The 288,358-nt window shown below is 44.5% G+C and overlaps 1 protein-coding gene, 1 non-coding gene and 1 pseudogene across 2 annotated transcripts; 2 read left to right on the forward strand and 1 right to left on the reverse strand.

The window, feature by feature from the left end:
- Positions 1-35,003: 35,003 nt before the first annotated feature.
- LOC126473918 (uncharacterized) lies at positions 35,004-157,967 on the forward strand. Its single transcript, XM_050101273.1, has 2 exons — positions 35,004-37,151; positions 157,947-157,967. Exon 1 carries the CDS (start codon positions 35,671-35,673, stop codon positions 37,138-37,140), a length of 1,470 nt encoding a protein of 489 aa, XP_049957230.1. The 5' UTR covers positions 35,004-35,670; the 3' UTR covers positions 37,141-37,151; positions 157,947-157,967.
- On the forward strand, positions 87,514-87,631 carry LOC126475904 (5S ribosomal RNA; annotated as a pseudogene).
- Trnat-ugu (transfer RNA threonine (anticodon UGU)) lies at positions 109,639-109,713 on the reverse strand. Its single transcript has one exon. It is a non-coding gene; the product is annotated as a tRNA-Thr (tRNA).
- Positions 157,968-288,358: the final 130,391 nt, after the last annotated feature.

The following is a 288,358-nucleotide window of genomic DNA, read 5'->3' on the forward strand; positions in this document are numbered from 1 at the left end:
ATTAAGTGCAGTTTAGAAAAGGGGAAATGTTGAACTTCGGCTGGTCATTTTATATTAAATCAGGACTGTGAGCCTGATGATTGTTATTTTCAGGGGCATCTAACAGACTGAGATTTTGGCCTTAGTTTGCTAATTGGAGGACAGGGGACTGTTGCTGGTAGCTTTGGCCCTCAGTACATACTCAGCAAACGCAGAGTCAGAATTCTCTAACCCCCAGCCAAACTAGTTGCTATGTCACCGTCTGATTGACTGATCTAAGCTGATCACTATTAGGAAAGTAAGTCTGTACATCCAACTGTTGGCTATCAATTGGGTCTTACCTTTGCTACTGAAAAAATACTGGCCTTTGATATTCCTCACATAGTATGAAATCCGATAGTTGCAGGATTCAGTATTTTTGCTACACTCTGTGATACCTGCCGTGGGTATGGGATTGTGCATCAGCATCTGCAGACACTGGGAGGAGCAGCAAAGGGAACATAGGCGAGTTGGATAATTTTCAGTGTGCTCAATCAGAACTGGTTCTACCAGGATTGGTTCTATTGAAAGGAGGAACCGTATTATAATCGTCCGCTGTGAAGCAATTTCGGAATACCGAATTCGCTATTTCTGACTTCTCTCTGTCATCTTCCGTTTCGGTGCCACAACGGTCACCGAGCGACCGGACAGATGACTTTTCTCCGCGTACTGATTTTACTGACTGCGTGCAGTCCTAACTGCGGCTAACAAATTAGACGCCGAGAGGAACTTCTTTCCTGTTTCTTTGTCTCATTCTTCGTCGTGAAAGGTAACCCGGAGGTTGTTACAAAAACCGAAAACGTCTTAATAGGTCTTTTTCGAGGCAGTGTCTGTTACTATCCTTCAACATGTAAACTATTACGAATATCTCGAATCAGATGCACTGAAGTTAAAGAGTGAAACGTGGAATCTGAACCACGTAACGTTGAATACATCTTACATTGGTCACATTGTATTACCGAAAGTGAACAACTCTTTGGCCCTAGTGAAAAAAGACACACAAAGACCAATCAGACTCGACAACAACGAATTTTCCGATTTTCTGCCGGCAATGTGCCAGCCAAACGTCCAAGTATCGTGTCTTAACCACTGCATTCCTTCCCTCGTTTGTGGTGTAAATTTCGCAAACAGTGGTTTTCAAAGAAGAAAAGCAGATGATGCTAACGAACAGCGTGGTCGTCTACCGTTCACCAACATTGATTGAGTGCCAAACAAAAATCTAAATCGCATTCGCGCTAGCCTATCTCTGTGATACTAGACACAACCGAAGCATTGGTTCCCAGCAAGTCAAGGAGCATCCCTGACATACAGGAAGAGTCGATCATTCAGCATGCTCAGCCGTGCCTATCAGCCAATTACCCACAGCAAAACGTTTACTGCCTAACGCCCGTCACGTTCCAGCGCAAGCGAGCGAGTGAGAATGTTGGCATTCTGCGTGAAGCAGCATACGAGTATGATCCGTCAACCGTGTACTGCAATGGTCTCAGCTCCAGTTTTTTAGTTTTAGCTCTATTGCGTGTTTCACAGACTTCAAGAGGCTTCACGTATTCACCAGTACAGTCACGTCAGTTCGTGATTTACTTCAACGATTTCACAAAGAAGTAGAAAACAGTGCCCCGCGTCACGTAAAAATTTGTAACTGTTAGAGCTCTTGAATATTATGCTGGTTCTTTACGTCGTGTCCCGACTTCATAAAATTTCAATTGGATTTCTCTTCCCATTGTAACTTTTATGGTTCTTCTTATCAAGACACATACATATTGATAAACCTCTTATTTATGTCTTTCTATTCTTCAAAAATTATGTCATGTCCTATATGCTGGAAATGGGACACCTATTATTATGTTACTGATAATTATCTTAGTGATTATTGGGTATGTTCCTAAAAAGGCTATTGTTTCTGTTTTTCTGTTGATATATTTAGGTTTTAAAGGCTTATATTGTTTACTGTAATCTATATCCGCTAATTGTAATTCCCCTTCACTGTCCTGCATGATTACTATGTCGGCAAAAAGCATAGTATTTCCAAGTTTTCGAGCCCAGTTTTTATTCCCTTAGGTATTCCGACCTTGATCCATTCCGTGACCAGGTCGTCGACGTAGATGTTGAACGGTATTGGTGACACACCATCACGTCGTCTTACTCTCTGGGTTATCTGTTTGTGGTTTCAACCATTTGCCAGTATCTATTCTTATTTTGGTATTATAAACTTCAGCATACTTTTGTCAGGTGTCTGAGGAAACCTCTTTCCTCCATTATTGACAAAAGCTTTTTTTATATGGACGCGGTCAAATTACTTCCCAAAGTCAATAAATACTAGTTGTGTCTCCAAAATTAAATCTCGTCTTTTCTGCATAGTTCGTTTGGTGTGAAAATATCGTCGGCTCTAGATCTTCCTTTACGGAATCGAATCTGATATACTAGCAAACCTTCCATTAACTGTTTTGATGTATCTTTTGTAAGAAGAATTCATAAGACTGATTCCCTGTATTTGGTTGCGTTATTTCTGTCCCCCTTTTTAAACAGAGAAATAACTTAAGCACATCTCCATTTTTCTAGTGTTTCATCTGTACGCCAACTCACGTTACATGGATGGAGCAGTCTGAATTCTAGATATAATTCACCCTATATTATCAGCTCTCAGTTGATTCCATCCAATCCAGGTGATTTTTCTGTTTTTCGTTTCCCTTAATACCTGTTTTAATACTGTCAAATTTATTAGGTCTGTCCCTTCGTCTGCTTCTCTTCCGTTGGCTCCTCTGCATTCGGATTGTACCATAATTTCACGTAGTAATTTGCCCAGTCTCCTGAAGGAACGTATTTGTGATGTAAAACCTCTGTTTGTTTCTTTTACCAGTCCGATCAGTTTATATGATTTTTCTGTTTGTCTTGTATGTCATACTAAAAATCTGCTCATAACGGTATCCCATGAAGAGACATGTACCTGTATTGCTATATTTTTGATTTAATTATATTTTTCTTTAACTTCTTCAGTCTATTTCTGTAAGAACTCTCTATATGCTTTATTTTTATTTTCTGTGACTTCTTCCATCTCTCGAAGTCCCCTTTTACGATTCGTTTTGGGTTTTCCTCCTAGTACTTCTCTAGCTACTTGAATTATGAAATTTTTTAACATTTTTTCCATTCTTCAGTTAGATCTCCGCTAGAAGTCAATTTTGGAGTAGATTAGTTACCCTGGACTGATCTAGATTCCTTAACCCCTCCTCTTGATGCAGATGCCCCTTTACTCTCACTGTGGTGAATCTCTTATTTACTAATGCATCACACCAGTTTCTATCTGCCAATTCTGCCACTCAGCAACATACTCTCTGCTTAGATGCTACTCCACTGTATGAAATAAGATAATCTTCTAGATATTTGATGTCTTTCAATCTCTGTTTGGTTTCTGTAATGACTGTTATACTGATATATCTTTGCATATCTTTGAGTACTTTGTTAAACTTGGTCTCATGTGTCCCCATACCTTGTACATTCCTTATGGCAACACTGAGTATGTCTTTTATTCCGTAAATGTGAAACTTTTCCTTGCCAGGTCGTAGTCCATGATTTCCACTTTTTATCCCAGGCATATACTGAGGTTTCCGAGTATGAAGATTTTTACGTGGTTACCATCTTTATCGCAAAACCCCCAGCTTGAAGGAACAGATTTTGCCTTTAAGCTTTGCTCCCCTATGGAGAATGATTTCACCATACCTGCACAGGCCTTCCTCCTCCCTTGGAAGATAATATCAGAGAACAAAACTGAAAGGCACCATGGTGCCTCACAACGTAATACCGTCGGAGTCGAAAATAAAGAAGTTTTGGCCAAGAGAGGCTGACTTCTTAGGGAGCTAGACTAGTTACATTCAAGGGAATGACCTTAACTCCATACCGGTCACATGGTATTCTGTGAAACAAAATTGGCTGGTAGCACCTGGAATTGGACCAACATGAGGCATAAAAATGGCTGCAAATCATCCTTGACCAACAAGAGTCAAGCTACCTCTCTCTCTTACCATACTTTATAACTAGTTCAAGGTTTGAGTGTCATGGGCAGAAAATATATATATATATATATATATATATATATATATATATATATATATAAATTCAGGAAGCCCTCAAATTAGGAAAACCTCCTCGCAACAGGAAACATCGCTGGTGGAATGCAACCTGGGATGAGGCAGTCGACAACCGAATAACTGCATGGAAAAAATTTAGCAGTCACAAAACTGAAGAAAACTGGGAGAACTTTCTTAAAACTCAAAGACAGACCTCAAAAATAATTAGAAAAGAATAACGGGGATATGACAACAACAGACTCTCTGAAATCCAGCAGGATTTCATCAAAAATAATACAAGAAATTTTTATAAGACTTTCAGAGAAAACTTTCAGGGATACCAAGCGCCTAGCATGTGCTTCAAGAAACCCGATGGCTCTTTGGAAACCAACACGAAAAATAACTGCAAAATCTTAGCCCAATATTTCAGTTCCCTTCTCAACTGCGAACCACCCCAAGAAAAACTTGTCTTCTCTTCTCCAGTATTCACACACCCAGACTCACATGCCCCGGATCTTGAAGAAATTATGGAGATAGTCAAGGTTGAAAAATAACAAAGCACCAGGAGAAGATGGGATCATTGCTGAGTTCTGGAAACTAAACGATCCTATACTTACGGAGAAATTACACCATATAATGTCAGACATATGGATAACGGAGCTGATACCAGAGGACTGGAAATGCGCTCTAATTCATCCGCTACACAAAAAGGGCGACAAGACAGACATGAACAATTACAGAGGAATTTCCCTGCTCCCAGTCGCTTACAAAATCCTTTCCAAAGCGCTTTTAAACAGGATAGAATCCCAAGCAGATACCCTAATTGGTGAATACCAGGCCGGATTCAGAAAAAGACGGTCATGTGCGGAACAGATCTGGTGCTTAAAGACAATATTACAAATGAGGAAATGCAAAAACACAGTAGTTACATTCATCGGCTTCAGGAAAGCATATGATTCAGTGGAACCTGTTTAAAATCATGGAAGAATTTGGGATCGACCGAAAGACACGAAAAATCACAGAACAGACACTTACAGGAACAACGGCCAAAGTGAAATTCATGGGCGAAGTATCAGAACCCTTCGAAATCATATCTGGAGTCCGACAGGGGGACGGACTATCCCCAATCCTTTTCAATATTGTTCTATAAAAGATAAACAGGGAATGGGAACCTCACGTAAAGGGTATCCAAATTGGTATAAAGAAAGAGAACCGAATTAAAGTCAAGTGCCTTGTTTTCGCTGACGATATTGCAATTATCACCAGTAACAGTACAGAAGCGATTCACGCAGTGGAAAAACTAGATGAAATTTCACAAAAAACGGACTACAGATATGAAAAAACCCAATATATGGTAAGGCAGCCAGAAAATAAATCCCCTTTAATAACAAGATATGGTAAAATTGCACAAGTCTGCCATTTTAAATACCTCGGTGAAACTATACAGTCCTCAGGATTAAACCGAATTGCCAATGAACAAAGAATCACCAAGCTCCAGAAGGCCTACAAGCTAACATGGACGCATTACAACAAGAAGTGCATTTCGACAGACGTAAAATTAAGGCACTATGCGACAGTGATTCTTCCAGAAGCAATCTATGCAGCTGAAACAGTGGTGATTGATGGTCATTCAAAAATTAAGGAAATAGAAAAGCAGGAAAGAAAAATTCTCAGGAAGATTTACGGTCCAATCAACAAAAATGGCATTTGGATGAAGAGACCACAAAACGAACTCTATAGAAAGATCAACATAGTAACAGATGAAATCAGAAAGCGCCGAGCCAAATTTTATACACACATCTACAGGATGGAAGACTCCAGAACAGCAAAGAAATTATTCAATATTATAACAAGGAGTAAATGTGGTACAGAATGGCTGAAAGAAGTCCAGAGGGATCTACAGCATATCAACATAAAAAATCTCGAAGATCGCACCGAGTGCCGGCATAAAATCACAAGTGTGAAGTTTGGGGAAAGAACATCGCGTCAGCCTGGTAAAAAATGAACAGAAGAACGGAAGAAGGTGCATTCTGAGAGGATGAGGAGGTTTTGGGAAGCAAAGAAGAAAACCATCCGAAGATGAAATTATGAATTCAAGTTCAATCGCTCTCCTGAAGGGGAACAATCGTTATAATAATAATAATATATACATATTATTTTTTAAAACTGATGCATATATACTTTCAAAATAAGTGGCATCTGAAGAAGTCTACTAGTCGTTGTGTTGCCATGATGTCTTGACGACTTGTAATATCTTATCCTCCTGATCAACAACCATCATAACGTTATCATCGAGTGCACGTATGAACGAAGATCCATAATGACTACGACAAAGTCCAGGATGGAGAGAACATGGCCGTATTGGCTGGTGACATCAGCGTACACCAAGTTGATGGTGACGGCCTGGGCTGTGATGGTGTTTTGCATGTGCAGTTTTTATATCTTCAGGGGACTGCACTGGGGAGGCAAACCGATCATCATCGTGTCAGGTAATGGAGATGTTATTACAAGCGCAACGCTGACTCATAGACAACTACCTCATATGCAGCAGAGGAAGATGAGGAGAAGAAATTATTCATCAGACTGCAGCTATAACGAACAGACATGGAAAAGGAAACCATCTTAAATACATACCTGTAGGATCACTACAGTTAAATAAGAGACAGTTATTAACCCCTGATGAGTCGTCATCACAATCATTTTTATTATGGCGTTTCATCTGTACGCCACCGTAACTGAGTGGACAGCGCGCCGGCTTCTCATGCCGTGGGCGGGGGGAGGGGGGGGGGGAGGAGGTGTGGGTTCGATTCCCGGATGGGTTGGAGATTTTCTCCATTCAGGGACTGGGTGTTTGTGTCTTCGTCCTCATCATCAGTTCATCGACATCGACGCGCAAATCACCGAAGTGGCGCCACCTCGAAAGACTTGCACCAGGCGATCGGGTCTAACCACCGGGAGGCCCTCGCCATACGACATTTCATTTCATCTCTGCTGATTTTAACAGCGCGACTCTTGTTACTGCTAACAGGTCTCAGAATGGAATGACTTTACACGCTGATACGACTCGTGTTTAAAGACGATAACCACATTCCTTTGTTTATTTCAACTAATAGGAGTCGTGTATGTTTATCTCCAGTCGCTTAAATTTAGGCAGGATGGAGTCTGCTCACGGCTGTGCGTAGGTTTCACTAAGTTACATCGCTCTGCCGTTTTCTTATATATATTACTACATTTCAGTGCATTTAAGCGTGTTGGTCCATTATGTGGACGGTGACAGAAAACAACATAACCAGTAATGACCGAGAAGAATAATTTAATGATGATTCGTGACTTGCTGTGCGCTGCGACTGCTACTCACTCCTCGGACATCGCTACCAGCTCTGTTCAAAGAATTTGAAATTTGAAATGGCTCAAATGGTTCAAATGGCCGTGAGCACTATGGGACTTAACTGCTGAGGTCATCAGTCCCCTAGAACTTAGAACTACTTAAACCTAACTAACCTAAGGACATCACACACATCCATGCCCGTGACAGAATTCGAACCTGCGACCGTAGCGGTCGCGTGGTTCCGGACTGAAGCGCCTAGAACCGCTCGGCCACCATGGCCGGCTTGAAATTTGAAGTTTGTGGTAAGGTCCTATGGGACCAAACTGCTGAGGTCATCAGTTCCTAAGCTTACGCACTACTTAATCTAACTTAAACTAACTTACACTAAGGACAACACAAACACCCATGCAATACGGAGGACTCGAACCTCCAACGGAAGGGGCCGCGCGGACGGGACAAGTCACCGCACACCGAGCGGCTACTCCGTGCGGCTGTTCAAAGAATACCAAACGTATTATAGTAAGGCACTTTTCCATGTGTCCGCTAGCTTGGATACTACACAGGTGTGCATTGATGTCCAGAATATAGATGGAAGGATGAATATTGCTTTGCACGGTCTCTTCTGGCTAGCGACAGAAATTAACCAAAATATGCCCAGCGTGCAAGTAAATAAGAAACATCTGATGTCTGCAAGTATGTCTCAACTATTTAACCCCGAGTGAGAATCGTGAAAGGCATCTGACTTATGGCTCGAACCAGAAATCGGTTCATATGACATATCTACCGTGGATAAAAAGTTCTTCATGTTTAAGAATGCCCTCCATCAGAAGCAATGTCCCTTCATAGTGTACGCAAACTCCGAACGCTCCCTAGCTCATGTAGCGCATTTTGAAAGTGACTCAATGCCTCTCACACTACCTTAAAGAAAAAAAAAAAAATAAAGAAAAAAAAAATGCACATATCGTATGAAAAGAGTATCAAGTTTGTGCTTCTGACAGTCGTCACAACAATTTCAACTATCTGCCAAGGGATTCCCCTGCGAGGTGGTTGGCCCACTAAGCCGAAACACTAGTGTGGGATATTGACGGGATTTATCACAGCAGTGTCCCAATGACCGACTCACGAGAGAGTGATGTATTGTGTAAATTGGCAGTTAATTGTCTTGTTTGTGGGCTATGGTAGGACAGAAAAGCGGGAATTCCTTGTAGATACCATAATCATCTAACTCGGATCCACGATGCATGCAACACGAGGTACCAACGCCACATACCTATCATAATCCTTCCTTGTTGAGTGCTTCCGTGATTCCGATTTGGAGAGTGATAAGATCAGTGTCATTCCTGACACCGTTGAAAGGTACGATTCATTTTCCAAGAGAATAACGCCAAAAACAACAATCCGTTTCCCGGATTCGCTACATTTCATGCACGCGTCTTTTCAGAAACTTGCTGAGAGTCCATCCCAACGGCGTAAAGTTTCAGCTTATAATGAAGAAGGGGTCTTTCCTTGCGAAAACCTGGGTTTCTCGACATAACTGCATTCTCTAGTAAACTGACAGGCGGTGCCCTAACGGATTCAGAGTACGAGCACATAGTGAATGTTTGGCAGAGGTTTGGCATCCCTGGTTTCTGAGGATACGCTAGATTACACACGTACATCTATGTACACCCGCTAGCGGACACCTTTGAGAAGTGCCAGACTGTATGCCTGGGCACATACTTTCTGGAGCCTCCCTTCTATTTCATCACACTACGAGTTTAATTTGACGCGATGTTACGAAAGAGACATGTTGGCGTTGGACTGTTGATTGATGTTGATATGTTAATATACTGATGATGAGCGGAGGCTTTAACGGTGTGTGCACAGGTAAGCCAAGACGAATAACACGCGAATGAGCGACGAGGAGTATAGGCAATTTGACAATTTATGTTACAACCTTTAATTTGAAGTAAACAACCTCTACACAGAGGCCATGTAACAATCTCTGTTGATTGGAGGGTTCCGATGAATGCCCAAACGGGAAACTGTACTGAAGAAAACACATCCTAATTGTGGCTGGGGATTCTTGTGAGGGATGTGTGCTGGAGGCAGACCTGGAATATCCCACCAATTTACATGACATGCATAGTGACTTGTCACTGGGTCAAGAACACCTAGTTCTGCACATAGATTCCGTCCTCAAGCTGATGACAATATTGCGGAGCAAGGCGAGATACATTGTACACTGCAGAAGTCTCGAACCACAGGTCCGAGTTGAAACTTGTTAGAAGCAGCAAACTGGTAGAAGTAGAGGGTACTCGCGATGTATGACTTTGAAAAAGATTTTTACAAATTATTAAACAATTCAGTTTTCGGAGAAACAGTGGAAAATGTTAGGGAATAGCGTGAAATTCATTTAGTTTACAGCTGGGATGGGCGTTATGGCGCTACAGATTACATAATCCTGCCATATATCAACGAAACCACCATCTTCAATCAAGTCGCTGCGGAGATGGCCAAGGTTTCAAAGCAGTACACAAAGCCTGTGTATGTCCGTATGTGTATTCTTGATCTCTCAAAATTCCAGATGTGCCACTTTCGCTATGAGTTAATGAGGCCAAACTTTGGTGGTCGAAATTTACTTTACATTGACACAGAGGGTTTCATCCATTAGCTGAAATATGTATGTAAAATCCTGCAACATTCGTCACATCTGAATGAGTGTCTGATGATCCTTGTGGAATAGCACTGCAAAACGAGTAGGTTATCTTTGTGGTGGAAGACGTGCAATTGGTTCGCAGATTGTTGAGTTTGTGGGGCTCACGTCTAAAATGTGTGCATGCTGCACAAATGTAGGTACCACCCAAAGGTGAATTTCTGCATACGGTGAACCAAATAATCTTTCTGTGAAGAGGTCATGAGGTACACACTGCTCTGCAACTGAAAGTCGTGCATGGAGATAAATGGTTCATCTGTGAGGACGTATTAGTGTATATACAGGGTGTTACAAAAAGGTACGGCCAAACTTTCAGGAAACATTCCTCACACACAAATAAAGAAAATATGTTATGTGGACATGTGTCTGGAAACGCTTAATTTCCATGTTAGAGCTCATTTTAGTTTGTTCTTCCACCTACGCTCAGATGGCTCTGAGCACTATGGGACTTAACATCTATGGTCATCAGTCCCCTAGAACTTAGAACTACTTAAACCTAACTAACCTAAGGACATCACACAACACCCAGACATCACGAGGCAGAGAAAATCCCTGACCCCGCCGGGAATCGAACCCGGGAACCCGGGCGTGAGAAGCGAGAACGCTACCGCACGACCACGAGATGCGGGCCCACCTACGCTCAATGGAGCACGGTATCATGATTTCATACGGGATACTCTACCTGTGGTGCTAGAACATGTGCCTTTACAAGTACGACACAACATGTGGTTCATGCACGATGGAGCTCCTGCACATTTCAGTAGAAGTGTTCGTACGCTTCTCAACAACATATTCGGTTGTCGATGGATTGGTAGAGGCGGACCAATTCCATGGCCTCCACGCTCAGCCCTCTTGTCTACGCAACCCCGGTACCAAATGTAGAGACTCTTCGTGCTCGTATTGTGGACGGCTGTGATACAATACGCCATTCTCCAGGGCTGCATCAGCGCATCAGGGATTCCATGCGACGAAGGGTGGATGCATGTATCCTCGCTAACGGAGGACATTTTGAACATTTCCTGTAACAAAAGTCACGCTGGTAAGTTCTGTTGCTGTGTGTTTCCATTCCATGATTAAAGAAGATAAGTAATAAAATGATCTCTAAGATGGAAAGTAAGCGTTTCCGGACACATGTCAACATAACATATTTTCTTTCTTTGTGTGTGAGGAATGTTTCCTGAAAGTTTGGCCGTACCTTTTTGTAACACCCTGTACAGAATGGGCAAACCATTCAGAAAGAAACTGATTAAAATGTAAATATTGTATAAAAGAGTATCAAGTGTAGATAGAAACTGCAGACACAAAATGAGAAACGTAGTATTTAAGTTGTTCTTCTCTCTACTAGTTTTATAGTCCTCCTCATCGGAGGAAAACAGTAAAAATAGCTTCGTAAATTGTTGCAAATAAACCGTAGTACGTAAGTAAAATAATAAAATATGTATGATATACTACATTTCTAAATATACCCACGAAAAAGGCTGTCAAAAATTGCTGAAATGAAATGTCGTGTGGCCACAGCCTCCCATCGGGTAGACCGGTCGCCTGGTGCAAGTCTTTTTAATTAACGTTACTTTGGCGACTTTCATGTCGATGAGGATGATATGATGATTAAGACAACGCAACACCCAACCACCGAGTGAAGAAAATCTCTGACTCAGCCGGGAATCTAACGCAGACCCTTGCGTGGCATTCTGCCTCGCTGAGCACTCGTCTATTGATGCGTACGCAAAAATTGTTAGTAAACAGGAGTAAATTATTGTAAAAAAAGTATTTGTTGGAAAAGAAACTGATAACAAATCGTTAGTTAATTTTTTATATCATAGTTATTATTTCCACAACATTTCAGTATCATTATTGTTAATGACAGTTTGTTTACAATAAATCTGAACCCCTGCCCATGATGCACAGACCTCAAATGAAGAGGCCTTGGCAACTGAACTAGTTATAAGTCATCGATAATACAGAGCGTGCTGCCCTTCTTTGAACTTTCTCGATGTATTCCGTTAAACCTATCTGGTAGGCATCCCACACCGCGCAGCAGTATTCGAAAAGAGGATGGACAAGCGTAGTCTCTTTCGTAGATCTGTTGCGTTTTCTAAGTGCTCTGCCAATAAAATGCTGTCTTTGGTTCGCCTTCCCCACAACATTTTCTGTATGTTCTTTCCCATAAGTCTTTCGTAATTGTAATTCCTAGGTATTAGTTGAATTTACAGCTTTTAGATTTGATTGATTTATCGTGTAGTTGGAAATTTTTGGTAAGGTCTTATGGGACCAAAATGCTGAGGTCAGCATTTTGGTCATCGGTTCCTAAGGTCCCTAAGCTGACACACTACTTAATCTAACTTACGCTATGGACATCACACACACCTATGCCCGAGGTAGGTCTCAAACCTTCGACGGGGGGAGCCGAACGGACCGTGACATAGCGCCATAGACCACGCGGCTATCCCGCGTGGCATGTATCATGTAAACAAAGTTTAAGGGATGGCTTTCAGCACTCACGTGGATGTTCTCACACTTTTCATTATTTAGGGTCAGCTGCAAATTTTCGCACATACAGATATTGTTGTTGATTGCCACGCATGAACCTTGGAAAGTGGTCATTGTGTTAGATTCAGCAAAGTTTGTCATTGCGTTTGTAGTGGGTACAGCTCGCGCTAAGTTCTGACAGCTAATCATTGTGTTCAATGTAACAGTACCGCTTCAGGTGTGTCACATCTCCCAACACATACCCTGTTCTACCGCTAAAGCACACCACCCCGTGGAGGAGGCTTTCTTCCATGTCGTAGCGTCTCAAACGAAAGGCCATTTACCTTTGTTATGGACTTGTGATCATCATCTTTTGTCATTAACATTCTAGAAATTAAGAAATAAGGACCTAGAAGCTACAACTAGGAGATCTATAAATAGTACAGCGACTGTTGCTGTTTGTGTGGGGGGGGGGGGATTTTTTTTTTTTTTTTTTTTAGTAATAGCATGATCTGTCGATTGGTGCCTCAGATTGGCAGCACCGATGTTGTGGCAGTGGAACGAGTGGTGGATCCGCCATCATAGGGAAGGTCTCATGTTGACACCGGCTATTTAAGGGCTGCCGCCGGCCGCGGTGGTCTAGCGGTTCCAGGCGCTCAGTCCGGAACCGCGCGATTGCTACGGTCGCAGGTTCGAATCCTGCCTCGGGCATGGATGTGTGTGATGTCCTTAGGTTAGTTAGGTTTAAGTAGTTCTAAGTTCTAGGGGACTGATGACCACAGATGTTAAGTCTCATAGCGCTCAGAACCATTTGAACCATTTTAAGGGCTGCCGTGGTGGGCGGCGGTCTCATTTTTTTCCCGGCAGGCAATTATCTATGGTCAAAGGCAGTGTCTTCGTGGCCAGAGGTAGGCTTCAGTTGCAGCTATGCTTCATACGCTAGTCGGTGTTGTTCCGGGGTTCCAATTGTTGCTGTTTGGCTAGTTCAAATGTGTGTGAAATCTTACGGGACTTAACTGCTAAGGTTATCAGTCCCTAAGCTTGAAACACGTATGTATTCAGTGTATTCATTAGCAGCGATGGCGAGGCATGACAGAATCTCTGACCAGAGAGTTATTTATCGTTGCTAGTCTGCGCTTGACCGCGCACTAGTGTAACCTCCCCACAGAAATTAAAGAAAATAATTAAATGTTAATGGTCATCGTGCTAAACGTAACCTCCCAGCGTAAATAAAAGAAAAGTCTATGATAATAAAAACGTGCCAAAAGTTAGTTCCCCACAAGATTACTGAATAATAATGACCCAAATGTTGTTGAGCTCCCACAAAACACCGTTAAATTGAAATAAAAGCGACTGTACCTTCGCTACAAAAATATTGAAAAATAATGGCCCAATGTAAACTAGACACAAAAGTTGAGAAATGAAATTTAATCATTAAACCCACAATAATAGGGCAGCATCCCTGACCTCAGGCCCTGTGCAATAATTAACCTGATAAATTGATTCTGGGTGGAAAAACATAGGAAATATTGTTTCAATTGGAATGATTCTTTTCTTAAAAACGATTGCTTTGAAAACAAAATTATTATTGGCGCATTTCTTGAACAAATTAATTACAATTAACATACATTACATTATCAGATGTGCGCAATGCTGCTTCATTACCTTATTTAACAATATACCTCGTCCCGAACCTTGACCAGAGACCCATGTCGACGCCCGCCGACTCCTCACACACAACTCCGACTGAGTACAACTCGCAACTGACTACTCGCTCTGCCGGCTCGCATCTCAACTCTCGCGCGGTCAAGCGCAGACTAGCAACGATAAATAACTCTCTGGCCAGAGATTCTGTCATGCCTCGCCATCGCTGCTAATGAATACACTGAATACATACGTGTTTCAAGCTTACACACTACTTAATCTAAATTATCCTAAGGACAAATACACACACACATGCCCGAGGGAGGACTCGAACCTCCGCCGGGACCAGCCGCACAGTGCATGACTGCAGCGGTTTGGCTAGTGAATATCGTCCGGTAGGAAACACGTTCCGACTTGGCGGCTAAATCTTTACTTGTGCTTCGAGTCTGGAGATCTGAAGGCACCCTGTGTCAGCTGTGGTGGCGGGTTTGCTACCTATCAGTCTAATCCGATCATTAGTCGTAAGAGCCGCCTGTGGATTACGGCCTTTTGAGTCCTGAATGGCAGCTGTGTGGTGAAAGCACCCATTTGCTAGCAGTCTCGGTTACCTGGACGCTGTTGCTGGTTTACTCATCGATTCTCGGAAATGACGGTGAGCATTTTGTTTTATGACACTTACGTGATCGGGCCGTCTCTGAGGTCGCCATCCTGGTTTCTCAAAAGCTTGTCACAAGCACAGTAGACCGAGTGAACTATGTCAGGTTGGCTCTAAGTGATTTCCTACCTACAGTTTGTTATTAGACTTACACTATGCGTGGAGCTTCTTGGTTAAGTCGCGTCGTGTTAAGTGTGTGCCCTTTTCAAATGGTAAACCGGTACGCAGCTTAAATCACTCCTGTAACGTGGTAGTTAAACCTACAATTTATTGTGCCTTATTGGACCTTGTATATACAAGTGGTTCCGTAATCTCAAGGCGATCAGTTCTGTGTATTTACAGACCGTAAAAATTTTTGACTGTTCGTCTATGCTTCGTGTGTTACAGAAAGAGGGCTCTTGCAGTTTTGTCTGCACATTTTGTGTAGTGATGGACCCCAGTACGGGGGCCAGTGTTCTGTAGGTTATGTTTAATTCAGTTCATCACTTTTGTCAAATTCTGCCACCTGTTGCTATCTGTAAGTTGTAACAGAAAATTTGGTGGGCAATTGCTCTTCAATTCACTGGACTATTTTATTAAATTCTGCTACTAGCTGATTTCTGTAAGTTCTGTAAATATGGTGGGCGGTTGCTGTTAAATTCATTGGATCATTTTACACGGATTAAATTCTGGCAGCAGTTGCTTTCAGTAAGTTGCAACATTAAATCCGCCCGACAGTTGCCGTTTAACTCATTGAATCTTTTTCTAGATCCTACCAGCTGCAGCTTCTCTTGAATAGTAACTGCAAGTCTCATTGAGAGCTGCTGTTTTAATGCTCATTTTATCTAAATTCTGTAAACAGTTACTTTATTTAAATTCGGATAGTAAATCTTGATCAAAGCGTTACTTAGTATAGATACCATTAAATTGCTGTATTGAGGTTTTTTAATAAATTGCCCCATCAGTATTCCTTGCTAAAGTAATATTCACGAATGTTAGAGCTACGAACGGTTCTCTGCCGGTATATTTTACACTTCTGTAATTTTCTGCTTGTTTAAATAAATTGGTTTGTTTAAATTCGAATAAAATTATTCTAATACACCACCTCACCACTAAACACCAGCTCCTTACACTGAAAGCTGGTTTAGTAGAACTCTCCACGTTACTCTATCCACCACAAGCCTGTTTACCTCCGAATAACTACTACAACCTACATCCATTTCAACCTGTTTGCTGTAGTGAAGCCTAGGTTTACCTCTACAGTTTTTACACACCACACTTTATCACCAAACTGACAGTTCCTTTGTGCCTCTTGATGTATCCTATCAACCAATTCCTTCTTTTAGTTAAGTTGTGTAATCCATTTCTCATCTCCCCATTTCGATTCAGAATGTCCTCATTAGTTACTTGATCTACCCACTTAATCTTCAGCAATCCCACGTAGCAACACAAAGCTTCTATTCTCTTCTTGTCTGATATGCTCATCTTCCACGTTTCACTTCTGTACAAGACTACACTCCAGACAAGTACACAGATTGTATACCAGCCAGATTCCTTTTAGAGTATGCTGATACAATAGCTCGATATTTAGCAATTATATGCAATCGCTCGCTCACAGAAAGATCCACACCTAAAGACTGGAAAATTGCTCAAGTAACACCAGTACCCAAAAAGGTAAATAGGGGTAATTTACATCTGCATCTAGGTGATTACTCTGTTATTCACAATAAAGTTCCTGGCAGAGGGTTCAATGAACCACCTTCAAGCTGTCTCTCCACCGTTCCACTCTCGAACGGCATGCGGGAAAAACGAGCACTTAATTTTTTCTGTGCGAGCCCTCATTTCTCTTATTTTATCGTGATGATCATTTATCCCTATGTGGGTCAGTCCCATCTGATGCGGAACGCACACCGCACGGCAATACTCCAGAATAGGACGGACAAGCGTGGTCTAAGCAGTCTCTTTAGGAGACCTGTTGCACCTTCTAAGTGTTCTGCCAATGAATCGCAGTCTTTGGTTTGCTCTACGCACAACATTATCTATGTGATCGTTCCAATTCAGGTTATTTGTAATTTTAATCCCTAAATATTTAGTTGAATTTACAGCCTTAAGATTTGTGTTACTCATCGCGTAATCGAAATTTAGCTGATTTCTTTTGGTACTCATGTGAGTAACTTCATACATTTCTTTATTCGTGGTCAATTACCACTTTTCGCACCACACAGATATCTTATCTAAATCATTTTTTAGTTCGTTTTGGTCATCTTATGACTTTATAAGACGATAAATGACAGCATCATCTGCAAACAATATAAGAGGGCTACTCAGATTGTCTTCTATGTCGATAATATAGATCCGGAACAATGGAGGGCCTATAACACTTCCTTGGGGAAAGCCGAATATTGCTTCTGTTTTACTCGATGACTTTCCGTCTATTACTAGAACAGTGACCTTTCTGACAGGAAATCATGAATCCAGTCGCGCAACTGAGTCGAAATTACATAGGGGCGCAGTTTGGTTAGAAGATGCTTGTGAGGAACGGTATCGAAAGTCTTCTGGCAATCTAAAAATATAGAATCAATCTGACATCCCCTGTCGATAGCACTTCTTACTTCATGAGTATAAAGAGCTAGTTGTGTCTTACAAGAACGATGTTTTCTGAATCCGTGCTGACTTTGTGTCAAGAAATCGTTTTCTTCGGGGTATTCCATAATGTTAGAACACAGTATATATTCCAAAACCCTACTGCAATTCGACGATTTCGAAAACATTCTGTTGGCAACCACCTACATAGGGAGAAATGATTATCACGATAAAATAAGAGAAATGAGGGCTCGCACAGGAAAATTTAAGTGGTCGTTTTTCCCGCGTGCCGTTCGATAGTGGAACGGTAGAGAGACAGCTTGAAGGTGGTTCACTGAACCCTCTTCCAGGCACTTTGTTGTGAATACCAGAGTAATCACGTAGATGTAGATGTAAATGTACACCCAGAAAAAACTTGCTAAGACTTCAATTTATATTATATATTAACAAAATCCTCTTTATCAAAAGTGGTTTTCCTGATACTGCCAGTCCTGCGTTATATATAGTATGTAAAATGGCCATCACCAGTTATTTCGATTCCCTAATAGTAAAACTCATCTACTACTCTTAATGCCTCATTTCCTAATCTAATTCCCTCACCTTCACCTAATTTAATTTGACTAATTCAAGTATCCTTCTTTTACTTTTGTTGATGTTCTTCGTATATCCTACTTTCAATACACTGTCCATTCCGTTAAACTGCTCTTCCATGTCCTTTACTGTCTCTAACAGAGTTACAATGCCATCGGCAAACCTCCAAGTTTTGTTTCTTCTCCTTGGACTTCAGTTCCTATCCCAAATTTTTCTTTGGTTTCCTTTCCTGCTTACTCAGTGTACAGATTGAATGAGATGGGGGACAGGCTACAACCCTTCTAAGCCACTGCTTCCCTTTCATGCCCTCGACTCTTAGAACTGAAATCTAGTGGCTGTACAAGTTGTAAATAGCCTTTCGCTCCCTGTTTTTTTAACCCTGCTATCATCAGAATTTCAAAGAGAGTATTCCAATGAACATTGTCAAACGCTTCCTCTAAGTCTACAAATGTTGCCTTTCTTTAACCTACCTTTAAGATAAGTCGTAGGGTGAGTATCGCCTCGTGTGTCCCTACATTTCTCCGGAATCCAAAGTGATCTTCCCCGACGTCGGCTTCTACAAGCTTTTCCGTTCGTCTGTAAAGAATTAGTGTTAGTATTTTGCAACCATGTCTTATTAACCTGATAGCTCATCTGCACTCACACCTGTCAACATCTGCTTTCTTTGGAACAGAAATAATTAGATTCTTCTTAAAGTAAATTTTGAGTATACCAATGGGATGTTCGTCATCAGAGAGTCCTTAATATGCCACCCGAATTGTTACTTAATAATTTCTAGTTGCCTCATCCTTTCTTTTCGTCCGTAGTCGGCCGCCCACGCTCGCGGCAGGACACGGGGCGCTCACGGTTGAAAAACCAAGCACTTTTTTTCCCATATGACCATTGTTTGTAGCTGTTCTGAATAACTAAGGAATTAAACCACCGATTTCTATTACCTTATCTTCTACGCAGTTCTTTCATTTCACATTACATCGAATGTGTCTTGATGATACCTATTAGTTTGTATCTTCTCTATCCTTCGACGTTTCGCCCAGTCAATGTTCCTTCAAGACCATCCTTTATTACGCACAAACACGTTTTCCAGGGACCGATAACAGTCACAATTCTTTGTTAACTTCCTTAACATATTTAATATTACTCCATGATTCATAATTCCAGCGTCCGGCAAAATACCCAGTACTGTTACGTTACAAAATCCGTAATCATCAGTAGCGTATATGTTCAATAACCATACTTCGAGATGTTTAAAGAAAGTTTAGTTGTTACTGATAATATCTGGTAATTTATATTCTCTCTCATCGTACCCTATTTCGTCTACTGACATCAAAGATGCTTCGCTCAACAGTGAAGAAGGCATTACGAAGTGATAGGTAGCAGCAAGCTCACCACATATATAGTGAAGTCGAACAATCTTTGTTTTGACCACCATCTTCTTTCTGCTGTACAGTTGTCTGTTGTAACAAAAAACGTGTTGTAAGTGTTCTTCATAAATTTATAAACAGTGGGCAGCATAATCCAGAAAGCCGCAGTAATGAACGAAAGGGAATAGGACAAATGGTGACAGCCAATTCAGATGAATTGCCTGATTATTTACATTATTGTGTGACAGAAACTGACCAACAAGCCAACGGACTTGCCGCAGATCACCGAAGTTAAGCGTCGTCGGGCTGGGCTAACGCTCGGATAGGTGACCGTCCGGTCTGCCGAGCGCTGTTGGCAAGCGGGGTGCACTCACCCCTTGTGAGGCAAACTGAGGAGCTACTTGGTTGAGAACTAGCGGCTCGGGTCTCGTAAAACTGACATACGGCCTGGAGAGCGATGTGCTGACCACATGACCCACCTTATCTGTGTCCAGTGACGCCTTTGGGCAGAGGATGACACGGCGGCCGGTCGCTACCGTTGGACCTTCATGGCGTCTTTGGGCGGAGTTAACTTACCAGCAAACGAAGTAAACGCTGTCAAATATACTTCTCTTTCGTCATAGGCAAGACAGAAAATCGTTGCTTTAAGACATAATATGTGTATTCATGTTTTGCATCGCCTTTTTTGCCTAATGATAAGATTATATTCTGAAATATTTTGCAATATTAACTAATTTAAACAAGGTTAAGAAGGGGCTGTGAGGAGCTGAATAAAAGGCATTGTGGCTTTAAATTGTTTTGTTATGTAACATTTTCTCGTTGAATGCACAAGCAAATTTCCATTTCTTTGAGTGTTAATGCTACCAGGCACAAATAAATTTTTAACTACTTCGGGAGTGTCTAGAACTAGAAACAGAGCCACGAAACTTAATATCAAAACAACTGTTTGTGTAGTATGAAAAATTTATGTCAGTTCGCGTGTATGGTAACAGAGGAGCATCGTATGCCACACGCATCAAATGGAAACAACCAGTAAGACAGTAGGGCAGTCTTATTACAGTCAAGGTGCCTGTAACAAGTGTCAATACAACGAAGGGTGCGCGTATTTCAGCTGCCTGTTAAGCCTACCCATGCTTATGACGGGTTTGCGCCCATTTAAAACCTGTGACCTCGATAATAATCGTCATGGGAATCAAATACTAGTGACTGTAACATAGCCAGTGCAAATCTTGCTTTCAGGAATGATGACAGTGTTAATTCAGTAGAACGTGATTCATCTGGTGTTCATCAACCCTCACCTGGGATTCATCCGAATCTCATTTTTTCTTTCAGTAGAGTCGCCGTACAGAATTTGACACTCCGGACGTAATACCGGCAGTCTATGGTGAGAAACATAAAATTTGAATTCAACCAGCTGCTATACACAGAGCTTGGCAAAATTTCAGATTTCTAATTTAACATTAAACTGTACACTGCTGTATTTTTTCCGTTTGCTGTGAGTGAAAAATGATGTCAGGGAGAAAGAAGATACTAGTGTCCACGCTTGGGATGAATAACAGAGAATTATTGAAGGACACTGCAGCTGAATTTGATTTTGGTATTCCAACCGTACAAAATCGGACGTACAACATGACCGGACGCTCGGTCAGATGCTAATGACGTAAATGGCTGCAGAAGAACAGTGACGCTGATTATGGTATGTTGCCTGATGCCGAAATTATTTCTGTTTGTTCGTCTGCTGACATTGAAAATAGTGAAGTGGTATTAGGGGACGAAAACAGCAATAAATTTGGAGACATTATGACCCATGTAGAGGCCACAACGCGAATGGACAAAACAGTGATTTTTTTGTAAAACCAGGGGGAAACAACTTGGTCCAATTATTAATGTTAAAATGCCTATGTGTTCGGGCTGAACGTAAGAAACATAATAAACTGGCTTAAAAGGAACTTACTGATCGTTTCAGTAAGATTCAATGCGTTTTTCTATATCTGGTCAATATTTGTATGAAAATACTATATAATTCGTGTCTTTACATGAAATTAAATATTATATCCCGTGTGCTTAATGATGGATAGTATAGCTAGGCCGGTTCGAACACAGGCTGCATTGCTGCCAGGTTGTCCCACTCCCCACTGTGACTTCACATGCTGTTGCCAGATTTCCCCTCTCCCCCTTCCGGTCCAGTTGTGTGTGTGTTGTTTGTGTGAGATGGCTGGAAATTCAAAAATCGGCGAGAAATTTTTTTAAAAAGTAAAAACAGTAGCTCAATTGTCCTATATATAATATTGCAGTCCAAAATGGTGGACCTAATCCAGTTCTCTTAAGTGTAAAATGGTGGCAAAACCAAGATGGGAAGTTACACTACTGATGAAAATTCGACATCGTGAAAGTAGATCACCGTAATATAGAATTTGGTGGACCTAGGAAAACGAGAATGGGCTCTATGACGTCACTATTCAAGACAGCTCACCAGGGAATGAGAGCACAGGCTCTGTGATGTCAGAAAGCAAGATGGCGATCCAAGTTGGTGGACTTTCCTTGACTTTCGACAAACATAAGATGTCACAATCAAAAATGTCTGGCCTGAAGATACGAGCAAATGCTGAGTGGTTGCCAGGCAGTTTGTGCTATGTTTAAAATGGCGAGAAATCCACTTAGCCTAAGCTTAAAATGTCGGGAAGCCCTTCGGTTGTAAGAGCTAGACGACTTATCGTTATTTGAAAACTACACTCCTGGAAATGGAAAAAAGAACACATTGACACCGGTGTGTCAGACCCACCATACTTGCTCCGGACACTGCGAGAGGGCTGTACAAGCAATGATCACACGCACGGCACAGCGGACACACCAGGAACCGCGGTGTTGGCCGTCGAATGGCGCTAGCTGCGCAGCATTTGTGCACCGCCGCCGTCAGTGTCAGCCAGTTTGCCGTAGCATACGGAGCTCCATCGCAGTCTTTAACACTGGTAGCATGCCGCGACAGCGTGGACGTGAACCGTATGTGCAGTTGACGGACTTTGAGCGAGGGCGTATAGTGGGCATGCGGGAGGCCGGGTGGACGTACCGCCGAATTGCTCAACACGTGGGGCGTGGGGTCTCCACAGTACATCGATGTTGTCGCCAGTGGTCGGCGGAAGGTGCACGTGCCCGTCGACCTGGGACCGGACCGCAGCGACGCACGGATGCACGCCAAGACCGTAGGATCCTACGCAGTGCCGTAGGGGACCGCACCGCCACTTCCCAGCAAATTAGGGACACTGTTGCTCCTGGGGTATCGGCGAGGACCATTCGCAACCGTCTCCATGAAGCTGGGCTACGGTCCCGGACACCGTTAGGCCGTCTTCCGCTCACGCCCCAACATCGTGCAGCCTGCCTCCAGTGGTGTCGCGACCGAGGCATACAGGGCCAACACCCGGCATCATGGTGTGGAGAGCGGTCTCCTACACTGGCCGTACACCACTGGTGATCGTCGAGGGGACACTGAATAGTGCACGGTACATCCAAACCGTCATCGTACCCATCGTTCTACCATTCCTAGACCGGCAAGGGAACTTGCTGTTCCAACAGGACAATGCACGTCCGCATGTATCCCGTGCCACCCAACGTGCTCTAGAAGGTGTAAGTCAACTACCCTGACCAGCAAGATCTCCGGATCTGTCCCCCATTGAGCATGTTTGGGACTGGATGAAGCGTCGTCTTACGCGGTCTGCACGTCCAGCACGAACGCTGGTCCAACTGAGGCGCCAGGTGGAAATGGCATGGCAAGCCGTTCCACAGGACTACATCCAGCATCTCTACGATCGTCTCCATGGGAGAATAGCAGCCTGCATTGCTGCGAAAGGTGGATATACACTGTACTAGTGCCGACATTGTGCATGCTCTGTTGCCTGTGTCTATGTGCCTGTGGTTCTGTCAGTGTGATCATGTGATGTATCTGACCCCAGGAATGTGTCAATAAAGTTTCCCCTTCCTGGGACAATGAATTCACGGTGTTCTTATTTCAATTTCCAGGAGCGTACCTAGTGCAGTCAGTATGGTTGTGAAACATTTGTCGCTGTTGTGTGTGGTAGGATAGGAACAGGAGAGGTCTTCACTTGCGTCCATATTGTCCATATTTACACAAACACCGCGCCATAAGGGTCTTTTGAGTGCCAGACATCCATAGATGAGGCTTCCTACGTCCAGGCGCCACCACTCCATGAGACACCCGTTCTGCGCAGAGCTATGCCGCCACCACCACCGTCACTGACAGATGTCATGCCTTATTCTGTCACTCTCTTCTGTCCTCCACGATTACCATCAAATTGCTGAATGACCTTGTTGCCCAGTGGCACGGAGCACCCAGCATGGTGCTACAGAGAGGATGCTTTCACCTGCAATCAGTCAGGAAATGGTCAGTAGTTTATCACCTACTGAACGCTACAGATAGTGTGCCCGCCACCACAGCTGACTCCATTCTTTTACACTTAGCCCTACTTCAATTTTAGAAATGTCTGGTATTCCATTGTTCTGAGCGGCAAGAACTGATGCCTCTGTCGTTGCCCCAGAGGTCGAGTGTCACAAATCTGGTATGATATTTCGTATTTCATTCTTGCGTGGACAGCGTGGAACTGTGCCCAACGCTGATCAAAGTGGAAGGAACATGGTATCAACATAGACACCTGGTTCCACTCATCAACTGCGGACATGAATAGGACCACTACAACACAGTTCGCCGATGGAGACTTCATTCAAATCATTTCAGTTCATGGACAAAGTACTGGACGTCGATCCTTTTACCATAGTAAAAAATGTGTTTGTGCTCCAAATGCAACAAAAGAGCTCTCAGTCACACTCATACGTTAAAAATAATCGAATAACCCTTATAACAGCTAGTTTCAACATAGTCAGTTGCAACTACCACCAACCGGGGTAGTGAAAGAAAAGAGTGAGTTTACTCACCGTTAAGAACAACGTGCTAGTTTTTAGGAACTCCCCAAAACATCCATAAATCCGGTGAGATATCCATATTTTGATCATGTTCTAACGTAGCTAAACTATCAGACACTAACTAGAAGTCAGGAAACACAGTATCTACTGGTTTGTACGTCTCGTGAAGGAACAGAATGTGATCACATGATCATAGTTTATGGAATGAGGAAATGCGTGCTCCCCCCCCCCCCCCCCCCCCGGCCACCGCTTTCCATAGAAAGCTCATAATATGTGAGCATAAGATGTACTCAAAAATTCCACAGGCTACCGATATTAGCGATATAGCTTTTTAGTTGCATGTGGCAACTCGATGAGAGCTCATGAAAAATGAGAATAACTGTTTACCATCTTCTTCTGTACAATAAAGTGTCGATTCTTTGTTACGTGAACTGGACATTCCTTTATATATCTTTCAAGGATACTTACCGAAATTCAGTTCTCAAGAATACTGGATCCCATAAGAAGAAAACGGTCTAGGGCCCAGGGTGGCATTGTATTTTTAAATGATCCCCACATAAATTGCAAAGAACTCGATCACCAGATGCTTCTACTGGATTTCTACATCATTTCTAACGAATACCGGAGTGAGCCCTTCAACAACGTCTCTGTCGAGAGGTGTGTACCTCACGGAAAGATAAGAGCGATCAACAGTGTGTGACGTTAAAAGAAAAAGTCGCGTTCCATGTAGATGTTTCTGGAAGTACAAATCCAAATTTTAGCAGCTAAATATCGTAATATGTTACTACTGTAGACACGACAGAACTTGTTTGAATCAGTGATACACCCTTTAGTTGCATGTATCAGCTCAAATGACATTTTATAAATAGGAGAATTACACTTTTATAGCATTTAGACCGCCTCCATTTCATGCACTACACAACTCCGATTCTGGGGTAAAAGGATCGGACAAGCCTTTGCTAGGCAGAAAGGGAATGAAATAAGCGATTTTTTAACCGTGATATCCAGATGAAAATTTTTACTGCTGAATCCGACGTATACAGAAGACGAGAACGAGGCTCTCACAACATGCGTGTTTTATGATGATCTAGTGCCATCAAAAATACCTTGGGTTTGTATTTTAAAGTAAAATCTGCACAGCAGTACTACACTGGTTCGTTGGAGGCACATTTACAAGCACTGTATAGTCATCAGAGATTTACGTTTCAATTTACTGTAACACTGTATAAGAATGTTGACACTCGGAATATGAAGTTTCTGAATGTTATTGCTACAGTAATTTACCATCAACGCAAGTTTGCTTTGTGATACAAAATGCAGAGTTCCTAACTTAACGACCGGGTTTATGTGCAAACTGTTTACAAGTATATAAAATGTGACGGAGAAGATTCTTCTAGAAGTCTGATACAGCATTCCGCAGCAGTGCATTCATTACAGTTTATCTATACATAACTGCAGCACCACCACCCCCAACAGCACACCGTTCACATCGTGTTTAGCAGAAGTGTCATGACTGCATTAATTAGACCGCCATTACGGTGAACTATATACACACTCAGATGATTTGTACCTTGTATCATCTTACAGGAATTAAGAGGTAAACGTAAAGTGAACTTTATTATTGTTCCAATGTAGCTGCAGCAGTATTGTAGAGCTCTGTGTAGAGAACTCTGAAAAACAGGCCATTATCAATACACAGGGCGTCATATTCTTAGTTCTGAACTTGGCATTATGATCATAACATTGTACATAAGTCATGAACAGAGAAAAACACTAACTCACCCTCATCTCTTTCTCACAGTAAATGTCAGGAAATTGTAAGAGAAATGTACGTATAGTTCTGACAGAATCTTTCCAGTCATGTCACTGACAAAGAACAGCTAAAGTTATGAAACTGAACAACTCAGTTTGTCAAAATCGCGTACAAGTATATCAGATGTGGTGGAAAAGATTATTTTAGGAGTTTGATGCAGCTTTTATAGTAGGATATTCCCTGAAATTCATCTATGTGTAACAGCAAATCTCTACACCCAACAGCACACAATATTGTGTCCCAGGAATGTTATGACTAAAGACTACCAATACAGTGAAATATACACAAAATCAAACCAACGTAGGATGATTGGACCCTTTTACCACAGATATCCATGCTGCTCGAAGACAGAACACAATTTTTGATACCGGACCATGAATGTCCTACATGTCAGTATACATAAAAAATTGGTGTAGGCATCAAACATTTCCACAGTATTTCTAAATCAGTTTTGTAGCATTGATCTTCTGGGTTCACATATATACTTTTGCTCACATCACACACCAGCTCCCAGTGAGATCTCACTTGTGACTGCTTATTTCATCAGTCCACAGGAAAAGCTCATTGTGAGACACAGAAATACGTATGTTCCACTGTGGTTAGACCCTGAAACATTTCAGTTGAAGTTCTGAAATATTTTATATGAAGTGAGGATACGGCAGGAAACTTGTCAGTGGAGAATACATTACATTTCTTTTGATACATCTCCATCTTACAGAAAAAACTGGAACAGTCAAACTGTAACAAAGTAAAGAAAACTGTAACAAGTTGCCCTAAAACTGCAACAAATTACCCCAAAGCTGTAACAAACTGCTCCCAAACTGTTAAAAATTTCCCCCAAACAGCAACAAATTTCTCACAGTAACAAGTTACCTTGAAACTATAACAGTTTACCATGAAACTAAAAAAATTGGTAAAAAACTATAAGATATTGCCTCACACTGCAATTTTGTCTCCCATTGCTGTAACAACTTACCCCCAAATTGTAACGACATGCCCAAAAACTGCAACAACTTTCCCCAAAACTGTAACAGCTTGCCTCAAAGCTTCAAACAAGATGACTGATGTTAGTGCAGTCTGCATGTTGAGCAGTCCAAGATGATGTTCCCGAGTATGACACAGTCTGCATGGTACTAAGTTTAGAATTTAAGAAGTCGATCCAAAATGGACGGCCATGATGTCACATTGCCGTCAGAATCAATATGGTGGAGGTGGGAATATTGGTGCAGCCTGTAGTGTTGACAGTCTAAAATACACTCCTGGAAATGGAAAAAAGAACACATTGACACCGGTGTGTCAGACCCACCATACTTGCTCCGGACACTGCGAGAGGGCTGTACAAGCAATGATCACACGCACGGCACAGCGAACACACCAGGAACCGCGGTGTTGGCCGTCGAATGGCGCTAGCTGCGCAGCATTTGTGCACCGCCGACGTCAGTGTCAGCCAGTTTGCCGTGGCATACGGAGCTCCATCGCAGTCTTTCACACTGGTAGCATGCCGCGACAGCGTGGACGTGAACCGTATGTGCAGTTGACGGACTTTGAGCGAGGGCGTATAGTGGGCATGCGGGAGGCCGGGTGGACGTACCGCCGAATTGCTCAACACGTGGGGCGTGAGGTCTCCACAGTACATCGATGTTGTCGCCAGTGGTCGGCGGAAGGTGCACGTGCCCGTCGACCTGGGACCGGACCGCAGCGACGCACGGATGCACGCCAAGACCGTAGGATCCTACGCAGTGCCGTAGGGGACCGCACCGCCACTTCCCAGCAAATTAGGGACACTGTTGCTCCTGGGGTATCGGCGAGGACCATTCGCAACCGTCTCCATGAAGCTGGGCTACGGTCCCGCACACCGTTAGGCCGTCTTCCGCTCACGCCCCAACATGGTGCAGCCCGCCTCCAGTGGTGTCGCGACAGGCGTGAATGGAGGGACGAATGGAGACGTGTCGTCTTCAGCGATGAGAGTCGCTTCTGCCTTGGTGCCAATGATGGTCGTATGCGTGTTTGGCGCCGTGCAGGTGAGCGCCACAATCAGGACTGCATACGACCGAGGCACACAGGGCCAACATCCGGCATCATGGTGTGGAGAGCGATCTCCTACACTGGCCGTACACCACTGGTGATCGTCGAGGGGACACTGAATAGTGCACGGTACATCCAAACCGTCATCGAACACATCGTTCTATCATTCCTAGACCGGCAAGGGAACTTGCTGTTCCAACAGGACAATGCACGTCCGCATGCATCCCGTGCCACCCAACGTGCTCTAGAAGGTGTAAGTAACCACCCTGGCCAGCAAGATCTCCGGATCTGTCCCCCATTGAGCATGTTTGGGACTGGATGAAGCGTCGTCTCACGCGGTCTGCACGTCCAGCACGAACGCTGGTCCAACTGAGGCGCCAGGTGGAAATGGCATGGCAAGCCGTTCCACAGGACTACATCCAGCATCTCTACGATCGTCTCCATGGGAGAATAGCAGCCTGCATTGCTGCGAAAGGTGGATATACACTGTACTAGTGCCGACATTGTGCGTGCTCTGTTGCCTGTGTCTATGTGCCTGTGGTTCTGTCAGTGTGATCATGTGATGTATTTAACCCCAGGAATGTGTCAATAAAGTTTCCCCTTCCTGGGACAATGAATTCACGGTGTTCTTATTTCAATTTCCAGGAGTGTAGTTGTCCCGGTTTCTTGTTATCTACCACTGCCACTCATCTACAGTGTCAAATTCACTAGCCATAAAGTGAAGCTTCCACTCCTGTACACAATAGTGAAAGGTTGATCATCAACTTGAAGTGCCATCGGAGATCTACCATCACCTGGCAAAACAAGGTGCGAGTCGCACATTTGAACGTAAGAGACAACCCATTCCTCTCTATAAGTTCTTTTTACTATTCATTCTGTGTGTTTATGTCTGTGTGTTTTTCGTGGTTTTATTTAATTTATTTCTCAGCACAACAGTTCCCTGATGGAGATGATGCAATGCCTGATACACATGAGCAGCAGCAGAAATCAAGCCAACATGCAGACACACAGCCTGACGCAGCTTTTAATATGTTGGAATGGAAATCGTGTCAGCATGCGAAACTGTTTCTAGACTGAGCTTTACTGTATCCATTACTTGTACCAATAGGTCAGCAAGCAGACAAGCTGTCTGATGCAGCACCTGATATATCAGAGCACGACAGAAAATTATTTCCAAACTTTGAGTTTCCGGGACACCCAGTTCCTTCATCTCTCATCGAGCTTAGCTAAATCATTTCAGAATCCTGTTGTTTAACACTACTTATCGAATGACATCCAATGTATTGAAGCATGTTAATGTTGTCTAGCAACTCACATAGACTTCGAAGTTATAAAGGTTTCTTGAAATTGCTGCAACCAGGCGCCTTTTGTTTTGTTCTTCAAATGATTTTTTTTATTATTATTATTCCATTGCTGGTTTCTAGCAGCCTAGCCAGTCATCATCAGATGGTACGTATATTAATTGTTCGCATCATTGTTGGAGTCACGTAGAGTGATTAGTAGCCGTTGGTTGGATGTATATACTAATCACTCTACATAACTGCCATGCTGCTGCAGACAGTTAATATATGTACCAACTGATGATGAATCGCTAGGCGCTTCGAAACCGGTAATGGAATAATAAAAAGGAAAAGAACTTGACAAAAGGTGACTGGCTGCAGTAATTTCAAGAAACCTTTATTTATGTCTCAAATGGCTCTGAGCATTATGGGACTTAACATCCATGGTCATCAGTCCCCTAGATTCAATATCCCATTTCGGAGTCTCTGCCTGAGCATGATGTAATGTAACTGAAATCTAAGTAAGTTTTATCCGCAGTGGATGCTGTTGAACTCCGTGACTGTTCCTTTATAGGATGTAGAAAAACCGGTTTCGGGTTTGTGCCCATCGTCAAGTGTTTATACATTCATGTACATGTTTCTATTGCTGAAGAGCAATAAAGATTACTTTTTCCACTCAGTTGTATATTTGTTACCATTTTCACGTTCTCGTTTCGGTTTTTTAAAATTTAGCTGCATATTTCATTACTGTGTTGTGAACTCGTGATATACACTGTGTTTACATTAAATCATGTTTGAATGTTAACACAGTGTATATCATCACGAGTTCACAACACAGTAGCGAAATTTACAGCTAAATTTTTAAAAAACCGAAACGCGAACGTGAAAATGGTAACAAATGTACAACTGAGTGGAAAAACTGTCATCACAGCAAAATTATAACAAGGATACTTCATCTTTATTCAACTTCAGCAATAGAAACATGTACATGAACGTATAAACACCTGAGGATGGGCTCAGGCCCGAAACCGGTCGTGTGACGAATAAATAATCTTTTATTCTGACTGGTAGCGGAAATTTTTCTACAAGCTATAACTGTAATCTTCCCGTATCTCCCGGCCTTTTCCGAGTATACCTCGTCCTCTTGTGATTACTGAATAGATTATTCACTATTACTATGTGAAATTTGTAACAGATCTCAATTAGTCTTTCTGCTTTCTCATTTCTACTACCGAGCCCATCTCTTCCCGTAAACCCTTCCACTACTCCTTTCCCTACAACCCCATTGCAACCCCCATGAACATTTCATTTTCGTCTTCTTTTACAAACTGATTTACCTGTTCAGTATCTTCTGCTTGCTACGGTATGTCTACATGAGCTATTGTTGTCGTTGTTAGCTTGCTGTCCATTCTGATGGGAATTGAAATTCACTCTCTGCCCTACCCTTCCTTTTCATAACGAATTCTACTCCCGTTATGCCATTTTCTGCTGCTTTTGATATTGCCCTATAGTCATCTAACCAAAAATCCTTGTCCTCTTTACATTTCACTTCGTTGACTCCCACTGTATCTAGACTGAGCATTAACATTTATCTTTTAAGATTTTCTAGCTTTCCTACCATGTTCGAACTTCTGACATTCGCGCCCCGCCTTGTAGAACATTGTCGTTTCGTTGGTTAGTCGAACTTTTTCTCGTGGTCACCTACCCCTCGGCAGTCCCCTCCCGGAGATTAGAATGGGGGAATAGTTCGGATTCTTTTTGCCAATGGAGAAATCATGATGGCAATTTTTCATTTACAGGTCACGTGTCCCGCGGATACATATTATGTGTCTTTAACACATTGCTTCCCTTTGCCTTCTTCATCCTCTTGTCGCTGATCGTCACTGATTCTTCCGACTTTTTTAGTGACAGTTTTGCACCCCAAGGGCAAGAGAGTACCCTAAACCTCTGTTCTCTCCTCCTCCCTCTTTGGCAAGGCTTTTGACAGAATGAGGGTGACTTCCTAGCAGGAAGTCTTCGGCCGCCGTCGCTGATGTTTGTTATTAAAAATTTAACCTGGAACCTTTTGACTACTAATCAAAGACGCTACCCCTAGACCAAGGGTTGAACTGAATGCGCTAGATACATTTTATTTATGTGCTCAGCTTGCTACGTACACAACCGTTGTTCTTTCCAGGCGTGATATCATTGCACAAAGTCCTGTCGTATCCGCCAAAAAAGCACCTGTGTTGTCCGAATAAGCCACAGGCAGCGATACTGTTTGCTGCGGATATCCTATTCAGGTAGACTGGCGTCTCGTACACAAAAGTTTTCACCTGATCTCACAGGAAGAAAACAAGTCTTCTGACATCAGAAGAAAGAGCTGGTTACAAACCGAAGCTACTCTTAGAACCCTCTCTTAGGTGAACACAAACGTTCCCATGTTTGCAACTAAGCACGTAGCAAATCATGTATAACATACTACAAGCAACGATTTGCAGGTTTATATATTGCACTGACAAAGTTATCCCCAGCATGTTTGGCTTCGAAACTTTCGGCTCGATTGTTTCAGGATCGGAGTTCCTTATCTTGAACAGACTTATTGATAATCCGTTGTGTGAACATCTAACCAGTCTGTATGGCATAATGGCGCAAGCGGGGAAGAAACTGAAAATTTCTAGCTTCGATAAATTTCTAAACATCTCAAATTTTGATACGTTTGCAATATAGAGGAACAACGTCTTGTAACCTGTTTTTAGGAAATATAAGAAGACAAAGTGTCGAAATAACTGCCTTGCAGTGTTTGTTGATCAGAGATACAGCTCGCCTAAAGTCCTTTGCAGCTCGAAGATTTATCGCTTTTCTTGTTTCACATTCCTGTGTCAAACCGGTTAAGAAAGTCTGTGCTTATCGATAACGAAAAACTATTGCATGTCTGTTACGTACACCGGTTATAGCATTCGTCTTGAATATCTGATAGTCAACGGTGATTCTCACTGGAGGTCTAAGCACTGAAGAACTGTAACTTACAGTTTGACGTTCTATCAACAACTTTATCTTTAGTGGCAGAACGCTATATCAGTTAAGTAAGGGGAAAAGCAGTAGCCGTGTACGTTTATTTACTTTTCTACTTTCATTCCATCATAAAGTTGTGTCAAGGACAACATCATATGCATCACGAAATATATCTTGGGATACGCAAAAATCGTTTTAAAAAAAGGCGGTATATGAATACTTGGAATTCTGAACTTCCAGAATGAAAATAAGTCTTTAGGCAAACATAATAAAAATAAACAAAAAAATGGTTGAAATGGCTCTAAGCAGTATGGGACTTAACATCTGAGGTCATCAGTTCCCTAGACTTAGAACTACTTAAACCTAACCAACCTAACGACAACACACACATCCATACCCGAGGCAGGATTCGAATTTACGACTGTAGCGGCAGCGCGGTTGCAGACTGAAGCGCCTAGAACCGCTCGGCCACGGTGGCCGGCAAAAATAAACATAGATGGTGTAATATTATTACGTTTTACGATCGCTAATAGTGGGCAAAGAAACTAAAAGATGTCGATTATATCCCGTTAGTAGCCAACGCCTCGGCCCTCGTCTGTAATGACACAGGAACTCAAATGAGGATGGAAAGATACAGTAAACGAGTATGAATCGTCTTTACATGAAATACTGTCGTAGCTTCAGTTTTTTTAGCTAATTACAAAAATAATAACAGAATCAAGCAGACTTCAATTACTTTCTCTTCCACCCCATTTCAGTGAAATTCAAACTCATAATGCAATTAAGCCGACCAAAATTATTCCAGTGGAAAATAAAAGGAATTTATTACGTAAAGAATATTCAAGTTGAGTTTCGTAACAGTCTTTGACTCTTATGGAAGACTGTATAAAAGTGCATTCCAGAGTGTTTCACATGTTTCTGAATAATACCAGGGATGTGCTTGCAACAGAAATGTGGCACATTCTCTCTTTGAAAATCTAATGATATGCTGGACATTTACAGAACTGAATTAATATTAAATCTACAACAAAATTTCATAAAAGTAACTGAACTAAAAGCACGCTATGTGCTCAAAAATAATTTGGCGATAGATGGTATAGTCAAGCAGAAGTAATTTTCAAAACTTTTATTATCTGCCAATACCTTCAATTCTTAAAAAAGATGGTGAAATATTGTTATGATGCTTCCTTTGCTCCTTACTGTACACGAGTAAGGTTAAGTTGTGGATAATAGGAGCTGTGCTCGTTCCTAGTGCTACATTAATGTTTACTAGTGTTATTTTCATTTTGTGCCTGATTTTCTACAACAAACTTCATAGAGAGCAAATTTAATGCGAAGCTGTTGTTAATATGCCTAATTTTGTGAACAGCTGGCTACGCTTACAATACGCCCTGCGCAATGAGTGCTTTATGACTCTCTGTGGAATTGCACGAGAAAATTATTTCAAATGGCATCAGTGAATAGAAGTATGCAAAGTAAGTTACTCTTTTAATGCTTTCCTAAACGAAAATCAGTTATTATATTCCTGTATCCATCTCAGGAGATGCACAGTAGGCACAGAAACTGGGATATCCAGTCGCGAGTCTGAATCCTGCATCTCAAAAATACGTGTGATATCAGGAGCCGGGTCCCTGGCTGCGAGACGATCAAACTAAAAATTAATACTCTCCTTTGCATAGTGATCTACCTTTTCTCAACAGGCTGTATTGAAGCTAATACGTCTTTCACGATGGAATTAAAGAAGCCTGCTGTGCGAAGGATAGGGTTGGGGTGATTACTCCCCTTGCATGAAGCTAGGTGCTGCACACGTGCTCGCAGCGATTGTGTATTTTATGGTTTTCGTGAACGTGTACGAAAGGTGTAATTCGCCGGTAGTTTCCGTAACAAAAGAGGCCGACTTGAGAAAAAAAGGGTACAGCTACGAGCAAAACATAATTACTGTAATCATGTGCAAGCCCCGGGGGCGCTGGCTGCTATCAGGGCAAACCCTTGCTTTACCGCGCTCCCCTTCCCTCGCCCTCTACACCTCCCCCACCTCCCCCTCTCCCCTTCAATATCGTAGGCCGCATGCGGCGGCAGTGCAGTCGCAGCCCTCCCCATCCCATGGGCGAATAATTTTTTTTTTCCTATATATTTTCTTTCACTTCCCTCCATCTCTACCCCCCCCCCCCCTCTGACTGTATACCCCTGCAGCGAATGAACAAAAACGGTTCCCTTTTGCCTTTCCGGAGGTCCCCCCTTATTCCGGAGGCCCTTCTCCTCTCTCAATTCCAGCACACATCCACACAATACGGGCCAACAGACCTTCTGTTGTGCCTCCCCTCCCCGCATCAAGCCAGTGCCCCACTGCCGTCCCCCTACCGGCCCTCTGGCAGGGCCAACTGCCATGCGACAATCCAACGCACACAGACGCACACGCACACGCGCGCGCGTTCACACACACACACACACACACTCACAGCGCGCCGTCCGTTCCTTTGCTCGCTCACGTGCGGAAGCGCGCAGCCGGTCGCTCGCGCGTGCTAGTTCCTATCGCTCGCGGCAGCGCCAGTGCAGTGGGCTACCAGCACCGCGTACGCACGTCCTCGGCTTCCCAGAAATCTCCGACACTGTGTCGCGTACACCGACAGGAGCAGAACCGTCGTAAAGTGGTGTTCTCGTCGGTAGCCGCCGGAGCAGAAAATGAGGAAGTTTACTGTGTGACATAGTGCGGGCCAGTGTTGTCAGTAGACGCGTCGCGCGCGCGGCCGTCGGCCTCTCACTGGACAGAACGGGACAGCGCGCGGCTTCCAGCCGGGCCGCCACTTAGCGAGAAATAACCAGACTTAACGAGCGCTGCGCCGCACAAACTGTGAAGTAAACATAAAAGTGACCGAGTGGGCCGTAATTGGACCAGTACTGTCAGGGCAATTGACAGTGTCGGACAGAGAGAGGAGCCGGCGTGAATGAGCCAGAAGAGAGTGTCTGCGCTTCTCCCGTGTTTTGTTTCCTCCGCCGCGAGTGTCCGGCCGCGTAAGGCGGCGGGAAAACCTAGTGCGAAGTGGCTTCTGCTGTTGTCGACCTGACTCCGCCCGCATGAGCGCGGCTCGCTTCCCGCCAACGCCAGTTGCCAGGAAACGGTTGCCATTCGAGTTCCCGGTCACGGTTCAGCGAGCGACAGAGCGCGCCAAACCGTTGGCGTGACTGCACAGCACAGGCCGATCGCGAGTGGAAGGCACTTTCGTTGTGTACGAGCACACTGGATGCAAATTAACCAGCCGTCCGTGGCGCTGCACCAGAAGCCGTCAGCTGGCGTCGAGACATCTAACAGTGGCAGCTCTTTTTCGAAGATGACGACTATCGGCATGAGTCCGTTCTCGCGACTGGAGGTGGTACGCCAGGGCGTTCCCAGGCCAGAACGCCGAGAGATCATCATTTTGCGGAAGGGTCCGAAACCGCAGTCCCCTCCGCTCGTGTCGATGGTGCCAGTGGCCTCAGCAGTACCGGTGAAAGAGGAGCCCAGCGACGGCGCTACTCCAGTCGCGCCCCCGACTTCTGGAGGACGCAGGAAGAGGACGATGGCCTCGAGCAGCCGCAGAGACGGACAACAGCCTCCTCCGCTGGCCGTAGCGCGGCGGAACGCGCGAGAGCGCAATCGCGTCAAGCAGGTCAACAACGGCTTTGCCAATCTGCGCCAGCACATCCCGGCCGCTATAACGGCGGCGTACGCTGCCGCCTCTGGCGCCGACCTGCGCGCCGGTGGGATGAACGGAGGCGGTGGCGCTGCTCGGAAGCTGAGCAAAGTGGAGACGCTGCGGATGGCCGTCGACTATATACGCCGACTGCAGCAGCTTCTGGCCGAGGCCGACGGCGTCGAAATGCCGACGATGGGACCGGCGTCGGGCGCCGGGAACAACGGCGGCGCCGACTCGCCCCCGGTGCTCATCGAAGACGACGACGACGAGTCGATCGCGGGATTCGACGCCAGCTCCCCGGAGCCGCAGCACAGCGTAGAAGCCGGTTTCCCCAACACGCCGGAAGGCGCCAGCAGCTCGTCTCTGCTCAACTTCGTGGGTGCGACGTCTCCCCAGCGCCAGAACGAGCACTACTTCGCATCGTTGACGTCGCCGTCGAAGCATCCCTTCCCACCCCAAACGACTTCACCGACTAGGCAACAACACGTCTCGGAAAGCTGCATAGTGCCGTCTGTCTTGTCTGTAGAAGAACTCGCCACCAGTTCGCATTTTAAGCAACATGACCTGTCTTCACGACTGCCTACTGTGGAGCGGACGCTACTCCTGTCGCCAGACGAGACCGCCGGCCTGTCGCAGGAGAAGGCGGAGGCGCCGCACTCGGGACTCGCCTACGACGTCGCGACGCTGGTCTCCGCGGGCGGCGGCGCCACTTCCGGTTTGCTGAGGCCGCAGCTGCCGCTGGCTCTGTCCAGATCGCACCTGCAGCAGCTGTCCGCTTACGAAGCGGCCGCCGCCTCACCACTGTGCGACGACGCCCTGGACGGCTGTGCGCCGGCGTCGGCCACGTCCACCTTCCTGAGGGCACACCAGCTGGCCGCCAGCCTCGTCGCCCAGGGCTACCACTACACCCTCCAGGTGCCGCCTGCACCGCATCCAGTGGTCCTCAAGAAAGAACCCTCTGACAGCTCCGACGTCATGGACGTCATTGGCTCTTGGTGGGACCACGAGCAGAAGATGAGGCAGCAGACGGCCACATAACCGATCGAATGGTAAGAACAAATCCATCTTGTATTCCGGCCATCTGCTACCTTCCCCTAATACATCTCAAAAAAAAAAAAAAAAAAAAAAAAAAAATCCATGATGAGATCATGATATCTCACGGAACCGTGGCTACGTGCAATTACAGTGAAGAACGTTAGCGTCTGGGTCAGTTGGCATGTTTCAATAGGATAACTGGTTTAGATCTTCCACACAGTTCTTTACAGGTCTTTTCCAGATCAATACATTTAACTGTTACATAGCGCAGCTAGTCAGCATGGCAAAGATTGAAGTTTAGTTCAGTTTTCGCCCTTCTAACAAGGTGACGTTCGCAGTAATTAGAAATACATCAGAGGTCGAAATCAGCAGTCCTAACAAAACAAAACAAGTGCCCCACATAGTGTTTTCCTCGATCACCACAAAATAGTTGCCCATAACCAGCCCCCCCTTGGAGGTTCGAGAGTCCTCCCTCAGGGGCATGGGTGAGTATGTTGTCCTTTGCGTAAGTTAGTTTAAGTTAGCTTAATTTGTGTGTAAGCCTAGGGACCGATGACCTTAGAAGTTTGGTCCCATAGTCCTTACCACAAATTTCCAATGATTTTTATTCGTTTTGCTCATTAAAAGAGCTCTTCGTACCTTCTTGTCCTGGTGTTTCTTGTTTTCTTATCATCCAAGAATCGCAATATTCTGCCCTGTTTTATTTTTACGTTTCTCTACGCATCTGGCTTTAGGCACTAGCCTCTCAAAAGCTCCGCTATAGGCCGGCCGGTGTGGCCCTGCGGTTCTAGGCGCTTCAGTCTGGAACCGCGTCACTGCTACGGTCGCAGGTTCGAATCCTGCCTCGGGCATGGATATGTGTGATGTCCTTAGGTTAGTTAGGTTTAAGTAGTTCCAAGTTCTAGGCGACTGATGACTTCAGATGTTAAGTCCCATAGTGCTCAGAGCCAGCTCCGCTATATTGATATCTTCCGTGAAATTCATATACTGTAAAGTTTTACTTCCGTTGCTTGTTACCACTTAATGCTGACCTTTTTTGAACTGATCTTTTTAAAATACCGGTATTATAATGAGGCTCCTTTGTCATCTCTGTGAATACGTCTACAGAGTCAAGCAACTCTTGCGCGTGGTAGCAACAATATCACGATGTAGACCTCCTCTTGATTCAATTATCAAATGTAGATCAAAATATTGTCACGAGAATTTTCCATTCTGACTTCAGATTTCTACGGATTTATAGCAACATCCAGTAAATCTGATTCCAGGTTCATTCAGGCCTTCTACTGAAGCAACTGTCAGTATTGTTGCGTTACCTCTAATTATCTTTATTGTAGTAGTAATCCCACGCGACACTTTCCGAATTCAGTGGTTCATTCGAAGTGATTTCGCTGTCTACTTCTATTGGCTTTGTATTATTTTGATATTTTAAGAAAGATATCTGTGAAATTATTCCATGTTACATATGTAACGGAAATCTGATAAAATATTGGTTTATGTTTTCCATGCAAAAACTATTTTATTTTTGACAATGTGCAGCTTTATAGTCGATTTCAACATTTAACTTGTCATCAAATGCAAAGAACTTAACAGTAACAATGAATATTATTTGCTTGAAACATCGAAATTCATCCTACATTTTCCAGTGGGTGAAAATTATCTAAGTGAATCATTGCTGTCTTTTAGTTAGTAGTCCTTGTTTCTTAGCCGTAGTTATTGACTTGGAACTGAATTGTTTTGTTAGGATAGCCGATTTCAACCTATAATGTATTTCTTCAGTCTTCGGATGGGTTGTATTTGGTGAACGAAATGTTCATTACATGGGTTGTGAGTTTGACAACGAACGTAAAAATCGTTTTGTTTACCAAATGCCACCCATAGTCACTTGCATCTGAAGATGGCCACGGCAGGCCAAAATCAGTTATGATTGAGTCGTAGAATATTATTGCACCTTAAATAAAAAGAAGTTCACTATAGAAACTTCTCATAAAATTCAGGTTTAGAATACAGTAAGCAAGAGAACGGTAGTATACTGCGCTTTTTTATTTTATTTCTTTTTTCATGATCACGTTTCAACAAATCTGAAGATGTTTCGTTTCTATAATACGCGTCCTCGATTTATAAGGGTCACCAATAAAGGGAAAAAGGATAATTTTGAAATGAGATCTTTCCATCTGTTTCCTTGGCCTGTAAACAAATTAACGTTGAAAATAGTATAATAATGTTATGCAACTTCCTGCTATAGCGTTTCTTTATTCGGCATTCTTCGTGGTGCGAGCAGCACTTGCTGCTTCTTTACCGAATGGGACACGCGTGTCAGTTCCAATGAAGTTGAGCTATACATCGGCTTCCTTTCCTAGAAAATAGGGCTCCAGTCGGATCAGATACTGTATACGTGTAAATCCGTTGGTTCTCGTAATCATTACAGACCCTGGTCGAAATATCGTACCGTTGTACTTCAGGACGCACATGAATGACTGAAAACGCAATGCTTTTGTCTTCAAATACTCGTCATTCGTCATATTATCGTACCCTTATGAGACGCTATGAGGCGTGATACATTTCCAGCAGATCGTAAGATTACATGTCAAACAATGCAGCTCTGGTTGCGGAACAAAGCTTCTACAATGCACCAGAATACAAGTCAACAATTAATCTTCTTTAGGGATCATATTTGTGTGCTGATGCGGGAATCGAACTCTATTCCGCATAAGCCCTACCATTTAAGCCATTAGAACGTAGCCGACGCCTCTTCCTTAGGTTCATTTCAGTTCAGCACACAACAGCAGTAAAACAGTCTGCGACTGTTTTCAGATGATTGGGTAGAGTACGGTCAGAATTTGTATCGTTGTGATGAATTGTAGCTTACTCTAAAATCAGAAAAATGTAAGTTAATACGGATGAGTAGGAAAACAATCCTTTAATTTTCGAACATAGCATTAACGGTGTGATGCTTCATATAGTCACATCGACTAAATACTGGGCATAACGCTACAATGCTACATGAAATAAAAAAGAACACCTAAAGTTGGTTGTGTGGAACGCAGAGTTTGGAAAATTGTGGAACAGCTGTAAAGGAGACCACGTAAAGAAGTCTAGCGCAACCCACTCTTCAGCATTTCTCATGTGCTTGGGATCGTGTTAGAGGAAGGCACAGAAGTAATGCACGAGCGGACTATTAAAATTGTTACCGATAGGTTCAATCAACAAACAAGTCTTACAGAGATACTTCGTGAACTGAGAAGGGGATACCAGGTGGAAGAAGTCGCTCTTTTCACGAAACACTGTTGAGTAATTTTAGAGAACTGACGTATTTGACTGACTGCTGCACGATCCTGTTGCCACCCATGTACTTCTCGCGTAAAGACGGCAAGGACAAGAGAAATCAGGGCTCTTACTGAAGTATATAGCCAGTCGTTTCTTCCATTGCTCAACTTGCTAGTGGAAAGAGGGTGGCTATGCAGCAAGAGGTACAAGGTACCCAGTCATCTTCCTTCAAGGTTGACATATGCGAAGACTAAAGTCACAAAGTATCATTTTTGTAAAGTTTGAATACGTCCTGTATGCAAGATGGCCTTGTCTGACGTTGTGCGCCCCATAAAATGTAAAACTACAGCGGCACTTGACAGTGCACGACTAATGAATCCAACTTAGGATTAATTGCATCACACACTAACATGAGAGCAGCAATATGTCAAAATGGACCAACAATGCAAACTCAGTAGTAAGACAGCAAAACAGACTGTGGCGTTACTTACAAACACCACGCCGTAATCTCGCTCGAGTGAGTGGTGTCCGTATTAACTTGGACGAACGGAAGCAAAAAGAAGGGTGGTACGAATGGTCACAAGCTGTACTACAGGCGATAGCGTGATAAATATGGTGAAAACGTAAGACTTGACAAAAGGCGCGGCACACACACATGCACACACCCACACCCACGCCCACCCACCCACCCACCCACCCACACACACACACCCACACACACACACACACATATATATATATATATATATATATATATATATATATATATATATATATATCAAGGTCATTTACGAAAACTTGCTTGAAAATCTAGAAAGATCACTTGAAAACGAATTTAACCACTCGGTCCGGCACAAAGTTTAATATGCCAGGAAGTTTCAAATCAAATCCTGCTCAGGTGATCAGGGGTATACGAGCAGTCATTCTCGCCAGGCTCCGTCAGTGATCGGAACAGGAACAAACCCTTGCAACCCCTACATGTTAGAGCAGAAAGTTCCGTCTACCACACACTTTACAGTGATTCGTAGCGTGTAGATTTCGACTTAGATGAACTTCATACAAGGCGTTTCTATGAGCTGTATCTTCTGAATTGTTCACCAGCTGTCTCATGTTGTATCGCATCCTAATGAAACAATTTCACCAAATCTTTGAATTTCGGGATCCATTCAGTTTTTTTGGAATTCCTTATGACTCATTCTGATCGAGGCTCAGTAAGTATCCCTTCTTCGCGGTAGATACCTAAGTTCTACTTCCCCAACATTTCATTTAAAATCGACAATCCACTTGATCGCCTAGCTGATATTTTTTGTGAAGATAAGGAAGTCATAATATACTAGAGAGCTTAGTTTAGATTCAAACTGTAATCATCGTTGGTTGCCATCTTGCGAGCTAACAAGTCAAAATATTTAGATAGTAGCTGCGTTGTTTTTAATCACGTTAATCTCCTGTGTTGCTAGCAGCGCTTTATGGACTTAGTACAGTGGACGTTCATAGGTTCTCTGCGCCTCCGCACCTTCAAGATGGCTCCAAATCCTCCCCCTTCCCCTCTCGCACCCTTCCCTTTCGATGGAGGCAGGTGGAAGCTGACCTCTCCTCTCCCTCTGCGCGCATTTCATTTGCATTACCAGCGTCCATAATTACTGCCGTCAGGTGCTCCTCAGCGGCAATAAATAGTACTTCGTAGGCGCTCCCCCTCGGGTGTGCCACTTTCTTTTTCGAATAAAAATGGGCCAATAGATGTCATTTCTAGCTGACTGTCGTTTAATGGGCGATCTGCGACAGATGTTATGTCACTGTAGTCATTGAAATTGGATACCTGACGACCGTATGCCCTAATTTTACCATCAAATTATTTTCGACGACATCAGGAATAATTTTTTCACATTAACTGTGATTATAAAAATGGAAGAAGCCCGTAGAGGATAATGACACAAGCAAATTATACAAACCAACCTAACTCCGGAAACGAATGGTTTCCTCAGTGCGACGTATTGCGACTGACTACGTGAACACCTTGTAACACAATCACTGAGGATCCAAACTACAAATATGTACTTCAGGATAAACACACGACAAAAGGTGTTTAACATGACAACCGTCCACTTGAAAGCAGTCTTCAGAACGACTCCTCTTCGATGCCCGTTCATGTTCAAAAATCCCATGGGGTGTTGCGAAATCACTGACAACAAAACTCAGTGCATTGTCGGAATTCGTCGATACTGTCAAGAGCACTGGGATACATCTAAACTTTTAAATGTTCCACACAAAAGAATCCAACGCGTTAAAGTCGGGGGATCTTGGAGGCTATGGTATTGGAGACCCACAACCGATAGTTTTTTTAATTTAATTTAATTTTTTTTTATCGAAGACTCAGACTACAAAATTTTGAACTGCGACGTGAAAGTGTACCGGTGCACCTATCATGCGTGTACCACCCACGTATCCTTTCACCAAGAAGACCATCAACCCAACAGTCTATTTTACTTCTACTTCTATATGATAAGTCTGCAGTTCAGAATTAAGCGCCTGGCAAAGGTTCATCGAACCACTTTCAAGCTATTTCTCTAACGTTTCATTCACGAAGACCCCGCGTAAAAATCTAACAGTTAAATCTTCCCGTGCCACCTCCGATTTCTCTCTGAGAAAGATGACAATTCCAATTTCACGAGAATATTCTGCCGCAACGAATAACAAATTTGTTTTAATGATTGCCATCCCAATCGCGTATCATATCAGTGGCACTATCTCCTCTATTTCATGGTATTCTTTGAACTTTCTCGATGTCCTCCGTCAGTTATATGTAATGCGGATCCCACACTGCGCAGCAACACTCCAGAAGGGGTCGGATAAGCGTAGTGTAAGCAGTTTCCTTAGCTGACCTGTTGCACATTATCCGCATGATCGTTCGAATGTATGTTATTCGTAGTTGTAATATCTAGAGATGAGTTAAATTCACAGCCTTTCGGTTTGTATAACTTAAACGAAATTTAGTGGATTCATTTTAATATGCATATGTGCACACTTTTCAATAGAGGCAGCTGCCACTGTTCGCACCATATAGATATCATGTCTAAATCATTCTGCGATTGGTTTTGATCATCTGATGACTTTTTAAGACACTAAATGACAGCATCATCTGCAAACAATCTAAGAGAGTTGCTCATACTGACTCCTAAACCCATTACATGGATCAGGAACAGCAGAGGATCTATGACCTTCCTGAGAGGAAATCACGGATCCAGTCTCACAACTGTGCCGAAACTCTGTAGGCAATTTAATTCAGGTTCGCTCATGAGGAACAGTGTCTAAAGCCTTCATAAAATCTAAGTCAATTTGACATCCTTAGTGGGAAGCATTTATTACTTCGCGGGAATAAAAACCTAGTTGTGTTTCACAAAGACGATATTTTCTCAATCCGTGTTGGATATTTGTCAATTAATCGTTTCATTCGAGGTATTTCATAATGTTCAAACGCTTTATATGTTCCAAAATCGTACTGCACATCAACATTAGAGATATGGATCTGCAATTCAGTCGATTACCTTTGTTTCCTTTCGTGAATATAAGTGTGTCCAATACAACTTTCCAGTCTTTAGGTACTTTCGATGAGAGAGTAGTTGTATATGAATGCTAAGCCTGGCGCTACTGTATCGGCATACTCTGAAAGGAACCTAAGTGGTACACAATCTGGAACGGAGGCCTTGGTTTTGTTAAGTGATTTAAGCTGGTTCGTAAACCGAAAATATCTACGTCTAAGTTAGACATGTTAGAAATTGCTCTTGATACGAATTCTGGAATGTTTTGTTCTTCTTTTCTTTGGTGAAGGATTTGCAGAAAACATTGTCTAGTAACTCTGCTATAATGGCACTGTCATCACTAACATTACGATAACAATCGCTCCGCGAAGCTACTGACTGCGTCTTGCTACTGGTGTGCTTTACACACGGCATATTTGCACGAAATTTATTCGCAGTTACGAATATAGACAACCATCAGCTGTATAATAGAATGACGTGAAAATTTTTGCCTGACCAGAAGTCGAACCCGGATTGTCCGCTAATCGCGAGCGGTCGCCTTACCATTTGGCTATCCGAGTCCGACTCACACTCGTACCCAAACTTCCATACATCGTCAATCATATGGCTACAACTTGTACACGTACATCCATTGTGTGTATATCCGAACAGGGGAGACATTTTTATTGAAAGTCGTTTTCCCGCTGTTGGCGGATAAATATGATATTACAGTGCCTGTGTTACTCCGAATTACGATGCAAAGTTCCTTCGGGCATGCGTGCATGTCGAGACACTTTGCCAATCTTGTGGATTTTGTGTTCAAATGTGTGTGAAATCTTATGGGACTTAACTGCCAAGGTCATCAGTCCCTAAGCTTACACACTACCTGACATTAATTATCCTAAGGACAAACACACACACCCATGCCCCAGGGAGGAGTCGAACTTCCACCGGTACCAGACGCACAGTCCTTGTTTGCAGCGCCCAAGACCGCTCGGGTAATCCTGCGCGGCGATTTTGTGTTCTTTTAAATTTGTCATGTTTTTTTCGTTGCTTCTGCAACAGTTTTCTGTTTTGTCTACCATGGGGGATTAGTACCATCCCACAATTAATTTATTTGGTGTATATCTCTCAATTTCTTTTAATTTAAACCACTTACGTAGTCTGAATGGAAGGAGTGGAGACTGTCTCTTAGGAAGGCTCAAGCGAATTTTCATCCGAATAGTAAGCTGGACCTGTAGGAAATGTGACCCATCAGCCTGTCACCCAAACCTTAGGTGAATACCTCCGCTGGTGGCCATCTCGATGGTAGCATGTAGCTTCTCCAAAGCCGAACAGCGTGTGCTGTGGATTTTCATAACACCGTCTCGGGTAAAGCAAGTTTCTTCTTTGAATAACACGTGCATTATCAACTGTGGATCAATCCCATGTTGTGTAAGGGCCCACTGGCAGAAGGCAACATCGACTGAAAGTCAGGTGCGACCAGGCCTTGCACATTCTGCACATTATGTGGGTATTGCTGTGCCTCACGTAATACCGGCCATATGATCAAGGGCGAAACACCTTCTGCTGCTGCAGTCCTTTTGGTCTTTGGGATTGGCACTGCGTAACACCGGCCGTATGATCAAGGGCGAAACACCCTTCTGTTGCTGCAGTCCTTTCGGTCTTTGGAACTAGCACTGCGCCCATTCGTTGCAAAACCCGCTTATCGATTCGTTGTGTCGACACTGTACTCGGTCTGCCTGTATGTTGCATGTTGGGTTCAAATGAACCGGTCTCCCGCAGGCTCTTTTGGAAGCTATTGAACACACTGCTGTCCGGCTATCTTTTATGAGGATACGCTTCGTGGTACAGTCGTGCTGCCTCATATGCACTGCCATTACCACGACCGTACATGAAGGGACGTCAACCATTTCTTCACATAAAAATGTGTGTTGAGCTATGGCAACCACTTCAGATGTTACATTTGCACAGTATATTTCCTATTCATTTTTGGAACTGGCACCTGTAATACTGCACATTAGCATACGTCGTATCGGGGGAAACCAATGATTTCCGGACCTCTGTGTTTTGTCCTGTCTCATTGTTCTCCACCCGCCGCTTCAATTTGCAACTGTATTGCTCATTGCACTGACATCAAAGTTCAAATCTACACCCAACAGTTATCGTACTAGTTGTGGAGTGAGAACGATCTGTTTCTATCACGTTTTTTTTTTTTTTTTTTTTTTTTTTTTTTTTTTTTTTTTTTTTTTTTTTTTGGAATGTAATATTGATGTTAATATATGCTAATATTTGTCTCATCACCAATAAATTATGAAGCGGTAGAAAATAATTGGATTCTGACGTTAAGTGGCTACGATATTTAACACTTCGGAGACCATGCACTTGGAGGAATATTGGGCCTAGGAAACCGCCCACTTCTGCCGTTACTTAAACCGTTACTGGCACCTATCTAATTAATGGATCTTAAAGAGTAATACTTACTAAAAAGGGGCCAAGTTTCAAGATTTATTTTTAATATTTACTTTGGTTCTTCGATAGATCACAAATTTTAAAATAATTACAGAAAGTAGAATTATCTTCCCAAGAAAAAATGCGAGGTGAGCTATTGAGCAAAATTCTTCCTCTTGAGCCTCCAAAATTACTTGGTCATCCAACAAACGTGACGTGTTTGAAGCAGAATCACAAAAACTGCGGAACGTATCGAGTACACGCAAAGAATTATGTCAGTGATCATATTGGCTCAGACATAAACGCCAGTAGCTATTACGTTCACTGTTTCTTTAGAAGTAATTCTACAAATGAACAAAACAAGGCAGCACCAGTCAAGAGGCGGGTTGTGAGACTTCCGTACATTGTTGTTATATGAAATGAGTGCAGGTTTAAAGCGACTGGTGGTTCGCGCGTCAGTAAAATCGCTGCCCGACGTCTACGCGGGCGCGTCTTCGTAACACAGTCGCGGGCCGAGCTGTGTTCGGGCTTGGTCTCCAAAGTGTTGCAAACGGATTACAAAATGTGGTTAGCCTTTTGAGAGAATAATCTATCTTAGAGAATCAAATGTACACTTCCTAAATTATTTGATACATTGCCGATGTGTAGTCTGTCTCTACCTGTGGCATGTACGACACAGGTATCTATTCTTTTTTTTTTTTTTTTTTATTTTTTTTTTTTTTTGTCCGAGAGTTCGTCTCATATTCGTTAATTTCAACAAGAGCCACCGTCTATGCTCGAGCTCATGGAGTCAACGGTAACTGACAGCAGATTTCGACATTTTATGTCGAACAACTCATTGATTCTAATTCCGAGTCGAACACACAAACATATACTCATGCTAAATTTTGTGCACGTGGTGCCCTGAAGTTGGTAAATGTTAAAAGAATGTCAAATTTCAGGACCACCGAGAGCTGCTGATGAAATAACCCTTCAAGAGTGTGCTTCCTGGAATTCTGCCGAGCTGTGGTTTCTACTTTCTGCACAATGTTTCGACTGCCGACCCAACCATTTTCTTCAGGTGCTGCGGGGACTCCAATCAAATTGACATATTGTTGTTCTGGCGCAACCACGCCCCCTGATGCTCTTTTGTTGTTCAGAGCCCGCAAGGATATTTTTCCATGAGACGTAAATTCTCGTGGCGTTTTCTAGCTCTGGTGGATATTATGGCACGTTAGATATTAATAAATTGTTCAAACTGAAATTTATTTTTAATGATTCCTTAATTTCGCTGTCTCGGAAACGTGGCATTTGCACTACGATACTGGCCTCATCGTATTTCATTTTGTTGCTGGGTCGGTCATCGAAATATTGCGCATAAAACGGAAACAACAGCTCAGCAGAACACACGGAAGAACGCTATTAATCAATGAAACCAAGGAAACTTAAGCGATCAAAAATAAACCTTCATTCTGTAACAGTTTTGATCCGTTGCTGTACAGACTACCTGACGTCGATCGGTAGGTCTAATCTGTTATTGAATGAAGAGAGGTTCATTTCCTCAGCAGCTCCCGATGGTTTTCAAATTCGATTTCCTTCAAATATACCCGTAAGCCGTACTCCTATTACTTACGCATTCATGAGTGCGACACTGTTGTCCCATTAATAAAATAAAAACAGATTTACTCAGCGAAGGCCAAGTTATAGGACTGAAAATTCTCTCAAAAGTATTCACTGTTTCCTTGAACTGCTGTCACAGTCGCACCAGCGGAATCCTTGTTGTGCTTGATGATGTGATGCAGCTGGACAGAATCGAGAGTTTCACAACAGCTCGACGCCCCTACGTGGAACTCTGAACAACTCGAGTTTGTCTGTTATGAGGATCTCTGCGAGATGCTGAGACATGGTGAATTTAGCCATTCATGCCGGAGGCAGTTACATCCAGTGGGTACTGCATCGTTAAATGTTGGCATGAACGTCATAGCGTTTTACTAGGCATTGCACTATTGGAGATACCCTATTATTCTACCACCTGCATCCGAGGTTTGAACAGACTTACTTAGCCGGTTATTGCCGGACGCACTGTTAAATGTGAACTCCATGCCACGATACAAAATGACATTTTTCACTTTCACAAGTCCCTCCCCAAAAGTTGAAACACAAGATAAGAAATAGAAATACACTCCTGGAAATTGAAATAAGAACACCGTGAATTCATTGTCCCAGGAAGGGGAAACTTTATTGACACATTCCTGGGGTCAGATACATCACATTATCACACTGACAGAACCACAGGCACATAGACACAGGCAACAGAGCATGCACAATGTCGGAACTAGTACAGTGTATATCCACCTTTCGCAGCAATGCAGGCTGCTATTCTCCCATGGAGACGATCGTAGAGATGCTGGATGTAGTCCTGTGGAACGGCTTGCCATGCCATTTCCACCTGGCGCCTCAGTTGGACCAACGTTCGTGCTGGACGTGCAGACCGCGTGAGACGACGCTTCATCCAGTCCCAAACATGCTCAATGGGGGACAGATCCGGAGATCTTGCTGGCCAGGGTAGTTGACTTACACCTTCTAGAGCACGTTGGGTGGCACGGGATACATGCGGACGTGCATTGTCCTGTTGGAACAGCAAGTTCCCTTGCCGGTGTAGGAATGGTAGAACGATGGGTTCAATGACGGTTTGGATGTACCGTGCACTATTCAGTGTCCCCTCGACGATCACCAGTGGTGTACGGCCAGTGTAGGAGATCGCTCCCCACACCATGATGCCGGGTGTTGGCCCTGTGTGCCTCGGTCGTATTCAGTCCTGATTGTGGCGCTCACCTGCACGGCGCCAAACACGCATACAACCATCATTGGCACCAAGGCAGAAGCGACTCTCATCGCTGAAGACGACACGTCTCCATTCGTCCCTCCATTCACGCCTGTCGCGACACCAGTGGAGGCGGGCTGCACGATGTTGGGGCGTGAGCGAAAGACGGCCTAACGGTGTGCGGGACCGTAGCCCAGCTTCATGGAGACGGTTGCGAATGGTCCTCGCCGATAACCCAGGAGCAACAGTGTCCCTAATTTGCTGGGAAGTGGCGGTGCGGTCCCCTACGGCACTGCGTAGGATCCTACGGTCTTGGCGTGCATCCGTGCGTCGCTGCGGTCCGGTCCCAGGTCGAGGGGCACGTGCACCTTCCGCCGACCACTGGCGGCAACATCGATGTACTGTGGAGACCTCACGCCCCACGTGTTGAGCAATTCGGCGGTACGTCCACCCGGCCTCCCGCATGCCCACTATACGCCCTCGCTCAAAGTCCGTCAACTGCACATACGGTTCACGTCCACGCTGTCGCGGCATGCTACCAGTGTTAAAGACTGCGATGGAGCTCCGTATGCCACGGCAAACTGGCTGACACTGACGGCGGCGGTGCACAAATGCTGCGCAGCTAGCGCCATTCGACGGCCAACACCGCGGTTCCTGGTGTGTCCGCTGTGCCGTGCGTGTGATCATTGCTTGTACAGCCCTCTCGCAGTGTCAGGAGCAAGTGTGGTGGGTCTGACACACCGGTGTCAATGTGTTCTTTTTTCCATTTCCAGGAGTGTAGTATTGAAATCGACGGAGGGTCAAACCTGGCTCTTTGGATTTCCTGTCCAGCACTTACCCACTGAGCTAATCAAAGTCAAAACATTGTTAGACTGCATAAAATAATTCTAGAGTCTGTTGGAGGTCGAATCGCTCACCTGCAGAGACTTATCAATCATACTTTAAATTAAATAGAAGCGTATTTTACGTAAGATTTTCATCCTCGGTGTCCCAAAATAAAATAAGATTCAAGATTTCGTCTTCTGTAGGAGCAAACCTTCATTATTAGTCATCACCATTTCCTACGGTTTCCAGCCCCTGGCTGGGCCCGTTTGCAACATATGCCTCGTTCCGTGTCTTCCCTCCACGTTTCCTGCCCCACTGCGTCCTAGTCTTCTTCTTCCGTCTTACCATACTCCTTCATCCTAGCGATGCAACTGTACCTCGATATTCATCTAGTTCTCTCGTCTCCTATCGACATTTCATGGCCCTGACTTTGATATCTTGCCAACTCCCATTCTTCCAACATGACCATATCATCTTAATCTTGTCTTTAGTATGGAATTTTGCACGGAATTCCCTTTCGCTGTATCCCTCATCTTACGATTCCTTACTCTTTTTCGCTCTATTTAGCCCTATCTCGCTTTTCCGAAATTTCGCCTTACAAGGTTCCATCCTACTCGCCTCCTACCTTCTCTTCATTACCCACTTTTCCGATGCGCCCAAGAGTATTGGAGCGTAATATGCTTGGTATAACATTTGTTTGCCGTTTGGTCGTAAAGGTTTCTGACAGCAAGAATCCCTGTCGATACGTTCCCCTTTCAGTAATCTCCATATCATTCCTCACACTGCCATCTATTACGCTTCCCATTCATCTGAAACTTTCCACTTTCCTGAGTACTTGCGGTCTAATACTTATATCCGTTTCTACTCTCATTTTATTCCTCACCGTCGCTATTAGTTCACACTGCATAAAATTTCAATCCAAAGTGTCCCACCACTTCCTCCCACACATTTAGCTGTTGTTATCCCTCTCCTTTTCTATTTCTCCACACCATTAAGCCGGTCGAAGTGGCCGTGCGGTTAAAGGCGCTGCAGTCTGGAACCGCAAGACCGCTACGGTCGCAGGTTCGAATCCTGCCTCGGGCATGGATGTTTGTGATGTCCTTAGGTTAGTTAGGTTTAACTAGTTCTAAGTTCTAGGGGACTGATGACCTCAGCAGTTGAGTCCGATAGTGCTCAGAGCCATTTTTTCGTCCACACCATTAAATCATCTGACAACACGACTGCTTTCTAATTTTCATCTTCTATTCGCGCTGCCTGTATTTCATCCATAATGGCGACGAAAAGTAAGGGAGATAGTGGACTCCCTTGCTTCAGCCCATTTTTCTGTTCTAACCAGTGTTTCTTTATACATAAGACAGTAAAATACAGTTATTTTTCACCGTAAGATTTTTTGTACGTGTTATCAGATTCTCTCGTAGATTGTAGGGTCAGTGGAACTTTTACAGCTTGTGTGAAATTTCTTGTTTACTGTTGATAGTAGAACTGGTTTACAAAAATGTCTATTCTTTTATTGCGTTGTTCAGCCGAGCCTAGTGCTGCAGAAACATTTTTTTTTTCTTTTGCAACACCTTAAAACCTTTAGAATAATGAAACAACTTTACTTCCCCACTTACCACGACTTACAAGAACAGAGCCACTGGATTGAAAAGAAAATTTCATTTACTACATCTACGTCTACGTCTACATACGTACTCCGCAAGCCACAGTGCGGTGCATGACGGAGGGCACCGCGTACCACTACCATTCACTTCCTTTGCTGTGCCACTAGCAAATAAAGCAATGGAAAATCGTGTCCATGAGTCTCTGTACGCGTACTAATTTCTTCACCATATTTGCGTGTTTCTTCGAGGAAAGTATATTGGAGGCAGTATAATCGAACTGCAGTCGGCTTCAAATGCCAGTTTTCTAAATTTCTGCAATAGTGCCTCGCGAAAAGAGCGTCTACTTCCCTCCAGGGATTGCCATTTAGTTCACAAAGCATTTGCGCAATACTTGAATGCTAATCGAACCTACCATTATCAAATGTAGCAGCACGCCTCTGTATTACTTCGATGTCCTTCTATAACTCTACCTGGTCGGGATCCCAAACTTTCCACCAGTGCTCAAGAAACCGAGCGAGGTGGCGCAGTGGTCAGACACTGGACTCGCATTCGGAAGGACGACGGTTCAATCCCGCGTCCGGCCATCCTGATTTAGGTTTTCCGTGATTTCCCTAAATCGCTCCAGGCAAATGTCGGGATGGTTCCTTTCAAAGGGCACAGCCGACTTCCTTCCCCGTCCTTCCCTAATCCGATGAGACCGATGACCTCGCTGTCTGGTCTCCTTCCCCCAAAACAACTAACCAACCAACCAACCAGTACTCAAGAATAGCTCGCACTAGCGTTCCATGCACCATCTCCTTTACTCATTTTACTAAGGTTTGAAGCTCCTCTTTCCTTTCTTCCGTATTTGCAATTTAAAAACTTGGTGGTTTTGGAAATCAGCCTTATGCAAACGCAATTAGAAATGTTTCGACACCAATGTGTCATCTTCTGTGGGTCATATTTTATTACTTAAAATTACATCGCTAACTAAACTGTATTATTATACATCGATTTAAGTGCTCGTTTTCGCCGATTTTTTGATAGCATGTCATCTGCTAAATTTTCCGTCCTGTTTCGTCTCCCTGGCTGGTGTCTCAATCAGATGCTTATAGAAGAGCTACACTTTCCTCAAATTCTCCCAATAAAACAAAGTCGAACATTCGCCTTCCCGACTACCTACCTGACTTGCTTATTCCATTTCTTATCGCTGCGTATGTCTAGATATTCAGTCAATGTGACTGTATCAATCAGCAGATTCCTGATGCTGCATTCGAACGTTACAGGACTGTTTTTCCTACTCATACGCAATAACTTACGTGTTTGTACATTTAGAGCAAGCTACCATTCATCGCACCAACTAGAAGCTCTTGTGTCACTCGAGGAGGACACCTTGAATATAAATCAGTCTTCGTAGCTACCTGGCTGAGCGTGCAATCAGAGAGGAGGCTGGAACCCGCAGAGGGGAGCGAAGGCTTTCTTTTTGTGCCGGAGACACGAGACCTGGTGTTCGGCACATGCCGGCAATTACAGCCCCGGCGACGGACGACCGCGCAGGAGGGGTTCCCGCTTGCACGCATCCACAAGCAGGATGCTTATCGCTGCGCACTGGCAGCTTTACCGCTCGCCGAGGCCGTGTAGTCGCGGTTAGCGCGAATATTTAACTCTGCCTGCACTAATCAGCTGTGTCTTACGTACAGTACTAGCGGGCTCTTTACGGGAACTTGTCTTAAACTTAGATAGCTTCATGGCATTGCATTCCTGTTTATTTTAACCTAGACGATCATGAGAAAGTATACTATAAGACAAAAAAAGGATAGAAAGCGATACACCGAATTATTTGAATGGGAATGAAATCGGTAAATGAGATGTACATGTACATACAAACAAGTGATTAAAATTTCAGAAAAATTAGATGATTTATTGAAAAGAAACGACAGAGCATAGGGGAACAATGCGGGAGACCCGCACCGCCGTATTAGGCAAGGTCCTAATGGTGGTGGTTTGCCGCTGCCTTCCTGCGTCCGTAATGGGGATGGATAATGATGATGAAGACGACACAACAACACCCAATCATCTCGGGGCAGGTAAAAAATCCCTAACCCTGCCGGGAACCGAAACCGAGACCCCCTGCTCGGGAAGCAAGAAGGCCACCATGAGACAACAAGCGGCAGACTAGTCAAGAGCTTCAAAAACTGAGCAAGTCAATAACGTGTTATCCACCTCTGGCCCTTACGCAAGCAGTTATTCGGCTTGGCTTTGAGTGGTAGAATTGTTTGTTGTACTCCTCAGGGATATCGTGCCAAACTGGGTCTAACTGGCGTGTCAGATCATCTAAATCCTGAGCGAGTTTGAGAGCTGTGGTCATAATGCACAAAACGTTGTCAACTTGGGAGAGATCCGGCGACCTTGCTGGCCGGGGTAGGGCTTGGCAAGCACGAAGATAAGCATTATAAACTATCTAAAAAATGGTTCAAATGGCTCTTAGCACTATGGGACTTAACTGTTGTGGTCATCAGTACCCTAAAACTTATAACTACTTAAACCTAACTAACCTAAGGACATCACACACATCCATGCCCGAGGCAGGATTCGAACCTGCGACCGTAGCGGTCGCGTGGTTCCAGACTGTAGCGCCTAGAACCGCTCGGCCACACCGGCCGACTATAAACTATCTCCATGTGCGGGCGGGCATTATCTTGCTGAAATGTAAGCCCGGAGTGGCTTGCCGTGAAGGGCAACAAACCGGGCGTAGATATTGTCGTCCTACCGCTGTGCTGCAAGGGTGCAGCGGATGACAACCGAGTGGCCCTGCTACGCAATGAAAGGGCACCCCAGACCATCACTTCCAGTTGTCGAATTGTGTGGTGGGTGACAACCACGTCGCTCTCCGGGGCGTTTCCAGCACTTTTTCGCTGGTCATCAGCTCTAAGATCTAAGCGGGACTCTTTGCTGGAAAGTCTACTCCAGACAATGAGATTCCAAGCGAGTGAGCCGCCTATGAATGGTCCTTGTGGCCACTGAAGCACCAGTAGCACGTCGAATCGATGATAATGATGAAACCTGGGTTCTTAGTGCCTCTCAGACTATTCCTTCATTCCTCAAGTTCCGTCTTCTGCCTAGGTCGACCGCTGCCTTCTTGACGCTGTGTTCATCCATGGTTCAACCATTCGTGCCAACATCGTCGCGTAGTGGCATCGCTCCTTTTCAGATGTTGAGCAATTCTCCGATTTCTCCAGCTGGCTTCTCCATGCCCAACTACACGTCCCCTCTCAAATGCTGACATCTAGTACATTGTCCGCGCATCTGTCTCTGAGGCACAGTTAGTGTTCAACTGTCCTTGCGAGTTGCGCTCTGAAACTGCGCTTCAGCATCACGTATTCATCCACTGGCCGCCAAAGTTTACAATTGTGCATTTTCCTTCGATACGTGTGTGAGTATCAATTTGTATATGTAACTAAATGCAGTCTCACTGGCATTATTCAAGTTCCAGAATGACGAGAACTTTCGCAATGCTCAACGCAAAAACGGAAGACAATCAGAGTTAACCACGACAAAACGTAAGTTAGAATCCTCACAGTAAACATTATGCATTTACTAACGATGTATATAAAGAAATTTCATCGTATAGATACCACGTGTGCACTGTAAACGTTTTTGTGTCTGTATCTTACATCACCTAATAACCTGAAAATCTCGAGTTAACGTGGTAGCAGCGACTTTCTTCATGTCCCCAGCTCCACATGCGCTTGTCTCGAAGTTCAATAGCGACGTACACTTACCTTTAACCTAAAATTTGTATTTAATAAACCTGCAATCTCTGCTTAAGGAAGGCTGTTTCATCGGAACTGACAATACAGTTAAAATGGATGGGGTATGTTTCCAGAATGCGGCTCTTGAGTGAACAGATGTGATGGTGTGGAATATGTGGAAAAATATTTTAAAAAAGACCAAGGGGAGAGGATAATAAATTTGTGAATATTGCAACTATGCTTGAACGTATTGTAATGATCTATATGTGAATAAAGGACAACATACTTTATGAATAAATACAGCGTAACGGACCAAGTGTCTTGCATTCCCATCGGGTAGAGTAGTCAAAATAAATCACAAAATATTCTGATTGGTTCTTGAAACACTGCTTTAAGAGTGGAAAAGCGTTGAGTTAAATCGCTTGAAACCTCGAATGAGTGAGTAAATATGGATATCGATCCCCACGTTCTCTAAAGAAATTGAAAGTGCAAAGAAAGACCTCACATTCCACACTCGAAATTTGACTGCAAAATGTATCGCGGACAGATATTTAACTGTACCTGACCTGAAAAGTCACGTAATTTACGAATTACTATAGGAAGTGGACATAAATATGGAGACATCAAATGCACGACTCACTACTATGTCTAATACGATGTAGGAAAACAGTTGGCATTCAAAACAGTTTCTAGTCGTTTCCGAAAGAATATATGAATTCTGTTTGGCTTTCAAAGGAATTTTACTTTATTCTTCCTAAAAATGTCCATCCACCTGGTGTCTTCAAATGATATTCTTGCCCCTGCACAATAGTAGCATGTAGGTCCTAAGTCCGCTGTTTTTGCTGTGGTGTTGTATCGGAATTACTGATCAACTGGCTAAGGCTTACCACACTATTTCTTTAAATGAAAACCCAGAACTCTTTTGGGATGTCAGCGCTTTTCAAAAACAATTTCGTCGGAGAAAACAGTGAGCTAATCACAAAGTAGTACTGTAACAAACGTACGCCTGTAAAAATCACATGCGACATAAGTAATCATACATAAAATTCACAAAGCATTCTTATGGACTATTAGCTGTTCTCGGCCACGCTTTACTGTGGCTCACTCTGCTTGAATGTGAAAGAAAGAAAAAAGAGGGCACACGTTTCTAATGTGTGAATTGCATATATGTACTAATCTCCTTGTCTTCCCTGTCTCTGTCTGTCTGCCCTCCCCCTTAGTTTGTGCATCTTCTCCCCCTTTCGCCTGTCTCTATCCATGACCTCCTTCCCATCTCTCTGTCCAACTCCTCCCATCTCTCGCTCCATCTCCTCCAGCTTCTCTCCTCTCTCTCAGTTCATCAACACCTCACCCGTTTTTCTGTCCATCTTCATCTCCCTCTTTCTCTGTCCATCTCCTCGTTCCCGTTTTCTATGTCCATTTCTTCCCATCCCTCTGTCCATCTCCTCTTCCCCTCTCTCTGACCTGGAGCCCTGTTTATTGTTATTGCAAATTCAGACTCTGGAACAGTGCTTCAATCATCAACCAATAAGCGATAAACACAATTTTGCTTTTTGCTAACAACGTTTCGCTATTGTATTTTTTTATATTAAAAATATATAGTCTGTATGTGTCTAAACGTCTATTACGGTAATGGGTAAACATTTGAAGTAAATCGGAAAGGTATGTTTTGAGACTTTTGCTAACAATATTTACCCTCTATATATTACATATACACACCTATATATTTTATGTATTAAAAATAATCGTACATAAAAGAATTAGGTACCTAAAAATCCGTCGGTATTAGAATTCAATGTACTGCCAAGCTTTCAAAGCAAGCGGTCAAGAACTTTCAGAGATTAATGATTTTGAACATACATTTACACTTTTATAACGTTTCCCTTTTTATTACATATATACCATATAGCATTCCAATAGGTACATAAAAGCAATTGTGTACTGAAATACAACGTTGTGTCAAAGATTCAAAGCAATCCATGAAGAACTTTCGTAGATTTGAGATTTTGAGGAAACTAATATCTACGTTTGTACTTACATAAAAATATAAATGTTCCTAATCGCAAATCCCCGAAAGTTTTCGACCTACGTTGCATTAGAATACGCATGTGTTTTATGTACCTATTTTTAATATATGTAATATATCATTTTTATAAATACAAATGTAAAATATATTAAACAAATATATATATCTAAAACCACTCTTGTATTAGAATTCAAAGTTGTGTCAAATTTTCAAAACAATCGGTCAAGAACTTTCGGTGATCGACGATATTGAACAAACTAACATTAGCATCTTTGTTTATGTAGATTTAACATTGTAGAAATTTTTATAAATGTGCCACCATATAAAATTACTCGTCCTAGTTCAATTAGTCTGATTTGGTTGCGGAGTCTCTATCTTTCTGTTCGGGCCCTCGAGTAGATACTGAATGGGGAGCACGAATCACTTCCTCGACGATGATTTAGAGGGAAGCCGATGATACACGAAGAGATTCGACGAATTTTCGGTACTGAAATCTTCCCTAAAAATTAGTTCCAAAATAAAGTTTTGGATGTGCAATATTTGAGAGTATTTTCCTATTTCCTATGAAATCTGAACTATCCTTTATTAATAATGAATTAATGAAACTGTGAGTTTTGCCAGCCAATCAGATTAAGGTTAGGTTAGGTTAGGTTGGTGTTTAACGTCCCGTCGACAACGAGGTCATTAGAGACGGAGCGCAAGTTCGGGTTAGGGAAGGATGGGCAAGGAAATCGGCCGTGCCCTTTCAAAGGAACCATCCCGGCATTTGCCTGAAACGATTTAGGGAAATCACGGAAAACCTAAATCAGGATGGCTGGAGACGGGATTGAACCGTCGTCCTTCCGAATGCGAGTCCAGTGTTCAGATTAAGAGACCATTAGGTTAGCCCAGTTTCTCAAGGAAGGTGTGCTCGTCGTACCATGTGTGTCCGCACGTCAATTCACTTTCTGACGTCAGCTAATGCATTGTCTGTCAACTGCCATGTGAAGTGTGCAATTTCAGTTTTATGGCTCCCAGGACAAGAAATGCTGCAGTACGTAGAATGTTGGGTAAGATGTAAGAAAAGGCCTGATGGCCCTAGTTTCGTCTGGTTAAATATGTAAACTATCATCATAATCGATGCTTTTTAAAGCCTGGAACTTTGTCAGTAATTATTTGAATAATAAGACACTGCACCAGTTATGTTTTGTCATGTATACCACGAAGCGTTTCAGGAACTTACTCCAACTTTCAAGTGCATATATTTACATTGTTATTGCATGTGATGTTTGCGTGTTCGCTGCTGTTACCCTGCAGTCGTCTTTTTTCATGGATTTACTGCAATTGAAAAATCGGACAATATAATATTTTATGAGTAACTTGTACAAAAATCAAAAGATTTATTGTGATCAGCCAGAACATTATGACCACCTACCTTATAGCCGGTATGTCCACCTTTGGCGAGGATAACAGCGGCGATGCGTCGTTACACGGAAGCACTGAGGCCTTCGTAGGTCGCTCGAGGAAGTTGGCACCACATCTGGGCACACATGTCACTTAATTCCCGTATATTCCGGGGAGGGGCCGATGACCTCTGACGCCACGTTCATTCATGTATATATGTAATTATCGAAGCATATTCCCAGTTCAGGTGGCATACAAATTTCTATCAACTCGTCTTCTTCGAAGAGCATTTCAGCAACTGGAAAACAAAACTGGTGACTACCAAGGTGCCTTTCGCCCAATACATCCCGCACAGAACAAATTTTCAATCTAAAGACAGTGCTAAAATACAAAGAAGTCAGAAACGGCACAATAATTTGCACGTTTGTTGACTTAAAAATGGCATGCGACTCAGTTGACCGACAAGCACTTTTTGATATCGTTCAAGAACAAAGGTTAGATCCAAAAAACCTTAATCTCATCAAAGAACCATTGACCGATAGTACATCCAAGGTGAAATTTATGGCTGAAATATCCGAGCCCTTCCTGATCAAAAGTGGCGTCAGAGAAGGTGATGGTCTGCGTCCTCTCCTATTCATCCTTGCGCTGGAGAAAGCCATCCACGAATGGGGAAAGGAATTGAACAAAAACTGCTGGAAACCTATGCAGATGGGGCGAGTCAAGGATGACATAAGAATTTCACGTTTGCTTTTTGATGATGACTTACCTCTACTAGCAGATGATAACAGCAATCGAACAGATAGAAACCCTTAAATAATGTGCAAAGAAAGTTGGTCTGCAAATAGCTTTCCTAAAGTCTGAGTTCATCGCCACAAAAACTGACACCCAAAAGTTGGCTACAAATACTGTCATATCAATATAGTCCCATATTTTAAATACTTAGCTGAAGTCCTTGAACCTACAGGGCGAGAGAAAACAGCAGAAAACATTCGCCTCCAAAAACTAAAGAGAGCCTGTGGAAGAACCTACAAGGTGCTCAATAAGAAATGCTTGTCCAAAAACACTAAAATTAGGCACTATGACACAATCCTGTATGCCAGTGAAACCCTGACAGTCCACATAAAAGGTGACCCAGAAAACTTATTAAAGGAAGAACGTAAAATCATCAAAAAGATACTAGGGCAAAAGAAAACAGAAGAGGGCTATAGACTACATCTCGTCAAACAACTGAGAAATTGTCCAACCTTGCAGCAGTCATTAGGAAAAGGCGATTAAAATTTTATATGCTCCTCTCTAGGCTTCCCAAAACAGGAATTACCCACAAAATTATTAAAAACATAGGACTTAGAACTATACCCTCGATACAAGAAGTCAAAAAGGACCTACAAAAAGCTCAGACAAATTATTTACAAATTATTGACAGTTGGGAAGTTAAGTCTGAGAACGAAGCTCCGAAGAAAGCGGGAACAAAATGGACAGAGGAAAGGGAGAGAGTCCGTCCAGAAAAAATAAGAGCAGTGTGGAGAAGAAAAGGAAAACGAATCAAGAAGCTTGCGTGATCCAACAGGGTCTAATTGCATGCACATAATAATGTGTGTGTGTGTGTGTGTGTGTGTGTGTGTGTGTGTGAAAAATACTCGATTTCATCCTGAGATGTCGTCTCGTGGAAGGCCTACAGCACGCAGCACTTTGTAGCGAATGTTAGGTAAGCTGGAGCCATGGGCCTGTTGCGCAACTGAGGGCCACATCCCCCGGCAGCCGGTTCGGGGTTTCGCCGTAGGCGGGGTGCCTGTCCGCGCTGAATAGCTCTCGCGAGGGAGAGCCCAAGGTCACGGGAATACCGTTGCAGGGGTCCAGCAGGCGCTGCTGCCGCTGCCGCGATGAAAAGGGAGGCTGGCGGCGGCTCCTCCGGGTAATTGGCCAGCAGAGCACGCGGCACGCTCCTCCACCATTACCGCACGCGCCGTAACGGCCGAGTCTCGTGCCGCGCCGCGCCGCTGCTTTGTCTAGCGCTACTGCACTGTAACCCCCCCTCCCACATCGCCCCAGAGGAGGATCGCGAGGGCATCGCGCTGTCGGGATGTCCGCTCGCCGCTGGGTGCCAGCCAGTCGCATTAGTGCCATTACGCTGCGACGAGATACGGAGACTTATTGTTCCAGCGCGACCTCCAAGTCCGCACGTAGGTGTATCGCTCTGGAGGCACGCCGTCGCACTGCAGCTGACGACGTGCTAATGGCGCCATTCCGGATACGATATAAGCATGTAAGATAGCTGGAGGTTCCCGCCGAGCATCTGGCGTTACCTTGATGAACAGAAGCGTGGCTAGCGGCTTAAGCCGTCGGCACACGGACCGTGCATCCGAGAGTCAACGTTGAAGAGCCAAGTTCCTTACGTCATAACGTGAAAAAAGCACGTTGGGGGGTCTTTGACCGTGTAGAGCAATATGTAGCCGGTCAGGCATTCTGGACGTGCATGTGCACGTAGACCTGCGACGTGTAAGAACGCTATCTACGCCACATGACGCCATCTCTGTCTATTACGGAGTCGCTGGGGGCCATAAACTGAGGTGACAGAAGTCACGGGACAGAGAAGCCACATGTACAGGCGACAGTAGTATCGCGTAACCAAGTATAAGAGGGCAGTGCATTGGCGGAGCTGTCGTTTGTACTCAGGTGATTCGTGTGAGTAGTCTCTGACGCGATTATGGCCACACGACGGGAATTCAAATGGTTCAAATGGCTCTGAGCACAATGGGATTTAACATCTGTGGTCATCAGTCCCATACAACTTAGAACTACTTAAACCTAACTAACCTAAGGACATCACACACATCCATGCCCGAGGCAGGATTCGAACCTGTGACCGTAGCAGTCGCGCGGTCCCGGACTGAAGCGCCTAGAACCGTTCGGCCACATCGGCTGGCAAATGAAGTTGCTGTTCCCTGTCAACATAACGTTGAAGCTCAATAGTTCTGTAGTCTGTTTCTGTTTGGCATACGAACTGTTCTGACTTTATGTTTCAGAAAGAAAAATGATTCGACACTTTTTTGTCCTCAGGATAACGTTTACTAAATTTTGGTTCATATTGAGCAAGTGACGGTGTTCCAGTCATGAGTGAATTCGGTTGAAGGGTCACGTAGTATTTGTTAACTAGTTTGTACGTTACTGGCGTTTATAAATAGGAATGGTTTTATTATTATTACTAAATAACCGTCATTTGTAACCCCACAGTTATCAGATTACACACTTTCTAAGTGAAGGGAAGCCAATACCAGATGTTACATACAAATCCACTTAAAGAGCAGTTAAATAACACACAATACAGCCTTGAACGGACAAGGTAATTTCCCTCTACAACACTGACAGATCATTAGAGTTACCAGCTGGCAAATTGTTTATTAGTGAGATCAGGCACTGTCATTGCAGCCTCAGTAGGTCAGGCTTGAAAATGAACATGTAAGGTTCCAAACTGGTCGCCTGATATAAATACTGCAACTGTTGACAGACCTTTAAGAAACGCGTTAAGGAATGATTATAGAACTGCTTGTTACTTTTAAGATGCACAGGCATTATTTTGTCAACGAAAATCTTCTCATTGTAAGTCACAGAGTCTTGACATAAAATGTTCCAACTTTTCATTCACTTCTGTAGTCTTCATAAGGGCGACGGTGAATGCGTATATCATAACAGCAGCGTGAGATTAATGTTTGTAAGGGGACATGATAGGGAAATTAAATGCCTTTGGTAACTGCGATATGTTTTATGAAAATAGTTCAATGTTTTGCCATCATAGTCATACATATTCGGATAAAATTCTGCATCATCTAAGGACATCATTCGTCATTGTCTTCTGTTACGGAAGATTTCTTCCAGTTTGGGCGCATCAAATTGAAGAGTGAAAATATCGAATAGTGTTAAGTGCCATTTTTTTTCACGAAACTGGCGTTCGGTTCTGTTGTGTTCTCGGTATTCTAGACTTGTACTATACTTGTTCCAAGAGCCAAATCCTGTTAACAGCATTCATTACAAGGTGGTGCATGGCCCTAGTGGCAAGCAGTGCTTCCCAATGGAATTTGAAGCACCATGCGTCAAAGTCTCCTCCAGATAGTTGATGCACAGTCTGTGCTGTACTTACGTATGGTAAGCAGAGTGCATGTAAGCTTTTGTTTATGACAGTAAAACATCTGTGCAGTACAAGGAAATAATTTGTGTTTCAAAAATTGCAAAAAGGAAACAGTTGTAAAAGTGAATATACATAACAATGCGTCTCTGGAAAATTTCATGAAAAGCCATTTCATGCTCAACATCACATGCGCAGTAAACACTAAAGTATCTGATTACAAACATGGAGGTGTGAGAGAAGCAGAAGTCAATACTGAATGATGTTTTTCTTTAATTTACTTTTGTTATTCTCTTGTAATAAATTTAAAAGAAATGAGAAATGGGTGTTGTTGATCGCACTTCTACTGGATAATACATTACAGTCGTATTTCTGCACTTGAATTATCAAAAATAAACCGCAGTGCCCCAGTATTAGTAGCACCTGAAACAAAAACGTTTTTATTGGCATTTAGAGTCAGTCAGGTGCCTGTCATGGCAATTGAAACGTTCTTAATAAATTAATTATTTTCTGGTTTGCCTAATTTTTATGTTGATGAGTTGAGCAGCACAATCGTGAGCAGTATAGTTCTGTGGCATGAGAATAGCTTCTCAATTTTTTGGATACATATAGGTTATATACAAAAAGTGGTACATTGCTTTTTCGATTCTCATGACAAATGTGAGATTTGGTACTTAGAACATTTGACATTTCCACTCCTAATATGTGAAAAATATCAAATCTCACTAGTTTCGATACGAACACAAGTTGTATTTACCTTCACACTTATCAGCCACTGTGTGATAGACCGGTTGGAGTCGTAGAAGGTAACACTAATGAAAGCAGGACTACCTGTTTCGTATTAAAATGTGTTTCTGGTGAACTGAATGTCTCCTATATTATTCTGTTGTTCCTAAGGTTCATACTGAGAATTTAGCAAAACATTGATAGGCTATTGGACATCTGATTTCGTTAAGTTTTGTCGTTCGCGAATGCTGAGAAGCCTGCGAAAAGCTATCAGCTGCTATCGTTCTTCCCCTGTTTTAAGCAAAGTTCAAGTCCACCAAGAACGAACAGCGTGTCATGAGATCGCCCACGTCGTTTTGGGATACTCGTGGCACCACGAAAGACCAGCGGGTTGCTTATTCTGGCACTGTGGATGGAAGCTTGTCAGTCGTAAAATGTCCACTTAACGGCATGGCAGACGAGTCTCCGGGACGTCCAAGTTGGCTTGTGAGGAAGTATAATATTCACTTACCGCGCTTTCGCGGCAGTTCACTGCCCGCGTTATTGCTCTTCTCAAAAGCGCCGGTTTTTAAAATTAGGGTCAACGGTGAGACCAGCAGATATTTATACCGTGTTTCACTCCCTCGTCCGGAAGAGTCCTCTTCTTCGTCTGGTCTTCATTCTTTACGGTCAGCATTATATGTATTGCTGTTACGACCTCCACTCATATTTGTGGAAGGTGTAGTTGAGGCAAGGCCCCCAATTAATATGCGGACTGCACGGCTCTGTTTCTCAGTTGTTTTTTTGGCCTACACCAAGTGGTGGAAGAGTTACAACCACATCGGTAACACCGGCATTGTTTCAAAAATTAAAATTTATGCTTCAAGAATTTTAGATGTCACAAGACTTCGCCATAAAATAGTCTATCATTTTATGGAGTCATTCATAGGTGCTCGTTTCGTGAAATTGTTGGAACACGCCGGTCAGTTCCGCGTCTGTAAACTACGTCTGACGTTTAGAACAATAGTCACGTTCAACTCTCCACTGGCTACAACAGCAGAAAGTATCTTACCAAGAGGCTTGCAGGTCGTCAGAGGGCTATGATGACGCACTGCATCATTCTGCTACGAATGGTGCATGACAGAAGGGGATTGATCTCTGAACACTGATTTCACAATAGCTCAAGTCTAAGAAAAGTCATACAAATTTGTAGGGATATGGAATGGAACGATTACATAGATTCAGACGTTGGCAAAGCAGTAGTGGCAAACTTCCGTTCATTGGCAGAAAAGAAAATGTAATCAACGTACAAAGGAGAATGCCTACAAAACACTCATCCGATCTGTGCTAGAATATTGTCTAGAACGTCCTCAAACTCGAATTTCTGATGTCAGGATACCAATTGAATATTATAAGATGCCCCCGAAACGTTTGAATCTACATCCATTCTTAGTAAACCAAGTGTAGGAGACCTGTACCAAAGGAAAGCAACAGGGGATGCTGAATGCGTGCTAAGAGGTGCAGCACGAATAAACACAGGTTTGTTTGATTCATCAGAGACTGTCACGACGATGCTGTAAAAATTGAGTTGGTACACGCCAGAAGATAGATACAAAGTATCCCATGAAAGCATCCTTACAAATCAGCAAAACCCAGCTTTAAGTGGTGACTCTACGTATCGCTCCCATATGGATCGCGAGGACAAGGTTAGACAAATTACAGTGAGCACAGAGGCGTTTACGCAATCAGTCTTCCCGCGGTCCATGTGTGAATAGAACGGGAAGAATGGCTAACAAATGGTACAGCAGGATGTACCCTCTTCAGTGCACCTCACATTAGCCTGCACAGCATGAATGCAGGCATGGACGTTTCGATGGCATCTTGTAATAGTCAGTATCCTGATACCAGGAATTCGAGTCTTAGGACGTTCTAGACAAGCTATCGATAAAGCAGTCAAGGTGTGTCGCTAAGCCACGGTTTCATTGGGCAGGGCAGCTTAGATGATACTCCGCAGTGATCTGACATCTGCAGCCCCAAGTCTAGCATCTTGCCATACTAGAGGCGATTCGACAGTTACTCACTTTAGACTTGTCTCCTGAGGCATGATTAATTAGTACTGACCCTGTTAACAAGTTACTATTTTACGCATTGTACTTACCTCATAGAAGTTGAGGAATGTGATTTGCTATTTTTCCGTGTCGGATTTCAGATGTAACAAGGTTATCTGTAAACGACTTCCAACAAGCTAATGAAAAATTGTAAAAGTAACGATAATAACCCAGGGACTGAAATTTGAGAAACGTAAAGTATAGAAAACGTGATAATTTAATAAATACAACTCAGATCATCGCTCCACTCAAAAGCTTTGTGTCGAAATTGGAACAGCTTGCAACGAACAACATATGTGTCGTTTTGGTACACTGGACGCCACATAATAAATTAAACAGTGTGATTACACTTATTACAAGGCCCGCATCTCGTGGTCGTGCGGTAGCGTTCTCGCTTCCCACGCCCGGGTTCCCGGGTTCGATTCCCGGCGGGGTCAGGGATTTTCTCTGCCTCGTGATGGCTGGGTGTTGTGTGCTGTCCTTAGGTTAGTTAGGTTTAAGTAGTTCCAAGTTCTAGGGGACTTATGACCACAGCAGTTGAGTCCCATAGTGCTCAGAGCCATTTGAACCATTTGAACTTATTGCAACAAATACGACGTTTTGCGACAGTATACACGCGCCTTTTGCAAAGCCTTCTCAGCCAGACATTAATATGGAGATGCCCGCGAGTAGCTAAGTCCCACTAACATCATACTCGTAAATAAGCGCCGATTTCCAATGGTACTCCATAGAGTACATGTTAATCCACGACAATAGACAAAATTTGCTGTTAAGTTGCCTTCTCTCTCTCTCTCCTTCTTTCTCTGTGTCTGGCACATGCACACGCACGCACACACGCACACACACACACACCCACACACACACACACACACACACACACACACACACACACACACACACACACACACACACACACAAAGCGCAAACTGTAGTGCTTCTTTCAATTGGTCTGTGGACAGCTGATACAGTTGTAATCCTGTGCCCTAGATTTGTATATATGACATTTATCCAGCGGTAATGAAATAATGACGACACATTCATCTTTACTGTCAAATCTTTCATCTTTTCCTTAGTTATTGATTTTTTTCGTATTGTTTTTCTAAGTATGAAAACCGTGCAGCTTCTGCAGAAATACTGCTGTAATAAAAGCAACTGCAGCAGATGTTGGCTTACAATTAATTTTTTTAGTTTAAGATACGCTGCGTTTTGAGGATAATATACTGAAAAGCTATGGACTGTACTAAAACAGGAAATACAGAATAAGATGCATTCAGTGTACGATTTTTCTAAGCATATTAAAAATCAAGTATTTAGGAAAGGCCAAATTAGAATTAGTTTGTACATTAGGAGGAACAAACGTAGTGAGACAGGAACTGAGACAGCTACTAGTATTTACATGATAATGGAAGACGAAGCCAATGTTGCAAGACAACAAGGGCGTAGTGTACACAGACTTGACGAGGTCGATGCAGTGCTGAAACAAATTAAAGAACGCATCAAAATACTTCAAAAGACTAGAGATTAAATCTAGAAGAAAATACAAAATAAAAGGAAAGTAGAAAAATTAAGTGAAAAGAAAGAAAGATTTCAGCAACGAGAGAGATGTATTCAAGATAAACCAATAACAGCAAGGAGAGAAATAATAAGAAGAGCACAGATTTAAGAAAAGAAAGTAAATAAAAGAATAGGACAGAAGAGAATGGAAAAGGAAAGGAAAAAAACAAAAGAAAAACTGAAGAAAGGAAGCAGCAGTAAAAAAGAAAAGCAAATAAACACATACAAGAAAGTAATAAGAAAAAGAAAACCACAGTAGAAGAAAAGAATCAGGGAAAAACATCGCAAAAGAGCAAATACCTCTACTAGGTTTGATTAATAGGAAAAAAATGGTTCAGATGGCTCTGAGCACTATGGGACTTAACATCTGAGGTCATCAGTTCCCTAGAACTTAGAACTACTTAAACCTAACCAACCTAAGGACATCACACACATCCATGCCCGAGGCCGGATTCGAACCTGCGACCGTAGCGGTCACGCGGTTCCAGACTGAAGCGCCTAGAACCACTCGGCCACACCGATTAATAGGAGAGACGGAGATAAAGATGGAGAGGGAGAGAGAGAGGGGGAGAGAGAGAGAGAGATAGAGAAGATCCAACAAACAGCACCGCGTTTGTCATAGAATCGATTAATCGGTGTGAAAGTGTTACAGAGATGCTAAACAATCTCCAGTGGCAGACGCTGCAAGAGAGGTATTCTGCACCACAGCGTTGTTTACCATAAAAATTCGTAGAGCGCACATTTCTGGAAGCACTGGAAGCATGTTACTTCCTGCCACATACGTCTAAGAAAATGAGCACGACGTGGAAATCGAAGAAATTATAGCCTAATACTGAGGTTTTCAGACAACCGTTCTTGCCATGCACTTATCGAGATTCGATCAGGGAAGGGGGGGAAGTGTCCGGCACTACACAACGTAAGGTGGCTTGTGGAGTGTATATGTAGAGGTACAGGGATAAGATGAGAGAAAACGTATGGATATTGAAAAATTATACACTGAGGTGCCAAAAGTCATGGGACAGCGATATGCACATCTATGGATGGCGGTAGTATCGCGTACGCAAAGTATAAAAGGGCAGTGCATTGAGGCAAAAGTCGTGTGTACTTAGGTGACTCATGTGATAACGTTTCCGCCGTGATTACGGCAGCGGGAAGGTAATTAACAGACTCTCAATGCGGAGTAGTTGTTGGAGATAGACGCGTGGGATATTCCATTTCGGAAAGCATATGGGGATTCAATATCCCGAAATCCACAGCGTGAAGACTGTGGAAAGATTGCCAAATTTCAGGCATTATATCTCATCACGGTCAATGCAGTGGCTGACAGCATTTTAAAGACAGAGAGCAGCGGCGCTTGCGTAGAGTTGTCAGTGCTAACAGACAAACAGGACTGCGTGGTATAACCGCAGAAATCAGTGAGGGACGTACCGAAATTTGGCGTTAATGGTCTATGGTAGCAGACGACCGATGCGAGTGCATTTGTCAACAGCACAAAATCGCCTTCAGCGCCGCTCCTGGGCTCGTGACCATATCGGTTGGACCCTAGACGACTGGAACACGGTGGCCTGGTCGGATGAGTCCCGATTGCTGTTGGTAAGAGTTGATGGTAGGTTTCGAGTGTGGCACAGACCCCACGAAGCCGTGGACCAAAGTTCTGAACAAGGCACTGTGCAAGTTGGTAGTGGCTTCGTAATGGCTTGGGCTGTATTTGCATGTAATAGACTGGGTTCTGGTTGTGTTCGGCTACTTGGAAACCATTTGGAGCCATTCATGAACTTCATGTTCCCAAACATTGATGGAATTTCTGTGGATGTCACTGCGCCATGTCATCGGACCACAATCGTACGCGAATGGTTTGCGGAACATTTTGGACATTTCGGATGACTGATATGGCCACCTAGATGGCCCGACGTGAACCCCATTGAACATTTATCGAACATTATGGAGCGGTCAGTTCGTGCACAAAATCATGCACCGGCAGCACTTTCACAGTTATGGACAGCTATAGAGGCAGTTTGGCTAAATATTTCTGCAGGGGATTTCCAACGACCTGTTGGCACGTCGAGTTGCTGAACTACGCACGGGAAATGGAGATCCGACACCCATTACCTTTGTTATCTCACTGTAATACTAATGGATTACAATTATATACCAGGTGATCAAAAAGTAAGTATACATTTGAAAACTTAATAAACCACGGAATAATGTAGATAGAGAGGTAAAAATTGACACACATGCTTGGAATGAGTTGGGGTTTTATTACAACAAAAAAAAACGAAGTTCACAAAATGTCCGACAGATGGCGCTGGACAGCAATACTGCTACTGGACGGGTGAGAGGTACGCCGATAAGTTACAGAATCGCATCATCCCCAGCGTGGCTGACAAACACCTGCTGGAACGTACGATGTTTATGCAGGATGGTGCTCCACCCCATATTGCTAGACGCGTGAAAGATCTCTTCCGCGCGTCGTTTGGTGATGATCGTGTGCTCAGCCACCACTTTCGTCATGCTTGGCCTCCCAGATCCCTAGACCTCAGTCCGTGCGATTATTGGCTTTGGGGTTACCTGAAGTCGCAAGTGTATCGTGATCGACCGACATCTCTAGGGACGCTGAAAGACAACATCCGACGCCAATGCTTCACCATAACTCCGGACATGTTTTACAGTGCTGTTCACAACATTATCCTCGACTACAGCTGTTGTTGAGGAATGATGGTGGACTATTGAGTATTTCCTTGAAAGAACATCATCTTTGCTTTGTCTTACTTTGTTAAGCTAATTATTGCTCTTCCGATCAGATGAAGCGCCATCTGCCAGACATTTTTTGAACTTTTGTAATTTTTTGATTCTAATAAAACCCCATGTCATTCCAAGCATGTGTGTCAATTTGTACCTATCTACATTATTCGGTGATTTATTCAGTTTTCTAATTTATATTGACCTTTTGATCACCCTGTACGTAACGATATAGTCAAAAGAGTGGAAGAACTTTGTAGTGGTACTAGACAGATAGTTGATTAGGAAGATGCAGCTATTAGGTTAGAACTTTGAGAAAGTGGAGCGTTAAGACGCGGCGGGAGTAGGAGGAGCACCTTGGGAGCGATGGGGTCGGCGCAGGACGGAGTAGCGCCGGGTGCCCCGCGGTAACGGGCAGGCGGAGCAGCGCCCACGCGGTCCCTCTTAATTTTACGAGCCGCGCCGTCCGGCGGCCGGCCCAGCACTCAGCCAGATAAGCTGACACGTAAATTATTGGCTGCCTCTGGAGCCGGCAGCGGCCGGGCCTCAGAGCCAGCGCCTGCCTCCGCTGTTTACTCGCGGACCGCGGGGCTGCCCGGCCGGGCCTGCCCCATTGTGTTTGTCTCTGACGCGCGCATTTCTCACCCGCCCTCTGCATCGCCCGCATTCGTTATCAGCTGCCCGCGCGTCTGACAGCGATAAATCGCGGCGCGCAGGCGCTCGAAATTATCACGCGTCCGCGGCGCGGCAGGACTGCACACAATGGCGCTGACAAAATATTTCTCCGGGTCGTAATTGTTGCCGAAACGAACGATTTCCTCCCGGCCTCCAGCAGTCGCAGGGCCGTTCATCGGCGTTTCCTCGGCAGATGGGTCCACCGCCTCTCTTTGTACCGGCCCTGCCGCAATATGAACCTGATTGGCTGAGAATGAAATACGGCATACAGTGAGGTGACAACAATCATGAAACATCTCCTTTCTCACGACGTAGTGTAGCAACTCGATGTGGCACGGACTCAACAAGTCTTTGGAAGTGCCGTACAGACATACTGACCTGTGCTGCCTCCATAGCCTCCCATAACTACAGAAGTGTTGCGGGTGTAGGAATTTGTGCACGAACACTCCTCTCAATTACGTAACATAAATATTTGATGGGATTCTTGTCGGGCCGGCCGCTATGGCCGAGCGGTTCTAGGCGCTTCAGTCCGGAACCACGCTGCTGCTAAAGCTGCAGGTTCGAATCCTGGCTCGGGCACGGATGTGTTTGATGTCCTTAGGATAGTTAGGTTTAAGTAGTTCTAAGTCTAGGGGACTGATGGCCTCAGATGTCAAATCCCATAGTGCTTAGAGCCATTTGAACCATTTTTGGTTCATGTTGGGCGATCTGGTTGGCCAAACAATTCGCTCAAATTTCCCAGAATGTTCTTCGAACCAATCGTGAGCAATAGTGGCACGGTGACACGGCCCATTATCATCCATAATAAGTCTATTGTTGTTTGGGGACATGAAGTTCATGAATAGTTGCAAATGGTCTCAGGCTAACCAAACATGACAATTTCCAGTCAATTATGAGTTCTGGTGGATCAGAGCATCCAGTTCATTCCAAGTAAACAAAGCCAACACTATTATGGACCTGCAGTGCCTTGTGGACAACTTGGGTCTTTGGCTTCTTGTGATCTGCGCCAAACTCGAAGCATACCATCAGGTCTTACCAGCTGACTCATCTGACCACTCCACGTTTTTCCAGTTGTCTAGGATCCATCCGAAATGGCCACGAGCCCATGAAAGGCGCTGCAGGTAATGTTGTGCTGTTAGCAAAGGCCTTCCTGTCGATCGTCTGCTGACACAGCCCATTAACGTCAAATTTCACCGCGGTGCGCTAACGGATACGTTCATCGCACGGCAATTTTTTTCTGCTGTTATTACATGCATTGTTGCTTGTCTGTTAGCACTTACAACTCTACTCAAGCACCGCTGTTCTCGAGTGTTTAAGGGAAGGCCGCTGGCCACTGCGTTGTCCATGGTAAGAGGTAGTGCCAGAAATTTGGTATTCTCTGCATTTCCTAATGATTTCCGAAGTGGAAGGTCCCATGCCTCTAGCTCCAACTATCGTAACAATTTCAGAGTCTGTTAATTCCTATTGAGCGACCATAACAGCGTCGGAAATCTTCTGACATGAATCAGCTGAGTACAAATGACAGCTCCGCCTGTGTGCTGCCCTTTATACTCTGTGTAGGCTATGCTACCTGCCATCTGTATATGTGCATACAGCTATGCAATGACTTTGTTACCTCAGTGTACACCGAGTGGGGGAAAAGTATAATACTGTGACGGAATCACCAGCAGGGAAAATGAGCTAACACACCGTTAAATCACGAGTTACGGGTTATGGAATCGTTGTAAGTACCACTATCCCCGCTAACAGAAGCGCCCAGTGGAAATACGGGTCTCAGGATCGAGTTACATCTACGGACGGTACGAGAGTAGGTGTGTGAAAATGAGGAGTAATATCTCGTTCCCACAACAGAAGCGAAGCTTTTACTGACTGTCGTAACTCTCGCACGCAGCCTCATACAAGAAACTCAATTACATTGTGGGAAATATAGGAAGAGCGTTGCGGTAGTCATAAAGCAAGTGGAGGAGGTGTCCCGCGCTTCCGGAGGAGGACTATGCCTGAATATATGCTCGGAAACAATTTGAATCACGTCATAAACCAGAAGGTGTTCCTCTGTCTCGTTTCTTTTGCCCGTCTCCCCTCTACTGTCCCTCTCAAGCTTACATCTCTGGCCTCCAGGCCAACCAGATTATTGTAGCACCCATCTGAGTAACAAATGTGATACGTTACAGAAGAAATTTATAAATGTAGATGTACTAAAAAACAATTAAGAAATCGCTTTGTTTTGGCAGAAGAGCCGACTATAGTTAGTTTCTTGTTGTTCTAGGATCGCGACGCCTCGAACATGGTGACAAATGCAGTTTGCTCTTGTCAATCTAGAACTACAAAAAGAAAATGGAGAACAGTTAGAATATAAAATGCCATCGACATCGAAGTCATAAGGGGCGGTGAAATTTTACTCTTAGAGAAGGACATGAATCAATTTGTCTGTACCCCTCTATAACGATCCATACACTCAGCTATCCATTGAGCTCACACTTCTTGTTGGGCGCGTGGTATTAAAATGGTTCGAAATAAGATGTCAAGCATTTTTGCGAGTGGAATTGCCGGGCACTTCTATAGTGTTCGTCGACTACGCGGGATACAATTACCGGTAGCGGGAAGTAGTCAGCCGTGCTCGAATAGGCTAGAGCATAAGCGCCGAGAGGTAGAGATTGGTGTTAGATCTCAGGGCCGTCACGAAGGTTTCATCTGTCATCTACCTACTTTCACAGCGTTCAAAATCTTCCCTTGAACAGTTCATTGCCGTCGTCTTCCTAGTCCAGGAGGAGTGCGACGTAATCTACTCCTCTTTGTGTCATAATTATACGGGAGTGGGTAGAGGAAGCCTTCATTATCACACTCGGAAAACTCCCTACATTCGTATTAAAAAAATTAAAGTAACAGAGCGATTAGCAGAGCGATCGACAAGCACTTCTTGACACTGAAGACAAGGTCACAATTCACACACCCTTGGTAGAAACCATGTAGATCCTTGAATTTATTCATAATAAACTTAAGAAGTCCGCCACTGTTCCGGGAATCATACAACGGGAAGAGTCTCACTATAAGCTCTCCAAGTTCCTTACAATAAAATCTCAGGTAAAAAAAGTCTCTGGGTAAGAAACTAAAAGCGCGAGATTCAAGCAGCTACTTAAAGATAGATACTGGACTCCTCGGAAGCAATTGGACTTTCTTCCAGTTAACAAATATTGCCGTGTCTGTTCCTTCGACCACATATTTATTCAGTTTGCTACTAGTTTTATAACAGCACGGGGCTCACGCGGGCAAAATAGCCTCGCGCCTGCACTGCATCACAACACTTGTTTTTGAAAATCGCAGCTGCCACATGGAAGCGTACTGTCTGAGCATCACTCGTCTTTTTCAGTAGCCTGACACACACACACACACGTATATACATACATACACACACATATACATACACACACTCTTGAAACGTTACTGTGCTAATCTCTATAGACAACAACTTTACTTGTCAGGAAATTATTATCCTCTGTTTTGTAGGGTGGGGGTGATAAAGAGATGAGGGACGGGGGAGGAGGGAATAGGTAGACAGAGAAGAGGAGGGAGGAGATGGAAGGAAAGAGAGAAGAGGAGAAGATAGACAGGTAGAGGGGTGAGGAGGTGATGGGCAGGGTGAGGGGGGGGGGGGAGGAAGATGGATAGATGGACAGAGAAAGTGGTAAAGAGCAGGTGGACAGAGACGGTGATCAGTGGAGTGTACAGAGAGAGGGAGGAGGATATGGGCAAGAGAAGGGACAGGAGTAGATTGTAAGAGAATTGGGGGGGGGGGGGGGAATTGGAAGACATAGACTGAGAATGGTGGTTGTGAAGGTGGACAGAGATTGGCGGGTGGTGGAGGTGGACAAAGATGGGAGGGAGAGAGACGGAGATGGACTTACGTAAGAATGGAAAAATTAACTACCCAGACATTTTTTTAATAAATAACTGTTTAACCGCCGGTAATCCAAAATATTTTAGAATTGCCATCGCTGTTTCAAACATTCTTTCTTCTCAGTTTTTTTAATTTTACTCTGATGACGAGGTCCTCCTTGAAGACAACGACGCTAGCCCACAGTTTTCATGGATCAATTCTTCAAGTCAGTCTTAAACCAAAACCGAGACAAAGTCAACAAACCGATAATGATATTTAAGAAAAAGTATCATCTCCATTGAAAGAATTCGATGGACACTAACACAACTGAACAGTTTCGCAAATTTAATCACCAACATCATCAGCTTTCTATGATGAAAATGGAGATATTTCCAGAATGAGATTTTCACTCTGCAGCGGAGTGTGCGCTGGTATGAAACCTCCTGGAAGATTAAAACTGTGTGCCGAACCGAGTCTCGAACTGAGGACCTTTGCCTTTCGCGGGCAAGTGCTCTACCATCTCTCCTAGCAGGAGGGCTTCTGTAAAATTTGGAAGGTAGGAGACGAGGTACTGGCAGAAGTAAAGCTGTGAGGACAGGGCATGCGTCGTGCTTGGGTAGCTCAGATGGTAGAGCACTTGCCAGCGAAAGGCAAAGGTCCCGAGTTCGAGTCTCGGTCCGGCACACAGTTTTAATCTTCCAGGAAGTTTCAAAATGGAGATAAGTTGAATGAATTTCAGCTGAAATGTAGAGTTATAAATAGAAAGATTACCAACAAGGTAAAAGCAACACAAGTGAAATTTTAAGAAGGAATTACGTAGCCGGTTCTATTGTAATTGAATTGAGAATCGAGAATAACGCTATTGAAACGAGATAACTAAAAACAATAGCTGGATATAGAGAGGAAATAAGAAATGAAGAGATGAGATACGAACTAAAGTATTTTATACACATGAAAAGACAGAACACAAGTGCAACTGGTACGAGTCTGTCTTGAGAATGGAAGACAAGAGACATTAAAAAAAAGAAAAAAAGAGCTCCACTTTGGAAGACAGAGACCTGTAAAAAAAATGGCTTTACTTTATTGACCGACAGTTGGGGGCAGCAAGACTGGTGCGTAGTTTGCTTTCATCTTTGCGTTGAGGCATTTAACGTGAGCGTTTTTAGGCTGGTGTTTATTTAATTTTTGATACTGAGCTAGTTTACCATAATTGTTTGTTTTGTTTGAGATTTATGATTTTGATAATGCTATTTATTTGCTTTCATGGTTTGATCCTGAACGGAGAGGACGCCCGTGAAACAATTGGCACGATGACTTTGAATTTCTATTAGAACTGAATACAATGCGTGATCCTTCATGAAAATGATTATCATGCTTGCTTAATGGACAAATAAATGTGTGATTCGTCTTCTTCTTCTATATCTTCTTATTCTATTCGTTTTGGCTACTTGAGCATCCCGTTGATTCAGATTAGTTTAGTTTCTTCTGGTCTTTATCCTTATCTAGTAGTCTTTAATTTTCATACTTCGTAACTTACTTCACACTTCTGTCCACTACACTTTTGTGCTGACTCTAAATCTCTCCTGGAAACTTATTACAGCATGAAATATTTATTTCAGAATCACTGTATTGAGAAAGAAATTAGCGTATTCTAATTTATTTCTGATTCCTCTATACCTCTTGGATCCAGCGAACTTTGGTGCTCTTATTCACAAGAAAGTATAGTATCTGATGTCTCGATCACCCTTAGTCCATTCTCAGAGAGCGTCCGCAGAACATGGTCCTTCTCTTCCTCAAGTTGTCCAAGGTTCTCTCTTACTGTCTACGCAGTTCTTAGTACGCTCATCTTCTATACTGGCAGTCTCCAGTTTTTGGAGGACCTCGATATCCTCCCGAAAATCTTTCGTTCCACAAGTTCTAGCCTCTAAAGTAATTCTGTTCTTACGAGGCTCAGGTTTTCTGCGGCTTATAAGGTTCCAGGGTGGATCATATCTAGTAGTGTCTCAACTGCGCATTGATTGAAAGATTCTTCTTATTGCCGATGCTCATATTTTGTTTGTATGCTAATTTCATCTTGTCGCCTCAGTATGGCCTGAGAAGCGGAACGCCGATTCATGACTGTACGATATACGTTTGCAAAACATTAGGAAGGTTTTTCCTTTTTAATATTAAAGTAATTTTGTTTATACGTGCTCCCATTTCTGCTCCTTTTGTCACACCAGTTTCTGTCCGTTGTACTAGGTATTTAAATCAATTTAATTTCTGAATTTTTCGCCTTCTGTTGTCACGCGCCTAATAGTTTTATTTATGTTGACTGGAAATGCCGGCCGTTGTGGCCAAGCGGTTCTAGGCTCTTCAGTCTGGAACCGCGCGACCACTACAGTCGCAGGTTCGAATCCTGCCTCGGGCATGGATGTGTGTGATGTCCTTAGGTTAGTTAGGTTTAAGTAGTTCTAAGTTCTCGGGGACAGATGATCTCATATGTTAAGTCCGCTAGTGCTCCGAGCCATTTGAACCATTTTTTACTGGAATAACTGTTGTGGAAACAGAAGGGTTTTTATAGTCTTGAAGGTATTCAAAGTGAACAGCCGACTCTGAGGATACACGCCTCCACTTTTTACTGCTCCATTTGCTCTCCATGAGCCACCGCACGTTGGTCTGTAACTGAAGAATGACTGCAGCTTGCCGGCAACCGACGCTACAGCAGCGCCGAGAAACGGCTCTCGTGCTGGATTCGGCCACACCAGGAGGAGCGTGTTAATGCTGACAACCGCCGTGTTTTTCTTACCTTTCCAAAGGAACGCTCCTTGACTTAGATACGGAGGACCGAAATCTCCACAGTCATTCTCCGGCACCGTCTGTTGCTGCAGCCCGACTTCCACCTCAAATGTATTCATTATGTCGGCATATTTATTTTTCCTGATTATCTTAGATTGTCCAACATTTACTCTTTCTTAAGCAGATCACAGAATTTTTGTTTTCATTTATTTATTCATTTTGTTATATCACAGACTGGTGACTCCTACACTATTATTAACTCTTCACAATTTTTTCGGATGAGAGATATTTAATCGTCTCAAGGTAAAACGCACACCCTGGATAATAATAATAATGATGATAATAATAATAATAATAATCTGTGTGGTAGTGAATATCTGCAATTTAAGAAATGTCAGTCTTATTCAAACTAGACAGTTTCCTCATTACGTCCGTGTAGTAGGTGAGTACTGACATCTAAGAGAAATGTATGACGACAGTAATGGGAGGTCAATGTGGACACAAAGTTAACTGGTGGGAAGGAAGAAAACAGAAGGAGAAAAACATAGACAATTTACAGAGTGTCAGAGATGCTGATTCTCTGCTGGACGAAAAGAAAATTGCAGGGATACACAGAGCGAGAAGCTACACACAAGATCACAGATAAAGCTTTAATTTCTTCTTGAACGCAGATTTGTTTTCGATAAGACGGATGTTGGAGTGTAATTTGATCCAGTGTAATTTGTTCCACTGATGTATGGCCTAAATGGAGCAGGGAATAGAGAAAGATTTAGTATTATGCAGAGGTGCAGCCAGAATGCTGGAAGTGTCTCATCTGGTTTGGCAGTTACGGAATAATGACTTGTTAGAAGACAAAATATGAGTTGTAGTGCAGAAAATTTTTCGGCGTCATCCTAGTATAAAGCACTCTTGGCGTTCAAGACGCGTGACGTTTGATAAAAAAACTGGAGCCTTGAAAGAATGCATCTTAATCATATACAGGGTGGTCAGAAACGCTCTGGAAAGATTGTAAGGGTGTTTCAGGGTAGGTTGCGCTGAAAAATGGCTCTGTGCAAAAAAAATGGTTCAAATGGCTCTGAGCACTATGGGACTTAACATCTACGGTCATCAGTGCCCTAGAACTTAGAACTATTTAAACCTAACTAACCTAAGGACATCACACACATCCCTGCCCGAGGCAGGATTCGAATCTGCGACCGTAGCAGTAGCGCGGTACCGGACCGTAGCGCCTAGAACCGCTCGGCCACCCCTGCCGGCTGCGCTGAAAAATAATTGCGCCTTTTCCTAATTAATTAGTATATCAGTTAGCCAACCACGCCGCTGCGGACGCAGATTCAAGCGGCCCGTCAGAAACGGTGTCGCCAAACGTGTTCTTCGTTTGGTTCCTAAAACCGAACAAGAGAACGATGCAAAAATGGGATATGGGACGGTAGTAAGGATCGATTTCGAACCACAGGCTGACACTAAATTGTATCTGGCGGGACGCTTGAATTTGCGCATGTATGGGCCTGATTGGCTAACTTCTGTACTAATTAATATGGAAACGAAGCAATTTATCGAATAATTATTTCTGAGAACAGCCTGCTGTGCGACACCCTTACAAGCTTTTCAGACTGTGTCTGACCATCCTGTGTTTTGAGTGGCGCCACCTTGTGCTCGCTAAGGTGTGGAGTGAGGCGTAAAGCCTTTTGGAAGTCGGAAGACGACTTATTGGTGTTCTGAAGAGCGCAGAATGTGGTGTTCTTTCTCTACAGCTTTTAACTGTCTTAAGACACAAGTAGTGAGTCATAGGGATAAATTGCATTTCATGAGCGGAGAGACATCGTAAAATTTCAACTACATTTGATGTCGCAGGCACATGCATATATCCGCGTATCCCTTTTAAAGACTAGAATGTTGTAATTTGTTAGATCACATGAGTGTCATTATTCGGCAGCAATCTTAGTTTATGGAAATGATAGCTGGAGACGATGTTAGCCGAAGACATGTTATCAGCTAAAACTTGTTGGAGTACAAACGAACTGCATTGTTTCCATAGAAAGTGAAGTGTCTTGTTTTGTGTGATATATCTATTTGCTGCCTTTGTACATGTAACTCGCTTCGGGTGACGTCACTCGACCAATAGCGGGGCAAACGAGATACACGGGCACTGCAACGAGCTTGTGACGTCACAATACTCGGATTGTCCACCACGTTTCGGGAACACTCGGCCCCGTGAAGGGCCCACGGCAAATAAATACACAATTGGAAAGATACGAACTAGAGGCCTTAAATTTCTCATGTGCTATCGACAGCTTACATGCATTTAAACAAGCAGTCAAGAATTATTAGACTCGTCTGAAACAGGTACTCGCTCCCCACCGGAGACGGCTCCTGGGACTCGTAAGACGTGCAGTGTCAAGTGCTGTGACGTACTCGCCACAACCTGTCTCTCTTGTGGGCGTTGAACGACAGTAAGCCACACCATTACCTGAAACTTGCGCTATTTGAATATCGCCAACTCTTCGAAATATCGAGACAAGGTTTTCACCACTTGATAGTACGCAGCGGGCACGTAATTTTATTGCATATTTAATCCAGTTGAGTGTTATTTCAATGGAAATGTGAAGCACGTACTTTTTAATGCCATTCGAAAGGTCGTGTGAAGACTTATTACTGATATGACGCTTGTTAATGTTGACATTGGAACTTTTCGCCGAAGCATCCTAGAAATTAGCTAAAATAGAGTGGTAAGGCCGTTGAAATTTGCGGTACCGACGGCGTCTTCGTCGACGCGCCCCGCTCAAATCTCTGTGGAAGACGCGTTTAAGCCGGCCGCTGAGAGCTGCAGCTACAGAGAGCTCACAATATGCTGCCATGTGGTGCTAAGTACGCCATCAGAGGACGTCGAATTCGCAGCGTCTCACTGCCTGCAACAATTGTGATAGGTCCACGCGTCTTCTTAAAAGCCGCAAATGTTCAAATATGTGTGAATTGCTAAGGGGCCAAACTGCTAAGGTCATTGGTCCGTAGACTTACACATGACTTAAACTAACTTATGGTAAGAACAACACTCACACAAACACACCCATGCCCGAGGGAGGACTCGAACTTCCGTGGGCAATCGGCGACATGGCGGCCCAAACCGCGCGGACACTCCGGGCGGCGACGCATTCAGAGTTCTGCCTTAGATTATCCTACCCAGGTCACAGAAGAATATTTAGTGTGACCTTACGAAGCGGGATGGCATTGCCACTGTGACTAGTACTAAGTATTGTTAATCCAGTACTAATGGAACAAACAGAGTCTCCTGAGAGAGCCGGCCGTTGTGACTGAGAGGTTCTAGGCGCTACAGTCTGGAACCGTTCGACCACTACGGTCGCAGGTTGGAATCCTGCCTCGGCCATGGATGTGTGTGATGTGCTTAGGTTAGTTAGGTTTAAGTATTTCTAAGTTCTAGGAGACTGATGACCTCAAGCAAAAAAAAATGGCTCTGAGCACTATGGGACTTAACTACTGAGAGCCTAGAACCGCTCGGCCACCCCGGCCGGCTGACCTCAAGCAGTTAAATCTCATAGTACTCAGAGCCATTTGAACCATTTGAACACCTGAGAGACTCAGGGGCACAAATCTATTTATCATTCTACCCTCTTTCTGCTTAAATAGTGAGAGGTAGTAAACAAACTGCTGCGAAGCATTGTATTACCAGCCACAGGCTAGTAGCCGCAAATGTGGCGGAATGTGGCTCAGGATAACAAACACGTAGGGCACTGCAAGATGAGGCAGTCAACTGAAAAGTGTAGCCCACAGCCGTAAGGTTTCTAGCAGGCTGGTGGATGTCAGCACACCAGGATAAGTCTATTGCTGAGGGTGACGTGACTAGAGCCAGGTTTTAGCGAAACAAACGCTCCTCGGATGCGCCCTGGATTGTGAGGAAGAAGGCACTCACGTCCAGCAGCACCACCATGTTGGCAAGGGCCATTCTGAGCAGCGAGAGGAGTGGGCTTCACCAGCAGCAGCCGTGAGTCAGAGACCAGGCTACGTCTGCCCCCGTCAGCACCAAGTTCCTTATGGGACTTAGTGCCACAGCCCCGCCAACCCACTGCAGCCACCACCACTGAGGTGCCTCAGCGCCAACTGTCATTCGACTCCTGTCAGAGGGCAGCTGTCCCCTCCCGTCACCTTGGCAAACGTGTGAGGAGCCAAGAGGTGTCCAGCGATATACGCCGCTGAGGGAAATAGAACGCCGCTCACGTCACGGCCGTGGCTAGAGCTCGTATACGGCGGGCTGAATCCTCCACCGTGTTTTCCCCAACTCTCAGAATTCAGCAATGTTTACCTTGTGCGTGGTTACTATATACACGCAGCTTTTTACAATATTTCTTATAAGATACCTGATATTTCTTGTATGGAGTGTACCGAACAGTAGTTACAGTTTATAGAAATATTTAGACTGTTCTTTTTATATCAAAAGAACTCCGTCCAAACAGGCCTTGGAAGGCCAAACGGTACCGACCTACTGCCGTGTCATCCTCAGCCCGCAGGCGCCACTGGATGCAGATATGGAGGGGCATGTGGTCAGCACACCGCTCTTCAGGTCGTATCTCACTTTACGAGACCGGAGCCACTACTTCTCAATCAGTTACCTCCTCAGTTTGCGTCACAAGGGCTAAGTGCATCCCGCTTGCCGACAGCGCTCAGAATACCGGATGGTCACCCATACAAGTGCTAGCCAAGCCCGACAGCGCTTAACTTCGGTGATCCGACGGGAACTTGTGTTACCACTGCGGCAAGGCCACTGGCGCTCTTTTCATATAAGAGAGAAAGGTAAATGTCATATTACAGTGCTATAGAAACGTAGGCTTGGAACTTGGATTGTAGTCTGTAAATATTGTAAATATTAAATGCAATGGCCGGCCGGGGTGGCCGAGCGGTTCTAGGCGCTACAGTCTGGAACCGCGCGACCGCGACTGCCTCGGGTATGGATGTGTGTGATGTCCTTAGGCTAGTTAGGTTTAAGTAGTTCTAAGTTCTAGGGGACTGATGACCTCAGAAGTTAAGTTCCATAGTGCTCAGAGCCATTTGAACCAATTAAGTGCAATCAGTTACGATATCGGTACAAAAGTCTTCAAATATGGGTGTTGAAGAGTAACAACCTGAGCCTATTTACGAGCTATTGCTCCTGTATAGGCATTTATAAATGCGGTGTTTATTTGTCATTCATAAGTCGGTACTCTTATTACAGAGAGGGAGGGGGGTGGGGGTTGGAAGTGTAATTTCATGTTAGAGTGAAGTGAATATTTATTAATAGTTTCACCTACCATTTAGCCAGTATTCATTTCGTGTACTTCACGATTTTTTTTTTTTTTGCGCATGCAGCAGATAATAGTACAGCAACAACTATGATTCGATGTACGACACCGTTTTGGTTTGAAATGTTACAAGTATTTTCATATAGATTAAAAATTCGCAACCACAAATTTGCAGTGCCCAGTCCAAGTAATTAATAAGCAGAGTCTTTTATGAAGATTTGAGAGGAGCGAAGATTACAATAAACTTTCAAGTTTACTTAGCTTGTCGTGTTGGGATGGCTCTAGTCCTTTTTGTCTAGAGGTCTGACTCTTGAAGGTGAAAATCTCACGTCAGGTGCTCATGGCTGATTTGAACTGAATAAATTTGAAGATAGTTGTTGCAGAATTTTTTACGTAGATGTGTTTTCCACAGATTTTCTCACATTTTTGTATATCATGCCGTATTTTGATTTTTCACGTTAACAAAGCCGAAATACGAAAAACCATCAGATCACACCAGAGGCAAGTTTACGACTCTCACACTCTGCGAAAACAACAATATTCCAATGGGCTTACAATGTTTCTTAGCAAATGAATTCTTACTAGTTTTCGCTACATTATTAATTCCGATTATTATTTCATAAATGAAACCAGATATAAACCTAGTAAACAGTACAGGATTGCGTAATTAATAATAGCCGGCCGTGGTGGCCGAGCAGTTCTAGGCACTTCAGTCTGGAACCACGCAACTGCTACGGTCGTAGGTTCGAATCCTGCCTCGGGCATGGATGTGTGTGATGTCTTAGGTTAGTTAGGTTTAAGTAGTTCTAAGTTGTAGGGGGCTGATGACCTCAGACGTTAAGTCCCATAGTGCTCAGAGCCATTTGAACCATTTGAATTAATAATATAAATTTTAAGTGTGCAAATAAATCGTAATTTCCAATGTTTCTAAAAAATGGTTTTTAATTATACATTCAGAACTAGTACTTATCGATTACAACATTGAAAGTAAAATATTTTATAAAGTAATTCGTTTTCATAAATTTTAGCTGTGTACAAAATTTATCTGAACGTTTTCAGAGGAGCAACTGAGATAATACTGTTCTGTCCAAAATTCGAAAAATATTACTGGTTTCGACAACTACTGTTGAGGAAAAGTAATGCTAGAGGAGAATGTCCGGTTTTAATGGTTCAAACACGACAAAAGTATGTGCCCCTCTATGTTCTATCATATGCCCTAAACCTCGTTTCGATATCTTGAACCGTTCACATAATGAGCAGGATGCAAGTTTGTGATGATACACCCAGAATAAGAGACACAGGTCGGTCCCGGCAGTCAAAGACCTCTAACGAAGAGTGTAGTGAATTTATTGGAAAGATCGAGTTTTAACTCAGATATGATCTGACTCCAATACCGGGAGAATTTTGTACACGAACCAGTCGAGATGTCTGACATGTACGTCCGTTGCCGTGCCTTGAAGTGTAGCCCGTGTGACTACACTTCAGTGCAGAACGGAAGTGCTGCAGGCAGCCACTGCGCGAGCACAGTGTTTTGTTGATTAGGTCCCAAGCGGTGGCGGGGTGTGTCTGGACTGTGAGGCGCCACTCGGAGCAGCCACACCGCGACGAACGGCTCACGCGCCGCCGCCACGCCTGACCGCCACTTCGCTGAGCCCCATGACACGCCAGCAACAGTCCGCACCGGCGTCCCACTCTGGGCTGCACTCTCTCTCCCGTCACGCGCCACCACCATCTTCTACAGAGCTGCACCTCCAAGGCATTTCCAGCAGTGTCGTACAGTCACGTGTGTCGCATCATCTCGAACCCTTAGGGGAAGACGTTCGTCAGAGAGCGAATTGGCTGCTATCGCTTTCGAACTAACAAGGCCCAGTCTCCTGGTAGATGGATGCGGAGGTCAATGTACCGAGAATAGGCTGGGACGTCTTTGGGTTCACTGCAAGTGGTACAGTTTTGCGAAGCAGTTCTAAACCTTTCTCTGACAACTGTCTTGGCCAATTACACTGCTGTGCTGAACTTACAGACGAAAGACCCTTTGACATAATACGTTAATGCCAAGTAAACATAACTATATAAAACTTGGATCGTAGGCAGAAGGAACTGCTACAGAATATAAATACCTAATGAAACGAACAGAAGTGAAACTTTTATTCAAAGACAATAAAAAATGGCTCTGAGCACTATGGGACTTAACATCTGAGGTCATCAGTCCCCTAGAACTTAGAACTACTTAAACCTAACTAACCTAAGGACATCACACACATCCATGCCCGAAGCAGGATTCGAACCTGTGACTCTAGCGGTCGCTTGGTTCCTGACTGAAGCGCCTAGAACCGCTCGGCCACACCGGCCGGCGACACAGAATCAATGATGTATTTCGTTACAAAGACGTACAAACAAGCGATCAAGCAAGTGGGCATAATGTTTTGGTTCATCAGTGCATATGTAAGATTGCTGAGCCAATATAGATATTAAAATTTTAAAGTCCGATAATTCAATAAATTTCGTCACTGGAATTCCCGTCTTAGGTACAGCAATATCTCTCTCTTATTCTCCATCTGTTGCACTGGTTTGGCCAACTTGAGTTTCTGAGGAAGACTTGTCACCAGGTACTGCCGAACATAATGAAAAATTTATCTGCTGTGATCAGTTACAAAACAATATCCAAATGAAGTAAATTAGTCGCAGAAAAAGTTGTGACGAAACTTTGTACACAAATGTAGCCTGTTCTGTGAAGTTTGCTTGGATGTCACTAAATGTTGAAATTGTAAGAAATGTCGTAGTTATACTTGTTTTGTAAATAAAACCACCTTTTCTTGCTGCAACTCAAATTATTTTTCCCAGACGCGTTTCGCCTTTTTCTTGGTCTAAGGTATCATCAGTGATATCTATAACGATACAGTTTTGTTATTTTTCGATTATCAAAGATCCAACGTCGCGATTTTTATGTAAATAAGTAATTATTTACGGTTTGCTGTGATCTGCGTTTCCTCTCATCTGGTCTGGATATAGCACTACCAGTGTAAACACAATTTTGTATTCGGAATTTTTTCACTGTTCACCATGCGACCTTCAGACCAGATGAGAGGAAACGCACATCGCAGCAAACCGTAAGTAATTACCTATTTACATAAAAAATTGTGACGTAAACTGTTTGATAATGTAAAATTAACAAAACTGTGTCGTTATATATCCCACAGATGATGCCTTAGAGCAAGAAAAAGGCGAAACACGTCTGGGAAAAATAAATTAAGTTGCAACAGGAAAAGGCTGTTTTATTTACAAAACAACTATTTCTGTGCTTGCTGCGGAGGATGGCCACGCAAACAAATTTGTCGTTCTTTCAGTTTTGTGACTCATCGCGATGTTCCACGGGTAGGAAAGAACTTCGACGCAAACAGCCGTAGAACAGTGTTAATCAAGCTAGTAATAAATGCATGAAAGCAATCTCACTGCATCAGTGAGCTATTTCTGGCGCGGGAGCTAAACACCCTTCGTCTTGCCATCCACCCTTTCCCTCTGCACCTCTTAAGAACAGCTGATCACGAAATGATTGTGCCCGACATGAACATTTATAAAGAAATGTTGTACTCTTCCTTCATCGAAAGGGCTCGTGGCTGCAGGCGTGATTAATCAGCAGAGGCCAGCGTGAGCAGATGCCTCAGCTTTCACTTCCGCTGGGCGTCTTCTACAAAAGGAACACGCGGCAACGCCGTCATCTGCCGGAAGTTCCGGCCACCGGCAGCCGAAATGACGCTACAAGTAATTAGCAACAGACAGTGTCGGGAACTACGCAGCACTTAAACACATTGTCGATACTTTCAGTTCACAAATTCAGCACTAACTGTTTTGCGATATCTCGAGAATCCGCCTCCGTTCAGGAAACTTGCTTATTCCTATTTACAGAACCACTGATACAAAAATAGTTCAAATGGCTCTAAGCGCTATGGGATTTAACATCTGAGGTCATCTGTCCCCTAGGCTTAGAACTACTTAAACCTAACTAACCTAAGGATATCACACACATTCATGCCCGAGGCAGGATTCGAACTTGCAACCGTAGCAGCAGCCCCGCTCGGGATTCAAGCGCCTAGAACCGCTCGGTCACAGCGGCCGGCACTGATCATACGAAGGGTTTCGAGAGTAAAGGTGTTTTCCATAATGTGCAGATTTCGCTACTTAATGTGGTTAAGACTCGGGCAATAGAGGAACACCTCACTGGTAAACTAGTCTTATAACTGTCTTACACTCCTTTGTTGACGAAATTGTTTGAATAGGAGTTTACCATTTTTGGTTTCTTTTTCATTTTCTTTTATTAGCCTCTAAGTGCACCAGTAGTACTCGTCCACGATATTATTGCGCTTGGTCGTTATGGAAAACATGAAATGACGTTACAGTAAACAGATACAGCGGTACAACGAAAAATCAGTCCGCAGTTGCAAATTTTACTTTTTTTATTCACTCGATGACTAGTTTCGGGCTAAGACCCATTTTCAGATCATCGTAACATATTAAAAAATGTATCCGAAGATATGAAAACCATGTCAAGAATGTGCAACGAACAGTTACAGCACATACAAACTAGTCATCGAGTAAATAAAAAAAAGTAATATTTGCAAATTTGGCTGGTTTTTCGTTGTGCTCATCAACAGAAGCTGCTAACCCACAGCCACTTCAGCACGGTGGAAGTTCGTAAATAGAGTTGTGACTAAGGAAAACGCATCACTGTCAATATGTGCAGGTCAGTTGTGCATATGCTATCAACCCCGATTGCGTGACAACTCACAGTAATCAGACCGAAGCACCCTCATTCCCAGGTGTAATAATAATGAGGTCGACTAATACAGCCAGTTCAGACTTTCAGGGTTGCCTTTACTTCATTTGCTAAATAATTTAAAGTATGAATTTCATTCATGTGAATAATAAACAAACACAAGCCAACGGCCTTGCCGCAGTGATAACACCGGTTTCCGTCAGATCACCGAAGTTAAGCGCTGTCGGGCTGGACTAGCACTTGAATGGGTGACCAATCGGTCTGCCAAGTGCTGTTGGCAAGCGGGGTGTACTCCGCCCTTGTGAGGCAAACTGAGGAGCTACTTAATTAAGAAGTAGCGGCTCCGGTCTCGTAAACTGACATACGGCCGAGAGAGCGGTGTGCTGACCACATGCCCCTCCATATCCGCATCCAGTGACGCCTGTGAGCTGAGAATGACGCGGCGGCTGGTCGGTACCGTTGGACCTTCCAAGGCCTGTTCGGATGGAGTTAAACACACACACACACACACACACACACACACACACACACACTAACTGATCCATTATACTCCACTCTAATGCCAACTTTTAACATCCACGACCAGTTTATAAATGGATACAAGATTATCAACGAGAGACAATGTTGATTACTTTCAAAACTCCTGCATGAAAGGCTTTAACGCATTGTCTGACATCTGGCCACGGAACTCGAAATCACCACGTGACATCCCAAGTCATTAGTTCCAACGTCATAAGAAGCTAAGAAAAAACAATCTTGGTACAATACCAAGACCGCCCTAATACTGTAGTAGTGCTGGAACTGATTTGAGTTTGCCCATATACGTTTCATTAACTAATAAGTGGTGCAATACATCATGTAATTTGAGACTTAGTGCTGTAGCCAGCGTCTCAGTCAGTGCTCCCACAGCCAGTTGCACTACAGACTCGCAGCAGGTTCAAATGGCTCTGAACACTATGGGACTTAACTTCTGAGATCGTCAGTCCCCTAGAACTTAGAACTACTTAAACCTAACTAACCTAAGGACATCACACACATCCATGCCACAGGCAGGATTCGAACCTGCGACCGTAGCGGTCGCGCGGTTCCGGACTGTAGCGCCTAGAACCGCTCGGCCAATCCGGCCGGCCTCGCAGCAGGCAGCGGGTACATAGCAGCGAGTTGGAGACTCGCCTACCTTCTCCAAGTCATGTCACGTTGTGTAGCGTGGTATCCGGAGAAGGAAAACCTGTCCGCACAGCGACAATAGCTCAGTCTCGTAATCATTCCTGCATGCTTACAGGGCACGCGACAGCTATTGTTCTGTACACGAACTACGTTCCGTATTTGGACTATGTTTGGTGTTTTCCACGGGCTGGAACTCTCACTTTTACAAAACTAGTAACTAGACTTTGTTTTCAAATAAAGGCAACGGAATCACTGACCCAACATTTACGTCGCACGTAGAAAGGAAGGATGATGAAGGTTTAATGTCCCGTCAATGATGAAGAGCACAAGCCTGACTGGAGAAGGAAAACGGTTGCTTCTTTTTTTAATAGAACCATTCAGTATTTGCCTTGAGTGATTTATTGAAACCATCATAAAATCCAAACCTGGATATCCCAACAGGGATTTGAACCGCTGATCCACCGACCGCGATACCAGGGTCGCTCTTCGCACCTCTTCGCTCGGTCGCTGGTGATCCCTTCATTCGGCGTCACGATACCGTGAAAGACAACAGGAAAATAGCCACACATCATTCCCGCACACAGTGACTTTCAGTATATCCTCCTTTCATACAGTGCAGAATGTTATGCTTAGCAGTGGAATGGCACAAGCATTGTATGGGAATATGGCAAAGTTTATCAGTGGTTTGTTGGGGTTGGGTTGTTTGGGGGAAGATACCAAACTGCGAGGTCAGCGATCTCATCGGATTAGGGAAGGACTGGGAAGGAAGCCGGCCGTGCCCTTTCAAAGGAACCATCCCGGCATTAGCCTGGAGCGATTTAGGGAAATCACGGAAAACCTAAATCAGGATAGCCGGACGCGGGATTGAACCGTCGTCCTCCCGAATGCAAGTCCAGTGTGCTAACTATTGCGCCACCTCGCTCGGTAAGTTTATCAATAATGTTGGTTACTTGTTGCATCCAAGCAGTGCAACTGTGCTGAAACAGAGAACTTCCATTAGCACACCACAGACACTATCACTAGGAGGGGCCGCAGTACTGTGTAGACACACAACTATGCACCACGTACTTGAGGTAAGGTAAAAAGAATATTTACTTACTTAAGTAAACTTAAAGGTGTTTCTTTCTCTGTGGAGCTGTGAGTCATTTCTCATGATTTACAATTACAAACTACAATTTCTCAAACGAATACTATATTTTTTATCTTGTTACTGATGTTTTTAAACCAATTATGTAAAAATCAATGTAAATCAAGCAAACAAAGGAAAGCCGCGAGCTCTGACCCAGACGGGCAGATCGGGATCTACTGACCGCCATGTCATCCTCTGCCAATGGCATGATCATGTAAGGAGGGGGGATGGGCTTAGCACACCACTCTCCGGACAGTTGTCGGCCTTTTTGACCTTCGAGCCGCTAAATGTTACCCAAGTAGCTCATCAGCTGGCATCCTGCACCCTGTTCTAGAGCTCCCACCGAGGATAACTCCCTCGCAATATAGGGAATCGAACCAGAGTCTTCGTATTATAGCCCGGCTCACTGATCTCTGGGCGACGGAGGCAGCACAACGCCTCGCGCAGAATGTGTTTTATGACCATTGTGCTGCGTCCACATACGGCACTTGACGTTCTGAGGAAGGACACGTGAATTTCTGCTAATAAAAGCTCGATACGAGACTGAACTGCTAGAGTGTCTGTGGAGTAGTGTGAACCCATGCTTTCAGCTCCAGGGATTCCACATCAGTCATTAATGCGCCTCTTTCTTTGATGATCGACATGGTTAAGCCACCTATGCTTTTCTCTGGCCCAGTAATGGGTATGCATGTGACAGCCTTTGCTAACTAATATGTTGCAAATGCCGCGCATAAAAGCCGTGATTTTTGCCTTGTTCATATCTCGTGTGCTAGTGGTGATAGAAAGGTAAGGTCAAATGCTTTATGTAGCCCTTGGTCTAGGAACCATTTGCATACCCAAAAGAAAGAACACCTTCCTCTAACTATCCTACAAACAGTGTCATATTCTGAATATTACACACACTTACTGCAGCTTAGGGGCTTACGGAGGCGCCACTTGGGTCCATGGTGGTCCGTGGGAAAACCTGAAAAACATCGTTTTTGTGTACCAAAACCGAGCCTCGGATTCAGAGACGACTATGCACAGCAAATTCCGTAATTTATATGATATATTCCTAAGACCCGATCTAGAATAACATTGAATTTTTTAATTTCTTTATCCTCTTCCAAGATACCGAGGTTTAAAGTAAAATCCGGTGTGGGGCGAAACGTAGTTTATAAAGGGACGTAGCATGGAGAAACATGCTGTACAGTGTTCCGCTCTCACGAGAAGTGTTCTGGGCGTATGTAATACTGAAGCGCATACGAAATTGTTGTGCAAATAAAAACCGGTCTGAGGTGTAAAATTAGTTTTATGTTATTTCCGTTTCACATAAGTAATTTTCATACACATGCACAAAATTCGAAAGACTTAATGGAAAGTCGGGTACCAGCTGCCCCATTCCACCGTTCTTAGCACCTTTGAAAATTTTCCCAAAAAGTATGGCTTGCCAACACTTTCACGCTTTTTATTTCTGAGAGAGAAGCAGACAGTGGCAGTGTCAAAGAGACGAAAAAGTAACAAACAGACAGTGATTATATTGTAGAAAGAGCGAAGGAGTCAATGACAGAGTCACAGGAAGAGCGGGACAGAGTGACAGTTGAACGTGAAACGTAGTTGACAGTGACACAACGGTGCTACGAAAACAGCGAAGGAGACAGTGCCAGGGGACGGAGAGGGGGGCAAGGGGAATAAAGAGAAAGACGAAGTGGAAGTGGAAGTGTATTAGACACAATAAATGATAATGACACTATATATGACAGTGACAGGAAGAGGGAAATAGTGACAGTGAGAGGAGACTGTACTGGTAGGACAGAACAAAGGGGACTCTGGCTGTGACACAAGAGACAATGACAGAGATTCATAAAGAGATAATGACAGTGAGTTGGGCTGAGTGAGTCAGAAAGGGCAGCTGGGAGTGGATGGGTATGAGCGACTCACAACGATGGACTTAAAGGTGTGAGTCCATTATTGTTAGTCGAGCTTGTGGGAGTTAAGAGGTGCGTTGAGTGTTAAAAAAGAAAGGAATATGATGAAATGCCAATATTTTTGGAAAAATTTTTGAATGTGCTGAGGAAGCTAGAATGAGGCACCTGATACCCCACTTTTCAGTCAAAGTCTTCTAAATAAACAGGGATATATTCGCATTTTGTCCACTGGCTTTACAAATTACAGAGAAATTGACGTCATCTGATACGCCATATATAAAAATGTAAGTACAGAAAACTGCAGTCATAGTTTCACAAAACCATACACATGAAGAAAATTTTTATTTTTACCTAGGACAAAATACAACATTGGCCCAGAGATAGGTTAAAGTTGTTCCGATCTCGCTGTTCGACCAAGACTTTCGGGACGGTTCCCCCGATGATGAGGTGAAATCCTGAACTAGATATCTCTCCTCAAACATTCCCAATTGAGATTCCCTTTGCCCCATTCCCATTATCTTCAAATATTTCACTGAAAAGACGTAGTCCTACAACAGTCCACCCAGACATAACAAGTTGGGAATGAAAGGCAAAATAAATCTTTTCTTGAAATATTCGTCTATTCCTATAAATCAATTTACTATCCTCTTCAGGCTCATTTCCACATGGTGCATATGAAAATCACATATTTATTTGTGTAGTGCGATGGCGGGTACTTTTCACAGAGTAGCTTGTTGATATTTGATCCTGTATTATAAGACAGCTACAGTAAGACGATCTTTCTCGTAGGTAAGGAAATGACCCCTAGCCCAAAAGCTATCCAAAACTCTTGACTCAACGTTTGTATAACCAAAATAACCCAAGGCAAGAGCCTATGATAAACCTCATTTTAAGTGTGGTGTTTTTAGAACATACACTGACTGGAAAAAATCGGAGCACCAAGAAGGAGTTTTGTAACATAAACGAAAGTTGGTAGAGTTGTTTCTACACTCCTGGAAATGGAAAAAAGAACACATTGACGCCGGTGTGTCAGACCCACCATACTTGCTCCGGACACTGCGAGAGGGCTGTACAAGCAATGATCACACGCACGGCACAGCGGACACACCAGGAACCGCGGTGTTGGCCGTCGAATGGCGCTAGCTGCGCAGCATTTGTGCACCGCCGCCGTCAGTGTCAGCCAGTTTGCCGTGGCATACGGAGCTCCATCGCAGTCTTTAACACTGGTAGCATGCCGCGACAGCGTGGACGTGAACCGTATGTGCAGTTGACGGACTTTGAGCGAGGGCGTATAGTGGGCATGCGGGAGGCCGGGTGGACGTACCGCCGAATTGCTCAACACGTGGGGCATGAGGTCTCCACAGTACATCGATGTTGTCGCCAGTGGTCGGCGGAAGGTGCACGTGCCCGTCGACCTGGGACCGGACCGCAGTGACGCACGGATGCACGCCAAGACCGTAGGATCCTACGCAGTGCCGTAGGGGACCGCACCGCCACTTCCCAGCATATTAGGGACACTGTTGCTCCTGGGGTATCGGCGAGGACCATTCGCAACCGTCTCCATGAAGCTGGGCTACGGTCCCGCACACCGTTAGGCCGTCTTCCGCTCACGCCCCAACATCGTGCAGCCCGCCTCCAGTGGTGTCGCGACAGGCGTGAATGAAGGGACGAATGGAGACGTGTCGTCTTCAGCGATGAGAGTCGCTTCTGCCTTGGTGCCAATGATGGTCGTATGCGTGTTTGGCGCCGTGCAGGTGAGCGCCACAATCACGACTGCATACGGCCGAGGCACACAGGGCCAACACCCGGCATCATGGTGTGGGGAGCGATCTCCTACACTGGCCGTACACCACTGGTGATCGTCGAGGGGACACTGAATAGTGCACGGTACATCCAAACCGTCATCGAACCCATCGTTCTACCATTCCTAGACCGGCAAGGGAACTTGCTGTTCCAACAGGACAATGCACGTCCGCATGTATCCCGTGCCACCCAACGTGCTCTAGAAGGTGTAAGTCAACTATGGGAGAATAGCAGCCTGCATTGCTGCGAAAGGTGGATATACACTGTACTAGTGCCGACATTGTGCATGCTCTGTTGCCTGTGTCTATGTGCCTGTGGTTCTGTCAGTGTGATCATGTGATGTATCTGACCCCAGGAATGTGTAAATAAAGTTTCCCCTTCCTGGGACAATGAATTCACGGTGTTCTTATTTCAATTTCCAGGAGTTTATTTCTGAAAAATGTTGTCTATTCAGATTTCACGCCAGTCGCATAGAAGTGGCGCTAGTAGTGCACCTATGAGAATACAAATTAGGTTTGCTTGAAATACACGCTGTAACGGTTGTCAGCATTAGTTATCTTTGAGATTGGACGTGGTGAGTCGATGTTAGTCAAGAAAGCCTTTAAGGCAACAAGGACACAACGCCCCACTGAGCTTGAAAGAGGTCGTATACTAGGGATGCTCCTTCTGCGATAATGTAGAAAGATTTTATAGGAATCTGGCCACGGGACATGACTGTGTCCGGACGGCCACCAAACACTGCGGGAAGGGAAGGCCGTAGCATTCGGTTTATGGCTCTGGGCTATGGTACTGAATCTGCTGCAGCAATATGAGCAGCAGTTAGCACCACAGTGACACAACGAACTGCTACAAATCGGTCACTTCGAGGACAGTTCTGAGCCAGATGCCGTGTATGGTGTATTCCACTGTCCCCAAACCACCACCATTTGCGACTTGAGTGGTGAAAAGCGAAAGCTCTTTGGAAGGCAGGGTGGAGGTCTATTGTGTTTTCTTATGAAAGCTCGTTCTATCTCGGTGCCAGTGATGGTCTTAAACAGGTCAATTGGACCTGGGAGTGCGATTCCGAGTGACAGCAGGAGCACTCTCGTGGTTGTCACCACGCACTCTGACTGCAAATCTGTACGTCAATCTGATGATTCGACCTATTGTGCTGTCATTCATGAAAAGCATTCCAAGGGGGTTTTTTCCAACAGGATAACGCTCATCCACATTCTCTACAGAGTGTCGACATGTTTTCGGCCTGCTCGATCACCAGATCTGTCTTCAGTCGAGAGTATATGGGACATCGTCGGACTACAGCTCCAGCCCCTTGCAGAAACAACATTAACCGTCCCTGGACTAAGTGCCACAGCCATGGAACCCCATCCCGCAAACTGACATCTCGCACCTGTACAACACAATACATGCACGTTTGCATGCTTGCATTCAACATTCTGACAATTACACCGCTTATTAAACTACCAGCATTTCACACTTGCAACGGCTTATCTCGTGCTTACGTTAGCCTGTGGTTTTGCAATATTAATTACACTTAAATATGTTACCTAGACAAATATATTCCAGAAACTGCGTCACTCTACATTAATTATTTTTTGGTGCACAGTTTTTTCCCGTCAATTTGTTGTCTAGCACATATTGTCCCATACGTACCGTAGTTGTGAACTGGAATGGTGACACATCGTTAGGACACACCCGAAGTGCGAAGACTTCTCTCCGTTCAACGACGTGCTGTATTCTGTTTGCCGTACGCAGTTGCTTCTTCGAAAAGAAAGCGTCAAGGAAATTTGGAGTGTGGCAGCCGCTAGAATAGGCACAGCTGGTGCTCCGCGGTGTTTGCCGGTCCGCTGAACCGGAATAGCGACTAGGGGCGGAGAGGCAGTGAGGGCCGGAACCCGGGCGCTGCTCGGCCGTTGGCGACGCGTGCCTCTGCCTGGCCGGGCCCTGCCGGCGGGCGGCCGTTGGTAACGAATGCGGGCGCTCTGCGGCGACAGGTGGCGGCGCCGTTACAGCCGCGCAGGGCCGCGGGGCGGCAGCGGCGGAGGCGCGCCGACAGGTAGGCGGGCTACCCGCAACACACCTGTCACATCGCCTGTCAGCGACCCGTCTGCGAGTCTTCCCACTACACCGTTCACGGGAAAAAGGAAAGAACAATGCTGCTACGAAAACTGAATCCCTCCGTCAGCGTGTCTTCGCTTCTCTGTCTTCCTATTTCCCCCCATAGTCATCTGAATTTTGAAAGCTGATTGCAGCTCAACTCTGTGTACACTGCCAGGTGAAAAATATCTGGACACCTATTCATCTTTCATCGTCATCAGCGATTTCGATCACTTGGTAATGTGGTCTCTTTGAGTCGGCGTGCAACAAAGGATCCCAGTGTAAGTAGGCTGTTTAGGTTTTCTTATTGGTAACGCCACGTAGCGCTCTGTGTGAGAATCACTGGCTGTGCTGTGTGCAGTCTGTGTCTAGTTTGCATTGTTGTCTGCCATTTCGGATTCCTGAGGCGAGCTGTTGCCGAGCGATCGATCGATAATGCTTTCCTGTTCACTAATTGTTTCACTGCCTACGCCATTGTTTGCCGCCCGCTCCATTTCCCTATGCACAATTACCAAATTACTACTTTGAACATCTGTTAATTCATTACACAGTGGTGCTGATAAGCTACGCTCGTCGTCACTATTATTTCTCAGTTTACTTTGGAGCCTAGTGTTACGTTTTTCACACGCCATTATTGTCACAATATTTCACACGAAAACACAGAAAAGCACAATTTGAAGAGCAAAATAAGAAAACAGTGAAAATAATATCTAGTTAATTGCAAGCGCAACTGCGAAATACTTGGTGCAAATCTACATGCATGCCACAACTATTTTACTGTACAACAATGAAAAACTACAACTACCAAGGAGATTTTCTCTACAATTACGCGCTAGCAATAAACAAAATCTACACTAATTACACAAACTACAAGAAAAAAAATCAGGAGATTCCAGTGAGGTATCCTTGACTATGGGTCGACATATGAAACGTCCCCTTTGAACAATTATACACGACTGTCCTTAAACTGACATACAATACTTTTAGCGCAACGCAATCTGACTATCAAAGATCCCTGCAAAAGAATGTCCCTGAGTAACATTAAACTATACCTTTCAGAAATCACTTACCTCACAAAAATCATCATTACTCGAACTACTGCAATACAGCAAGCGCCACTACTGCCAGCTAAATAAAAGATTCAAACTATGGAAGGCACTAACTACTGATAGGGATAGTTAGCAAATGAAAGATATTAATAGAGAACAAACAATGTATTAACCTTAATATCATCATATATCTAGCAGTTCATGACAAATTACAAAACTCCGCCATCTCTCTCCCCACATCCACCACTGCTGGCGGCTCACCTCCAACTGCGCAATGCTACGCGCTGTTCACATCCAGCAGCCGCTGCCCAACACAACAATGGCAGACAACAATGCAAACTAGACACAGATTGCACACAGCACAGCCAGTGATTCTCACACAGAGCGCTACGTGGCGTTACCAATAAGAAAACCTAAACAGCCTACTTACACCTGTTGGTTCTGCCATTTCTAACAATACTGAGCTTCCCGTTGCCAGTTCAATACGAAAAGAGTCCTTTTTAATAAAACAAAGAATCCTAAATTGTCACAAATTATCGGGATAATACAATGTTTCAGCTTCGAAACAGTCTATGTCTCCCTTCTGTTCATAGTCATACTCAGATAGCATTACAAGACTATCAAATGGATCTAAGCACTATGGGACTCAACTTCTGAGGTCATCAGTCCCCTAGAACTTAGAACTACTTAAACCTAACTAACCTAAGGACATCACACACATCCATGCCCGATGCAGGATTCGAACCTGCGACCGTAGCGGTCGCGCGGTTCCAGACTGTAGCGCCTAGAACCGCTCGGTCACACCGGTCGGCCCGAGCAACATGACCAGCCCATTCCCATGTTAATGTATTTACCCGTTCCATTATGTCACTGTCCGCTGCCGTTTGACGGATATCAACTGCTTTCTTTCTGTAGCCCAACACTGATCTTTCCATTCCTCTTTGGGCTAACATTAGTTTTCTGACAATGAACTCATTCATTGTCCATGTCTCACAGGCTTATTACTGACACTACACATCGGTCAAAAATTCTTCAGCTCAGGCAACATCTTCGATTGCAAAACTTAGGAGTATCTCCCATACGCTTGCCAGCACAATTTAATACGTCGAAATATTTCTGGTTTTATGTCTCCTTTCATATTTAGCAGCACAGTGAGATAGACGTATTCTGTGACCCTTTGAAGTTGCGTACTTGCAACAGATCCTTTCTCCTTTGGTGGCCATTGGCCATTAATTCATCACGATCTTGGTTTTACCATAGCTCATTTTCAGGCCTTCTTCAGAGCAGGCTGGTGAAAATTATCTAGCCAGTATTCCAAGTTCTTCTGTACTATTTGTGTATAGGGCAATATTTTCAGCGAATCTCAGGTTATTTAATATCTTCCCCAGATTTTGGATTCCCCTTCTTTTCCAATCTAATTTAACACTTGGTTTTTTCTTTTTTTTTAGGACTGCTGAAAATAGTTTTAGAGATATAGCGTCACCTTGTTTTACGCCCTTTTCGATGGAAAACTACGTTGACAAACGCTGTGGAGGTTTTGTATATGTTGTATAAAACCTTAATATGAGCTTGTTCTATTCCTTGCTCTATTAGAGCCTCGAACACAGCTGGTTGACTCATCAGATCGAATGCATCTTCAAAATTTATGAAGACAAGGAGAAGACGTAACTCATTTGTTCTACTGACTGTTTCACGTAGAGAGAGGGTAAGATCAGTTGTAGTAAACTTCCTATGGAATCCATCCTGCTCAATGGACTGGGTCAGGTCACCTATTGGTGGATATTACGACTGCTTGAACTCTGTTGGGGACAATGAGATGTCTCAATGTGCGTGGAGGAATTGCACCTCATGCTTCCTGAAGAGTCAAAACCAGGGGAGGTAGTGATGTGAGATGTTCTGACTCATACCAAAGGTGTTCCCTTTGATTCGCGCCGGGACTCTGGGAAGACCAGTTCACTTCATAAATGTTAAGGTTGACGGACCTTTGCTTCGAAGATGCGGTTTCATGGCAAGTTACACTCCGCCGCAGTAAACAATCCTCAAACATGTGTTCATACCCTTCCGCATTTAACGTTTCCTTAAGCGCAATAATGAGACCACATCCTTCCCACTAAAAGAGGGTTCAAATGGCTCTAAGCAATAGGGGACTTAACATGTGAGGTCATCAGTCCCGTAGACTTAGAACTACTTTAACCTAACTAACCTAAGGACATCACACACATCCATGCGTGGGGCAGGATTCGAACCTGCAACCGTAGCAGCAACGCGATTCCGGACTGAAGCGCCTAGAACCGCTTGGCCACAGCGGCCGGCCCACGAAAAGAGGGTAGGAAGGAAGATAGCGTTTAACGTCCCTTCTACATCGAGCTCATTAGAGACGGAGCAATAACTCGGATTATGGCAAGGAAAGGGAAGGAAATCGGCGGTGCCCTTTCAAGGTAACCATTCTGGCATTTTCCTGGAGCGATTTAGGGAAATCAGGGGAAACCTAAATCTGGATGGACGGACAAGGATTTGAACTGTCGTCCCCCAGAATGCGAGCCACCTACAATAAACACTCCCCTACCGTAACACCGCCTCCTCCGACCTTCACTGCTGGCACTACACGTGGTGGCAGGTGACGCTCTCTAGGCATTCGTCAAACGCAAACAGCTTCATCGGACTGCCACGGAAGCTTGATTCATCATCCCAAATCACTCGTTTCTAGTTATCTACAGTGCAACGGCGTCGCTCTTTACCCCACCAAAATGGTCGCTTAGAACTGACTATAGAAATTTGTGGTTTATGAGAAGCTGGTCGAGCATTGTGTCCATACGCATATCTATTGTGCTAGATGGAGGGCTGGTACTACCCTGCAACTCTCGAGTTATTCCTCCTGCTAATTTCATGCTATTTTTTTTACAAACAACCACCGCGATGCTCGACGGTCCCTGTCCGCAAGTACATGAAGTCTGTCTGATTGCTTTAGCTGTGGTTATTCCTTCGCGTATCCACTTCACTGTCACATCACCAACAGTCGACTCAAAATGTTCCTGATGGATCTGTTTCTGAGGCGACATTCAGTAACTAGTCCACGTTCGAAGTCAGTGTGCTCCAATGATCTCTTGTGACATCTAGTGGTAAATTCTGTATTACATAATAATGCCTGCACACTTCTGATCATAAACTGGTGTACTGAAGGTCATTTTTGACACGTAAGTTGCGACAAAAGGTGCTTGGGTCATTTTTTTCTTGCTTTCTTATTTTATTCAGTGTTTTATTGCTGTGCCAGTTTCAGGTACTATAGCCTACAATCCGGGGCTAGAGAACGAGTAGTAAGTTGAAATTACAAGACTACTGTTACGATGTTAACACGTCAGCGGCCTGACCTCTGCGGGACTTTGTGTACGCCAAGGATTGGCTCCAGCACGCCGCTGGTTACGTAGCGACCCGGATGACTTACGAAAAGAACTTTTTCAGACAGCAGTTTGTAAATCAGAATAATAACTGCACAGCATTTCGTACGTATTATTAAGGCGTCTATAACGCTGCTGACGCTGGATGGGGCTGCGTAAATTTTCTACAGTGCATTACACGGCATGTAATGTTAACGCTCGGTGCTGAAGGGCGACTTGCAACAAACGCAAATATGAAGATCACACGAGGCCGAGCCACATGCAGTACTGCAGTGGTATAGCATCTTTGATCGCTACAGGTAAGTCATCCGCGTCACTAGATAACCAACAGTATCCTACAGTCCATTTTTGGTAGACACGGAGTTCCGCAGAGGGCAATTACTGATGGCTCTGGTTAGTCAGTCATACTCTTTCACGCTATATTGTGTAAAATTTTAACTGTATAACATATAAATTGTTATTTAAATGTGACTAACGATAATACCCAGCATTGCATTAAAGTTTATACTCATGCTATCTGATCTGTATTGGATACGTTGGATCCTAATGGCTCAAGATGACGTAGCGCGAAAGCCAAGGAGCTATTTAACTCCGTGACACCGCCACAGTTTGCATCAGGGGGTCGTATCCACAGCACATGATCTGTGCCATCGCCTCCACTCGCCATCACTGTTTGTAACATCGTATAGTTTATTTTTAATGTGATGTTTATAATATTACACGTTTCCCTATATTCTGTTGTACTCTAAATTACAAAGTAAGAAGATAATCCTATCGGGTCGGAACTGGTTACAGCATATGGAGGAAAACTGCTTTTTTTTTCCTCGCGATCAAGACTGTTCTAAATAATATTTTATTGGCTCTGATGGTTCAAATGGTTCAAATGGCTCTGAACACTATGGGACTCAACTGCTGAGGTCATAAGTCCCCTAGAACTTAGAACTACTTAAACCTAACTAACCTAAGGACAACACACAAATCCATGCCCGAGGCAGGATTCGAACCTGCGACCGTAGCGGTCGCGCGGTTCCAGACTGTAGCGCCAGAACCGCTCGGCCACCAGCGGCCGGCAATATTTTATTACTGTGCGTTGTGCAGTGCTATTCCCGATGTGTTAAAAAGATTATCTGGCAAGAATAATCGACAGAATGATATCACATGCATTCAGATGTCACTGACAAACGTCCCTGGTTCAAGAGAGAGCTGTAGTCGGTAAAACTGTAGGGAAGGCAGATTGAAACACACACCGAACAAATAATTGAGAAGAAGACAGATTTGGCACAGGATTCGTTGCGGGATGCGTGAGACGAGCCAGAAGAGTGATGAAGAAAAGGTAGTAATCGGCTCTGTTCACGTGACATCTGCAAATGGGGCAGAAATATAAGAAGGCGGCCAGTCTACGGCATTGGCACAGGCCACCGCGTCTCGGCTTCCCGACATCTGCAGCGCGTCGCTGTAGACACGGAGCCCGCGACGACAGCTCAAGTTGACAAACCCGGCCGCCTGGACACACGAACCCCGACAGATGTCCGCCTCGCAAGTCGCCGTGGCGCGCCGCGGCCGCCAGTGTCCTCTTGTCCAGCTCGCGGCGCGGGGCAGGATGGCACCATCCGGTATTAGCACGACCGTTCGCCCGAGCGACCGTGGACCGAGTCCAACGGCGGAGAAAAGCCCGCGGCAAAAAAAGCGGCGTTGCGTCGGCCGGCAGGGACGGCCACGGGCCCGGGCGCACGTCGACAAAGCCTGCGACTACCTGCCGCCTCTTCTCAAAAGGAGCCACGCCACTATCTACATATAAAACGGCCACTGGCCGCCTGGACATAAGCCGACTCCGGCAGGGCTGAATTACCTGTATTCCGTATCTGCCGGACCCTCCCGGGAGCATAAAGCGCCCCCTGACGGCCTGCAACGGTACCTCCCTCCGCCGGCAGCCGCTGACATTTTCGTGGAACCTATTGATGCCGCTTTTTCAAACACCTCCTCTCCCCAGTCCAGCGTCCCTTGCCCTCACGCCACAGTTATCGGAATCTCAGTTGAACCCCGAGACAGATTTATTTACTGGCTGCTCTACCTGGAAATCTCAGATCGGAGGGGGGAACCAGGGACAGACGGCAAATTTGTTCTTGCATACGACGCACGTGTGTTTGCCAGTGTTTTCAATATTGCACGGGAGGGGTGAGTGGAGACACTGGTTTCCGATTGTGTACTAGACTTAAACATCTGTAGAAAATCAAACATTTACTTCAGTTTTACAATAATGACGAACTACGATCTGCTGATACTTGCGTACGGCAACAAAGGGATCTCTGTCGTAGATTGTTCGTAAGTCACACCCACTAGATGTCGCTATCTGAAATGAAATTAATGAAATTGAATTACACGCATTGTTTCTGTATAGGACCCGTGAAAATCCAGTGGCGGGGCTGCCTATGGGCTTTACGCGATTCAGCAGCGCTTGGTAATCGAGATGACTGCTCTGTAGTGTGCATCACAGCATATTTGAAGAATGTACCATAACGGCAACACTTAATACGGGTGAAACTATGGACGAAGAAAACAGAATGTACATCTGTATTTACGTAAATACTCGGCAAGCCACCGTAGGTCTACTGTGCGTGGTGCAGGGGGCCCTATAACGCTACAAGTCAGTTTCTTTCGTGTTTCACTCACAAGAGAAGGAAAAAATGACTGTCTGTATGCATTTATACGAGCCCTAATATCTCTATCTTCGTGGTCTGTCCGTAAAATGTATATTAGCTGCAGCATAATAGTTTTGAAGTCAGTTCCAAACGCCTGTTTTTCTAAATTTTCTCAATAGTGTTCCTCGAAAAGAACGTCTCCTTCCCTTCAGGAATTCCCATTTGAGTTTCTGTTGCATTTTTGTAATACTTGCAGGAACATCTCTAGCAGCTCGCCCTGAATTCCTTCGATATCTTCTTTAATCTTACCTGTTGCGGATTCCAAACACTAGAGCAGTACTCAAGAATGGGTCGCACTGAGAGTCCTATCTGCTGTCTCCTTTACAGATGAACCACACTTTCTCAAAAATTCTCCCGATCAAAATAAGTCGACCACTCGCCTGCCCGTTCCATTTTACATCGCTTTGCCAACGTTACACTCAGATATTTAAAAGAGGTGACTGAGTCAAGCAGGAAACTCCTAATGCTGTATCCAAACATTGCCGGTTCCTTATTCTCACTTGTCCACATTAACTTACATTTTTCTACGTTTAGAGCTAGCTGCCATTCATCACACCAAATATAAATTTTGCCTGACTCATCTTCTGTCCTCCTACGGTCATTCAACTTCGACATCTCCCACTATACCACAGTGTCTTCAGCAAACAGTCACAGACTGCTCCACACCTTATTCTCCAAATTATTTATATTTATAGAAAATAATAGCGGTCCTATCACGCATCTTTGGGGCGCTCCTGACGATACACTTGTCTCTGATGAACAGTTGCCGTCGAGGATAACGTACGGGGTTCTTTTACTTAAGATATTTTCGAGCCCCTCACAGGTATGGAAACCTATACCGTATTCTCGTGCCTTCTTTAAGAGCCTGCAGTGGCGTAACGTGTCAAATGCCTTTCTGAAATCTAGAAACTTGCAGCCTGCTTTCTATCCTTCAACCGCGGTTCGCAGTCTTTCATGAGAGGAAATGGCAAGCTGAGTTTCGCAAGAGCGATGTTTTCTAAAACCAAACTGATCGTGGACAGACGCTTTTACGTCTCAAGGAAATTTAGTGTATTCGAACTCAATATGTGTTCAATAATTCTGCAGCAAAGCGATGTTAAGAGTAATGGTTTGTAATTTGTGGATCCATTCTTTTAACCTTCTTATATACAGTAGTCACCTGCACTTTTTCCCGTCGCTTTGTACTTTGCTCTGGTCAAGAGATTCGTGAGAAACGCAAGCTAAATAAGGAGCCAACGCCGTAGAGTATCCTTTGTAAAACCGAAATGGCATTTCATGAGGACCTGGTGACTTAATTGTTTTCAACTCTTCCAGTCCTTTCTCCTGTAACTACGTCGTCCACACGGGAGTCTGCGCGTTGGTCAAATGCCGGTACGTTTGTACGATTTTCGTGCACGAGTGATTTCTTTAAAACAAAATTTAAAAATTCGACGTTACTTTTGCTATCTTCCACTGCCACACCAGGCTGGGCAACGAGTGACTGGATAAAAGTCTTAGACCCGCATGACAAGAATGAACATTGAAACATTAAATAACTGTGCACTGTACGTAGCTCTAATTTTTATAAATTTTTATTTTTATTGCTTGCTGGGACTTGGTTAGCTAAGACGAAGTGAATTATCAAAGAGGATTTTTTTATTTTATTTTTCATTCGTTACCCTGAAGGATAGACCGGATAGTTTGAGATACGTTTCGCTGCAAAGCCGTCAGTTATTTCAGCCAAATACCAGCGAACTGAAAGCGGGGCAAAGGCATCCCTATTTGGGAATATCTTGGAGGCAAATTACCAGCTCCGGGATTTGTGTTGCGAACAAAGGAATCATACACGAAACCGTGTTCGAAATGGGACAACTAGAACCTTCTTACTCTAAATTTGATGACTTGCTCAGCATGTATTTTAGTTCACCTGAAACTTCCTTACAGATTGGAACTGTATGCCACACCGGACTCGAAGCTGAAACCCTGATCCTCGCAGGCAGTGTTGTTAGAGAATGAACTACTGAAGAACGTTCCACGACCCGCCCTCAGAATGTCAAACCAGTGCACACTACCCTGCAGTGCTTCATTATGAAAACAACTCTTAAACTGTGAGTGTGCTCATTCTCAGTAATATCCTGTCTTCCAACAGTAGTATTCCAGCAAGGTAGGCAGGAGGAGTGCTGTGATGTTTGAGCGGTAGTTGGGAGTAATGGTAGACCTAACGCCGCGAGGACGGACCGAGAGTCACGGCTGGGTTGCACAGTTCGGTGATAGAATTTCCCGCGAAAGGCTAGGTCCTGGAGTGCTGGTAGGCTATGTCACGCAGTTTCAATCTACCACGAAGTTTCGAATCAGCGCACAGTGAACGACTTATTCTTCAGTGTGCTACATCGCCGTATCCCGAATGAATTAGCCGGTGACCTATTTTCTTCGTGTAGAGAGATAGTCGTTGCAACGAGATTATTGTCAAGGAATTGAGAACAGATCCACTGAAAGATTCTGTAGAAATTAAGATAAATTGTTGACAACATGTTCGACGCAGAAACGCAGTAGAGCAGCGAAAACCGTGTCTCAATAGCTGGTGTGCCACTCTTCACTTGGGACAGACCGACAGGCCCAATTGTTGACTTGGATGGTGGTGTCTGGTGACGCACGGCATTCGGAACATGGGTCTGTGCTGAGACGTAACTTCTGCCTAACGTTTCATATTCGGAAACTCAGGAAATCGTCAGAGGTTACGAAGATAGTTGTTCAGTTTCTATGAAGTCACTGTTCGATTCTTATTACTTACTTACTTTCACCTTGCCCGCGTCAAGTAGCGTCCTCCACAGCGCTCTGTCCTTGCCATGCATAGTACAAGAAAAAAACTTTACTGCTGGAAATACGAGTAGCGAGAATGTTAAGACTATTTATACAAATCCGCTCTTCGGCCTCTGCTTCATGACGTCATCGGAATGTTGTCAAACATCGCGAGGTCGCGCCGAACTGGTTCCGGTGGCTCGTTTGGCAGAAGAATTTGACCTGTTTTGCTCAACACCCTGGCCCACAGTCTGATTCTGACCACTTTCGTATTGTACGGATACGAATAAAGAGTTCTCGTCATTTTTTACCATCATTTTTACAGCAATAAACCAAATCATCAAGGAGGTTGCAAGGAGGAACATCCAAAGCAGGATACATCTACGCTAAACAGAAGTTCAAAAGAGAAGAAAATGGTTCAAATGGCTCTGAGTACTATGGGAATTAACATCTGTGGTCATCAGTCCCTTAGAACTTAGAACTACTTAAACTTAACTAACCTAAGGACATCACACACATCCATGCCCAAGGCAGGATTCGAACCTGCGACCGTAGCGGTCACGCGGTTCCAGACTGAAATGCCTAGAACTGCACGGCCACACCGGCCGGCTCAAAAGAGAAGATATGTTTTTTTCATTTTCAGGAGACTTTTTCAATTTCTTCTAGAACGCAAAAGTATGACAGTATTTCAGAGAATACTACCACTGTGCTCAGTAATGTTATCATGAAGGACAAATGAAAACAATTATCTAAGTCAGTCGCTTTAATTTTTTTTGCTCGACGCATTTTAAAGGCCAGATGTATCAGTGGTTTATATGAGTACTTCTTTCTCTGGATGTATCCATTGTCTATCTTACGCTTTATTTCGCTGCAAATTAGTTGTTATGTGGCTCGGTGGTGCCACAATAACGCTGTAATAATAAGCTATACATTTTAAATTGTAAGAAAGCCATTAGGGGAGACCAAGAAGTTTTCGTTTGAGGGTGTTGCTGCAGCGTATATGCACCGTAGCACGATGCTAATGCTAGCATACAAGGACTGACTTGTAGCCAACGAATTAGTGTGGGACTCGTCCCTTTCCGACGCGCGTACGTTAAATGTGGAAACGTGAACTGTGTGGCGACTGAGACGCCCGCTAAACGCGCTGAGCAGAACACATGATTATGATTGTGGAAATGGCCAAATAAGGTTGGGGTCAGTTTCACCGTAAAATTGTAATTTATTATAATTTAATAACACATTTACAACCAAAGTGGCACATAGCCGAACTTTTACAACTACGAGTTTCAAAATGCAGTTCTCTCGCGGCTGAATGCTTCCAAACAAGAAATATTAAAAATAAAAAAGATAAAAATGCAGTTAAAACAGCAAATAAAACAATTAAAATATATATTAAACATAACTACTCTGAGAGCCTCAAGGCAAAAGTGGATAGACAAACATAAACAAGATGCAACACAAACGGCTGAAGGCCCACAATAAAATTATCAACATTTTAAAATAAGTTACCATAACCTTTCAGAGGCAGAATGCCACAATGTTTAAGCTTGGAAGGTTATTTTGAGAGTAAGGGTTCAAGGCTGAAGGCCAACAATTAATTTTCCAAAATTTAAAAAAAAACCATAAGCCTTCAGTTTTAAGCAGCTGAAACCGGAGTAAAGAAAAACAACACAGTGGGAATAACCTTTCAGCAAATATCCACTTGCCGGACTTCAAACTTACTTACATAGAACGCAATGAAACCAAGAATATTATTTTTAATCATTGGCTATGATAGATCATAAACAGACAATTAAACGCCGGTGAGAAAGACAGTAAAGACAACAGCACTCTGAAGCCTCCAGGGCGTCAGTCTGCCCTCGTTCACTTGATCCACCGGAACCCAACCAAGGGACAGCCATGGACCGACGGAATACGACTCGCTTTCCTCCAATCGGTACATGAGAATTCAAACACAAAATGTTACGGGCGTGATTGTCCACAATCAAATATGTTGGACAGCGACAACAGGTGAGGAAAGGACACTGCCTGAAATTACGTTAATGGCCAGCGCAGGTAACCGGAACACTAACGACCACAAGGCAGAAAATTGCGCTCGTGCACTTGAATTGTAGTCAACCAATATAGTTAATTGCACCGCACGGCGGCTAAATTTCAGCTATACAATCACTCGGTGTTGCTCACAGGAAGACCTCCCCAACAGCGAACCACCGAAACGAACCACACAACATGAATGGACGTGGCTTGGGTACTTGAAACCACTACACAACTCTGACGTCCTGGGTCGGTGAACCACGAAGTTCGTAGCGATCGGGCAGCCCTACACACACTCCGAACAGCCTGGAACCGCGCGACCTATACGGTCGCAGGTTCGAATCCTGCCTCGGGCATGGATGTGTGTGATGTCCTAAGGTTAGTTAGGTTTAAGTAGTTCTAAGTTCTAGGGGACTTATGACCTCAGCAGTTGAGTCCCATAGTGCTCAGGGCCATTTTTTGAACACACTCCGACACTGCGCAGGGACCGCCAGCGAACCCAGCCGACTGCACCACAGCAACCGACCTACTCCTCTCAGAATGCCGACAACAACTAAAATGGTCGTCAGTGGAAACAACGCGAACTACACACACAACCTGAAAAACACTTGCACGAAAACCTGAACGATACCGAACAGTAACTTAGCACGCACGAAGGCAAATCGAAAGTCGATGCACACACACACACACACACACACACACACACACACACACACACACACAGCCGGCACATGAAAGATCAGCGAGCCAAAACTCGTCCGTTAGGACGACCGACCGAAGATCCTCCAAGACCGTGGCACGGCTCAAGTGATGCGTGGCGGCAATGGTCGGGTGAGCCATGTCGACGCAGACTTCACTGCTGCTCCAACCCGACTGCACTAGTGCCGCATTGTGCAGCTCCCCGACTGGCAGGTCCAGACAGCGCTCCAGACGCGTTCCAACCGAATGGCAGGTCAGGACTGCGCTCCAGACGCGTTCCAACTGACTGGCAGCCCAAACTCGCGACCCGAACTGTCTTAAGACAGACAATGAGCAGGAAGTAATAGCAGTCGAACAAAGATACTACGAGAGGGAATATACCGATATGCGCTGCTAACGCCGCTCACGGTCAAGCAAAGCAGCAACTCAGTGACACCAGAAATTTAAATTAATGCAGTGAGGTGGAAGTACGTTAAAAACAGGGTGCAAAATACATGACGGTGGGAACGTGAGCTACGCACTGCTCGGTGACTTTACCAGCGAATGCGTCCAAACAGGACCGAAGTGCTGTTATTATTTTCTTGGCTGCCGAAGAATAAACACCGGTAGATATCCATAGAAAATGAATACGTATGGGGCAGTATTTCTGTCGTAAAGCACCGCTGTGGGAGTGAGCGCGACAAGGAGTGCTGCTGCTTCATGATGACGCACGTCCCCATATCGCAAATGTCGTAACGCCGACTTATGTGGGAGACACTCGATCGCCCGCTGTGTAGTCCTGATCTCCCCCCGCGCGACTGTCACGCCTTCGGTCCCTTAAGAAAGGTCTTGAAGACCCTTCTGGACGACGATGTGCAGCAGGCAGTTACGGACTTCATCGCACAGCATGACAAGGTGTTTTACCAAACGGATATCCTCAACCTGGTGCGTCGGTGATATGATTGCCTCTGTGCTCGCAGCTAGATTGGCTGATTGATATACCGACTTTAGATTGTACGGCCTTCGAAGTGAAACTTTTTGATCGCCTCCTTATACTTACAAGAAGTTCCAGCAAAAGTTATTGTGTATCGTCTAGCATCCTTGAGAAGCTTTCTAAAACTTCATTGCCACTGTCTCAACTTTGTCGCTGTTTTTACTGTTGCGAAGAAAACTTCCCAATTCTTCATCTTTTGGTCTTCGTTTAGTTATTATGAGAGAAAAGTCTATATTGCCAAAACCATAAGCTGTGTCATTAATGATGCTGATTTCGGCTGTTGTGCCTAATACATTAATATTCTCCTTAAATCTTAAACGGAAGCTTCGTCATGTGCATATTGTACTGCGCACTCGTATCACTTTATCTTGCAGATGTCCGATTTAGAAAATTTTTGTGGTTAAGTGTTTGTCTTACTATTAGATTCTTCTTCCAACATGTCCGAAAGAACAGATACCATCGGTGACCGTGTAGCTCGTTAGAATGAATTTCGAATTAAATTAATATCCTTAGCTGCATACAGGCGTTGATATACGTCAAAGGGGACAGTTGGAAATGTGTGCCCCGACCGGGACTCGAACCCGGGATCTTCTGCTTACATGGCAGACGCTCTATCCACCTGAGCCACCAAAGACACAGAGGATAGTGCGACTGCAGGGACTTATCTCTGGCACGCCTCCCGTGAGACCCACATTCTCAACTTATTGTCATGCACTGTATTCGTAGTGCCTCTGCCCATTACACTCATTACTTGCGGCTTTAACGATTCCCGTAAGACTTCGGGCACTGTTTGTGGATCCGCAAAGTTCGTAGCGTGTCAGCATAGGAACAGGGACGTTTCGATACATTTATATTTCCCTAACGCCGAGTTGCTCCGTGGTTCGGAGTCCATGCCCAACTCTAGGTACATCCTATAACTGGCTGTGGCGGAGGAAGGCAACGGCATACTTTCTCCAACAGGACCAAGCCTACTAAAGCACTGTCGTACTCAAAACCATTTTCGGACTGGTGACTGCTTTCCCTTTAATAGGTAATGTGGCACGTAAGGATATAAAAACTGTCGACAACGAAGCTGTAAGGACGGGTGCAAAATATCTGCAACATTAGATTTATCTTTGCTGGACGGTAACTGTGTGAGGTAAGAACTGAAAGCGCACATTTGCTCTCCGCAAACTCTGGAGTGCCGTGCGAGTCCACTGCGGTTAGTCTTGAATATGTCGTATGTCGCTGCATTGTAGAAAGGAGGCCGTTACTCCGGGGCGAGGCATTCGCAAACACAGCGTACACGCTTTATGGCGTTTCCCAGTGTCGTGTAAAGAGGACGTGTAGCCCAGTAAATTATAACAGGGTGCGTGCCATGAATAAACCATGAGACGGCAATCGGCGACGTAACGAGTTTTGGGTCTCCCGTCGCTGTCCCCCGCGTCCCCTCGGATGGCTACTGCCCTCGTTGGGTCCTCGCTACTCCCTACAAGAACGGACAACCATAAATCCGGCTTATCAAAAGACATCGAGGTACAGTACCTAGTCTTGAGGCAGCGGCAGAGGACTTTCCCTCGCTTCACCCCCCCTCCCTGCAGTAGCCACCTCAATGAATAAACAAAGTGTGCCCAGCGGGCAGGCATTATATTCAGCACATTCTTCGATTACTTCGCGGGCGAATCTCGCGCATAACTTCGCCTTCCAGAGAGGATGAATGGAACGCGGGGCACCCCTCGTGCCCGAAAGACCGGACAACGCCGGGCCGTGCTGTTCAATATTCAATGGCGGGAGCGCCTGTCGGAAGGGTAGTCACGCATCCAGATGATTCTATCTTACCTTGTAACACTAGTGGAGGGCTGAGCAACGGTCGTATAATTTCAGACTGCTTACAAGGAGGTATTTTATCGGGCAGTCTGTCACGGTCAACGGTTGGCGTGGAATATTAATATCCATTAATGACGCATAGAAACCTAGCACTCAGCAGAATATTTGAAAATGGTGGATACGAAAGGTGCCTGGTCAGACGCCTGTTTCAGAAGCACATACAGTAAATACGAAACATTTTATCTTCAGAAACAGAAGGAGAGAAGGAAATGGAAGGAAGGAAGGAAGGGTGGGATATTAAAGAAGAAAGGGATTAGGAGTAAGGCTTTCTGCGTGTGTGTGTGTGTGTGTGTGTGTGTGTGTGTGTGTGTGTGTGTGTGTTGTTTGACGACATAAGGCCAGAGCTAGGTGGTCAACGTTCGCAATGGCGACGGCAGAGATTTCAGTTTCCCGTCTGATCATTCTGAGAAGGTTTTTTCTTGATTTCCTAGCCCGTTTGATGTTATTGCTGAAATGGTTCCTCTGAAAAGCGGACGGCGTTTTCTTGCCCTATTTTGTCCAATCCATGACTGTTCCCTATCTCAAATGACCTCGTCATCGACAGGATATTAATTTCCTAGCTTCCTGCCGACTTGAACCAACACCTGTAACCAAGCAATGTGCATCAAACCAGTCGGTTTAAGCAGGCAACGTTAATTGGTTTACGTGCTGCTGTAGTGTGTCAACATTCTTGTGTCACACTTCGCAATGGTGCAACATCTCTAAATCAGGTGTTCAAGACATTCTCCAGAATGTTTTGGAAAAGAGTAAAGTGTGTGCAAAGTTTGTTCCGCATACCTTGACTCCTGAACGAAAAAATGAGGCGTTGACACCTGCTGCCACTTGTCTGCAATTCAAAACGCTTACAGTTCTCTTCTGGAAAGGATCATCACAGTTGACGAGACTGGTGTTATCAGTACGAACCTTCGACAAAGAGCAGAACTTCAGGTAGAGGGTCACAATGCTCTGACAACATAACAGACACCCAAGCCAATGCCATGCGCGAGGTGGCTAACATCCAAAGAAGGATTTTTCGAACGGTTCCACATGGTACTGAAATGGGGAGAGTGTGTGAAGAATACCTGAAGCACATAATCCACTATCGTAGCGGTTATATATTTTTTTTAATCCAGTCTCGAAACTTTTTGGATTGACAAGTACATTAGCATTTGAAAAGATTCAGGGATGAAAAAGGCTCTTTTTAATGCAGAATACACGTTGAACCTGGAGTTCAACTTGATTCAATACATCAAAGAGCCTGCGATGATTAAAACATTTTTCGCTATTATCTTAACATTGAAGAATCTTCCGATATAAAATTTATACAGTCCAATATTTTAGATGAAAATTCATGCATTTCTACACCGTTTATTATCAAGATGCCCGGCGAGGTATTTAAGAATTGCCGCACAATTCAGTGTAGCGGTTTTTGACACGCGTTGCTGTTTTCCAACAAAGCAAAGAGATGAGACTACTCGGTTCAAAGGCGATATTTATCGTACTGGCTACATTTAGAACCATTGGCGCTTTTCTATTACTAGATGGTTATTGCACTGATACCTAGGATAACAGATTGATGTTTTTCTTCCCAAAACACATGGATCAATGTGAAAAGACAACGATCAAAACACTGCACATATAATATATATCATTCCCAATTTATTGATTTGAAGATTATTAGTTAAGGTCTTCAGTGATCGTGGCAGTAGGCTTGAGAAGCTGGAATATTTTCGTTAAGGGTGCAAATACTTGCCGGCCGGTGTGGCCGAGCGGTTCTAGGCGCTTCAGATTGGAACTGCGCGACCGCTACAGTCGCAGGTTCGAATCCTGCCTCGGGCATGGACGTGTGTGATGTCCTTAGGTTAGTTAGGTTTAAGTAGTTCTAGGGAACTGATGACCTCAGAAGTTAAGTCTCATAGTGCTCAGAGCCATTTGAATCAAGTTGCAGTACTGGCGTACAAATTGAGCCTTAGTCTCCTTTGAACAGCAGTCAGCGTAGGTGTATGTATCGGGCGCGTGCCACGGAGGACCATACACAGCAACGTTAACTGAACGGTCGTTGAGGGCCCCCTTGGTTCACTTATCCGGTCAGCTGCTCAACAATTGCGCGTCTACTCGCCCCGTACACTCCTCCGTACCCGTGATTCACTCCTGTCATCTCTGGCCCACGGTCCAGCACAGGTACCTCGGCGCCGTTTTTGATAGCGCCATTTTGCCATGCACGGTATACATTAACCACGGCGGCATGTGAACATTTTATTAGATACTTACACGTTTCGGAAACTCTTCCAGACTTGCACTGAAAGTGAGTGATCATGCCCTTTTGGATGTCAGATAAATCCCTCCACTTTACGGCAACGACCGCACTGTTTTTCACGCACACTCCCTACCACTACAAGCTTTATATACCCTCCACTTCTAGTGCTGCCCGCATTGATGACACTGCTCTTTTTTTTATTTTGACGTGACGACTCAACATCGTTCGCGTTCGGTTTTTTGTCACAGTTTGACGGTGCATTTTTCTTTTCCCTTTTGTTCATTTGCCGTAAATAAGTTGATATGTCAAACCATTGCGCAATTTTTCAGTCAGTTACGATACCACAGGGCGTCATGCACTGCCTTAGGAAATTGGATGATGAGTCAGACCTGGATCGATACCGCTTGTGATTTTGCATACTGCATCGTGTGGGAGAGGTGTAAACCGTTCAGGTTTTTCTCTCACTGCGATGAGTGGAGAGAAGAGTTAGCGTTTCCTTCCTATAAATAAACGAGAAAAGCAATCCGCTTTCCCTGTCACTTTAGTTTAAAGTGACTGTGGGATTATACACGAATAAGAACAGCTTTGCGTAAACTACCTAACATTGGGAAATTTTGTAGTATCACAGCGCTAATATCAATTATAGTACAATATAAAAATTGTTTTTCAGAATTTCTGTAAAGATACTCGTCAAAAGAATTGGAGAATTTGCCGAACGGAAAGTTCTTTAATTGTCCTTAAACTCCGAAACGTTACCCACAGGTCATTTAATACACTCTGGATCGTTTTGAATACGTAATTACCCACGTATTTAACTCCAATATTAAGCGTGTTTTACATGTTGTTTTTGGTCTTAAAAATAAGTTCACGCTCATTCTGTTTGTGGAGAAAAGAGCAATATTTTCAGTAACAAAGGACATCCACGAATATATGCAGTGCGAAACAGTTGTGAAAATACCATGCATTTTGGTGAAATCTCTGAAAGATGTTCTAGAACGTACACCACGTATGTTTTAAGATCCTTCTGTCTTCTGATAGTACTGTTGCCTAACTTCTCATAACTCTTTGCTGAACAATACTGGGCAGAGCGAATATCTTTCCTCGCTTTTGAATCGCCTATAGCATTCTGTTTATGCAGCTGAACTAAGGCGCTTCGTTAATTACAGAGTATGGATCTCCCAGCTAAGGTAATGATATGCCTGAGTGCGAAAAACTTAACATTTCTACTTCTTGTATTTCATTGTTTGTGTGGACTATTTTTATAACTTGCGGTGTGAAGTTATTAATATTACTGAATATTCAACATTTAATGACAAACTATTAGTTCGAACGATATGCTGATGCTGCCTTTTCAGTGACAGGAATATCATTCTTATTACTTAACTTGCATCATAAACTGAACTTTCATTCGGGAGGACGAGGTTCAAATGGCTCTAAGCACTATGGGACTTAAGATCTGAGGTCATCAGCCCCCTAGACTTAGAACTACTTAAACCTAACTAACCTAAGGGCATCCCACACATGCATGCCCGAGGCAGAATTCGAACCTGCGTCCGTAGCAGCAGCGCGGTTCTGGACTGAAGCGCCTAGAACCCCTCGGCCACAGCGGCCGGCTTTTCAAATTATGAAAGTTTGTTGCTACGTAACGTGATATGGAGATGATAATTGGTTTGTTTCGCGCAGCTGAGATTAAAACAATAAATAACAAGTGCACTGTTTTTGTTGTACGAATTTTTGTTTATTTCAAACTAACAACTGACAAACGTCTGAAAGTGACACTAGTTCTCAGGTAACCAAACATTATAAACAAAGGTTCAATTACTTGCGTAGTGTTGTGCTTCAAACTTGTTTCTTAACGTTGATATTATTCTCCATACAATTGATAAATAAAACGATAAACTTACTGCACCTACTCTTCCGTGATAGATTTACTTTGGCATGATGTTATCACGGTTCATAATCCACAAATTTCTGACACGGTAAATATAGTCGGTTTACACACCGCGCTGCACCAAGTGGGAAAGCTTTTGCTTGAGACGCACGCATACAACGTTGGCGTAAAACGATAACCTCAGAAACTAAATTCAGTGTAAAACGTTCAGCGTATCGTTTTCTAGCACTTGGGCAACGAATAGCGTGCAGCAGACCTCCTAAAGTTTGATGGTACTTTAAGAAAACTCGTACAGAGGGACGTTTGCAGCTTGAGCTACATTGTGGAGTCGTTGATAATCCGAACAGTTTCTAGCTTTCCACATAGACCTCAACGTATGGGAATATTGCGACGGAATAGATAGGACGGCAGTCTCCAACAGCAGAAAGGCTGCCCCAGATCTGCGTCACTTGCCTCCAGCCCTGTGCCACTTGTTCAGTCTGTGTTCGCAGTAATCCAAAACGAAGTAGTTTGAAAAATGAGTCCGCCGTCTCGCCAAAGAATGTCGGCGTGAAAATACGAAGAGTTCAGCATAAATGCGCGCCACTTTACGAGCACGGTAGACCACTGACAAGATTTAAACTGCTAGAACAAGTTTTATTAAATGCAGCAGTAAATTACAAGGGGAAAGGCTGTACGGTAAGAGTAAGAGCTTTTGGTAACCTTAATTCCTTGCCTTATTACCTTTGTTAGGCAAAGAATAAGGATCCCGGATTAAGACTGGGGGCCTGAAAAAGAAACAGCTAAGTGCTTAACTTCGTGTAATGTGGCGTACACAACATATGCCCAAGTTATTTGGGTACTCCGTCAGAAATGCATATGGCCGTGGACGTTGCAAAGAAAAGAAGAAGAATTAAGGTTCAGTGTCCCGTCGACGACGATGTCATTAGAGACAGTACCCGAGTTTGGATAATAATACCGACGGAGGGAAACCATAAGAAATGTAAATACGGTTAGCCAGATGAGGATATGTACTTCGACATTGCGCGTGAAGTGTCTTACCATGACGCCACTTCATTCACTCAAAGCATGGCATCAAAATGGGTGTACTATTCTCTCTCTTTGCGTGTGACACTTATACAAACCCATTTAAGCCATTTCGACAATCGTATGCAAAACAAGTTAACAGCCGGGTTCTTTTTATCTGCAGATTAGCGTATCAATCACCATTACCCTACCCATAACAAATGCGTTTCTCACAGTCACTGAAAGAAAATCTACATCACTCCGCAGATGAAGTTGTGGTGCGCTAAGGTGGGTACCTTATGTACCATCGTGACTTCCTCCTTTTCTGTTCCAGTCGCAAATGCTGTACAAGAGAATAATTAGGACTCCGTGAGAGTTCGAATCTCTCTGCTTCTACTTTCACGTCCTTTTCGTGAAATACATGCGGTAGGAATCAACATACAACCTGACTCTTCTAGGCTCTGAGCACTGTTGGACTTAACAGCTGAGGTCATCAGTCCCCTACAACTTAGAATTACTTAAACCTAACTAACCTAAGGACATCACACACATCCATGCCTGAGGCAGAATTCGAACCTGCGACCTTATCAGCAGCGCGGTTCCGGACTGAAGCGCCTAGAACCGCTCGACAACACCGGCCGGCTGACTCTTCTAGGAAAGCACGCTCTAGGAAAAACAGTGAACCATAATGTGATGCACTACGGACTTGTAATAGCGTTTGCAACTGTAGTTGAGTGTTCATCTAAGCAAAGATTTCGGCTTACTAGACGAAATTATGACGAAACACGCTGCTATTCTCGGATTTTCTCTATTTCGTCTTCATTTTGATATCTGTTACGGTTTTCTAATTGACAACAAGTATCAAACGAAGGATTTGGAAGCTACTTGCGTCGGGATGGTGTACGCCTTCTGACGCTGTTTCCAATGTACTCGTATCTATGCTACCCCTGTCTTTCCGATTTAAATCACTCTGTACGCTTACTCCCAGGTACTTGATAGATGTTTCCGTTCCCAGTGATAGTTCAGGAAAAGTGTAATCTTAGGGTAAGGATGATTTAAGACTGTGCATGAGCAATATGCTACATTTGTTAATCTACAGGGTCACATGAAATTCCTACACCAAAGACCGAGCCTAAGGAGATATTCCTGCATTTCACTACAGTTTCCCAAAGTTACGATTTCTCCATATAAAACAGCACTATCTGCGAACAGCCTCATGAAGCTTCTTTTCAGCCGCGCGGGGTTGCCGCGTGGTGTAAGGCGTCTTGTCACGGTTCGCGTGGCTCCCCCCGTAGGAGGTTCCAGTCCTCTCTCGGGCACGGATGTGTGTGCGTGTGTGTTGTCCATAGCATAAGTTAGATTAAGTAGTGTGTAAACTTAGGGACCGATGATCTAAGCCAGGCTCGTCCAAACTGTGCCCCTGGGGCGCTAGCGCCCGCGATCGCCCGCGGCCAGCGCCCCGGGCGAATCCGTGTGTTGCTGCAGTGGCCGAGCCGTGCCGCTTAGTTGGCCATGCGGACCGCCCGAACGCCAGCCGATAGATATACTTGTTCGCCCGTTTTCCCTTCGGGCAGAGGACGTCTCACAAGTGCTGATTGACCTACAGTGCCATATCCGCCTGAAGGACCGTTTTCTTATGCGTAAAACTTTGGATGACTTTTACAGCTGTCTTCCACGAGAGAAATATCCTCTTTTGCACAAGCACGCGGCCAAAGTTCTCTCAATGTTTGGTTCCACATATATTTGAGAGCGCTTTTTCTCTCTTGTAAAGCTCGCGAAGACTAAGAACTGTTCATTCCTTGGCGATAAAAATTTGACCAATTCTTTGAGGTTAGCAGTCTCACGGAATAATGTACCAAGCCTAGACAAAATCGTTTCCTCGAAAAAGAAAAACGTGTAAAATGTTAATTGTCGTCTTTAACAATGTTGACTGTAAGAATTTAAAAGCTTTATAACCTTAATTCTATTTTAATAAGTTTTCAAACTTGGTCAGTTAAAATTATTACGTACAAAACAGCAAACTAAGGATCCGATTTCTAAACTCTGAAAAGGGATACAAAAAATTGTAGCACGAAGTATAACAAAAAATACTTACTTATAACTACTAACAGTTAGAATGAGGCTCTATATCCCTTACATAAAATTAATTCTAAAATAGAATATTTTGTTTACATTAGATCTGATTGCTGGACAGTCCAGCGCAGAGCAGTGCTGTGCGGTCTCACTCGCTCTGCAGCTCTCTCTCTCTCTCTCTCTCTCTCTCTCTCTCGCTCCTATGGCGACACTAGCGACACACGGTCGCGGACGGGGCGCTGAAGTACACTGCCTTGCGCCCGCGAGGCGCGGCGCAATTCTTGGATGAGCCTGATCTAAGTAGTTTCGTCCCATAAGATCTTACCACAAATTTACGAATTTCTTACGAAATTTCTTTTCTTACTTATTAGATTTCTTATATGTAAGTACAGTGACGGGCCAAAATGTTATAATCACCTGCTCAGTACCATGTTGGTCCACCTTTAATGCGCAGTGAAATAATGATTGTGGGTGCCAGAGATTCTACAAGTGTTTGGTAGGATTCCGGAGGTATGTGGCATCAGACACCTACGCACAGGTAACACAATTACCGTAAATCACAAGCCGGTGGACTATAGGTATGCAGATGGCACCCGAAAGCATACCAGGTGTGTTGTATGGGGTTCAGACCAAGCGAATTTGCTGCGCAAGGCATCAGCGTGAGTCCACTATCATGTTCATTAAACCAGTGTAGCACGATTTTGTCCTTATGACACGGATAGTTATCCTGCTGGAATATACGACCGCCGTCAGCGAAGACAACAAATATCAAGCATGAAGGGATGCAGGTGATCCGTATATCGTTCAAGTTGTTCACAGTTGTGATGGTGCCCTCGATTACTACCAGACGTCCCATGGAGGCCAGGGTGAATATCTCCGATAGCATAAACTGCAGCACGGATGTGTTTGATGTCCTTAGGATAGTTAGATTTAAGCAGTTCTAAGTCTAGGGGACTGATGACATCAGATGTTAAGTCCCATAGTGCTTAGAGCCATTTGAATCATTTTTTTTCGGACGGCCATGTGGCACTACTGATAGGGAAAACCATCGTTTTCGGCGTATGGCTCTGGCGCATCGTAATGCATCTTCAGCAGCAAAATGAGTAGCAGTTGTCACCACAGTGACAGAACGAACTGTTGCAAATCATTTACTTCTGAGACAGCTCCGACCCACACACCCTGAAGCGTGAATTCCATTGTCCACAAACCACCTCCATTTGCGACTTCAGTGGTGTCAAGGAGAGCTATTTGGAGATCAGGCGAAGGTCTGTTATGTCTTCTGATGAAAGCTGTTTCTGCATCGGTGCCGGCGACGGCCGTGTTTTGGTTAGGACGAGGCACACTGGACGTACAGGTGGAGTTATGGTCTGGGGTGCGATTTCGTATAACAGCAGGAGCAGTCTAGTTCTTGTCCCACGCTCCCGTACAAATTTGCAGTCAGGGTGCAAATTTGTGCGTCAATCTGGAGATACGGCCTGTTGTTCTGCCGTTCTTAAACAACGTTCCAAGGGTTTTTTTTCGAACAGGACAATGCTTGCCCATATACTGCTGGTGTAACCCAACATACCCTGCAGAGTGTCGACTCGTTGCCTTGGTCTGATCGATCACCAGATGTGGCTCCAGTCGAGCACATGTGGTACATCATCGTCGTCCTCAAACAGCATTAATCGCACCTTTATTGACCGACCAAGTGCAACAGGTGTGGAGCTCCCACAAACTGACATCCGATACCTGTACAACAGAATGTGTGCACGTTTGTACTCTTGCATTCCACATTTTAGTGGTTTCACCCGTTATTAATGTATCAGCATTTCACATTTGCAATTACTTATCTCACGCTTACATTAACCCGTGACCTTGCAGTCTCGATCATTGACATATTTTACCTAGAAAATGTATTCCCGAAATTTTGTTACTCTACTTTAATTTTTTTTTCGTCAGTGTACTTTCCTTAGAGCATCGTATGCCCGCAACGCCAAGAGACGGCAGGTAATTTCATGTTTTGGCTCGTACTTCTATGTTGTGTAACACTTACTTGGATATATCCTAACTTACCTATGTGACTAAGGACTTCCCTGTCTCAGGAAGACATGCTGTATTCTGTTTGCTGGGAACTCCTCAATGCAGTCACAAATTTAGTCTGATATTCCATATATTCGTATTTTGTTCACTAGAAGACAACGTGGAATTCTGTGGAAGGTCTTCCAAATGTCAAGTAACAAGGCATCTAGACGGGTGCAGTTATCTACTACCCTCTGGATCTCGAGGACAAAACAGAGCGAGGTGAGTATCACACGATCGTCGTTTGCAGAATCTACCTTTATTCCCACAGAAGAGATTTTCGAACGACGCGTTCCAAATTTATGCAGCAGACTGGTTTACCCTCTTACATTATTAAAATGTGGAAACGAAGATCTTATCCTTTCTTAGCTACAATGGCGTTCTGAAACTCACCGGAATTTGAGTGTGCTTCGGAATTCAGTAGTTCAAATTTGAATGTTAGTCACAGTACACACTTTACCTCTAAAATGTTCCAAGTAGGACGAGCTATTTTGTTATAAACTCCCTAGAAACTCCATGAAATGCTGGAAACAATGGAACAGAAGAGATATGATCAGGTGAAACTCTCTTCTGCTTCGAGTACCTGAACGCCGAGCAAGCCGTTGAGCCCTTAGCCTGTGGATAAAAGTGTTTTCCCGTACAAAGGCAGCAGACGGGATATCGTCCTGCTGGACTCAGGACTATGTAGGAGCGTGGAGAAATGAGGTAGCTGATAAGGCAGACGATGAGGGATGCGGAGCAATTCTGAGACACACCTTTCCGACCCTACACGTTGTTGCCGTCACAGTTGAGCTAAGAGAGAATGAGTATTCCGGGAGATGAATGGGTGTAAGTGAGCTGCGATAAGCTGTGGTGGGTGAAACCAGCCACGCGCCCCACTGTACCTGCTTCCGCCCTTTGCGACGGTGACTCTAGTAGGAAATTCAGCACTGTGTTCTGATACACCACGTTTCAGTACTGTGTTTTTCTTGTTGGTAACAGAGGAGCGATTTATAATGGGCAGTCAGATGAAAAACAGACAGATGGAATTACTCCATCATTTTTAGAGGACGCATCCGTGATATTTTTAACCCATGTTCCAGTATTTCTGCTGGCAACATTTCAGCCATTCTCAAAGTTATCGCTTGCAAGTTTTTAAATCACTTTGCATAGTGGTGTAAACGCACATACGTCAGAGATAACACTTGGTATTGAGTGCGTCAGTCACAGATTAAACTTGACGCGTCTACGAGTAAAACAAGTCAAGAGCAGAAACAGCGAATCCACAGTGCTTACGAAGTGTGTTGTTGATAATTATGGATTATATGGAAACTTGAAATATTTCCTTTGAGGCCGCAGATGTGAAATGCGGCGTTTCCATGTATAATTCCGAGTATAAATCGGTATGAGCAGGCTTACGGTAAACGCTGTCCCCTAAAAACCCATCTCCCTTACGCTGAACTAATACATACATAAGCGGTAGACGGTCATTCATTTTTCGTTCTATTACAGATGTCTTCCTGCCGCCATCCTTATCAAACTATGAGTGTACTTAAAACTTTAGTACATAGGGCTCGTGTAGTGTGCGACGCTGACGGCGTACAAAGTGAACTAATACTCTTGGAGAAATATTCAGTACGAATGGATGTACAAAACATCAGAATAAAGAAAAAGAAACGATGACATCGAGATGCCTGCAAGCGCATACGCGAGACCAACCGAAAGACGAGCGATAAGAAAGCGATGTAAAGTCTACGGCCTTTCAACCATATGTGCGTAATACGTCTTTCAAAAACTGCAAGAATAATGAAGAAGCATAAAGTGGATGTCATCTTTCTTCCACCGGCGAAGACGACAGCTCTTCTGGAATCTGTGAAGCCTGATCTGCTGTTACGAAAGGTGGGTATAAACTCCAAGTGAGTGCGCTAAAAGATACGTAGGAGAAACAGCACGCACTGTAAAAGAAACTTGCATTCAGCACCATCGATACAGCCACTTTCCAAAGCGTAATAAATCAGCAGTGGCCGAACGTTGTATTTCCAATGGCCATTCCACGGATTACGGGAAAGCGTCATCCTACTGGGATTCAGTGATCAAGGAAGCTACGGAAATACAATTATCAGACAACCTGCTCAACAGAGATGAGAGTTTCCAGGTTGATAATTCACGCAGACCCCTAATTTTACGTCTGCGCTGTCAAACGAAATATTCTAATTCTTCATGCCATCCAGAATTATAAGCATTGTGAGTTCGCCGATTCTGCGCTTACTTTGTTTTACTCATAGACGCATCAAGCTAAATGTGTGACCGACGGTGTTGTTAGCAACAGTGTTATCTCTAATGCATGTGGCTTGACTCCACAGTACGCAAAGTAATTTAAGCAACTCACGTTGAGAATGGCTGGATGATTGTCAGCCCAAGTATTTGAACATGAATTAAAAATGATGGCATATTCGATTCACTGGGGAAATTTAAGGAAATACAAGTAAACGTTTTGTTATTTCAAAAGTAATCGTCATAACTGTCAATAAATTTATCCCACTCTGAGACAAGACGGTCGTCACCTTTGTGGATTATTTGTGGTTGCCTGCAGAAACATGATTGTACCCAGACGTGCAGTTCCCCGTCCGAAACAAATAGACGACCGAGTATGTGTTTCTTCAGGGCTCCAAAATTGTGGAAATTGCATGGGGATACATCAGGACTGTAGGGAGGATGTGAAAGGACTTCTCAGTCACCTTCTGCAGCGTAGCCGAAACAACAGGCAGGCCAGCTCCGGAAAAGTCATGATCACCCTTTTCTTTGACTACAAGGTCCGCTGCTCATTGACTTTCTGGAACACTGTGCCATAATTAACCCACAGCGGCACGCGGACGCTTGGCAAACATTGAAGCGCACCATGAAGTCCAAACACACAAGAACGTTGACGGACGGCATGACTCTGTCACAGGACAATGGCCGCCCGTATGTTGCCAATATTGTTTCGAATACGCTCCAGAATTTTCGCTGGGAAGCTCTTACTCATGGTTGCCAATGATCAAATTTGAACACCTCAGAGGACGTAGGCAGCAAAAGTTGGTTGGCATATAGTATACAACGTGCTTGGCTATGCAAATGGCTATAGATTACTACGAAAGTCCACAAAGCATAAGGGACGATCAAGAAATTTCCTTTCGGTGGCGACACTAACCCCTGCCCTATATGTCGGTGATTATACGGGGTGAGCATTAAATAATACCAACAAACTGCAGGTGCAGATTGCTGACTAGTAGCGTAGAAAAAAAGGCTCTGTGAACACGTGTCCGAAAATGCATCATGGTCGCTGTAGATGGCGGAGACGAATGAACATTCCTCTGACCATAGTATGAAAGCTTTCACCACCGGATGACATATCTTCTGGTAAGCCTTCCGGGATGTAAGGTCGTGGTCCATGAAACTCTGCAGCTCCTAACGTTTCGTCTAGAGCTGCGCTGGACATCTTCAGAGGGGTGTTTCTCGTCCGGTGAGTCTTGCCGGCAAGACTCACCGGAGGAGAAACACCCCTCTGAAGATGTCCAGCGCAGCTCTGGACGAAACGTTAGGAGCTGAAGAGTTTCATGGACCACGACCTTACATCCCGGAAGGTTTACCAGAAGATATTCCTCTGACCGCCTGCCGTGTGTCCCTTGTGTGTTACAGGGTGTGTGATAGACGCAGCGTACTGTAATCAGCTGAGTGGTTCGATGTTCAAGTCGGAAACAAGCTGAAATGGTGTTCGTGTACGCCCAAACAGACGATAACGTTCGAGACGCAGCACGGCTGTACCAAAACAAGTACCCTCACAGACACCAACCTCATCAAGCAATATTTCAAGCCCTCTTTGGGCGTTTGTGTGATCATGGGTTGTTTCAGACAGAGGAACATGCAGGGGGGCGATGGGCTGTGCGTACATCCGATATGGAGGACTGGCTTCTACAGAATAATGAGAAGAACCCTAGTACATGCTCCAGGCAAGTGGTTCGCCAACTTGGTGTAAGCCGAACTACAATTATGTGTATCCTGCATGACAACCGCTACTGTCTCCATCACTGAAGGACACTTTGAACATCTGTTGTGGCGTGGATACGATGCTTCTCTGTACTGCGTTCCAGGACGATTTGTTGTCGCTGCAAGCACACCGTCCACTACGGAAAACATGTTCATAGGACCTTTTTCCCTCCGTTGCCAGTGAGGAATCCGTCGGTTTTACTAATGTTCACCCTGTATACCCGCATGGGAGTCACGCTGGGTTGCATGTAGCTCCATCGACGCCCTCAAACGGAAACTTTATCGCCCCTGATAAGAATTATTTACATAATCTATGTTCTGAATATATCGCAAAATTATGCAGAAGATTTATCATTTATAAAAAATGTTCAAATGTGTGTGAAATCTTATGAGACTTAACTGCTAATGTCATCACTCCCTAAGCTTACACACTACTGAACCTAAATTATCCTAAGGAAAAACATACACGCCCATGCCCGAGGGAGAACTCGAACCTCTGCCGGGATCAGCTGCACAGTCCACGACTGCAGCGCCCTAGACCGCTCGGCTAATCCCGCGCGGCTGTCATTTATAAGTCGCACTTAGATGTAGCTCGTTGGAAGAACGTGTCTTGCCTCGTATAAGAAAGAAGAACGATTACCAGCATCTGTAGAGACCGCGGTTTGCCTTTCAGAAATGTTGCTGTACGCGTTGGTCGGGATCGCACGATTGTCATGCGGGTATGGAATCGACGTACTCAGTGCCGTGCAGAATGTCAGTGATCCCGCCCGAGAGGGCGTTAAGCCATGCTTGATCAGCCACGTCACGTACCTAGACTGCTTAAGCCTGATTGTAGCGAGACAAGTGTTTACCCCGATAGTTCTAAGATGTCTGGAGCACCGCGCACTGTCAGCACGGCGCCCATTGTTGCCGAATGGACAACGGAGCGGCACCACGTAGCCTTTTCAGGCTAGTCCCATTTCTCCGTAAGTAACGTTACCAGTTGCATTCGCCAACGTCATACGGACCCAGCACCTGACGTGATTGCACATTATGCCACTCAGTACGCTAAACGATCATCTCTGGTTCCCAACAGCCGGTAACTTAGATAACAAATGTTACATTTTTTATATATTAAGGCGGGTCGCTGACCCTTGTCTTCAGGGTTTCCTTGGTGGGTTCTTTTTACAGTGTAGCGCAGAAGCGCAACTGGTCCGTGCTGTCTCGATCTACCTCACCACGAAGGTTGTTCATTTGCTCTGACAAGCCCACTGTCAGGACTTCTCAGCCACTGGAAACATCTAGTATTGAGTTCCCGACAGGCTGGCCCGGCACCACTCCTCAGCCACTATGACTAACACACTGGCGTCGAGTTGAAACAGCATGGAATGACGCCCCTTAACCATCAATGAAGCTCAGTCCGTCTCGATGACAAACCAGCTTAGAAGCGTTGTTGATGCCAGAGGTGAGTTCTAAATTTAGGGTCCGGCATACGTCCAAACACCTACAAATTTACTTATGTGTTCTTCTTACCATTCTGTATACATTTACATCTACGTTTAGACTCCACAATCCACTCTGCGGTGTTTGGTGGAGGGTAGGGAGAACGGGACACGTTTACGCACAGGGCATGTTTACGCTGAGTATTTCTCTCGGGAACCATTCTTGCTAAAGCGCTACCGTCAATGGAAGATTAATTGTGCCATCTGCTGAGGGCTCTCACAAACTTTAGGGCGCCAGCTGACTGAACGTCTTAGCACAAAGCCGGCCGGTGTGGCCGAGTGGTTCTAGGCGCTTCAGTCTGGAACCGCGCGACTGCTACGGTCGCAGGTTCGAATCCTGCCTCAGGCATGGATGTGTGTGATGTCCTTAGGTTAGTTAGGTTTAAGTAGTTCTAAGTTCTAGGGGACTGATGACCTCAGATGTTAAGTCCCATAGTGCTCAGAGCCATTTTCTTAGCACAAAGAACATGTTTGTTTTTTGTGCAAAGTGAGCAAATTTTGTTAGATATCTAAGATCCTAGGGAACATACATTTTAGGACTGATAAAGAAAAATATACGCTCGTTTACAGGACCATATTCTACTTTAGTAGATACATTCGCATAATTTGAAATCCTGTTAGTTACTACTGTAGTTTCTAAACCAATTCAGACATGCCGACGGGGCACATTTATGCTCTATTTTGCATTGCCATCCTTACTATTATCCAAGTCAAGGAAACTTTAAGAACACAGCAGCTGGAAGCTCGATCTAAAAAAAAAAAAGTGAAGGCACATGGGAATAAAAGGAAGAAACTACCAGAAAGCTAGCCAATGAATCTCAAGCAGAAAGAAATAGTTCTATGAGAGCAATGACTGATAAGGGCAATTAATTTCCGAAAGCAAGAACAAGGAAAAACGTGGATAGTGCTACTTCTGATATCACCATTAGTATTCTGTCCAAAGCAAGGTTTCTACATGGCAGCTCTCCATGCGTCAGAGCTCGTCCCCTCCTTCCCCGGAATTTATGGGAATTAGGTGACTTGTGCGTGCAGATGTCGTGCCCACTTCCTCCAAGGACATACCAAGGGCTCATTGCTTCCATGCCATGACGCGACTCCGCTGTTATCCGTGCCAGAGGTGGACATACAGGCTATTACATGTGTGATCTCGCTTTTCAGTCTAGATATCATCGATGCATTACCAGCAATCATATAGGCATAACCATGTCAGAGCATAAAGAAGTGACAATTGAAGTTAGCATTTACATGGTAGAAACGAAACAGTTTTGTTTATGCCTTGTAAGTTTATGCACTGACGTGGGTCTGCCGATATGATTCTTCAGGTAATGCACCGATGATGACTGTCGTTGTCGAGATCAAGACGTGCAATTAATTACGGATATTGCGACTGGCAACTGTGCGTCTTTATATTAGCATATTCAACGGTCGCTGTGCGCCACTGGTATCCAATGGATTCCACTTTAGTTATCAGAAATGCGTGTAATGTGAACCGAATCAAATTCACGGAAGTGAAATGAATAGATCGATAAAGAATAAATCAGTGAAGATGCAGTTATATGAAAAGATGTAACCGAGAACTAATCAAAAATGCTGCACCGTCGATAAACGAAAATTTGTGTCAGACCCGTATTCTAACATACATCTTGGGAAATGCTGGTTATTTAATCGATAGTAGTTATACCATCGTAATTAACACCAAAATTTATATTTCAGTCTTCAAAATAATCTATTTATTTCTCCTAGTAATCGCTTGTGACAAAATCACGAATTTTACCCCTCATTAAGTCTTAAAACTACATCTAACATGACAGATCTGTAGCATCACTGCCTGCGTACATCCCGCGGTGAACGACATCCGAGAACGGCCCCGTGGAGGGTCCCGGCTACCTGTGCGCCTCGCAGAAGCGATCGGAAGCCGGCGCATGCGCAGTTGGTTCCGGCGGCGGCCGCGGCATTTGCATGACACTCTCCGCGCTGCGGCCTGAATAACCAGGAAGCTACCTGGGCCAGGCCCGGGCGCCTGGAGTTGCCCGCTTTATGCTGCGGAATTATGCTAATGCGCCACCACAATAGCTGCTGCAAGATCCGACTGGCTTTGTGAGCCCCCCGCGGTGCTCCTCCAGTTCGCGCTGACGAATCGATGCGCCGCCGGCGTTCGCGGAAGGATGGAATAATTCTGAAAGGGAAAGGGAACCGCCAAATACACTTCCTGCGGGAAGTCCCCTCTCGCTGGAACGGGATCTCAACAACTACTCCGTTGTGACCCTTCGTGTCACAATGGTGTCATATTCTGAATCTCTGCGATTCTCAGCCGACGGCCTGAATCTCCTCTACGAAAATCCGGTGCTTTAACCTTTCGTGTTATAAGTTTAGTTTGAAACCATTCGTTGCCCGATGCTTCCTTATAGCTTCTGTTTTTAGAAATTGAAATGTGGGATGGTAAGAACTGTAGGTGTTTATGGCTCATTTTGAGATATTGAACGTTTTGTGAAACGCTGTACAGAAAAATCAGGAAAACCTAACAGAAGTACGTATACGCATATCGAGTCTAATAAAAGGTAGTATTAATAATGGAGCATAAGTAAAGTGTAGTAATATTAATGCTATCACCATAATTATTATAAATTCCAAGAATGTCATTTTGATTTAACAATACTTGAGCATAATAATAATAAACGGAAACGTCCCAGTAGTGGAAAAGCAGATCTAACTTTGTTCACGATATTTTGGTGCAGGCCAGACTTACTTCACTATTTCATAACATGTATCATAGCCGGCCGCGGTGGCCGTGCGGTTCTGGCGCTGCAGTCCGGAACCGCGGGACTGCTACGGTCGCAGGTTCGAATCCTGCCTCGGGCAATGGTGTGTGTGATGTCCTTAGGTTAGTTAGGTTTAAGTAGTTCTAAGTTCTAGGGGACTTATGACCTAAGATGTTGAGTCCCATAGTGCTCAGAGCCATTTTTGAACATGTATCATACTAACCATTTCACTCTAGACCTTAGTGATGCAGCTGCATTGAAAGATATACATCACTGTGTCACCCAAAAGAATTCAGTTTCTATTACATAACATAGCACATTTTCTTCAAAAGCTGGCTTACTCATTGTGCATACAAAATGCATACCTCGTAGTAGGGACAACAACACTGTATGGTAGTTCGTGGACGATACTGGTGCCTGCAGGGAGGTTCCATCATTGGACGATCGTAAGAAATGGCAGAAAGACTTTGACAAAATTTCCACCTGACACTAGAACAGCAGCCCTCTTGAAACGTGTATGAATGTAACATAATGCTTATAACGAAGAGAAAAAACGCGGTGGTATCTAATTACGAGACCAGTGGTGAAAATCTTGAGCACCTCCTACTGTAAAAATATTTGGGAATGTCAAATGAGAGGTTCACGTAAAATCAGAATTTGCGAAAACTAATGGTAGATTTGTTGCAAGGCTGAAACACGGCCCACATTTTGTCTTAAGTGATTTTTTTGAAGCTACAGGAAAGCGAAATCTAAGTGGCTGTACAATGACTGATCCCAGCTCTTTACCAATACGAGTCCTGTCTTGGCAGCGCACTGCCCCACCACAGGGAAACTCTTCTGGAGAGAAATGATTGAGGGGTGCATGCTGAAAGCGAGGTCGAGGAAAGTGGGGGGGGGGGGGGGGAAGTCTGGAGGAATAGGTCTAGCCTTATGGAAGGAACCACCACGACATTCTCCTTAAGTGGTATCATGTAATCGTGGAAAATTTAAATCTTGTTGACTGTGCAAGGATCTGAAGCATGTTACGTAACACGAGCCCCGTGCCTTAAAAATTGCGATGCTTCGGTGAGACAAGAAACCTGGCTCTTATAATTCACTTAGCCTTCGACTTCGAAGCCCTACAGGACCCCTAAGAGTTACAGTCTTTTTGGTTAGCTTTTTACCATTTTTGTCTGCATTTCATCAAACACGCATGACTAACGACGTGTTTGTACCGTCATACACTCAACAGTCGTGCACAACGAATTTTCTCTCGGTACAAAATGCGACTGCTTGCATTAAAAAAAGTCATGTGTAATAGTCTAAAATACATTAGAGTGTGACATCAGTAGTAAATTGCCAGCTGCTAATCACTTGGCTTTAACTATTGCTGAAGTACCAAGGAACCGTAAGTACATCTACATCTACATTTATACTCCGCAAGCCACCCAACGGTGTGTGGCGGAGGGCACTTTACGTGCCACTGTCATTACCTCCCTTTTCTGTTCCAGTTGCGTATGGTTCGCGGGAAGAACGACTGTCTGAAAGCCTCCGTGCGCGCTCGAACATCTCTAATTTTACATTCGTGATCTCCTCGGGAGGTATAAGTAGGGGGAAGCAATATATTCGATACCTCATCCAGAAACGCACCCTCTCAAAACCTGGCAAGCAAGCTACACCGCGATGCAGAGCGACTCTCTTGCAGAGTCTGCCACTTGAGTTTACTAAACATCTCCGTAACGCTATCACGGTTACCAAATAACCCTGTGACGAAACGCGCCGCTCTTCTTTGGATCTTCTCTATCTCCTCCGTCAACCCGATCTGGTACGGATCCCACTCTGATGAGCAATACTCAAGTATAGGTCGAACGAGTGTTTTGTAAGCCACCTCCTTTGTTGATGGACTACATTTTCTAAGCACTCTCCCAATGAATCTCAACCTGGTACCCGCCTTACCAACAATTAATTTTATATGATCATTCCACTTCAAATCGTTCCGCACGCATACTCCCAGATATTTTACAGAAGTAACTGCTACCAGTATTTGTTCCGCTATCATATAATCATACAATAAAGGATCCTTCTTTCTATGTATTCGCAATATATTACATTTATCTATGTTAAGGGTCAGTTGCCACTCCCTGCACCAAGTGCCTATCCGCTGCAGATCTTCCTGCATTTCGCTACAATTTTCTAATGCTGTAACTTCTCTGTATACTACAGCATCATCCGCGAAAAGCCGCATGGAACTTCCGACTAGTACTGTACTATTAACATTAAGATATTTATACAGAAAGAAAACAATATGTATATTAACTACAGCATCAGGTTTTAGAAACAAATGGTTTAATTATATGATCGGTATCTCTTGGTTATTTACGCTGCTGTAGAAGGTAAGTGATTTTATTGCAAGCAAACGAAAGGAAATATATACAGTTCCATATGGACATGCGGAGTCGCAGTGGTTGTTTAGGGTGTTGAGCGAAGCCTACCATTCAAGGAGTGTCCTCTTGTCCAGCACACCTCTGTCTCACACAGGAAGGCTACAGCTAACGGGTGGTTTCGCCAGATCGTAACGAATGTTGCTCCAGTACGATGCGTTTCTCAAACTTTATCGAGAAATCGAGGTTAGAAGAAATGACAAGACGCGAACCCTGTACAGGCCAAATTTTAGTCTGCCAACTTGGACGGCTGCTCAAAAGCAGTTCCTCTCAAGCTCGTAAAACTTTGAAGCTCAGTTTCTTCAGTTTCTCGGAAACGCTTTTACAGCGCATCGTACTAGAACAGCATTTGTTGCGTCTAAGTGTGTTCAAGCGGGGGGGGGGGGGGGGGGGGGAGATGTTTCCTATCGACTTACCCTTTATTCTTTCCCAACACTCAAGGTTGGCGATGCATCTCATCATTATAGTTGCAAGTATGTAGTTCTTCGTTTTATCTGTAGGCAGCAGGACACCCACTGGAAGTGTAATCCCCGCACAGAACAGCGCAATTTCCTAACTGCTGTCATTACGTGAAAGATATGAACATGGTGTGGATAATCAAGTACAACGCTGAATGACGTGGTTTCTTTGGAAGAAGAGCGTAAACACTGCGGAGATTGGCAGGCGATTAGTAGCAAGTTGTCGAGAATGAACACTGTTGGCGCGCGGGGTAGCCGCGCGGTCTCAGGCGTGTTGTCGCGTTTCGAGCGGCTTCCCCCGTAGGAGGTTCTATTTCTCCCTCGGGAAAAGGTGTGTGTATTGTCCTTAGAGTAAGTTAGTTTAAATTAGATTAAGTACTGTGTAAACTTAGGGACCGATGACCTCAGCAGTTTGGTCCCATAGAACTTACCACAAATTTAAACAAAACAAAAAAAATTGAACACTGAAGAGTGCTTTTGCAATGTTACAACGCCCGTCGCCATACGAGTCGGAAACCCTCGGGTGCCATCTCTGAAATGCGGTTCCAGGTACCGCCATAGCGGCCGTGTTCTGCTAACTTATCCCCTTCAACTTCTGCAGCCCCTCCTCCAACTACTTTTCTGGAGACTGTTACACTCACCAAAGGACCGCTGCTCTCAGTTTCTGAAAGTCTGCAAAATGATGTCCAACCAAAGGTTCCTTCATAGCATAGAGTAGATGGCAATCAGACGTCAGGAGAGTACGATGAGTGTGGCAGTGCCGGGAACCCCATGCCCACGATGGTTGCTGTGAGTTTTCGACTTGTATGTGGACGAGCGTTGTAGTGTTGCAAGACCACTTTTCGTGACGGTGTACAATCTTGACACAATGCCACTAATCGCCAGTCAACATCCACAGTGTTTACACCATCTTTCCACAGAAACCATGCCGTCTTGCATTGTCCCTGATAGTTACACTCCATGTTGTCCGCTCACATGAGAACCGTTGGGAAATTGGGCTCTACTCCGCAGGGATTACACTTCTAGTGATAGTCCTGTCACCTACAGTTAGAATGAAGTACTACATACCTGCAACTGTAATGATGCAATCAATGTGAAATGTTCTTCATACTTCAGTCTCGTGACAGATATGCAAAATAGGTGACACGATGACAGTATTCTTCCTTTCCAGAACTACACATATTCCTCATTTGCAGTCTGGAACTTAAGGTGGGTATAACACTGAAATTAAAAGCATGCCGCGTGTACACTCGAAGACGCTGCTTGGAGTGTCTGAAGGTAGCTGAGAAAATTTCATCGTCGTTTCTCAGAAGTTACAACCGCTGTTTCCATGTGCTGTTACAAAAAATTAAAATGAAATTATGGACCAGCCAGAGGTCGTATACCACTTCTCTTTATTGTGTTGTACTCGTTAGACGCGAGCATTTAGTAGCTAACGGCCACGGCTAATAAAGTAGTGAAGATACTGAGATCTGACGTGTGAAACATGTTAACAAAGGAAATTTGTATGCAACTTCGGTGCTACTCAATTTTATGAATAATTTCTAAAGATCGCTGTTCCCCCCTGAAGGCGATGCGCGCCCTTGTTATACTTACAAAAAAATTTGCCGCGTGAATACGTTTTAAGTACTGTGGGCCGAAAAATACAGGTTCCGCTTACACACACACACACACACACACACACACACACACACACACGCACAAGGAAAAAAGACGCATGAGGTGGATTTTCCGTAGTAGGCCGTTACTCGACAGCGACGGGCTCTAGCACCCTCGCTCAAACGACAATTAGTTTAATTAAGAAGTGGCTTTATCTTGTCGCTCTAAGTGATTTATTGTATCTGACAAGGGGAGAGGGAACAACGTTGACTACAGCTGACATTTCACTTAGTTAGTAGTCGGGTTTCCCTCTTCTAGGCACGCTCTCACAGCCTCGAGAAGAGTACATGGATTTGGAAAGAAGTAGCCCAGGAGTCATCAAATTCGAATAAAAGGAAAGGTCGCCACAGTTCTTGTGTGCTGAAATGTAGTGCGCCAGAGATATCCAATTTCCTTTACCTTTGAGGGAGGAGCGCCTAGAAACTTTCAAGGCAAACTCTTCGTCAATGAGAATTCCAGCAGCTTCTACAGTTCATAAACTAAAGAAGAAAACATATACTCAATACACGGTTATTAAGAAAGATGCACCCACTGTAATTAATTTGATTTTCGTGACATATTAATGAAAGATGATCTGTCTACATACCGAAGGAAAGGGGAAGGTCCACAGTTTTGTTTTGTTAGCCACAGTTACGTAAACGACCGCTAAGGTACTCGCGCCATAGCAGTGCGGTTTTTGCGTTCTTGAGTTTGCAAGAAGTGAGGCGGCAGCGGGCGTTTCGTCTCCGATTCAGCATTGAATGGCCAACTAGGGAAAGCATAGCAAATGAGAGAGTCGTCGAAACGAACCGTATTCTGTGCCTTTTCACGGACAAAAGTTTATGGACCATTTTATATTGCTTGAAGTACTGTAAGTTCTAACAACCCTACCACAACAAAGGTCAAATTTAATAATGATTGTGATGTTGCTCACGCTGCTAAATACTGCATTTTCGGGCAACAACAAAGTTATTATGTGGCAGGTGTCATTAGAGCACAGTTAATAAAGTCATTTCATGTAATAATGAATAAACTAGGCACTCATCTTTTCGTGTTTCCCACGCTGGTCTCGTTGTAAAATCATAGCTCAATCGTCGAAACTCTAGGTGGTGATGATTCTAAGCTCGGATGCAAAGAGGCCTAGGTTTTATTCCGCTATATTCAAAAGTTTTATAGATGTGTTTCACAAACCATTCTTGAAGATTACACTTTTGTAGGACAATGGTGATGTAAAAAAGTAATCAGCACTCCGAATTTAAGCTACAGTTCCTTTTTATTGCTTTTGCTGCAATATCACGTAACACACAAAACATCACTTCACAATACAAAACATACTTGAAAACATCTTCCTCACTGTTCACATTTTATAAGCTGCCTTCAATACGCGTCTTTCCAACATGACGTCCAAGACTTGACTTTCTCAAGGTCCGACTCTAACTAATAATCGCTTGCACGCCCAAAAATCAGAGTTACAAGTACGACAAAGATCATAGTGACAAAAGAAAGAATACACATAAGAATAATATCATTGCAACATAAACATATCGATGTATCAAAGTACCTCTACATTAATGAAAACAAATCTGAATGTTGTCTCAGAAACATGTTAACTACTTTACAGAAACACAGTAGAATATTGCTGGTATCGATAGGTTCAGGTGAAGTACCGTAATTTTTACGTAATTCAAGTACCATTACAAAGTGGAATGACGTAATTGTACATGTTTTTCTCAACTTATCAAAGGTTCACAAGACTTCGTGATGCCTGATAGACGTTAACAAATTCGGTCCGTTACTGAAGGTCCGATGCACGAAGACGATGATCCACAGGTCCAGCACGAATGTGTTGCAAGAGCCTCCGATAATTAATGGCACTGGCACATTCATGTCCGAAGGTTTTTAAATAAATCCCTTCCTCAGTGACAGATACGTTGCATATGAAATCAAGACCTGACTCTACACTCGCAGCTATCGATATCTGCTCATCTCAAACACTGTCACTTTTTTTCACTGCTGCCGTGAACTCGTAACTCAAGACATGCTTCTTCACGTGTAGGAACATTGAATATTTTGACCGTACTGAAAAAAGAAGACTTTGAAACAACTTGCTTTTCAATGGTTTGTAGACTGTTCATGTACATTTTTTACTTCATGAGGCGAAAATCAGACTGGACCCATATTTTTGAATAACCCAGTCTAATGCTTCATCAGTGCAAGTTCATAATAATTACTTAGACCCAGATGTTGGCCACTGGCACTTGCATAAGGGATGCATTGTCTCAGATTTTCACTTGTTCTGAGGCTCGGGAAGAGGTTCGAATCCTGCCTCGGGCACGGATGTGTATGTTGTCCTTAGGTTAGTTAGGTTTAATTAGGTCTAAGTTCTATCACACTGATGACCTCAGATGTTAAATCCTGTAGTGCTCAGAGCCATTACAACAATTTGTTCTGTAACTTAATTTCATTATTATTTTCAAAGTGAAGCAGTGGTTGGGAAGGGAGTGAGACAGGGTTGTAGCGTCTCCTCGATGTTATTCAATCTGTATACTGAGCAAGCAGTAAAGGAAACAAAAGAAAAATTCGGAGTAGGTATTAAAATCCATGGAGCAGAAATAAAAACTTAAAGGTTCGCCGACGACATTGTAATTCTGTCAGAGACAGCAAAGGACTTGGAAAAGCAGTTGAACGGAATGGACAGTGTCTTGAAAGGAGGATATAAGATGAACATTAACAAAAGCAAAACGAGGATAATGGATTGTAGTCGAGTTAACTCGGGTGATGCTGAGGGAATTAGATTAGGAAATGAGACAAAGTAGTAAAAGAGTTTTGCTATTTGGGGAGCAAAATAAGTGATGATGGTCGAAGTAGAGAGGATTTAAAATGTAGACTGGCTAGAAAAGCGTTTCTGAAGAAGAGATATTTGTTAACATGGAGTATAGTTTTAAGTGTCAGGAAGTCGTTTCTAGAAGAATTTGTATGGAGTGTAGCCATTTATGGAAGTGAAACATGGACGATAAATAGTTTGGACAAGAAGAGAATAGAAGCTTTCGAAATTTGGTTCAACAGAATAATGCTGAAGATTAGATGGGTAGATCACATAACTAATGAGGAGGAATTGAATAGAATTGGGGAGAAGATGAGTTTGTGGCACAACTTGACTAAAAGAAGGGATCGGTTGGTAGGACATGTTCTGAGGCATCAAGGGATCACCAATTTAGAATTGGAGGGCAGCGTGGAGGGTAAAAATTGTAGAGGAAGACCAAGAGATGAATACACCAGGCAGATTCAGAAGGATGTAGGCTGCAGTAGGTACTGGGAGATGAGGATGCTTGTACAGGATAGAGTAGCATGGAGAACTGCATCAAACCAGTCTCAGGACTGAAGACCACAATATCAACAACAACAATATTTTCAGAGTAATTCTATAAGAAGGTCTCAATACTTTCATTCTAATATGCAGTGAGATGTTAAATGTATTATGGATTAATTTCCAATAAAGCCGTATGTAATAACCACAGAGTAGCTCTCCGGTTCTCAAATACGCCTTTTTTTCGAACTGTATAATTTATGCGAAAGTATAGAACATATTATAGCAATATTCTCCTCTGATGTTAAAGATTTTGGAACAAACTGCAGCAAGAAGAAATAATCACAGCAAAATGTTACTCCCTTGCAACGTCAAAGTATATACAGGGAGATATTTATTCTTCATGTCTACATACTTATTTCTCAGCATAATAACTTTGGTAACGAACACTATTCTCCCAACGAGAGACTGACTTGTTGACATCGTCACGGTAGAATATTTTACTTAGTTGACGAAGCCATACCCTCACCTCTGCTTGCACCTCTTCATCACTATCAAAGTGAAGTCCTCGAAGACGTTCTGTAAGTTTTGAAAACAGCCGAAAATCGGATGGGACAATGCTGGGACTGCATAGAAAATGACGGATGACAGCGAATGCAAGGCGTCCGATTGTTGGACATGCCACAGCGCTCGTGTGCGATCTGGAAAATTCATGACGAAGGAGAGGGTGATCCATGTGTGGGCGAACTATTCGAATTCGAGCTTTCTGTTTTCTGAAGTGTTTCTCACTCACCGACATAGTTGCGTTGCACACCGCCATGTTTCACGCTACAATTCGGAGCCCTCTACCGGCATGGTATTGCAACTTGCGTCAGCGAAGCGTAAAAGTCGACTGAGCAAATTGCATAACATGTAATACCTCAACCGATATTGAGAACAGAATAAAAAGTTTGGAGGCATTACTTTTCAGCATGACCTCGGATATCCAGTATTAATAAATACATCGAGATGCGGTTTTCGCCATGTTATAGCAGACAATATGGCGAATTTCCTGATGTTGGCAAGTAATTTTTATCGTTTATGGTCGCCGAATCACGACACTGAAATTGGTTTTCTCTATACTCGTTTCTGTGGCATTTGAAAGAAGCTTCTGGTGGGAGAATTTCCACGACATAACATGTATGGGATTTGATTAAGTAGCATCAAGATAACAACGTCACAAAGCGCTGTCCTGCCACCAGAAGAAGACGTTGCACAAACGCCTGCCCTGTTATCCCAAATGTAAGCAAGCGCGTAACTCAGGTACGGTTCGTGTGTTTATTATCAAGGCTATCATTCCAAGTGCTCAAAATGTTGACCTTGATCATTTATACGTACTATAATGTATTTCTAGAGAAACAATAAGGAATGCTGAATTTCACCTGGGGTTAACGGCAGCACAGGTCCGTGTTTTATGGTATTTCATGCCTTCGGAGGTCGTTGGTGTTTCTTAACAGACCTCTTGTTTTAATTTTCGCCACAACTAAAAGTTCAGAAGTGTTAAGTTTTGTGAGCTTGCAGACGGTTTCCTTGACGAGTGTTGTAATGCTCTCCAAATGTTTCCTTGAGAGAGTCTGTTACTGTATGTGCGGAACGGGAGAGACATCCATCATGTACGTACCACATTGATTGCCTTTGCCCAGTGGGATGTCTTCCAATAAATGTGGCAGCAGCGTATCTAAGGAACCCGAGACACTTGAGTGTATTTAGATTCCCATCAATAAACCATGGACCACTGATGTGGGTCTCGAAAAACACACACTAAACAATGATAAACCAAGCGCGTTATTTTCATCCACTTCTTCTAGTCAGCGTGGATTTTCAAATGACTGTTAGTGAATATGGCGAAGATTGACGTGCCCATTGTTTGTAAAGGATGCTTTTTCCTTTAAAAATTTTTTACATTAATATACTGCACCACTTTGCCCTTTTCGAAGATAACTTTCGGAGAACTGTAACCAATTTAGGAAGCTACTGTCATGAAGGTGCAGATGCAGTGAAATACAGTATGTGATCAAAAGTATCCGGACACCCCAAAAACATACGATTTTCATATTAATTGCATTGTGCTGCCGTATACTGCCAGGTACTCCATATCAGCGACATGGTAGTCTTTAGACATCGTGAGAGAGCAGAATGGGGCACTCCACGGAACTCACGGATTTCGAATGAGGTCAGGTGATTGGGTGTCACTTGTGTCATACGTCTATACGTGAGATTTTCAGACCCGTAAACATCCCTATGTCCACTGTTTCCGATGTAATAGTGAAGCGGAAACGTGAAGGGACACGTACAGCACAAAAGCGTACAGGCCGACCTCGTCCGTTGGCTGACAGAGACCGCCGACCGTTGAAGAGGGTCGTAATGTGTAATAGGCAGACATCTATCCAGACCATCTCACAGAAATTTCAAACTGCATGAGGATCCACTGCAAGTACTATGACAGTTAGGCGGGAGGTGAGAAAACTTTGATTTCATGGTCGAGCGGCTGCTCATAAGCCACACATCACGCTGTAAATGCCAAACGACGCCGCGCTTGGTGTAAGGAGCGTAAACATTGGACGATGGAACAGTGGAAAAACAAAGTGTGGAGTGACGAATCACGGTACACAATGTGGCAGTCCGATGGCAGGGTGTGGGTATGGCGAATGCCCGGTGAATGTCATCTGCCAGCGTGTGTAGTGCCGACAGTAAAATACGAAGGCGGTGGTGTGGTCGTGTTTTTCATGGAGGGGGGCTTGCACCCCTTGTTGTTTTGCTTGGCACTATCACAGCACAGGCCTACATTGATGTTTTAATCACCTTCTTGCTTCCCACTGTTGAAGAGCGATTCGGCGATGGTGATAGCATCTTTCAACACGAAGCTGTTCATAATGCAAGAGTTGTGGCGGACTGGTTAGACGACATATCGTCCCAGTAATGGACTGTCCTGCACAGAGTCGTGACCTGAATCCTATAAAACACCTTTGGGATGTTTTGGAACGTCGAATTTGTGCCAGGACTCACCGACCGACATCGATATCTCTCCTCAGTGCAGCACTCCGTAAAGAATGGGCTGCCATCCCCCAAGAAACTTTCCAGCACCTGACTGAACGTATGCCAACGAGAGTGGAAGCTGTTGTAAGTAGGCTGTTTATGTTTTCTCTATGTAAGTAGGCTGTTTATGTTTTCTTATTGGCAACGTTACGTAGCGCTCAATATGAAAATCACTGGCTGTGCTGTGTGCAGTCCGTCGCTAGTTTGCATTGTTGTCTGCCATTGTAGTGTTGGGCAGCGGCAGCTGGAGGTGAACAGCGCGTAGCGTTGCGCAGTTGGAGGTGAGCCGCCAGCAGTGGTGGATGTGGGGAGAGAGATGGCGGAGTTTTGTAATTTTTCATGAACTGATATATTTACATATGATGATATCAAGGTAAATACATTGTTTGTTCTCTATTAATATCTTTCACTTGCTAACTATCCCTATCAGTAGTTAGTGCCTTCAGTAGTTTGAATCTTTTATTTAGCTGGCAGTAGTGGCGCTCGCTGTATTGCAGTAGCTTGAGCAGCGAAGATTTTTGTGAGGTAAGTGATTTGTGAAAGGTATAGTTTAATGTTTGTCAGGGCCATTCTTTAGTAGGAAATTTTGAAAGTCAGATTGCGTTGCGCTAAAAATATTGTGTGTCAGGTTAAGCACAGTCGTGTAGAATTGTTCAAAGGGGACGTTTCATATATCCCACTATATGTTTGTGTACCCTTGTGTATTTGTTTTCTTCCTGTCTCTGTGTAATTTCATAGAATTTTTTTCTTCTTTTAATTTTAAGCTACATTCACTATGATGAGGAATACTTTTATCCTCAAATACAATTGGCATTAATAATATGTTATTTACCTTATAAATATGCTTACACATTATTTATTCTGTTTAATGCTCATGTGTGAAGTTGATGTTTCAAAAATTATTGTGATCTTTTATGTATGTACTCATGTCATAATTCCACTGATGTATATGTTAGTTCGATTCTTTTGTAAAGCCTGTACTACAGATGTTATCTGTATTATTATGTTTTTAATGATGTATTTTGTACCTTTGTTATTGTATTTTTATGTTATCAAATTGTAATTGTTACCAGTTCTTCCAATTAAGTTACATTTCACTGCACACGTTTCTGTTGGTCATAGTATATGGACAATATGTGAGAAGTAGGGACTGATAGTGTTTGCATGTGTGTTAATGATTCAGCAAGGGACTGGATAACAGCATTGCTCGTTCTAAGGACAATTCCAAAAACTTTGTGAGTGCACAAGTGGTGGTTTATAGACTTGCTATATTCTCCGCAAGACTCTTCGATGGTGAATGTGCAGCTGCACAATCGCAACAGATGGCTGCTGGTCATCTCTACAAGGACTACAGTGGGTCTGCACCTCTGGTGGCCCACCAATACCATTATCTCTGCAAGGACTACAGTGGGTCTGCATCTATGATGACCCACCAACGCCATTATTTCTACAAGGACTGCAGTGGGTCTGCACCTCTGGTGGCCCACCAATACCACAATCTCTACCAGGACTCCAGTGGGTCTGCTCTGTGATGACCTACCTACCAATATTCTTCCAAACTTCGAATGACTCTGCTGTGGGTTTGCTCTGTTGTGGCCCATTACCTGTCTGCATGTCGAGAGTCAGCACTGTCTTTCCGTTGGAAGGTCAACACTACTTCTTCAAGACTGCATGGAAATCCACTACTTCTATGTGCATTTTCTTTCACTGCTTGGACTTTGAGAAAAACTCTGCATTTTTACTGTGATGAACAATGTGGACTGTCTTTATGGACTGTGAGAAATTTTGATCTTTTGACCAACATAATATTAATAAGTGTGTGCATTTTATATCTTTGTTACTGTAATTGTGAAAAATTTTTGTCAAATCTGTATTGGCCAGTGCCCAACACCATTTGTAAAAATTTTTTGTGGGGAGCATGGGGGCTATGTAAGTAGGCTGTTTATGTTTTCTCTATGTAAGTAGGCTGTTTATGTTTTCTTATTGGCAACGTTACGTAGCGCTCAATATGAAAATCACTGGCTGTGCTGTGTGCAGTCCGTCGCTAGTTTGCATTGTTGTCTGCCATTGTAGTGTTGGGCAGCGGCAGCTGGAGGTGAACAGCGCGTAGCGTTGCGCAGTTGGAGGTGAGCCGCCAGCAGTGGTGGATGTGGGGAGAGAGATGGCGGAGTTTTGTAATTTTTCATGAACTGATATATTTACATATGATGATATCAAGGTAAATACATTGTTTGTTCTCTATTAATATCTTTCACTTGCTAACTATCCCTATCAGTAGTTAGTGCCTTCAGTAGTTTGAATCTTTTATTTAGCTGGCAGTAGTGGCGCTCGCTGTATTGCAGTAGCTTGAGCAGCGAAGATTTTTGTGAGGTAAGTGATTTGTGAAAGGTGTAGTTTAATGTTTGTCAGGGCCATTCTTTAGTAGGAAATTTTGAAAGTCAGATTGCGTTGCGCTAAAAATATTGTGTGTCAGGTTAAGCACAGTCGTGTAGAATTGTTCAAAGGGGACGTTTCACTGTCATCAAGGGTAAGTAAAATGGTTCAAATGGCTCTGAGCACTATGGGACGTAACAGCTGTGGTCATCAGTCCCCTAGAACTTAGAACTACTTAAACCTAACTAACCTAAGGACACCACACACATCCATGCCCGAGGCAGGATTCGAACCTGCGACCGTAGCAGTCGCGCGGTTCCGGACTGCGCGCCTAGAACCGCGAGACCACCGCGGCCGGCAAGGGTAAGTAAGGGTGGGCCAACGCCATACTGAATTACAACATTACCGATGGAGGGTGCCACGAACTTGAAAGTCATTTTCTGCCAGATGTCCGGATACTTTTGATCATATAGTGCATGAAGTGGATGAAATGCATTGGAACGTAGTGCTGGCGGAACACTCGTTTGGATGATCCCCCTCGTACTTCTGAGATGCCTCTTACTGACATTTGCATTGTGTGTTACTGCTGCTAAAATGTCGGCTACATTTCTTTCCTGAATTTCTGTCCTTTTCCTCGGCCTATTCTACTCTCCATACCTCCAGATTCTAGAACATTTTTATAATGTTTGCGAAGGGAGATTTTGAGTGCCTGACGCGATCGGGATAATCTTCAGCATAGATTTAAAAGTTTGTCAACATTCACCATAAACGATATTCACTTTTTCGACTGTTATATAAATTATTAACGTCTCAATATCTGTACGAGGAAGTTATCTGGCTGCTACAGCAGCATAACACTGACTGATGGGCTTCAAGAGCAGAGACAAAAGCAAGAACCATACCTAAGTTACGTGTTTGCTAACGTTTGGTATAATGGTAAACTTCTTCTCCTGACGGCGGGACGGTGGTTTGCGGCGCTATTATCTGGATAATATTTGATCAACCCGCATACATGTTATCTCGTTGAAGTTCTCTAATGAGCTTCTTTCAGATGCCACAGGAAAAGTATATGGCTTCATTAGAAAAGCCAGCCGCTGTGGCAGAGTGGTTCTAGGCGCTTCAGTCCGGAACCGCGCTGCTGCTACGCTCGCAGGTTCGAATGCTGCCTCGGGCATGGATGTGTGTCATGTCTTTAGGTTAGTTAGGTTTAAGTAGTTCTAAGTCTAGGGGACTGATGGCCAGATGTTAAGTCCTATAGTGTTTAGAGCCATTTGAACCATATTTCATTAGAAAAAAAAAAACAAAGTCGGTGTCGTAATTCGATGACCATAAACGACAAACATTACTTGCACAAGTCAGGAAATTCGGCATATTGTCCGCTATAATTTGGCGAAAGCCGCATCCTGATACATGTATTCACTCTGGATATATTTACGGTGGCCTGTCTGAGCTGCCTAGCCCTTCATACGGGCAACTACATTCCAAACATCGTCGACAGAACTAGAAGCGCGGAATGAAGTTGTCTCTATATGAGAAAAACTGTTCTGCCGTAACAGATACTAATCGGATTGCGGTTACGTGACAGCAGATAATCTTAAGTGGTCGTACTTTGGTTCAAGATGTGAGCTGTATATAAAGATGTGAGACAGTGAAAGAAAACAAAGTATCGCTATCGTGAGAGGTATTTTCACGTCAAATTGGCAGCCACGAACGAAGAAGTCCAGTATGTTTTCGGTCACGTCAGAGATAACTTCACACAGCATTCCCGCACGATGCGGTTTGTTTTGATACTTGTTCTCGGCAGGTTGCCCACCTGACGTCTGCCGAAATGGAATGTGGAACTAAAGCGCAAGCCAGAAGCGATCGCTGTGCTTTTCGCGTTCCAGGCGAGGGAACCGGTGGCCATAAAGTGAGCTGAGTTTATAGCCTCCGTACGCCGCACCAATCTCCAGGCTCACTTTTGTTCTTTCGGAGACGGCAGAAGAACGAGTTCCCTCTGAGGCATCAGCCCAACGACGCTTTGGTAAGGCCGTCGTCAGTGTATTTGTATTTCGTGACTTACTTCACAATGTGCACTGGGTGATCCCGACATCCAACGACGAACTTTCAGAGGCTGTTCAGGTGTATCTGATTATTTTGGTATAAGGGACCAGTGATCTACGGTGCTTCGGTACACTGTAACAATGGAATTGAGAGCTGTTCGGTTCGTTTCCCCAATTACCCATGTTTCCGTGAAAATATATTCTCAGAAGTCGGAACTGTAACATGCCATGTCTAAAACGTACAACACAAAGCACAGAGTTTCGCAACAACCCTCAGATGAAAAAACTACTGAGCTGTGCTTACCGTCACAGTGGAAACAGCTCAACAAAGTGGTATTTTCCGTTTCGTCCACTGCATTCAGTGAACCTATACTTTCAGGAGGTGCAAATCCGCCAACTTTTCATCAGTAAAACTATCCCTTCTCCTGTGTATCACAGTTAACCTGCAAACAACGCCGCTGGTAAAACAGTACCGAGCACTGAAACTTCCTGGCAGATTTAAACAGTGTGCCGGACCGGGACTCGAACTAGGGACCTTTGCCTTTCGCGGGCATGTGCTCTACCATCCTTTTTTTAAAATCTCATTTTGTTCGTTCTTTTTCGTTGCGTACGTCCCATGACACCCGGTTGAGTTCATTGTTGATCCATACACTCAGTTCTTTTATTACAGAGGGCAGCTAACCCTCTGACCGAACACGTGCCGGCACCATCTGAGCTACCCAGGCACGACTCACGACCCGTCCTCACAACTCCAAGTACCGAGAACTACTGAGTGCAAGTTTGGAGACGAAAAGTGAAGTCTGTATTACTGTTGTCGACAGCAAGTACCGCGAGTGAAGGAGAAAAGTTTGTCTCCAAACAAGACACTCAAGGAACATCTAAACAACACACCGTGAGCCACCTAACGGTGTGTGAAGGAGGGTACTTCTGGTATTACTAACTCCTTCCCTGTTCCACTCGACCGGCCGCGGTGGTCTAGCGGTTCTAGGCGCTCAGTTCGAAACCGCGTGACTGCTACGGTCGCAGGTTCGAATCCTGCCTCGGGCATGGATGTGTGTGATGTCCTTAGGTTAGTTAGGTTTAAGTAGTTCTAAGTTCTAGAGGACTGATGACCACAGATGTTAAGTCCCATAGTGCTCAGAGCCATTTGATTTGTTCCACTCGCGAACGGCGCGAGGGAAGGACAGTCAGTGAGCCTCTGCATTAGCTCTTAGTTCTCGAAATTTCTCATCGTGGTCGTTTCGTGAAATGAGTGTGGGAAAAACTACCATGCTATCTGACTCTTCCCGAAAGTACTCTCTCGAAATGTCAATAGTGTACTTTCCAGTGATGCACAACGCCTCTCTTGTTACGTCTGCCACTGTAGTTTTTTTGGTATCTGTATAATGCTCTAGTGCCGACTAAATGAATCCGTGACGAAATGCGCCACTGTTCGTTAAATCTTCTCTATCTCTTCTATCACCCCTACCTTGTAAGAATCCCAGATTGATGAACAATACTCAAGAATCGGTCGACGGTCGAACAAGAGCCTTGTAAGCCACTTCATTCGTGGATGTATTGCTTTTGCATAAGATTCTTCCTATGAATCACAGTCTGGCATCTTCTTTTCCTACTGTTTGTTTAATGTGATCATTCCACTTAAGGTCGGACTTGATAGTTACTCCTAGGTATTTTACTGTAAATACTGTTTCCCGCAATTTGTCATCAATAGTGCAACTGCACAGTAGTGGATTTCTTCCCTTATATATGCGCAATATGTTACATTTAGTAACGACTTTTTCATTGTTCAGTGCAATAAAGATACAAAGGTAAATGGAAGTAAGATGGCAATCAGAGATCATGAGTCCCTGTACCAAAATAATGGGAAAGTATATCTGAAACCGAAATTTTTCCATCGAATTTTGCGTTCATCCTGTGTAATTCAAAATGCCACCGAGATCCTGAAACCGACTAAAAACGATAGGAGAGTCAAGGCTTGTGCTTCTGGTTACTTATGTCCCTTTCTCTCAGACTTGCTGTGGTCTTTGAGCAAAATTATAACAAATATTTGAAAGCAAAAGTCGATAGAGTACGGAGCACAAATATCCCCAAACTTCAAACAGAACGAGCAACTACTGCCAGGCTTTTCACATTTGAGCCCCTGATCCAACTGGAAATAAAAGGGCATTTGAAGATATATGCATTCCTTGCAGCCACAAGTAAGCGAGATGAAGGTGTCTCATTTATTAACTACAGGGAAGGATTCTACGATTTCTTATTTTCTAATGTCAAGGACTGTAAGATTTTGTTTAGTTTTTGTTATCCACTACAGCTAGTTGGGTAAACATGAGCTCCGTAGAAATCTTTGCATGAGGGGACAAGATTCAGTAGTTGCTTGTATAACGTATGTTCCATGAGTCTGAAGGCATGTGGTGCCTCAAGAACTGCATTTGGCAAGCAGCACATACATAAATTATTCCGTGTCAAAAGTTTGGTTGTTCTCTTCTCAGTTTGGTTGTTCTCTTCTCAGTATTTTTGAAGTAGATTACTTTGATGCCTGAACGATAAGCATATTTCCATAGTATACGCAAAGTATACCTTTTTATGGTATTAACATGAATAGGTATATCAGCTGTTTAATTCAACGATCTCAAATCTCATATGATTACATTGAGGATATCCGAGTTATGAAATAAAGCTTGAAAATATTCACAAAAATAATTTTATCATGCTCTCGCATGTTAAGCTGAAAGTGAAAATTATCAGTCTGAAAAAGGAAGAAAAACTAGAACGACTGAAAAAATCCTGTTAGATATAAACAAAATTGCCAGATTAATACTCCTCGAAGTGGTAGCACGAAATAAACTTTGAAGAACGATTGTGAATCTCTGATGCCACATGCCTTTGACTTCTTACAAAACTTCAAACCTTTTCAGATTAATGGATTTTTCCATTACTTTAAGATTTATTTTTCTTTAGTGGCAACAGTGTATCTAAATTTAAACAAAATGTGTTCAGAAAGCTACTTTTTTTTAGGCTGGTTAGGTAAAGTGTAGCCCAGGGAGAGTATGCGACTAAATAAACGTGGAAAACCTCCCAGGAGCATCCATTAATTGTCTTTTAGAATCAACTTCTAGCAGCTTGAGACTACACGTAGGTCCTTGCCATCTTTACAGTTTGTTACATTACTGTGCAACGTGTCAACTGGAATGAAGAATTCGTAGCTCTGTGCGACTGCATGTGGCACTGTGTTACACTCGACGACTTTAGAAGGTTCTAATCCTGCAGAAAACATTATTTCGACCTTGAAATTTCACAATGTTTTCCCTCACTCATCGCGTGAAGAATAGTATTTTCTTTTTCCTACTAATGTTCTTGGGACCGTGTGTACATGTACACACCCACAATACAGCATGGCTGTGTTCTTCCGACTGTCCTATAATAGCTCTGTCGTGTAAAATTGGATTCAAAATTAGCAAGCGTTAATGACGTTTCTGTTTCCAACCACAAATTGTAGAATTCTGGTACGATTCCGTTGTGCATTAAGGGAAGGGGGTGCCCTTATGGGAATTTAGGGGACGGATAACCGGCACGTAGACAGCTGTATTGCTTGTGTGTTGGGAATCGACGATTGAATTTGGGGGCAGGGTTTTAGAGCGTCTTCTCTCTGCAGCCTTGGCGTTACTTTTAACGTGAATGTCAAAACTACGTAAGTGTGTCTGCTCTTGAGGAAAGCAGAGGAAGATCGATCAGACGTTCGATGTTTACCGATGTCTGGAACGAACGCAATCTCACTGTTGGCTCTCATCTGCACTACGTCGCTACGAAATCAAATACGTGCAAATATTGGTAATAAGTCCTCTTTGACCTTCCTTCATTCATCCAAGAGTAGATTTTCCACGTACCATGGCCTCCACTTATCGTGAGATTCCCGGTTCCTCACATAGTGATGGCCTGCCACTTCGTTCTTCATCATTGACACTCGTTTAGTTGTACTGACGGAAACTATGGCGCCCAAGTAGTGTGATATAAGATTGTACTCTATTATCGATCACTTCTACCACCTCAGAACTGACAGCTGCAGCGTTTTTCCCTTTCAATAGCAGAAAACAGATTACGGCAGGAGACTCCGTTTTAACCCTAGATTACCATCCCCCCGTAAAATTTACGATTGCAGGAGGCTATTAAATAAGATTTTTTGTACTTAATTTGGTGTGCAGCATACTGCTGGGGATTAAACAATGATAATGAGCAAATGTATAGCCTATACGTTGTAACTTTCTCTGAATAAAATGTGGAGTAATAACCTGTACAATAGTTTAGTAGCAGTGTATAATTGTACCCTCCTTAGTCTTCCGAAGATATCAATGTGCGCCGGTGCTGCAGACATGTACTTGCAAACAAATAAAAATTACCTAACTTTAATCATACAACGAAATATAATCATACAACACAATAAAAAAAAAAACAGCCCCAACTGTTTCCCACTGCAAATTCCGTAACGCGTCAGCGCGACCTGGCAATCTCAGGCAGCGCTCTGATGACAGGACAAACCGACCGCTGCGTTGATACGTGCAAGCAGCTCGGTTTACTGTGTTTGTTTGAGATTATAACTGCTTTCTGAGCCTTTGCTGACTGTTTCTCTGCCCTTCGGTTAAGCCCGGAACAAATAACAGTCTTCTTCATCGTCTACTATACACTAACATGACAAAAGTCATGGGGTGATGATATACACATATACAGATGACGGTAGTATAGCGTACACAAGGTATAAAAGGGCAGTGAATTGGCGGAACTGTCATTTGTAGTAAAGTGATTCACGTGAAAAGGTTTCCGACGTCATTATATTCGCACGACGGGAGTTCACAGACTTTGAACGCAGAATGGAAATTGAACCTAGACGCATGGCACATTCCATTTTGGAAATCGTTAGGGACTTCAATATTCGAAGGTCCACAGTGTCAAGAACGTGACGAGAATATTAAATTTTGGGCATTACCTCTCACCAAGGACGACCCAATGGCCGTCGGCCTTCACTTAACGACCCAGGTTCAAATGGTTCAAATGGCTCTGAGCACTATGGGACTTAACAGCTGTGGTCATCAGTCCCGTAGAACTTAGAACTACTTAAACATAACTAACCTAAGGACATCACGCACATCCATGCCCGAGGCAGGATTCGAACCTGCGACCGTAGCAGTCGCACGGTTCCGGACTGCGCGCCTAGAACCGCGAGACCACCGCGGCCGGCCAACGACCTAGGGCAGGGGCATCTGCGTAGAGTTGTCAGTGCTAACAGAGAAGCAACACTGCGTGAAATAACCGCAGAAATCAACGTGTCACGTACGAGAAACGTATCCGTTAGGACAGTGCGGCAAAATTTGGTGATATTGGGCTATGGCAGCAAACGATCGACGCTAGCGCCTTTGATAACAGCACGATATACCCTGCAGCCTCTCTCCTCGGCTCATGACCAATTCGGTTGGACACTACATGACTGGAAAACCGTGGCCTGGACAGTTGAATCCCGATTTCAGTTGGTGAGAGCTGACGGTAGGTTTCCAGGGCGGCGCACACCTCGCCGAACCATGGGCCCAAGTTGTAACTGTGCAGTCTAGTGGTGGCTCCGAAATGATGTGGACTGTGTTTACATGAAATGGACTGCATCCTCTGGTCCAACTGAACCGAGCATTGACTGGAAATGGTTATGTAAGGCTACTTGGAGACCATTTTCAGCCATTAATGAACTTCATGTTCCCAAAGAGCGATGGTATTTTTATGGACGACAATCTGCCAAGTCACCAGGCCACATTTGTTCTAGACTGGTTTGAAGAACGTTCTGAACAAATCGAGCGAATGGTATCACTACTAGCCGGCCGCTGTGGCCGAGCGGTTCTAGGCGCTTCATCCGGAACTACGCTGCTGCTACGGTCACAGGTTCGAATTCTGCATCGGGCATGGATGTGCGTGATATCCTTAGGTTAGTTATGTTTAAGTAGTTCTAAATTCTAGAGGACTGATGACCTCAGATGTTAAGTCCCATAGTGCTTAGAACCATTTGAACTATTTGATATCACTACTGAGATAGCCGACATGAATCCCAGTGAACATTTATGGGACATAATTGAGGGACCAGTTCGTGCACAAACTCCAGCAAATTCACAATTACGGGCGGCTATAGAGGGAGCATGGCTCAGTATTTCTGCCGATGACTTCCAACGAGTTGTTGAGTCCATACTTCGTCAAACTGCTGCATTACGCTGGACAAAAGAAGGTGCCACACGATATTATGAGGTATCCTATGACTCTTATTAACTCAGTGCATGTTTTTACCAGCAACCCCAGGAGCTTCCTGTTCTTTCATTCCACTCGATCCGTCAATAATGTACAGTATTTTAGCACTGTGGTTAAAGTAATAACATTTTGCTTGAACACTCTTCCCATACAACAAGTGCGGACTGAATGGTCAATGCACTCTGGGTTTCACTCTCTGGGGTAAGAAAAATGCGCAATGACTTTAAGTTTCGCGTCTTCGCTGACACAAAACGTCCGATCAGTTGGAGTGGTCCAAAACTGCTGCTCCTATAAAAACCCGACTTTGCAGAGTGTTGCGCCCCGCCTCCGGTTAGGTGCGTGCGTCTCTCGCCGCCTTCCACAGTACAGGGCTCCGGACTGTCCAGTTCCAGAAGCTGCGCGGCGGTTGGCGGCGCGCACAGAGCTTCCGATTCGCCGCGGTGTCGCACACAGGACCACGATTTATGCGACAGGCGCACCGCCGCCGGCAGTGTCCGTGATTAATTGTCGCAGCCGTGAAAAGCCGCTCCCGATACGCCCGGCGCAAAGGCCTGCGCGCCGCGAGGGCGCTACGCTCGCTTTCCCGTGACAGAACGCGTTACGTGACCGCAAACGGCTTTCTTGCGCCGCTTTTGGTATGCTCTCCATTCGCGTGAGCGCAGTTATAAGATTCCCGCCGGAGACGGGAGACTCCTTACCGACAGCCGGACAGCGGGCGACGGTTGCCGCATACCGAAGAGTCTGCGCCCGGAATCCTGTAACGCATTTCAGGCTAGGTTCATAAAATAGTACCTGCCACTTTGCAAAAGTGAACTGCAGTGTTAGAGGCAGCTCGCATGCATGTGACCGAGTGTCGTGCTAAGGCACCACTCGTGGCAGTTGTCTGAACTTACTTTTCTCATCTCTTAATCCCCACTGAGGCAGTCGAGATAGTGTCACTCTGAATATAATTAACTTTCTTCAGCTTGATATGGCATACCTGGCGAAAACTGTAGACTCTTTCCCTCTTCGCACTGAAGCCATTATCGCAGTATTTGCATGATCGGCTTACACGAACTCCGCTACTTTTACCTGCTCAACATGCAAACTCCACAACTTGCCCGAGACTGGCCTTAGGTCCAGTGTGCGAACTCCACAGCTAGCACCAAACTTGTGATTTTCTCTTCATCTCCCTCCAAAGCCCATCAGTAGGCCATATTGTAGAAGTAAATCCCTGTTAAGCTAATGAGTACTATCAAATTTTAAACCCAGAATTTATGAAATTGTAAATAATGGTCTTAAACACTCCTAGAGAAAGATGACGGAAAAGTTGTTAAAGGAAAGACGTTATGCGAATGGACTTCGACAAATAAGTTACACATTGTTATGACAAGGCAAGCAACTTTTATTGAACACTGCCCTACACTTCACCTGTACTCTGTAAACAGTGGTCGAAACATTCCACCAATCCGTCAGATCATTGAACACAGAAATCCTCTTCTTGGTTACGAAGCATTCAAGACCTGCTATGTGAACGTCATCACTGTTGGAGAATCTAGGACTCCTGCCAATCAGTTCTTCGACTGCCTGGACATGTTCGCTGTTGATAGGCTTCCTTCCCGATCAACGTCGTCCAAGTTTCTGTACCCTTGGTTAAATTGTTGGTAATAGCTCACTATGATTGGACGCATCATTGTATTTCGTCCGCATACCGCCAGAATTTCGCTATGGATGAGAGTGCATGTTAGACGTTTTTCCGACGAGAATGGCACTTTTCCGCGCACGTTAACTTTGAAGTACACTTCCAGTTGCCGATCCATTTGATTCGGACACTGTGGTGTACCTGTTAAGCCCACGGCAGCAAAACTGTGTACACAGCGAACCCATAACACGTCTACTCTCTTCTGACAAGGCGCCACTCTTATTGCTCGATATGGACTGTGTGGCTGGTCCCGGCAGAGGTTCGAGTCCTCCCTCGGGCATGGGTGTATGTGTTTGTCCTTAGGATAATTTAGGTTAAGTAGTGTGTAAGCTTAGGGACTGATGAACTTAGCACTTAAGTCCCACAAGATTTCACACACATTTGAACATTTTTTTTTCTTTTTTTTTTGCTCGATGGTGTTAGAGTGGGACGGCATGTGCAACTTTTTGAAGTCTCCTCGCACTATAACGACAGAGTCTTCCTGTACTCTTCTCATAAATTCACAGAAATGTATGTTTAGTTGTGAGTCGTACAAATAAGGAGTTAAAACGGGAAAACTCGCGCACGCATATGTCATCCAAAGAGCAGAGGACTCGTCTGCCCAAATAGAAGAAGAGAAACATTCATTTCTCTCGTCAGGATAATTTTCTGTGAGGTAAACAGCGAACTTCGCGAGTAACGCATCTTCAGTATTGATGCTCATTGTTTTAAAAAAGTATCTCCTACTTCTTCATATTTCAAATAAGAAACAGAGAAGCTGTAATGGGAAAACTTCCGTTTTTCTTACACTTTGTCTACTTTTTGCTGCATTTGCTGCATTATCCTATCCATCGCTTACTCTGAAGATGGGTCACGAGTCAGTTGCCTACGCGCCAAGTAAAACATGATCGCTGTCTGTCGTAAATAATTTGGCATTAGAGCTGTTCTTGTTCGAGCATATCCAGCCTTTTTGATCAGTAGATTTCAGCTTCCTGAATCGCATAAATGTATTTATTTTTTATTTTTTTGTAAATATGATAGGTTTATGCTCTTTAATTTCACACAACTTTTACATTATGTCCAAGAGAACTTTCCAGTAAGTTTTTCGGCTTCAGATTCAGTGTTACTATACTCAGCCCTACTGCCAGGCCCTTCAGGTGAGGTCGCCGAGCGCGTTCGTTCGGCCGGAAACGTAAGGGCAAGCTTGTGGAACTGAGTAGGGGGATTAGTGACCCCTTCTCGTCCTTCTCGTGATTGCGGATCTCTGTCTCCTATGGACGACCCCTTCTTTCTCAGGTGGAATAAATACGGATAAAGCACCTTGCTGGTGTGTAACTTAACATTCAATACGCATGGTAATCCTGAAAATTCACGAAAGCTACATAAATATTGAAAACTTAAAAAAAATGAAGGCAATGGCAGAGGAGATTATTTTTGTGCGTTTTATTTATAGTTACGCTCACTATGATTTACGCTTGAGAGCAAATGTGCGTACCTCACAGCGAGCTGGAGAACTGATTCCCTGATCTCCTGGGAGCGCTGCGGCCGCATTCAGCGGCAGAGGTCGTTTACAGAAGGCCGCAGCCTAGCCCCAGAGGCCGGCGTGCGTCGTGGCCGGCGCGGCGCTGTGCGCGTGGGCGGCGGCGGTCGCGTGCGCTCCACACGCTCCAGGGCAGCTGACCCGGCGCCGGAACTGCCGACCTCTCCTCCTGCTCCCCCTCCTACCCCTCATCCACTACCGCACAACGTCTGTAGCGCCGCTGACGTCAGCCGGCGTGCCGACAAATCCGCGCCGCGATTCCGTCCGTAGCGCCGCCAACGGCCATTGCCGAGTCGCCCACTCGCAAGGACGATTAATGACCCTACATACCGTGCAAAAAAAAGGTCTGCTACTACGACCGAGGTATTAAGGAAATGATTACATTCATTTGTGTTTCAGGAACTGTTACGAAGACACTATACGTGTTAGACGCCGTAATCTCGTAACCGATACATGGGCCTGAGTGTCCGTATTAGTCGTCGAAATTTCCTGGCAAATTAAAACTTCTTGCCGGGATGGGACTCGAACCTTGTCTGTCGCGAGCAATCCTGTTTCCAGCTGAGCTACCCAAGCATGTCTCGCGAACCATCCTCCCACTTTCCAAAGTCCACAGAGGTTCTACCGTGTACCTTTGTCGGACTAGCACTTCTGGAAGGGGTGCCACTGATGAGAAATCTATTACGTAAGCGATGGGCTCTATCAAGTAAATAGTTTATCTTATTCCAGATAAAAGGAAATTATAACTACGCAGTAATAGCCCAAACATCTGTCAACACAGTCTGACTTCGATAAGAGGAAAATAAATGTCATACGTGAGCATCACACAAACACATCTACATAAAATTCAGGCATATTACAAGGAAGTGAATAATAACGAACACTAGATCCTAAATGTTTAAAGTGTGGTAGTGAGCAGCTTATACTTGTTCACTGTGCGATGAGATGTTGAACCAATGTAATAGTCACAAATATCAAACATGAAATACAGAATCTTTACTTGCAATACGACTTAAGCTCGGTTGAATGACGATTTCGTCTGTAAGATTTGAATGTGTATGGTTTATCATCTCATACTAAACACCTCTTGATATCACTTAAATGGTTCAAATGGCTCTGAGCACTATGGGACTCAACTGCTGAGGTCATTAGTCCCCTAGAACTTAGAACTAGTTAAACATAACTAACCTAAGGACATCACAAACATCCATGCCCGAGGCAGGATTCGAACCTGCGACCGTAGCGGTCTTGCGGTTCCAGACTGCAGCGCCTTTAACCGCACGGCCACTTCGGCCGGCTGATATCACTTAATTTGAAATAGTTTGTGAGACATCAATAAATGTACTACTGTAGAATCAGCCACAGCGTTATTCCAAATACATGTACTTTGCAATCTGAACTTAAATGCTTTCTAACGGCATATTGATTGATAAAAGTGGAAGATATCATCTCAGAAGTGAAATATTTAGTGATACTTATCAATTGCAGCAGAAATCTAAGGGGGAAGTTGCGTTCCATAACACGCGACCACAAATCGCGGCGCACTAGAGCTTGTGCCATCTCACATTCACCATACTCAATAAATGGCTCAGTAAAGTAGAAATAAAATATTATAGTCGAATTTAAATGGTATTAATCGTCCAAAATCGTAAGAACATTGAAGCACGTGGGCCCCTGACATCACAAAGACACGTGATCCGACAAGCACAGTATAAAACCACCACATGAAATCATTTTCATACACGACTCACAACTAATAACTAATTAACTAAACTGAGAGAAAAGTGGCTGAAACGCTCATACTGTGTTTAGATTTGAGTGACAAAAGTTTGACGATGTAACGACGTTCACATCTAATGGCTCACAAAAACATGCAACGTTAACAACACCGCCCTTACGGGTACACAATACGTTTCCGATATTCGTAGCAGGTTCACCAATACCAAACCAGTGAAAGTGAAGCCGTGGAATGTGAACATCTCACGAACGATTCAGTAGTATGCCTTTGCACACAATCTCTTCAAATATCACAATAAGTGGAACAATCTAACCAAGAAAAGTACAAGCTGGCGGCGACCACATTTGGCACCACGCAGCTGTGCTCACGAGGCTCCCGGAAACAAGTACGCACTTGAAAGCAACTCGAGACAATGCCTACCAGCCGCCTAAGCCCTGATTGGCCAGTTCCCCGGAAACGTATGGCCAAAACTTTCGCAAGCTTCGCAGAGAGAGACACTCCAAATATCATGATTGTAGTCGATACTGATAATAGAAGCATCTTTGTGAATTATTTGTAGACGCTATTCCAAGAGATAAAGAAGGAATTTGACTGAAATTTGAAAGTGGTGAGTTAACAGTAGCCTTTAAGTGCTGCTCCCGAAAGCTATACTGGAATACTGCTGCAAAGTTCGAAAAGTAGGAGGGACGTATTCTGGCAGTTCGTCGTGATTTGTGCTTGGTTAGCTCAGACAGAAAGAGCATTTTTCCAAAGCAACGTCCTGGATTCGTGTCTTGCTCGGACACACGGTTTTAACCTTCCATGAAGTCATAAAACATGGCATACTCCGCTGCAGAGTGATGATTCATTGTGGAAACAACCACCCACCCTATAGCTAGGCCATTTCTTCGCAGTATCCTTCCTTCCAGGAACACAGGGGGTATGCAGTGGAACTCTGAAAGGGAGGAGAGAGATTCTGGAGGAAGCTGTCGTGCTGATTAGCTCAGTCGGTAAGAGCAGTGCCTGCGAATGGTAGGGCCCAGGGTTCGTTTTCGCGTCCGGAACAGTCTAGATCTGTCTGCAAGTTTCAAAACAGCGGACACTCCGCTGCACGGAGAAAAATTCATTCTTGCAGATTAGTCATTATTCTGTGTGTGCCTGGTGGAGCTACGACTTCATGTGGATCGAACACAGGTGAGAGAATCGATATAGCCTCTACTTCATAGACAAGTGGAAGAGTGGCATTCAATAGCTAGCAACCGGGCTGTCTTTATATTGCGGTAGAGCTGATGATGATGATGTCATTGAAAGGTGACACCAAGTTCGACGAGCCCGTTGGTGCCTCTCTATAGCTATACACCACCAGCTGGTAACTGGTGGAACATCCAGTATTGCTGCTGTACCACACGTTTCGTGACCACTCTGAGAGGCCACGTCACTCTGCTGTTGTCGATGGGGTGTAGATATACCGTTCTGTCCGAAGCAACCATACATACTGCCCGTGCTATGCTCACGTATTTTTATTGTGTTTACTGGTTCAGAGCGGTCATTATCCGTAGCCCATAAATATTTCAAGGCTGACGGCTGGGTCAGAAAATTCTAGGAGACAACGTTTCCATGATGCTCCTACTAGAGCCTGGAATAACATGCGCGTTGCTACTGGAAACTGGAATTCTGGAGTGAAGGTTAAAATTATAAGGACCAAGGGCGCATTCATCGATGTACTGTGATCTGCGCCACACAGACGTCGGATCACTTTAGTATCATCTGATAAATTTCTCGTAAATGACATCAAGGTCGCCTTAGACTGTAAAATTATTTATTTATACAACCAGCTCTGTCAAGTGTGCTTTACCGCATGACAAAACATTAAAAAATCTGACCTGTAATCACATCAAAACTTTTAAAGGCATCTTCCATGTATGCTGTGATGTGTGCTAAATCGCAATCATACCACTTGAAAAAGGCCACACCGACGAAATTAGAAGAGTCGGTTGTACACGTAAGTACTCGTACAAGCGAAGGCAACTAGTAGGTCATTTACAAAATACAGTATCAGTTTGAAGAAAGCCACAGCATGCAATGGATATTGTCATTAAATCTTCGAACTATCTCGTTGTTACCAGCTCTCTCCCTTGTTTTCAGTTTTGATAGCTTCCAGTACCGTTGTCACTTTAATTGCCAATTTTTTCTCGCGTAGCCAGATAATGACCAAAGCTACAGTAATGTGAATATAGAAACTGTTCTTGTGTATATGAAAGTTAACTGCCTGGTTAGATACTATATTTCCAGAACTCACACAAACTATATTCCCAATCAAGTACATTGTAGGTAAGAGGTATGTATTATAGAGTGATAGCATTAGGATGTTTGGTGATCAATAAACTCAGTTTTCCAACAGTTCTTATTTGTGTTTTGTAAGAAATCGCCCTTCATTTCCTCGCACCTCCATGATCCAAGAATATAATATGAATCTAATATCAGCCTGATGCAATGACAGTCATCTGTTCCGCCATCGCCATGCTTGTTGTTGAAACTCTGAAATAAATGTGTTATCTCAGGCTATATGACAGAGCGCGTGCATGCGCGCGCGCGCGTGTGTGCGTGTGTGTGTGTGTGTGTGTGTGTGTTTCTTTGGGATAAATAATCATCATTCTTAATGACCTTATTATTGTCACCATCATCGGTCAGATGTACTTGTTGAGTGTAGAGTAACAGTATTGTCAGTAACATTGTTATAATACACTAAGTTGGCATGTAATGGAGAATAAGTCTTAAGCGATCGTTTTGGCTCCTTACTTTGAGAGGTGTGCTTATTTAAATGGTTTAAAATAAAGTATCCTTCTTTCATTTAATCTTACGAAGAAAATCTGATTTTGTTTATCAACGTCAAAAGTAGCTGTTTGAGGAGAAATGAGATTTGCTCAGTGTTCATTTTGCTCAATGGTCATTTTCTTCAATACTCATAACCTTTTTGTTATTTCTTTACAGTTGCATTAAGCCCCCCAGAGCTGGGACTGCGGAGACACCCAGCTTGCCTGTCCTTTGGCCCAGGGAGCTAGCAGCAGCTGGAGCAATCTCCATGGGTCGACTTCAGTCTTCCGCGCTTAACCGCACGTCTGCTTACGCACAGTGAACTCAACTTGTGATGGACTGGAAGTGAAGTCTAAAAATGAAGTCTAGCACTGTTCTCATGTGGACTCGTTTCTGAAGACATAACAGATTCTGTCTCGATATTCCTTAAAGTTCTGCTAACTTTGTCCAACTACTTTGCCTGTATAAAGTTTCTCGCACCTTACTAAGTAAGTTGTCTTATAAATAAAAAGCCATGTAGAAACTAGAAAAATGATGACTTCCGATTTTTCTGTTGTGCACTTGACGATTTATTAATAACAGTTACTTTATTTTCTTAGAATAATGTGTTTTTTATATCTTTTTATTCCATCCTCCATACCTGAAAAAATGTTCATCATCTCCTTTATTACTGTATTAGAGCTAAAATAGTTTTCTAGTGCCTTTATTCCGATTTAAAAGCATGCAAAATTATTTACATTTAAAGGTAACAATCAAAGGTATTTAACTTCTACATGGTGTCAAGAATTTGCCTGTACCACCTTACAAGGTCGAAATTTGTCAGAGAAAAATACACGATTTTATGTAGCAAATATACCACAGATATACACTCGCTAGTTTTTAATTGCGGCAGTATAATAGTTTGAAACCACAAAGAAGAAACTATATGGAGTGGGCATAGCGTACACAGCGTCCGCTCATCATCAAACGAAAAACAGCTACGTGACGTTTGTGAAACTTGTTTACATTCTGTGCTAAGACTTGACCCTTAATATTCCACTACTTACTTCCTTTTCCCACATTTTTTTATTAGTACTAATATTGGTGCCGAACTGTTGCTGCTATGGAAGCAATGCAAAACTATTCAAAGGAGAAAAGTTCCATAAAGGTCTTCTTATACTCATCACACTAATAAGAGGAGCATTCCATGATGGTTAGTATCTAAACACAGTATAATGAAGGTTTAATAAGTCACGGCTGCAAAATACTTATACGAATTCTATACAGACGAATGGAAAAACTGGTAGAAGCCGACCTCGGGGAAGATCAGTTTGGATTCCGTAAAAATGTTGGAACACTTGTGGCAATACTGACCCTACGACTTATCTTAGAAGATAGATTAAGGAAAGACAAACCTACGTTTCTAGCACTTGTAAACTCAGAGAAAGCTTTTAACCATGTTGACTGGAATACTCTCTTTCAAATTCTGAAGGTGGCAGGCGTCAAATACAGGGAGCGAAAGGCTATATATACACTCCTGGAAATGGAAAAAAGAACACATTGACACGGGTGTGTCAGACCCACCATACTTGCTCCGGACACTGCGAGAGGGCTGTACAAGCAATGATCACACGCACGGCACAGCGGACACACCAGGAACCGCGGTGTTGGCCGTCGAATGGCGCTAGCTGCGCAGCATTTGTGCACCGCCGCCGTCAGTGTCAGCCAGTTTGCCGTGGCATACGGAGCTCCATCGCAGTCTTTAACACTGGTAGCATGCCGCGACAGTGTGGACGTGAACCGTATGTGCAGTTGACGGACTTTGAGCGAGGGCGTATAGTGGGCATGCGGGAGGCCGGGTGGACGTACCGCCGAATTGCTCAACACGTGGGGCGTGAGGTCTCCACAGTACATCGATGTTGTCGCCAGTGGTCGGCGGAAGGTGCACGTGCCCGTCGACCTGGGACCGGACCGCAGCGACGCACGGATGCACGCCAAGACCGTAGGATCCTACGCAGTGCCGTAGGGGACCGCACCGCCACTTCCCAGCAAATTAGGGACACTGTTGCTCCTGGGGTATCGGCGAGGACCATTCGCAACCGTCTCCATGAAGCTGGGCTACGGTCCCACACACCGTTAGGCCGTCTTCCGCTCACGCCCCAACATCGTGCAGCCCGCCTCCAGTGGTGTCGCGACAGGCGTGAATGGAGGGACGAATGGAGACGTGTCGTCTTCAGCGATGAGAGTCGCTTCTGCCTTGGTGCCAATGATGGTCGTATGCGTGTTTGGCGCCGTGCAGGTGAGCGCCACAATCAGGACTGCATACGACCGAGGCACACAGGGCCAACACCCGGCATCATGGTGTGGGGAGCGATCTCCTACACTGGCCGTACACCACTGGTGATCGTCGAGGAGACAGTGAATAGTGCACGGTACATCCAAACCGTCATCGAACCCATCGTTCTACCATTCCTAGACCGGCAAGGGAACTTGCTGTTCCAACAGGACAATGCACGTCCGCATGTATCCCGTGCTACCCAACGTGCTCTAGAAGGTGTAAGTCAACTACCCTGGCCAGCAAGATCTCCGGATCTGTCCCCCATTGAGCATGTTTGGGACTGGATGAAGCGTCGTCTCACGCGGTCTGCACGTGCAGCACGAACGCTGGTCCAACTGAGGCGCCAGGTGGAAATGGCATGGCAAGCCGTTCCACAGGACTACATCCAGCATCTCTACGATCGTCTCCATGGGAGAATAGCAGCCTGCATTGCTGCGAAAGGTGGATATACACTGTACTAGTGCCGACATTGTGCATGCTCTGTTGCCTGTGTCTATGTGCCTGTGGTTCTGTCAGTGTGATCATGTGATGTATCTGACCCCAGGAATGTGTCAATAAAGTTTCCCCTTCCTGGGACAATGAATTCACGGTGTTCTTATTTCAATTTCCAGGAGTGTAATTTGTACAAACACCAGATGGCAGTTATAAGAGTCTAGGGGCACGAAATGGAAGCAGTGGTTGAGAAGGGAGTGAGACAGGGTTGTAACCTATCCCCGATGTTATTCAATCTGCATATTGAGCAACCAGTGAAGGAAACAAAAGAAAAGTTCGAAATAGGTATTAAAATCCATGGACAAGAAATAATAACTTTGAGGTTTGCCAACGACACTGTAATTCTGTCAAAGACAGCAAAGGACATGGACGGGCAGTTGAACGGAATGGACAGTGTCTTGAAAAAATTATATAAGATGAACATCAACAAAAGCAAAACGAGGATAGTGGAATGTAGTCGAATTAAATCTGATGATGCTGAAGGAATTACACACATCAAAAAAGTTTTGCATCACCTCGGTTCCGGGAGTTCCGGAACCTGTACAGAAAACTGGAATAGGGATCAACAAAAACATCATTTCCCACCTTAAATCATCGGTCCTGACATCACGTAAGTTGGTTTGCCCATTTTGAGTGGTATGAAATACTTTTCGAGTCAAACTTTTTAATTCTTTTATTTTTTGTCATTTTCTCCCACTACGTATATGAAAGGTTTTTTAAGTATCTGAAAAGATTATAATTTTTAATATGAATGTGACCAAAGCCATACTATCGGCAGATGAGCCAACAAATCGATACTGTATTGACAGATTTGATAAATTAGAATCCTATCTAATTGTCCTGTAACTAAAACTTTTACAGTAAGCGGATATGTCTACAATAAGAGACACATAGCACACTCAACATTTTCCACTGTTAATATTTCCTGAAAAACTGATATCACGAAGTTTAATCCGAAGTATTTTCCTCCTCTATTGCTGTGGTTGTCATCGGTGGGCTGTGGTATAAAAATTTGCCTTCTCTATAAACATCTGAAAATGTTATGTGTACGATTTACGCTTCTTGGTTGATACCTTACCTTCCATACGACAGAATTCAATTTGACGTTTACGCCTCCAGTAGATACACCAGCGCTACAAATTAAATATTATCAAGATATCTGAGGTGTCTGCTAAAAAGGATGTGGATGGAATACAAGATAGCTTCAGAGTAATAAACTGTTATTAGACTAGTACTGAAATCGAAGACAACGGCGCGAAACACGATATTATAAAACTAAAGTTAGCTGAATTTAACACGGGGTACCCTTACCGGAAGGAACCAACGATTGACTAGAGTAGGGGAAGTGAATACAGTAAAAGACGAATGAGTTGCTGTAAGAGATGAAGTAGTGAACGCACCAGGGGACTAAATATGTAAAAAGACAATGCCTATTAGAAATCGTTCGATAACACAAGACATACTTAAAGTAATTGAAGAAAGGAGAAAATTTAAAAATACAGCAAATCAAGCAGGAGAAGGGAATACAAAAATTTTAAAAATAAGATTGGCACGAAGCGCAAAATTGCTAAGTAGGAATGGCTAGAGGACAAATGTAAAGATTTAAAACTACACTCCTGGAAATGGAAAAAAGAACACATTGACACCGGTCTGTCAGACCCACCATACTTGCTCCGGACACTGCGAGAGGGCTGTACAAGCAATGATCACACGCACGGCACAGCGGACACACCAGGAACCGCGGTGTTGGCCGTCGAATGGCGCTAGCTGCGCAGCATTTGTGCACCGCCGCCGTCAGTGTCAGCCAGTTTGCCGTGGCATACGGAGCTCCATCGCAGTCTTTAACACTGGTAGCATGCCGCGACAGCGTGGACGTGAACCGTATGTGCAGCTGACGGACTTTGAGCGAGGGCGTATAGTGGGCATGCGGGAGGCCGGGTGGACGTACCGCCGATTTGCTCAACACGTGGGGCGTGAGGTCTCCACAATACATCGATGTTGTCGCCAGTGGTCGGCGGAAGGTGCACGTGCCCGTCGACCTGGGACCGGACCGCAGCGACGCACGGATGCACGCCAAGACCGTAGGATCCTACGCAGTGCCGTAGGGGACCGCACCGCCACTTCCCAGCAAATTAGGGACACTGTTGCTCCTGGGGTATCGGCGAGGACCATTCGCAACCGTCTCCATGAAGCTGGGCTACGGTCCCGCACACCGTTAGGCCGTCTTCCGCTCACGCCCCAACATCGTGCAGCCCGCCTCCAGTGGTGTCGCGACAGGCGTGAATGGAGGGACGAATGGAGACGTGTCGTCTTCAGCGATGAGAGTCGCTTCTGCCTTGGTGCCAATGATGGTCGTATGCGTGTTTGACGCCGTGCAGGTGAGCGCCACAATCAGGACTGCATACGACCGAGGCACACAGGGCCAACACCCGGCATCATGGTGTGGGGAGCGATCTCCTAGACTGGCCGTACACCACTGGTGATCGTCGAGGGGACACTGAATAGTGCACGGTACATCCAAACCGTCATCGAACCCATCGTTCTACCATTCCTAGACCGGCAAGGGAACTTGCTGTTCCAACAGGACAATGCACGTCCGCATGTATCCCGTGCCACCCAACGTGCTCTAGAAGGTGTAAGTCAACAGATCTCCGGATCTGTCCCCCATTGAGCATGTTTGGGACTGGATGAAGCGTCGTCTCACGCGGTCTGCACGTGCAGCACGAACGCTGGTCCAACTGAGGCGCCAGGTGGAAATGGCATGGCAAGCCGTTCCACAGGACTACATCCAGCATCTCTACGATCGTCTCCATGGGAGAATAGCAGCCTGCATTGCTGCGAAAGGTGGATATACACTGTACTAGTGCCGACATTGTGCATGCTCTGTTGCCTGTGTCTATGTGCCTGTGGTTCTGTCAGTGTGATCATGTGATGTATCTGACCCCAGGAATGTGTCAATAAAGTTTCCCCTTCCTGGGACAATGAATTCACGGTGTTCTTATTTCAATTTCCAGGAGTGTATATTTCACTAGGGAAAAGATAGACACCGCGTACAGGAAAATTAAAGAGATCGTTGGAGAAAAGAGAAGCAACTGTGTGAATATCAAGAGCTCAGATGGCAAAGAAGGGAAGGCTGAAAGGTGGAAGGAGTATATAGAGTGTCTGGCAAGTGAGAAGAAAGCAACATTACAGAAGATGAAGTGGACGTAGATGAAGATGAGATGGGAAATGTGATACAGCGAGAAGAAACTCTGAAAAGTCTAGGTCGAAACAAGGCCTAGGGAGTAGAAGACATTCCGACTGAATGACTGATTGCCTTGGGTGAACCAAACCAGCTATGACAATACTCTTCCATCTGATGTGCAAGATGTATGAGACAGGCGAAACAGCCTCATACTTCAAGAAAAATGTAGCAGTTCCATTTCCAAAGAAAGCAGTTGCTGACAGCTGTGAAAACTACCGAACTATCAGTTTAATAATTCATGGTTGCAAAATACTAACACAAACTCTTTACAGAATAACGGAAAAACTAGTAGAAGCGAAATGGGGGAAGATCAGTTTAGTCTCAGAAGAAACGTAGGAATACGCGAAGCAATGCTGATCCTACGACGTATCTTGGAGGATAAGTTAAGGGAAGGCAAACCAAAATATATAGCATTTGTAGACTTACAAAAAGCTTTTGATAATGTTATTGGGATATTCTCCTTGAGATTCTGAAGGTCCCAGGATAAAATACATGGAGAGAAAGGCTATTTACAACTTGTACAGAAACCAGACGCCAGTTATAAGTGTCGAGGAGCGTGAAAGGAAGGCAGTGGTTGAAAACGGAGTTTGACAGGGTTGTAGCCTAGCTCCTATGTCATTCAGTATGTTCACTGAACAAGCAGTAAAGGAAACCAATGAAAATTTTGGACTAGGAAATAAAGTCATCAGTTCATCCTATTCTGGAGGCTGAATTTTTCAAAGACGAATATTTCAACGGTATGAACCTATCGGTGAGGTCTTAAAACCTGAATTCCAAGAGATCGTGACTGGGGACGCTCTGGAGAGACTCGCCGGTCCCTACAGAGAACCCATCCAGTCCTGCACATGACCCTATATTAGAGAGTCCACTTCAAAACGAATTTATTGTGTATTGTAAATAGTAGTAAGGGGTTTCGTTGTTCTGATCTTCAAACTCCATGCTACTATAAACTATTAGGTATATCAATTGTGAGATTTGCCAATGACATTGTAATTCTGTCAGAAGCAGCAAAGGACTTGTGAGAGCAGTTGAACGGAATGGACAGTGTCTTGAAAGGAGGATATAAGATGAACATCAAAAAAGCAAAATAAAGATAACGGAACGTAGTCGAATGAAATAAAGTGAAGCTAATGGGATCAGATTGGGAAACGAGACACTTCAACTAGTAGATGAGTTTTGCTATTCGGACAGCAAAATAACTGATGACGACTGAAGTTGAGGGGATATAAAACGTAGATTGGCAATGGCAAGGAAAACATTTCTGAATAAAAGAAATATGTTAACATCGAATACAGATTTAATTGTTAGGAAGTCTTTTCTGAAGGTATTTGCCTGGTGTGTAGCCATGAATGGAAGTGAAACATGGACGATAAACAGTTTAGATAAATGAGAATAGAAGCTTTCAAAATGTGGTGCTACGGAAGAATGCTGAAAATCAAATAAGTCGATCACGGTAACTAGCGAGAAATGTGGTTGGTAGGTTGGTTGGTTGATTTGGGAGAGGAGACCAAACAGCAAGGTCATCAGTCCCATCAGAACGCAGCATGTCATTCTCAATGGAGAGAAGTCTTCCGAAGTAAGAGTGATTTCAGGTGTGCCGCAGGGGAGTATCGTAGGACCGTTGCTATTCACAATATACATAAATGACCTTGTGGATGACATCAGAAGTTCACTGAGGCTTTTTGCAGATGATGCTGTGGTGTATCGAGAGGTTGTAACAATGGAAAATTGTACTGAAATGCAGGAGGATCTGCAGCGAATTGACGCATGGTGCAGGGAATGGCAATTCAATCTCAATGTAGAAAAGTGTAATGTGCTGCGAATACATAGAAAGATAGATCCCTTATCATTTAGCTACAAAATAGCAGGTCAGCAACTGGAAGCAGTTAATTCCATAAATTATCTGGGAGTACGCATTAGGAGTGATTTAAAATGGAATGATCATATAAAGTTGATCGTCGGTAAAGCAGATGCCAGACTGAGATTCATTGGAAAAATCCTAAGGAATTGCAATCTGAAAACAAACTAAGTAGGTTACAGTACACTTGTTCGCCCACTGCTTGAATACTGCTCAGCAGTGTGGGATCCGTACCAGATAGGGTTGATAGAAGAGATAGAGAGGATCCAACGGAGAGCAGCGCGCTTCGTTACAGGATCATTTAGTAATCGCGAAAGCGTTACGGAGATGATAGATAAACTCCAGTGGAACACTCTGCAGGAGAGACGCTCAGTAGCTCGGTACGGGCTTTTGTTAAAGTTTCGAGAACATACCTTCACCGAAGAGTCAAGCAGTATCTCCCTCCTACGTTTATCTCGCGAAGAGACCATGAGGATAAAATCAGAGAGATTAGAGCCCACACAGAAGCATACCGACAATCCTTTTTTCCACTAACAATACGAGACTGGAATAGAAGGGAGAACCGATAGAGGTACTCAGGGTACCCTCCGCCACACACCGTCAGGTGGCTTGCGGAGTATGGATGTAGATGTAGATGTAGATGTAGATCGGGTTAGTGAAGAATGAGAAAGGAAATTGGTCGTGCCCTTTGACAGAAACCATCCCGTAATTTACCTGAAGCGATTTAGGGAAACCACGGAAGACGTAAATCAGTACGGCCGGAAGCGGGTTTGAACCGTCGCTCTCTCGAATGAAAAAGTACTGAATAGAACTGCGTAGCCAAAAAATCCGTGGCACAACTTGACCAAAAGAAGGGTTCCGTTGACTGGACACATTCTGAGACATCAAGGGATTACCAGTTTAGTATTATAGGGATGCGTGGGGAGAAAAAATCGTAGGAGAAGACCAAGAGATGAATACAGCAAGTAGATTCAGAAAGATGTAGGTTGCAGTAGCTACTCAAAGATGGAGTGGCTCGCATATGATAGAGTAGCATGGAGACCTCAGCAACCATTACAACTATTTGCCGCACATAATAAATTGACTTTGAAGTGTCTTGGATTCCATGAAGTCGTGTGCAGGACTGGATGAGTTCTCTGTAGCGGCTGGCGAGTCTCTCCAGTGTGTCACCAATAACGATCTCTTGGGATCCAGGCTCGGGGACCTCTCCGGTCAGTTCATATGGTCGATACTTTTGTCTTTGAAAAATTCATCCTCAAGAGCCGCTCGGTGTGGACGGGAATTATCGTCCCGCTGTATGAATTCTGATGAACTACGATCTGAAGAGTTGCACATATGGTTGCATTACGTCATCTGTGAATCTCTGAACGTCAAAAGCATTCCTCTGTTCGCTAACCTCCTTCCAGCATGATGCATACCAACAACAGTAGTTCAGCAAACTTGTACCTTTCCTCACTTTTCCAGTCAAAGCATCGGTCGTTAGTTACTTTTGGTACGAATGGGTGAAGAGTACCTTTCCAAATTGAAGAAATATTTGAATATAAAGAGCACATTTCTTCAGTCATTCATGGACCTTTAAATGGGCCCATATTGCACTACTGCGAGCAAGACACAAGTTGCTGGATTTTGTAATACAGGTAAATTATTCTGAACCTCTGATACACTGTTCTGAGGCAAATGTAAGTTTCGTAGACTATTTACTTGCAGCTATCGTTGGATTTCGTCGATCAGTCAACACTATATACCGACCCTGTTACGGAGCCTTTCCGAGAACAGATATGCAAAGATGCTGACTGATCCGGAATCAGAACACTGGAGAGTATCATGTAACATGGCCAGTGAGATGTTCACCTGGAATACTTTTGTTACTGAAATGGCAGGGCAGTAACAGAAAACTAAGAACAATACCTGCCCTGTTGATGGCAACACTTATTTCAGACGAAGCAGAAGAAAACGAGATGGAAATATGGTTGGAGACATTCGTCTGTACTAATAATAAATCTATAAAACTGTCATGTCTGAACACAGTTCTCCAAAACTACTAGACGAATTTTCGTGGAGTTTTTGACAGATAACTTAAGCATAGCTTGGTGCGCCGTATTGACTTTGTTTCATACAAATCGGATCGAGGAAAAAAGATATGGTAATTGGCAATTTTATCCATATTAATGTTATAAATGCAAAAGTAAGTGAGAAACATGATTGAAGTAGAACCAAAAACGCTGATCACAAATTAAAACAAGGATAGTGCGGAGGGTATGGCAGAGAAAGAAGAAAGGATTTTGTAGCCTATTAGGTAGTGAAAACAAAGGAGTGTAAAATAACCTGAAATGCTAACAAAAACGATTCAAATAGTAAGTTGGAAGAAGCGGACGAAGCATTAAGGGAAACTAGTGACGAGCTTATTTAAGGAGATGAAGAATATAATAAAGGGATATGAAGTGAGAGAAAACGGTGGAGGGGATGGTGTTGAGCTGAAATAAAAAAGGAAAACGTATATGAGGATATTGGAAGGCACTTTAACGTCTGATGAATACAGGAAAACCTACAAAAAAGTTGCCACAGCAATGAAGTTGCAAGGAGGTCGTGATGGAAGTATAGAAGCAATTAAGGCTCTCTTGAACATGAAGACTGTAGGTAATAATTACTTGCGTATATCATAAATTTCGTCACGTCTTCCGCTGTGACCGAATCTCGGTGTATATCCTTGTTTTGAATACATTTGGCACGGGCAGTATTAGCTGCCTCAATCTTTATATAAGATAGGAATGGATATCTCGATGATGAGGAAGACACTGAGATTATAAGACATCATCTTTATTCCAGTAAACAAGAAAGTAAACAAATAAAAGTCAGTCTAGAGAGTGTTAATGAACGGGACAGGAGAGAAGCACTGGAGACTGTTAAAATTGTTTCCGAAAACGGAGGATCACAGAGAACTACCATTGTTTACTGTAGCATACGCCACGGCCTCCACGTAACCGCTTATAGTTTCAAAGCTTTTATAGTACAATAAATAAGCTACCATTTCAACAATGACGCAGTACTCTCGAAGTACATTGGTCGGATACCGTAGAGGAAACCACAGCTTGACCCACTGCAACTTCGAATGTGTGGCCCAACTGCTATACTGTTCTTACAACGTTTCTTCTCAAGGCACACCACTGTAGGGTGAATCGTCCCGCTATACCCCTGGCTGGTGAACCCTCCGAAGAATTCACGCCTCTTGATGTGAGACTCAACCCTGATGCTTACTGCCGGTTATCAAATGCACTCACGCTGCACTGCTCTGTCCTGCTCTAGGACAAACCCTGAATCACAGCTGACAAGAGAAACTGCCCATCGCACCCCCATCGATTTAGTGGTAAAGTGACCCTGTAGATAGCGCGTCAAAAAATGGACACAGATCAAGGATGACAACAGGAAGAAGGTGTACTGAACTGTGGAAGAAGCAACATGGAATCAGTGAGCAGTCCAAGCTCCAAACATGCAACATTGAGTGAAATGCAAGTAACGCACCGTCGTGGTTGTGTGGTCAAGGTGTTGGACTGCACAGCCCGAGTTCCGTGTACAGATCTCCCTTGTGCCCCAAATTTTTCCCCCGACAAAATTATAAACTTTCATTCAGATCATTAACGTGTCTGTTCTCCCTCTGTAGTCTCCGCAATTGTCAAACTATAACGTGGTTACAGAATATGAGGGTGTGGTAACAATATATTACGGTCGCAAGTAAATGTGATGAATAGTGAGAGCAGGCGATATCCCCTTACAGAAATGAAAACAATACATAAATGAGTGTGAACTATGTTACAACAAAGAATTTCAAGAGCCAAATTTCCAAAGCGGAACAGAGGAGTTATATCATGTGGTACATGTGTAGAACAAATAGAAGGTACGTACATGTAGAGGTCTATTCCATACACCTCGCTGTTGCATATGCTACAGCACGACAAAGACACAAATTTTTATAGGGCGAACAGACATGTCAGTGGCCGAATGTATAATTCATAATTTTGCGAAAAGAAAGTATGGAGCACAACGGAGATTTGAACATGGATTCCTCCTTTCGGAGTCCATCACCGTCACCAAAAAATCACGATGCCACATCTATCCGAATATGCTCGACGTTACAAATCTTGAGCGTGGACCATTCAGTTCTTCTATTTAGTTTGTTTTTCCACAATTCAGTACACCCTCTTCCTGTTTTCGCGCTTGACTATGTTCAGTTTTTGGCGGGCTCTTGACGGGGCTGTCTTACCACTAAATCTGTAGAGGGTGCGATGGGGAGTTTTCCTCGTGAACGTTTTTGCTGAAAACACCGCACTCACCCTGCTTGCAGAGCAAAGCTCAAAGAGCACTGCAGCCATAGAGCTCTACCCGCACATGCGCACCCCTAGATCTACGCAGCTTCCCCTATCCCTTGGCTACAATCACCGAAGATGCCACCTATGGATCAGCAGCACAGATCACTAACTCGCCACAAGCGTGATCGACAAATCTCTCATGCCACGACTTAGAGCAGAATGAGAATCAATGAAAATTTTATGAATGATGGGTGAAGTACGAAACTGCTGGTGATTAAAATTGCGGTTTCGATATGGAAATGATTATAATTACGGTGAAAAGGGTCAAAGAAGGTATAAGAAACGTCAATTACGTTCTGTATATACTACAGTGTGTAGCAACCAAGTAATACACGAAACCGATCCAAGTAACACAAGTATGGCTTTATTCATAAACCTCTGAACAATCACAGAAATAAGCCTCTCGTGGCTCCACACGTAACAAGACAAAAGGATCATACAGAAGGTGCAACAATAATCGATACACAGAACAAGTGATGTGAGCGGAACAAACTAAAAGAACATATGGAGAGTCAGGGCTGCTCCGCGTGTATACAGGGGCGTGTCGCCGGTAGAGGTAGCGGCGGAGACCGTCCCGCGTGCAAGATTCCTGCAGACGGCCTGTGGTGGCCGGCCCGCGCTGATACAGTTGGCAGTTGATTTAAGTACACAATCGCGGCATCACTACACTGTGCACACTCACACGAACTAGCAGCAAGATACAGCTCACCTATCCCTCGTGTCAAGAGGGCGCCCAGGCGACGGAGGAGACGCCGGCGGCCCGACGAGACACTCATCCATTGGATGCGGAGCGGCGGCAGCCGCTGCCAAAGACGGGGGCCGGACGAACAGTTGTTCTGTGTATCGAGCACTGGAGCATAGCGCCGCAACATCGCTCACGCGATGACGGCAAGAGGGCTCGTGGAGACGACCAGACCGGAACAGCAGGCTGCGGCAACGGACCCGAGGTCGGAGACAGACCAGCCGCCTGCTCCAGGAAGCAGGAACCTCAGGGCGCCGCACGTGGAGGAGGCAACCAATGGGACGGAGCGCCTCCACGCGACAGACTAGAGACGGAGGGCAGCGGGTTGGGTTGCGGCAACGGGAGCAGCACCCGCGGACCGCTAGCTTCTGGTGGTGAGCGGGGCCGCAACTGATCAAAACGTCGCGCCACCAGCGCGTCGGCCGTATGGATGTCGGTGTCACTTGCGGCTCACAACAGTGGCCGGTATCTATTTGGGCCGGTGACTAAACCCTCGTGCCAACACCGTCGATCAAAGAGCGAAGCAACCAGACGAACCAGACCGCAAAGGTGCAGCGCAGGCCACAGAACGTGGAGGAGCACGTGTGGCTGCTGGCCGGTGAAAAATCCACAAAAAACTTTCTCATTTTGGACTTGAATGAACACACATGTCGTTCCGTCTCGCCATTTGATTGAGGGCAGAGTGGCGGAAACATGACAAATGTTGTGACAGGAACAAAACAATAGGAGGGTGTGAGAAATGAACTGGGGTCCATTATCGGAAACTAAGTTACAAGGCAACCCCTCAATAGAAAAAAACTTTCTAAGTCGTACGAAATGTGACCTCAGCCAACGTCGACGAACACCAGAGACTGTAAGGAAAGCGGGAAAATGCACCCACAACCAAAGAGCCAATAGAAATTCAAGAAGGGATCAGGAAAGTTTACATGAATTCTCTCCCATGGAGTGGACCAGGGGGACAGGGACGCTCTGGGAGCAGCCTGTTGTCGGGCACACTGCTCAGAAAATGCGACAAAACCGGAAATTTCGCCATCCGTCCCTGACCAAAGTACATGTCTCCTACCCAACAGTACATGTGTATAGCGCCCCATTGGCCCTCGCAGAGAAGGAGTAAAACCTTGCGTCGTAATGCAATAGGACTGAATGCTCTGGAGACAGGTCTCCGTGGACAACAGCAAAATACCGTCAAAAACGGAGAAGCGATACCGAAAGGAAAAATAGTTCTGCAGGAGGGGCCCGAAACACGACCTGATGGTTTATCTGTCCAGCGCTGTTGAGCAGACCAAACCATCGGGCGGAGAAGTGGGTTGGCGGCGACAGCACCTGTTATGCGCAAGCTCGTAATTAGGAAACCCTAGACTGCGATTTGCATTTCGGTATCAAAATGGAAGGAAAGCAATTCTTCACAGTCAGTTGGGATCAGGACTCACAGGAAGGCGCAGCAAGGAGTCCCAAGCTTTGTAGGTGGTGTGCTGCCTTGTCAGGCAATGAAGTGTGATGGTTAAGCAAGGACACCGAGTGTTTGTAGTTAGTAAGATGGTGAAACTTGGAGCCAAAAAAAAATTTTTAAAAAACCATGAAATTTCTGCAGAGCATAGACTATGACAAGACCCTCTTATTCCACCTGAGGGTAACGCTGATGGGCCAGAGTGAGAGATTTAGAGACGAAAACTACAGGTCGTTCAGAGAAGTCGGTATATCGGTGCGCTAGGACCGCGCCAAGGCCATGCTGCGAGACGTCAGTTGCCAAAACTATGAGCTGGTCTGGAGAGAACGTAGTTAAACAAGGAGCCGAGAGTAGTTTGGATTTCAACGTCTGAAAAGCACGTTCGCAATCCGGGCTCCAGCATAAAAGTACATTCTTGCGCAGCAAGGCAAACAACAGGTGGGCCAATGTGGCTGTCCCTGGCAGATATTTATGGTACTAGGCTATGTTCCCTAGAAAGGCCTGAAGGTCATTCTTGGATGAGGGGCGAGTCATAGATATAATAATGGAGATATGGTGTGGCACGTGGTAAACCCCATCCTGGGAGACCTCAAATCTCAAAGAAACAATTTTCCTTTTAGTGTTCAACCCTGAGGTTGGTTTTCAGCAGAGCGCCATTCCTCTCTTCTGTCTGACTTCTTCTTCATTTCCACGTATGTGTTACATCCAACGTCACTCATGATCTGTTGCATGTATGATATCCTTCGTCGCCCCCGCCGATTCCTTCCCTCAATAGCTCCTTCTGCTATTGTTTCAATGATATTGTTATGTCGTAGGATGTGCCCTACAAGTTTGCTTCTTCTTCTTCTTTGGATGTGCCTCCACAGAGATCTGGTTTCCTGTTCTCTTATAAGCACCTCTTCATTTGTTACTTTGTCTCTCCAGCTGATCTTCATCATCCTTCTATAGCACCACATCTCCAGGGCCTCTAGCCGTCTTCTCTCTTCCCTTCTAATTGTCCAAGTTTCACATCCGTATAGGGCCACACTCCAAACGAAGCCTTTCATGATACGTTTCCTTATTTTCAAACTGATGTTGTTGTTGGTGAGTAAGTTCCTTCTCCGATGAAATGCAATTTTGGCCTTTTGTGTTCAGGTCACAATTTCTTTCCGGCTTCTACCATCTCTTGTGATTTTGCTTCCCAGGTAAGTAAATTATCACTTCCAGCTCCTCTCTTCCACAATATAATACAAGGCTGAAAAAACTGAGATTTCGAGAGGTTACAACGTAAGCCTACAGATTTTAAGACAGAAGACAAAGACCGTTCGTTGACGGTGGTATTGAAGTTACCACAGAGGTGAAGCTCTCCCGAAAGCCTCCGAACCACAACAAGTGGAGACGACCATTCACTAGCCTTAAGAAGTTACACCACCCCCAGATACTGAAATCAGTCTAATTCTGCTTTCACTTGATATTTAGGGCGACAGGAATAGGAAGCGCACGACGAAAACGAGACCTTGCTGTGGATTTCAAAGAAATATGAGCAGAAAAATTCTCAATACACCCTATACCTTCCGAAAACTCCTCACACAGTGTTTCCAAATGAGAATACGGTACCTGATAGGACACAACATGAACTGTGTCAGTGATAGAAAATCCCAATACCTGAAATGCGTCCATCTCCAATACGTTCTCAATACCTACGTCAGCAAGCACCAAAAATGTAATGGAAGGAAACACTAACTTTTAAGGTGCGGTAGCGTTCTCGCTTCCCACGTCCGGGTTCCCGGGTTCGATTCCCGGCGGGGTCAGGGATTTTCTCTGCCTCGTGATGGCTGGGTGTTGTGTGCTGTCCTTAGGTTAGTTAGGTTTAAGTAGTTCTAAGTTCTAGGGGACTTATGACCACAGCAGTTGAGTCCCATAGTGCTCAGAGCCATTTGAACCATTTTGAACTAACTTTTAAGAGGCAGATGCCATAAATGGTCCCAGCACAATGTTCTATTTGTTATAACTCTACAGTTTCCATGTGACCAGTGTCAATGGCGACGATCCTAATCTCACATAGGTTTGAGAATTCAGTAATGTCACTCCAGCGCCTATGACGACCTGTAGCGGGAGCACTTGGTGAAAAACTGTTAACTGGATGAACAACTTGGGAGAAGTCATGAACAATGGAGTCACACAGTGAAAGGTTCCTTCTGTTTAGTTACGCATCGTTACCTTTTTGTATCTCTCTTCCTCTGTTTCCTTCTATCTATGCTAGAGCGTGCCGGATGTGTGTGTGGCCAAGTCGCCTCATTGACATGTGCTTGCCCACTTGATACATTGCTCGGAAGGATTGAATTTAAGGGGCCGGCCAGACGTTTACTTAAATGATCTGATGATTAGTATGTTAATATTGCGCAACGGATAACGTGGGAGAGGGCTCAAATAACCAAGTGGGCAAGTCAGTAAAGGCCACGCTCTATCATGATCTATAAGGACACCACTTTGTTGGTAACATTGCCCGCTACACAAGACTGGGGTTTGCAATGATCGTCCAAGTCATGACATTGCTCTCGACACAGGAATGGGGTTTGTAATGACCACTAAATCCATCACATCAAGTTTATAGGACATTTATTGCCTAGATTCCCAGAAACTTTACGAACTTAATATGACACTTATTATCTATATTCCCCAAAACTTTACAAATTTAATAATTGCAGCAAACAAAGTCAAGTGAAATAACTTCTAGTTTTGTCTCGCACTGAAGGTGCTTAAACTAACAGGCATCTCGTTTCTACTTAAGCACTGGGAAAGAGGATGGGACTACGTTGCTGCCCTTGCGGTCCGTCTGCTGGGACAGTGATCGAAATTCGCACCCAAGATTACTACTAGGACCGAATAACAAAAATTTTCTTTGGCGGAAAAACGGGGGAACAATGCAGACACAAACATCTTCCATATTCACAAAAGAAAGCAAATTCTTAAAAAGTAAAACATCCTGTGAAATACGGCACACGCAAATAATCAGTTAGCAGCACACGTAAGCATCCTCACCCTAACTAATTTCCAAGAACGAACTGGCAGCTCGCTGGCAGTGCAGTTCGGCACCACGTGGGTGACCGATACCAACAGCTAATTTCTTTGTACTCACCCCTCTGCTCGTTCTTGCTTTCCATACTATACAACCATTCACACGTTCAACCTATTCTTTATCAAAGTAATTAGGACGAGCTGCTTGCAAAAGGGGTGTTACAAAGGAACCATGAACAAAATTTATGAGATGGCCTAGAAAAGTTTTACGTCACACGCTTAGAACCTTAAGTATGTCACACACGCATCTCCTATCAGGTTTCAAACGGAATCGTCATCCAAATTACTCATCAGCCGTTACGACCACGTGTTAACTAGGCGGGGTGAGGCCCAGGTTACTTTAACATTGTAAAAAACGCAGCTTCTAAAAGTGAAACTGTAAGATTCTTTTTTGAGCTATTGCTGCTCTCGTGTGCTAAAGGCACCAAGTGATTGCAGCACTACAAATGGATAACGCGAGCCCCCATGCTCGCCTTTGGAAAGGAAACCTTAACTGAAAATTTTAATTGTAGAGGCAAAATTTCTCAAAAAATGAATGAATGGCCGTAACGACACGCTAACTATTTCAATCCTGAAAAAGAGCGGATTAGTAGCAGTGTAAAACATAATACCTTATCCCACGGAGAAATTGGCGGCAAAGACGGAGATCGCCCTCAGTTCTGTCCTCTCAGTTCAGTCACTGCCCAAGAGTGACTATCAAGGCGGCTCTCAACGGCTCAACGGCCGTTCCCTTACATGGACGGGGAGGGGGGGGGGGGGGGGGACCTGTTAGCAACTACAGACTACCCTCTGGCAAACAGGTGCATCTTCTCTGTCTTTACTCCAGGCTTAAGTTGGCACTAACCGACCTACAGGGTGACCACATCTCTGCCTCTGCAGACGAACTCTTAATACAAACCCCAAACTTAATCAACCCAAGGCAACGTAGTGGGATTAGGGAAAAGAAGTGCATTTATGTAATTATAAATTGAACTACATAAGCAGGTATTCCACTTCTTCACTCGAGATATCACACTGTTTAAACTAAAAAGCTGTTGAAAGTATATTCAATATAATGCAACAAAAACCTAATTGTATGAGATGGAACAAACTGTTTGCTCTCAACAGTTTACGTTCATGTCAATGTCCTGAGCAACCTTCAGTGAACGACACACAGAGGCGATGTGATCTTTCTTCGGGTAAGCATTACAAATAGCCCAGGGCTTAGTGCACGCCGAACGTTCTTGCTTGACAAAACAGAAAGGGAAAGATGGAAATACAGAACGGTGATGCTGGCGCTTTGGCAGTTGCGGCTGCTTGGGCTGGCCTTGGTCTGCTCGGGGCTGGGTCCGCATGCTTACTGCCGCCAATGTCGCGTCATCGAGAAGGCTATCTATCGTCCAATTTGGCACATCTTGTGACACTATTTCCAAATCACTCCACGCTTCAATTTGGTCATCCCCTGCCCGAAAACCAAAATATTGTGATATTCGGAAAACTTCTGCCAACGCGGCGTTTTCACAGAGTAAGGCGTACCGGCGCACTTCCTCGTCCAGAGCTAAACAAGTAATTGCGTCGCCCATCATAGAGCCTGCATGATAGTCAACACGGGCATCAGTAATGTACTGACACTTATGGCTACGTTCGTGATATTTGGCTGCCCAAGCCCTGTATGACTGGTCTGGGTTCTTGTGACATCGGCAGAATTCAACTCGCGTTGCTATGATACTCATTTGTTTGTGATCGTAGTTGGGCAACAAGCTGCACATGTGATCAAAAGTAAGGACAGCCAAATCTCGTAAAGGGGTAAGCGGACTGTAAATGACACAACCTAGGTGAAATCCATTAGAGGAATAGGGGTTTGCACAAATTTGAGTCTGTCACGCTGAAAACCAAAAAATGCTGTCTGAGACTTTTCTCGTAAGCTTCCCAGTTCTTGGCTGAATCATCATACAGAGGAAAATTGGATAGATAGACTGATAGTGTGGTACCCTGTCTGTTAATGGAAATCGACAAAGTGGTCACTACCGAAGTAAGCTGTTCAATCAGCTCCGGTAGCACAGCGTCCATAATGACTAAACCTGATGAAACAGCACTTTAAACTGCACATGCAGAAAGTGATCCAAACTCGTCTCCATGCATGCAGCAACCAAGTAATATACGAAAAGGATCCCAGTAACACAAATATGCCTATATTCATAACCCTCTGAACTATAATGGAAATAGGCCACTCGGGACACCACACGTAACAAACCAAAAGAATCACACAGAAGAGTCAACATAATCGATACCCAGAACAACTTAAGTGAGTGCTACAAACTAAAGGAACATAGTGAGAGCGAGCAAGTTTTTTTTTCTTTTTTCTTCATTGTAATTTCACTACTGTGCCCCATATGGACAAGGGAGGGCTGGCAGCTGCACAGTCCAGCTCTCTTCAGCCAAATGGCATTGCAAAAATACAGAAAGAGGAACTCTTACATAAAAAGGGGGATAAAAAGAGGGACATAAAAAACGCAATAAATGGAGATAATGGGAGTTAAAATATATACTAATACAGGGATATGCGCTGGGGACAGTTAAAAAGTCGACATAAACTTAAATGAACACACCTGGCAATTCGCACTTAAAAAACACTGGAGGTAAACACAAGTTAAAAGTCGAACACAGTATAAAAACCACACAGAGCGAGACACTTGAAAAATCACTGGAAACGGCAGAGGACTCATGAAGAATAAAAACTGCTGGTAGGGACCTGACGATGGTCTAGAGGCTGGAGAGGAGGTCAAAAGAGGGAAGGAAGATGCGGTGATGCAGCCGGGGCTGTGGGCAGAAGAGGAAAAAATGGGGCAGGAGGTGCACCAAGAGGCAGGAGATGGGCAGGTCAGGAGACAAAGAGGGAAGACAAGGCAGGAGGGAGTGCAGAGACACAGAAGGGGGGGGTGGCATTTGAGAGGAAGGGGATGGAAGAGGGGGAAACCTGCTCAGGGGAATGGAACGAGTGGGAAGGGAGGCCAGAGGACTAGGGGGGAAGGTGGGGTTAGAGTTGGGAGTAGGGATAGATGTCAGGGCAAAGTTCATCATGTGGGAGGGGTAGGTGTTAGAAGGTGTGGTGGGAAAGGAGGTGGAGCATGTGGAAATGGAGAGAGGGCGGGATGGAATGGTAAAGGTGTGGCAATGGGGTGGGAGTAGAGAGGAAGGTGGACATCAGGGGTTAAGGGGATCAAGTCAGCAGATGATATGTAGGGTGCAGATGTGTTTAAGGAAAAGAAGAAAGTGGGGGAAGGAGATGAGATTGTAGAGGATGTGCATGGGGAATGGAAGGCAAATACGAAAGGCGAGGTGGAGTGCATGGCGTTCTAGGATCTGGAGGGCTTTATAGAATCTGGGAGGAGCAGAAATCCAAGTGACACTGGCATAACAGAGGATGGAGTGGATCAAGATTTTGTAGGTGATAAGGGCAGTCGAAGGATGCAGTCCCCATGTCTGGCCAGACAGCAGCTTCAGCAGGTGGAGTCTGTTGTGGGCTTTGTGTTTGATTGTCAGGAGATGGTGAGTCCAGGTGAGGTGGCGGTCAAGGGTGAGGCCAAGGTATGTTAGGGTAGGAGTGAGGTGGATAGGATGACCATAAATGGTTAGGTAGAAATCATGGAGGTGGAAAGAGTGGATGGTGGGGCCTATGATGATCGCCTGGATCTTGGAGGGGTTGATATGTAGGAACCACTAGTTGCACCAAATGGTGAACTGGTCAAGGTGGGATTTGGAGGGTAAGTTGGGACCATTGAAGGATAGGGTAAAGGACCAGGAAGGACGTGTCAGCAGCAAATTGGAGGAGATAAACAGGCAGGGGAGGAGAGGGGGAAGGATGGAGCCTTGGGGCATGCTGGTGGAGGGATAGAAAGTACGGGAGTTGGAATTGTGGATAGTGACATAGGAGGGACAACTGGAGAGGAAGGAAGCAACGAAATGGACGAAATTTATAGGAGTTTTAAGAGAAGCCTGGGATGCCAGACACGATCGTAGATGTTCTGGAGGTCAAGGGAAACAAAAATTGCGGAGCAATGGCAGTTAAGCTGGAGGGAACGAAGACTGGTAAGGTTAAGGAGCTGGTACCCAGCTGAAAAGGAGGGCCAGAAGCAACGTTGGGTAAGGGGAAGGAGGTAGTGTTGGTTAAGGTGGCAGTGAATATTGTGGGACAGGATGGTCTCAAAGACCTTACGTAACACGGAGGTGAGGCAGATGGGATGATAGGAAGAGGTGTCAGAGGGGGTTTTTTGGGTTAAGGGAATAACAAGACACAGGAAGTCTTCCACAGGTTGGGGTGAAAGCCAGTGTAGAGAAGGACATTGTACAGAGTAGCAAGGACAGCCAAGCAGGATGGGGAGGATTCCTTGAGGTGGCAGTAGGTGATACCTTCCTGACCAGGGGAAGTGTTGCGTTTGGAGCGGAGGATAAGTGTGATGTCATGTACTTTGATGGGAGTGTTGATGTCTGGGGGGGGGGGAGGTAACCAGTCCAAGTACTGGAAACTAGAGGCGAGTGGTGGGACAGAGGCATCAGTGTGGTCAAGGGTGGTGGGGAAGAGGGAGTAATCAAAATGGGGATCGTCAAGAATGGAGAATATTGTGGCTAGGTTGGAAGCAAAATGGTTAGCCTTACTGAGGTTGTCAGGGAAAGGGTGCAGAGGAAGGGTAGGGCAGTGAGAGTAGATGAGTTTGGTAGGAATGTGGGCCTCCACAGTGTCAGTGACGCTCTTCTGCAGGAAGGAAGAGGCATGGGTGGTGTCAGTGGGACGTTGAAAGGTGAGGGGGTGACTTTCGACCCGTGTGGCAATGGATTCCCAGTAGGCATCCCAGACGAAGTGACAGTAGGTGTGGACGGACTTTGGAGGGGCAGCTGGGTGGGGGGCGGCAGGGGGGCCACAGGCGGAGGAGACAGTGAGACAGGTAGGTGGCCACTACCAATGGGATCAAGGACATCCACGGCGATACGACCAAGGAGGTTGGGGGAAGTGAGGATAACATCTGGGGTCGAGTTACTTTCAGGACAGGTGTATTGTAGGATTGGAACCAGGTCACCAAGGAGGGTGGCAAGGAAAAAGTGAGCTAGCGCTGCTCCCCATGTATATAGGCGTGAGTCGCCGGTAGATGGAGCGGTGGAGACGGTGCTGTGTGCACACTTCCTGCAGGCGGCCTCTTGTGGCCGGCCCGCGTTTATAGTGTTTGGCGGTTGATTTAAGTACAAACATGCGGCGACAAACACTCGGCGGACTCACACTCATATGCACTAGTAACAGGATGAAGTACTGTGCAATGGGTTTCTTTCATAAATCTCATTTGAAAGTTGTTTTGTTGTCAGAACATCGTGTTATGCCTTCTGTAAGAAGGAGAACTATCTGCCAACACGTGTCGTAACTCGACAGAAAAACGCTCATGGCCTGTCTGGACGGCGATTTATCGTTCCGCGATATTGCTGCTCGTGTCAGTTGGCATCCCACAACTCTCATGTGAATATGGAATCGATGAGTTCAGGTGGGCCATACTCAGTGTTACGCAGAAACTTAAGATCTCCACGAGACTAGTGAGTGAGGGGACCAGACGTGCTGTTCCTCGGCCTTGAAGGACAGTAACGTCACTTCACTTACCTTGAGTCAGGCAATGAATTTATTTGTAGCAAGACAAATTTCAACACCGAGAAGGTGTCGATATCTGCGATACAATCGACTATCAGCACGACGATCATTATTGCGGATTCCCTTGACGCATCAGTTGAAAGAGTTGTGAGTTGTATCCAGCTACGATAATGGAAGGGGGAATGACGTCGTGTACTGTTTTCAGACGGGTTATGTTCCTTCGTGCAGCATTGCAATGGACGTATTTGTGTGTGGAGGAGCCATGGAGAACGAATGTTGCCATGTTCCTTTCGTCATCGTTGTGGAGGGTCCAATGGCTCGCAGCAGTGGTAACACCGGTTCTCGTCAGATCACCGACGTTAAGTGCTGTTGGGCTGGGCTAGCACTTGGGTGGGTGACCATCCGGCCTGCCGAGCGCTGTTGGCAAGCGTCGCGCACTCAACCCTTGTGAGGCAAACTGAGGAGCTACTTGATTGAGAAGTAGCGGCTCCGGCCTCGTAAACTGACATACGGCCGGGAGAGGGGTGTGGTGACCACACGTCCCTCCATTATCCGCATCCAGTGACGCCTGTTGGCTGAGGATGACACGGCAGCCGATGGATACCGTTAGGCCTTCATGGTCTGTGGGGGCAGAGTTTAGTTTTAGTTTTATTGTTGGTGAGGCCCAGCATCTAGGGTGATGTTGTGGAGTGCCGCTGAGCACACAACACAATTACTGATGGTTAGTATAGCAAGTAATTTGGACAGTAGGCGTTAAAGATCTGACGTGTTTAGGCCGTTTGCTTCGTCCAAACTTCGAGGTCTAAGTGACGTTATTTTTCAAGACGTTTCCCGGGCGCTACTGACCTGACTTGATACAAAGCGTGTTTTACTGCCACGTTCTCCAAATCTCCCACTGACAGAACCTGGTCATGGGTTGCCGTGTGATGGGTACGCCGCCGGTCCGCAAACGCTAGGAGTAATCAGATCTGAAGCAGCACGGAATGACGTACGCCTTCTTTTTCATTTTATTATGTTTTTTCTTTAATCCCATCATGCCAACATTAACAGATGACCTACAGGAAAGGTTGGGCCCTACTGTTACCTCTGCAGAAAGGGTTAGTATACTAATCAAGGAGTCACAAGATGTGGCTATGTGACGTCCTTACTTTTGGGTGAAATCACCTATTAGTACGGTCCCATCGAGGATAGATGGTATACCAGTGTTTCTCAACCTGGGGATAATGAGGCCCCGAAGGGGTTGAATGTGAAATTCAGACGGTAAAAACAAAAGGATTTTATTGCATTTCGAATACGAAACTAAATTATTTATAGAGTATCATTACTTTTATCAATATTCAATAAAATGTTTCTGGGTCTGTGATCTTCTTCTGAAGCAGGCCACTTGCAACAGTGGCCGAAACGTCGGTAGTTTTGCATATTGACAACGTGGTCACAAACCTATAAAAATTTTATTGATTGTGACAATGGTCGAGGAAGCCTTCCTTTATATTATCATTATTGCTTAAGACTGTAATTATACTTACGTAAGTTACCAGTAATCAAATTTTCCTCGGATAGTAACAGTTATGCATCACATATCTCTAAATATCTGATGAAAAATGCCTTCTCCGACTTTGAGGCAGTTACCACACTGCGCCATAAATTACTTCACCATTCACTTCGCAACAATAAACGAAATAATTCACAGCAAAACACAACAGAAACTTTGTAATGGCTACTACTCTGTTGTAAGGCCTACACTGGATTATTATTATTATTTCTTATTATTATTATTACTGTCATAGTTATTATTATTAGCGGCAGTGGGCAGACCCAAAACGATGGCAGCCTAAAGTCTTCCAATTTCTGCCAGTTCAGAAGTAAGGAGTCTAGCAATGATGTGGTCTACAAATAATAGATCTAAATGTCTTTTTTTTTATTTTGGCTGATTTTAAATGGGAGTGCTTGGTGTGATTTGTCGATTAGGGGGAGTATTGATGGAGAGGAAACATGTCTGCCCAAACGTGGATAGTTAGTTTTCTAGCATTCTTTTCTGGGATGGAACTGTTGGCAGCACTCGCGATGCACTGAGAATTGCTTCGTCTTTCTATAAACAAAGTAGTTACAAATAAACAATACCAATTGTCTTACTAATTGACTAGTTCATTGTTTAATAAAACAACTACAAAAACTAAGTACCATGTATCTTGCGTCGTTTGAAAAATGAATGTGTTGAATGAAAATCCTGTTTCATTTTATACCTGTAGGCAGTAACATTTATAATGGTAGTGTCAGAAAGGGGGGGGGGGGCAGTACTACTTAATAGGCGATTGCACTCAGGGCAGGTAGTACAGCTGCTGGCGAATTTGAGGCAGTGGCGGTAGTCCATGCGTGGATGTTAAGAAATATTGCTAGAGAGGCGTTACAATTGTATCTGGTATCCGACGACATCTCATGGGACAGCAACAGCCTCAGAGTACCTGTAACACGCCAAAGTCATCAAAAGAGAGGATAATTTGATTATAAAATCGGCCACCTGTTCCGCATAGTCGTGGGTATTGTGTTTCATGTGTTCAGCTCCCCAGTTTTTGCCGACTAGCGATTTTTATGAGCGCAACTGGCGGTACCAGCGTGGTTTGATGCAATATAAGGGTTCGCCGTTACTGCGTTGTCTGCGTGCTCCGTTTAAACCTGTCATAGATGATTCATTTTCCATAAGAAGAAATCCTTTCCTCTCATCTCTCAGCAGGTTCAGAGCCATTGGTGCTGTCCGAGGTGGCAGTTCTGTGTACTAAATTTCGAACTGTTTATACATCCAGATCACCTAGAACTTTAACCATGTGTTCTTCCTGCCAGACTGTGTAGACACAGTTAGTAAAACTACACTATTTGTTGCCTTTCCTGGCGTTCCAGTTTTAATGGTCAGAAGTGTATTCCTGTAGGTAAGATGTGAGTTGGGACAATAAATTCACTTTATTGCTTCATGTGTAGGCACGTAATACATTCACAGCCGTGTTGGTGTGATACTGTAGATGATGTTCGAGACGTAATTCAGTACGTAAAGGGAGATGAAAATCCAACAGTTGTGGCGATTTGAAATGTGGTTGTAGAGGAAGGAGTAGAAGAAAGGATTACTGGAGAATATGGTTTTGGTTGTGCATGATACTTGCTTTCCGCACCCTCGGCAGGCATCCTAAATTTTATAAAAGGGACCTGTACTATAGAAGACGCCGGCGGCCATTTGCAGCAACAAGCATCAATACTCAAACTGAGGTTTTATTCGGTGGTTTTGATCAAGTTAGAATTAGAATATTATTATAATGAAGTTTTAATACCACCTTACAGAATTTGTTAAATGAAATATGCCCATGAGTGGGACATAGACGGGTTATTAACTGAAATACGCGTACCAAATATTCTGTGAAATGATAAGGGAATATGGTGTGGCTGGGAGAAGTCACTGTAACATATTTATATAATAACACAATCACATTTATTCAATAAACATTACCATCTCAAATATTCCCTCTCACTTATCACGGAATGCTGGCGTGATACAAATAGTATCATATCTAAGTAAACTTAGTTAAACATCCGGCTAACATGTGCCGTGAATCGACAATGACTACCGCCTGCACATTTCTATCATCATTTAGCCACACACACACACACTAACATTCACTCTATTCATTTTATCTAACAGATAAAAGAGGAAGGTTGCCATACACCAAGTGGGACAACATTGGGAGAGAGCACATGGTTCCAAATGTAACTTTAATTCGGGCAAGTCCCGTCTTCACGTTTAACTAACTCCGCGAGTTTTACTGGATATTATGAAGGAACAATTAAATCACACGCGTGAATTTACGTAGAAGATCCAGCTCGATCATGAAATGTGATTACGTCGAGCTGAAGCTTCTCACCGAGAAATGCACGGGGTCTGCGGACCACGTGTTACCAATCTCTCCACAATCAGTAGTCAATAAACACATTTAAATAAACTACACTTTGCTTATATACTTCACACTCACACTGAAATGCAAATTGAGCAATTATGAGTATTACTCGGCAATGAGCGCCTGTTCACTCCCAAGTGCAGTGAACACAAATTCCCATGAAATTACTTGGCAAAGGAAATCATCTCCCTGTCTCTCCTGACCGAGATGGTTCTAGGAAATACCATAGTGGCTTTCCTCAGCAGGGAAGCTGCTTCCAAGGTCAAAGTGAACATGGAATTCTAAATCTTCGCTAACTATCGGAGCGATAGAGCAGAGCGTGCTTACTCACCCAGGTCTTCCCAGCAACAACCCGATACGGTCTCCCTCGTCCGGGTCCACACATCGTGGCCGCAGGGACTCAGAGATACCGCACACGGTTACTTGCCAACCTAACGAGCGCTAATGACGGGCGTGGAGCTTATGCCTCTCTGGTCCAGTGCAGTCGCGCTCTACTGGATCCGAGGTTGGCTACACTTCCACTATGCCTATATCACACCCACAGCCGACATCTCACGCATACCTCATCATACGTTCGCATTCACACTTTGCAGACAATTACCATATCTAATATTAAAATGATCGTTTATATTTAAAGAACCCTATCTTACTAATTATCATCAGGCTCTTCCCTGAGTGTCGGAAGGGCACTCAGGTGTCTTTAGTTGTGGGGTCGAGCCATGTAGCGGCTTACATGGAGCCGTTACAGTAGTAGTAATGAGAGAGGAGAAAGACTAATTGAGCTCTGAAGTAAATCTCAGCTGGGAATACAGAATACTCTGTTCTACAATCAGAAGAGGAGGAGGTGTACTAGGAAATTCAGGGAGATGAAGGAAGATTCCAGTGAGAGTACATCATGGACGGGCAGAGATTCCGAAATCAGATAGTAGACTGTAAGGCATACGCAAGATCAGATCTAGACAGATCAAAATTCAGTAATGATGAAGAACAGGTTGAAGTTTAAGAGAATGGGCTTAAAGAATCAGTGTGCAAAGGAGTGAGATACGGCAATACTAATAAATGAAGACATACGCTTAAAATTCTTTGAGGCTATAGATAAAGCGATAGTGAATGGTTCAGTAGGCAATTCAGTTGATCAGGAATGGGTAGCTCAGGAAAGGGCAGTCACAGATGTTGGAAAGGAAAACATAGATACAAGATAAGTAGCTCCGAAGAAACCATGAGTGTACTAGAAAGGTAACTCCGAAGAAGCCATGGATAACAGAAAAAATAATTCAGTTGAGCGACGAAAGAGGGAAGTACAAAAATGTTCAGGGAATTCAATAATATAAAAATACAGCTCACTTATGAGTGAAATAAATCTAAAGTACAGGGAAGCTATGACGAAATGGCTGGATGAAAAAGTGAAGAAACTGAAAAAGGAATTATTTTCTGAAGAATAGAGTCTTCATACAGAAAAGTCAAAATAAGTTTCGGTAAAATTAAAAGCTAGGGCGGTAATATTAAGAGTGCAGTGGACATTACCCCGTTAAATAGAGGAGAGAGAGCGGATGGATGGGAAGAGTATATAGAAGGTCTCAATGAGGAGAAGGCCTTGTCTGATGATATGTTACAAGAAGAAGTAGGAGTCGATAGGATGACATAGGAGATCCAGTATTAGAACTTAAAGGGCCCCAGATGACTTGAGATTAAACAAGGCAGAAGGGAGAGATAACATTCCTCGGAATTGCTAAGTTCATTGGGGAAAGTGGGAACAAAACGAGTAGTCATGTTAACGTGAAGAACGTACGAGATACACCATCAGACTTTCGGAAGAACATCATCCATACAATTCCGAAGACTGCAGGAGGTGACAAGTACGAGAATTAACGCGCATTCAGCTTAACTGGCCATGCACTCAAGTTGCTGAGAAGAATAATACACAGAAGAATGGAAAAGAAATTTGAAGATCTATTATATGACGATCAGTTTCGCTTCAGGAAAGGTAAAGGCACCAGAGAGGCAGTTCTCACGTTACATTTGCTGACGGAAGGAAAACTCAAGAAAACTCAAGACACGTTCGTTAACGTCAGATGGTGCAAGATGTTCGAAATTCTGGGAAAAATAAAGATAAGCTATAGGGAAAAAACGGGATACATGCAATGTGTACAACAACCAAGAGTGTACATTAGGAGTGGAAGACCGACAACGAAGTATTTATATGAAAAAGAGTGTAAGACAGGGACGTAGTCTTTCGCCTCTACTACCCTATCTTGCATCGAAGAAGCAATTACGGAAATAAAAGGTAAGTTCAAGAGTGGGGTTATGATTCAGGGTGAAAGAATAATCACAAGAGTCCATGAAGACATAGCATTCTGAGTGAAAGTGAAGAAGAATTACAGGATTTGTTGAACGTAATGAACAGTCTAATTATTTCAGGATATTTATTGAGAGTAAATGGAAGAAAGACGAAAGTAAAAAGTATCAGAAAAAGAAAGCGAGAAACTTAAAATCAGGATTGGGGATCACGAAGTAAACGACGTCAAGGGATTGTGATACCTAGGTATCAAACCACGACGCACGTATGAAGGAGGACATAAATCGCTGGAAAAAAAGGCATTCATGGCCAACAGAATTATACGTCTTAATTTGAAGAAGAAATGTCTGAGAACGTACATTTGCAGCGTAGCACTGTACGGTAGTGAAACATGGACTGCGGGAAAACTGGAACAGATGAAAGTGGAAGCATCTGTGATATGCTGCTACAAAAGAATGTCGAAAATTAGATGAACTGATAAGGTAAGGAATGAGGCGGTTCTCCACAGAATCGCCATGGAAAGGATACATGGGAGTCACTGACGAGAAGAGACAGGATGATAGGACATCTTTTAAGAAATCAGGGAATAAGTTTCATTGTATTAGAGGGACATGTAGGGGGGGGGGGGGGAACTGTAGTGGAAGACAGAAATTGGAATACAAACAGCAAATAATTGTGGACGTTGATAGCAAGTGCTACTCTGAGATAATGAGGTTCGCGCAGGAAAGGAATTCGTGGCTGGCTGCACCAAACCAGTCAGCAGATTGATGATAAAAAAAAGAACTGAGAGGCGTTAACCAACTGTGCCTCGCGGTCCTCTTCTTAGGACATCGGCCGGCTGCGACCGCTCGCTTCGCGCCCAGTCTCCAGCGCTGTGAGTCAGCGTCCTCAGCCCTGGGGCCAGCGCCAATTAACGTCTGCGCTGACGACCCAGCGCAGCGGCAGCGGCAGCGATAGACGGCCTCGACCACTGCACGCAACCGCGCGTTGAGACACTCACCAGCGGGGCACGCCATTCACTCTCACAGCAGCTGCGGCCAGTGAAGCGTCGCAGCGCACGAGGTCTGCACCGGCAGCGCGATCCACCGCGCAGGCACTGCTGGTAACGGCGTAAGCACTGCTGGTAAGACTCCGTACAAGAGGTCGCTAGTTGCTGCGAGTGCTGCTCGCAGCCGTCACTTTACAATCGCCAGGAGTGGCAAATGCCCCTGACTGATTACCCTGCATCGCGTGCCGATTTCGTTGCCCCGTCATTCTGGAGTAAAATGCTCCAGAGCGAGCGCGTCTGCCAATACTCCGAGTTTTCTTCAGAGTCATAAACATTGAATACCCAGTGGGAACGATCATGTCATCATGAATATCGAGGTCAGTACAAGAATCTATAAAAGAGGTTGGTTGGTTGTTTGGGCAAGGAGACCAGACTGCGTGGTCATGGGTCTCATCGGTTTAGGGAAGGATGTGGAAGGAAGTCGGCCGTGCCCTTTCAGAGGAACCATCCCGGCAATTGCCTGGAGTGATTTAGGAAAATCACGGAAACCTAAATCAGGATGGCCGGACGCGGGATTGAACCGTCGTCCTCCCGAAAGCGAGTCCAGTGTCTAACCACTGCGCCACCTCGCTCGGTATCTATAAAAGAGATAAAGATGAAAAATAAATAGTAATATTAAAATTTCGTGTTCAGTTCCCTTGTAATGTTTTAATATTTTTACTATTGTTTTATCTTTCTGGAGTTTACAGATTTTGTATAACTATATTGATGATGGCCAGCTCCTTCGAAAGACAACAGTTTTGAATTGTGAAAGGTGGCTGAGAATGTATTTTAACCAAAAAATGTGTGTGAGATCTTATGGGACTTAAGTGCTAAGGTCATCAGTCCCTAATCTTACACACTACTTAATCTAAATTATCCTAAGGACAAACACACACACCCATGCCCGAGGGAGGACTCGAACCTCCGCCGGGACCAGCCACACAGTCCATGACTGCAGCGCCTTTGATCGTTCGGGTAATCCCGCGCTTCTGTATTTTAACACTAATGTTGTTAAATATTAATTGATTACTGACACTACCCAATAATTACTAAAGCCCTGTATCCGTCAGCGTGATGTTTTCAAACTGTTGCCGCAACGTTGCTTTCTTCCATGTCTCGGAGCTTCCATAGCGTCGCGCGAAATCGCACTCTAGACAACGGCGAGAATTCACGCCTCTTGACTACGTAACGCTTGAGAGAAATTGTGATTCACAGATTTAATCCCAAAAGCAGGGGTAGTGTGTTGGCGATAGACGCGAGCTCGGAAACAAAAAGGTTGCTGTGTCGAATCTCGGTAGGACCACAATTTTTTTCAATCTGCCTTTATACTGACTATCCTCCGCCTTCTAGCGACGTTAAGGTTTGCGTGGAACGACACATAACTCAACTTCCACGGTATGATTACTGAGGTAGGTTAGGGACACGAAAGTCACCGAAATGACCTCCAGTTGAAAGAATTTCATCGGGTGTTAACAAACACGAAATTATTATTATTATCGGATAACTTTACTGGCGGACCAGAATTAATTTTCTATACTTCTCGTGTCTTAACTTCAGTTTAAATACGGCTCGCCAGTCTCACATTGACCCACTAGGCTGGGATCTTACTGCACTAACGTCAATAATTAATACCCTTTAACACTGCTTTCACAAAGATTCCGACAACTGAACTGGAAAGAGTATACCTCTTACAGTTCGTACCCCTCCTCCAGCTCGCTCCTAATAACTCCTGCCCCTGCTCTCCACCACATCAAAACAAGAATAAAAATTGAATTAAATAAAGAAAAAGTCACACAGAACCACCAGTCTCAGTTTTCCACCGAAATCAGTGTAATATATTGATGTAAATGAAGGCCGGGCGGAGTGGCCGTGCGGTTCTAGGCGCTACAGTCTGGAACTGCGTGACCACTACAGCCTCAGGTTCGAATCCTGCTTCGGGCATGGATGTGTGTGTCGTCCTTAGGTTAGTTAGGTTTAAGTAGTTCTAAGTTCTAGGGGACTGATGACCACAGCAGTTAAGTCCCATAGTGCTCAGAGCCATTTGAATTATTTTTTTTATGTAAATGAAAACCTCGCCACCGCTTAAACACCACATTCCATGTCCCACCGGAATGAATATACGAGGGCTGTACGGAAAATAAGGTCCGATCGGACGCGGAAAGGAAACCACAGGGAAAAGCCGATGAAGCTTTGCAAATATGTTTTGGGCAGTGTCTGTAGTATGTCCGTCGATAGCATCGTGTCGCTCTTTTCAGTTCTGGGTGCACAATGATGCCTAAAAAGATAGCGTCTTCCGCCAATAACGGGAGCCTGGTGAGAAATTTCACCTGAAGCTAGGCGTTTTCTTCTTCGACGGAATTCTCAGCCGCATTCTGCAGGGGCATTGAAGACACTCCTTCAGCGTTTTCGATGGGAAGTGTTTGATCACTCCCAATACAACCCCTAATTGGCTCCCTCTGGGTATCATACCTGCTCACATGAACCGCTGGCTATGAAGGCAATGTTTTGGCACAGAAAACGAGCTGTAGACCGGCGTAGAGAATTGGGTGAAAGCACAGGCGGTTGCTTCTATGACGATAGTACAGCGTTACGAGAAATGACTAAGTCGGAACGGCGCCAACGTAGACAAGTAGCTGAAAGATGTAGCAAACAATTGAAACAAAACATTTTTTTTTCCCATTTGGCGGCCAGTCGGATCTTACTTCTGTAATAGCCCTCGTAATTTACAGTCTTCGATAAAAATCTCGCGACGTTCGTCCCGTTCGCTAAACGCCACTTTCCAGCTAGCTACGGCTCGAATTCCTTATTGGAGCTACCTGTCTACTGAGCACGTGTACGGACACCCGCTGAATGACAACACTCGCCCACATACACGGAGTGACGCAGCCAGAAAACCACGTCTAGATTTCCAAAATGCATTCGTGACGTGCTCCACTGCAGAGTGCAAACGAAGGTACGAGCGTATGGAATAGGTCCCCAGATTAGTGAGTGACTCGAAGGCTTCTTAAGTAACAGAACGTAATAAGTTTTCTTCAACGACGAGTGCTCATCAGAGACAAGAGTATGGTCAGGAGTGCCCCAGGAAAGTGTGACAGAACCAATATATTTTTCTGCATACATAAATGATCTGGCGGACAAGGTGACCAGCAATCTGCGGTTGTTTGTTGATGATTCTGTGGTTTAGTTGGCGTGTACGGCGTGAAACGTCTGAAAGCAAACACCCTGCAACAATTGTCGGAAGGGTCCCGGCCGGAAGAGGGAACGTTATGGACTGGGTAATGTTTTCGTAGCAATCCCTGGGTTACCTCGTCATTGTGGAAGGAACAGTGGATCAACAAAAGTATGAATATATCCCTGGGGGCCATTTAAATCTAGTTTTTATTTTTTATTTTTTTTTTCTAATTTATTTATTTATTTATTTTTTTTTTTTTACCTGGGTATGGTGACACCTACCAGTAGGACAACGGCATGTCTTACACAACTCGCTGTATACGTGTTAGATCCGAAGAGCACCAAGACGATTTTACCATACTCTCCTGGCCACCAAACTCCCCGAAATTAAACCCAACCGAGAATCGGTGTTACCAACTATGTCGGGCTGCACGTGCCATGGATCCTATACCGAGAAACCCAGAGCAGCCGGCCACTGGACTGTAGTCGGCATAGTTCCGTATCCTCGTCTGTACGTTCCAGAACCTCTCATTCTGCACATCCACGCTGCGGAAGGTGGTTATTCAGGCTTTTGACCGATTGTCACATTAATGTGACTGGGCAGTGTGGTATCACGCCACGAGTAAGAAGATGAAATCTGTACCAGCAAGCGACGGAATTCGTGAGCGGAAGGATCGTGGACTATCGACACTTGGCTTCATCGTTCTGCGATACTGTTTTTGACGTTGGTCAGGATAGCATGATAACTATACGGCTATGCAATCATTGGGTTCAGGAGGGCCATAACGGCATACGGGATCTCATCGGCTCCACGTGACTAGAGCTAGAGATGACAAATTCTTCAGCCGTGCGCGATGCTACGGACACTTCACGTACCTTGAGCCATCAAATGATCTTGGTTACAGTGAGGTCTCACAAGGGCAATGTGACGATGTGTGGAGAATCACAGACTGTCACGACGGCGACCATTGTCGTGGCTTTCCTTGACGAGGCAGCAAAAACTTCGCGTCCATAGGGTGAGCCCAAGGACAGCACTGGGCGCAGTAGTAACACCATGTGATCTTTCCAGATGAGTCTCGATTATCTGTAGGTTATGGTAGATGTATGTGGTGTGGAACCTCCAAGGAGAGCGAACGCTTTCAGCTCACATAAGTCAACGTCATACGAGATTAGAACCTGACGAGACAGTAAGGGCTGCTGTTGCAAACACATCACGATCACCTCTGGCACGCATAACTGGTAATCTGGAAAGCAGGAGTTCAGTTCCTGACGTCTCAAGGCTAGTGACTGCCCTGTCTTGGAAGTTTCCTTCGTGCTGTCTTTCAACGAGATGAATACTAGACCGAATATCGCCCGTGAAGTCCGACCTACCTCCGTATAGAGGCTGTTCGGCTGTCGGCCGTTTCCTGGCCGGGATATTCTCCATATTTCTCATCAGCTGCAAACAACTGGTCATCGGTTACCGCCATCACTCTGGCACGGAGACTGAATAGTACTGAGAGATGTACTCGTATACGTCATCCAAGCTCAGTTTGACGTGATGCCCAGACGGATAAGAACTGTTGCTGCTACCAGATGTGCCTTTTCCGCGTTTAGCTTACGCAATATGTGTACCGCCAAATCAGCCACAAATTTAATCAAGTATTCTTTCTACCACATCATCACCATCATTTATTGTGTGAAAAAGCACGATACGTATCAACGCTTGCTTTTCACCGAACGATTTATTTATATACTCATGTTCAGAAAAAGCAGAACACCTTTAACGACTAGAGATAGGACGATCATATGCATAGAACATGTATATTAGTATGTCCTGAAGAAATTATTAACATTTCAGTCACTGGATTTAGCATGTGTCCCGTTCCGTACTCGGTACAGGGTCCCCCGAGGACCCAGATAACTTCTTCAGTGAGTGATGGTATCGACGCATATGTGGCGCCAATGGTGTCCTGTAGTATAGCCATCCATGCTGCACTCACCTGGTTCCAAAGTTCATCTGTGGTGGTTGGTACTGGGTCATGGCGCTGCACCCGTTCTTTCACCATTTCACACATTCTCAATTAGCGACAAGTATGGTGATCTGGCGGGCCATTTCAAAAGTCTGACAGCCTGTGAGACCAAGAAGGCCGGTTCTAGGCGCTCAGTCCGGAACCGAGGGACTACCACGGTCGCAGGTTCGAATCCTGCCTCGGGCATGGATGTGTGTGATGTCCATAGGTTAGTTAGGTTTAAGTAGTTCTAAGTTCTAGGGGACTGATGACCACAGATGTTAAGTCCCATAGTGCTCAGAGCCATTTTTGAACCAAGAAGGCACGTCTTCGTGTAGCAACATGTGGTCGTGCATTGGCTTGCTGAAAAATGGTGCCTGGGACGTTCTGCAGTAAGGGTACGGTTAGGGGTTGCAGGATGTCATTCACATAAGTCACACTGGTCACAGTGCTCTGGACACGCACCAGCTGTCATTTCTGGTTGTACCCAGTACCACCCCACACCGTAAGGCCTTGAGTTGGTGATGTATGTCTTGCGCGAACGCAGTCACTGTGATACGGCTCCCTCTGTCTCTGGCAAACCAAAATGTGGCCATCGTTTTCAAATAAACAGAACCTGGATTCATCCGTAAACACTCTCTGATGCAGTTCCTGTCCCCAGTGACGCCGTTCAGTACGCCATTACTGTCTTGAATGTTTCTGCACATTCCTCAATCGTAGGCGGAAAAGTGGGCAACGCCTATGGACAGTCACCCCTGACAACTTTCGATGTGCTTGTTTCACTGTTGCACCAGAGCCGAGGGGGCGCAGATCTGTTCTGCAATGCCACTCGGATGAGGTGCAGATCTTCTCGGGCGGTGGTCTGGGTGGTGCCACCTGACCCATCTCGTCGTGGCCTACGGCCTCCTTCAACCATTATGCACGCACCCGTTGCACCGCCGAAACACTTCGTTCCACACAATAAGCCGTTACCCTGATGGATGCATCACATTTTCCCATGCCAGTAATGCACCCTCTTTCAAAGTCACTGATTTGACGGTACGGTTCGCACATACGTCTGCGAGGCATCCTGTACACCTGCTCAAATCATACTGATCCATTGCTTTCGGCTTATAGTGACAAAGAGAGCCGTAGGCACATTTTACCGGTAGGAGCTGCTCCGCCGCGATATCGATGTGGAGCTTGAAAACCGCGGGCCGACATGGTTCAAATGATAATCATTACCGCGCAACATGTCCTCTCAAAATGAACATCATATCTCTAGTTGTGCAAGGTGTTATTTTTTTTGTGTACTTGAGTGTACGTCGTTAATGAGATACAAAACAACAGTGGTTAACTCTGACGGGACTAGCAAGTGAGAGAGGGAAATACGATGGAGACGGAAATCGTATTGTTTCTCAGGCTTTTGGAACAAAAATCACAGATCACTATCAATATACATGTCTTTCTTTAGTTCAGCTATTGTACAGCAGAGTCTATCTATATAGGTGGCTCAAACCATTTGTTACATCAGGTACGCGAAGTTAAGAGTTTCCATCACTCAGAGACATATCACATGTGTCTCGGAACTGAAAAGGCTACGCGTGACACCTGCTGTATCACGGCATAGCAGTTAGATAGCGCTGGCGTTGCGTATTGCGTATGTCTAGAAAATCAAAATAACACTGAGTGTCAGTATCACAATCTCAACACTGAGGTGTAGCTCAAAATGAAATTTTTAACCTGCGTTACTCTTCATCACGAGATTGAATACATCTGACTGGAAGCCTGTTACACCAATTAAAAGAGAAAAAATTAGGGGACGCTTTCCAGTAACTCACCTTATGCGAAAAAGAAAAGGGTATCTCCCTTGCTGACGGAAGCCTCCTTATTCAAGCGAATAAACAACGTTTCTTCCAAACAGAGAGCACATGAAGCTAGTAATACACGTAGATAGTAGTGTGTTGAAGGCATCACCTGCCCTGCATCTCGTAACTGAACAACTCTGAAAATTTGATATTCGCTGGATGGCTCCTGATACGACACGTCAGCACCCATCAGCTTGTCTGTACATTAAAATAAAATCTGCTAATTCTGTAAGCATAACAACGCCAGGACTACGTCAGAAAAATAAGAGGCCAACGACACAGGACTCGAAAAGCGCTTGACTCAATATCGCACCAAGGCTTATCAATAAAAGTATGCTCATACTACGACGTTCGTGACTACATTGAGGTTTTTTAGGTAGGGAAAAGGCAGCATGTTTCCCGCAAGGAGATTCGTCGATAGGTACAGAAGAACTTTAGGCGAGCTCCGGAAAGTGTATTTATTTATTTATCTTCCCAAGATTATGGTCTTTTCTTGGTTGTAAGCAGGCATCTTACATGTTTTACATTACATACGTTGTTCAATCACTTTTAAAAAGCCTGAATAACCAAATTTTGCAGCGCGGATCTCTGTGAGACGAGCTGGAGGACAGTGAGTAAGTTTCTGGATGTTACCGACAAGGATGAGGAGCCATACGATACGTTTCTCGCTTGAGGATCCATGGCGTTAGTAATTTGATCGGGGTAGCCCCACATATTCTCTATTAGGTTTAAATCCGGGAAGTTTGATGGCCAGGGGAGTGTAAAAAACTGATCCTGGCGCTCTTTGAAGCACCCAGGTACACTGTGAACTGTGTGACACGTTGCATGGTCCTGCTGGTAACTGACATCGTGCAGAGGTAAAACTAATTGGATGTGGGGGTAGACGCTAGATACATACTTGTGTCGATCCAGTGTGCCTTTCAGAATGACGAAATCACCTAGGTAATGCCATGAAAATATTTCCCAGCCAATGTCGGTCCTTACTCCCGTCTGGACGCTTCCCACGATAGTTGCAAGGCGATTGCTTTCAGTCCGACGGAGCAGAAAACGTGACTCATCTGATAAGGTCACCTGTCGCTACTCAGTGGAGGACCGGATGTGGTACTGGAGTGCACCTTCCTGTCTTCGTTGTCGCTGAGCAACAGTCAGTATGGGTGCATGAACCAGACGCCTGTAGCGGCTGCCCATAAGCAACAGTCAGTATGGGTGCATGAACCAAACGCCTGCAGCGGATGCCCATAAGCAACAGTCAGTATTGGTGCATGAACCAAACGCCTGCAGCGGATGCCCATAAGCAACAGTCAGTATGGGTGCATGAACCAGACGCCTGCAGCGGATGCCCGTAAGCAACAGTTTTCGCTGAACGGTTGTTGAGGAGACACTGTTGGTAGACCCTTGGTTCGTCTGGGCGGTCAGTACTCCAACAGATGCACGTCTATTCACCCCTGTCATCCGGGGCCCCTGCTGCACAGCAGCCGCCTCAGCACCGGTTTGGGTGGCACCATCAGGATATGCGAGACATGCTTTAATCACGGTGGCACATGAACAGCTTAAAAACTTGGCGGTCTCGAAAACACTTGGCCCTAAAGCTAAAGATCATACCCTTTTGGACGTATGACAAATCGCTTTGTATCCGCAATACGACGTCGACTGCATTGTTTTGCGCTTCCCCCGACACGCTTTATATACCGTCCACCGCTTGTCTTGGTACCTGAGTGGTTACTACGCGTTCATGTCGAACACGGAGATGGTTACATTAAAGTGAGTGCATGGAATATATTGAGTTCCATCAAATGTAGAATCCTAAATATAAAATTTACTGTAGTCACAGAGAAACGTTTACATGCGACCATGAGAAGTGCAACAATAAAGACTAATTGCAGACTAGTAGATTCAGACTATGAGAACTAGGAGGAATGGATATGACAAAAGGGGAAAGAGTGAGAGAAAGAAGAACGTGATAAAACACGATTTATGCAGACAGACGAAAAGAAAGTTGCATAACTGACAAGTAAAGGTGGAGGCATTTACTTTTCTGTTTGACATAGGGAAATCTGGCCATACACGGTAATTTGTGGAAAGCGTTATGAGGGCGGTAGAAGGACGTGCTTCAGCTCCTTCTTTAAAGAATCAGAATATTAATTATGCGTGGATCATAGGTTAGCTTGTGAGAACTTGTGTATCGATTATGACAATACGACAGGTACATAATCTCTGCTGCGAGATGTAGGCACGGTCGCAAACTGAGAACCTGACGAACTAGAGACAGCGTATTTAGTGATGTAACTTTCCTGCTCGCGACAATACTAATAGGCCGTACGAAGCACTGACACGGTCAAATACGCGAATGTTCACACATATAACGGGAATTAGCGTTCGTGTTTAGTTCAAATCGTCTAGAGTTTTCACTATACTTACCGTGTTGGATTGCATCGCAAGTTAACGTTTCCCACCTTGTGTGATGCGATCCTTGTTGTTCGTATTCATGGGTATAAGTGCCGATACTTTTATTGGTGATCGAGGTCATTGTATTGAACAACATTACATCAGTATTTACTTCATTTGCAGACTAATTATTCTGGTTATTAGGAGTAGTATGTTTTTAATTTGGTTAGTATGTCCAAGTTCACGCGGCAATAGCAAGCCATTAATACTTATTTTCTCCTAGGAAGCAAGTCAGTTATTGGAGTGTCCGCACGTGGAAGCAGAACAGCTAGCCAGAGGCCAGACGCAGTCCACTTACTGCACGATTTGGTGGTTACAACCGTGCATAAACATCAGGTAGTAAATTATGTGGCGTTTTTTCTGGAAGACTGTCAGACGCAGGTAAAAAGCAACTAACACACTGAAGCGGGTACATATTAAGGTATCAATGACCACAATATCTGCACTTAAACCCTTAACGCCCTCTATATTAACGACGTCTCAGACTATATAAATAGCAACTTTTTGCAGATCATGTAGTGTAATGGCACTTGCTAAATGTTTCAAAAGAGATGTACATAAAAAAGGAAGCAATGCCCTGCAGAAAAGCTGCTGTTAGATGAGAGAGATGTGACTGTCAATTTTTTTTCAAGTCAGCAAAAAGAGAGGATGAAGAGAGCAAGCGAACATTTTCATCTCCCTTGCTGTTGTAACAGTGAAACACAGTGGTTGTTTATTTATGTGACAAAAATTCATCTGCCCGCATTGACATTCACGTTTCTTTCATTAGGCGACGAGGGGAACAATTAGCAACAGCAGCTGTATTCGAGAAGACTATCGCAGCAGGAACAAGAGATCAAGTTTCCCATTGAGAAGAAAATACAACAAAAACATTTATTATTAAATTTCTTAGAAAGTTTGTTTCATATTTGTTTGGTAGCGCCCGTTCGGCAGCCGGCAGTAAAAGCAATTCAGTAACTTGCATTTATGACTTCGCAGTTAAAAGTCATAAAACATTTCCAATTCAAAAACTCTATTCCTTATCGAGTCAGCAAGTAGCAGAACTGTAGAAGAGAAACAATAGTTATTCGAAAAGAAAAACAAAAGAAATTATGCGCAAACATTCAATCACATCTTTATACGATTTCAAAGTGGTCGATCCAGCGGCCGGTAACTTGCTTTAAATGTTCAGAAAAGTAAGAAAAAATGAGTTTCCTACTATACGACACCAATAAGTCTCTACTGGAATCACTTAACTCATGCAAAGACTTGTACTAATCAATGCGGTTATAAGATGGAGTGATCCAATAAAATGAGTCTTAGGTTAAGGTGGTGGCAAACTTCATTTGACTGGTATGATACTGAGAAAACGCTATTTGTGTACAAAGGAGACTGCTTACAGAACATTCTAGAATATAGGTCGAGCGCATGGGACTAACACCAAATAGGATATCAATACGGGACTTTGAATGCACATATACAAATAAGACAGCAAGAAGGTCAGCTGCTTGTTTCAACTATGAGTAACGGAGAGCTGAAAAACCCGAACTGTAGACGTCAAAGTTTACTTATACAATTTCAAGAATATATTACGACTCCCTATTTACTTATACAATTTCAAGATATATTACGACTCCCTATGCATCGCGAAGTCAGGACAAGATTAGGCTAATTACGGCGTACTCAGAGGCATTTAATCCATCACTCTGCCTATAGGAAAACAGATCAGGAAGAAACACTAGTAAATGGCACAATGGAAAGTATCCTCTACCATGAAGTTCACAGTGGTTTGCAAAGAAAGAAGTAGATGTTTACATAGTCGTTCTTCTTGACTACGGACATTATGGTGTCCCCCTACATGTTTATCAGGTTTTTCTACTACAGTGTTAGCAAGTACACGTACAGTACACTGAGGTGAAAAGTGTCATGGGATAACGATATGCACATGTGCAGATGGCGGTACTATTGTGTACACAAAGTCTAAAAGGACAGTACATTGACGGAGCTGTCACTTACACTCAGGTGATTCTCGTGAAGAGGTTTCCATCGTGATTATGGCCGCACGACGCGAATTAACAGACTCGGAATACAGGGTAGTTGAAGTTAGACGCGTGGGACATTCCATTTCGAAATAGTTATAGAATTCAGTATTCCTAGATCCACAGGGATGCCGGGAATACTAAATTTCAGGGATTATCTCTCACCACGGGCAATGCACTGGCCAACGGCCTTCACATAACCGTCCGAGAGCAGCAGTATTTGCGTAGAGTTGTTAGTGCTAAAAGACAAGCAACATTGCGTGAAATAACGGCGGAAATGAATGTGGGACGTACGACGAACGTATGCGTTACGACAATGCGGCGAAATTGGGCGTTAATGTGCTATGACAGCAGATGAGCGACGCCAGTGCCTTTGCTAGCAGCACGACATCGCCGGCAGACCTCTCTTGGGCTCGAGACCATATCGATTGGACCCTAGACGAGTGGAAAACCGTGACCTGGTCGGATGAGGCTCGATTTCAGCTTGTCAGAGCTGATGGTAGGTTTCGATTGTGCCACAGATCCCATTAAGCCATGGACCCAACGTGTCAGCTGCGTATACATGGAATGAACTGGGTACTTTGCCCCAACTGAACCGATTACTGACTGGAAATGGAGTTCGGCTACTGGATGATCATCTGCAGCCAATTAACTATGGAATTTTTATACATGACAGTTTGTCATGTCGCTGGGCCACAGTTGTTCGCGACCGTTGTGGAGAAAACTCTGAACAATTCGAGCGAATGATTTGTTCATCCAGATTGCCCGACATGAATGTCATCGAACGTTTATGGGACATAATCGTAAGGCCAGTTCGTGCAGAAAATCCTGTACCGGCAACGCTTTCGTATTTGTGGATGCCTATAGAGGCAACGACTTGTTGAGTCCATGCCACGTCAAGTTTCAACACTACGTAGGGCAAAAGTAGATCCAACACTATATCAGGAGGTATCCCATGACTTTTCTCACCTCACTGTAAACGAGTTTATTACATCGCACAAACACTAAATCTTAGAGAACTGTATCTTACGGAAAGAATTATCCCACATCACATTTAAGTTCGTAAATTCCGACTAAAGGTTCCTGAAGCACGATTCGTTATTTGAAACTAATACATTTGTCCATCTCGATCACTTCTGTATGTTTCTACCACCATCGCGGTAACAGCCTGCAAGTTTGGCGTGACAGGTACGTTCTTGCTTGTGCTTGTTCACTACCCAGGTGTTTTCCAAATAATACATGACTTCCTTATACTAGAGGCACGGGCACACGGCGTCAAATGACTATCTCCATATGGAACGAAGCCAGCACAGTGCGGCAAGCCTCTGTGGTTCGCCGACGAGCATTTACATGCGTCTCGCTGGCCAACAAAGAAAGACCGGCTCCCTGCTTTACCAGAGAAGTCAGGTACAGCCGTGTTTTACTCAGCTTGCCTTTAGGGGTCGTGGTCGCTCGTCTTGGACGATCCCCTGCTGCTCAATCTGTCAGGCTGCGGCTAATGCCGCCAGCTCTAAGCTGCGTCCTTAGCTTTTTGTTTCCGTTACTCGATGGTCTCTCGCACGTAAGACTTCCACTGAGACATTCGTCTGCAGGTGCTACCACACAAAACTGTCTTCCAGGTTCTGATCTCGAGGTGTTCTCACTCGTCAACCGATAAATATTACGTACATAACGAAATTGCAAAGGTTAGCAGTAATAACATACGAAGCATAAATGAATCGTATATTTTTAAAGGGGCTAAAGTCAACGGACGCACCCTTGTGGGAAACGGAGGAAAACTGTTTAATCTGTAATTTGAATTTTGACCTTCTATGGGCATCTTGACTGGCAGTGTCTACTTGTAAGCTGTAAATGTGATTGCCACATATGGGATTGAATTTCTAACGCTATATTTTGGTAAGATAATTGAGCCGTGCCGGCTTGAGTCAAATCTTTGACTCGTTTATTTGTCCGCTTCGCTGGCATCTCGATGAGTGGTGCGATTGTGCCGTTGCCGTGGCGACGTGAAAAACAAACCCTTCGCGTCCGTTAGGAGTCAGTAACACCCAAGTCCTGGAGTACGACGCTGCCTGGAGGCGTCCGCGCCTTGAAAAACGTGCCCTGCGCGCCGACACAGCCAGTGTGTGTGACTTGGAGGAATCGTCGCCGTTATTGGTGTTGGGTGTCGTCTCCGACTCTATTGGATTGACGTAATCGTGGATTTGGCCATCCGTTCGTTGACTGAAATTTTTAGTGATTGGACTGTACAGCAGCTCTTGTGCAACGGTCGGTACTATTTACCTGTCCGCTTACTCGGTTTCTTCCTTGCATGGCTCTCTGACATTTGGTGCAGTTTAATTTGATGGAAAAGTTGCAGTAGGGTTTATTTGTAGTGTATCGGTGTATATTTAGCTTACCTTATTTGGTTTTATGATTCATGAAGTTACACTCCTGGAAATTGAAATAAGAACACCGTGAATTCATTGTCCCAGGAAGGGGAAACTTTATTGACACATTCCTGGGGTCAGATACATCACATGATCACACTGACAGAACCACAGGCACATAGACACAGGCAACAGAGCATGCACAATGTCGGCACTAGTACAGTGTATATCCACCTTTCGCAGCAATGCAGGCTGCTATTCTCCCATGGAGACGATCGTAGAGATGCTGGATGTAGTCCTGTGGAACGGCTTCCCATGCCATTTCCACCTGGCGCCTCAGTTGGACCAGCGTTCGTGCTGGACGTGCAGACCGCGTGAGACGACGCTTCATCCAGTCCCAAACATGCTCAATGGGGGACAGATCCGGAGATCTTGCTGGCCAGGGTAGTTGACTTACACCTTCTAGAGCACGTTGGGTGGCACGGGATACATGCGGACGTGCACTGTCCTGTTGGAACAGCAAGTTCCCTTGCCGGTCTAGGAATGGTAGAACGATGGGTTCGATGACGGTTTGGATGTACCGTGCACTATTCAGTGTCCCCTCGACGATCACCAGTGGTGTACGGCCAGTGTAGGAGATCGCTCCCCACACCATGACGCCGGGTGTTGGCCCTGTGTGCCTCGGTCGTATGCAGTCCTGATTGTGGCGCTCACCTGCACGGCGCCAAACACGCATACGACCATCATTGGCACCAAGGCAGAAGCGACTCTCATCGCTGAAGACGACACGTCTCCATTCGTCCCTCCATTCACGCCTGTCGCGACACCACTGGAGGCGGGCTGCACGATGTTGGGGCGTGAGCGGAAGACGGCCTAACGGTGTGCGGGACCGTAGCCCAGCTTCATGGAGACGGTTGTGAATGGTCCTCGCCGATACCCCAGGAGCAACAGTGTCCCTAATTTGCTGGGAAGTGGCGGTGCGGTCCCCTACGGCACTGCGTAGGATCCTACGGTCTTGGCGTGCATCCGTGCGTCGCTGCGGTCCGGTCCCAGGTCGACGGGCACGTGCACCTTCCGCCGACCACTGGCGACAACATCGATGTATTGTGGAGACCTCACGCCCCACGTGTTGAGCAATTCGGCGGTACGTCCACCCGGCCTCCCGCATGCCCACTATACGCCCTCGCTCAAAGTCCGTCAACTCCACATACGGTTCACTTCCACGCTGTCGCGGCATGCTACCAGTGTTAAAGACTGCGATGGAGCTCCGTATGCCACGGCAAACTGGCTGACACTGACGGCGGCGGTGCACAAATGCTGCGCAGCTAGCGCCATTCGACGGCCAACACCGCGGTTCCTGGTGTGTCCGCTGTGCCGTGCGTGTGATCATTGCTTGTACAGCCCTCTCGCAGTGTCCGGAGCGAGTATGGTGGGTCTGACACACCGGTGTCAATGTGTTCTTTTTTCCATTTCCAGGAGTGTATATGGGTCAGTTGGGGCGTAAAATTGGAAGGTTAATTAGTAGGTAGGAATAGTTTTAAAATTTGTTGTATCTCATATACTATTTCATAGAGATAAGTGATTTTCTTAAAACTCAGTTTTGTGATTTTAGGGGCGATTGTTAATATGTGTTTGAATTGTTTTAGATCCTATTTTGCAAGCTTAAGACTTTGATGTATTTCTTGGTGGCTAAAATGCTATGCTAAATACCATCAATTACGGAGGTAAGGCTTATGCATCCTTTAAGACGCTGGTTATATTAACGGCCCTTCACGGATCTGTATTGATAAGATCTTACATTTAAAGTATGTTTCCTAGACTTTAATTCACTTCGTTTTGTCTGGTTAGAGTTAGCTTTGGTCTCTGAGATACATTGGCGAGTGGTGTTCTAATTTTTTCTTTCTTTTTATGTTAAAACGTGTAAAGGGACTTCTAAATGCGTAGCTGACGGAATAATTTTCTGGCTTCTTAGCATTAGCTTCTAAAGGCGCCTTTTGGCGAGTAACGTTAGTAGAGACTTCGGTTGTCTTGGCTTATTTACCTGTGCTTAGACTACGGTACTCTTGTCGACGGCTTTTGCTGATTTTGTAGCCGAAGCTCGGGTGCTCGCGTGGCTGTAGCCACGCTTGCCGCGAGCAGGAGGCCTGCTGGCGTCACACCGCGGTGTCTGAGGCGTCGGCCGGCGTCTGGGATGGCGCCACCTCTTGGTGCGCAAGTTTGTTCGTGTCAGCTGTGCACAGACTGTGTTCAATTTTATCAGCCGTTCTCTTTCCCCCCTATAGGCTATTCTTTTAACGCTTGCCTGTATATTAAGACGTCATGTTTTCAAGCTATTGCGAGCCTTACACTCAGTCAGCTATACTTATTGCACTCTGGCCGCCAGTGAGCCTTATATTACAACTTTCCTACGGCAACGTGCATATAAAATTATTCCTTAAACCTAAGGTTACTTTTAAAGTCCTGATTTTTAGTAATTAATGGTGCATCGTATCCATCATGCCCTGAAACCTACCGCGTTCTTCGTCGACGTGGATCTGCTCTTCTGCTCATTCTCCAACTTTTGGGCGAGGTCACCCTCCTGGGTGCGTATTTTTCCATCAACTGTGCAGTATCGTTCTCTACGTTGACGGTGATAATGGACTTGTTTGCTTGGTTGCACGTGATATCTAGCATGGTGGTCAGTCCATTGTGGTGGGGCAGCTATGTACCTTGTTGGTTGTAGCCCCTGACCACACAGGAATCACTCTGATGATGCCTGTGCCGTTAACTCCCCACGTACGCCGAGGAGTAAATGCCCGTCACCCTGAGGCATCGGGACTCCTGGCAATGGCCATCGTGACAAGTTGCCTTTGCTGCGGCTGGGTGGCGCCCGTGGGGAGGGTCCCTCGTCCGAGTGGGTGGCATCAGGGCGGATGACATGTGATGGAGCATAGTACGTCATCTCTTGCTGGTGGTCAAACACCAGCAGTCTCTAAGCGTTCATGAGCTCAATCCAATGCACGGAAGTACAACACCAAATCGTTCCCCTCCCTGGCCACCCCATGGAGGAACGTCAGGCTAAGGATGGCAGTGGCTCTTATTCGCCCCGGTACCTTTGTAAGTAGGCTGTTTAGGTTTTTATGTTGGTAACGCCACGTAGCGCTCTATATGAAAATCACTGACTGTGCTGTGCGAAGGCTGTAGTTGGTTTGAATTGTTGGAGTATATACTATTGTAGTGTTGGGCAGTTGGATGTGAACAGCGCGTGGCGTTGCGCAGTTGGAGGTGAGCCGCCAGCAGAGGTGGATGTGAGGAGAGAAATGGCGGAGTTTTGAGAGCGGATGATCTGGACGTGTGTCCATCAGAGACAGTAAATTTGTAAGACTGGATGTCATGAACTGCTATTTATATTATGACTTTTGAACACTATTAAGGTAAATACATTGTTTGTTCTCTATCAAAATCTTTCATTTGCTAAGTATTCCTATCAGTAGTTAGTGCCTTCAGTAGTTTGAATAGTGGGGCTCGCCGTATTGCAGTAGTTCGAGTAACGAAGATTTTTGTGAGGTAAGTGATTTGTGAAAGGTATAGGTTAATCTTAGTCAGGGCCATTCTTTTGTAAGGATTATTGAAAGTCAGACTGCGTTGCACTAAAAATATTGTGTGTAAGTTTAGTGTGATTAGAACAGGTAAAAAGCGAAATGTCTGAGTACGTTCACTTCTGCTCAGCTGTTCGAAAATCAAATAATGCAAGAGGTTTATTAGCACAGTAATTCATTAATTTTTCTAAGGGGACGTTTCACCCTGTATGTTCAAGATCTGATGGGGAATCTTTGATGATGATGAAGCCTCAGTTTTTTGTTGAGCATTTAGAGGACACGTTTGTGGAGGTGGAGGGCTTGTCCAAAATGATCTTTGTCAGTCTTGATCAAAACAGCATACTCTGCCCAGTCACAGGCGTTACTCGCTTGTGATAAGCTGTGGATGTTTCTGTAACCATCACGCCCCATAAGAGCTTAAATATGGTCCAGGGTATCATATTTCACAGGGACCTTCTTTTGCAGTCTGACGATGAGCTGTGCGCCAATTTAGAGCTTTGAGGTGACATTTCATTCAGTGTGTCCACCGGGCTCCAAGGGATAATCAGGTTGCTACTGGTGCCTACATCTTGGCCTTCAAGGGTGATACATTACCCGAGAAAGTCAAGGTGATGGTCTACCACTGTGATATATCCCTCCCCCAATGTGGTGCTTTAAATGCTAGAAGTTCGGCCATATGTCCTCCCACTGTACTTCCAGCGTCACATGTCGAGATTGTGGACGTCCTTCAGATCCCAATACTCCATGTGCCCCGCCTCCCATCAGTGTCAACTGCAGAGAGCATAATTTCAACTTGCTCATTGCAGGATTCTCCAGAAAGAAAGGAAAATCATGGAGTACAAGACCCTGACCTACACTAAGAGGAAATTTGAATGCCTGTATCCTGTATGTATGACATCATCTTACGCTGCTACTACAACAGTTCTAGCCCCAACAGCTCTGCAAACCCCAGTCACCTCTCAGAGCCGGAAGACTACACTTACCCTCTTGATAATGGGTGGGGGGGGGGGGGGGCACTTCCCCTGTTGCTCCTGCACCACCTACTTTGGAAGTAACACCCCCCTCCCTCCCAACCATCGGGGATATCAGTCTATACTTATGTGCCAGAGAACTGTAAGTCTTCTTTGGCACCTCTCGCTAGGATGGGGTCCCTTTGGTCACTCCCTTCCCAGATTTCTGCTAGTAGGAAAGAGGACACCCGCCAGTGGCTGAAGAGTCCAAAAGCAGCTGGTTGTAGGGCTTCACACTCATCCTCAGTCCCAGAGCCTGAATCAGTGAAGTCCTCCCAGCCAGAGAAACCCAGGGAGCAGTGAGAGAAATCCAAAAAGAAAATTTAAAAGACCGAGGGATGTGCAGTGGAGCCCACATCACCACTACCTGCAAGCTCTGCATCTGCAGATGAGGTGGAGATACTGGCGTCTGCTGAGGACCTAGATGTCACCGGACTCTCAGACACAATGGATATAGACTGCTCAGACAATAAGTCGGTGACTGCAGGTGACCCTGAGGGATAAACTGCCTCATTGAATTTTCCATGCCTTCCCAGTCTCACAATGACGTCAACCTCCAGTGGAACTGCGGCGATTTTTTCCACCGCCTGGCTGAGCTACAGTAGCAGTTAAGCTTTACACCAGCTTTCTGCATTGCCCTCCAGGAAACCTGGTTCTCGGCAGTGTGGACCCCTGCCTTTCGTGGCTATAGGGGATATTACAGGACCTGTAGCGACTATAATTGAGTGTCAGGTGGAGTTTGCATTTATGTCCTAAACGCATTCTGTAGTGAAACTGTGCCCCTTCAAATCCCTCTTGAAGTTGTGGCTGTCAGAATAAGGACGACACAGGAAATAACTGCCTGCGATGTATATCTTCCACCAGATTGTGCAGTATCCCTGAATATATTAGCTGCACTGATTGATCAACTCCCTAAACCTTTCCTACTTTTGGAAGATTTTAACGCCCATAACCCGTTGTGGGGTGGCACTATGCTTATTGGTCGAGGCAGAGATGTCGAAATTTTACTGTCTCAGCTCGACCTCTGCCTCTTAAGTACTCAGGCCACCAATCAGTTCAGTGTGGCTCATGGTAGTTACTCGGTCATTGATCTATCAGTTTGCAGCCCAGGACTTCTCCCATCTACCCGCTGGGGAGCACATGACGTGTTGTGTGGTAGTGACCACATCCCCATCTTTCTGCCACTGCCCCAGCGTCAGACACATGGACGCCTGGCCAGGTGGGCTTTAAACAAGGCTGACTGGGAAACTTTCACCTCTGCTGTCATCACTGAATCTCCCCCACATGGTAACATCGATGTGATGGTTGATCAGGTGACTACAACAATCCTTTCTGCGGCAGAAAACGCGATCCCTCGCTCTTTAGGGTGCCTCCGGTGAAAGGCAGTCCCTGGGTGGTCTGGGGAAGTCGCTGAAGCAATTAAGGGGCTTCGGCGAGCTCTACAGCAGCATAAGTGGCACCCTTCCCTGGAGCACCTCATAGCCTTTAAACGGCTCCGTGCCCGCGTTCGTCAACTTATCAAACGACGGAAGCAGGAGTGTTGGGAGAGACCATTGGGTGTCATACATCACCTTCCCAAGTCTGGGAAAAGATCAAACGAGTTTTTGGGTACAAGACACCAACAGATATTCCCAGTGGTAACATAAATGGCGTGTTATCTACCAATGCAAACGCGATTGCAGAGCACTTTGCTGAGCACTATGCTAGAGCCTCTGCATCGTAGAATCACCCCACAGCCATTCGCACTCTCAAACGGTGGCTGGAAGGGAAAGTCCTCTCGTTCACTGCACGCCACAGTAAATCCTACAACGCCCCATTTACAGAGTGGGAACTCCACCGTGTCCTTGCACATTGCCCCGACACTGATCATGGGTCAGGCCGATTCCACAGTCAGAAGATTAAATATCTCTCATCTTACTACAAGCTACATCTCCTTGTCATCTTCAACCGAATCTGGTGCGATGGCGTCTTTCCGTCGCAATGGCGGGAGAGCACCATCATTCCGGTGCTTAAACCCGGTAAAAACCCGCTTGATATGGACAGCTATCGGCCCAGCAGCCTCACCAACGTTCTTTGTAAGCTGCTGGAACGTATGGTGTGTCGGAGGTTCGGTTGGGTCCTGGAGTCACGTGGCCTATTGGCTCCATGTCAGGGCAGCTTCCGCCAGGGTCACTCTCCCACTGATGATCTTGTGTCCCTAGAGTCTGCCATCCGAACGGCCTTTTCCAAACGCCAACACATGGTTGACGTCTTTTGTTTTTGATTTACGGAAAGGGTATGACACGACCTGGCGACATAATATCCTTGCCAGTGAGATCTTCGAGGCCCGATTTTATCCAAAATTTCCTACCGCTTTGTGCTTTCTGTATAAGTTGGTGCCTCCCATAGTTCGACGGCCGCCGTGGCCGAGCGGTTCTGGGTGCCTCAGTCTGGAACAAAACGACCGCTATGGTCGCAGGTTCGAATACTGCCTCGGACATGGATGTGTGTGATGTCCTTAGGTTAGTTAGGTTTTAGTACTTCTAAGTTCTAGGGGACTGATGACCTCAGATGTTAAGTCCCATAGTGCTCAGTTCCATTTGAACCATTTTTGAGCCTTCCATAGTTCTCCCCATACACAGGAGAATGGGGTCCCACAGGGCTCTGTATTGAGTGTATCTCTATTTTTAGTGGCCATTAAAGGTCTAGCAGCAACTGTAGGGCCGTCCGTCTCACCTTCTCTACATGCAGACGACTTCAGTATTTCGTACTGCCCCACCAGTACTGGTGCTGCTGAGCAGCGCCTACAGGGAGCTACCTACAAGGCGCAGTCATGGGCTCTAGCCTACGGTTTCCAGTTTTCGGCCGCAAAGTCCTGTGTTATGCGCTCCTGTCAGCGTCGTACCGTTCATCCGCAACCAGAACTTTACCTTAATGACGATCCACTCACTGTAGTGGAGACATATCGATTCTTAGGACTGGTTTTCGACGCCCGATTGAGACGCCCGATTTACTTGGTTTCCTCACGTTCGTCGGCTTAAGCAGAAATGCTGGCAGCACCTCAATGCCCTCCGCTACCTGAGCAGCACCAACTGGGGTGCACATGACTCTCCGCTGCTGCAGCTCTACAGAGCCCTTGTTCAGTCCCGCCTTGGCTACGGGAGTCTGGTTCATGGTTCGGCGGCACCCTCACCGTTGCGTCTACTCGACCCAGTGCACCACTATGGTTTTCGCCTAGTGACAGGAGCTTTTGGGCGAGTCCGGTGACCAGCGTCCTGGTGGAGGCTGGAGTCCCACCATTGCAGGTTAGGCGTGTACAACTGCTATCCTGTTACGTTGCACACGTTCGTAGTTCTCCTGAGCATCTGAATTACCATCTCCTTTTCCCACCCATGGCGGTTAATCTCCCTCATCGGCGGTCCAGGTCAGGGCTCCCAATTGCAGTCCCTTTTTTCCGAAATGGAGTCCTTGCCTTTATCACCTTATTTACTTGAGGTCCATTCACGTACACCTCCACGGTGTACCCCTATGCCGCGGCTTCGCCTGGACCTTACACATGACCCGAAGGACTCAGTTAACCCCGCGGTTCTCCACTGCCATTTACTGTCGATTCTTAACATGTACCGAGCCCATGAAGTGATTTACACCGACGGCTCGATGGCTGATGATCACATCGGCTTCGCTTATGTCCATGAAGGATATATTGAACAGCATTCCTTGCCCGATGGCCACAGTGTTTTCACTGCCGAGCTGCTGGCTATATCTCTTGAGCACATCCGTTCATGCCCTGGACAGCAGTTACTTCCGTGTACTGACTCCTTGAGCAGCCTGAAAGCTATCGACCAGTGCTACCCTCGTCATCCTTTGGTAGCGGCCATCCTGGAGTCCGTCTATGCCTGGAACGGTCCAGTCGTTCAGTGGTGTTTGTCTGGATCCCAGTTCAATTCGGAATCCCAAGCTACGAACTTGCCGACAGGCTGGCCTAACAGGCTATTCGGAAACCGCTTATGCAGATCGGCTTCTCTGCAACTGACCTGCGTTCAGTACTACGCCGCAAGATTTTCGGCCTTGGGAAACGGAATGGCATACCCTCAGTACGCACAACAAACTGCCTGTCGTTAAGGCATCTGTGGAAGACTTCCACGCGGGCCTCTCACATGGACTCTGTGGTTCTCTGTAGGCTCCGCATTCGCCATGCTTGGGTGACACACAGCTACCTCCTGCGCCGTGAAGACCCACCTCAATGTCGATGCGACGCCCAGCTGACAGTGGCCCATATCTTGGTGAGCTGTCCTTCTTTGGCTGCCTTGCGACGGACTCTTCCGTTACCGGACTCGTTGCCATTAATTTTAGCTGACAACGCCTCATTGGGCAATTTAGTTTTATTTTTTATACTTAACGGTGAGTTTTATCATTCCATATGAGTTTTTGCGCATGTCCTTTGTCCCTTTGTGTTCTCCGCTCTAATGCTTTTAGGCTGGATGTTTTAACGTGTCGCAGAGTGGCTGGCTTTTCCTTTTTATTCTCATGGTCGGCTAGCCACTGTCACCTGTTCTCTTGTTTTTATCCCTTCTACCAATTTCTTGGTTCTCTCTGTGGTTTTCTTTTCCTGTTTTGTCCACTGTAGTGTTGGTTATCGTTCTGTCGTTCCTTCGGTTCTTCCATTCTCCTGTTATTGTTCTGGACGCCTCTTTTCTTTTTTTCTTTCCCGTGTATAATTATTTTACTGGGACAATGGACCAATGACCTCGCAGTTCGGTCCCTTTCTCCTCTCCTTTAAACCAACCAACCAACCAGGTCTCTTCAAAACTTGCTCGTAGAAAGCTAGGTGGTCGTCAGGTACATAACACTGGAGTTTTTCGAAATCCTTGATTGTATTCAGCTAACTGGAATCTTTCCAAATGCATAAGCCAGTTTTTCTGGTGCAGTCAGGGAAAAACATTGGAGACCCAGCAGAAAAATGTGGCTGATCGGTTCATTGATTGTTGTACAAAATGTATTACAACCGTCTATATGGAAACAGAAACAAAATGTGTAACTGGCTGGTAGAGAACTTCACATTCCACTACCTTCCAAAACTTTGAGTTTCTTCAGGAATTGTTGTCTTTCTGTAGTACACCTGCCACCATGAAGCTTTGTACATCAGCAGGAGAAACTTCTCTAAGAGAGGTTTCAAACTTGTAACATTACCTCTGTGACATCATGTACAGTAAACAATATGTCAAGTTTGCTTAGTTTCCCTTTTGTAATGCCGAAATCACTACCGCAGGGTAAAAAACTGTCCTTTCAGTTGAAAGAAAATTTGAATTTTCTTGAATCTCACAGAATAGGTTAGGTGCAACAGAACCCCTGAAAGTTGTGATTCTTTTCTGAGCTGAGTAGCTATCTGAGAGTTGACCAAGTTCGGTGTATTATTGGTAAATGTTTAGTGAATATTGTATAATCTTTTATAAATGAGTACACTTCATTTCCACCGTTCTTGCTTTCAAACACATGGTAGACATACGTCGTGCTTGCATCAGTCCTCATACTATGCATGGAAAATACGAGCAAATTGATAGGGGGATGCGAGTAGGAACTGTTAAATGGTATGCAGCGTCCTCAGAGCTCCTATCTAAACTTTATTGCCAAAGGGCGCAAGTCACCACTAATATTTCTTGCTTTAAAAAGGGCGTGAGTTATTGACTAATGCCTCTATCAAAATAAACTGTCTTTTCAGAATCGTATAGAATGCACACTAATAGTTTACTACCTGGTATGACAGGGAAACTCAAAATAAAAAATTTCCGGACTAAAGCCCATTTAAAAATATACGATTTAAATAAAGAAAATGATACAGCAATCTGCATGTTCTTCCACGCTGTCCTGTTATTCAGTCTGAAGACTGGTCTGATGCACTTCTCCACGCTGTTCTATCCTGTTCAAGTTCCTTCACCTCTCAACAGCTTTTGAAACCTACCTGCTTGAACATACTTAACTGTAGTCAAGTCTAGGTCGCTTACTACAGGTGTTAGCACAACACTTCTCTCCATTACGAAGTAAAATGAATATCCATCTTAACACTGATTATTTCAATACTCTGAGACGGTATTCATCGTTAAACTGTGGCATGGAAAATACGAGCAAATTGATGGGGGGATGCGAGTAGGAAGTGTTAAATGGTATGCAGCGTCCTCAGAGCTCCTATCTAAACTTTATTGTCAAAGGACGCAAGTCACCACTAATATTTCTTGCTTTAAAAAGGGCGTGAGTTATTGACTAATGCCTCTATAAAAATAAACTGTCTTTTCAGAATCGTATAGAATGCACACTAATAGTTTACTACCTTTGAGACCTTTTGTTCTTTCATGCACTACGCATATGGTTTTTTATTCACTGCTGTAAATGAACCTCGTGCAACTGTAAAGTAGTGGGCCGACATGCGTGGAAACTGTGCTCACGAGGCCTGGCATTATTTGGACAGGGTCGGAGGTGGGAATCGGTGGGGGTATTTCCAGTCTCCAGTCTACGAGCGACAGGTGAACAATGTGAAAACTCGAATAATTATAATATTTGTCTCTTAAAATGTGCGACAAATTCCTCAAAGGTCCGCTAGACGCTGCAATGTCTGCAGTGAATTTATTGCCGGTGTGTTTAAACTAGCCCGCATCTCGTGGTCGTGCGGTAGCGTTCTCGCTTCCCACGCCCGGGTTCCCGGGTTCGATTCCCGGCGGGGTCAGGGATTTTCTCTGCCTCGTGATGGCTGGGTGTTGTGTGCTGTCCTTAGGTTAGTTAGGTTTAAGTAGTTCTAAGTTCTAGGGGACTTATGACCACAGCAGTTGAGTCCCATAGTGCTCAGAGCCATTTTTTTTTGTTTAAACTAAATTTATACCTGGTGGTTATAATTAAACTGACGCTATTCCGCGTGCTGCAGCGCAGCCTATATTCATCGCAGAACGCTAAAACATCGTAGGTTATGTTCACTAATCGCTTTTATAGTGGCTCGCGCTGAAAAAAAAGTTCTAACTTCTGCCACAAGGTGAAAATACGGCTCTGTAAATTACCTGTTTTGACGTCAGTATCCTGTTCGTAACTTGGTGACGTACATCGATTTCCTTTTTGAAGTAACTGTTGTTGTAAAGGATTAAAAGGGTTGACATTTTCCGTACGAAATGCAATGGCAATCGAGAAGAAAGACCTTCCACTGCTGGTAAACTTGTTTTAGCAGAATGGCAACAGTAGCAGCGCTGCATTACGGAATATCGCTGACAGAAACAGCTGCGAAGAGGCCCCATGTCACAAAATGGGCTGAACGGAAGGCTCAACATATTTTAAGAAACATGTGAACTAGGTGGTGTAGCAGGGAGAGGGAGGCCTTCCATTCCCATGGCAGCTAGTTCTTGGTAAAATTGCTGTAGCTATAGCCGATCGTGCAGCACGTGCGTAAAATTCTGCAGCCAGTGCTCGAGCTGTCACAGGAATTATCTCTCCCGTGGTCAACAATTCAAAAGATTTTGCGGTGCATTCAGAATGTGCACCAAATGAGACTCCAAGATAGGCTTCAACGCCGTGATTTTGCTCTTCAGCTTTGGCGCGAGTGGAAATGAATGGAATATGGGGCCGGGGAATATTCTTTGGGCGGACGAGGCACTTTTTATTCTGGTCGATGTCATTAATTCAAATCAAATGGTTCAAATGGCTCTGAGCACTATGCGACTTAACTTCTGAGGTCATCAGTCGCCTAGAACTTAGAACTAATTAAACCTAACTAACCTACGGACATCACACACATCCATGCCCGAGGCAGGATTCGAACCTGCGACCGTAGCGGTCGCTAGGTCTCAGACTGCAGCGCCTAGAACCGCACGGCCACTCCGGCCGGCATGAATTCATAGAACTGTTGCGTATGGGGCTCTACACCGCCACGTGTTGTGCAGGAACATCCACTGCACTCAGCTTATATGATTTTGTGGTGTGGTTCCACAAGCACATTCAATCGCGGTCCGTTTTTCTTAGAGAAGGTGATATATCGCGGGCCTGTTAGGCGTGTGGTCACATCTCCCCGTTATAAAGACCTTGTTCTGCAGCACGTGAAAGATATGCTTCGAGAAACGATCAGTAACGACCGGATCATCTCTTTGCAATTTCAGGATATGTGGTCTTCCTGATGCCCCGACCCAAATCCACGTGACTTTTGGATGTGGGGTTATATGAATATCGCGTATATCCTGACTCTTCTTGATCTAAAGCTTAGCACACGACGACAAATTGCTCTAATTATACCGGACATGTTTGCGAGCAACTATGGACTATGCCATTTTACGGATGCAACGTGTTGCTGAGTTGGGAGACCATACTGAACATACACTCCTGGAAATTGAAATAAGAACACATTGACACCGGTGTGTCAGACCCACCATACTTGCTCCGGACACTGCGAGAGGGCTGTACAAGCAATGATCACACGCACGGCACAGCGGACACACCAGGAACCGCGGTGTTGGCCGTCGAATGGCGCTAGCTGCGCAGCATTTGTGCACCGCCGCCGTCAGTGTCAGCCAGTTTGCCGTGGCATACGGAGCTCCATCGCAGTCTTTAACACTGGTAGCATGCCGCGACAGCGTGGACGTGAACCATATGTGCAGTTGACGGACTTTGAGCGAGGGCGTATAGTGGGCATGCGGGAGGCCGGGTGGACGTACCGCCGAATTGCTCAACACGTGGGGCGTGAGGTCTCCACAGTACATCGATGTTGTCGCCAGTGGTCGGCGGAAGGTGCACGTGCCCGTCGACCTGGGACCGGACCGCAGTGACGCACGGATGCACGCCAAGACCGTAGGATCCTACGCAGTGCCGTAGGGGACCGCACCGCCACTTCCCAGCAAATTAGGGACACTGTTGCTCCTGGGGTATCGGCGAGGACCATTCGCAACCGTCTCCATGAAGCTGGGCTACGGTCCCGCACACCGTTAGGCCGTCTTCCGCTCACGCCCCAACATCGTGCAGCCCGCCTCCAGTGGTGTCGCGACAGGCGTGAATGGAGGGACGAATGGAGACGTGTCGTCTTCAGCGATGAGAGTCGCTTCTGCCTTGGTGCCAATGATGGTCGTATGCGTGTTTGGCGCCGTGCAGGTGAGCGCCACAATCAGGACTGCATACGACCGAGGCACACAGGGCCAACACCCGGCATCATGGTGTGGGGAGCGATCTCCTACACTGGCCGTACACCACTGGTGATAGTCGAGGGGACACAGAATAGTGTACGGTACATCCAAACCGTCATCGAACCCATCGTTCTACCATTCCTATACCGGCAAGGGAACTTGCTGTTCCAACAGGGCAATGCACGTCCGCATGTATCCCGTGCCACCCAACGTGCTCTAGAAGGTGTAAGTCAACTACCCTGGCCAGCAAGATCTCCGGATCTGTCCCCCATTGAGCATGTTTGGGACTGGATGAAGCGTCGTCTCACGCGTTCTGCACGTCCAGCACGAACGCTGGTCCAACTGAGGCGCCAGGTGGAAATGGCATGGCAAGCCGTTCCACAGGACTACATCCAGCATCTCTACGATCGTCTCCATGGGAGAATAGCAGCCTGCATTGCTGCGAAAGGTGGATATACACTGTACTAGTGCCGACATTGTGCATGCTCTGTTGCCTGTGTCTATGTGCCTGTGGTTCTGTCAGTGTGATCATGTGATGTATCTGACCCCAGGAATGTGTCAATAAAGTTTCCCCTTCCTGGGACAATGAATTCACGGTGTTCTTATTTCAATTTCCAGGAGTGTATGTTGTACCTTGCGAAAATATCCTAACAAACGTGCAAGAATCACCGTTATCATGTATTTGATCGCTCCCCCCCCCCATTTTCCCACGCCTACCCTACATTGTGATTGCTTATAGTGCCATATTTTCAGCTAGTGGCAGGAAGTTCCATTACTTTTTTCAACAAAGTCTGCTCTCGGAGCGATTAGTGAATGTACCTACTTCTGTCAGAGTCCTGCTATGTATATAGCCCTTGCTGCAGCACACGGAACACCTTCAGTTTAATTGCAACCACATTGACTAATGAACCTATATTTCTCACGAATCCATCATTTTTTATATTCAAAGCACTTTAGGTTAAAACAAGTGTAACATACACTGCTGAGTTTATTCGAAGAGTGGTTGTCAGCTCAGTGAAGTATAGCATCAACCGACTGCTTGAAACTGAAAGAGTCTTTAGGATGTTGGCGTCACAGATGACGTAATACAGGATAGAGACGCTTATCGATGACGCATCGAGGGTCATCAACTTGTAGACCAACCGAGCACTAGAACCAACACAACCTGGACAGAAAAACAGAATAGAGACTTCAGCGCGAAACTGAAGAAATTGTGCGAAAATAAGAAATAAAACTCATCAGCTAAATAATTTTAATCATTCTCCTCATCTGGGAACGAAAAGTTAAAAAATTTTCCAGCCTCTATTAATACGAAACTAATTACATTTATTTACTCATAAAGACATCAAGATTTTAGTCAAGTTTTCAGTTCTAATTCCCTTTCCTGCGAGTTTAAGTAAAATTTTCTCATATTTATTTACAATCCATACCACGTTATAGGGCCGGCCGAAGTGGCCTTGCGGTTCTAGGCGCTGCAGTCTGGAACCGCGAGGCCGCTGCGGTCGCAGGTTCGAATCCTGCTTCGGGCATGGATGTGTGTGATGTCCTTAGGTTAGGTAGGTTTAACTAGTTCTAAGTTCTAGGGGACTGATGACCTCAGCAGTTGAGTCCCATAGTGCTCAGAGCCATTTGAACCACGTTATATTTACAGTCTGATAGGATGCCTAGTAGGCTACTGCACCCAAGTGCTAAACAAAAACACAAAAGTATTACACCGCTTTGCGTTAGCTTATACAGGGTGGTCCATTTATCGTGACCAGGCCAAATGTCTCACGAAATAAGCGTCAAACGAAAAAACTACAAAGAACGGAACTTGTCTAGCTTGAAGAGGGAAACCAGATGGCGCTATGGTTGGCCCGCTAGATGGCGCTGCCGTAGGTCAAACGGATATCAATTGCGTTTTTTTTAATAGGAACCCCCATTTTTATTACATATTCGTGTAGTACGTAAAGAAATAGCGATACCATCTGGCTGGTCTGTATTCGTGAAGAATGACTATTCTAACAAGGATATAGATCGAGCGCTTCGCTCTAGGCGGAGAATCAGGAGCAACGACAGTCGTCCAAGGGCAAGGTTTTCCTTCCGTTCATTAGTAAGGTCACAGATCGCATTGGGAAAGTTTTAAGCAAGTATGGGGTGGAAACTATTTTCACATCCACCAGGAAAATTAAAGAATATTTAAGATCGGCAAAAGATGCACGACATCCTTTGGCTACACCGATGGTACATAAAATTGCTTGTAGTTGTGGACAGGTTTATATCGGTGCCACAAAGAGGAGCGTGAAAACCCGTCTTGTTGAACATGCGAGGAATTGCTGCCTGGATAAATCGGCCATAGCGGAACATGTTTACCATGAGGTGACCATGAAATAAAATTCAGCGAGACGAGCGTCATATCTAAAACCTCGCATTATTGAGCACGCAAGTATAGAGAGGCTATCGAGATTGATAAACGCCGTAATAATTTTAACAGGAAAGACGAAGGTGTTAAAGTGGATATAATTTTGATGTCAGCGTTGCACCGCAAGCGTGACGATCGATTACTTTCGATCGAGAATGTTGGCATTACCAGAGACAGTCTCATAGCCGACGCCACGTGATGGACAGAGGCGCCCTCTGTACTGCATGTATAATCAGCGCTTCCTCTAGTTCTCTTCGCAGTTCGCCGCTGCACCTCGGAGGATCTCCCCCGCAGTCGGAGACGAAACGTCAGGGCAGAGTTTTGTACATCGACCACGGCCTGTCAGCACGGACTTTGTAAGTGAGGAATTGAATTGTCTCTATACATATCGGAGATAAACACATCAGTTCATAACACTGCCTTATAAACAAAGGGAAGCGCAGTTTGCCTTCGTACACATACACACTCTCGGCAAATAATTACAGTAGCAATTCCCCGTGACAGCTAAAACGGCCACCATAGTTCATTAATGTTGTTCGTGTTTAGTTTTGTTACGAGGCCTGGGGGACTGCATGGGAAGGTGAGGGCAGGCATACTCATCGTCGCGGTTCCGGTCGACTGGTCCTGACCTGACAAGGGAGGACTGCCATATTGTGTACTAAGCACATTTTAAGAGCGTCGGATGTTAAGTGATCGCTGTGAAGGACACTCAGATGTCGGGTACAGCATTATCAGCATCTAACAGAGTGTGAAAGGCAACATGTTTCCAGTCATCAACAGTCCAATGTCGGTGTTGATGGGCCCAGGAGAGACGTAAAGCTTTGTGTCGTGCAGTCATCAAGGAGTACATGAGTGGGTCTTCACTGAAAGGCGCCCCACTGTGGGCCTCCATTTAGCCATCTTCTTAGATCGTGGCGTATCCAGATTTTTCGGGAATTTGGATGGTGCAGAGGCTCACTGTGGGACTGCATGGGAAGGTGAGGGCAGGCATACTCATCGTCGCGGTTCCGGTCGACTGGTCCTGACCTGACAAGGGAGGACTGCCATATTGTGTACTAAGCACATTTTAAACCCTTAACATATGTGCCTGCTGCCCGAGGGCAAGCACTCCGTGAAACATTCTTTGTCATCCTGCACCGTTGGTGAAAGACTAGCAGCAGATGTACTAAAGAGTCGTAATGCCACGCGTAAACCACCACAGCAATACAGACGGTTGAATTTGGCGTGATTCCATGATTTGGAAACATACACTTCTCCTAAAAGACGTCGCGTTATGTTCAGCGACGAATCACGGTTTTGCACCACCCCATGTTACCATCGTCTGTGCGTATAGCGGTAACCTGGGGTGAGGTCCCGTTCATTCAGTACTTCGGAGGTGGACAGCGTCGTTTCTTCTGGCATAATGGTGTGGGGGGGCCACCATGGACGGCTTCATATCACAGCTGGTAGTGATTGAGGAACTCTGACAGACCAACGGTACGCTATGGACGTATTACACTGAAGCGCCAGAGAAATTGGTATAGGTATTCGTATTCAAATACAAAGAAATATAAACAGGCAGAATACGGCGCTGCGGTCGGCAACGCCTATAAAGGGCAATAAGTGTCTGCCGCAGTTGTTAGAACGGCTACTGCTGCTACAATGACAGGTTATCAAGATTTAATAGAATCTGAAGGTGGTGCTATATTGGGGGCACATGAGGTGGGACACAGCTGCTCCGAAGTAGCGATGAAGTGGGGATCTTCCCGTACGACCATTCCACGAGTGTACCGTGACTATCAGGAACCCGGTGAAACACCAAGTCTCCGACATCGCTGTGGCCGGAAAAAGATCCTGCATGAACGGGTTCAACGACAACTGAAGAGAATCGTTCAGCGTGACGCAAGTGCCACCCTTCCGCAAACTGCTGCAGATTTCAGTGCTGGGCCATCAAAAAGTGTCAGCGTGCGAACCATTCAATGAAACATCATGGATATGGGCTTCTGGACCTGAAGACCCACTCATGTACTCCTTGATGACTGCACGACACAAAGCTTTACGTCTCGCCTGGGCCCATCAACACCGACATTGGACTGTTGATGACTGGAAACATGTTGCCTGATCGGACGAGTCTCTTTTCAAATTGCATCGAGCGGATGGTCGTGTACGAGTATGGAGACAACCTCATGAATCCATCAATGTCAGCAGGGACTGATCAGGCTGGCCACCAAACTCCGCAGACATGAATATTATTGAGCAAATCTGCGATGCCTTGCAACGTGCTATTCAGAAGAGATCTCCACCCCGTCCTATTCTTAGGGATTTATGGACAACCATGAAGGATTTATTGTGTCACTTCCCTCCAGCCCTACTTCAGAAGTTAGTCGAGGCTATACCACATCGTGTTGCGGCACTTCTGCGTGCTCGTGGTGGCCCTACACGATATTAGGCAGGTGTACCAGTTTCTTTGGCTCTTCAGTGTATGTCCTCTTGTGGCACCTCCCATATGATAGTATAGTGTTGCCATTTTTGAACAGGACAATACTCATCCACACAGGAAATGATGTCAACGAACTGTCTACTTGCTGTTGAAAAAGCCGGCCCAAGTGGCCAATCGGTCCTAGGCGCTACAGTCTGGAACCACGCGACCGCTACGGTCACAGGTTCGAATCCTGCCTCGGGCATGGATGTGTGTGATGTCCTTAGGTTAGTTAGGTTTAAGTAGTCCTAAGTTCTAGGGGACTGATGACCACAGCAGTTAAGTCCCTTAGTGCTCAGAGCCATTTGAACCAGCCATTTTGCTGTTGAAAAACTTCCGCCGCCAGCAAGATCTCCTGATATGGCTTCGATAGAAGATGTGTGAGGCCAGCTGAAAAACCAATTCCATCCCAGTGCCAGTATTCAGGATATTGTACGCCCCTGCGTCCAGATCCCTACTCTGCTGAGAGGATGGATGGAAGTGCGGTGGAGCAGGCTGGTCGGTGCAGTGACCACCAATGATACAACATGAGCAGAACAAGAATTTATTACAGTAAAGTTTACGGTCGTGTACCCTTCTCTGTGTCGACGCCCTGGCCGGCAGTAGTGTAGTGCACAGCCTTTGGTCTTGCTGACGACGTCTCAGCAGTCTCTCGTAGACGTCGCATGGTCTTTCAGCGTCCTGCCCACGGAACCACGGTGTGGGGCAGGTGGAGGTTGCGTTGGTGATCAGCGTAGCCTTTACAACCTGCCTTGTTGCCCAGCACACATAGTATCTTTTCGCCAGGGCACCGCGGTAGACATCAAAGGAGTGTGCTCGGGTAATGTATCAGCAGCTCTGCAAAGTGTGGAGATGAGCAACAGCATAGCTCTTCCACTAAGGAAGGCCGGGGATGTTGATGAGTGCCTACAGGTACTAGTCGGTGGGCGAGCAGTGGTTAGCGCACCTCACGAGAACTACGACAGGTGGACGGTGTACCAAACACCATCACTTCAGCTCAACAAACAGAAGGTAGACGTCTCCAAGTCTTTCCATCAGTGACTGTGAAGTCGGCAGCTCATAGGAATAGAGTACAGCAGACCAGACAGGTAGCAGTCTCGACGGCGGAAGTCACCTTGGCGAACGGTAGCAGCACTTCACAGTTTCAACTTTGTAGCTGGTATATTGCAATATGAAGATGGAGACCAAGGCTCGGAAGCCTGAGTATTTATAACTACTCGTCTGAAGCAATGACATTACGTCTGGCCTGTTGTGACCGAATGTGGCCTATTTTTCCAGGTAGATCAGTGGTCTTCATCACCCATTTATAGCACAAGAATGGCTTTTAGGACTTTTAGGACTTTTTTAGCCTTTCCACCATATCAGCATGCTGGTAAGTTTTTTTTGTGACACTTTTAATCTCTGTTACGAAATGAAGTTGTGCTATTAGAACGACGTAATGTCATCTCTTCACTGAGGTTATGTTGCTGAGTTTGCGGTTCAAGTGAGATGTGAGGTAAGGCAATACCTTCCGCGTTTCTTCTGCTTTCCGAAATGCCTACGTTCTGCCTGTTTTTCGTTTCTATCGTGACATAGAGTGTTGGCTTGGCTTAGCTTGGCTTGATACTGGCTGGAGAGAACTCTGAGAAAATTTTACATTTGTCTGTAATACATTTCTGCTGTGTAACATTCCCCTCTTTTGAGTTACTATGTCTTGTGATTCTGTAAGAAATTCATTTGCGCCTAGAGTGATCCTGCTAGGAATATATCATTGTTCATCTCTATAGCTCGGAATGTGCTGGAACATTTTTTCTGACAAATTTAGTGACTCTTATCAGGTTGTCTAGAGGGTGCAATAGGTAGGGGAATTGAGAAATGAAAAGTTTTGTGTGGGTAAGACTTCTAAGGCTTGTGTGACCAGCACAACGTAGGTTGTGAAAAACTAGATCATCGTAATACCCGTGATAGTAGCTAGAAAACGAAATTGTGCGCCTGCTATATCACAAGTTGTTCCATTCATTAATACACCACTGTCATTCTTTGGTCATACCCATGGGATTTCCATTCTGGTAACAATTTACGGTGGCAACTTCTGGTGCAAAATCTGAATGTGCTCTCACTCTCTGGAAATATGTTTATGGGGCTCTAGCTCTTCTCTCTGACACTTTGATACTTCCATTTTCCCTAATAACAATTGTACCACACATGCCTGTACGTTAATTTGTATTGCCATGGCTGGACAGTTCGTAATGCTTTCTCATATACATCCTCGTAACTCTCGTTTTGTGTGTACTGAACAACTCTGTTTTGTCGCAGTTTCTCTATACATTCCCTTTTCCTGATGTTCAAAAGCTTTTTTACTGGATTGTTTTCCTCTTCGTCAAAATTTACATAAAATTTTGCAAATTTTGATACATGCTTGGATTTTATCATGGCAAAAGGAGATAACATTTTGCAACCATATACCATCTAGTACGGTGAAAGATTGGTACTCCTGTGAACTTTAGAGTTGCACATCGAAATTATGAATGTTATGTACATGCCATGATTATCATGTTGGCTGTTAACATAGTGGCTCAATATTTTAGAAATCGTCCTGTGAACCGTAACTATTCATCCATTTGCTTATGGATGGAAGAAATTGTTCTTAACTTACGATGCAATGTAAATGACACAACTGTTTCATTAAGTACAATGTGAAATTTAAACCTTGCTCTGTTAGTATGGTGTCTGGTACTCCAAAGGTATTTGTTAAGGGTTGTGCTCCTTTATGAACTTGTTGGTCTGAGAATGCTACCATTTCATTGTATTGGTAAAAGTGATCTATTACTGTTAATATCAACTTATTTCCGGAATTTTTATTAAATCTTCCTAAAACGTCTTATCCTAGCATATCAAATGGTTTATTCACTTCCTGCCATGTTTAATGGCTAACATGAACTTTCGTACACCATTATACGGTTTTGTATGTATGCTTTCACATAACATTCAATAGTTTTCCACCAGGATTTTTCAATAACATTGCTATCTGTAGCTCCATGACGTGATAACTTGTGACCATGCACTTGTAAAACTTCACCCCTGAATGCTGCTGGAGTTACCACAAGTAGTTCACAGTTTGTGTATCTGCAGAGTAAGCCATTGTTTGTCATGAACAGTGGCAGCATTTTAAATGTCGAACACTGTACATCACTTACTTATGCCCTCTGTGATTCAGCTACGCTTTTATCTGTTGATCATAGTACTCCGATTTTTCTGCTCAATATGTCCACATTTGTATGCCTCCTTCCTGGCTTATGAACTAAGTCATAAACTAATTCACTCGGGCTGAGCGCCCATCTTGTTAATCCTTTAATCGTAAGAATCCTTTAATCCTAACAACCACTTTATTCTTGTGTGGTCTCTTACTGCTTTGAACTTTTGGCCATACACATAACAATGAAACCATGTAATTCCATAAATCAGTGCTAGCATCTTCTTTTCAGTCATGTAATAATTCTGTTCTTCCTTTTTGAGTTGTATACACACTCAGGATGTTCTTCACCATTTAAATTTAGCTGAGAATGCACCACAGGGCATTATTATTAGCATCATACGAAAGGGTTAATTCATTTTCGAAATCTGGGATTATCAGTAGGTGACCTGACGGCGGTGTTTTCCTCAACATCTCAAATGTTGTTTGGCAGTCTATTTTCCACTCGAATTTTACACTCTTTTACAACAAGCAATTTAGTGTTCCAGAAGTTTTTGCATAACCTTCATAACCTTTAATGAACTTCTTACAATAATTACATAGGCCTACCTATGACTGAAGCTGTTTGAGTTTTTGCGGTGTTGCGAAGCCATGAAATGCTGAAATTAGTTGTGTATTAGTCTCTACACCTTCTGGAATATTCGAATGGGCAAGGTATTTAACTTTGCTTGTGCAAAACGGCATTTATAGTAGCTGAGCGTCAGATGTACTGTTCCTAGCCTGGTGTTACATGCTTCTTATATCCATCGTTGAAAAGTATTTGCATTTTCCAAGATTGTCCAATGTCTGTGTAATTTTTGTGATAGGATATTCATCAGTTTCTGTGTTAGCATCTAGGTACTCGTATCTGCAATTTTGACAGAATCTGTACTTCTTAGTGTCATCTGATGATTTCTTTAGGATGATGATGACTTTTCACTCCATGGACTATGACTATGTTCTGTTATTCCTCCACCTAGTTGTTGGTCAATAAATTCTTTCATCAGTAGTTGTAAACAACTGGGTACACAGTATGATTTACTGAACTCTGGAGCGCTGTTCCCTGTGGATGTATGATGCTGTATAACATGTGTCGCTAGTGAAGCACCATTTGTGTTAAACAAATCTAAGGCTCATAGTAACAAAGCTACCATTTCAAGTGAGTCACTTTTTTGAAAGTACTCAATTTCCCTATGTAATGCAGATGCGTTAATGGTTTACTTGTGGCTCTAGTTGTCGCATGACACATCAAAGTCTTCTTCATCCAGAACATCTAAATTGTAAATCATGAAGACCACTGGTACACTTATCTCATACCTGCCAAAATTATCTAGGATGACAGGAAGCATAAACTCTCCGTTTATATTATTAATGCATGCTAATCTTCTGCATACAAAACAATGTATTTCGTTTAACTCTTTGTTACTTTGTTGTGGTTCTACCACACACAACACTGTCTGGGGTACATCGACATGTATGGGAATCCAAAACAGCTTTCCCATGCCTGGTGGTATCATATGAATCCATCTTTACCGTAGGTGTTTGCTGTTCAGCTGGTAAAACCTTCGTGACTGGTGTACGACGCGACAGTGTCTCGCTTGCAGCTCCTGTTCTCAGTGGAAACATAGTTCAATTGAGTTCAACGGAATTCCGTGTAAGACCGATTGTGGCATGATGTTTATCGAGATAGAATGTGAATCACAGAATAACCTTCACCAGCTGTGCCACGCATCCCAGTCCTACAGAGGCATGGCACATTACTGACTCCACTTTGGTAATGAGCTTACCTATGGTGGAGCCACAATGCCTCCTGAGGGCACTGGGAATGTGTAGCTAGGATGTGATTGCGTTTGACTACGGAAGTTGTTCCACTGTGAGCAAAGTGTTAACGCCAATGGACGTCAGTACGTGTTCGGTGTTAGTGGACAAGATGCCACTCTGGTGGAGAAGGTTGAATATTGAAGTAGGAACAGTTAGACATCGAAGCAGTTATGCCTTTTGGCTATATATACCACAGTTACCAGAAAGAGCTGGATTTATTATTTTGCTAGCAGACAAAGCGCTACCTTTTTGATGATAACTTTTCTACTTTGGCTCGTAGTTTGGAAGTGCTAAATCTTTGTCATTTCTTGAATTTGAGCTGGCTCTGTGTGGCTTGAACGTACCTTTAGAACTATCTGGTCAGTTCATACTCATGTTTGATTGGAAATTCTGCTGTCCCTTATTTGTATTGTTCACGCCATGAAGCATAAGTGAATCGTTGCAAGTCATACGACTTTTTGGGTACCTCCTCTGTAAATCTGGGAGTTCAGACATAAACAGTGAGTGACTGAGTACTTGTTTTCGCGTACTTTGATTTTGCACGTGATACTACCGTAGTTGTGGCAACATCTTATTTAAAGTTGTTTATGGTCGTATGTCTTGGCAAGTCATATGACAGTTGTAACTCCTTCATTCTGCTGAATGTTCGGAGCTGAACAACGAGCAGCTGTGTGTACCTGTGTTTTTCGTGTTTATTAACTGGCTTCACTGGCTTCCTATATATCTATTGTTGTTTTTTTACTGTACGAGTAGCATGTATCTAATAACGGCGCACGCTACTGGCTATAAAGTTTTGAGGAATTGTGTTAGGAAGGGACGGGCACAAAGGATTAGATGCTTTCAGTTTGAAATTGTGTTGCTGACCCAACTGTGTATTAGCTGGCCCATAGAGACAAAAGATTTTTCTACTTAGTATTTGGTTTTGGCAAATTTATGTTGTAGGTTGTGATTGATCATGATATGTCTTGATTTAGTTTGTGTTTCACTTTGTTCAAATGTATCTGTAATGATGTTACTAAAGTTACAACTTGTTGTGGCTTCAACAATTGTTAGTGAAGAAGGTGAAGCATTGGGCGCTGAATGACTTTGTAAACACCAAGTGCTCGCACCAGGAAGAACACACCCGCGGCAAAAGAAGGTATACTTCGTTCAAAATTCAAGTTGCCGAGTGAGATAACTTTGTGGTAATCTTGTGTTTACTCTGTTTCGGAACACGGCTGGCTGTTAAGAGATTTGTATGTCACTCTACCTGGATGTTAGTTTCCCATTGAAGTGCTTATCTTAAGCTAGCGTCTGTTTTTCAGTGCTTTAAAGACACCATGTTAAGCGTTTGTTCTTTTGTTGGAATATGATAGAGTTCCGTTATTAGACTGCTCTTAGAGTGCTTCAAATGGTTCAAATGGCTCTAAGCACTATGGGACGCAACATCTGAGGTCATCAGTCCCGTAGACTTAGAACCACTTAAGCCTAATTAACGTAAGGACATCACACACATACATGCCCGAGGCAGGATGCGAACCTGCGACCGTAGCAGGCAGCCGCGTGGTTCAGAAATGAAACTCCTAGAACCGTTCGGTCACAGCGGCCGGCTGTTAGAGTGCCTTCAGGTTTTCTATGGAAGTGCATTGACGTGTAATTCTTGGTTTGCGTCCGTAAGGTTTTTGTTTCATGCGCCGTCTTAGTGCTAGGTGTTAGTTTTGGCGCCTGTATAAATTCCTAGAGAATTTTCCTGTTTCTGAAGTCCCAGCATGTGTGGCAGTTCGAAAGACGCTTACGGGTATAATCAAGAGCAATTTCTTATAAGCACCTTGGTGAATGGAATCGCCACGCGGAGTAATTTTTTAATGTGAAATTTCTTTAACTTTTTAAAATAGAACTAACGATATTAACATTCTACATCTCTGTTCTTCGTATCTTCACATTGCAGCCCTTTGCCGCTAGAGGGCTCCGAATAATAGCTTGTTAACATGGCGGTGTGTTACGTAACTACGTCGGTGCGTGACAAACAGCTGCTGTTATGGAGTTTCGGATTCGAAAATTTCCTCTCCTTCAGCATGAAATGCCAGAGTATAAAAGAGCGCTGCGACATCTGCAGCAATCCGACGCCTTGAGCTCATATAGTCCCGCCTTGGCCCCATCGGATTTTCAGCTGTTTCCAGAACTCAAAGAACTCCTGGAGGACTTCACTTAGGTAGTGATGAAGTGGTGCAAGCAGAGGTGAGGTTGTGGCTCCGTCAGTATAGTCAAACATTCTACAGTGGCAGTAGCAACGAAATGATCCCTTTTTGGTAGAAATGTATTCGTCACTAGGGTGACCATGTTGAGAAATAAATATGTAGACATGAAGAATAAAGATGTAGAATGTAATAACGTTCGATTTGTTTAAGAAGCGCCGGCCGCGGTGGTCTAGCGGTTCTAGGCGCTCAGTCCGGAACCGCGCGACTGCTACGGTCGCAGGTTCGAATCCTGCCTCGGGCATGGATGTGTGTGATGTCCTTAGGTTAGTTAGGTTTAAGTAGTTCTAAGTTCTAGGGGACTGATGACCACAGATGTTAAGTCCCATAGTGCTCAGAGCCATTTGAACCATATTTTTGTTTAAGAAGCCATAATAGTTTTCACATAAAAAAATCTGGAGGCACTATTTTTCTCCACGCCCTCGTACGTTTGCCATAAAACATTTCTGCTGTGTAACAATGTGAGGAACCAAATACTACGATGGTGGGTCAGTTGGCCTCAGGAGAGGATATAAAAATGCCTTGTGGCAAGGGCCTCCCTTCGTTTAGACCATTCGCCTGGTGCAAGTCTTTCGAGTTGACGCCACTTTGGCGACTTGTGTGTCGGTGGGGATGAAATTATGATGATAAGGACAAAACAGTACCCAGTCCCTGAGTGGAGAAAATCTCCGACCCATCCGGGAATCGAACCCGTGACGTTAGGTAGGGTATTTCGTCGCGCTGACCATTCAGCTACCAGGAGCGGACAGGTGAGCATACAACCGCTTTATGACACCATGCCCAACCGAATCAGTGCATGCATAAAGGCTAGAGGGGTGCAACGTCATAGTGGTAGTACGCTAATTCTGCCAAGTTATTTGTAAATTTGACTCGTATTTGTAATCACTAAAATAACACCACACATCTTCTCAATCCATAAAGTTTTATTTAGTTTCCGCCTTCTCTTGTAGGCGCTTCAATGTTTTTGTCAGGTTGCGTACTTGGATTTGAACTTAAGGCAGTGCTTAAATTGATATGGATCAACTGAAACTTCTGTACTTCTCATATACGTTAGACAAAATGTGACAACACATTCGTATTTCTTATATGCATGATGATGACTTAACGCTGAATTTTATTTCGTCGTATTATGTTAATTTCCTTGTGTTTATACGACTACCATGCTCATGGGACACAGATTCAATCATAACCCACATTACGTATATAAACAGAGAAATAGTACTGTGTGAGGGAAATCCGTTTAAGTTTTTACTCACTGATTTGTTTTCTGCATTCTCCTTCAGTTTATATTACTGTACAATGTGTAGTAACTGACCTGTTTGGTATGTCATCATTACAACGTACGTCTCGCCCGACACTTGAAAGTGACATCACGACGCACAGGTATAAAACCAGCCCCTCCAGACACAACGAGGGAGTTCGTTATTGAGACGCTAAGTGTGTGAGTCGTGTTACTGTTTCGATAACATCGATTGCAGCCTTATCGAATCTAGACAATATCAGTGGTATCATCTATAATCAAAGGGATAAATAAACACATCAATTATACGAAATATCGCATTTAATTTACTCGTTGGCCACATAGGGAAACCAACCTGAAACCTAAACTCAATAAAAGACGAGCCGTGGATCTGACTCATTTACATTCAACGAGTCCTTTAAATTTGTTGAAGAACTGATAAATGACGAATAAATTGAAACAGAGGATGACACGCGTAAAGCTGAAATACTAAACACCTTTTTCCAAAGCTGCTTCACAGAGGAAGACCGCACTGCAATTCCTTTTCTAAATCCTCGCACAAACGAAAAAATGGCTGACATCGAAATAAGTGTCCAAGGAATAGAAAAGCAGCTGGAATCACTCAACAGAGGAAAGTCCACTAGACCTGACGGGATACCAATTCGATTCTACACAGAGTACGCGAAAGAACTTGCCCCCCTTCTAACAGCCGTGTACCGCAAGTCTCTAGAGGAACGGAGGGTTCCAAATGATTGGAAAAGAGCACAGATAGTCCCAGTCTTCAGGAAGGGTCGTCGAGCAGATGCGCAAAACTATAGACCTATATCTCTGACGTCGATCTGTTGTAGAATTTTAGAACATGTTTTTTGCTCGAGTATCGTGTCGTTTTTGGAAACCCAGAATCTACTATGTAGGAATCAACATGGATTCCGGAAACAGCAATCGTGTGAGACCCAACTCGCTTTATTTGTTCATGAGACCCAGAAAATATTAGATACAGGCTCCCAGGTAGATGCTATTTTTCTTGACTTCTGGAAGGCGTTCGATACAGTTCCGCACTGTCGCCTGATAAACAAAGTAAGAGCCTACGGAATATCAGACCAGCTGTGTGGCTGGATTGAAGAGTTTTTAGCAAACAGAACACAGCATGTTGTTATCAATGGAGAGACGTCTACAGACGTTAAAGTAACCTCTGGCGTGCCACAGGGGAGTGTTATGGGACCATTGCTTTTCACAATATATATAAATGACCTAGTAGATAGTGTCGGAAGTTCCATGCGGCTTTTCGCGGATGATGCTGTAGTATACAGAGAAGTTGCAGCATTAGAAAATTGTAGCGAAATGCAGGAAGATCTGTAGCGGATAGGCACTTGGTGCAGGGAGTGGCAACTGACCCTTAACATAGACAAATGTAATGTATTGCGAATAGATAGAAAGAAGGATCCTTTATTGTATGATTATATGATAGCGGAACAAACACTGGTAGCAGTTACTTCTGTAAAATATCTGGGAGTATGCGTGCGGAACGATTTGAAGTGGAATGATCACATAAAATTAATTGTTGGTAAGGCGGGTACCAGGTTGAGATTCATTGGGAGAGTCCTTAGAAAATGTAGTCCATCAACAAAGGAGGTGGCTTACAAAACACTCGTTCGACCTATACTTTATTGCTCATCAGTGTGGGATCCGTACCAGATCGGTCTGACGGAGGAGATAGAGAAGATCCAAAGAAGAGCGGCGCGTTTCGTCACAGGGTTATTTGGTAACCGTGATAGCGTTACGGAGATGTTTAATAAACTCAAGTGGCAGACTCTGCAAGAGAGGCGCTCTGCATCGCGGTGTAGCTTGCTCGCCAGGTTTCGAGAGGGTGCGTTTCTGGATGAGGTATCGAATATATTGCTTCCCCCTACTTATACCTCCCGAGGAGATCACGAATGTAAAATTAGAGAGATTAGAGCGCGCACGGAGGCTTTCAGACAGTCGTTCTTCCCGCGAACCATACGCGACTGGAACAGGAAAGGGAGGTAATGACAGTGGCACGTAAAGTGCCCTTCGCCACACACCGTTGGGTGGCTTGCGGAGTATAAATGTAGATGTAGATGTAGATGTAAATTTAGGTACAGCTCAAAGAGCATGTAGATACCATGTGCATAGAAAATAACGTTAAGGTTAGTAGCAAGTACGGTGTTGTAGCCTGTCACGAAAAAAGACACCTCACTGCAGCAAAAGCACCTGACGTGTGGAAATCAATGTTGATGTGAACTCAATAGCTGGAAATGTAGTGCAGCGTTAACGTTACGCCTACAAGCAACGTGAGTCTGAATCAGCACCGTTGAACGAGAGATAGACTCCACTTAGTTAACAACACATCCTCCTACCTAATTTAAAATAATTTCGTCCAGAAAACTACGAAAGAACGTAAATACAGCTTCAAGAACGATATATGAAGAGCTCGATCAGTTCACCACGCCGTGTTATGTATTTATGGTAGAGCTGTTATGCTCTTTTACACATTGTGTGTTTGCCGTTACCCCTAGCATTGCGTATGTCAACGGCACAACTAACAGCCGTACAAATAATATGGCTGCTACTCTTTGGATCCATCTCCATTAAGATGGGGAGGTGGAATATTAGAATCAGCAGTTCAGTGGTAGGTAGATGTAGGATACATCACTACAGATAAAGTGCTGCCCCGGAATAACTTTCAAGAAGATGGGTACTTGATTCAAAGTTACTTCATTTACTTTAGTCTTTAAGCTCTTTGTTTTAGTGTAAAGTTTTTGAAACCACCTGTATATCGGACGCAGAACACTTCCTCTCGAGCATTACGAAAGAGGCCGTTAAATGAAACGTCACGTGCAGGATCCTTTAAACAAGGTGAATATTAGGTGAGAGGACAAATTCAGCGGGTGATTCATAGCAGGAAAAGGAACAAAAAAGTTCGTATCAACAAATTTTAGGAAATGTGCGGTAAGTCGGTAATAAAGCAATTGGTACTCGTACATTACAGATATTCGAAATGGTCACCATGGGATCCTGTGCAATCGTGCACGCATCGCATCACAAACTACGTCATTATTTCAAACGCTGTAGCCAGTTGCGTGACAGACTACACGGGCAAGGCTTTGCACCTCAGCAAATGATTCAAGACAAACAACACTCTGCAGATTCTCCCACAAGTAAACGATCAAGGTATTTTACGTCCGGTGATCGACTTCGCCAGGTACAAGACTCACGTCCTGTCCGTGTCATGAGCGAATGTTGAAGTGTTCACGAATAATGACACAGAAGTGGGGTGGTGGTCCATCATGCATCAGGCACATTACCTTATCGTCTTGATATGGACACAGTCTCAGGAAAAAAGTGCTCTGCGGAGTTTCCACTTACGTGTGTCCATTGCGATGTTGTGGTAAAACATATGGTCAAAGTAGGCGGTCGCCAATAGCACGTGGCCAAACACGGATGCTAAATCATTGGCAATGCGATGATTCATCCATCCCCGAAGGTATTATGCAGCTCACACAGGGGGTAACTGCGTAGATTTATTACGCCATCTCTACCGAAGATCGCATCATCGGTAAATAGTAACTATGACTGTGGCCTAATGCAACATCTAGTGACGAAACCTCTAACGTAAAGTAAACCATCCTTTTGGCTTATTGCCGGCCGCGGTGGCCGTGCGGTTCTAGGCGCTTCAGTCCGGAACCGCGGGACTGCTACGGTCGCAGGTTCTAACCCTGCCTCGGGCATGGATGTGTGCGATGTCCTTAGGTTAGTTAGGTTTAAGTAGTTCTAAGTTCTAGGGACTGATGACCTAAGATGTTAAGTCCCATAGTGCTCATAGCCATTTTTTTTTTTTTTTTTTTTTTTTTTTTTTTTTTTTTTTTTTTTTGCTTATTACTGGGGTAACTTTCTATATCGAGCAGAATTTGTTGATCCAGAGCAGGCGTACGGACAACTACGACAATACGACCGTTCATCCATGTGAAGGGTCATAAGCTCACACAAAGGCCGACTGCAGACGGTAAGTGGCTAGGTAAATCAGTAAATCTCGAAAGTTTCAAAATGCTTCACGTGAATGGTAACCATCTCGGCTTTCTTCAGGAATGAGTAACGCACCAGTGCTGAAATCAACAACCTGCAGTAGACGGAATAATGCTATTCACCAGTGCCATCTCCGTTGGCACATATATATACACAGTGTTCAAATGAAAAGGTAGGAAACGTCCTAACAACCAGTCAAGCAGAAAATTGAATACGGCTTTGGGATAACGTAGTGAGACATCTAGAACACGAATATAACATCTCCTCCTAAATAATTCCAAGCTGTGCGCTCAACAAGTAGGGCGATGCTCGCCGTCTGCTTCGAAGTCTGAGGTCCGATGCTCGAATTCCTCGAGCGCGAGGAAACCATCAACACCGACGCGCATTGTGAAACACTGAGCTGCTTACGCAAGACCATCGAGAGCGCACGACCTGGTCTGCTCACGGGATGAGCTATACTGCTCCTTAGATTGCACAAACCGTAATTGCCAAGTTCAGCTGGGAGCAGCGTGAGGATCAGTCCTACAGCCCAGACATGTCGCCTTGCGACTTCAACGTGTTTAGTCAGAGCGCATCCACTCGGGCGACGAAATGAAGGACTCAGTCTCCTGTCACAGCCACAGGAATTCTGGGAAAAGAGAATCCTTTGGCTCGTGAAACAGTGGGGTAGGTGTGCTCAGGCCTCTCGTCATTACTTTTGAATAAAAATCGCTATTATATCGACAGTGTTGTTTCGTACCTTTTCTTTAGAACAACTCTCATACAGTAATTAAATAACAATCCTGCATAACGTATAAAATAATGCACCAGTGTTAATTACTTTACCTCAGTCAAACTATTCATTTCCGGACACAAGTTGGTAAAAAAATTTTTATTCCTTTTTCTGTCAGAATGACCTACTGAAGTTTGTCGTTCCCTTTCTTAACGTTCACCCAGTATTTTCACTGCTGGCCACTAAAATTGCAAAATGAGGAAGGACGGTATATAATAACTCTTAGTAATTGTGCATATGAAGTGTAGGAGAAAGAAAACATTATTGAATTTATAGAATTTGGACACACTAGGAGAAAAACTTAGGACATAGAACTACCGCCTCAAACAGCAACAACGGCAAGGTGCCGAGTCGAAATGAACTAGAGTGGCAGATATGGGTGTGTCATTCCATGATGTTTCAACTATATAGTTGAGGTCATCAGTCATAACAGCTGGCGGGTGGCGGCGCGCCCGTCTCTCCTCACCAAACACCGGAAGTTTTCAGGGAGTAAAACACGGAAAACGTGCTAGCCACGGCAACAGTCAATCGGCCTCCATGCCGAGGTAGGTCAGGACAGCACGTGGAACATCCGGTTTTGCCTTTCCTTGAAAGATGACGTTACAGAGACCGCGATGTTTCGGCACAGCAACTGTTTGATTGATGTCGGATACATTGTCATGTAAGAGACAGAATCTCGCGATGGTAACATTGAATAAAAAGTTCTCGGTCTTCTAGCCGCACCAAGTTCTTAATTTCCAGGAGCTTCCAACCAACACTCTTTGAGCGTTGCCAAGTGGTACGACAGCCATTACACTGCTAGTATTCTCTTGTGTACTCTAACTGACGGCTGTAATGTCGCTGGTGCTCGCGGCACCACCATATACACTGAAGAGCCAAAGAAACTGGTACACCTGCCTAATATGGTGCAGGGCCCCCGAGACCACGCAGCAGTGTCGCAACACGATGGGGCATGAACTCTATTATTGTCTGGGGTAGTGCTGGAGGGAACTGACACCATTAATTCTGCCTGGCTGTCCATAAATCCGTAAGAATACGAGGGGGTGGATATCTCTTCTGAACAGCACGCTGTAAGGCATCCCAGATATGCCCAATAGCCTAATGTTCCTGTCTGGGGAGTTTGGTGGCCAACGGAAGTGTTTAAACACAGAAAAGTATTCCTGGAGCCACTCTCTAGTAATTCTGGATTGGCATTGGAGTGTGGCAATGCCCTGCTGGAATTGCCCAAATCCGTCGAAATGCACAATGGACATGAAAGGATGCAGGTCATCAGATAGGATGCTTAGGTGCGTGTCACCTGTCAGAGTCGTATGTAGACGTATCAGGTGCCCCATATCACTCCAACTGCACACGCTCACAACATTACAAACCTCCAACAGCTTGAACAGTTCCCTGTTGATACTTATGTTCCATGGTTTCATGAGGTTGTCTCCATACTCGTACACGTCCATCGACTCGACACAATTTGAAACGAGACTCATACGACCAGTCTTTAACAGTCCATTTTAAGTGTTGACGGGCCCAGGGAAGGCGTAAAGCTTCGTGTCGTACAATCATCAAGGGTACACGAGTGGATCTTCGGCTCCAGAAGCCCGTCTCGAAGATATTTTGCTGAATGGTTGGCACGCTGGCACTTGCTGATGGCTTAGCAATGAAATCTGTAGCAGTTTGCGGAAGGGCTACGGTCGCAGGTTCGAATCCTGCCTCGGGCGTGGATGTGTGTGATGTCCTTAGGTTAGTTAGGTTTAAGTAGTTCTAAGTTCTAGGGGACTGATGACCACAGCAGTTGAGTCCCATAGTGCTCAGAGCCATTTTTTTTGCGGAAGGGTTGCATTTCTGTCACGTTGAACGATTCTCTTCTGTCGTCGTTGGTCCCGTTCTTGCAGGATCTTTTTCCCACCTCTGCGATGTCGGAGATTTGATGCTTTACCGGATTCTTGAAGACATGATCGTACGGGAAAATCTCCACTTCATCGCTACCTCTGAGATGCTGTGTCCCATCGCTCGTGAGCCGTCACACCACTTTCAAACTCACTTAAATCTTGATAACGTGCCGTTGTAGCAGCAGTAAACGATCTAAAAACTGCTACAGACACTCGTTGTCTTATACAGGCGTTGCCGTCCGCAGCGCCGTATTCTACCTGTTTACATATCTCTGGATTTGAATACATGTACCTATCCCAGTTTCGTTGGCGCTTCAGTGTATATTATGTGTTACGGACAGTGGGATTATCGGTATGTAGTTCTTTGTCTGTAATCGTAGTCGAGCTGGAACTGGAATATGAGCGGCAGCATCTGCTGACCTTCTCCGCCGTCAAGTCGCAGAGGCCCACCGGAAGGGTGAGAGGGAGGTCGCAAAAGCGGAAGTGGCGGGTGGCGGGTGGCGCGTGGCGACGCCTACCTGCGCAGATGTGTGGCCCACGTGCCGAGCCGCCACTCCGCCACGCGAGGAAACACGCCCAATCTGTTCCAGCTGAGGACGGCCGCTCGCTGGCCGGCTAGGCGCGACTCGGTAAGCCACCCCGCTTCCGCCGCACAATTCATTACGTATTGACTGCAGCGCACCGACGGTTGCTACGAAGGCGCGTCCATTGTGGCCGTCCACAGGAAGGCGTAATTGGCTGCGGCCGACGGGCCGAGTCCTGCAGAGCGCAGGGGCGCTGCCCACCCACGTGCGCTTCCGATATCAGCCCGTTTCGTAACCAAGAAAACACTGCTTCCGCTGCTAGTGATGGTCGGAGGGTTTCCCCGTCCTCTGCCTTATGCGTGTCATCGCAGTCATCCAAACTGCAAGTCTCGTTGCAGAGTCGTTGACACAGAATTGCCTCGCTGTAGTAACCATAATGGAAGTAAAAATACGCATCTCGGCTGAAAGGGGTCTGTGTGCTGCGCACCCTTTCATTCACCTTGTAATTCTTCAAGCTTTCCCGGCGAGGCGTTGTCATGTTGACTAATCCGGTCTCTGCCGGTTATTAGCGTCTTTACTGCACGATATTCAACCGCGTGAGTCGCAGTCTTCTTCAGGTGTTATCTGACACTGATTCCAGTGTGGAACGAGTCCGGTATTTGTGCCTACGTTGTACTAGGCCTTCCCTCTGCGGTCCGCGCAGCGTCTGGAGCTTGTCTGTGGTGTGCGCCGACCAATAGCAACGGCTGTACCATTTTCTTCTAGCCGCGGCAGTTCCGAACGCTGTACGCGTACTTTGTGGTTCTTATCCGTTGTCAATACAGCGGAATTAATAACTGAATGGCGTTCAAGTTGTGATAGACGTTTTATCTTCCGATTGTCGTCATTTGAGTCCTTCTGTGAATGAGGACTTTCTGTTACCGTGTTGTGTCGTGTTAGGCGTTCCGTCCGAAGTGCTTGCCCCCCCAGGAGCGACTGCAGCGTCATTTTCAGGTCGATTGTGTTCAAATCGTCGGTCGAGACTCGGAAAAGCGTCCTCAGATACTTTGTCTGTTGCCTGAGGTGCCATTTCATGTACGTCCTTTGTTACATGTCCTGGGCTGTCATCTCTAATTCCATCCTTGTGTCCCTCGGGGTCTGGATGTTTTCTACGTCGCATCTTCAGCAGATCGAGTGCTGGGTTCCAGGCCGAGCTCAGCTGGAAACCGGTGTGCCGGTTAATGAGATTCTCCGCAACCTTAATCTCAATAGATTCTTTGATGACGCTGTCCCAGTATCTCGATGTTAAAATCTTGGCATGATTCAACTTGTTTGTCTTGTTGCAAACGACTGTTTGCCTTTCTGTTACACACAAAAATACACTGTCTAATCAAATGGGGTATGTCCATACATCGTCTCTATGCAATGAACTCTGCTGCGGACATGTTTAATGAGGTCCCTTAATGTAAGCGGAGGGATGGCTGCCCGTTCTTCCTCAGGGGCCGAAACTACAGTAGGTAGGGATGTTGACGTTCCAACTCATCCCAAAGGTGTTCCACTGGTTTGAGATCGGGACTCTGGCGGGACCAGTACGAAAGGAATGTTATTGACCGTAATCCATTACCTCACAGTTGCTGCTTCATGACAGAATGCCTTGTCACTCTAGTGCAATCAGTCATTACTTGCAAACTGTACCTCTGCTGGACCAGTACACGATGCTTCGGAATTCACCGTTTCCTTAAGGGCGAAAAGGGGAGCACGCTCCAACCGCGAAAAGCGACCCATACCGTGACACCACCTCCTCTATCCTTCACTGTTGACACTACACATGGTTGCTAGGAATTCGTAAAAACCAGATCCATCCATGAGATGGCCACAGGGTATAGCGTGGTTCGTCACTGCAAACCACTCGCTCCCAGTCATCCACTGTCCCATGTCGTAGCTCCTCACACCACCTCAAACGTCGCTTAACATTGACTACAGAGATGTGTCTCTTGTGAGGAACTGCTCGACCAATGTACACCATTCTTCTTAACTGCCTATGCCCAGTCTTTGTGATAGCTGTAGTGCTGGCAGCACTTTGGAAGTGGCGAATGATTCCTTCCGCAGATTTCATGTGGCTTTTTACAACCACCGTCCGCAACGCTGGATGGTCCTTGTCCGTCTCTACATGAGGCCTCGGTATAACTGTGGCTGTTCCTTTGCGTTTCCACTTTGTAAAGTGGCTATAATTTCGAGCAATACAAGAACTAATCCACATACTTTACCGTGATCTACAAACACGATTAGGTATCATGTGATAGGTTGTACTTTGTATATATGAATATATAAAGGAGACTGACATTGTCACGCACGTCTTGTAAATAATTGTTAACGCTTATTGCATGAAAGGTGACGGAGTGTCTTTATTATAAAAAACGGCGTAATTAATGATTTCCTATACTAGTAGAGTTTGGAACGCCAGTGGAGATGAAACGGCAGGCAGAACTCAAGCTCTGGGTGGAAGGCCGCACAGGTGGTGGTCCTGCTTAAACACACGAAGCAGCTAGACGGACGTCGTGGCACCTGAGCTCTGGAGCACAATAAGATGACGGCAGGCAGCTATTGTAGTAGGAGACGGAAGGATAACCGGATAATACTTCCGAACGCTGAAAATCTTGGACACAGGTGAGAGGAACGAAGAAGCGGCACCTCGGAAACCACGCAGGCTGGGTTATTTCCAAGGACTTATACTCAGAAGGGTATTATTGTACGAGTATAGGTTTTTCCTCTCAAACCTTCCGCGCTGGACGACAAAAGACTAAAATATGGTTGGTCGGCGTTCGGAAGAATCTGTAGAGAGGGAGAATATTCCGTGATTTCGGGAATATGATTCGTTTTCGGAATTATGATGGTGGGGAGCCAAGCCTTGCTGGGAAGTCAGCGCTAGAGAGACGAGGTCTTCTGTTGTGAGCGCCCGTGTGTGACGGTCGCTCGGTATCAGCTTTGTTGATATAGACGGACTTTTTGTCTTTGCTCTCAGGAGAGTTTATAGTTAGAACAGTTATGCAATGTATTGTTGCGAATCTGTACGATTCTGGACTTCATCTCCGGGTTGGAAGTCGTCGTTGAATACGCAGCGTTCAGTAATTGAGAGCACTTCCTCTGTCTATACTTACGTTGTGACGTTTTCTGAACTCTGTTCTTGTGGCTGGGAGTTCGCTTGTCTCGTCTGTAGACCACAAAGAGGAGAAGACAGCATTAGAGTATATTATCAGAGGCCCGCTGAGCCGTGGTAATAAATTGCTGTTTTGAAGAGCGCGCCGCAGCGCGTTGTGTGAAGCAGTCGCCCTCCGTTTCTCGCGGTGGCGCCGCGAACGCAGCTTTGGTGTCTCCCTCTGGTGGGAAAGCGGAAAGGTTGCCTGTTGACGTGCATTTAAGGGGCGCTATCAGCTCGGCAGTCGGTCAGTCGGAGTGAGGCTAGGTCAGTCTCGCGTCAACAGTTGCTGGTCTGTCTCTCGTTCGCATTTGTGCGGCAGTTAGCGCCTGTCTGTCGTCGGAGTGCGAGTATGTCTGTCGTTTGGATCAAACTTTAAGCCGGAATATGAGAGTCTTGCCACTTCGCTAGTGGTCGCCCGGTCGGGGCTGAGTTCCTGCATCTGAGTCTGCGCGTTAGGCCGCCAGCCTGCTCTAGTAGCTCGGGCAACGGTCATTGGCGGTTGGATCGGTCGGTTGGTCGGTCGCGCACTGAGATACGAGATGACTTGTCCGCCTTGAGCGTCGGCGCATGTGAGGACCCGCGGGAATCCAGTGGGCCGCGCCTTATAGAAAGGGGTAGTGGCTTCGCGGTTCGCACAAGAGCAACAGGAGTGAAACCACGACATCGGGCTGGCCGGGGCGAGCTGCGACGCCGTGAGACGGGAGATCGGCGCGCCTTCCTGCGTCCATTGAAGCGGCTGGCAGCGGACGGTTCGGGAGAGCGTTGGGGGTGCTGCCCAGGTCTTCGCCAGAAGTCGCAGTTATTAGAAGTGATTGGAGATATGTTGTTTCATTTACTTGTTAAATTCTACTTGTTTTCTTGGTGAGGTCACCAGCCGCTTTGTTTTGGGGTCGTCCCACCATTCTTCTCCGTTTGCTCACCCGCGGGAAAGTGGTTATTTGTGAATTGGGTGGTTCGTTTTTCCCTTGTGGAGCTGGAGAGGGTTAGAGCAATCTGTAATTCGGGTTGTTCAGTAATCCCCCTGTCAATGTGCCACACGTTAATAGCTGCGTCTGTCATGTTTGTCGGATTCGGTGTTAACGAATTTATAGAATTAAGGTGTAAAGGCCGAATTCCTGAAATATGTTTTTATCTTGCCTATCATGTTAAGAGGCGGTATATGTGTAATGTAGAGCATGTTGTACATTTTATGTAAGTCTGAATTTCATGGGTTTTATTTAAATAGTCATTTTTATAAAGTTGCCACGCTTCCACCGTAAGAGCCCTTTTAAAAACAAATGCACTTTCGGTGGCAAATAATTTCTTAGTGTGAGTGTTTATACCATTTCCATCCCTCTTACGGGGCGCGTAGTTAATGTGTTTGTGTGAGTTGTTAAAATTTTTAGTTTAAGGTAATGTGGTGTGTTGCAGATTTGCACCAGTGTTTCAGAGGTTGTTGTGGGCGGTCGTGACTACGGCCGAGTTGAAAGTGGGCGGCAAGCTTCTCAGCCCCAAGTCTCATACTGTCAATATTGTTCTTTCTGCCTCTAAATAAAATTGTAACTTGATATTTCGAGGCTGCCTTTCTGCTTAAAAATTTTAAATCTGCTTTTGAAAAGGCTTTTATTAATAAAATTCCATTTGTTAAAGGTAATTTCACTTTCATCAGTTACTCCCTGGCAGCTACTTCCACGCTCACCTAGTGTGATTAAATGTGTTAATGTTCTTGATGAATCGCTAGTAAATAAGGTAAATTCTTTAAGAAAAGATTTTGAAAGTAAATTCACGGTTCACCTGCCATCTGCCATCCTGGTGTTTGAAAGAGTTTATTTGTGGCTGGAGTTCGTCCATCGTCGCAGACGAGTACGAGAACGCACCAGACGCAGTACATATGGTGATATCGCAAATTGCTTCTCCTTATGAAGGCTATAAAAGCTAAACATCTGTGATCACGTTAGTTTGTTTCCATTGAGGTTCCACACCAACGTAGATCATCTTTGATGGCAGTGTCTTCTAGTGTTTGGTACATAGATGACGTCAGTCATTTCGGGTTATTGATATTAGACCGCGCAATCATAATAAGGGCAGAGTTGGGCAATTGATTAAGGAACTGTAAACTTTGTTGTATAAAGTTTTTTTTTTAATCTGCAATAAATATATAAGCAGGAACAACGTTTATCATTTAGTAGGATTAGTTGCCTTCATCATTCATTGATGTTTAGATTGTAATTTATAGAATTAAGAGATCCTAAGATTTGCTTCAGGGGGTAGTCAGACAGGGCCAATCTTCATTTTAGCGCTTATTATTCTCTGTTGCGTACATTCATTTTACACCCGCCTGGAGTAGCATCTTGGAACTTCACCATCATTTCACTCACAGTCGACTTGGACAAATTTAGAAGGGAGATGTCCCTGACAGATTTATTACTCAGGTGACATCAGAAGATTAATCGACGCTCGAAGCCACTGAGCTCCCCTGACCCACTCGTTACGCTGTTACTGTTTTTCTAACTACATCCAGTTGCCAACTCAGCATTACAGAGGAAGTGTCCGGATACCTTTGATTAGATAGTGTATAACATCGATATACAGCTCATAACTGTCTCCTCTATCTACTTCGCCGAATGTAGTTGATGTGTTCACCCAAATTCACGTCTACGAGACGAGTGAAGAGTGTTATTTGATCAATCGCGCAGCCGGCTGTTATCTGAACCGAGTGCGTAAGCCAGCCTACGTATTTCTCTCTCCATATGTAGAGAACTGCGGTAAATGATTTTCTTGAAATGATAACACTCTTCTAAATTTAAATCCACTTCACTATCTCGCTTGTGACCAGTTTACGCTCACTCAGCTGCTTTTCTCAATGGAACAGTAGTCAGATCCATCAGTCACACGTGCTGGCTACTTTCATCTATCTCACGCTGTTTAGAAACGTTAGCAGATAATCAACATTTATACATCTGTTTGTTATAAATTTGTTTGTTATGCTCTAACATTCACTTAACACTCAACGGTCTTCCAAGTGCTAAAAACGCATTCTGTACATTTTTGCTTCACAGAATTGCTTTCTTTGCATTTTCAATCACAAACACGACATATATTTTTCCTTTTAAATGTTAGACTCAATATACTTCAGGATTAAGCTTCACACCTCTGGGCCAAAGGCCGATTAACAATTGTCTGGCTGACTTACTTTCACAACTTGAAAGCTCGTTCAGTCTCCACAGCAGTATTACACTTTAGTAGCACCGTTTTCTTAATCATTCCACTTTGGGTTCCGTAAGGCCTGTCTGACCGAGAATGCCAAATATTATTATCCTTAGTTGTAAAATGGTTGGTAGTTTTTGCGAGTCTTGGAAATTTGCTTGAGTATATCATAATAGTTGTAGCACATATTTTTTTGGAGTAAATGATGTTACAAAGAGGTAGTCTGAATCATATTTAACAGACACAATACATGAAGTAGATCTGAATAGTTAACACGATGCGAGAAAGAGGGATGGACTGCATCGAATTTACGAATGTAATCCCACAGGGATTAATTTGTGGTTCAGTCCTATACCTGGTATACGTATATGTCTAACAGAGATGGTACTTTTTGCAAATAACGTGATGAGTTGCATCTAATTAGAGAAAGACTAACAGAGGAAACTGTAATAATCTGTTTCAAAGAATTATTAACCAGTTACCTACACATGTCTTGTTGCATAATTTTCTTGGATAGTTTATCGCACTGACTGTACAAAAGAGAGCAGAGTTACAAATGCAAATAACCTTAGATGGTAAGTAATGTCTGTAGCTAAAGCATAATAAGAAACAGTAAACGTTTGACTCATTACTGAAGCTGTCAGTGGATTAGAAATGAACTAAGTACGCAGACACATAATGCATCGATCATTTGCTCAATATTATGAAAGGTCTGACCGGTTGGCAAGCATTTCGATAGACGTGTGCAAGCAGATATACGACGAGAATAAGTGATTTAAGGAAATCACGGAAACCCTAAGTGTGGATTGCCCTATGGAGATCTGAACCGCCGTCATCCAGAAGCATTTCCTACGGATAATTATTTCTAGATGAACATTTAATTAGATATTTGTGTCATGTGTAGGCAGCGACAAAAACTTTGTCGTTAAATATTTCTTTTACTTGTAATATAACCCCTGACAAAGAATAATATGTTCATTTCTATGTAAGCCACTGCTTTATTTAATTATCTGCAATTGGCGAACGTCCAACCACACATGCAAACGTAACACGAACACATAGGCTGCAAATGACTCGTTCTACATGATTTAAATAGAAATCCGCAAGAAGACCTGTCATCAGACTAAGATTGATGTTGGTCCATGAAATAATGTAGTTTCTCAGTGACCACGGTAGAGGTTTTTGGAAATTTGTGGTAAGGTCTTATGGGACCAAACTGCTGAGGCCATTAGTCCTTAAGCTTACACACTATTTAATCTAACTTACGCTAAGGACGACACACACACACCCATGCCCGAGGGAGGACTCGAACCACCGACGGTGGGGAGGGGGGGGGGCAGCCACGTGAACCGTAACAAGTTGCCTTAGACCCCAAGGTAGAGTTTATAAGTGGGTCCACATGTGAGTAGATGAACTGATTACTTAAATGTTGCTTGATAATGACTACAAAGTCGAAATTGGCTAACAGCAAATAAAGTAGGAAATTATACGTCTCGTAATGAACAACATTTTCATTTGGAAGAGGTTCGAGATGCCAGTGGGCTATGGTTAACTATAAACAGTGCCTTTCTGATCTGTATCGAATGAACTCTCTCGATATGCAGACTGCCATACCCTCCGACTCATATGTGAAGTGGAAAACTGTACAAAACCGAAATGAGTAACAAATGGATCGAGGGTGTGGTCCGCGCCAAAATCAGGTTCATCTACCTACTGAAATCAAAGATAGGTTCACAGTTTATTGTTACAAAAATGAAAAATGGAACAAAAACCTGATTTAGAAATGATATATTTATGTCTCCAAAACAATGGAAATCGAGAAAATTGGGACAAAAAATCCTTACAATAAATTCAATTAAATACTAGTACTGAACGACAAAGCCCATCGCAGTAAATCAAAGATGTCGTTATGTATCAGACATGATGATTGCATCAACACTATGGGGTAAAGGAAATCAAATACAGGAACCCATAGGGTTCATGCGTAAGTCATCCATACAAAGTGTAAATCTTAAAAAGGTGCCCTTGACTTAGAAAGAAATGTCTACAACTGTCTCGCAGCGTTCGCCTTGGGAGCGTGAACGTACCGCAGTTCTTCGTCACGAGAAGTACTGCCCCGAGAAACGAGCGCCAAGGCGAAATCTCGAGAGCGAAGATGGACTCCTGTCTCTACTTCTCCAAGTCAACTCTCTCTTCCTGGATCCGTAACATAAGAAGTGTCTGCAAAATGAAGCTACTCCGATTTCTATGCGGAGCTAGGCGGTGTCTTGCTTTCCCAAGTTAACTACATCCTAACAATTTGATGTCAAACTCCCACTCTCGAGAAAAATTGCGACTCAGACTAATGAGAGCAAACCCATACTTCCTTTTCTTGGAAAACAGCGCCCAGCATCCCATTCTGTCTACAGTTTTGGGCGCCTTCCAGTCATTGTGTGCCCCACTCTCAGTATTTCGGTCAACAATATCAGCGGTCTGTTGACAGGAAGTCATTCCTGATTTTTTCAAAGTAAGCCCAACATTCCGCAAGTTTCGCACGCCCATGGAACCGTCAAAATGTTATCGCCATTCTTATGAACAGTGTCCGGCGTGCAGCCAGCAAGCACTGAGGGGTTAATTTGGTGAATGGGAGACTACGTAAAGAAACGCACAGCTCCTACAGTTCGAGCTATTTCCTTACTCCATATCGCTACAGGCCCGCAAGACGCTTGTCCAGTTTCTCCGAAAAACTCTCCTGGCTCCACCGCTGTGCCACTTAACGTACACGTTGGTCAGTCGAACGGCGACCGAACTCCAGGACAGGACTCACCAGGGAGCGGTAGACCACCGTGTCCACGTGGCGAGTAGTATAGAGGAGGTAGCATGGATCAAAGCAGGAAAAAACGTCCAGTAAATATGTGTTCTAAAATGCGTATCTTAAGAGCTAGTTCATCTTCGTTACTGTGAAACTAATCTCTTCTACAGAACAAGTGTCCATAGCTCTTAAGGTATGCATTTTAGAGGCCATATCTACAGTACCGTTTTTCTTGTTATGGTCCACAATACCTTCTCAAAAAATACCAAAGAGTTTACAGTAGAAGAGATGTGTTTCACAGTATCGAAGACGAACAAGTGCTCATAGCTTTTCAGGTAAGTATCTTAGAGCCCATCTTTATTAGAAATTTTTTCTTGATTTAGTCCTTACTGCCACTCCTGAAAGTTTCCTATCCTTACTGTCTTAGCGACAACAGTACCGGTAAATGTATTCCACTGTCAAAGAGGTCAGAAAAATCTTAGCTTATAAAGTTAATGAAAAAAATGTAATACACTACTGGCCATTAAAATTGCTACACCACGAAGATGACGTGCTACAGACGCGAAATTTAACCGACAGCAAGAAGATGCTGTGATATGCAAATGATAAGCTTTTCAGAGCATTCACACAAGGTCAGTGCCGGTGGAGACTCCTACAACGGGCTGGCATGAGGAAAGTTTCCAACCGATTTCTCATACACAAACAGCAGTTGACCGGCGTTGCCTGGTGAAACGTTGTTGTGATGCATCGTGTAAGAAGGAGAAATTCGTACCATCACGTTTCCGACTTTGATAAAGGTTGGATTATAGCCTATCACGATTGCGGTTTATCGTATCGCGACATTGCTGCTCGCGTTGGTCGAGATCCAATGACTGTTAGCAGAACATGGAATCGGCGGTTTCAGGAGGATAATACGGAACGACGTGTTGGATCCCAACGGCCTCGTATCACTAGCAGTCGAGATGACAGGCATCTTATCCGTATGGCTGTAACGGATCGTGCAGCTACGTCTCGATCCCTGAGTCAACAGATGGGCACGTTTGCAAGACAACAACCATCTCCACGAACAGTTCGACGACGTTTGCAGCAGCATGGACTATCAGCTCGGAGACCATGGCTGCGGTTAGCCTTGACGCTGCATCACAGACAGGACCGCCTGCGATGGTGTACTCAACGACGAACCTGGGTGCATGAATGGCAAAACGTTATTTTTTCGGATGAATCCGTTTACAGCATCATGAAGGTCGCATCCGCGTTTGGTGACTTCGCGGTGAACGTACATTGGAAGCGTGTATTCGTCATCGCCATACTGGCGTATCACCCGGCGTGATGGTATGGGGTGCCATTGGTTACACGTCTCGGTCACCTCTTGTTCACATTGGCGGCACTTTCAACAGTGGACGTTACATTTCAGATGTGTTACGACCCGTGGCTCTACCCTTCATTCGATCCCTGCGAAACCCTACATTTCAGCAGGATAATGCACAACCGCATGTTGCAGGTCCTCTACGTGCCTTTCCGTATACAGAAAATGTTCGACTGCTGCCCTGCCCAGCACATTCTCCAGATCTCTCACCAATTGAAAACGTCTGGTCAATGGCGGCCGAGCAACTGGTTCGTCACAATACGCCAGTCACTACTCTTTATGAACTGTGGCATCGTGTTGAAGCTGCATGGGCATGTATAACTGTAGACGTCATCCAAGCTCTGTTTGACTCAATGCCGAGGCGCATCAAGGCCGTTGTTACGGCCAGAGGTGGTTGTTCTGGGTACTGATTTCTCAGGATCTATGCACCCAAATTGCGTGAAAATGTTATCACATGTCAGTTCTAGTATAATATACACTCCTGGAAATGGAAAAAAGAACACATTGACACCGGTGTGTCAGACCCACCATACTTGCTCCGGACACTGCGAGAGGGCTGTACAAGCAATGATCACACGCACGGCACAGCGGACACACCAGGAACCGCGGTGTTGGCCGTCGAATGGCGCTAGCTGCGCAGCATTTGTGCACCGCCGCCGTCAGTGTCAGCCAGTTTGCCGTGGCATACGGAGCTCCATCGCAGTCTTTAACACTGGTAGTATGCCGCGACAGCGTGGACGTGAACCGTATGTGCAGTTGACGGACTTTGAGCGAGGGCGTATAGTGGGCATGCGGGAGGCCGGGTGGACGTACCGCCGAATTGCTCAACACGTGGGGCGTGAGGTCTCCACAGTACATCGATGTTGTCGCCAGTGGTCGGCGGAAGGTGCACGTGCCCGTCGACCTGGGACCGGACCGCAGCGACGCACGGATGGACGCCAAGACCGTAGGATCCTACGCAGTGCTGTAGGGGACAGCACCGCCACTTCCCAGCAAATTAGGGACACTGTTGCTCCTGGGGTATCGGCGAGGACCATTCGCAACCGTCTCCATGAAGCTGGGCTACGGTCCTGCACACCGATTGGCCGTCTTCCGCTCACGCCCCAACATCGTGCAGCCCGCCTCCAGTGGTGTCGCGACAGGCGTGAATGGAGGGACGAATGGAGACGTGTCGTCTTCAGCGATGAGAGTCGCTTCTGCCTTGGTGCCAATGATGGTCGTATGCGTGTTTGGCGCCGTGCAGGTGAGCGCCACAATCAGGACTGCATACGACCGAGGCACACAGGGCCAACACCCGGCATCATGGTGTGGGGAGCGATCTCCTACACTGGCCGTACACCACTGGTGATCGTCGAGGGGACACTGAATAGTGCACGGTACATCCAAACCGTCATCGAACCCATCGTTCTACCATTACTACACCGGCAAGGGAACTTGCTGTTCCAACAGGACAATGCACGTCCGCATGTATCCCGTGCCACCCAACGTGCTCTAGAAGGTGTAAGTCAACTACCCTGGCCAGCAAGATCTCCGGATCCGTCCCCAATTGAGCATGTTTGGGACTGGATGAAGCGTCGTCTCACGCGGTCTGCACGTCCAGCACGAACGCTGGTCCAACTGAGGCGCCAGGTGGAAATGGCATGGCAAGCCGTTCCACAGGACTACATCCAGCATCTCTACGATCGTCTCCATGGGAGAATAGCAGCCTGCATTGCTGCGAAAGGAGGATATACACTGTACTAGTGCCGACATTGTGCATGCTCTGTTGCCTGTGTCTATGTGCCTGTGGTTCTGTCAGTGTGATCATGTGATGTATCTGACCCCAGGAATGTGCCAATAAAGTTTCCCCTTCCTGGGACAATGAATTCACGGTGTTCTTATTTCAATTTCCAGGAGTGTATTTGTCCAATGAATACCCGTTTATAATCTGCATTTCTTCTTGGTGGAGCAATTTTAATGCCCACTAGTGTAATATATTACCGTTACATAATTTTTTCGGGGTACAATAATATTTCAAAAACTACATGTGTACGAAGCACTCATACCTGCAATTTCCGTCACTACCGTTCATTTCTTCACCTTCATTCGTTTCTTCATTGCCACACAGTACTGACTGCCGCGTTCAGCTTCAAACTGTTCGTGTATAAGATTGATCCCGGTTTTCTTGTCAAATATAATTTTCACCCCGTGCATCCCAGGAAAAATAGTTTTAATTGCAGAGCTGAGACAAGATCTGAAACACCACTTCAAATGGGATTCGTATTATTTGAAAATAATAATAACATTTTGTAAGCCTTTTTCTGTTTATTAATTTTGTAAGACTAACATAGTAATCTTTTAACACTTTACAACTTAATCAGTCTTAATTAATATAAATCATTTATGCCTTATGCTGAAACTCTGTACAGTTGGGTCTATAGACTTACTGCGTACGCTTCTGTCAGAAGGTGGAAATGCACAGTCTCTTTAAAACAAAGGTTACATACCGCTTCCCTCTATGGAAGGGAAAACGTAAGAAAATAGGCAAATATATACTTTTTATTCTTACCTGTGACTTAACGCAATCTCGAATCGAGGTTACTCAACGAATACTATACTTTTCAGTCATGTTAATGGGACCACCCGACAAGAGCCCGAATAATCACCTTTTGCAGCGCGGACCGCTGCCAGACGTGCAAGAAGAGAATCAGCGAGGTTCTGCAAGGAACCAATAGGGATGTGGAGCCACGCCGACAGCAGTGCTGTGGCCAAATGCTCTAGATTTCCAGGTTGAGAATCCAGGTGCAAACGGTTCGATCGAGGTGGTCCCACAGATTCTCGACTGGGTTTTAATCTAGGCAGTTTGGCGACCAGAGGAATATGGTTAACTCGTCTTGGTGCTCTCAGAACCATCCACGAACACTGAAAGGTGTGTAAGACGTTGCATTCTCCTGCTAGCAGATGCCACCGTTCCGAGTACAAACATACTACGTGTAGGGGTGGACATGATCCCCAAGTATATATGTATACTTGTGTTGATCGACTCAGCCTTCCAGAATTTCGAGTTCGCCTAGAGAACGTAACGAAAACGTTCCCCAGACCACAGAGCTCCCACCTCCTTCGAGTGTTGCAGAGTGCTAGCTAGCTTCCAGACATTTCACGCCGCACACACCACCGAGCCATCTGTCCGATGGAGCATAAAACATGATTCGTCTGAAGGAGCTACCTGTCGCCCGTTAGTGAACGCCCTGTTGCGGTGTTAGCATCCATATTCCAGTCTTCGTCGCCAATAAACAGCAGTCAGCTTGGGTGCGTGAAACAGGCGCCTGCTGCCGAGGCACATAGGCAGAAACGTGCGCTGAACATTCGTAATCCCTTGGCTCATATGGGAGGTCAGTCGCTCAACAGCTGCACACCTATTCGCCCGTACTTATCTCCGCGGGCGTCGTGCACCCTTCTCATCTATGGCTCGTGGTGTACCACAGTTGCGACGGCGCCAGTTTTCAATCGTGCCACCTTGCCATGCTCAATGTACTGTAAACATGACATCGCGAGAACTGGTTATAGACTTAGCCATTTCGGAAATGCTTCCACCCTTGCCCCGAAAACCAGTGACTTGCCCTTTTCAGTGTCAGAAAAATCGTTTTGTCTCCAGGTTAAGACAACGACTGTACTGTTTTGCGCGTCCCCCGACACGCTTTATGTACTCTCCATTGCTAGTGCTGCCGCTGCCGCCCGTGAGTTATTACTGCACGTTGGCGTCGAATATATACAGGATGAGATTTTCACTCTGCAGCGGAGTGTGCGCTGATATGAAACTTCCTGGAAGATTAAAACTGTGTGCTGGACCGTGACTCGAACTCGGGACCTTTGCCGGCCGAAGTGGCCGTGCGGTTAAAGGCGCTGCAGTCTGGAACCGCAAGACCGCTACGGTCGCAGGTTCGAATCCTGCCTCGGGCATGGATGTTTGTGATGTCCTTAGGTTAGTTAGGTTTAACTAGTTGTAAGTTCTAGGAGACTAATGACCTCAGCAGTTGAGTCCCATAGTGCTCAGAGCCATTTGAACCATTTTCGGGACATTTACCTTTCGCAGGCAAGTGCTCTACCATCTGAGCTACCCAAGCACGACTCACGACCGGTCCTGACAACTTCTATCAGTACCTCGTCTCCTACCTTCCAAACATCGCAGAAGCTCTTCTGCGAACCTTGCAGAACTAGCACTCCGCTGTAGAGTGAAAATCTCATTCTGGAATCATACCCCAGGCTGTGACTGAGCCATGTCTCCGCAATATCCTTTCTTCCAGGAGTGCTAGTTCTGCAAGTTTCGCAGAAGAGCTTCTGCGAAGTTTGGAAGGTGGGAGACGAGGTATTGGCAGAATTGAAGTTGTGAGGAAGGGTCGTGAGTTGTGCTAGGGTAGCTCAGATAGGCACGCCGGCAAGGTAGCTGAGCGTGTTCGTTCAGAGAGATGGTTAGCCTCTGTAATAAAAAAACTGAGTGGAAGGATCAACGAACGAATTTGGACGGATGTCATGTGACGTCCGCAACGACCAAACGCAACGATCTACAACGAGCAAAATGGAAAACAAAAATGAAAGATGGTAGAGCACTTGCCCGCGAAAGACAAAGTTCCGGAGTTCGAGTCTCAGTGTGGCACACAGTTTTAATCTGTCAGAAATTTTCTATATATACAGTGATCACATTAACGTGACTGGACGATGTACTTAATGTTTCGCCAAAAATTTTGGACATAAAGCATTCGAGATGTTACTCACTACGCACTCGCGCGTTCCCTGTGCTATTGGGGTTGGTGAATGAACGCATGCGGCAGCCGCACGAGTCACGTGGTGCGAACCAGTGAATGCTCGCCTAAAGGTAACGCTATCGCCTAACTCTTTTCGCAATCGAAACGAGACAGCGAAATAGGAGTACACCAGCTTCCTATCCGCAGGTCACGTAACAATGCCGAGTACGTCACTGCAGCTTCCTGGAGCAAAACAAAGTCCGATGCTAATGTAACAGGTTCTGTTCCGGTGGCGGCGGTAGCCGCATGGTGCCGGCAGACGACCCTTAGAGGAGGTGAATAATGGCCGAGTGCCAGTCACGCAGGCACGCGACGGCTGCGCTCCACCTGCGACGGCGGCCGCGCCGGGAAATTCCGCGAGCCACACAGCAGCTGCCGGTGACGTCGGCAGCCGCAAATCTCGCCCGCCGGCTCTTCCCATCTCGTTGAATGCGCCGACATGGCTCTCGCTTTCCACTCCACTGGCGTCGGCCGACTCGTGCCGGCCTCGGAAGGCAGCCCTACACCGGAAGGACTAATCTTTATGAAACGGCCGCGCCGTGTCGCGGCACGCAACCGGCCTTAAATGTACATGAATAATAGGTAATGCGCCGCAGTAGACGGCAGAAGTGTAGCAGCGGCGGTACGTCGGGACTTGTAGACGTCGCAAAGCGCTTGTGCTTTCGAGTAAATGTATAATGCACCAAAGGGCGTATCTGGATCCTTCCGACTGTGAGGTTGTCCTACCAGTGGGGTATCGTACGTGATAGGAAAATAAAACAAGACGTAGCATTTTCTAAGGAGAATCGCAAGACAGACATTAAGAACTACAGGCCAGCCAGGGCAAATGGAAACGTTCTATGCATATCATATATGAAGGCCGGGATTCGAACCCAGGTCTCTCACTCACTAGGAAGATGCGTCAACCGCTACGCCACCCGGTCACAGAGGTTCTACACATCCGCGCGGACTATCCTACTAGCACGTATTCTTCCTCAATCCAAATTCCCATTCACACTTCAGTTGCTTGGGTTTCCCCCGAAATTGGAACGGCATTATCGAAGCTCTCCAACTGTATTAGAATAGCATTTCCGCATCGAAAGAAATGGGGTATCTTGCCTGTAACCTATTGAATAGGACCCCCGGGTCCAGGCCCTGGCACAAATTTCCATTTATGGAAGTCTGCAGGCTTTCGTGGCAGTTGTCACTGAAGTTAAAATCTTCCGGGTTATTAGGCCGCGTCATGTTTCTTCTAAAATGTTAGACGTTTCGATCCCTCTGCTGGGATCTTCCTCAGGATCTCTTGGTGACAACTATTGATGGAATAGGATGTTTTGGTATCCACTACTGCTGGAACAGTAGTAGTGGACACCAAAAGACCCTGAGGAAGATCCCAGCAGAGGGGTCGAAACGTCGAACGTTTTAGAAGAAACATGACGCGGCCTAATAACCCAGAAGATTTTAACTTCAAATTTCCATTTGTCTCTTCAGTCTGCGTATACACAACACAGATGGTTGAGATTTCAAAAGGTCTCTGGAACTATATAGTTTCATTTCATTCCACACATGTATTTAGTTTGCAACGTATATAAATCATGAGAAATGACAGTCTGTTTGAAATGACTGTTACTAAGAGCGTCTTTGGATGCCTGGACGTATGAGTGATATGTATTCTTTGGCTGCCAGAGGTTCTATTATTAACAGACCACCAATGAGCGAGTGAGTCGGTTGGAGAGAGAGTGTTGAGTCGCAGTTGAGTGAGGAGCTTTGATGGCGGACGTGCTGAACAGAGAATGAACTTTATTTGCGATGCTCCGTTGTTGATTGAGGATAGAGAACTATGTATAGATGATTTTATAGAGGGACGGCTCCTTTGGAGAAAGGTAATATGCACTGAGTTTTATTTGGTGCAACCGCTAATAATTATTATAGGGTAAAGATAACATTGTGAATAATATAACATTGTGATTAACAATATCTACGTTTTCGTATCTGAGGGGAATTATGAGTTATGTGTTCAGTATCTTAAAAATTATTCTTCACCCTCCTTCATTAAAAGGCATTTCATCATAAAAGCAAAAAGTTAATTTTACGAAATTTCAATATTGTTTCTATTACTTAATTTTTATTCTAAATGAAGTTGTAGTAAAAAATCGTAGTTCATGTCAGTATGAGTCGCTTCTGTGTTACTAAAAGGACTTTAACATCATTTCAAAACACGCTTTTACTCATTTGCAAACGTTTCACTAAAGCTTATCCGACACGGTTTGAATGAAAACGTAACATTATTGCACTGCCACGTCTTGCGCATTCTTGGAAAGACAGCAAAATTCTCATTTGACAAAGCAGCCTAAAGGAAAATTAGGTAAACAGCCGTGCAGTGATTTACTTTAGGTTCATGCCGTTCAGTTCTTCATATTCTTACAATTGAACAAGACAGAGCAGAGCTGAGTTATCCATGACACAGGTAAGACAATTCTAGGGCCTACGTAAATTCAGAAGATGCGTTTTTCTAACAGGGCATAGTTTCAGTAACAGTTAGCCGTTGTGAGTGACTGTTAGATGAGGAAGCCATTCTTTGCTTTATAGATAACTATTCTTTACATTCAGTTTCATTGACTAATAGTCAGATTCGATTTAGATTAAATGGTATCATACACATAAAAAGCAATTTACATAGTTAATGTTCGTGTTCAAAAGTAGGATAGTTAAGGCTATTTTAGATCAGAATACAAGGGCGACACTATAAATGGAATTTAAAAGCACTTGCTTTCACATTGCTAGTGAGAGGTTTTGGCACGCACTGTTTCCAGTTACCAAATTTAAGCTATGAAATTTTCCGACGCGTCCCGTTTCAAATCAAAGCACTTTATGCACCTTTTTTGCATTAATTACGTTCTCTCAATGAAATATATGACAACGCTAAACCAAAATGTTTAGAGGCTGCATTTTTATCGGTGGAAATCAGAGGACGTCAATAATGGATGTCCCAACAATTCGTTTTTCAAACTGTGTTTTTCAGTTATCTAAAGATCTTTATGACTGATACATTGTTCTGAAGCAAATTCTTTTTTTTTTCTCAGTTCGGGAATCGTGTTAATACTTTTTAAATCGTCTTGCTGAAGTTTAAGCACCTGTTGCCGTATCTTGTCATGTTTCCAGTTCGAATATGGTTTTTAAAAAATTTGTCTTACCACTAAACACAATCTCTTCCGTCTCTCTGTTTACTAATACATGTTTCGCCAGTCCGCATCTCGTGGTCGTGCGGTAGCGTTCTCGCTTCCCACGCCCGGGTTCCCGGGTTCGATTCCTGGCGGGGTCAGGGATTTTCTCTGCCTCGTGATGGCTGGGTGTTGTGTGATGTCCCTAGGTTAGTTAAGTTTAAGTAGTTCTAAGTTCTAGGGGACTGATGACCTAAGATGTTAAGTCCATAGTGCTCAGAGCCATTTGAACCATGTTTCGCCCCCTGTGTGTAATATTATGTGGATTTTGCTTTTATTGCTGCTAAAATATCATGCAAAGAGATTAGTTTTCCACTTTTGCTATAAAACAAAAATTGTGTGTCTGCTCTCTTGTGACTGCTTACTTGAAGGTGAATCAGTTAGAACTTGAGTCTGTAAGATGTCCTCTTACGTACTTTTTCTTGCAGGAGTAGTCCATTAAATCTGCATTCTGACAGGCTATAAAGTTTGAGTGCGACTTTCTCTCTCTCTCTCTCTCTCTCTCTCTCTCTCTGTGTGTGTGTGTGTGTGTGTGTGTGTGTGTGTGTGTGTATGTGTGTGTGTGTGTGTGTGTGTGTGTGTGTGTGTGTGCGAACTGGCTCTTGCACTCAGTAGGTACAGTACGTCCGCAGCCGCCAAGCCTTCCCGTAGCGGGATAGCCACACCACAATCGGTAGCAGAGGCGTGGGAGATGTGGGCGGTATATTCGTAAAAGTCAGGTAAACTAGCGACACATACTTCCTGCAAGAGGGCCACGTCGATGCCCGCCGCATCGAACATGCGTTGTAGCATTGTCAGTTTGTGTGGTGCCCTTATCGCATTGATATTGATTGTGGCAAGGCGAAAGATGTGCTGCCTAGCCTCTTCACCTAGTGTAGAAGCCACGGCAATCGGAGATAACCGCAAGATATGCCGGACCCATCGAACCCGTTACAGATTATGAGTCTTTCACACTAGGAGTGTCGTCCCCAATGCCACCCCCTTCCCTGTCACCCGTGCCCTCTGCAGGAAGTTCCTCAACATCCTGGACCACAGTGGGTGCAACACGATGCTGTGTAGCTGATCGGCACCTAAATCTCTCTCACCCACGTCGTCTTTGGAAGAGGCGGACGGAGTGCCATCCATCGACGCCACCTGCTGCATCTGTGGTGCAAGAAGTAACTGGGCACTCGTAGTATGGGCAAGGGTACCGTCTACACCACTTAGATCCTCAGCAGGCGCAGCATCCATGCCGTCTGACGAGATGTCACCTTCTTGACCAGCCGTGTGTAGGAGGCAACCGTCGGCAGGGGTCCACCGACGTCACTTGCGTCGTTGCTTTCGAACGTGGACATCCGTATCCGAATGTGGGAGGCAATCCAGCGTCGTATCACCTTCCGCTAGGAAAGCCGCAGTCGAGACGATGTTCGCGTCCACGTCCATCTCATCCTGAATGTTATGTTGCGCCTGGATTCCGTGGGACTGTTGCTGTTGTTGTTGCTGTGGAGGGGGCGACACGTGGGTTGGCATCGGCGGTCCTTCCTCTTCCTCCCTTGGTCCTTCTGACGTCGATGGATGTGCCTGATCGCCCGTATCATCCTCATGTATGGTGTATCTGAGCGTACGTGAGGGGCAGGATTGTCGTTCCCGTCGGGGAAACGGAGTCTCCCATTGGTGTCTGCTTAATTCTACTTTGTAAGCAGCCCGATCGAACATGGCCTTCTTGCCCACATCCGGAACAGGTACGCGGTTGACCGTCGTACATTATGACTGCATGACAGCCACCGATGTTCAAATAGGACGGCACATGTTTCTTGAGCTCAAGTTTAATTTGGCGCACACTATTGTAGACCTTATACGTCTAGAAAGTTTGCCACTTTTCTGCAACGTGGCTGATAACATTGCCATAGGGTCGGAAGGCGTCCTTGACTGCTTCCTCTGGGACCTCGAAGGGGAGCTCAAAAACCCCGTACAATCCTCAGGCCCATGACTGCATGATCCACCGTCACTGCACCGATATGCCCTTCAGAATGTTTGAATTGAGTGAGTTCGCGTATTTAGACATGACTGTCCCGCAGACCTCTGCACTGGTCATTTTAACATAAACCACGCTCGCCGTTATAGAAAAATGTATTCCGACGACAGTCGCCAGACCTAAATGTAGATCGTCTTGTATGAAGTGTTCTATTTCATAGGATCGAGGACGAACGTGATCTGGTTGGAAGGTAATTCTGATCGTATCGTGGTGCCATATGTGTGCTATAGTCGCACTGAACTTGGAACAAATGCAACTCGTGCAGCGAGGAAGGTAAACACAAGAAAGCGCTCACGGTCGCGCACGGCGGGGCGCAGCGGACGTTCTCGCCCCACCGCAGCCGAAAGCAGACGACCACTCAGCTACTAGGGGCAAAAAAATGGTTCAAATGGCTCTGAGCACTATGGCACTTAACATCTGTGGTCATCAGTCCCCTAGAACCTAGAACTACTTAAACCTAACTAACCTAAGGACACACATACACCCATGCCCGAGGCAGGATTCGAACCTGCGACCGTAGCGGCAACGCGGTTCCAGACTGAAGCGCCTAGAACCGCACGGCCACACAGGTCGGCTACTAGGGGCAGACATACCTGCTTACATTATGGAAGAAAGTAGGTATGTGCCTTGGTAAGTGGTACTTCAAGTTGCACGTATTGTCAGATGCACCACAGAACTTTCCCATTAAATGGCAGTGATTTCTATGAGGAGTTTCCGCTTTCCATTCTAACGACAACTCACAAATATTACAGTCAACTCAGTTTTTATACAAATCTTCATTCTCCTTTGATCTGGTCATGGTAATTTCGGTACTGTAAGGCTTATCAACTTCTCATGAAAGTTTCTCGAGCCCAGTGAGCAGCCAACTGCAAGAGCACCCATGACATAAGATTTCTAGTGGTTAAGACTCAAATCATATGTACTTACCGCCTGGAATGTAGCTGCATGTGGTATATGATTTCCTGTGAAGGTAGTATGTGAGGCTGGGGGGATCACTTTCACAGCAGGTCACAGGAACAAGGATGCATTCAAAATCGGTATACACCACAAACGGACATCACTCCTGATGTTGAGCATTTTTAAACTTTATGAATTTATTATTCTCAGTAGGCATAATAACACATACTGGACCTTGAAAGCGCAATCTTCTAGATGATTCGCTAAATACTCACTTGTCGAAAAGGCATTGAGGCACCATACGCAGATATGCTTTTTATGTTCGTGTTAACTCAGTTGAAAGAATAATAAGCTTTGGAGCAGTTTCGGAGAAACTGTCCTGTAACTTTACTCCTTCCTCAGTTTTAAAACTGATGCCAATGTACTTCACTGAGACTTGTCTATAACACACGTACATCAAAAGAATTTTCCGCTGGCTTTGAATCTATTTTTTTCATTTTGTTTTTGTGGTTGTTGGATGAACATGCTTCATGTCACAGATTATGCTATGGAATTGGTTATCCTGTTGCCAAGACCACAACTTTAAGTTCACATTCACACTTAACCACAATCCTCCACACAATTATATTTGCTGATGTGATGGTAAATTTTTATTCGAATTATATAAAAATAAAGGAACATCAGCTCACCAAATTCCACTCATTCCTACTATTTACTTTTATAATAGTCAAGAGAAAAGGTAAAGTCTTAAGAATCTCATACACATATTGAGATCCTGTTGCTCAGATTCACTCATACTCAAAATCAATTGAACGGTTATTTTTTTTTAGATATTCACACTTACTATATTATAGTCGCAAAACAGTCACACCTTTAGATTTTATACCTGTCAGTATTATTCGTCATAAAAGGTCTGATACGAATCACATATACATTTAGTACAAATTGAACATATGTGCACATAAAGTACAACCTTGACCTTCAAGACGTTATAAATTCGTCAATAATACCATTTCTGCCACTGTAGGAGAAAATTTAAGCATAAGTTGATAAAACATTGTTGTAGGGATAACGTGTCAACTACACAAAATAACAATGACATATTCAAAGTAGATTACAATTATTTTCACATAGAGTAACTGCACAATACAATACCATGAAGTTACACAACGTGTATCATCACCAATGGTGCATCTCAACGTTTTTCTGTTAAATAGGTGGTTCATACGAAACTATTTTCATATGTCTCAGAATGGACCTGTAGGACATTTGCTGCTAATACATTTATTGAGAAACGCATATATACACATACAGAAATTAAATATGTCCCTGAAAAGAAAAACACAAGAATACACTGCGTTGTTTGGGACCAAACACAAACTGTTCAACACATGGATAGTCTTGGTTGAAAGTTCGCCACGAGAAAGGAGGCAACCTCAGAAATGTTAATGTTCACAGAGTTTCCCAATTCATTTCCGGAAGCGCGTCATGAATCGCGAGTTTATATTAAGATTACCTTTGGCTGATTGGTCGTACATGTCGGTTTTGGTCAAAAGGTTAGGTGGTATTCATGTTCATATCCATAGTCTGCTTGCAACAGAAGATCGCATCACTCATTTCTCTGCTCCTCTCTACATCTGTCACTATGTGGTTCATGACTACAGGACCTTATGAGTGATCAGTGTCCTAATTACATTAGCGAGACAATGTGAACAGTCGGTCTTGTAGGTTCACAACTGATGCTTTGGTGGGTTGCCAAGCGATGTTGATTCTCACACACAAGCAAATGGAGTAAAATTATTAAATTCAACTACATGGATGACTTCACACTTTTGTCACTTGTCCATCACATTATGTCTACACCAATGTAAAAGTTCAAAACGAGTGTTACACTTGATATTTATTATTATGATATGGTGTCAACTTTTATGGGCAGCACAAAGAAAAAGTCTATCATAGATAAGAGCAGTCCCCGCATAAATCATTCCAGGTTGACCCACGGCCTGTCTGGTTATACATTTGTGGTAAGAGTTGATGTTCCAAGCGTTACCTCTGGACATTGTTGTCAGCTATCAGCTTTTGGATGTCAAGGACAGGTAGCAGATGGTAATCTACTGTTGGAGAATGAAGGCGGATGACTGATGATTAGTGCCGGCATGTACAAATCCCTACTGAACGCAGCCATGACTCAAGTACTAGTTCTGAGCTGTTGGTGCTGTGGTGTCCCAGAAGCCAAAGGCTAACGGCTCGCCTCCCAGTCGTGAATAGAATGCTGGACGCCACATGGCGTGAGATCGGGGTGAATAGAACGCCAAGTGGGGCTGGCCATGCAACACGTGGCAGTTGATGGACCGGGAAAAAGAGTGTTTGTGTCAGTCAGCGAGCAGTTACGGTGCATTCTGATGGTGTTCTTCATTACAACATGGCCTGAAGACAACATGTAGGTCACTTCACATGGGGAACAATCGTTGGGAAATTAGAAGGATAAAGCGTGACGAGTGTAGTCCAAGAGTTTGATGTTGCTCAGAGCATTTTTCACCTGCTTGGGGAGTTTTCTGAACCAATTTACCGGAGAGGAGGTCGTCGACCACAGTCAACTGGTGCAGGATATGACCGCTGCGTTGTGCGAGAGGCAAGAAGGACCCACATCAAATAGTTAAGAGGACTGCAAGGCACACGATCTCACTCTCCATTGTGACACAGCGAGAGCATGGGGTGGTCCCTTCGCCCACTGACCAGTATGTTGAGTTTTATTGACACCAGCACTGAGCACCACCAGTTGTTAACGGTGCCCAGAGTGTGGAGACTGGACCAGTGAGGGGTTAAGGTGTGTGCTCTTTTCAGATGAGAGCCGGTCCAGTCTGACTAGTAATTCTGCGTGTACCCTCATATGGTGAAAGGTGGGAACTCGTAATACACCCATGAATATTGTCGAACATGATCGTTATAGTGGTATAGTTGTTTCGTGTGGAGGCATAGTGTTGCATTGGCGTACTGATCTCTAAATCCTTGATTTATAGACAACATAGTTGTATGGAGATAAACAGCTATTAATTTACTTATAATCAATTATTCAAAATGACAGTCACAATCGCATTATTTATTTTGCCGCCAACCGGTTTCAACCCGCGATGGGGTCATCTTCAGGGCAATTTACACAACTTAGTCGCTCGCTGGAGTCGTCACCCTGCCTGTGCACGGTTGGTAACTATGCCATAGGGTGGCGACTCCAGCGAGCGACCAAATGGTGTAAATTGCCCTGAAGATGACACCATCGCGGGTTGAAACCGTTTGGTGACAAAATAATTAATACGATTGTGACTGTCAGTTTGAATAATTTATTCTAAATCTTTGGACACGGTACACTCACAGCTCAGCGTTATAATGACACTGTACTCTTCACCCACGACGTTCTTTTCAGCGATTTATTCGGCCTGACTTCGTTCTCATGGATTCTACATCAACATCTACATCTACATTTATACTCCGCAAGCCACCCAACAGTGTATGGCGGAGGGCACTTTACGTGCCACTGTCATTACCTCCCTTTTCTGTTCCAGTCGCGTATGGTTCGCGGGAAGAACGACTGTCTGAAAGCCTCCGTCCGCGCTCAAATCTCTCTAATTTTACATTCGTGATCTTCTCGGGAGGTATAAGTAGGGGGAAGCAATATATTCGATACCTCATCCAGAAACGCACCCTCTCGAAACCTGGTCAGCAAGCTACACCGCGGTGCAGAGCGCCTCTCTTGCAGAGTCTGCCACTTGAGTTTGCTAAACATCTCCGTAACGCTATCACAGTTACCAAATTACCCTGTGACGAAACGCGCCGCTCTTCTTTGGATCTTCTCTATCTCCTCTGTCAACCCGACCTGGTACGGATCCCACACTGATGAGCAATACTCAAGTATAGGTCGAACGAGTGTTTTGTAAGCCACCTCCTTTGTTGATGGACTACATTTTCTAAGGACTCTCCCAATGAATCTCAACCTGGTATCCGCCTTACCAACAATTAATTTTATGTGATCATTCCACCTCAAATCGTTTCGCACGCATACTCCCAGATAGTTTACAGAAGTAACTGCTACCAGTGATTGTTCCGCTATCATATAATCATACAATAAAGGATCCTTCTTTCTATGTATTCGCAATACATTACATTTGTCTATGTTAAGGGTCAGTTGTCACTCCCTGCACCAAGTGCCTATCCGCTGCAGATCTTCCTGCATTTCGCTACAATTTTCTAATGCTGCAACTTCTCTGAATACTACAGCATCATCCGCGAAAAGCCGCATGGAACTTCCGACACTATCTACTAGGTCATTTATATATATTGTGAAAAGCAATGGTCCCATAACACTCCCCCGTGGCACGCCAGAGGTTACCTTAACGTCTGTAGACGTCTCTCCATTGATAACAACATGCTGTGTTCTGTTTGCTAAAAACTCTTCAATCCAGCCACACAGCTGGTCTGATATTCCGTAGGCTCTTACTTCGTTTATCAGGCGACAGTGCGGAACTGTATCGAATGTCTTCCGGAAGTCAAGGAAAATAGCATCTACCTGGGAGCCTGTATCTAATATTTTCTTGGTCTCCTGAACAAATAAAGCGAGTTGGGTCTCACGCGATCGCTGTTTCCGGAATCCATGTTGATTCCTACAGAGTAGATTCTGGGCTTCCGAAAACGACATGATACGCGAGCAAAAAACATGTTCTAAAATTCTACAACAGATCGACGTCAGAGATATAGGTCTACAGTTTTGCGCATCTGCTCGACGACCCTTCTTGAAGACTGGGACTACCTGTGCTCTTTTCCAATCATTTGGAACCTTCCGTTCCTCTAGAGACTTGCGGTACACGGCTGTTAAAAGGGGGGCAAGTTCTTTCGCGTACTCTGTGTAGAATCGAGTTGGTATCCCGTCAGGTCTAGTGGACTTTCATCTGTTGAGTGATTCACGTTGCTTTTCTATTCCTTGGACACTTATTTCGATGTCAGCCATTTTTTCGTTTGTGCGAGGATTTAGAGAAGGAACTGCCGTGCGGTCTTCCTCTGTGAAACAGCTTTGAAAAAAGGTGTTTAGTATTTCAGCTTTACGCGTGTGATCCTCTGTTTCAATGCCATCATCATCCCGAAGTGTCTAGCGATCGTCACCCTGAGTAGATCACAAGTGTTTGTGGTCTTCCCCACCAGAGCCTCAGCCGCCTTCCTGGACCCACCAGTGCGAACAGTTGCGCCCAGGCGTGGCGCCACGACACGCGAGATCTCGCTTCCTCCTGCCTCGGCTCTGCCACCACCTGGTCTGCGATCTGCGCCAGCACACTACCATCGCTCTTAATGCAGTTAACTCGTTTTCGACCAGCGATTTTCTCATTAATTTAGAGGAAATTTAATTCACATATACATCTGCACCTGGAAATCACTCTGAAGTGTCGTGTTATTACGTTCATGTACTGACGTGTGCTCCCTAATATAGCGTACAGTTTCTACAGGATAATTCAAAAGGATACCCACATTTTGACGGTTCTGGCAGAAAATTCGTGGAATAGGAACTCAAAGGCTTCGGAGGAATCCTGAGCCAGTGAAAGAGTTGGAATGTCGGTAACGACTAGGACCATCAACGAACGCGCGTCGTAAGTTCAAAAAAGGTAGTGTACTGTTTATTCATTAATGCTGTACATTGCGGAAGTTGTTCAAAATGGCTACCTCCAAATCAAATACAGGCACTACATCTTCGTAGATAATTCTGGCACACTGTGCCAAATATACCGGACATAGCACAAAACTAATCAAACCCGCCGAAAAAAAGAAAGAAATCGAGATGCATCGGACCAGTGGGTGCGAGGTAGCCACGTCATTGGACCACTCATTCCGACCCATCACCGAGGTACATCACGTACCTGCAAGGAAAAATGTGCAGGTGCTTCGCCTGACATAGAAACAGTGCTTTATCATTACTGAAATTACTGCGCATGTGAAATGATTGCCATTGTTGTTCCTGACATTCGAAATCCTTCGCTTACTCAGTATTACTTCGGAGAACATCAGTTCCTATTCCAGTGTTATATTTTAACTCCTCTGTCAGCTCTTCTAATTCATGCACAAATTTTTGAATCACCCAATGTACCCGTATTTACTGCCGAACTAATATCGGGCGCATACGACCGCTATCAAAAACATCCGCATTACAGAAGGCAATATAGCTTTCACAATTTTACTTCTATACTACACACTGATTTCTTATTAAATGCCATAGAGGTTTGCAGATGACATTGTAAATTTATAGCTTATTTCTGGCATTTATGAAAGTAATGTGAACTTTATTTTTATTCGATGTATCATATTTCATACTAGTTTACTGGATATTCTTGAAACAGATGTCTTAAATACTCGATATGTTAAGTCACAGAGCAATATGATCTTTGGTTGTCAGCAGCATTATCGTTGCCAGCGTAGCATTCAGTGAGAAGAGAGAGACATGGATGTTTTTTGAGTAGCTGAGCCGTCTTGAAACAACTAGCAGAGCACAGAAAGGAAAACGCAAATGATTTTACTTTCGGGAAATACGATCTTGATCGATTTGAGATGTGTGAAGATATTCAGGTAATGTTGCTGCACTGCTTGCTCACTCGTAATTTATCATGAGTTTCAGAAAGGCAGACTTTAACATGATTTTTCTTTATTGGTTAGAGTTAGTTTGACTGTCGAGGCATGATTAAACAAAGTTATCTGCTCACATGGCTTCCGCTGAGATTTATAAACTCACCTCTCAGTAATCATTCTGTTAACTATCTTGACAGAGTCATATTCTTTTTATAAGAAGTGATTTTTGTAAAGAGGCCTGTAATCGTCAAGAAATTAGAGTTTCGCGACACAGTTTTTGAATGCTGTTGTCTTTTCAGTCATTCATTAAGTCGAGTCTTTCCCACCGTCTTCTCATGAAAGTTAAATTTTGTAGATTTTGCACTTAACAAAACACAGTTGCTCAAAATACAAAGCTCAGCATAGCTGCTTTTCCTTGCATTGCACTTGGCAGGGTTTTTGTTGAGCTGGTTTGCTGCGGCTCTGTATTTTAATATTCAACACCTTCGAGCAGTTGCCACAGGGAAAGTCATGAAAATTTGTTATGGGAAATTTGGCATCACTGTTAGGACACAATAAAATCATACACCATTAGGCATTGTCTTTCAAAATTACCTTCAGGGTCAGTTGAGGTGAAGTTCAGTTCAGATCTCATTTCTTTTTCACATATTCTCATTCTTACACTGCAGTGTTACATATCTGTGTGTACGTCACGTAATTTTTGAAAATTTATTTAGCCAGTTTACGTAGGTATAGTTATAGGGCATTTCAACAGATGCATCGTGGCTAGTTATTCTTTCAAAGTTTGATTTGTAATTTTATGTAGAATTTTTACTTTGGCAGTTTTGTGTGTTGGAACTGCGACATACATATTTTGACGTCACGCATTGTAGTACTGTTCACCACACAGCACAATACAGAACTCCACGGGATAATTTCTCTAATATACAGTATTAGGTTTTCTAATTATGTGGGGTAGAAGTTAATTGTAACACAATTACACAGTCTCTGATAGATTTAACGACGCTTTTTATTAGATAGTGTTCTGTTGGTTTTTTGTTGCTGTGCTCGTTATTATCAAGATAAGGCTTATATGAAAGAAGATTTTTGGAACATCCAGTAGACAAGTGGGAAATTAACATCAGTTAGCGCTTGTATGAAACATCATCAATGAAGAACGGCTCGAAAGATTTGGTCAATTTTAGCCTTTGTTGTGTTCGTAACTGTCAGGACAAGGTTGTATGAAAGAAAATTTTTGGAAAATCCACCGGAAAAGTGGAAATTAATATAAGTTGTGAAAGATCATAGATCGAGAACGGCTCAACTGAATTGGTTGATTTTTATGGTCCTTAATTGTGAATGGTAATGGTATTTTTGGTATGAAAAAGAAAATAAAAAGAATGCTTGCGTTCAGTTTGACTGTTCTGCTGTCACGTGTGTTTATAACAAAATATGAGTTTGTCGCTTATATATACAACACATAAACACACATGTAATAAAGGTGAAACATTGTTGCCGTAAATCTCGAAAAGTTCTTGACCAGTTTACTACAAATTTTAACACGATTAATGAACTTTCGGACGAATAAAGGCAGAGAAGCTACACATTTTTGTAATATATATAATATATACTATATATGAAGTATGTGAAGAGGAACCGTAGTTACCACAAATCTCGTTCTGTTCTTGAAAAATTTACTTCAAATTTTTACACAGTAACTAACATCCGGAGGGATAGAGGTAGACAGGATGTATATATTTGTATTGACCGATTTACTTCCAGTTTTTATACAAAGCTCTAACGAACATTCGGACGGACATAGGCTATATATTTTACAATACAGTACATACTCAAATATATATATGTAATGTATAATGGCGAAATGTTGTTACTGAAAATCACGAAAACATCTTGACTGACTCATTTCATAATTTTACACGGTACTCTACTGAACTTTCAAACGGAAATGGACTTAGAGGGGGGGGGGGAGAAGTAGAAGCAGTGTGAAGAGAGAGGGGAAGAGAAGGTGGGCAGAGAGAGGGGGGGCGGGGGAAGAAATTTAGGATGTATATGCAGTTCCCATACATATTTAGCAATTGCAAACATTGCTGGCTTCGCTAGACAGCATATAAATATCGATATTATACAGGGTGTATCGAAGGGTATCTTAAAACGAGTGTTGGCTTGCAGACTGGTTCAATGTGACCACATTGTGCTGATCGAAGGGTATCTTAAAACGAGTGTTGGTTGGCAGATTGGTTCAATGCGACCACATTGTGCTCATAAATTTATGTCTGAAAATGCTTCGTTTCCGTGTTGTTGTTGTTGTTGTCTTCAGTCCTGAGAGTGGTTTGATGCAACTCTCCATGCTACTCTATCCTGTGCAAGCTTCTTCATCTCCCAGTACTTACTGCAACCTACATCCTTCTGAATCTGCTTAGTGTATTCATCTCTTTCCGTGTTAGCGTCTCTGAAATGTGGAGGAGGACATAGGCACTTTTAAAAGCACAAGCTAGGCAGTGAGTACATTGCTGTCAGTAGACAGCAGTTTAACTCAGTCACAGCAGCCGCTCAATATAACTGCCACCAGCTTCGACACATTTTGTGTATCGCTTGATTATGTCTTGCCGAACTCTTGATAAGATTCCTGGCATATCACGGATGACGCCAGCTGCTACTTGTATTCGTTTCACAAGATCTTGTGAGGCATTCACGGGTGTCTTATACATCACGGTTATCATGTACCCCCACACATGAAAATCCAGTGTTGTCAGGTCAAATGAGTGAGGAGTCGAGGCTCTTACGATTACTGAATTATCTCGTCCCGAAATATGCCGCACTTCGTTAGGTTCTCTATCTCTCATGATAATACTTACTTGCAAGGGTCCCCGACTGATCAGCAGAAAGCCGGCCGGGGTGGCCGAGCGGTTCTAGGCGCTACAGTCTGGAACCGCGCGACTGCTACGGTCGCAGGTTCGAATCTTGCCTCGGGCATGGATGTGTGTGATGTCCATAGGTTAGTTAGGTTTATGTAGTTCTAAGTTCTAGGGGACTGATGACCTCAGAAGTTAAGTCCCATAGTGCTCAGAGCCATTTGATCAGCAGAAAGCAAGAGTCGGGTGGACGAGTGTAAACAGCTTCTTTCGTGAATGGAATACATTTCCTTAAGTTTCTTCAAATGAATAGCAGTATGATATATCTTTTTCCTATCCGCCTGAGTGGTCAGCGAGGTTGACTGCTATGCGGTAAACCAGGTCTCTGCTACCAGGGATTTTTCCTTGTTGGAAGCAGTGTACGGGCTGCACTCAGCCTCGTGAACCCAACGGGGCGGCCACTCATCCGCTCAGTAACGGTTCCAAGGGGAAGAAATCCGACAATGATTGGGAGGACGGTGTATTGATTACATGCCCATCCTTAACAGATCCAATGACTTCATTAGGAGAGGATAATACGGTGGTCGGTCGGCCTGATTAGGTCGTCCACGGCCAGAACGTAGAACTTTGCCTTTTTTTAAATGTCAGTAGTCTATATTACTAAACGGCACAGTGCCAATTGCATGGCATAATGTCAGTTGCAGGTTGCCTATCTATCGGCATCTAGGCGCAACAACAATTTAAATTTCAATATTTTACACAGTTATTGACCGAATTTAAAAATCTGAAACGATCTCATAATCTACTCATCAAAAGATATAATCTTACATTAAAGGTTTAATACATAAGTACAAGTAAGTATTGCAGTTACAAACTGTGTATATAGGGTGTAACTAAACTCCCTTTGCAGACTTCGAAGACAGGTTTCATGTACTAAAACAAGAAAAAATTTCCAGTAAACACGGGCTCTAAAATGCATACTTCAAGAGCTATGAGCTCTTACTCATCTTTGTCACTGTGAAACACATCTCTTCTGTTGAACAAGTGCTCATAGATCTTACGGAATGTATTTTAGAGGCCATATTTAATATTTTTTTTCTTCTTTTGGTAAGAAACCTGTCCTCAAAGTCTGCGGAGGGAATTTAGCTGCATCTTGTAACTCATGGCTCGAAAAGCATCCAGAGTGCTTTCATCCAGTATTTGGTTATGAGAGCACTTAGTGGGTTTTTACAAATAATTTCGAACCTATACGTCACTTTCCCTTGCTGACATCCCCTAGACAGCGATGAAAAAAAATGAAGTTTATGGCTTACTACATCTTCGTTGTTCATGCAATAAGACTTTGCATCCGACATGACGTTTTAATTTATTAGTTCTTTACAACTAACTACTTCCGCAACACATTTTGCAGGTAGCATCCACATATACCACTCAATGTACCTGCAAAACTGTATCGTTGTTCAATATACAGGGTGGTGCATTGATAGTGACCGGGCCAAATATCTCACGAAATAAGCATCAAACGAAAAAACTACAAAGAACGAAACTCGTCTGGCTTGAAGGGGGAAACCAGATGGCGCTATGGTTGGCCCGCTAGATCAAACGGATATCAACTGCGTTTTTTTTTAAATAGGAACCCCCATTGTTTATTACATATTCATTTAGTACGTAAAGAAATATGAATGTTTTAGTTGGACCACTTTATTCGCTTAGTGATAGATGGCGCTGTAATACTCACAAACGTATAAGTACGTGGTATCACGTAACATTCCGCCGGTGCAGAAGTTATTTGCTTCGTGATACATTACCCGTGTTAAAATGGACCGTTTACCAATTGCGGAAAAGGTCGATATCGTGTTGATGTATGGCTATTGTGGTCAAAATGCCCAACGGGCGTGTGCTATGTATGCTGCTCGGTATCCTGGACGACATCATCCAAGTGTCCGGACCGTTCGCCGGATAGTTACGTTATTTAAGGAAACAGGAAGTGTTCATCCTCATGTGAAACGTCAACCACGACCTGCAACAAATGATGATGCCCAAGTAGGTGTTTTAGCTGCTGTCGCAGCTAATCCACACCTCAGTAGCAGACAAATTGACCGAGAATCATGAATCTCAAAAACGTCGGTGTTGAGAATGACATCAACATCGATTGTACCCGCACCATATTTCTATGCACCAGGAATTGCATGGCGACGACTTTGAACGTCGTGTACAGTTCTGCCACTGGGCATAAGAGAAATTACGGTACGATGACAGATTTTTTGCACACGTTCTATTTAGCGACGAAGCGTCATTCACCAACAGCGGTAACGTAAAACGGCATAATATGCACTATTGGGCAACGGAAAATCCAAGATGGCTGCGACATGTGGAACATCAGCGAACTTGGCGGGTTAATGTATGGTGCGACATTATGGGAGGAAGGATAATTGACCCCCATTTTATCGATGGCAGTCTAAATGGTGCAATGTATGCTTCTCTCCTAAGTAATGTTCTACCGATGTTACTACAAGATGTTTCACTGCATGACAAAATGGCTATGCACTTCCAACACGACGGATGTCCGGCACATAACTCGCGTGCGGTTGAAGCGGTAATGAATAGCATATTTCATGACAGGTGGTTTGGTCGTCGAAGGACCACACCATGGCCCGCAGGTTCACCGGACCTGACGTCCCCGGATTTCTTTCTGTGGGGAACGTTGAAGGATATTTGCTATCGAGATCGACCGACAACGCCTGACAACATGCATCAGCGCATTGTCAATGCATGTACGAACATTACGGAAGGCGAACTACTCGCTGTTGAGAGAAATGTCGTTACACCCATTGCCAAATGCATTGAGGTTGACGGACATAATATTGAGCATTTATTGCATTAATGTGGTATTTACAGGTAATCACGCTGTAACAGCATGCGTTCTCAGAAATGATAGGTTCACAAAGATACATGTATCACATTGGAACAACCGAAGTAAAATGTTCAAACGTACCTACGTTCTGTATTTTAATTTAAAAAACCTACCTGTTACCAACTGTTCGTCTAAAATTGTGAGCCATATGTCCGTTTGACCTATGACAGCGCCATCTAGCGGGCCAACCATAGCGCCATCTGGTTTCCCCCTTCAAACAAGACAAGTTTCGTTCTTTGTAGTTTTTTCGTTTGACGCTTATTTCGTGAGATATTTGGCCCGGTCACGATCAATGGACCACCCTGTATAGTTCAAGCGATATAACGTCATGACCACAGAGACGCGTGAAAAGTTAAATTTTGCTTAAAACGGAGCGCAAATGAATCCGGACTATGCTAATTCAGTGATAATAAGAGCACTTAGCGACATGCAACAAACTTTCAACACAAACTCAGATCTTTTCTAAACTTTTTCTCGCTTATATGCTTAAAGTCAATTATTTAACACATTAACTCATTTGCTAAGTAATCAGACGATTAAAGTTGTTTTATACATGGGAATTCGATTGATTAAAGAATGAGCGGTGGTTTGTTTACTTGTTAGCTATACGTGATTTATTTGATAAATCTGGTAAAACGAGAACAACTGTTTCTTTCGTAAACAGCTTACCTTCTTTCTTGACATAGTCTCTTTCGAGGGACATAGAATTCGTCCAGCAATTATCCAGCTTTTTCATACCATCGGAAAAATAGCTTCTATCAGACTCTGCAAAACACTCGTTGATTGCAACTATCATTTCCTCATTTGATGAAAAGTTCTTCCTAGCAAGCCAAAGTTTCAGGTTAGGGAACAAGAAGAAGTCACTTGTGGCTAAGTCTGGTGAATAGGATGGATGAGGAACCAGTTCAAAGCCCAATTCATTCACTTTCGCCATTGTTACCGCTATGAGGAATGGTGCATTATCCTGGTGAAAGAGCACTTTTTTGTATGACAGGCTTGGTCTTATTTCAGCCACCGCAACGCCATGAAATGCTGTAGTGGGTGGGCTTTTCGACGACTGTGAGCAATCACGGCACTCAGCTCGCACACAGCTTCTTCATAGCCAATTCGCCACGCAGGATATTATGCATTCGTTCAGTTGAGATGTCCACATAACATCAATCTCAAGAATTTTTGCTAGGCGGTCTTTATTACCACATCATGCATTTCTTCAGCGGTTTACTTTGTGGTGACCTGAGTTCGATGCCCAGAGCGCGCTTCGTCTTCGGTGCTTGTTCGACAACGTTTAAATTCAGTAATCCAAAAGTAAATGGTCTTCATTGATGGTGCTTATTCTGCGTATTCTTCATCCATTTCCGTTTTGATTTGTGCAGCAGTCAAAAACTCCAAGTGATAGTGTTCAGTAACAGCACGAAACTCCACTTCTCCAATTTCGATCACATTCGACACACTGACCAATTCAGACAGGTGTCAACAATGAACTGAACGCTGCACATTGTTGAAATTCTTTATACGATCCTTGGAGTAATCAAGTTTACAAAACAGAAAGGTGAAACACCAATGTTGCATTCTTCCCTGGGAATTTACCAGACTTACCAAATCACCCTCGATTGTGGTCACTGCACTTTAGGACGCTCAGGACGATTACTGCTAGACATGCCACTGTTGCTACTGTTTTCAGTAAAGCCGATAGCGTGATCAAATAAAAAATGACTTCTTCGCCCTTTTACGTATAATGCATCACACTTATTTACGCTCAGTCAAATGCCATTCCCTGCACCAAACATCGATCCCCTGCATGTCTCCCAGCGACTCTGTTTCTCGCAAACGGTGGTCAAGCTCCACAGCGCGAAGGTCAAGAAAATTACGCACTTCTCTGCTGGAATCGTTAGACCGCGACACAGACAAATCCCGCCACAATGGACTCGAAATTTCCTATTCACTAGCGGCGTGCTTACGAGAACAATCGTGACCGTGCTGGGACGATAATGCAGGGTCGGGAGGAAAAGGGGGGGGGGGCAATCTCGGTGAGGAGAAAGCAACAAAGAAGCTACATCTGGGTGCCGTTAATGAACGAAAATAATGAAGACACAGGTAGTGGGAGAGGAGGCGTACAAAATGCAATAAAGCGGACGCCTCTGCACCGTAAAATAGTCTCCATTAGCTCCACCTGCGAGTTAATTTCCATGGGGAGCGTTCCCCTTTTCTGGTGGGTTTCCCACCCACACCCCGCGGGACGCGCGGCCGTTACTAATGGCCGGCGGCATCTGCATAATGGTCCGGGCAGTAATGAGGACCCAGGCGACGTCACCGAGGGCATACGTCAGGACTGGCCGCAGATCTGCTGGTACCGGACACAAATCTCCCGCGGCTGTCGCGCCGCCAGATACGTTCCGCGCCCCTTTCTCAGCGTTCCGTACCGTGGAATTAACGCTAATTATTACTTCGTGCATTTGCATTTACTATTTATTACCTCTGCCGGGATTAATGGCGGATCTGGCACTGCAGTAGACGCTTATTAGCGGCAATTTCGGTAAACAGGCCAATAAATAAATTACCGCTCCAATGGTCTCGTTTCAACTAGGGAGTCAACAAACAGATAAATACTCGAGCTCCGATTAATAGCCTAATTTATACGCGGTCCTTCGGCAGCCTGTTGTGCGCTATAGGCACTGATCTCTGGTCACTGATTGCCCTAAAGAGTGTTTATAAAGTCTGGCTTTATCTCTGCTCATCCCGCATGCGGATACGAGTTAAGTTGAGCAATTAGACAGAATGAGATGCCGAATGTATTTGTAGTCATTATAGAGAAATCTTTTGTTTATCACCGAAGAAGAAATTTATATTATTTTGTAGATACTATCTGAAAGAAAAGCAAGTATTTATCGAATGGAACGTCAGTTAGTGGTTCTCACTTGTCGACAGCGTGCTTTGCTTCATTACAACATTCCAGTGCTACATAAATCTTTTTTTTTTTTCAATTCCCCACCGCAGACCCTCTGTTGAGCGGTTCCAAAATACTGCTAATCATTACAATAATTTAGATATTAATCATAATTAACAGATTGAAAGGAGGCCATCAGGTGAATCACCACGTTGCTCAAAGCGTTTTATATTTAGAAATCCAGAAGTGATTCAAAGCTGTCTATTGTTAGACAGCTTTCATGCCATGCTTTCATGTGAGCTTTGACGTTTACATGGTCAACCCACATTAATGTGACCTCCGCCTGTGTCCGATTTCAAGTACCAATATCCCTCTCACAGACGGCAGATGGCAGCACTAGCAGTGGTGGGTATATGAAGCGTGTCAAGGGGACGCGGCAAACAGTGCAGTCACTGTCATACTGTGGAAACGGAGCGCTTCACCTGACGTCCAAAAGGTCATTATCTTTGGTTTTCTGGCCAAGGGTCGAACAATTTCCAAAACGGATAACATCGTGGACTATCCGCGTGTAGCCTTGGTCAAAGTATAAGCATGACAAAACAGTCCGTCCCCGGTAGCTGAGTGGTCAGCGCGACAGACTGTCAATCCTAAGGACCCGGGTTTGTTTCCCGGCTGGGTCGGAGATTTTCTCCGCTCAGGGTCTGGGTGTTGTGTTGTCCTGATCATCATCATTTCATCCCCATCGGCGCGCAAGTCACCGACGTGGCGTCAAATTGAAAGACTTGCACCCGGCGAACGGTCTACCCGACCAGAGGCCCTAGTTACAGGAAAAAAAAATGGCAAAACAGCGGTAGCCATAACTGGCGCTGAGGCAACTTTGGTGCATCACGTGCTACAGATGACAGGAGTGAACGACAATTGCGGAGACGTGTACGAACGAACACACGCACAACTCTTGAGGAACTGAGGTCCCAGATGAACAAAGGGGCTACCAACAATGTCTCCTCAACGACCGTGCACCGAGCGTTGCTACGTATTCGCCGCCGTAGAAGGCGCCTGGTTCATGCACCCATGCTGACTGCTGATCGCCAGCCGGTGTGGCCGTGCGGTTCTAAGAGCTTCAGTTTGGAACCGCGTGACCGCTACGGTCGCAGGTTCGAATCCTGCCTCGGGCATGGATGTGTGTGATGTCCTGAGGTTAGTTAGTTTTAAGTAGTTCTAAGTTCTAGGGGACTGGTGACCTCAGAAGTTAAGTCTCATAGTGCTTAGAGCCATTTAAACCATTTGACTGCTGATCATCGGCGACGATGACCGGAATCTGCGGGCCAGTACTACAACTGGGCGTCCACTGAGTGGCGACAAGTGGCCTTTTCTAAAGAATCTTGTTTTATGCTCCATCTGACAGTCGGTCGTTAGTACGTACGGCATCAAACGTCTAAAAGCAAATACCTTGCAACAATCGTTGGATTGTTCGGAACGCTACGCCTACGCGCGCTATAATTGGAGCGGCGAACCGTGCCGGCCCTGTCCACACCTGCGGTACGCAGCTGCGCAAAGCACGCACTGCCCTACATCGCATCGCACCGGCTCGTGCCTTGCACTTCCTGTGCAGAGTATCAACAACCGTGTCCGACTGTCACACGCCGTACGCACTACTTCCGACCTGGCGGAAACCACGCCTCACGGATTTGCCCCCCTAAAGCAGCACCGTTGTCCCCACTCCTTCATCCGGTGCGAGGGTCGAGACTGTCGGAAAGAGGGTCGGTGTTATAATTGTTACTCTGTTGTGGCACAGGACCTTAATTTTATGAAGTGCCGCTGTAAGCGTAACTGGAACATTCTTCCATGTACTTACGATAGAGGAGGAAACGCATTAGGCAGAAAACTGCTGAATTTAGTGGAAGGTAATCCTGTACTAACTTTCTTTGCCAAACGAGCAGGCGTTATTTTGCCAGGAAATCGAAGGCGTGGCTATTAGGTTTAGATAGTTCTGAAGCAACACAAATATTCCTCCTTGATTTATTCTGGATGTTTCCGTTTTGTTATGCTACACTCGTAGGTAGTGGGAGCGATAAACTTAATAATATGCAGGATGATCAGTCATGATTTGTTAACTTAATATTACAAATTCTGAAAACCAGAGTCTGGGAGTTCATAACAAAGTGAAATATGCGTACATAATTCAGATAGCTCGACTCATCAGCTTTAATTAACACAATTAGCAATTATGAAATGACAATAGCTTCCTTCATTCCTTGGTAACAGCGTTGCTCCTCAACCGCATATCTACACTAGTTGTCCCCTGACACTTGTTGCTTTGACTCAGTCTGGTTAAATGGAAAAGAAAGAAAAGAGAAAGCACATGTTTGTAATGCATATTTCAATCGGATACATGTCCTAATCTCACTTTGCCCCCGTTTGTCCTTCTCCTCTTCTCTTTATCCATCTTCTGCTCTTTCTCCATCTCTGTCCATCATCTCCCCGCTTGTCACGTTATCCAGTTTCTCCTCCCCCTCTCTCTCCATCTCCCACTCCTTCTCTCTCCCTCTCTCTCTGTCCATCAACTCCTTACCCTTTTCTCTGTCCGTCTTTCCCTCCCCCCTCTCTCTCCCCTTCTTCCCCCTCTCTATCACCCTCTCGCTGTCCATCAACTCCGCCCCTCCCCTTTCTTTGTCCATCTTCTCCTCCTTATCTCTTTCTATCTCCTCCTGCCTCCTCTTCTCTGTCCATTTTCTCCTTTCAACTTTCTATATTCATCTGCTCCCAAGGCTCTATCTCTTCCCCCCCCCCCCTCGCTATCTTTTTAACAGTGAAACTAGTTTATTGTGACTGCAAATTCAGATTCTGTAGCAGAATTCTAATTATAAGCTGATAAGCTGTAAATACAACTTTCCTCGTTGTTAACAACATTTCACTATTACATATTTTATAAATGTCTTTATATATTATATATATTACAAAGAGGTAGCCTGAGTCTGTCCTAATGTTCTTAGAATATTATGTAAATATTTGCAGTAAATCTGTGAAGGACTTTTCGAGATTCATGGTGATAACATTTCCCCTTTATACAATATTACATATTTATTTATATATTACATATATTTTAAAAATAGGCGTATGAAAACACACACATATTCGACTGGAACGTCGTGTACAAATTGAGAAGCAATCTGTGAAGAACTTTCAGAGATTTAAGATTCTGAAAAAACGAACATTGACATTTTGGTTTAAATAGATGAAAATATTTGTTTGTTGAAAATCTTAAATGTTCGTTTGTTGAAAATCTTAAGTGTCCGAAGGTTCTTCACCGACTCCTCTGGAGTTTTGACACAATGATGTATTCAAATACGCGCTTGCGCGCGTTTTATACACTTACTGTGTATAATAACTACGAATGTAATAAATATAACACGTGTATGACAGTATAATGAACATTCGTATAGACACAGACTACATATTTGTAATGTGTGCCATATAAAAAAACATTTATAAAATATATAATAGTGAAACGTTGGATATACGCTCCAGTAGATGTGTGGGGACATAGAACCACCGGCTCTACTCCCCCAACAATATTGCTGCCCTGTCGCAGCAAGAACAACTCTATCTTTGCCGGATCAGTTCTCTGTAGTACGCGCCCTATGCTATACGCATTGTGTAAAAGCTGCGAGAGTAAAAGTATTCATAGTAAGTGACGGGAGTGCGAGTGATTATTTATCGCCGTAATTACCAGACTCCCTCCCCGCTACCTACAGGAGTCCAAAAATCGCAGGTATTCGAATGCAATGTTGTCTCAAAATTTCAATGCAATTAGTGAAGAGCTATCGGAGATTTACGATTTTGAATAAACGAACCTTTACATTTTTGTTTATATACGAATAGATATCATCAGAAGCTTATAAGCCATCATTTAAACACAGTACTTCATCCACACCAACCGCCGCGCGGAGTGGCCGCGTGATTAAAGGCGCCATGACACCGACTGCGCGGCCCCTCCCGCCGGAGGATCGAGTCCTCCCCAGGGCATGGGTGTGTTTGTCGTTCTTAGCATAAGTTAAGTTTGTAAGTCTAGGGACCGGTGCCCTAATAAGTTTGGTCCCTTAGAAATTCACACACACACACACACACAACATCAACTTACATACATCTCTTTTGGGAATTACGAGGATGTGCTAAAAAATAATGCCTCCGAGTTTTGATGTGAAAACCCTTAAAGCTTTTTCAATTAAAAAAATGTTATGAACATTCTACATCTTTATTCTTCTCGTCTACATATTTGCAGCCCTCTGTCACTAGAGCCGGCTGTTGTGGCCGAGCGGTTCGAGGCGCTTTAGTTTGGTACCGCGCGACCGCTACGGTCTCAGAATCGAATCCTGCCTCGGGCATGGATGTGTGTTACGTCCTTAGGTTAGTTAGGTTTAAGTAGTTCTAAGTTCTAGGGGACTGTCGACCTCAGAAGTTAAGTCCCATAGTGCTCAGAGCCATTTGAACCATTTTCTGTCACTAGAGGCCCCCGGATTGTAGCATGTAACATGGCGTAGTGTAACGTAGCTACGACGGGGCGTGAGGAACAGCGTGCTGTAATCGAGTTTCGAATTCGAACGGCTCGTCGACACGTGGAGCACCCTCTCCTTCATCATGACAAAGCCAGACCACATACGAGAGCTGCGACATCTGAAACAATCCGACGACTTGTGTTCTCTGTCATCTGTCATCCTCCAGTCAATGTCGAATTGGTTCCATCCGACTATCATCTGTTTCCAAAGCTTACAGAACGCCTTAGAGCACTTCACATAGACATAGACATACATGCACAGGTGGGGGTTGCCTCTCCGTCAAAAATATCAAATGTTCCACAGTGACGCTATCAGCTAACTGTTGTGTCGCTGGGACAAATTTATTCGTCGCCAAAATGTCTACGTTGAGAAATACAGGGTGTACAGAAAAGGGCTCCCTGATTTCAAAATTAAATATCTCGAAAACAAAGATCGATAGAGGAATGCAGTAAACGGTATGTTTATTGTGAAAGCTGTAAGAAGTTTATACAGCAGTTTGAAATAATAGTTACAAAAGCTGCTAACACATGATGCTGTACGCTGTACAGCTCATATAAGCATACATAAGTGAAATAATCGTATGAAAACAATCTTTGCAAACAATCACATCACAATGTTTTCAAAATGGTCACCATTGGCACTACAGAGGTGGCGCAAACGAAGAATGAAATTCGCCATCACATTTCGTAGTGTCTCAACCGAAATGGATTCACATGCCACAGAGATCGTCGATTCAAGCTCGTCCAGCGTGGCGGGATGCTTCGGGTAGACCATGTATTTCACTGTGCCCCACAAAAAAAAGTCACAGGGAGTCAAATCGGGCGAATATGGAGGCCAATACATGCCTGCACCAGTAAATTTGGGATATTCCAAAGCAATAACTCGATTCCCGAAGTATTCCTCAAGAAAGCGAAACACTTGTTTGGTCAGATGTGGTCGGGCTCCATCTTGCATAAACCATTCAGTACCTGGTCGATCCTATAACGCTTGCTGTGTGGCGACAAATTGTTCCAAAATTGCAACGTAACGTGCACCAGTGACCGTTTCTCGAATGAAAAAAGGGCCAATAATGCCTCTGCTGCATACTGCAGCCCACACAGTAACTTTAGGAGAATACAGGGGTTTCGCTTCACACCAATATGGCTTTTCGGAACCCCAAAATCGCCAGTTCTGCTTATTCACGTATCCATTCAGGTGGAAGTGTGCTTCATCTGTAAACCAGATGCAGCCAACACCAAATCCTTCACTATCAATCATTGTGAGCATCCGATTAGCAAAGGCAACCCTTTGTTGCACCGCTCGGACGGGTATGGCCTAGTGCGTTTGAATTTCGAATGGAAACATGTGTAGGCTCTTTCTCAGCATTTTCTGCGTGCTGGAACACTTCAAACCAGTCTCAAATGTAATTCTACGGACGGATGACATTGGATTTCCTGAATAATTCCAGAAACTGTGGCGATATTTTCAGGCGTAACTGCGGTTTGCTTGCGGCCAACATGCCCCAGTAGATCATCAGTTACGCTGCCTGTTCGTTGAAATTTTGCGAAGAGCGTACGAATGGTTTTCGCATCGGGTCTTTTTGGAACATTAAATCGTGCTTGAAAACTTCGCCTTGTTGCCGTAGGACTCTCTTCTAACCTGTGGTGCTCTAGCACGAGAAAAACGCGTTGTTCAATGGAGTACATGGTTTTAATCTCTTCCTTCGGTACGCTAACCTCCTTTCACGTTTCAATAGTGGAACTGATCGGTCTGGGCTTCGGATCACTATTTATACTAGGCATTACGTATGGTGATTACAGAGCCATCTGTTAGCAGCTTTTGTAACTATTATTTCAAACTGCTGTATAAACTTCTTACAGCTTTCACAATAAACATGCCGTTTACTGCATTCCTCTATCGATCTTTGTTTTCGAGATATTTTTGAAATCAGGGAGTCCTTTTCTGGACACCCTGTAAATACGTAGACATGAAGAATAAAGATACAGAAATTGAATAACGTTTGTTTTATATAAAAGGCCTTAAGAGTTTTCACGCAGAAAATTCGTAGGCATTACTTTTCAGCACCCCGTCGTAGTATACACAAGCACATAATTTTGCTCATCAGAAAAAAGAGATCACATCATGAAAAGATAGCAAAAATTACAATGCATATATGTAACATCCTATCAAGAGGTAGAACAATTAAATTTCTTGCTGGAACACTTAAGATACTGAATAACCATCAAAAGTACACTAATTGTTTGTAAAAACAGTACTCCGTATTCGGTGGTAAAATCTTGTACAGGAGAGTCAGCACGTTCAAAATAATAACCTGAAAGGTGGCTACACTGAGTCACAGCGCCAGAGATTGCGCCAAAGAGTTTTATTCCGCCGCCTCCACTGGCAGTGCTCGTTCAGAAGTTGCTGTGGGCAGTAGTAGTTCGGAAGTTGCCGTGGGCAGTCGTAGTTGAGACGATGTTGATAGCAGTACTAGTTGTGAGCACGTCGTGTGCAGTTGTTCTGATGGGCTAGACAGCCGATGCTGTTCGATTGGGGATGTTGTAATGATCAGAGTGTATTTTTCGTAAATATATATGAGGTAATAAAAATTTTTTTGTATTTCAAATTTCCTAAATAACAATGCTTCTTGGTCACAGGTTCAGCCAACAAAGCATCTGGCTTGTGTTCATGTATTAGAGTGTAATTCTGGTTTCTATGTGCAATCATAGTATTTCTGTTCATTTTTTTTATTACTTCATTGTAAATGGCGTTTAAAGCATCTTGTCGTATTGAGGAAGAACCGTGCCAGATGTGTACGTTGAATCACACTTCCACACACAGAACAGTTACACTTGTGCCTTGCTGTTTCGTAGCTTTCATAGTTGCTGGGGACTTCATTAATGAATTGTGTTAACGGAAGTTTCCTTTCATTGTTTGTTGTTATTCTATGCAGTCAGATTGCGTACTAATACTACTCAGGGCCAACCGGTTACGAGACTTCGTAGCCAGACATACAACTACTAAGAATTATTTGAATTTTATTTAATTAAGCCCCCATGCAAACCTTAAAAAGCTTCAGCGTTTCCAATACAATTTAAATTTAAAAACCCATAGACTACAACACTCAATGTACAATCACAGTAACAAAAAAATTCTCCCTTAAGATAAGAGTTGGAGAAGGGATTTTGACGCTCAATACCCACGCTTATGACGAAGACCGTTGACTAAAGTTAACACAGTTGGTAGCAGACACAGAAAACAAGCAGTATAGACACAACGACTTACAAATGGCGCATGTTCAACTTAGACACGACATGCACTGACAACAAGATGAATCATAACAACTGATGCCCAGTACTTGTACTGACTGCGGTGAAATGAGTTGTGAGCAGCAGCAACCAATAGGGTGTTTTTATTTATTTTTATTTTTAATTTTTTTTTAACATGACGCGTTTCCTGGAAGTGAAACAGGCAAGTTATCCCACTACAACATTAAAAAAAAAAATCATTCTTGGGGAACTGTAATTAACACTGCTTGGCGTCGGGTTGCAAGCTTGTTCTAAGCCAATACTTTCACAAGGCAATAAAGTCAGGTCAGAACAAACGCTAGTCTCCGAAAGCGTGATGAGACCGTTCCTTAAACACAATTCATAAAACTCAAACCAACTTTTGTGCCACAAAACAACACTTACTGGAACCCACTCCCAAGGTAGTGTGGTCTTCTCACATATTAATTCCAGAACACTCACAGGTTCAAGTACGTGACAAGAAGGGTCCGCCAAATTGACAGTCCTAGAATTAGCAAGCACATAGGTAAGTGGGCGAAGTAGAATATACCAACATACCAATTCAGTATATGAAACGTAAATCAAAGGTTGCGGCGGGGGGAGCCGGGGGGGGGGGGGGGGGGATTGGGTAAGGGGAGTGGGAGAGGAAGCAAAGAGACTATTGATGTCACCTGCATCGAGAATTGAAGCGGAATCAATGGTGAAGAGTGAAAATGTGTGGTGGAGTGGGATTGGAACCTGGGATCCCGTGTTTACTATGCTGTTACGTTAACCACAGCGCCCGCTGGACACAGTGTTTATCGTCCCCTGAACGGACTAAGGACGCCTCTCGATCGACCCACATTCCCATCTAGCGCCTTCTATCTGCAGTCCTTGTCCGTGTCCCCTATGATTGGCACTCTGAGATACCCAAAGGATGTCGAACGTATTCGTGCAGCCGCACTGCAGAAGATGAATTCGATACCCATCGAGGGGAATCAATTACACGAAGTTGTTGAAAGAACTGATTTCTCTTCTTACATGTTCCCTCCGAGTAATTCATTCACTATCCAACAGATGCGCCCAAGTATTGCTGACAGCCTGCATCTTGTGGTCGTGCGGTAGCGTTCTCGCTTCCCACGCCCGGGTTCCCGGGTTCGATTCCCGGCGGGGTCAGGGATTTTCTCTGCCTCGTGATGGCTGGGTGTTGTGTGCTGTCCTTAGGTTAGTTAGGTTTAAGTAGTTCTAAGTTCTAGGGGACTGATGACCATAGATGTTAAGTCCCATAGTGCTCAGAGCCATTTTTTTTTATTGTTGACAACAGCTCATCCTAGTACACCCGCTGCGTACCGCGCTGTACGTAAGTTCACTATGCAAGTACAGATGCAACCAATACCCGTGGCACGACTCTATGCAACCCCCCTTCCTTTGCAGTACAACGACAATTTCAGTGTTTTCGCTTTCTTTTTACTTGCCGAACTGTGTCCCCTCTTCGGAAGGAGAAACTTCCCGTTCGGACGTCAACACAAGACAATCTAGCTTGCTACTCCGACGAACTTCCTCGACATCAGTACAGAGGGCAACACTAAGCTCCGAATCATGGGTCGTCTTACGGCTCTCAATCGAACCAGCCAAATGCGGCTTAAAATGCTATATCTTTGGTAACAAATAATGTGTCGCATAGCTACATAGTTAATAGTCTTTAATCCTGAATGGGATGAGAAAATACATACCTTCGTTATAGGGAAACTAGATTGCATGTGTACAAGATGCCGCAGTGACAACACACATGACTCGCATTCTGGAGGACGGTGGTTCAAATTCCCGTCCTGGCACAAAGGTGTTGGTTCTCCGTGGTTACCCCACATCGCTTAAGAGAAATTCTGACATTACACGATCAGCTTCTTCCCACGTCATTTTCACATCCGAGTTTCTCTCTAATGACCTAATATTTGTATCATGTCGAAACTTATAATCTCTATGAATAAAAATGTAAATGTTCGTTTGCTCCAAATCGTAACTCTCTGGAAGTTCTGCACCTACCGTTTTGAACTTGTGGCACAACGTCGCACTCGAATACCCGCATTTCGTATAACTGTTTTCTTAATATACACGTTGTAAATTTTAATATGGCAAACCAGAATAACTCGAAAAATAAGCTTCACACGAAAAAATGTGTAGAGTCCAAAGTTGATTATTTTCCTGGGGGACATCTGCTGGTGCTAAAATTAGCCAGCCATCCCAGCCCCCTGGGGTGGGGCGGAAAGCAACTTTAAAATTTCAAATGTAAACCCCCATTTTTAATTGCAGAATCACATTCTACATAAAAAAAACTACGTACATTTTGTCTTAAACATGTGTTTTGATTCTTGGTAGTTGGGTCTGTAATTTAAGAAAATCCGTGTTCTCATTTTTGCGTGGAAAATGGTTACGGATGTATAAAAAATACTTATTTACTTCGTAAATTTTGATTCGCTAAAACTAAAACTCTCCCTCTCTTCCCATAGGGTGGGCCTCATGACTATCAAACAAACAATACTTATCCGAATCTGCGGAAAAAATTAATATTTGGGTCAACATTTGTAAAACTCTAATTCCTCTCTCTGAAACGCAGAAATGAGAAGACGGACTTTCTTGAATTACAGCGGCAACTACCAAGAATCAAAACAAATGTTCAGGATAAAATGCACGTAGTTTTTTTTATGTGGAAGCTGATTCTGCAATAAAAAAATGTGGATTCCCATTTGAAATTTTAAAGCTGCCTCCCGCTCCAGGGGGCTGGGGTGGTGGTCTAATTTGAGCATCAGTAGATGTTCCACTCGAAAATAATCAACTTGGGATTCTACACATTTTTTTCGTGTGAAGCTTATTTTTCGAGTTATTCTGGTTCGTCAACTTAAAATTTACACCCTGTATTCAATGAGGCGGGGCGGTTCATTTTACATCGATACCTTTTAGCTGGCGTCCAACCGGGGGGCGCGGGTTTATCCGTTGTTCGGTTATCGCTGTCTCGCCTACTTTCCAAAAGCGGTCGCTAGAGTGGCATTTACAGAGAGGCCTCCGAGGAGCGCGGCGCAAGAGTTGATGGGTAGCTTTCTGACAGTTTGGAGCCGGGGCAGCAGCAGTCCTTGGAGCAACAGACACGCGGTGCAGATCGGCATGAAGTCTTTTTCCGGATCGTCGTTCACTCTCCTTCGCCAGGACGAGACAGAAGGCAACGGTCTGCTTCGCTTATGTTGCGCGCAACTACGCAACTAGTTGTTTAGCTCTATACGCCTATTTCCCGCTCCGCATACTGTTTGGGCAGATGTTGGTGTTTATGTTCATTGAGTCGTCATGCACGCCCTGCTAGTTGGCTCTGTGGTTCTAGGACTAGTGTGTTGCTCTGTCCTCTCTGTGTGACTTGCTTGAAGCAAGTTGTCTTAATCTGCTGGCCAACGTTCTCTCTTAAAAAATTTGCCATGGTTAATGTGGATATGGTTATACCATGTGCTCAGTTATCACGCATTCCTATATCAGTCGCCTACGCCTTACATACTTCCTTTTTTTAGCTTTTGTTTGTTTTAAAATTCTTATGGAGAAGAACAAGCTGTTTGTAAGCCGTAATACTTGTTTTCAAGATGTTTTAGAAACTGGTGGGCTCGCTGGTATCACTGTTACCCAACCCCTTTTAAGCATATTGTGAGCTCCAGCTAATGGTAAGACCCTGGGAAACTGTTTGTTATATTCCTTCCTGGAAGACATTACAGCTCCCCTTCTTTAATTCTGTTAGCGGACCCTATTTTCTAGGTCACATCAACTAATTGGAAGCGCTCTATAAATGCACTCATGGTTAAATCATAACTGTACTTGTAGTATAATCCAGTCAGACACTTATCTTTCTTGAATGAGATTTTCACTCTGCAGCGGAGTGTGCGCTGATATGAAACTTCCTGGCAGATTAAAACTGTGTGCCCGACCGAGACTCGAACTCGGGACCTTTGCCTTTTGCGGGCAAGTGCTCTACCATCTGAGCTACCGAAGCACGACTCACGCCCGGTACTCACAGCCGTACTTCTGCCAGTATCTCGTCTCCTACCTTCCAAACTTTACAGAAGCTCTTCTGCGAACCTTACAGAACTAGCACTCCTGAAAGAAAGGATACTTCGGAGACATGGCTTAGCCACAGACTGGAGGATGTTTCCAGAATGAGATTTTCACTCTGCAGCGGAGTGTGCGCTGATATGAAACTTCCTGGCAGATTAAAACTGTGTGCCCGACCGAGACTCGAACTCGAGACCTTTGCCTTTCGCGGGCAAGTGCTCTACCATTTGAGCTACCGAAGCACGACTCACGCCCGGTACTCACAGCCTTACTTCTGCCAGTATCTCGTCTCCTACCTACCAAACTTTCTTTCAGGAGTGCTAGTTCTGCAAGGTTCGCAGAAGAGCTTCTGTAAAGTTTGGAAGGTAGGAGACGAGATACTGGCAGAAGTAAGGCTGTGCTTCGGTAGCTCAGATGGTAGAGCACTTGCCCACGAAAGGCAAAGGTCCCGAGTTCGAGTCTCGGTCGGGCACACAGTTTTAATCTGCCGGGAAGTTTCACTTATCTTTCTTGTTTTTTAACTGCACTTACTAAGTTGGTGGGAGAGTGTTCCACGTCGGCAGCTTCTTGTGGTCATGTGCATGGCTCTCGAGCATTTCTTAGTGCTGCTTGCTAGTTGCTTACAGTCGCACATCTTGGCTGTGTCCTCGAGCTATGTCTCTCATGTTACCTGACTTGCACTGTAAACGAAATTTTTTTGTTGGCCAAGAGATAGAATAAAAAATGAGATGATTCTGGTGGCTGCGGAATACGTCAGAAAGCATAATACAGAAAACATAAAAAATTCTAATATAATGCTCACTACCCTGATCATTAGTCAGGAGATTGTCAGAATAGGTAAACTGGAGCTGCTAATATTTGCACAATTAATACACTGTCAGAATGAAACATAGTTATGTACTTTTAATAAATTTATCATGTACAAAATACCTAATTTTCACTGTTGTGACCAACTGTCGTCAAAATTGAAATCTAACTACCATTTTCACTTACGTTGGTCTATATTCGTCTATAGAATGGGAGGAGTTGCCAATAAAAAACTCTGGTTTGGCACAAGAATTTTTCTTTGATGATAAATACATATTGTACCAGGTTAGTTTCCATTCAGAAAGCGGTTGCACTCAGCGACTGTTATATTGACTTGTAAATTATAGATTGTAGCAATCAGTCGTCCTTTTTAAATTTTTATTGTACAGGTCTATATTTTGGCTAGAAGCTAGCCATTCTCAATGCGCTATTATTTTTGCTCAATGCATGTAAGGCCTGTTGGTCGGGCTTCATCCACAGTCCAACGAATACTAATGTTTCACGGTAGTTTGACAGTAGTATTCAATGAACTGTGGATGAATCCCGACCAACAGGCATTACATGCATTGAGCAAAAATAATAGTGCATTGAGTATGGCTGGCTTCTAGCCGAAATCTAGATCTGTACAATAAAATTTAAAAATGACGACTGATCGCCGCAATCTCTAATTTACTAGTACGTATTGTATCCTTGTCAACGGCTGTCTCGTCCGCAGCTCGTGGTCGTGCGGTAGCGTTCTCGCTTCCCACCCCCGGGTTCCCGGGTTCGATTCCCGGCGGGATCAGGGATTTTCTCTCCCTCGTGATGACTGGGTGTTGTGTGATGTCCTTAGGTTAGTTAGGTTTAAGTAGTTCTAAGTTCTAGGGGACTGATGACCATAGATGTTAAGTCCCATAGTGCCCAGAGCCATTTGAACGGCTGTCTCATTCACCATTTTGATCCCCTTCATCTTGTAATGGGAACTTAACTTCAGTTTTCCTATGTGTTTTGCAAAGGGGACTTGTTGTTACCCAAAAAATACATAAAAATGAATGTTGTTCTCCAAGGACATATAGCGTTAATTAAAGGGGCCTAGTCCTTCCGTGTCTTTTCCCAGACACAGGGTGTTCCACGTATCTGATGGCTGCACGCTCGGGGTTGTGTTTGCCGGCTACAGAAGCCGCGCAAACCGGCCGAAAGGGTCGCGCATTCTCATGTTAATGCCGCACTACGCGCTCTATCTGTCAGTGACATTCGAATAGAGAGACAAACATCACGGGTGTACAGTGAAGTCTGCGAACGCAACAACAGCAAGACCGAGCTATTAAATTCCACAGTGAGCTTTTATTAACGACTCGCAACTGCGTACCGATGTCGCTCGTACTGCCCGGAGACTGAACAGAAGTTTCCAGTTGTTCAGATTCCAAGTTGTGATGTAGTTCACGTATTAGTGAATAAATTTTGTGAAACGGGAAGTGTTCATCACAAGAAGAGTAAAGGACGACGTACACTACTCACGGAAGCTCATCTCCATAACATTACATTCATGACAATACTAATCATTACGAACGACACAGGAATATTGGAATATTTAACTAATTAATATGATGTCTTATAATCTCTAAGAATAAAAAGGTATTCCACTTCTATCGATTTTCTCATCTTGGCCATGGACAAAGTCTTTTCATTACTTTTGAAATTGGCAAGGTAAATGTGACTATATTAAAAAATTACACAACCAAGTTTTTTTGTTTTTTTGTCTTTTTTTTACGCAACTAAGTCCTACCCCCATGAACCATGGACCTTGACGTTGGTAGGGAGGCTTGCGTGCCTCAGCGATACAGATGGCCGCACCGTAGGTGCAACCACAACGGAGGGGTATCTGCTGAGACGATAGACAAACGTGTGGTTCCTGATGAGGGGCAGCAGCCTTTTCAGTAGTTGCGGGGGCAACAGTCTGAATGATTGACTGATCTGGCCTTGTAACATTAACCGAAACGGCCTTGCTGTGCTGGTACTGCGAACGGCTGAAAGCAAGGGGAAACTACAGCCGTAATTTTTCCCGAGGACATGAAGCTTTACTGTATGGTTAAATGTTCATGGCTTCCTCTTGGGTAAAATAGTCCCCCATTCGGATCTTCGGGGTGGGACTACTCAAGAAGACGTCGTTATCAGGCGAAAGAAAACTGGCGTTCTACGGATCGGAGCGTGGAATGTCAGATCCCTTAATCGGGCAGGTAGATTAGAAAATTTAAAAAGGGAAATGGATAGGTTAAAGTTAGATATAGTGGGAATTAGTGAAGTTCGGTGGCAGGAGGACCAAGATTTTTGGTCACCTGAATACAGGTAATGCAGGAGTAGGTTTAATAATGAATAAAAAATAGGAGTGCGGGTAAGCTACTACCAACAGCATAGTGAACGCATTATTGTGGCCAAGATAGACACGAAGCCCATGCCTACATCGGTAGTACAAGTTTATATGCCAACTAGCTCTGCAGATGATGAAGAAATTGATGAAATGTATGATGAGATAAAAGAAATTATTCAGGTAGTGAAGGGAGACGAAAATGTAATAGTCATGGGTGACTGGAATTCGAGAGTAGGAAAAGGGAGAGATGGAAACATAGTGGGTGAATATGAATTGGGGGACAGAAATGAAAGAGGAAGCCGTCTGGTAGAATTTTGCACAGAGCATAACTTAATCATAGCTAACGCTTGGTTCAAGAA

This window comes from Schistocerca serialis, chromosome 4, assembly GCF_023864345.2.
Source record: "Schistocerca serialis cubense isolate TAMUIC-IGC-003099 chromosome 4, iqSchSeri2.2, whole genome shotgun sequence".
Taxonomy (NCBI): domain Eukaryota; kingdom Metazoa; phylum Arthropoda; class Insecta; order Orthoptera; family Acrididae; genus Schistocerca; species Schistocerca serialis.

Excerpts from the sequence above, each read along its gene's own strand:
- LOC126473918 (XM_050101273.1), top strand. The coding sequence starts at position 35,671 with ATGCAAATTAACCAGCCGTCCGTGGCGCTGCACCAGAAGCCGTCAGCT.